The 240,008-nt window shown below is 40.2% G+C and overlaps 3 protein-coding genes, 1 long non-coding RNA gene and 1 other non-coding gene across 25 annotated transcripts; 3 read left to right on the top strand and 2 right to left on the bottom strand.

Moving 5' to 3' along the window:
• The first annotated feature begins 43,014 nt into the window (after window positions 1-43,014).
• Window positions 43,015-62,578, top strand: LOC101170077 (opioid growth factor receptor-like protein 1). Of its 2 annotated transcripts, XM_011472790.2 has the most exons (8): window positions 43,286-43,471; window positions 44,090-44,176; window positions 44,262-44,340; window positions 45,538-45,616; window positions 52,667-52,733; window positions 54,674-54,819; window positions 57,355-57,826; window positions 61,449-62,578. In XM_011472790.2, exons 1-8 carry the CDS (start codon window positions 43,286-43,288, stop codon window positions 61,488-61,490), a joined length of 1,158 nt encoding a protein of 385 aa, XP_011471092.1. In that variant the 3' UTR covers window positions 61,491-62,578. The 2 variants fall into 2 exon arrangements, with proteins under 2 accessions (XP_011471091.1, XP_011471092.1); XM_011472789.3 differs by lacking the exon at window positions 61,449-62,578 and having other exon boundaries at window positions 43,015-43,471; window positions 57,355-58,655.
• Window positions 47,715-49,808, top strand: LOC111948790. Its single transcript, XR_002874791.1, has 3 exons — window positions 47,715-47,766; window positions 48,112-48,223; window positions 49,768-49,808. It is a non-coding gene; the product is annotated as an uncharacterized LOC111948790 (long non-coding RNA).
• Window positions 62,579-66,957: 4,379 nt separating the features above from the next.
• Window positions 66,958-67,061, bottom strand: mir30a (microRNA 30a). The gene has a single exon (NR_107223.1). It is a non-coding gene; the product is annotated as a microRNA 30a (primary transcript).
• Window positions 67,062-82,179: 15,118 nt separating this feature from the next.
• On the bottom strand, window positions 82,180-97,356 carry asrgl1 (asparaginase like 1). Its single transcript, XM_023963578.1, has 7 exons — window positions 97,248-97,356; window positions 93,036-93,230; window positions 89,134-89,276; window positions 88,754-88,908; window positions 86,230-86,351; window positions 83,675-83,785; window positions 82,180-83,216 (listed from the first exon to the last, which is right to left on the bottom strand). Exons 2-7 carry the CDS (start codon window positions 93,220-93,222, stop codon window positions 83,002-83,004), a joined length of 933 nt encoding a protein of 310 aa, XP_023819346.1. The 5' UTR covers window positions 93,223-93,230; window positions 97,248-97,356; the 3' UTR covers window positions 82,180-83,001.
• A 2,482-nt stretch (window positions 97,357-99,838) lies between these two features.
• On the top strand, window positions 99,839-233,161 carry LOC101158967 (regulating synaptic membrane exocytosis protein 1). Of its 20 annotated transcripts, none has more exons than XM_023963209.1 (34): window positions 100,386-101,528; window positions 110,244-110,318; window positions 131,330-131,537; window positions 137,695-137,706; window positions 164,907-165,163; window positions 166,360-167,042; window positions 176,774-176,805; window positions 178,434-178,547; window positions 178,652-178,751; window positions 179,436-179,559; window positions 180,675-180,692; window positions 184,683-184,729; window positions 185,052-185,167; window positions 185,251-185,381; window positions 188,591-188,762; window positions 188,833-188,986; window positions 189,206-189,262; window positions 191,236-191,398; window positions 191,657-191,761; window positions 192,263-192,322; window positions 197,320-197,409; window positions 198,599-198,682; window positions 202,799-202,855; window positions 203,088-203,153; window positions 206,227-206,336; window positions 207,062-207,180; window positions 211,745-211,905; window positions 211,992-212,206; window positions 214,105-214,137; window positions 219,285-219,450; window positions 221,150-221,262; window positions 221,389-221,490; window positions 223,743-223,882; window positions 230,842-233,161. In XM_023963209.1, the coding sequence occupies exons 1-34, from the start codon at window positions 101,368-101,370 to the stop codon at window positions 231,058-231,060; spliced, it is 4,464 nt and encodes a 1,487-aa protein (XP_023818977.1). In that variant the 5' UTR covers window positions 100,386-101,367; the 3' UTR covers window positions 231,061-233,161. The 20 variants fall into 20 exon arrangements, with proteins under 20 accessions (XP_023818980.1, XP_023818978.1, XP_023818977.1 ...); XM_023963208.1 differs by having other exon boundaries at window positions 176,774-176,814; XM_023963213.1 differs by having other exon boundaries at window positions 100,389-101,528; window positions 176,774-176,814; window positions 202,844-202,855.
• The last annotated feature ends 6,847 nt before the right edge of the window (window positions 233,162-240,008 follow it).

The raw sequence follows: 240,008 nt of genomic DNA, 5'->3' as shown, positions 1-240,008 counted from the left end.
CCACCTGTTCATTTTTTAAGTCCTGTTTGGAGTCTGGAGCCCATCCCAGTTACTGTTTGGATGAAACGGGTACCGGTACACTCTGGAAAGGCCGCCAGTCCATCACAATAACTGTATTAGTCTGAATACCACACAAGTCTTTTTTATTTTAAAAATATTTAAGATATTAGCTAAATACACCTATTTCTTTTTCAATAAAACCTTACACTATTGTCTTAACCTCCTGACTACCAACAATGCAAATCTGTCCTCAGTAGAGAGCAATTTAAACCAAACCACTGCATTCCACTGAATGAAGTCCTTTTGGTATCTACAGAAGGCATTTTGGGCTTTTCGTTGATGCCAAAGTGAAGGGGGCGGGGCGCTGGGTAGTTTACAGTAGATTTAAAAAAAAACTGACTGGAGGAAATGTTTTCCTCTATGTATAGTCAGGATGATAAAACAAGCGTAATTGGGAGAGAAATTAGACAATCTGCTTGGTCATGTTAAGTTTTAAAGTGTTTTGGGTTATTACCAAATAAAGGACATTTGTGTCTTTAAAATGATGCCAATATATTCATTTAAAATATCAAATTGCCCTGAGATGGGGGTGAAATGAACGAACAAAGGGACCTTGTTTTAGTTTTGAAAGGCCAGCTGTTATAAAAGGCGATGGAGGACTAAAATGAAGTTGGAACATTCAATGTCTGTCAAACACAGCTTGATAAATGCCTACTGGCTTCACTGTGGCCATTATAATAGGACAGCAGAAGAAGCTGTTTAAGACAGATTTTTCTTTTCATACAGATCCTCCTCTGTTAGTTGGCTGCATTATTTTGCATTTATTGAGAAAAACAGTGAATGAAAATGTGTTCCAAACAAGTCTCTCAACCAAAGCAGTGCCTCAACGCTCTGCATCAACAACAGCGCTGTCCAACTTTCTCTATAAAAGCCTCTTGATAAAAATCAGATGTCAGTAGGTAGAGACCATCTCACAGAAACCAATTCAGTATTCGGGAGCCACAGAGAGCTGCAGGGGGGCAGCGTCTCAGCAGATGGGGCTGCTCGGTGCTGACTGAATTAGCACATGCTGTTTCCCTGCCACCTTCTGCACATTACTGCTGGTACTGAAAAGGTCTGCAGTACAGACATAATGTAACTTGCATTAAACAAGGCGTACTGGAACTTCCCCATAAAGTTATATTGTGTTGGAATGATGTCTGCCACACATGCAAAAGGTTCCCAGTTTGCCACTTACAGTTGGAAGAGCCTTGGTGCGTGATGTCAAAGTAGTGCAAATCTCGTGAATCTTGCTTCAGGCTTTTTCTTTCATAGTCTATTCCGTTATATGGAAGACTTGGTTTCATAAAATTCCGGCCAGGCACAAACCCTATTTATTAATTTCTCCTCCATGGTCAGTTTTCAAACGGTTGGCACTTCTGTGAATTAAAAGTGATGCCATCCATATATCACTACCCAATCCAAGTCCCTGATTGGTCAAAGTTCAACATGGTTGAACTTTCATCGCACGTTAAATGCTCGCAGACATAGAGTCTGAAAACAATCTTAGAAACTTGCGTAGCTTCGCATGAATGCAAAGGTTTGAAAGTGGAAGCCCAATACGCACATATATGCAGGTTTAAAACAGACCTTTCATTAGAAGTGGTCGCTTGAAGGCACGTTGCCAAGGGCGATATGAACATCTGAATCCAAGGTGTGTCCACTGATATGAATCAAACAGTCTACTTGTTTAACCTCTTAAGACCTGAGCTTTTTTCTTGATGTACCTTTTTAATTTCATAGTCACTGGGCCCCAGTTGAGCAGAATTAATTGATAATATAACTCAAAGTCTAATGTCCACATGTGTGGAAGCCATGCTTTTAGAGGTCAATGGGGACAGCAGTCTTTAACATTTTGTTCCACACTGAACATGGAATTCAGAAAGATAAGATTAAAAAGAAGACTAAACCTAACCACAGAGCAGCAGGTTAAATGTAACATCAGAGCATCTCAATGGAGCTTGATGATCTACAGTGGCACAGATTATTCAGAAGATCAAGGTCCACAGGACTGCAGACAACATTTCTGGACGAGACTGTAAAAAGAAACCAGAAGAAACAGAAAATAGTAACCAAAAAAACCCAAACGACTTCTAAAGGCATAAAAGGCCAACTCCAAGGTCAAAGTTCAGCAGTGTCAGATCTTGCTGTCAGCAGATCTTTGAGTTAAAGCAGACTTCATGGAGATGAGGAAGGTGGACACCACTGCTAGAGGTCTGTCCTAAAAAAAGTTAATGTTAAAAATTTAAATAAATATTGTTGTTTAATTACCCCAATAAGAAAATGTAAACTCCTTAATTTTTCCTTTGCTTCATTGTGACTCTGTATATGTGCTTATTTTTTCTTTGCTCTTCCCTGCTTTATCAGTTAGGGGTGTGAAGCTGGGGTCAACACAGACACAGTCAAGCATTGGAAACGCATCCTCATCCTCATCAGTAGACATATCTTCAGCTGAAGGCGTGGCTTCACTAGCAAAACAAATCATTTATCCCTGCAACACACCATGAATGATTTCAGATCGGGCTGTGTGCGTGACAACCTCAAAGGCCTGACGAATTACAGCAGCAGCAGCTAATGCTCTCTGTTTACGAACAAACACAAGACGAGCTGCGTGTAAAAAAATAAATAAAATGTCACCGCTGTGAAGGATCTGCGTTTCATTTGACTCACAGCCGTGACAATCTGGCTGCAAGCACCTCGGCTTAAGTTGTGTAATCAGCTCTGACTCCTTTCTGCAAACAAAAAGGTGAAGTGTGAAGACACGGAGAGATTCCTAATGGTGAAGTTTATGAAACCCATTATGGATGTCCTCATTTGCTGCTTTCCTCCCCAGAGAGAGCCATCATTTGTTGTTTTTTTTCTTCCATGTGAAGGAGCGGCTGGGATTTTAATCAAGCAAACATTTATTATCTGTGCTGTATTGCTATGAAAGAAATGAGCTGGAGGAAAATGAATGAATCAAATTAGAGAAGCTGAGGAGGAGCCGTGAAACGGATCCAGGATCCAGTGATGCCTGAATTTAGTGACAAAATGAAGGAAATGCGTCCACAATGGTTCAGGGTTCTGCGGCTGTGCATTTAAGCTGTGACGGGTTCTTCTTTACATAAAAAATAAAACACTTAAAAATAAGACGGCACAGTAGGAAAACAAAAAAGAAAGAAAAAGGACGTCATGGTCCCAAACAAAAAAAAATTATCCGACAATATTTTTTTCTGCAAGAGCTACTTGTTAACTCCTGTATGACCAACACTGCAATTTTGGGAAAGGAAAAAATGTCTCCCCCTATAAAAGGCTTAGCCCCTCCCATCACCAATTAAACAATCAAACAGAAATGACACAGCAACATTGTGTGCTTGTGATAGGTGGGTCTTATGGACTGAAAAAGGTAAACCAAAACTGGCTGCAATCTGTGCCGCTGCTTCATCACACAGTCGACAGACATTCATCTTTATAACCCTTGTGATTCCAAGCCTCTGGGATTACGGTACTGTTGGGCGACAGCGGGTTACACCCTGGATTGTATTTTATAACAGATTTTATGTTTTGCACATAGAGGACGTTTTACTAGTTTAGACAATTGTTTGTTTCATAAACAAAACCTTCATGCACGTTTTTTCTACAGGCATGCTGCAGGCGACAGGTCATAGAAAGCAAAAATATATGGGAAAGTAAGGGGGAAGTAGGCATGTCAAACAGATTTTTATTTTATTATTTTGTGCAAGCGGCCTGTGGGACCCATGCATGCAGCCTAACTGTTAGAAATAAGGAAATTAGAGCATCGTTTGTTTGGGTATCCTGCAGGTGTCTTACAGGAACTTGCATATCAACTGTACCCCCTAAGACAGTGTTTTTCAAACTTTTTTGAGCCACGGCACACTTTAACCCTTGTGTGGTGTTCGGGTCTGTGGGACCCGTTTTCATTTTTTATCAAAAGAAAAATGATACAATTAATTAATTTTTTAAACTCAGACTCACTGGCCTTGGCTCATTTTCTGTGAAGAACATATATCAGAATACATTTTCAATAACCACACACCGTAAACACATTTCTATTACATATAAGATGTTCGGGTCCACTGGACCCAGGGCTAATAGAAGTGTGGAAATTGATGTTTTATGTACCTACACTCTTTCCTCCACCTGTGTGGGCCTGCTGTGTGTGTGTGTGTGTGTGTGTATGTGGGTGTGTGTGTGTGTGTGTGTGTGTGTGTAACCAGTGAGAAAGAGAGAGAGAGAAAGATTCACTGTAAATGTGAGTTCTGTTTCTGCACCTGCGGTTCCCGCACAAGGTTGCAACATTGTTAGAATAATTCAAGCATCAACTCTGTTTGCTCTCGTTCTCCCGCACATTTGACCATTTGACTTTCTTGCGGGAATCTTTCATGTCTCACTCTTTATCTGCTACAAATTGGAGGCGGGACACTATAAATATAGCTTTGCCAGTGTGGTTTCTTATCACAACTGATCAAAATGGCCAAAAGACTTTCTGCGCAGAGGGCCCTGGAATTGATTTTCCTGAATTGTCTTTTTTGATGATGATGTAGAGGGAGACGATTCAGAAGAGGTTACAGAATTAGAGGATCACATTTCTGAAAATTCAGAGTCTGACAGTGACTCTGAAGAAGATGATTAGATTGGGGCGGCCGTGGTGCAGCGGTAGGGCGGTCAACCCATGATCGTAAGATTCCAGGTTCGATTCCCGCCTTGCACGCCCATGAGTCAAAGTGTCTTTGGGCAAGACACTGAACCCCACCTTGCCTCTGGTGGGAGGCGGGCGCCTGTGCTTGGCAGCGGAGCCGCCACCAGTGTGTGAATGTGTGAGTGACTGTAAAGCGCTTTGTCCTTGTAGGAAGAAAGGCACTATATAAGTATACGCCATTTACCATTTATATTGAGCATCAGCCAGATCCAAAATGAAGCCATCAGCACCCAGCCACAGGACCAGGCTGTCAGCAGCAGGACCATGTGTTGTATAGGCTAGTGGCTAGAAGGCCATGTGTTCAATGGGGCTGATGTGTTGTCTTGACCAATAGGTTTACTCTGTGTTCAGCTTGTGTTGTGCAGCTGAATGGGTTCAGTTTCTGTGTTCAAATAAATAAAGTCAGTAGTTTTGAAAACCCTTGCTTCACTTGAAAATTTGTTTCCACTCATATCTTGATTTTAATTGATTTTCTTTATCACGTTTTAAATAATGAGTTGTGAATGTGATCTAACAAAGGTAAAGGGCAAATATTAACCAAATATACTGATTGTAATTGGATGAGGTAAACATCTGTCAAGTATTTTAACATCAAAGTGTTTGATTGTGAGGCATTAAAAACCACAACATGCAACGGGTCCACCAGACCCACGAACACTGGCTGAGTAACAACAATATGAACACCACACAAGGGTTAACCTTGACAAAAATCCCGCGGCACACCAGCATCCAAAAATTTAAAAAAAGGAGAAACTCATAATATGCTGGTGTTTTTGTTAGAACTGAGTGACTTTATCAGCAGAATTCAGAGCAAGGAAGTGAAGACTTTAACCACTTCTGATTGGTCAGACTGATGAGATGTGATTAAGAATCCAAAAATGATTGGTGGAGACAGTTAAAGGGGCGGGACTTTTCAGAAAACGGGTTTAGTTGCAGCTAAATCGGGGTACCGTCATTCTTATCAAAATGTCTTTAATAGAATCAAATAAACACAAAGAAAAAAGTATTTTATGATCTTTCATATTCCTAACTACTTAGTGTTTAATCAGTGCCTGTTTGGATGAACAAAGAGCTGATTTCCTGGACATGGGAAATATTTTTAGATCAGTGAAAGAGAGCAATTTCTCACGGCACACTTGACCATCTCTCACGGCACACTAGTGTGCCGCGGCACACTGATTCAAAAACACTGCCCTAAGAGACCAGCATATAAACGCCATCGGTATAGGGGCCAGGACTTGCACCTTACTAATGACTAGAGGGCAGCATAGTGGCACCGTATAACAGCATCACTCTTATGTCATAAAAGCGTGCAACCTCTATCAGCCTCCTATTTGTTTATTAGTCTTCACAATACACTTACCACACACACGACCATACTAGGTTCTATTTTCATGACGTTCCCATAAAGTGGCTGTACAAGCCTCAAGGGAACTTCAAGACACACCTGCACTCCCCTCAAGATCCAGCCCCTCCTCTCTACGACCCTCCACGGGCCCGGATAACCCAAAAACCTGCAGCACCCATACAGGTCAACACCCGTACAGGTGCATGTGACTAAGGCTTTTATTCCGGCAGTTTCTCTTTGTTTCTTTAAAACACTGTTCTGTGAAAGCCTGACGGAAAACATCAAATGTCACAAAGCTTGATGCTCGCCTCTTGCTAATAAAATGAGCCAACAGAACGTTTCAATACCTGAGAGGGTAGTTTCACGTTTAAAGAAAGGGAATGTGCATGCATGCAAAAGTATTGAGAACATTCCAATCTGCCAAAAAAGATACATTTTTGAAGACACCAGATGCAATAAGACAGTGAGTTGACTTTAATTTAGTTTGTTGAGAATTTGAAAAGACGTCCATCTGTAACCCTTGTGCTATCCTAGGCACTTTAACATTGAGAGTTGGGTCATTTAGACCCACTAGACAGTGTGCTGAACCTTTTTGCTTCAATGATTTGTGAACCTCACTGGTGTCCATGGATTACATGAAATCTTTCAACCCTTTATTCACCTTTGTCATGGTAGGGAGAACACGTCAATGTAAGGGTGGGGTCATCTAAGATAGCACAGGGGTTAACATACAGTCCAAGGCAACAGCTTCACAGACATGAGTCACATGAAGGAGTCCCTAGAACAGCTGCAGTGAGTGCTGCGGAGCTCCCTGAAACGGGATGGTTTCAATAATTCAGACGGTCTGATTGATGAGGACAAGCCGGCCAAACAGGTGGTCACAGCTGAATCGGACAGCTCGACTGCTCCGCTGGCAGCTGGAAAAGCCTTCTTTCAGGGTCAGCTGTACAGCAATTAACTGGGTCGGTTCCTCGGTTTTAGGAAAGCCAACAGCACATCAGGACGACTGCCCGAAATGCCCCCCACTAAAAATCTGTGGGTCCATGTGGCCATAGCAAGGAGCAGAGATCTTCCTGCACCAACCCCTTTGGAGACTGCAAGCTTTTTTTAAGCCACTGAAAGCCCTGTGATGTAATCCCCTCACAAATATAAACTCTAGATATATTTTTTTAGGTGAAGATGGGCAAAATTCAGAAAAATAGCAAAACAATAAACCGAAAGTGTAAAAATTCTGAACTAAACCTAAAATGTAAAGAATAAAAGTGCTTGAAAATAAATAAAAGACAGAAATAACCAGTTTCACATTTTGATTTCAGTTAAATGAAAACTTAAAAGGATTTTTTTTTAAATGTGACTGACCTTAGAGATATTTAAAAATGATGGACAGGTGGATCCGACTTTTCTGACTTTCATTGTGTGGCAGAGTTTGTTTGTCTTTTGCTCGCTTGTTGTAGCAGACGTTATTCTCCTAACAGCATATTTATTTTAAACCTTTTGAAGCCTTTGTGCTTCTAGAATGACTAAAATAAAAGATGACAGGTTTAAAAAAATCACTAAGGCTACAACAAATACCAAAAACCAACAGGATGTTTGGTTCTATAAAAAATTACCAGTCATGAGCAGAAAATGACTTACTTGTAGTATTTTTGATTCATTGTTTAATTTCTAAGAATCTCAGCTCCACTCACAACGTTCTTCTGCTGTCTGAGAGTAAACCTACTTTTAAATCTCATAGTTAGACATTTAGCTCCAAGTTTGTTAAAACTGCTTCCTGGAACAAGCCTCAGGGCCTGACTGAACCACACCTGAAAGGACAGAATCGGAAAACAGAGCAGAGGTATTGGAACTGTGGAGAGAGGAAGAAATTAGTGGATCTTACACTGACCAACTAAAATCTGTCTTTTGGCTGCTGCCTTTATCCGCCTCCATCTAACCCTCTCCTCTGCATCTTCCTCGCTTACACCAATCACCATAATCTGCTTCTCTATATCCATGAACCTTCTCTTTGGTCTTCCTCTAGTTATCTTTCCTATTGGCTTCTACCTCAGCATCCTTTTACCAATATCATCACTGTTCCTCCTCTCAACGTGTCCAGACCATCTCAGTCAGCATTTATCTCCAAAACATTTACATGAGCTGTTCCTCTGATGTATTCAGTCCTGATTCTATCCATCCTCATCACTCCTAAAACAAACCTCAACACCTTCATCCCTGATACCTCCAGCTCTGCCTCCTGTCTCTTTCTCAGAGTCTCTAAACAAAACGTCTGCAACCTTCAACACCTAAAGAGCCATTCAGGTGGATTTCTCATCGACCACAACCAGGTAGAAGCCAAAAAATTATCTATACCCTTAAGAAAAATGGGACACTGATTTATGTGTATGTTATAGTTACCATTATTATACGTATAAACTAACTATTGTTTTAAATGAAATATTAAAAATAGAGAGAAAATTGGCCTTTTTTATTTTTGAATTGGTTGATAAGTTTAGACAGAGGCTTCTTTCAAAAAAAAGACATCCTGTGTCACATAGGATCAACTTTATGCAGTAAATGCAGGTAGTGTAATGTCAGCAGTGATTAAAAAAACAACAACAAAATCTGTTTATTGTACCATGTGGTACATTTCAGCCAGAAACTAACTAAAAACGAACAACAGTTACATCAGAATTAAATTAAACTGTAATTTTCAAACCATAAGGTCCACCTAAATTCTTTCATTTGTTCAAAATAGAAAATCCAAATTATAATATGCAGCGCCCATGTGCTTGCTGAACTCCAATTTAGTTCCGGTGGTACACAGCGCTCAAAAAATCTGTCAAAATGATTTTGTTTAACCTGTGATTGATACTGTCCTTCAACTGTTTATGAAGGAGTTGTATAAAGTTTTAATTTGTTTACTTTACTTTTTGCTTTCCTTCCTAATTGCTATTTACTTTCCAGTAACGTTTTAAAAAAAATAAATGTTTCTGTAACCAAAGAGCCACATGTGGTTGTGGAGCCTCAGGTTGCAGACCCCTGCTCTAAACCCACAACTCAGCAGCTCTCACCAGTCATCTACACCTTTCCTTTCATTCTTGATGATACTCTTTATAGTCACACATCCCACCAGAAACCTTCCTCCATCTGTTCCAATCTTTTAGTACACACGTCTTAACCTCTGTCCCATACTCTCTGTTGCTCTGAACTGTTGACCTTGATCCCTACCCCCCTCCACTTTCTTCCCTCTGCTCTCTGTAACTTCACCGTTCAATTTCAATCGCTCTTATTTACACTTAGAAATGCTGCAGCTGACCTTCACCTTTTTGAAGCAGACCTCCACCTCTTTAGATGTTCCTCCACCTAACTCGGCCGCCTTCACATGTACAAGTCTAACATCTCACCCCCTAAGATTTAGTCTGACATCTTGCCACTCCATGCAGACATCACCACTTCAGGTCATTTTGAGTTTTTTTGTCAGGTTTTTGAATGTTTAACATTTGAGCATTTCAACTGTTAGAGTTATGTAATTATCATTTGCTTACACGTTATTATCACCATAATATGATTGTCTCAGTTCTATCTTGCAGTAAGAAAACAATGACCTGAAAGGTTCTGATTATACAAGAATATGATGTTCCTGTACTGCTTGATTGAATGACCTACTTTTATGTTATCAACCCCGGCCACCAATAAAACCAGACTGGAAACTCTTTTGTGACAGTTCGCGCTGTCACAGACCGATTCTTCTTCTGGAGAAGTCTAGCAAAAGTTCTCATCTCCTATGTGGTTCTTCTCTTTATTAAGGAAAAAGTCAGAACCCTGACATCAACTTTTTTTTTTTTTCGATACAAAATGTCCTCAAAGTTGCTTTTACTCAGGAAGGGTCTGGCAGATGGGTTTTAAATGGGTGAGTGGGTCCTGACAAATTTACATCCACAGTAATTTGGTTATTATTGGATGTCAATCCCCACTATGTAGTGGACTAGAGGGAATTAGACCCAGCCAATGTCACTGATTCTGCACAGAAGCTGGAACTCAGAGCTGAGGCCAGTAACATTTGAAAAGCTTTTCTCTTGCATCCGAGCGGCGTGTGCGAAAAGTCATGTCAAGTCAGCAAGAGCAGGTTCCAGCAGAAATATAGCTCAGCTAGTTACACAATAAACATTTCTATTGACGGGCACATTAAACTGCATCATAATAATGTTGGTACTGCACCTCCATGAACCTTTCCATTTCTATTCCAGCAAACTCTGCACTATAACAATGAGGCGCTCATCAAATGTGCCTTTAAATTTCATCTGGAGGCAGTGAATGTGGTCTACAGCGGTTTGCAAAGCTGTTTCTCTGATTCGTCTGGGCATTGTATGACTCATTTATAAGTAAGCCAGTCAGTCACCTGCTGGCAGGCACTTTACAGCTGCAGCAAGAACCTGGTAAGACGCACACTGACTCAACAGGAGGGAGAACAGGAGCTGCTCACTCCATGCAAGAACTACATCACACTGCACCCACAGAGCCTGTTTGGCAGCTAATAGAACATTTACATGTCGACTCTTCTTCTGATCCTTATTCCATTAGAGGGGAAAAAAGAGGTTTACATTTCAACTGATAACTCAAAAAAAGCATTTTAGGATGAATGATTCATTTTGGCTGCAGAGACATGTGAAGGTCTGTAGCTGCCTGAAGCCATGTTTTTTTTTTACTTTACTGTCATTCATCAGCATTCATCTTCAATTAGCTCCAACTCGTGACATTTTTCTGAGGCAACAGCAAACGTCAGGCCTCCATTTAGCCGTGACAACACAAATTCACTTATTCAAGGTGAAAGCAGCCCCGGACAGTGACCTGAGCAGGTAAACACTCCCAGCTAATTACCTAATAAAAAGGATAACAGTACAGTAATGGCATCACTGTTATCTCAATCACTTCTCCTTCTCAATGATGTAGGAGGTTCTCATTTGCTGCAGTGAGAACAGTGGCTCACATCAGTCTAAAGTTTGCAGAGCGTTTTTGCAAGTTATTACCTCCGTGTGACAGCTTATTATCTCTCTATGACAGACCATTACCTGCGCAGGGGAGCAGGGTAATGAAAGAGGAAGGGGGACTGGGAGGAGAGGGGGGTGCTATCAACAAATCAAACAGATGCTCTTTACTGAGCCTTAAGCAGCACATTTAACACGCCAGACTCGACACCTCGTCATTTCAGGATGTTGAGAGTTTTTTTTACCAGTCCCGGAGAAAAGGTCAGCATGACTTTGCTGATAAAACCAAACTTTTAGTGTACAATGTGTTCCAAATTATTTTTCAAATTGTATTAAAGTGTCAAAAAGATACAATTCTTGGTTTTTTAAATAAACTCGTGGATGACACTGTGTCCAGGGGCTCTTTGGATCACTGGCAGCAATCTCAGACAATTAAGCCTCGTCTCCACTGAGCAGTATGGTCTGATCTGCTTTAGAATCGTCCAAGCAATTCAGGTGAGCGTTTCCAAAGTTGGACCATGACGGCACATCCTGGGTGAAGCTAACATCAACAATAAGGGAAGTCATCCAGCAAATAATTTTTTTCCTTGGCTTTTGGTACTTCAAATATACAAATTCATTTAGCCCTTGTGCTATCCTAGGCACTTTAACATTGGGAGTTGGATCATCTAGACCCACTAGACAGTGCTCTGAACCTTTTTTCTTCAATGATTTGTGATCTTCACTGGTGTCCATGGATTACATGCAATCTTTCCACCTTTATCCACCTTTGTCATGATAGGGAGAACATGTCAAAGTAAGGGGGGGGGGGGGTCATCTAAGATAGCACAAGGGATAATGTTGTTTGAGAGAAGATTGCAGGTGGTGCAGAGAAATACAGCCGCTTTCTTGTGCCGTAATGACCTTAAGCCAATCAACGGGTTTCAACAGTAGCTCCGCCCTAACCGGTCCATTCCATTCTTCTATGGACCTGCAACCAACGGGAGCCCAAAAATTGTTTGATTTGGTCCACATTAACGTGTCCATTTAAAATAGAAATGCTCAAAATACCAGACTGGTCTAGACAGGACCACACCGCCTGGTGGAAACAAGGCATTAGTTTGCCAGTTTTCGTGGCTGATTCAGAGCACAGACAGGTTTATGCAGTTAAAGGAGAAATCAGGAAGGTTTCTGCTAGACAAATCCATCAGATTAGGAGAGCTACTGCTAAAATACCATTGCAAATCAGCAAGCACATATTTGAAGCTGCTGGGGTCTCTGGAACATCAAGGTGAGGGAGGCTTGCAGCTATTCGACCACCCCTAAACAACACGCACAAGCAGAAATGGCTGCATACATGAAGACTTATTTTCAAACAGTCTAGTTCACTGATGAGTGCCGTGCAACCCTGGATGGTCCAGATGGATGGAGTAGTGGGTGTTTGGAGGATAGTCATCATGTTCCAACAAGGCTGCAATGTCAGCAAGTAGGTGGTGGAGTCATGTTGTGGGCCAGAATCATGGGGAGAGAGCTGGTCGACTTTAGGGTCCCTGAAGGTGTGAAAAAGACCTCTAAAAGGTTTGTGGAGTTTCTGACTGAATACTTACTTCAGTGCTACAAACAGAAGAACTGTGCTTTCCGTAACAAAATCATTTTCATGCATGATTATGCATTATGCTCATGCTGCACGAAATACCTCTGCATCATATGGGCCAATGGATGCAAGAATTATGAAGCTGCTGCAAAATAAGGGGTCCTATGTTATAATGTAACTTTACCTATTAATATGTTTTTGATTTGAATAGTTGTTGATTTAATTAAATATGAGTGTGGCAGCAAGTTCAACAAATGACCATTTTCAGTTCTTTAGAATCTATCAAATGTTGTGGAACTCTATTGTGTGTTATAATAAGGAACATTGCATTTGAATGGTTTTATTAAAAAAAAATACTGTTATCTGTTAACAACTTTTAATATATACTTTAAGGGTTAGTGACTTGAAAATTAAATCATGCTGGCTGTCATTTGCACTGAATATTTTACAAAAAGATTATAGAAAATATAATTTGCATAATAATTTAAAGCGCTGTAGAAGAACAACACTTCTTTTCTGTTTTACAAATATAAATTGTGGCCAAGTTGAGGTCTAAAATCATGTTTGTATTAAAAAACTACGATTCAAAACTACAATTCATGAACATGATAAATAGCAGATCGGAAACAAAAAATAATTATTATTATTTATAATAATTCAAGGCCCTCACAAAGTCTGATCTCAGTCATTGCAGATTTTAACTTGCAGAAGTTAGATGAATTGTTGTCCGTAAATGTGATGACTGTGTAACATTAAAATTGTGCAATTGTTTAAACTTTTAGCGATAAAAAAGCTGTGACATTAGGATTTCTAACCAGTGTTACAAGAGGCAGAGTCAAAACATGCAAATGCACCAAAAATGACCAATAGTCTTTATATTGCATCCAGTTATTGTTTTTGAATGCAGAGTATATCAAAATCACTGGCGCAGGTTCAAATTTGGAGGCGGTTCTCAAAGAAAAGGTAGCAATCAATAAAGAGCAATTGGCAATCAGAAGCATTCTTCTAAACTGTTTACTCCACTGACTCAACCTGTCCCTGTTCTGTGTGCAGCAGATGGCATAAGACTTCAAACTGAGCTCTGACAATCTCAGAGAAAATGTCCCTCGAAATATGATGAAATGTGTTTCACGTGTCTCTCAGTCCCTTCATTTAAATGCAACTTTAGCTTATCAGAAAAAAACAAAGATTTTTTTCATTCTCCCAGGCTCCATTATCAGCTCTGATCTGCCTCTGATCCTGTTTAAGGCTCAACAACATCACAAACTAAATAATTCCACACGCCACATAATAACAGATGCTGCTTCTCCCCCCCTTGTGCACCCGAACTCCCCTATCCATCCCTCATCTCTTTTTGTCAGCCAGCGCCCCTCTTCCCCCGTTTCCTCATTTATTCCCAGTCAGCTCTCCCTCTGTGAACACCGGAGTCCTCATAAATGGGCTCTGGAGCTTTCATGGGAAGCTTGTGCAGAGTTGCACTGAAATTACACCAACAAAATTCATTTTTAAACTCCTATTTAGAGACTCGGCTGCATGATTATGCAAAGGCAATGGGGGCTTTTATTGACATGTGTGGTGGTTATGGGGGACCCACAGGAACAGGAAAGGGGGGGTGTTATTGATGGAAATTTAAAGGTTTTAATCTATGAACTCCAATCGTAATTGAAAAACCAAGAACAGACCCAAGTCATGTCAGAACAAAATCATTATAAGGCTCTGAACAGCAGATATGTTTCCCCTAGGCGTGCATTCGGCTGCTGGACTGAAGGAGCAGTATTTTTGGCTGCAAACAGATTTTCCCCTTAATATGAATGTATTCATCAGCGTTTATTAGTTTACTATTTGTTTGCTGCTTCACCCTTGTGCTATCTTAGATGACCCCACCCTTGCATTGACGTGTTCTCCCTACCATGACAAAGGTGGATAAAGGTGGAAAGATTTCATGTAATCCATGGACACCAGTGAAGATCACAAGCCATTGAAGAAAAAAGGTTCAGCGCACTGTCTAGTGGGTCTAGATGACCCAACTCCCAATGTTAAAGTGCCTAAGATAGCACAAGGGTTAAAGTCTGGACTCTTCAAAGTCTGCTGCAGCTCTTCCACAGGAAATCTGGCATCAAGATTCTTCCGTGACCCGGAGGTGAAAGAAAACGGGCAGCGTGAAAGCTATACTTCATCTGGAGACAATTATCACTGCTTGCTTCTGTCCATCATTCAAGGCAAATAAATGAGCTGCAAAGCAATGTCTGTAGAAGTGCACGCAGTCTGAAATATGGGGAAAGAAAACTGAGACGTTATACGGTTGGGGGTGAAGCCAGCTTTCCGTCTGCTCCTGATCCATCCCGATTTGCACAAAGAAACACTCAGATACACAGTTTCAACATTAAACTCTTTTGTTTTTTTTAGGTGTCCGGCTCCAAACAAAATCGCAATCAGGCAGTGGACTGGTGCACCTTTTCACATCTAAACATCAACAAAACCAAGAAGATGGGAAAACCTTCCCAAAAGAACAGAAGGATCTGGCTACAGCAGTGACCACCTTCATCCATGGGAAGCAGGTGGTGTAAAAATCCTGGTACCATCTATGATCATTTTCAGAGGCCAATTTTCCAACACAGAGGAGATTTCTTTTGTTTTTTTTTACAAAAATGCCAAAAGACACAATGCCTTCTCAGGGAGCACAATTCTTGAGGAGTCAGCAAAAACAACCTGCTGACATTTTACTATTCATTTATTAAAAGTGTCATCGTATTTTTAAGCACCAGCTGGTTTCACTGCATCTTCCTCCAGAACTGAAAGGGACCTTTTTGCAGACAAGACAGCACCTCACATCATTGGCCTGAAGCGGAAAAATAGACATCGAATTTTCAAAAACTCGAAAGAAAAGATAAGATAAGATAAGATAAGATAAGATAAGATAAGATAAGATAAGATAAGATAAGATAAGATAAGATAAGATAAGATAAGATAAGATAAGATAAGATAAGATAAGAGAGGACTTTATTGATCCCCGGAGGGAAATTCAGTTGTCACAGCAGCCAAAACAAGAAATATAGCAGTTAGTAAAAACAAAGTAGCATTGAGTAAGTCAGTAAGTAATAAAATTGTAATAATAGAAAGTAGAAGTGAAAGTACACGTCAAAAATAACAAGTTAAGTAGTTAAATAACAGCAGTGGTTTCAGCAGTCCTAGACAGTATTGTTGTTTAGCCTGACTGCTGTCGGGACAAAGGACCTCCGGTCTCGTCCCTTTTTGCACTGGGGGTGCAGCAGTCTTCGGCAGAACGAGCTACTCATGGTCCTCACCGTCACGTAGTGAGGGTGGGAGGGGTTGTTCCGGATGCTGGACAGCTTGGTCAGCATCCTCCTCTCACCTACAGAGTCCTCTGAGTCCAGGGGACGGCCCAGGACAGAGCTAACTCTCTTCACCACGTTTATAAACGTCAAAGTGCAAATCTGAAGTCATGCATATTTTAAACTTTAAAAAAATATTGCAATTTTGAACTAAAACTTGTAAGTTTGAAACTCGATTTAAAAATAAAAAACATCTAAAACTGTTAGCAAATGAAGAATAATCTTTATTTGTAACAGCTGCTGTGTTGTATTTTTAATTTTTGTTTTTCTCCCTCATTGCTTTCAGTCTCCAATTTACTGTTTCAATTTAGACTTTAGGCTAATTTGACATGGGGGGAGGGGTGACCCTCGTGTAAAATTAGGCTTGTTGAGCTCAAAGCCACACCTTGTGGCAACCAGGACATGATCGACATCAGGTGATTGACATTGGTTCAAATTGACTTATTTCCAATATTTCTTTTAAGATTATTTCAAATTTTCATTTTCTTTTCATTTTCTATAAGCTAACAATGTGTGGTTTCATTTTCTTTTTTTTTTAGAATATTCTTTTTTTCAAATTTACAAACTGGTTTTTCATTTATTTTAAGCTGATTCCAATTTTGACCCCATGCTGTCAGGAGAGCAGCACACACAGTGAAAGGCTTCTCACAGCCGCTCCATAAAGCCTTCCGGTGCCTTCCATCCAGAAGAAGGAGCCACTGTTCTGACTGCAGGACCCAAAGGAGGAGGGTCCTCTTTATCCAAAAACCATTCTGCCCTAAATGCCAACAACCCCCTACTCACCACTCTGGTATGTGATAATGGTTTCCCCACTTCTTTCTGACAATATGCCCCTACATTTATATGCAAATTTTATGATTTGTCTAATGCACATGTCAATATTTGACCTTATTTTATTTCTACCATGTTTGCAAATTTTTGTTAACATTTTTCTTCTTGTTAGGCTCTTTTTTGCACTCTTAATTACATTCGCCCTTTAAACTGCCCCTAAGGAACAAAAACGTATTTATTTGATTGAAACCATGGACCAAATATACTGAGGATGATGGAAACAGAAACAGCTGGAACAACTGAGACTGAAAGTCTGAGTGAGTATGAAAAACCAAAAGGCCATGCCACACAGCCACTATGTATATATGCGCATATTGTACTGATAAAGATTAGTCAAATTTGAATATACGTGGGAAAAGTTGTGACCTGTACGTGAAATTTTCACAGATGTATCACAATGAACCACGTTCAAACCATGAAGGAAGTACAAATAAACCACACAAAGAACACGTAAATGAACGCAGAACATGGATCTGCACTGTTTATATGCAATTATTTAGTGATTCATGCATCAATTACATAATTTTAGCATATTTCTGCCGTTTACGCAGTATAAAAGTTATACATCGATGGTGCATGCGCGAGAAGTCTGTTAGCCATATGTGGAACGGTCATGGAAAGCCACAAATGTCTGTATGCATCGCACAAAAATCACACACAATTGCGTTAGATTTAAATAATAATTGCATAGAAACTATGTGAAAAACGCGTAAACTGCATAATTCCCAACCGACCCAAAATTTTGAACAACTCAAAACTGAATTTGCGTAAAGATCCGTCGGCCTAAAGCCATCGACGGCATCTGCGCACATCGACGAATAAATGACACAAGAAACATGAATTATGTATATCAGGCATGTACAGACGGAAATTTCATATGTGGAAAGGCCCAAAATGAACGTAGTAGCTGTGTGACACGGCCTTAACAAACCTGACTAATAAAATCAGAAGAGGGAAACCTGTAGGGTCAACCTGTAGAAGCAGATCCTTCAAGGGCAGACTTCAGATGCTTCCAAAACCACAGCAAACCCACTGAGAGGAGCTGGGGCCAAAACTAAAGTAAAGTCAATCAAAGGACAGAAACTAGTTCAGGCAAGTGAAACTCTGGCATGCAGGCAGAAAACAGACAAGAGTATCAAGGAGCTCCTCAGAACAAGCAGAAAGAAGTCCAGAATAACACTTTTCCATCCTCAGCCTGATCACAACAGCTGTCTGTGTCACTCCAGCAGACAAAAGACTTCTATGTGAAAAAAACCCACCATCCATAAGAGCTACTACTTCCTGTTTAATGTCTCAACCCCACAACGGCTGCATTATGTCTTATTTCCCATCAGAAAAGATTTGCAAATTAGTTCAAATTTGATTTACAAAGATCAATCTGAGATCCATCCCAAGGATTTTTTCCTTCAGTGTAATGTCACTAGTGAAACAAAGATAGAGAGCAATATCTATCCAGCCGTACAGTTTTGCGAGAGATTTCAGCTCGAACGAGGAAAACAAAGACATGCATGGATCAAGTCGTCTACAAGTGGATCCATCAGCATGGAGCAGAGCAGGGAGCTTGTGGCTTTCAATTGTAGCATCTTTGTCACAACTTAAAGCCTAATTTTCTTTATATTTGTCCACCAATAACACCATTTTGATCAGAGTGGGTCTTTAATAGAGAGATCTAGCCATCTGGTGTTGCCTCAGAGATTTTTCTCTCCTTTTTTGTCTGTTTATTTCAAGAATAACAAATTATAACTGTTTTCCACTTTTCTAAAAAAGTTTAATTTTTGTACACAAACCTTGGTGGTTTAATGTTGTTCTGGACTTTTTGAAGCCAAAGTCCAAATGTGTGACAATGATCTGAACTTGTCAGACGTGTGTACCTCCTCAAACAGCTCCAGGCTGTACGTGTTGTCGTCATCCGCGAAGAAAACCACGCCGGAGTCCCGCCGGCTCCTGTGATGCCGGAGCCACGCGAGCGCCGCGTTCCGCTGCTCGGTGGCGCGTGGCATCCCCGCGCGCTTGAACCTCCGGTGCGTGAACACGTGCAGGTGCGTGAACGGCACCTTGCAGCCGGCCAGGAAGCGCGCCACGAGCTCCGTGCGCACCGTCGAGTCCTCCACCACGATCCAGTGGAACCGGGGCACCTGGCGGAAGGCGTGGGCCAGCCGGGTCAACTCCGCTTTCTGTACCGGCCGCGTGTACGTGGGGGTGATGGCGTAGATCATCGGCAGGGCGGATTGGTTGCGGTTGCCCTGCGTGGACGCACCGCTCCGGACGGCCTGCGGCGCCCTGCTGTGCCGGCCTGCCGCCGGGCTCCGGATCGCCCTTTTACTGTCGATGTCGATCATGATGATGACGATGAGGATCCAAGGCAGGAGGATGAAGAAACGGCTCAAAAACACTGATTTCATGGCGAAGCTGAAGTTCCCGTCCTCCTCCTGTCACTCCATCACACACAGAAACGACTTTGAGAGCCCCTTTCGTTAATCCCGCGCTCCTCCTTTGTGCGCCAAACCCCGAAAACGGCGCACAGAGTCCATAGCAAACTATTCTCCCATCCGTTGCGCCCACTGTCCCGGCGGGACCGCTTCCGTCCTCCCCTGCTCCTCTGTCGGATGGGACTCCCGCTCCTTCTCCTCCTCACTCTCCCATCATCCCCGCCGTTCTCCCACCAGCCCGTCCAGAGGAGGAGCAGGGCTGGAGCGAACCCCGCTGATGATGAACGACAGATTTGCGCGCCAGCTCAGAGCATCACCCGGAGAGGTCGGAGCTCTGCTGCTGCTGCTTGGAGCTGCTGTGAGGATGAGGATAACAAGAGAGGAGGGGAGGAGCAGGTGCTGAGCGGAGGAGGAGAGATGGAGTAGACGAAAGGGAACCTGGGGAGGGCAGAGAGAGGAGAGAGAGGAGGATGGAGAAAGGCGTTGTTGTGCGCATCCGAATAAACACAACTCAGAGAAAAAACCCTCTACCTGTCTGGATCAAGAACTAAACAGATGAAGAAATATACTGAACTTAGAGGTTGCAACTTGATTATTCACTTGTTTATATTCTGCTTATCTGGTTTTATTTCTAAAGCGTTGAATATAATTAAATAAAAATGACTTATTGTGTGTCAAACTTACATTTAAAGACCCACTCCACAAAATTTGTTTTTAACATGTTCATGTGCAATTTCTCTGATGTTAGAAGGCATATATGAAGAAAGTTAAGTTTAAAATTGTATTTCTGAGTATTCTTTTAATTCAAATCGTTGTGAATCAGGAGCAGACGAAAAATGCCATTTGAAAAAGATTGTATTTCTGATGTAGAACCTATACAGCAAACCACAAACTCGCTGCTCCGCTCCATTCTGATGCATCCACTTGCAGACAAATAGATTAAGATAAACTTTATTAATCCCTGTTGGGAAATTCAGTTGTAGTAGCAGCACCATAACATAATTATGAAATATAAAGGGAAGAAAAACTGCTATATGTACACATGGCCACCAGGTGAATTGTAGAGTCTGATGACTAATGGCAGGAATGACTACCTTTAGCATTAATTAGCACAGGGAGTCTACTGCAAAAGCTGCTTCTCAGTTTGTCCACCACTTTGTAGAGAGGATGGGTGGGATTGTCCAAGGCGATCCGCAGATTAGCCAGCAGTCTGTCCCCCACCACCTCCTCCAGATTGGCAAGCTTAAAGCCATTAACAAACAGACCCTGCTTTTTTGGTGAGTTTATTGAGTGTGTTGGATCCATCTGCGTCTTTGTTTTCCTCGTCTGAGCTGACATCTAGATCTAAACTGTACGGCTCCAATATTGCTCGTCATTTTTGTTGCAGCAGTAATGTTATTGTTGGGGTTTGAGGGGCTGTAAGCTAGCGGCAGAGCACGTAAATGGATGGATGATGGGAAGGAGGCGGGCTTATTCCAAGTATTATTCCAGTCCCCCCCGCAACTCAGAGGTGAATTTCTGATTAACCTCTGTTGCTCTGCAGAAACTATGTCCTGGAAAATGACAACGGTTTTATGTAAATGAAACAAATTGTGTCAAGAGCTAAAGGAGTGAAGCTATGTACACACCGGGCATCTGACACACGTTATTGAACGCCCGTGTATCCCATGCTGTTCACACTGGTTAAGCAGATAGGAAGCTTCTTCTCCTTTTTTTTTTCTTTCTTCTTTTTCTACCGTTTGCAAACTTATGTCCGTCATCTACAGTTGGAAGAGACTAAGAATTTGGGCATGAAACTTTTCAGTGCAATGGCGGATATGGATTACCATGATGTCAGACATGAGGCCTTGGTTTCTCTCTATTTGAATAGCAAACTCAGATGTCGTGAGGCTCGTCACTAAGTCTGGGTTCACCGGATAAACCAAATCTATACATCACTACCAAATCTGAGTTCCTGATTGGTCAAAGTTCAACCTGGTTTAACGTTCAACGGGGGTTCAGTGGCCACGTTTTGTGCGTAGAGCCCCGAAAGAGTCGCAAAAATACATATGAACAATAGAGTTTTTGACGCAGAAGCCCAAAACGTGTGTTTATAGTGATTTTTTAATCATGAAGTGGCCACTCCATAGTGCATCGCTGAGGGTGGAGTAAATGTATCTTTAGCCAAACAACATGGATTTATAACATTTTTACATTTAATTAACTGGATATCAGGCCTCTTCGTTAAAGACCCTTTCCACTCATCTTTTGATCTATTGTAAAAGCCTTCCCAGCGGTCTTTGAACCCTTGTGCTATCCTATGACCCCACCCTTACATTGATGTGTTCTTCCTACCATGACAAAGGTGGAAAAAGGTGGAAAGATTTCATGTAATCCATGGACACCAGTGAAGATCACAAATCAGTGAAGAAAAAAGGTTCAGAGCACTTTCTAGTGGGTCTAGATGACCCAACTCCCAATGTTAGAGTGCGTAGGATAGCACAAGGGTTACTTGTGATTATGCTGTTTGTAGCCAAAATTGAAAAAAACCTGTGTTGTTTTCTAGGACAAAGTTTATTCAGAGCAGCAGCTAATCAGAAATTCCCCTCTGAGTTGTGGGCGGCACCCTTGGCATTTGGCAACCCCCCCCCCCCCCCCATCCCTCTCTGTTGTGGAGTGGAGCAGGGAGCAGTGCATTTTCTACATGATCTTTTTCTATGGAGAGAAATTAGACTCAGTCGGATTTGTGCGTGCGTAATTCTTGATTTGTGCGTAAATTAGGATTTGTGTTTGCATATTCTTGCTTTGTGCGTGCGTAAATTAGGATTTGTGCATAAATTTGGATTTGTGCGTGATTTGTTACTCACATAATACGTTTTGTGTATAAGTTAAAAAAATATAAAATGAAAAAAATACAAAATGCAATTTACGTATGCACAAATTAAGATTACAACAGCTTGAAACTACTTACACACACACACATCTTTAAAAAACACGCACGAATCCCTTGTTACGCACACACAAAGCCAAAGTTACGCACGGATCTACCCTGAGACTGTTTTCACGTCTCACAAATTCGTCCGTAAGTGCTGCGTTTAAATACCAGTGGAATGCTCGGTCATTAGAATTTTCCTATCAGCCTTCCCTTCTAAATCTAGCCACAAGGGTTGCAAGCCAGTAACTTCTGTGCCGGTCCCAAGCCCGGATAAATAGAGAGGGTTGCGTCAGGAAGGGCATCCGGCGTAAAAATTGCCAAAATAACCATGCGAATCATCCACAACACTTTAGACATACCGGATCGGTCGAGGCCCGGGTTAACAACGACCGCCACCGATGCTGTTAACCTACAGGGTGTCGGTGGAAATTTGACTACTGTTGGTCGAAGAAAGAGGGGAGGCAGAAGGGTCCGTTGCCAGAGAGAGAAGGGAAAAGGCAGGAACATAGGTTTGAGAATAGGGACTCTTAACGTTGGCACAATGACAGGGAAAGGCAGAGAGCTGGCAGACATGATGGAGAGAAGGAAGGTAGATGTACTGTGTGTGCAGGAGACAAGGTGGAAGGGCAGCAAGGCACGTAGTATTGGAGGAGGATATAAACTTTTCTATCATGGTGTTGATAGGAAGAGAAACGGGGTAGGAGGGATTCTGAAGGGGGAGTTTGTAAACAGTGTTCTAGAGGTGAAAAGAGTCTCAGACAGGATGATGAGCCTAAAGTTAGAAATTGAAGGGGTGATGGTGAATGTAGTCAGTGGGTATGCGCCACAGGTTGGCTGTGAGTTAGAAGTGAAGGAGAGATTCTGGAGTGAGTTGGATGAGGTCATAGAGAGTTTTCCCAGAGGAGAGAGAGTTGTTATTGGAGCAGACTTTAATGGGCATGTTGGTGAGGGCAACAGAGGTGATGAGGAGGTGATGGGCAGGTTTGGTGTGAAGGAAAGGAATCTGGAGGGACAGATGGTGGTGGACTTTGCGAAGAGGATGGAAATGGCTGTAGTCAACACTTACTTCCAGAAGAGAGAGGAACATAGAGTGACATACAGAAGTGGAGGTAGGAGTACTCAGGTGGACTACATCCTATGTAGACGAGGTCATTTGAGAGAGGTTAATGACTGCAAAGTGGTGGTAGGAGAGAGTGTAGCCAGACAGCACCGCATGGTGGTGTGTAAGATGACTCTGGAGGTCAGGAAGAAGAAGATAGGGAAAACAGAAAAGAAGACCAAGTGGTGGAAGCTACAGAATGAAGAAACTTGTGAGGAATTTAGGCAGAAGTTGAGGCAGGTCCTGGGTGGTCAGGATGAACTTCCAGATGACTGGGAAACTACAGCAGAGATTATCAGGGAAACAGGTAGGAAGGTGCTAGGTGTGTCATCTGGAAAGAGGAAAGACGGTAAAGAGACTTGGTGGTGGAATGAGGAAGTACAGGAATGCGTCCAGAGGAAGAGGTTGGCTAAAAGGAAGTGGGATGTAGAAAGGACTGAGGAAGGTAGACAGGAGTACAAGGAAGCGCAGCGTAGAGTGAAGAGAGAGGTGGCAAAGGCCAAACAGAAAGCTTACGATGAGCTTTATGACAGGTTAGACACAAAGGAAGGAGAAAAGGACTTGTACAGGCTAGCCAGACAGAGAGACAGAGATGGGAAGGACGTGCAACAGATAAGGGCGATTAAGGACAGAGATGGAAAGGTGCTAACAACCCAAGAGAGTGTACAGAAAAGATGGAAGGAGTATTTTGAGGAGCTGATGAATGAGGAAAATGACAGGGAAAGAAGGGAGGAAGATGTGGTTGTTGTGGAGCAGGAAGTAGCAGAGATTGGAAAGGATGAGGTTAGGAAGGCTCTGAAAAGGATGAAGAGCGGAAAGGCCGTTGGTCCTGATGACGTACCTGTGGAGGTATGGAAGTGCTTAGGAGAGACAGCAGTGGAATTTCTAACAAGGTTGTTCAATAGGATTTTAGAGAGTGAGAAGATGCCTGAGGAATGGAGGAGAAGCGTTCTGGTCCCGATCTTTAAGAACAAGGGTGACACGCAGAACTGCAGCAACTATAGAGGAATAAAGTTGATGAGCCACACAATGAAGCTGTGGGAAAGAGTAGTGGAAGCCAGGCTTAGGAAGAAGGTGGAGATCTGTGAGCAGCAGTATGGTTTCATGCCCCGTAAGAGCACCACTGATGCCATTTTTGCTTTGAGAATGTTGATGGAAAAGTACAGAGAAGGTCAGAAGGAGCTGCATTGTGTGTTCGTAGATTTAGAGAAGGCGTATGACAGGGTGCCGAGGGAGGAGCTGTGGTACTGTATGAGGTCGTCTGGAGTGGCAGAGAAGTATGTCAGAGTAGTTCAGGACATGTATGAGAGAAGTATGACGGTGGTGAGATGTGCTGTAGGTCAGACAGAGGAGTTCAAGGTGGAGGTGGGACTACACCAAGGATCAGCTTTGAGTCCTTTTTTGTTTGCTATGCTGATGGACAGGCTGACAGACGAGGTAAGACAGGAATCTCCCTGGACAATGATGTTTGCGGATGACATTGTAATTTGCAGTGAGAGTAGAGAGCAGGTGGAGGAACAGCTAGAGAGGTGGAGGTTTGCTCTGGAAAGAAGAGGTATGAAGGTCAGTCGTAGTAAGACAGAATACATGTGTCTGAACGAGAGGGATCAAGGTAGAAGCGTTAGGTTACAGGGGACTGAGGTGAAGAAGGTGCAGGAGTTTAAGTACTTGGGGTCAACAGTTCAGTGTGATGGGGATTGTGGAAAAGAGGTGAAGAGGCGAGTGCAGGCAGGTTGGAGCGGGTGGAGGAAAGTGTCAGGAGTGTTGTGTGACAGAAGAGTGCCAGCAAGACTCAAAGGAAAGGTGTACAAGACAGTGGTGAGACCAGCTCTGCTCTATGGGTTAGAGACGGTAGCAGTGAGACAGAGACAAGAGGCTGAGATGGAGGTAGCGGAGATGAAGATGTTGAGGTTCTCCTTAGGAGTGACCAGGTTAGACAGGATAAGGAACGAGTACATCAGAGGGACGGCTCACGTTGCCTGTGTTAGCGACAAAGTCAGAGAAGCCAGACTGAGATGGTTTGGACATGTTCAGAGGAGGGATAGTGGATATATTGGTAGAAGGATGTTGGAGATGGAGCTGCCTGGCCGGAGGGCAAGAGGACGGCCAAAGAGGAGATATATGGATGTCTTAACAGAGGACATGAAGTTGGCTAACGTTAGGGTAGAAGATGTTCATGATAGAGTGAGGTGGAAAAGGATGATTCGCTGTGGCGACCCCTGATGGGAAAAGCCGAAAGAGAAAGAAGAGCCTTCCCTTCTAAACGTATCCAGACAATGACTCAATCAATACATGAAGACAGTAGATGTTAGTGTTGAACATAGAGGCTACTTACTTCGGGGCGCTGACCACCGAGATGGCCCGTCATTCTTCCCGTGACTCTCTCAGTCTTACTGCCTTTGAATTTTCCGGAAGAAAAAAACAGTGCCCCCTATTGGTCGTTCCTGTTACACATTTTGTATCAATTCGGTGTCTCGGAGAATAATATACTTTTAATATATATATTAATATATATATTAAAAGTGAACGTCATATTCTCAGATAATAATTTTTATTTTCCTTTAAAGTTTTTTTAAGCCCTGCTACACCCACTGAAGGAAATACGTTTAGAATGGAAGGCTGATAGGAAAATTCTAATGACCGAGCATTCCACTGGTATTTAAACGCAGCACTTACAGACGAATTTGTGAGACGTGAAAACAGTCTCAGGGTAGATCCGTGCGTAACTTTGGCTTTGTGTGTGCGTAACAAGGGATTCGTGCGTGTTTTTTAAAGATGTGTGTGTGTAAGTAGTTTCAAGCTGTTGTAATCTTAATTTGTGCATAAGTAAATTGCATTTTGTATTTTTTTCATTTTATATTTTTTTAACTTATACACAAAACGTATTATGTGAGTAACAAATCACGCACAAATCCAAATTTATGCACAAATCCTAATTTACGCACGCACAAAGCAAGAATATGCATATACACAAATCCTAATTTACGCACAAATCAAGAATTACGCACGCACAAATCCGACTGAGTCTAATTTCTCTCCATATTTTTCAAAAGACTTTTTTTTCATCTGCTCCTGATTCACAAAAATTTGAATAAAGAAATACTCAGAAATGCAATTTTGGTTATGATTTATTTCATGTATGTCTTCCATTATCAGAAAAAGAAAATGTTAAAAACACAATTTTTCATTTGAGTTTTTTTCTTTAAAGCTGCAAAATTCAGGTTTTTGACAATCCAGTTTTTCTTTTTTGATCAAATTTATTTCCTGTTTATTCAAACTTCTACATCAGTTATGTCCTATTGGTTATTTTTCCAATACAAAAGCTTTATTTTTAGAAATAGTCGAATAAGCTGATCCTACCCATATACTTTAACTTTTGATTTGCAGGTTTAGCCTGTCTCAGCGACACTCTTTAAAACATTTCCTCTTTTTTTGCGGGGGTAACTCACAACAGGCAATCTGTGCCAAATTATCCCAGGGCATGATGGTTCTCCTATTCCAAATCTGCTCACATAAACAGTCCAAACCTGAGCTCAAAAGCCACAGTCTCACATCTGCGGGCAGCAGGAAGCTCTTATAGCTCAGTGAAACCAAAAACAGCTCCAACTTCAAGTCTAAAACAGGCCCTAATGGCCCTGATCTACCCAAATCTTCCTGATGGTTTGTCGACCCAAATCTCTGTTCTGCTCTCCTGTGGCCTCTGCCTTTCATCTCACTGATGCTAGGGGGGGCTGAACTAAAGATGTTGTGTGGAGAAAATTCACACCCAGATGCAGCTTCCCTTCAGTGCACAACGTATGTGCTCATTTTAAAAGAACAGGATTAAATGAGTCTTGGATCAATATTGTGGATCCATTTGTGGGCTGCTGACACAGATCAAGATTCCTCACTTTGATGACTAATTATGCAGAAGGAGATCAGTTTGGAGTTCAGATGCTGCTCTGCTCTCGTGAAGATGCCTCACAGCAAACCTGAGTGGGAGCACCTCTAATTGAGTGAAAAAGGCCTGGGAATGGAGGAACAAGCAGGAAAAAGCTGATTATATTTGATTTTATTCTTAATAACACTCAGCAGCAAAAAATGGCCTGTATTTCACGAAGATGACTTATTAAAAACTATATCTTTTTACAATGTAAAAAAAAAGGAAATATTTTTACCCTCCCCTGTCCTGCAGTCCCACCTGCCAGTCATTTGTCAAACGGTCTTATCAGTTACCTTCACAACATAAAGGTTGTTTCATTCAAAAGCACTTTCAATATGTGTCTAAAATCCCATTGATCTGTGAAAATCAGTCACAGCAGCGCTGATTCATTCCAGCTTTTAATCCAACGCAGTTCCAGTTTCCAGACCTGAACACTTCCAGTCTTGAAGTTTACCTGAGAGGAGGCTTTTATGGAACTGCAATATGCAAATACCTCACAGCTGCAGGCGACATGAATGTTTAATGCTCAGAAATTAGTGTGTGAAATTAAACATGAGTCCACAGAAGAACAAATGATGAAAACAGATAGAAACTGGAGGACTGGAGGTGCAGACCTGCATCAACATCAGGACATTATTCTCCCTAAAAACAACAAATATTTTCCATGTGAATGGGGCATTTTCAATACCTCTGGCTTGATCTGTTTCAGTCACCTTATTAAAGTTCTTGTTCTGAAAGATGGATGTTTTTTTCAGACGTGATATAAAATAATACTATTAATGGGTCAATTTTTACACGAGATTTTATGAATATCTGTGTATCTTTGTTATACAATTTAAGTTACTGCCCTAATCAGATAAAGTGCAGTGATAACTCATCCAATAAAACCAAATGTGGGTTTGAAATGGATATTTAAAAGTTGATCCTTATCAATTAATCATCCAGACCTATTTTGAAAGTAAGCAGTTAAAAAGCAAAGCCACGGTTAGCAAAGTAAACAACATAAACTTAGAGACAAAGTTATTTTGTACATATACATGTACATTATCTTTTATATATACACATACGTGGAAAACAATCTCAAGGTTTTCATTTTTATCTTACATTAATCCGTTTGCCTGTCACTTTATGTTGTTTACTTTGCTAACCGTGGCTTTGCTTTTGAACTGTTTACTTTCAAAATAAGTCTGGATGATTAAATGACAAAAATCAACTCTCAAATATCCATTTAAAATTATATCGATTTTAAGTGTCACAGATTGTCAAACATTCATTCATTCATTCATTCATTCAAGCAATAATGTAGAAATTTCTTGTTTCCATGGTAATCCCTTAACATAGCATGTGTGAGGTGTCAGTGGAGGAAAAGCTAGCTGACATCAGAAAGAACTAAACACAAAATTCCAGATAAGAAAGAGAAGTCACTGTCAGTAACAAAAGATATCATATGGGATTAACAGACTGATGAAGGAGGCTGGTTCCACTCCAGGCTCTGCTCTGGAGCTGATTGTCAGAGGAAGAATGAAACTCTTCATGGAAAAGCGTGATAACCAATAACTTATCAACGTAGTGAAGTCAGAGGCTTCTTCCTCTGAAGTTGTTCCACAAAAGGAGGCTCTTCCTACTTCCTAATACTTTTCATAAGAGTCAGAATACAAAAATATTAGAATATAATCTTCTTTTGGGAACTGATGATGGTTTTGTTGGATTAAACTGAGTAAACCTAACAGGTCACTTTCAGTCAGTTTGAGTCAGTGGGCCATGAATCCTGGAGTGAGATAAATGAGGGTAGAGATGTTGGGACTATCAACATGAGACTCTTTACAACCTTAAATGGTGATTTTGTATGAAGAGAATGAGACGCCAGCAGGGGCTTATGGGTAAAGAAGGCTAAGAAGCCCGGAGGCTCAATAAAATACTGCCCTCCATTCAAACACTGCTGAGGTTGTCGATTGAAGATGGAGAGCTGGGAGTTAATGAAAGCCCCGTCAGCGCGGACAAAAGAGCGAGGTAATAATGAAGAAAGACATGCGAGACAGCAGAAGAACAAATGATTTAGAAAGAGGAGAGCTGAGGGGAGAACTTAAGCGGAGAATTTTGCAAAGATGGATGTTAATTGGCGAGGAAGCGGCCTGCAGCGCTTTGAGGCAGATCAGCTGCAGAAATGCCACGACCAGCAAAGTGTCGCCGCACACCAGCCTCCATAGGCACATCAGGGGCAGCAGAAAATGTAATTATATGATAATTCACAGAACGGTTCAAATTCAGGGGAGCCGTCAGGATGCACTCAGAAACGACAGCCCATCACAGCACATTCATCAACGCCATTAGCATAGAAATACGTTTCCGTCCTGCGACTGTGAGCTGCAGAGAGACTCTCACTGTCAGTTACAGACGAGAGGCTTCACTGCGCAGATCAGAAATCTTTGGCAGTAATTTGGGGAAAAGATCTGATGATGAATTGCATTTGGCCTCTTCAAGTTGTTGTGATTTGAAAACCAATATAGATTCACGTCTTCCATCTAAGGTTGACGTGTGATGTGTCTTTTTGTTGAAAATGTCTTTTTAAGGTTTGGAAAATCAAACCTGATGGTGGAACATCTCCAGACATTAAATGTTTCATCTCCAGGTTGATATAAATTAGGCCCAGTGACGTCTTTATCATCTCCCTCATCAACAATAAACAGCGGCGATCTAATCCCACAATTCTTGGCTGTCACAACACTAAAAGCAAAACAAAGGTGGATTATTTATGTTAAAGACATACTTTTGAAGTGAATTTACATTCAAATTTAATTTTTGTAATGTTAAATCATATCAACAAATCCCTCAACGCTAATTGAACATTTAAAAAAAATCATAACAACAATTAAAAAAGCAAAATAGTTAATAAAAAAGAAAATCAAAACACAACTCCAAAAAGAAAAAAAAGAAGCACAACGAAAATTTTTAGAAAAGAAAAGTAATTTCAAACAAATTTAAAACAAAAACTGGAACAGTAGTCATTGGACATTACTGATTAGTTGATGAAGTTTGTTCACTTTTTCAGCAGGAAGTTATTTGCCATGTCAACATCCTCCGACAGAAGATAATACTTTTGTTTTCCCTTTTTTTTAAATGTTGGTTTCTGATTTTGTTTTGATTTCTAAAATGCAACTTTTTATTTTGTTATTTGTTTTGCTTTTTTGACTAACTGAACTGGTCTGAAGATATGTGTGATGACGCAACACATCTTTTTTGTGATGTCCAGTGTTATTTGAACTTAGGCTCAATTTTATTGATGTGTAGAGAGAGATGGGAGTGAGATCCCTCCTCTTTTCTGGTGCTGCACCGAATAGCTCAGGATGTATTCCTCCCCGGTGTTGCAGTCAAAACAATGGATGGAACAGGGACACAGGCTGCAAACGAGGCCTGATTTCAGAGCTTTTCTACAGCCGCCTGTCTTACTTCTTTTCAGTTTCACACTGATTTTGCACATAACCCTTGTGCTATCTTAGATGACCCCACCCTTACATTGATGTGTTCTCCCTACCATGACAAAGGTGGATAAAGGTGGAAAGACTTCATGTAATCCATGGACACCAGTGAAGATCACAAATCATTGAAGAAAAAAGGTTCAGCGCACTGTCTAGGGCAGGGGTCGGGAACCTTTTTGGCCGAGAGAGCCATAAACGCCAATATTTCTAAATATAATTTCGAAAGAGCCATACAATAATTTAGCGCTCCTTTTCCACACAGAGGCACGGAGACCTAACCTCTTTTAATGTTCTTTATTCTGGTTTGTGCAAACCGTAACAAACAACGTACAACTTGTTGAGCAACTCCTGAATCTCTCCCACCGAGAGCGCTTCTCCACAACTTTTTATTCTCTCGCTGCCTGCCACATCAGCCCTCCCATTTCCCTTATTTGGCCCATAGCTGAACCCCATTGGTCCAACCCCCCCCAATGACAAGCTGAGCGACACAACTAAGGGCCAATCAGAATGAACTCCTGAACTTAGAACGCGACCCAACAACAGTCAAACTCAGTCCGCTACAATATGTTTAAAACTAAAAATACAAGTGAATGTGTGCATTTGATGTATTTTCAACATTTTTAAATTATAATAAGTCTGTGGATTCTTTTCAATAACACTGCTATGCTGTTGCTAGTAAATGATGAGCATTTCTTATCATTAATGCGACTTCTGATGCTGCATTGTTTTGCTGATGCTCTTGTAGTCTGGCTGATAAGATGTGAGATTGAGCTTCATGCAGGCGTTGAGACTTCCGTCGGTTAGACGAGATCGTACATTGGTCTTAATGTTCTTAAGATGTGAAAAGGACTGCTCACATGCGTACGTGGAGCCAAACATCGTCAATACAGCAACACTCACACGCTGCAGTGTGAAGAATGTGACAGGCAGCGCGTTCCAAGTTTTGAGAATCAGCTGGTCTGCGGGTTGAAGTTTTTTTATTTCTTCCCACTTGTGTTGGCTCGCCAGCTCCGCTTTCTGTCGTTCAAGTCTTTCCAGATCTTCATTCAGTGACTTGAACTTATTCACCCACAAGTCTGAGGCCTTCAGGTCAGCAGCTTGTAGCTCAAAATCTCTGACAGAGACACCGGGGATGTAACTCAAGTCCGTGATGTCCACAGCGCACTCATGTGGATGGGTGATGAACTTAAAAAGAGGAGTGCGCTCGCGAAATTCTCCAAAGCGCGCTTTGAATGACTGCAGGAGATTAGATGTGAAGCCTGCTAGCTGCTGAAGATGAAGATGTCGATCAGGGTCACTTGCTATGCATGCATCTTTAAATTCTGCCAGTTTTTCAAAGTGCAGTAAACGACCCGTTTCAATGTCGGCGATGAAGAGTTCCAGCCTGTTTTCAAATGCAAACACTGCTTGTTGCAGGGAAAAGATTGTATTTCCAACGCCTTGCATTTTTACATTGAGGTGGTTTAAATGTCCAGTCATGTCCACGAGATAATAGAACTTCAGGAGCCACTCCGTGTCAGCTAACTCAGGATGCTCGACATTTTTCCTTTCAAGAAAAGTCCGGATTTCGCTCAGACAAGCCGCAAAACGGCTGAGCACCTTCCCCCTTGACAACCAACGCACGTTGCTGTGCAGAAGCAGACCAGGATAACTGTTCCCAACTTCCTCCAGCAGAGCTTTAAACTGGCGATCATTTAAAGCTCGGGCAACAATAAAGTTGACCACCCGAACGACCAGTGACATCACCTCGCCAAGCTGCTCGCCACACATCTGAGCACAAAGCGCCTCCTGATGTAGGATGCAGTGAAAACTTAGGATGCGTCTCTTTTCATGTTCACGAAGAAGCGCAACAAATCCTCTGTTTTTCCCCACCATGCACGGAGCACCATCAGTGCACACCGAAACAAGTTTGTCCATCGGTAGATTCTTTTCTTTAGCAAACTCATTGAAGGATTTAAATAAATCCTCCCCTCTTGTTGTCCCTTTCAGTGGCAAAACAGCAAGACTTTCCTCACGTATTGTGTCACCAGCAACATACCTTGCAATCACGCTGAACTGGGATAAATTGCTCACGTCTGTTGACTCATCCAGAGCGAGAGAAAAAAACTGTGCCGCATTTAGGTCCTTCACTTGTGTCGCCTCAATTTGATTTGACATCATGATGGTCCGATCGTGAACAGTTCTTGCAGACAGAGGCATGTCTTTTATCTGTTTTATTATCTTGTCTTTATCCGAAAAGTTGGCATAAAGTTCATTGGCAACATCAAGCATGAAAGATTTGGCAAACTCCCCATCTGTAAATGGCTTTCCGTTTTTTACAATTGCCAAAGCAGCAGCAAAACTAGCCGAATTCCCGTCACCTTGTTGGGTCCAAACACGTAGTTGCTGCTGGCTAGCTTCCACTCTGGACAGTAGCTCTTGACATGCTTTTTTTCTGCTGTCGCCCGCAGGATATTTCGATGCAAATGCAGCATGACGTGTGTCGAAGTGTCGTTTGATATTTGACCTTTTCATTGATGCAATTTTATCACTGCATATAAGGCACATTGCAGAACCTGCTCTCTCCACAAAGGCAAATTCATCTGTCCAATCCTGCTGAAACGTACGATACTCATCAACTTTTTTTCTTTTAGCCATCTTTAGCCTCAAAAGGTTTCTAAAGTTAGTTAGCAACAATGCGAGTTCACGGTAAGCCGTTGAGCGGACCCTTTTGCGCATGCGCACATCGTCCCGCTATTTTACGACATAAAATACGGCAATCCCACTTGAACAGTGTTTCTGCCTCATCTGCGTTGTCTATACTATAGGATTGATAAATAATTAGACAGCATGATATGTATTTTTGCCACTTTCACACTGAAATGACTGTGAACCCGCCTCTAGTTGCCGGTGACAGTCGCCGGTGACAGTCACTGGTCCGCGCATGTGCAAAGCAGTCTACTAAAACATTTTTCGTCTGCGAGCCATATGTGGCCATCAAAAGAGCCATATATGGCTCGCGAGCCATAGGTTCCCGACCCCTGGTCTAGGGTCTAGATGACCCAACTCCCAATGTTAAAGTGCCTAGGAAAGCACAAGGGTTAAATGTCTCAGTTGGGAGTGACACTACAGAGCAAGCTACTTCCAAACTGTGATACATTTAGATTTTTTTATTGTTGTTGTTCTAAAGTAATCCCTAACAGTACAATAATACTGCTCAGATGCATTGCTTGACTTCTATATTACTGTTAAGTTCATGTCTTTGTTATACCTGCAGATGTAGAGTATAAAAGTCTATTACTGCAAATTATTTTACATTAGATGAAGGGTGTAAGGATTACTGACATTATAGTGAAAGCACGGGAAACATAGGTGGAGAATCAAAGCTCAGCTTTAGTCAGTTCGTGCCTTAGAAACAACTAAAGGCCTCAGCAATGCTCGAAACAGAGCACTGCCTAATAAATGCATAACAGCAGATAAAAAGGTTTTGTTTTAGCTTCCCTGCTGCTTTAAAAAAATAACATTTTCTCTGTAGTAATATATGTGTTAGTGAAAACATAATGGGGGAAATATTTCTATACATTTCACAGTGCCTTACACTTTTTAGATTAAAAAAAAAGTGATATGTTGCTACAATGTGTTATTTTTGTGTTGAGTTACTCCAAAACTCAATGTTTTTAAATTTATCAGGGACATTGGTCCATGCAGGTCACCGAGCAACCCAAAAAAATATTTTGAGAGGAAAAAGATTGTTGTTGATTTGTTGAAATCCTTTTTTATGTTATGCCCCCCCTAGCACCCCTAGACACAAAGGGGGCGTAACACAGTGCAACTGTAAAATGTGAAAAAGCAATAAGGAAGAAAAGAAAAAGGAAGAAAAATGATTGTCTAGTATCACATCTAGTCTTATAAAGACTGACTGAGCTTTGTTCTGCAGTGGTGCTCTTATATAAGCTTTTAAAATCAAATCTCCAAAACAGTCCCAGTCTTTTTTCTTCTTCTATTTTGGGTGGATAAAAATGGAAAAGGTTTCAAACTGTCTCTTTTGTTTTACATTTTGACTATTTTTTGTCTTACTTTCCAATTTTCCTCTTTGTTTCATGTTTTTTTTTATGTTTTGTTCATTTTTTGATTTCATAATTTCCTCTTACGTTAGGCCTGGATTCACCTGAACTCATTTCTTTGATAGAACAGTGGATACAACAAACACTCACTCACACATGCATGCACGCACGCACACACACACACACACACACCCACACACACACACACACACACACACACACCTACACACACACACACTTCCTGCTTGTAAAACCAGTCTTGGGTTGTTGTTACTGGGGAGTAAAGATCAAAATGATTCACTATATTGTTCAAAAATTATGTTTTGCATTTTTTAAAATTTCCTTCAATAAATAAATTGGAAATTTACAAACAAACAACTTAAATTCAAGGACATACTTTCCAATCGCATCTTTTAGTTTTTTTTAGTGTAACTTCAACACGATTTTCTTAAATGCTTAAAGTTGAACCAGAGCTTTAACAGGATTTCTGTTACATTCACATGCACAGTCTTTGAAGGAAACAAGAAACCATCTTTTTCCTTTAGTAATAGAGCTATGCTTTGCTGTTCATGAACGACTCAAACTGCTTCAAATCATCAAGATCTGTCTCCTTGGTGGATGAGATAAACCTCTGATGCTTTTTTGCTTCCCTCAAGAGCAAAACACCTGTAACAAATGACGGAAATCCCCAGATGAGTCTAAACAATAATTTAGTTGTAGGAAAGGATTTGCAGACCATTATGCTGAAAAAAACAGAGAGATTCAACAAAATGTAGATGAAGGGATCAGGATTGCTGAAACTTTGTGTAGAAATTAAACGCTACACAAAACTCTCATTTTTTTATTTTTTTTATTTTTTTTTTAATTTCTATTGTAAATGCAATTTATTGTTTCTTTCCAGCCAGGACTGTCTTGAAAAAGAGATTCCTAATCTCAATTGGACATTTCTCGGGTAAATAAAGGTTAAATAAAAAAAAGAAAAGAAATTATTTTAAACTCTGAGAGAATTAGACCAAGAAACTCAACCGTTCTTGACAGAATTTGGATTTCAGCATCTGAATCCTCTGGTTTATGCAGAAAAACTAGACCTGGACCCATAACTTCAACCAAAAACAAACATTTTATCCAGTTATTCTTCAAAATGAATCCATCCTTAACTATATAAAGCTATAAAAACAGGTTTATTAGGTAAAAGAAGACAATATTGTTCCTAATCTTTTACTTAAACGTTTTTGGATCCTTTTAACAAAACAACTCCAGATTTGATCCTACAGAGACTCCAATCATTAGATATACGGTCAGTAAGGTCTCAGTGAGTCTGGAATGAGTTATAAGCAGATTAAAAGACACAATTTTGACTTTTCGTCATCCAAATATCCCAACCCAATGCTCCAGCTTGCAATGACCTTTAAAAATTGTCATCCCATTTGGGACACAGATCTGTAATATATTGATTTTCACATTTCTCCTCCAAAGCAGGAGCAGCAAACATTGAAATTCACCATCTTCTTTCTTTACATCAACTTGTTTTATGTGTGTATGCATCTTCAAACACATCACCTCAAGTCTTGTAACCCATCATGGCTGATATCATTCATATAATCTCCTTTTTTGTATCAGTCTTCTTCTTTTTCTTTTCTTCGACTTTTCCCTTTAGAGGTCCTCCAAGTGAATCAGCTTCCTACATCTAACCCTGTTTTCTGCATCCTCTATTCTAACACCAGCTATCTTCATGTCTTCTTTCACTGCATCCATAAACCTCCTCTTTTGTCTTTGCTCTTTGTTCCTTGCTCTTCTTACAAATCACAATGCCATCTGCAAACAGCATAGTCCATGCCGATTCCTCTCTAACCTCATCCGTCAGCCTGTCCATCACCATTGCACACAGGAAGGGGCTCGGAGCAGATCCCTGAGGTAATCCCACCTCCACCTTGAACTCCTCTGTCCCCCCAACAGCACCCCTCACCACTGTCTTACAGCCCTCATACATGTCCTGCACTTCTCTAACATGCTTCTCTGTCACTCCAGAGTTTCTCATACAATACCACAGCTGCATTTTCCATTAGATTGGTGAGAAATCTCAATCTGAGGACACAAAGCTGTGGATAAAGCGTCACTAAAAGGCAAAACAAAAATATCTTCTTTCTAGGGTTTGTCTTCAAACAGCTAACCACCTGTTCCCTTTTCCTCCTTTAGCCAAGGTCTCTGCTGGCTCACTGCGTGGCTTCCTCTTTGAGAAGACCTCAAGGCCCAACATGCAAACAAAAGCTCCACCCTGCAGCGTCTGCGCACTTACACTGAAATGTGCGGCCTCGCAATGATGCTGTGTATCAGTGCAGGACAATCTCTCAAGCATGCCGAACAACCAAACAACTGCTATCTGAGTTGTAGCCACATCAGCATATGAGAGGAGACCTTCACTTTAACAGTTTAGACGTGGATTCAGCACACTGTGTGCATGATAATGACTGCATGTTTGCATCAGAAAACCAAACTTTTTAAGAAATACAAGTCCACATTTTACTCAGAATTACTATTTTGCAGTTTTTTTATCTTGTGGATAAGAAAAAGAAAAAAATGTGGTAAAAAGGTGTAATTATGTTATTTATTTTTGGTCCTAATTTGACGAAAGTTTTCAACTTCATCTACTAAATTAACAGTACACATTTTAATGGAAAAGGGTTGTTTACCTTTCGGCACATCCCCCTCAAGGGTTGCCACAGCGAATCAACTGTCACTGATTTGCACAGGCGGTTTGGCAGAGAGTTTTTACACCAGATGCCCTTCCTGACACAACCCTGTATTTTCCAGTCAAAAGGAGACCAACAAAGGCAGCAGTACTAAGGACATTGCTTAAGGTTTAAAGGGTTTTTATACTAAATGAAGGTCTTTTTAAGGTTCTTTCTTACTTTTGTTGTGTTACACTTTTATACCTTGTTATCAACACATTGATGAATGCCTTGTTACATTAACCCACATGGAGCTCCAGACCAGTTGAAACCAGTTAGTGTAAGCTAAAATCAGTATTTTTTCAACTGAAAAACAAAGCTGTAAATTATCTAGTTGGCAAGAGCAGAGGCACGGACACTTACCACTCAGGACTTAGCTTTTGTTAAGATGACCATAGAAGGTGTTAATGCCTCTGGGGAGTCTCTCTTGTCTTGACAGACTTTGGCCTAAAGCCACATAGGGCCCGCGGGGGATATGTCTGTGGAGTCCATTTTACAGGGTTATTATGTCTGTCATGGAAGCGGCCTAGAGTACTTTGTACGAGTTTGATCCAAGTTTTTGTCGACATTTTTTTCATCTTCTGAATCATGATTTGAATATAGAAATACTCAGAAATGCAAGTTTAAGCTTAATTTTCTTATGCATGACCTCCATCATTAGAAAAATGCCAAAAGAACATCGTAAAAACAAAAATTTCTGTCTTTTTCCAAAGATTTGCTTTTTTAACATGCAGCTAAACAATATTTTAAAAAGTTGTGCTTTTTTAGAAAAATATCCCAGATTAAAAGAAAAATGTTTATTGCAGACCATATTTTTCTCTAATTTTTATTTTAAAAAAAAGTGCAGAGAGTCAGGGAGAGCATCTCTTCTTGATCATTTCAATGACTTCAATGGACTTAAATGGCCTCCACAGTCACCAGATCTCAACCCAGTAGATCACCTTTGGGATGTGGTGGAACGGGAGATTGACATCAGGGTTGCCAGGGCCTGTTTCCGTAACTGTTGGGCAAAGGTTTGGTACACCAAGGAAAGGTCGCCAGTCTGTCGCAGTCAAATTTGTGAAAGGTGGAATCAGGTGTTGTGTCCTCCAATGGAGTTTGCTTATGGAAAGGCTGAACACACAGAAAAAGAAATAAATAAAACACTATAAAGATTTATAAATGTGTTTCTTCAGTAGTATATGGTGGCAGCACCAGCTTCCTTTGTAGTTAATTAGCATGTTGGATTCAGCAGGTGATCCCTGCACATAAAATAGTTACAACCGCGGTTAAGACACTGTTGGGACGTGCAGAGGACACGTGAATTATTGATCATTAATCCTGTGTTTTGCTTCTTTGAAATTGACTTTTTCTGCATCCTCTCTGGCATGGTTGACCCACAGACACAAACTCCTTAAAAAAAAACCCAGGAGAGGCCCTTTTATTATTTGGAGTATAGCGTCCTCTGCTGGAGTGTCACAGTAAGTGCGACAAAAAAGAGGAGGAAGTGATGAAGATCGCTCTGTTCACCCCATGAGGGGGAAACTTGATGCCATCAGCAGCACGTACAAAAACAGAGGCACAAGAAGAATGCTTGCCTACATAACATTTACAAACTACTCAAAAGGAGAAATGTACGAAAGAAATCGTACATTTAAAGAAATAACTTTTAAAAAATTTGCTGTCCAGCACTGTTCATGTAAGGAGCTCTCAACACATTATGAGCTGCTTCCCCTCATCACGTTTGCGGAAAATATGGTAGCCAAACTTGTGATTTAGTCTTAATTTAATCCAGAATGTGCTTTTTGGGGGGGGTCAGATCAGAGTACAGGTGCAGCAGAATCTGAGGGTAATTCATTCAGGAACTCTGAGAAAAAGCCTTTCAGACTTTGTTGACATAAAATGAAAGATGTATTTAGTGTATTTGGTGCTATTTAATTGCAATGTACAAAAAGATTTTCTTTATGTTTGGTCTCAGCTGGGTACATGATCTGACATTATAGGTCATAAAGACTGCAGAATAAGTCAGATTACTTCAGTTCAAGAACATGTGCCAATAGAATACATACTTTTATTTAGTGATCTCACACATAGATCTCTGATTTAATAAATCCCTTGTGCTATCTTGGATGACCCCACCCTTACATTGATGTGTTCTCCCTACCATGACAAAGGTGGATAAAGGTGGAAAGATTTCATGTAATCCATGGACACCAGTGAAGATTAAGAATCATTGAAGAATAAAGGTTCAGAGCACTGTCTAGTGGGTCTAGATGACCCAACTCCCAATGTCAAAGTGTCTTGGTTAGCACAAGGGTTACCAAAGGTAACTGTATTACGCATTTTTCTTTTATTAGACTGTTCCTCATTTCTCAGAGTAGGGGAATCACAACCAACATGATACAACGATCAATCAAAATGGTTCACAATCCTTAAAAAAATAAAATGTCTTTAGTTTTTTTTTTTCGATCTTTATTTATCTCAACGTTGTTTAAGAGTTTGGTTAGAAAATGAAATTTCTTCTAGTCTTTTTTTTTGGGCATTTCACTGATTTTTAAAGTCTATCTGTGACAGATGCCTTTGATACAGTGAGCCAAAAAACTCTGCTTTAGAGAAATGTAAGTTTCATCTGTTTGGAAGATGCTGTTAGACAGACCTGTCCAGGATATGGAAGATGTTTTCTCTCAAAGATGAAGATTCCACATCTTCCACCTTCTGTCTGGATTTCTGACAGTCTTTAGGAATAAGGAACATGTTAAGGATGTTTATAAATCTTTATTTATTCTAGGAAATTCCTACCCTAGGGCCAATCAGTAGAAGGGGGGGTGAGGATGGACCAATTCTATCTTGTAGGGATTTGAACCTATAACCGAGCAGTGAGGGGTTGGTTCTCTAACTACTGAGCCACTGAGGATGTGGGCACACTCTGTAACCTACATGTGGCATTCTCTGCCATAGACAGTAACAATACACAACAAACAAAAAGTTAGGGATATTGTTATTTACATCAGTGCTTTTCCTCTTTGATCTGGTTTTTTTTTTTACATTACTAATAATGAATGAGAAGTAACACCATTTTCCAGGTCTTAGTCCAGCTGAGACAATTCTGGCTCCATGCGGTGGAGCATTGTCCTTCATGAACAGACGGTTGAGGGTGTTGTGGTGGAATTGGGGGGTGATGTTGTTTCTATGATGTATTTTTTTTTTTAAATGGTTTATTTCAAGCAATCAAATAAGAATACACAAAAACAATACAATCATCAGTTATACATTCATACAGCGAATGAATCAAACTTAGGATAATTAGACATATTAATAAATATTGCTTGAAAGGGAGTGGAAGGAAGCGAACTTCTATAATCCCACCCCTGTTCTACAGAACCATTTTATGACATAATTTATCATTATCCAGTTCCTAGCTTTTATCAGACAGAATTAAGAATCATTAAGTGTCAATAAAGCACATGAAAAAGATGAATTACTTAATTGTAATGTAAAAAATGATAAATGTTGAAACTGATGCCACATTGAACAGTTTTTTCTTCAAGATTTTATATCATATTGAAAAAAAAGAAAACACAGAAACAGTGCAAAACATTTCACTTCCACAATATGATAGTATAGATAGACCATAGTAAATAACACACATTAAACGCAGTGAGACCATTATGTGGAAAACAATAAATGAGGTGTGCCTATCACCCTAATACACCGTCCTCTGCTGAAAATCTGTGAAGTGAAACAAACACTGTGTATATGATATCCACTGAGTTTTATCCTGAACTTCTTGGGAATAGAGTAAAAGCTATGAAACTCTCAGTTCCTTAAGGTGCTGCTGCGACGATACTGATGACACTGGTAGTTTTTTGGTCTCGGTTGCTTCATGTTTCACATGATTTCCTCAGGTCAAAAACCGCAGAACCCTGTTCTGACCACTGTGAGGTAAATGTTGCTTTCATCCAGTGCAACAGCAGCTGTGGCGGCCGCAGCAGTGAAGATGTGTGGGGCTCAGGATCACACTGGTATCACAGACTTAAGGATTTTTTGGTAAAGCTAATATCTGAGGTTTACCTTGGCACCTCTGAGCCATGCATGAAGGGGTTGGACTCATGATGCACAAGTCTCTCCTCATTCAGTGTCATCTGTCACCACGATGAATCATGTTTGATTTTGATGAAGTTTTCCTCTGAACTGTCTTCCAGTGCACTTTAACCCTTGTGCTATGCTAGGCACTTTAAACCAAAAAGCTTTTAGCCAGATCTGTTGCTCTTTTAAACACATTCATTTAAGATACACAGGATAATAAGACTAAACATGACTTTTGTTCTTGATTTTTAAATAACATGAAAAAAAACCAATGAAATGAAATTTAATTTTAAAAAATGCAATGCAAGTTTGTAAATCAAATAAACCCTTGTGCTATCCTTGGCACTTTAACGTTGGTAGTTGGGTCATCTAGACCCACTAGACAGTGCTCTGAACCTTTTTTCTTCAATGATCTTCACTGGTGTCCATGGATTACATGAAATCTTTCCACCTTTATCCACCTTTGTCATGGTAGGGAGAACACGTCAATGTAAGGGTGGGGTCATCTAAGATAGCACAACGGTTGAAGGAAAGATAGGACACATTTTTTAAAAGACGAAATCTACCTGGAAGGGAGTAAAAAAAATTAAAATATTTGCTTTCCGACCCTATGCCTCCTGCCACCTGAGGCTCTCCCTCATCCCTCCATTGTGGCACTTTGGCTTTGCAAAAAAAAGGCAAACAATTTGAATGAATAATAAATTATTTGCTTTGGTTATTTTGTTTTAGTTAGTTTAGTTTTGTCACTTACATTTGCATTTTTTGTGCCAGATACCTGAGAAGAAATTATGCCAAAAGGTCTTAAAACTTTATTGCGTAAGTGCTGTTCAGTTATATTATTTTTGTATTGTGTTTATATATTTTTTTACATTTTGATTCTATAATAATGTTGTAACCAATAATAAAATGAGAAAAAGAAAGGAGTCTCAACCAAAGTCATACTGATATAAAATGTGGCACTTGACATTCAATGTTCAGCAGGAGGATTTTATTAGACTTGGGGTGTATTTTATTTTGAAATGAACGCATATGTGCTTCTGTCAAAATTAAAGGGAGTTACAATTATTGGATATAGATTTTAAAAAAAACACAGTTAAAATTCAAGTATTGTAAACAGTTTAAAGCTACATTTTGTAAATGAGTAACTTAATGGCCATAGACACATAAAGTATGCTTATATTGTAATTATTTAGAGGCTCTTGTTTGCTTTTGTTCAGTGAGAAACTGGTCCTAATCTTTCTTTTAGCATTAAAGGATGGAGACCCATATCCTATAGGCCAGATTTATTACAACACCTACTCTTTCATTAACTGATTTCATTAACTGGGTTGTAGTCTGATGTTAACTATCCTAAAAAGAAAATTGAGAAAAGACATTTATAATCAGAAGATAATGTATTTGCACATTAATGAAATAATTAAGTGAAGACTGAGTATAACAGATGTCAGCTTAGTCTTGACAGAGGATGAATTGAGTGAACTAAAAACAGTCCGAATTAATTGCATAACATCAGACTTTTTTTAAGACCAAAAAGCTGATAATGGTTATTCATGTTAATCAAGTGATGCCATGTGTACAGTAAGAGGCTCAGGAAGCCTGATTGCCGGCGCCTGCGCCTTTAAGAGCGCTGCTGTCTCTGTGCCACTGATCCCCCCCTCCTAGCAGAGGCGCATCATCGCTGCTGAGGTGGAAATTCCTCCTTTGTGGCGTTTAAAAGCTCCGCACCGAAGAGGGCATGATGTAGCCCTGTGTTCCAGCACGACCACGTTCACCAGGCGCGGGCGGTGCGTGTCACTTATAAATGGGAAATCTGTTGGGCAGCTGGCGTTTCAAGGAGCCCAGCACCATTGAGGAATGCGACTCGACGTGGGGGTCGGACTCGGAGGGCGAGGAGCCGCCAGCTGAGGATGACAGCGGGATCTCCGACTCCATCAGCCCGGCGGAGAGCGAGCGGGCCTCGGGTCAGGCGGGGGACACCTCCCCTCAGGTGCGACGGGGGCGGGGGTCAATGCGGGTGAGGATGCGGGTGAGGATGCTGGAGGATGCAGCTTCCGGCGGCGCGCGGTGTGACGGCGGCATCATCCAGCTGATGCTGCTGCTCTCACGCACAAAGGTCGCACTCCAGCGTGGAAACAGAAAACTCCAGTGTGCAGAGATGCTCTGCGGCGTTTATGTTCCTCTGGAAAAACCCGTTTTTGTTCATTTTATGGGCTTTAACCTTGAAAATATTCCTTTGTGTTCTGCTCAACACATTGATTTAAACTCAACTTTTTGAGAAAATGATTGTAGGGCATTCAAATATGTGTTAGAATTATACATGACCAGCATAAATAATAGAACAGATTAAGTCGAGCTGAGTTTATTTCATCATATTTCTCTGGCAGCTGAAAGTGAACATGACCCAGATTATCCAGAAGAATGGCATAAATGGAGGCACGCTTTCGCACCACTTCCACTTCTGTGAATTGCTCTCCTCTGTCGGAGAGAAATGCGCGGTGACAGCAGCACCTTCTGCTTTTAATCCAGAAGAACGCGCACCTGTTTTCCTTTACTTTTGGTGGATTTTTCCTTTGTAATCATCTCTCGTCTTTGATTCATCTGTCAGCTGATGGATTCTCCAGAGGCGGCTCCAAAGATGAAGAGGAGTTTTTACGCTGCCAGGGATCTCTACAAATACCGTCACAGCTATCCGGTACAGACCCACACATGTAAAGCACAGAGCTGCTGACTTGTTGACTTTTTGTTTTATTCGTTCGGTTCTTTTTGTGTTTATTTAGAACTTCAGAAAATCCCGGCAGCCCAATGAGTATCGAAACCTGCGCTTCTACATGAACAAGATCCCTCTGGTGCCTGATGGTATGATCTGTGAAAAACACACACAAAACACTCGTTTGGAACCAGGTCAGTCCACCAAGTAACCACTAGAGGACAAATATTAGTTCTTGTTCTTGTTAATGCACAATCCGGATTGAGAGAAAAAAACATACACACAGCCTGATTTTCAAAGCTTTTTGTCTTCTCTAAAAGCAAGATTATTGATTTACGAGAATGAATATCCAGATTCATTTTGAAAACCTTTCACTTTTTTATATTTGAAAGTTCTCGGCCTTTTTTGTTCTGCCTATTTAAAAAAGATCTGAGTCAAGCAAAATACTGACATGCATTGTCAACACAACTGAACCAAATCTGCAGACCTACGCTGGTCTGAAGTCATGTGACGTTAAACATTCAGTGGATTACTACATTCTGTTTTAGCTCAAATTCTATCTGGAGTTCATGCTAAAAAGTCTCCCATTAACTTCATTTAAGTTCAAATGCCACTAATTGAAATGTTTTTTTTTTACGCTTCTAAAACTCCAACAGACCTTGATCTGTCTGGACTGAGTTAGAATCAGCCTTTACTAAAGGTTTGATCAGAATTGTGCGGATGTGCTGCTGGTTGGATCCAATATGTTTTTAACTCACGAAAGTTATTTTGTTTTTTTGTGCTGCAATTAATTCTGAAAAAGCAAAAAAAGAAACCTTTCGAAATGGACAGCCAGTCATTGTAGATCGGGAAGCTAGCTTTAGCTAGCACATTTGGCTGCTTTAATATAAAAAAACATAAAAACACATTTAGCACCACCACCAAAAGAGATTATGCTCTTGGATTTATGCTTTTGTTCTCATCAAAAGTAATAATTTATTAATAAATATTATTATGAAGAACTCGAACTGCCCTTTTTTGCGCTTTTACTTTTTCATTTGATAGATTATTATTTCCCAAATATGGAAACGTTTGATAATTCAACGTTAATTCAGACTCAGAGTTTTTTGGATGGATATTATAAAAAATGGAATCTGCAAAATGTGCAGCTGACCTTGATCTAAATTGGGCGTACCAGCCTGACCTGGATGACTTAGAGTCTCCAGCCGCGCTGTAAAGCAATGATGGTGTTTGTCTATTTGTTTTTGCAATAATGGTTATGTCTGAGCGGGAAAGGCCCACAGACCGCTCCGCTGATCCGCACACATGCTCTGTGCAGCAGCTGACTGCTCTCTGTGTTTTTACAGGCATCTACATAGAAGAGATCCTCACAAAGTGGAGAGGCGACTACGACAAACTGGAGCACAATCACACCTACATTCAGTGGTGAGCAGTGATCTTCTCATCCTTAATGTGACTCGTCACTATTAGGATAAATGCCTATGGAGTTAATTCAGTCTCAATAATCAGAAATGCACACAACCGGTTTTACAAATGCACACGCTCCGATTCACAAATGTCATTTTATGCAAACGTGAAAAATAAATTCGGAAATACACACGCTGTGTTTCACAAACACACAGATTGTGTTTCACACATGCACACTAAATGTTTTACAAATGCACAATAAGTGTTTCTCACAAATGTGCACACTGTTTTTCACAAAAACATTTTAGAAATTCACAATAAATGTTTCAGAAATACACAGTAAGTGCTTCACAAACATGATTTTTAGGTACACATGTGATGTGAACTCACAGATCATTCGAATTGCAGAATGTGCATTCAAAATCCCGTTCTCGTTTGTGAATCTCCCCGTGTGTGTGAGAGATTTTTCTACGGTGAATATTGAGACTCATCTGACGGAGCGGGTCAACTAATGTCACCATTGGCTAGTGAATCTGTCAATCAAACTCATCGGCAAAGCAGGCGGGTTCGCTTTTAACCAATCGAATGGCCCCTTACACTCCTCACTTTCAAAGTGACGAGGGAGGGAGCTGTTCAGCACAGCAGTTGAAAGGACGCGGGCGGCAAACATGGCGGAGAGGTCTTCTGAACGGGATCAGTCTCAGCCCGTAAGTAATGCATTTATTTGATCATTCCCTCGTTGTACTTCCTGTAATGTTATTGAATACTAAGTTGAAGCGTTCTCCTTTGCCAAGTGACATGTGTGAATGCTTTATGAACACTGCAGCCGAGTCGTTTGCAGAGTACCCCCACCGCAAATTAGCTTAGCTTTGTTTTAGCCTGTGCAAATTGTGTCTGCCTGTGACTCTGTGAGTGAAGTTCAAGCCGGTGTCGGTTCAAGCTAGCGTCTATAGCCAATGATCTGTAGGTTCTTAACATGATTCAGATAGAACTAAGGGGAAAAGCATGCCGGATTTACAGCAGCAAAGAAAGTTTAATAAAAAGTATTGATTTGGAGACGGCGATTTGTTTAAACACTGATGCTATGCTATGCTAACTAGCTAGTTGTTCCGTGTGCTGCCTTTATATAAACGCGATCCGGGTTAAAGTTAGACACAGCATTTTCACAACCCAGACTTTAAGACGGGGTGGACTGTGCAACAAAGTTAATTCATATGACATTCATGAAAACGGCATTTTTTAAATATAACATACATGAATCCACTGTTGAATGAAAGAAGCCTCATTAAGTTTCTAACGTTAGAACCCGTATTCATTGTGATGACCAGCCCTATGAGATTGTGTCAGAGTGACAGCCACTAAATTCCCCGTATCTTTACTTCCAATGACGTAATGACAAGAATCCCAAACATTATGTTTTTAGGCTGTTTTGTAGTCGATAAGTAGTCACAGAAAGGGCGGATGGGAGAAATCAGCTGTCAACAGTGATTTGAGTAGAAGTTACTGTAAGTATTACACACAGGCTTCCTGTGATCAGTGTCTTGTCTCTGATTTTTTTTAAAGGTGTTCTTTACTACAAGCTCAAGTTATCATAGCAAGAGTGTTTTAAAAAAAATCCCCTTTCATATATTTGAAAATTATGTAATTTAAGATCAGACAGCTAAATTATCTAATCCATGTTTGTTGTGTTTTTATTTATTCTCTAGGAATTACTGAAGCGTGACAGCGTGACAATCTTTTGTTCCTCGTGCCATCAGGCAATATAACTCTCTGGCAGGGCATCTTACAAGTAATTTCTTTTAATTTTACCCACTGATTTCCCAATTATTTACCTTTTTTATCAATCTTTTTATTTTGTGATATTTCTATTTGTAATGCATGTGTGTTTATGTGTTTTTTTAAGATGGCCATTTAAAAAAAATTTCCTCAGGGGTTATTAAATACCCTTCTATTCTATTCTATTTCATATTTTATCATCCTATTGTATTACTGTTTTACCTGTCAATTGGGAATTTAGCATTTTTGCCCCTGTAAATATCTGTCAGTTGAAAGTATTTGTACTTGTATTCCATAGATCTTGTACCTGAGAAGATGGCAGACAACAACTGTGCAGACACCCACTTGGCCTTCTTCAGTGACGCTGTGAACGTTTATGGCTTTCCTCTGAGGTATTCATGTTATTCATAAAGAAATCTTTTATTCACATATCAGGCAGTATAAGTACTTGGTTATTTGTACAAAAATAAAATTACTTTTTTTAGACTCCTCTCCATAAACAAAGGCAACTCTAAAACTTTCCCCTCATGAATAACATTTTACCCCCCCTTAACAGTCTCTCTCACCTCATTTTTTTCCCCAGTGATACATGTAACCCACTCCTGCAATTTTTTTAACCTAGAAATTCTACTTATTGGCATCATACATAAGAACATTACATTTTAAACTGATGTGTACCGTATTGGCGATGCATTTGTAATTATGTGTTTGAGACATGATTTTCATGTTATTGTCAGGGTGAGAGGAGATCACGGAGGAGAACATGTGGGCATAGCTGAGTTGATGCTCACAGTACGTACAACTGACACAAACAGCTTTGTTGCAGCAAAAGTGTACACAAAATCAACGGTGAGTTGAACCTAGTTTTAGAAGCTTTAATATATACACAGGGCTCCAGACTGCGTCCATTTGGTCGCATTTTGCGACCAAAATTTGAGAGTGTGCGACTGAATTTTACACCCAGTCGCACATGTGCTACCAGTAAATTTGCCTCCTCCACCCTCCGTATTTTTTATACATTAAACATGAAAGGAGCACGTCAATGATCGATGAAATGAGAGATGAAATCATCAATGAGACACGAGCGCACACGCACGCAGGCAGACACACACACTCGCGCGAATACTCATGAGACTGGAGCACACGCGAGCACACACTCGCGTTTCATTGAGTGATGCCTGAGGCGGCCAATGCGTGTGAGAAGAATAGGGAAAGTCACTGCAAGTGGCTAAAATATGTGGAGGGGCGGGGCCTAGAGATAATCGAGCGTGCGTAAACATCCGTGGGAAGGAAACGGAGACAAATATCATCACAACCTGATATGTGCGTCTGAGCTATGAGCAAGCGAACTATTGATTCGTTCTTCCGACCTGCAGCTAGTGTACCAGTGACAGAGTGTACAGCAGGGGTCTCAAACTCGCATGAAATCGAAGCTGCAGCGAGACTGAAAGAGACCAGGAATTAGGAGTTGTCCTTAACATTCAATTTCGTTTTAATATGCCTCTCCCCCTAAGTATGAGCTGTGATATTACATGTTTTATAATTATTTTAATGTTTTGTAATGGATGTAGCCTTTTTTAATCAGTTGGTATTTTAAATTATTTTAATTGATCAGTGAACTACAAAAAACCCATCAGGACGCATGTCCCATAATGCATTGTTTTTTAGTCTGTAGGGCAGCTTTTAGTCAGTTCAATACTAAATTTCCATCTGCGTTCGCTCTGATTGGTGTCTTGCTCTCACCCCTTTCTCGTGATATTTTTGTTTTGATTGACAGGTGATGTTGGAGCAAAAACAAAAATATACGTCACACACCAGGTGATCTGTGCAGTGTTGCGTCCATCTGGGTGATCTCAAACACGCTTATTGTGCATCTTGGCTGAACCTATTTGGTGTCACCAACATGAATTTCCATCCTCTAATATTTACATACATTTAAGTATTGTTTGAAACTGTGAAATTACGAAAGGTTACTACGGTAATCACTTGTTACTAAAAACTTTTTTTTATTCTAAATGTATGGTATTTTTTTTACTATTTTTACTTAGTTGTACTGTCGTGACAGCGATGGTGATGTCAGTTTACCTTCTTGTTGCATCTTCAAAAGTGCAGAATAAAATATGACACTGAATTAGAAACAGCACATTGTAATTTCTGCATCTATTATTAAAGTATTTATTTGTAATACAGTGGAAATTAGTAGATTTGGTTAGAATGTTGATTTACGGTATGCGCCCCTAAATTTTCTGGTTGTGCCCCTAAAATTTTCAGTTAGGGTCCACTACGCTCCTAGTGAAAAAAGTTAGTCTGGAGCCCTGATACATAAAAGTGAATGGTGTATTAAAAATAAATCTGACAATATAATATTTCTTTTTGCTTTTTTCCAAATACAGGATTGAGCTCCTCTGGTGTGATGTCTTCATGAGTGTTACTGGTTTATATTACAACATCCTGCACTCTCCTGAGGACCAAGACTTGCTCAATATCAGTCACATCACGTATTCTGCTGCCATTACATTTTTCTACCACGCATTCAGGCCAGTTTGGGTGTCTTTAGTGACGCGTGGGACAGCCATCCAATCAGGACGGAGCAAAGCATGACACCAAATCAGCTGTGGCAGTTGGGCTTGACCCAGAACCCTGTTTCTGATCCCCGGGTAAATGCTTTATTTAATCTCACTGTACTGGACAACTGATTTGTGTGCAGTTTGACTAAAGTGGAAAGTATCAAGAAGAGTATCATGAAATCATAATGACTACAGTGAATTTTCATCGAAAATGAATGAAAAGGATTATTGTTGTGTGGTGCAAACAATTTCCCTAAATTGTTTGTTTGTAGGAAGAATAGCACATCTGCAAGTTCAAAATGCATCACAATGCATGGCATTATGAGCCATCAGCTGTACTAATCTCACTACTTTGTTAAGGTTCACTTATTTGCAAATTATAAACAGTTATGGAGATATGAGGTCTGCCTGCAAGCAACAATATAAGTTATTATTAGTCGGTCACTGTTCCTACATAATCTAAAACACAAAAAAAACAGTGCTGTTCATAAACAGTATCTTTTTTTTTTTTTTGGTCAGGGTATGCTGGTTCCAGAGATTAAATGTGAGGAGAGTGGATCCATGGCTGAACCTCATCCTGGGATCAATGTCCCGGTATGGGACAGTCCTCTTTTGGGTCCACAAATGTTGGAACTGCAAGACGACATCAATCCATTGTGGAATTCAGACCGTTTGGGAGTTGACCTACATCTTTACTGTCCCGTTTGTTTAGAACTTAATTTAGGCGACACAATTACATACAGAAGAAGAGAGACTGAGCGGGGCAAGACAAAGTTCAAATCAATACTGCTGTATTGTTCAAGGGACTTCATTGTATGTAAGGAAGTTATGAAAATTAGTTCCAGTTTAAATAAAATTCAAATCAGTAGAGATCCCACATTTGCTTAAATTTTGATGTTTTAATCTGTCCATGTTTTCACTGAATTTTACTCTGCAATAAAGGGTGAATGTTTGCACTTTGTTGTTCTATGACCATCTTTTGTTGTGTAGTATTTAACCAGCTATAAAACCCAGTGAGACGAGGATGTTTTTTGGAAGGGTGACCTGGCCAAGAAGTGTATATGTATATGGTTACAATATAAAATCAATGACATTTGAGTTATTAAAAAAATAAAATTAAGGTCCAGCAAAGTGACTTCGGGCTGAGCAGGGGAGGTGTATTAGGTATCTGTGATTGACAGTGAGATGAACTTGAGGTAATGTAGTCCCACTGTGTGGTACGGAGCAAAGTGATGCCAGTTTCTCCACAAAACCTGTGGAAGTTGCAGATTTTTCTCCTCCACCTTCAGATGATCAAAACCGTGTCTGAGTGTTGAAATGACGCTAGCATGAAAGCTAAGAGAATAACGTACAAACAATCCCGAGTGAAACGTCCATTGTAAATCTCATGACCAGTACAGAGTTCGATGGATTCAATGTCAACTGCATTCAACCACTGTTGCCTTGCTTCCAGGTCCACTGAAAAGTTGCACAAGCCAGTAATTTTTGACAACCGAAGGCAATAAACCGACAAGCCATGCTAAGGCTAACACGCTAACGACCGACTGGTCCAGAATCAAACATGGGCGGGGCTTTTGCCACCCGCAGAAAGCGTAGAGAAAGTGTAAGGGGCCATTCGATTGGCTAAAAGCGAACCCGCCTGCTTTCCCGATGAGTTTGATTGACAGATTTACTAGCCAATGGTGACATTAGTTGACCCGCTCCGTCAGATGAGTCTCAATATTCACCGTAGAAAAATCTCTCACACACACGGAGAGATTCACAAACGAGAACGGGATTTTGAATGCACAGTCTGCAGTTCGAATGATCTGTGAGTTCACATCACATGTGTACCTAAAAATCATGTTTGTGAAGCACTTACTGTGCATTTCTGATACATTTATTGTGAATTTCTAAAATGTTTTTTGTGAAACACAGTGTGCACATTTGTGAGAAACACTTATTGTGCATTTGTAAAACATTTAGTGTGCATTTGTGAAACACAATCTGTGTGTTTGTGAAACACAGCGTGTGTATTTCCGAATTTATTTTTCACGTTTGCATAAAATGACATTTGTGAATCGGAGCGTGTGCATTTGTAAAACCGGTTGTGTGCATTTCTGATTATTGAGACTGAATTAACTCCATAAATGCCCGACAATGCTGGTTCATGCTTCATGAGCACTGAGCATTGTGGGACAGCGGCAAAACAAAATAGACATTATTTGCATCTGATAACAGATTTGGATGAAGTCTTAGGGTTTTTCATGTCTTTGTGGTCTTTGTGAAGTGGTGTTAAAGCCTTCACAGCTGCTCCTCCTCATCCTCTTCTTCGCCTCTATCGGCTGCTTCTTTCAACAACCTTTAAACTGCATGGATGAATTCACAAAACAGCTTTTGTACCAGCCATGCAGTAGTTGTCTCCATTCCCCAAAAGAGATGTGAGAACTTCATGATTGTGGCTGTGGGACAGAAAAGTGTCAGCTGTTGCCTCACAGTCATGCACGCAGTAAGAGCCAATCCTCATAGACATAAATCAGCCCTAACTGAATTAGATCTATTTAGAAAAAAGTGTTTTGTGAACACTGTTTGAATTAAGATTTTACTTAGTTTATAAAACATGAATAAATGGAAACTGCGTTGCTGATTTAACAAGTGACAGTTTAGTTAAATTAAGGAAGTGTTGCCTTTCGCTGTGTATTTATTTTGACGTCATCTTTTCTTTTTCTTTTCTCTGCTGTGCCAGGCTGTTTCCATTAAGAGAACAAGGGCTCAACTTCTACGCACACGAACTGACTCAGGACGAGATCAAAGTGAGGGAAACAGAGCTTTGACATGGTTGCTAATGCACCACAATGACCATGTTTCAATCAAACTTTCTTTTTTATTTGATCAAACTTGATTTACTTTTATGTTTGGGCCTCCAAAATCCTGCTGCTCCAGGCAGAGCTTAGTTGACTCAGCATTTTGCTATAGATGTAAAATAATGCATACATACTCTGTCCATCTATACAGATTACATTCTTTCCTTGTCCTGCAGGGTCATAACTTTGTTGCTGGAGCTTATCCCAGCTACACTGGGTTAAAAAGCGGGCTACAGTCTGGATAGTGCGCCATTTACACTTGTGTAGTGTATGTTTTAGAAAATTAATTAATCCCTTCTACAAATGAGTAGAAAAGCCAAAGTCCCCCTCTGATCCTCTTCTGCTGATCCCTGTGGTCTTTTCTTAATGGTGATGACGTTTTTAGGTAAAATGAAAAACTCAAAACGCTTATGTTGTTTTCTAAAAACATATTTTCAGAGACAGTTTTTTTTTAGAAATGTGTCTCTAAGTTGCTGGTGGGACTGTTGATGTGGAGCAAGCCTGCCCCCACTTCCCATATCTGAGAGCTCAGAGCAGGGAGCTTGTGACCCGGCCAGCGTATTTTCTACGTCACAAATAAGCTTTTTTTTTACTACATTATTTCGTCTGCTCCTGTTTCACAACGATTTAAATAAAGAAATACTCAGAAATGCAATTTTGAGCTTAATTTTCTTTGTATATGCCCTCCATCATCAGAAAAATGGCAAATGTCAAAAACACAAAAAAACAAACTTTCCTCAACGTTAAAGTTGAGTTAAACTTAAAGTCCTACGCACTTTAACGTTGGGTGTTGGGTCATCTAGACCCTCTAGACAGAGCGCTGAACCTTTTTTTTTTTCAATGTTTTGTGAACCTCACTGCCACTGGTGTCCATGGATTACATGAAATCTTTCCTCCTTTATCCACCTTTGTCACGGGAGGATTAACACGTCAATGTAAGGGTGGGGTCATAGGATAGCACAAGGGTTACTGATGTTCATTTCTCTTAATGTTCAGACCAGAATAAACCAGGACAGAACTTCTTACCTGTGTTTGGGTTTGGTTTGATTTTACATCACACTGATCCACTGGGGCATCACAGAGTTACAGCTCCAACGACTTTAGACAGGTTTTACTTGAAATGTACTTCAGGGATTTTTGTCACTTTGTAAAGGTAATGTGCTCCTTTTCCTTTCACATCCTTGTTTTACTTTTTGTGGATTAATCACAGGACTGACTTGTATTCACACTGAACTGCATCAGGATTCACTTAAGCATGTTGTTTAAGGGTGCTCCACTTGTTTACTTCATGAGTTTTCACAACATTTTTTAAAGACCTGCTCTGAGGAAAATCATGTTTTTAGCGTTTTTTCTGATGATGGAGGACATTCATAAAGAAAATTAAGCTCAAAAGTTGCATTTGTATTTCTTTATTCAAATTGTTGTGAATCAGTAGCAGACTGGTGCAAGTGCAGTTCGAAAAAGAGCTTATTTGGGACGTAGAAAAGATGCTGGGCAGGCTACAAGCTCTCTGTAAGATAGCAGGGGAGTTCTTAGCAACATGGAGGGGAAGGGGGGCGGTGTTGCTCTGCACCAACTGTGCCGCCCACAACTTAGAAGTGAATTTCTAATGAACTCCTGCCGCTCTGCAGAAATGATGTTCAAGAAAGCAACACATTTTTTTTTTATTTTGGCAAAAAAAGTATAATCTATCTATTAGTTTATTTTAACTAAACATTTATTTTAAAGGGACAACTCACAACCGACATCATCTCAACACAAGAAATGTGAGAAAAAACATAAAACCCTGACAAATAAACTGGTTCCATCAAAGAAGCATTTTAATATTGGATGGCATAAAGGATTAGAATCACACACACACACTGACTCAGTGTGTTGAATCCTCACAGGAATTCCAAAGCACTCGTGAAGCAAAGCGGAGATTTGTCGCCGCCTATTCCATGATGTTGGACTTCTATGGCGTCAAACTGTTGGATAAAAACGGCAACGTTATCCGGGCCCCCAACTGGAGGGAACGGTTCCAGCACCTCAATGAGTAAGTCCAGAGTCACACAGTAAAAACCTGGGGAAGTTGCTGCTTCCACAAGCTCCACCTGAACACTCCAAGTCCTTTTCTGCTTGACCCCTTGTGCTATCCTGGGCACTTTAACATTGGGAGTTGGGTCATTTAGACCCACTAGACAGTGCTCTGAACCTTTTTTCTTTAATTATTTGAGATCTTCACTGGTGTCCATGGATTACATGAAATCTTTCCACCTTTATCCACCTTTGTCATGGTAGGGAGAACACGTCAATGTAAGGGTGGGGTCATCTGGACCCCATAGGATAGCACAATGCTTAAGTTCCTCTGTCAGCTACAGTCTGACAAAAGACCCTACACAGTCCACTTTATAGTTCTGCTCTGGTTCTTTCAAGGCCAAATCTTTTTTCTTGTTCCCATTAGACTTTACCAGCATAATCATCTGTTTAATGCCACAAAGTTGCAACTCTGTTCATTTTTAATCAGGACTTTTTATGAGAACTCTCCAGATTTTTTAAACCACTGTTGGGTTTGGATCCAACGGTGGAGTGCTAAAGAGCTTGAGGTCAAACTCAAACTACATTTTGATTTACTTTCAGTGTTCCCAGTGGTCTTTTAACCTTTGTGCTTAGCTGACCCCACCCTTGCATTGACGTGTTCTCCCTACCATGACAAAGGTGGATAAAGGTGGAAAGATTTCATGTAATCCATGGACACCAGTGAAGATAACAAATCATTAAAGAAAAAAGGTTCAACACACTTTTTAGTGGGTCTAGATGACCCAACTCCCAATGTTAAAGTGCCTGGGATAGCACAAGGGTTAATTGGGATTATGCCATTTTTAGCCTAAATTTGAAAACAAAATAGTTTTTTTCAAGACATTGTTTCTCCGAAGCAGCAGTAGTTCATCAGAAATTCAACTATGAGTTGTGAAAATGTTCTCTTATGTCCTTCTGTGGATTCTGTCTCTCACTGAGATAGAATCCTGTTGGCACAGGAGTAACCCTCTGCTGATATCCCATCATCCATCTGTTTGCACTATCTCTCGCTGCCTTACAGCCCCTCACAACTCAAAACTAACGTCAGAGGTGCAACAAAAATGGCGAGCCATATTAGAGCTATGCATCAGTACAGTTTTCAACCAGATATCAGCTCAGATGAGGAAAACAAAGACGTACATGGATCTATTTGTCTACAAGTGGATGCATCAGAACCTGCAGAGCAATGAGACTTTTGCCCGCCCACCGCATTTTCTGCATCACAACTGAGAGCTTTTTTAAACTGCAGGTTTTTATCTGCTCCTAATCCATCACAATTTGACCAAAGAAATAATCAGAAACCCAGTTTTTTTGTATGTCCTCCATCATCAGAAAAATGCTAGAAGGACATGTAAAAACAACATAAACACAATATTCTTTGAAGTGGGTCTTTAAGATCACGAAATTATATTTTCTGAAAAAATATCATCCGGCTCCTGAAGCAGAAACCAAATTCTTACCATGAAAGTGTTGGTTAGTTTGACTCCTGATGGAGTGAAGATGTAACAGGAAGTTCCTCTGTTGTCTCTTCCTTCCACAGTAGTTTTGTCCAAACATTCCAGATGTTTTTTTTAATGTACTGTATCTTTTGGACTATAAGTCGCTCTGGAGTATAAGTCGCATACTGGGAGAACTTTATTTAACAAAAATAAGGTGATCAAGAAAACCCGTTTCATCCTGAACAGCAAATTACATCAATGAAATAGATAACCTTACTAGACTGACTGTATTCACGCTTCACCACTGTAACAAATTGATACTTATTATGCTTCCTTAAACAGTGGAGGAATCTAGTAGATTAGCACAACATATGAACAATTATTTAGATAACCATAAAAAACATGCTAACAAGTAAAATAAACGTTTTATATAATTATAAATAAAAAAATCAATTGAAATTTTATTGATTGAGTTGAGGCTGGAGCTTCTTCTTCTGCGTTGCTGTCAGTAGCAAATACTGATACACGCCTACACTGCCCTCTAGTGATTGTTGATATTTACTTTAAAAAAAATCCCGTATAGATCGCAACCCCGACCAAACTATGAAAAAAAAACCTTCTACTCCAAAAAATACGGTATTTGTGGATATTTTGGCTCAGCAGTTCTAGATTTGTCCTCTTTTCCTCTTCTGTTTTCTTCTTCTTTCTTTTGATAAATCCCGAACTCTGTTTGAGTTAAGTTACCTGGGTGAGTCTGTTGTGTTCATAAACTCGTCTTTGCTGACTGAAAATGTTCTCTTCTGTCCTTCTGTGGATTCTGTCTCTCATTGAGATAGAATCAAGTAGATTATCTTGAAGGATCTAGCTGAAAATATGTTGTTTTGGGTTGATTTTGCTCCAGAACAGATCCTTGGAAAAAAAAATTAAAATATGAGGGATGCCTCTGGGATTTGGACCTGTATGTGGTTGACTAAAAATTCAGCAGCCAAATATTTCAAAAGCCTGTCAGCATCATCAGCTTGTTTGTTACAAATTCAAAAAATCATTTTAACTCCCTGCTTATTGTTTTTAAGATCCCACCATAATTACCTACGGATCACTCGAATCCTGAAGTCCCTGGGAGAACTCGGCTACGAGGCTTTCAAAGCTCCACTGGTTCGCTTTTTCCTGGAGGAGTCTCTGTGCAACGGCACCCTCCTTAATATGCAGCACAGCGCACTGGAGTATTACGTGTACACCATCCGGCTGCCGGCAGCCCGCCGACGCCTGCTGCGCTACGCCCGCCAACACTACAGGCCTCCCCACGCCTTCCTGTGGGGACCACCGTCTAAAAAACGAGCCAGTGGAAGTGTGGGTGCTGGAAGTAGTGGGATCAGAGCTCCTGCGCCAACACCGGAGCAACAGCGGAGGGGAGAGGAGAACACCCCAATCTTGTCTTCCCATGATGCCATCATGTGCCAGGAGCTGGCTGGAGGAGGGATTAATGGCTGTGCAGAGCTGGGTTCCAGCGGTGCCGGCGTGCAGAGAGCACTGATGCTCGTAGAAGTAAGAGGACAGAGGAGTGACTACGATGAGGCTTTTCCTTTTTAGGAGCACACCTTTTGCATTTTCCCACCTCAGTTACATGATGACCTGACAAGAACCGGCGAGGAAAACAGTGGAAGATATTCGGACTGTTACCCACACAATTAGATGCAATTAAGGGCTCATCATAACCATTGAAAACCAGTTTATAAAGACAATGATCTGAGCCAAGACAGACTATTCATGGAAACGTCTACGTTTAGATTTAATGCCAGTCCAGATCTGACAACGGTTTCCTGTGTCCTGCCGACTCTCTAAATTCACTTGATGGGGATTTACTGACAGAAAATGTGGTTAAAACAATCGAGCACGACACAAACGCCTTTCTTACACTTTGAACTGACAGGAAAAACTTAATTTTTGTCCACATAATGTCAGTGGACACAAGGACAAGTGAAGGGACGTAATAAGTGCAATACTGTTAGATTCTGAAAAAAAAAATCCTGCTTTTAGTTTTATCTACCGAGTTATGCACCGACTTTACCGTTTTATTATCTCCGAAAGTTGAGGCCTGCTCCAGAAATTGTAAAAAAAAAAATATTACAATTTTTCAGCAACTTCGTATCTTTGTTAACACTTCAAATAATGAAGATTTTAATCACATTTGTACTTGTACAAAAGGCTTATGATCAGAATCAGCTGTCACAGGATGAGCTGCTGAATGTGCACAGCGGGTTAAAGAAAAATCATCTGACATCTGAAAAATACTCAAGACGGAAAGCAGAAGCAACAGATATGTGTAAAACTGTGCAACGAGTCTACTGTGTAACTATAAACCTTTGTAACTATAGATGTTTCTTTTAAAAAAAAGCTCATATCATGTTTAAGCGTTACAAGACCAAAAAAAAACGGTCTTCTCAAATTTAACATTTAGAAAAATGTAAAAGCAAACATTTTTAAATAGGGGATGTATTGGATACTCTGCACATCTCTTTTCATGATTACCGTATTTTCCGGACTATAAGTCGCACCGGAGTATAAGTCGCACCAGCCCAAAAATGCATTATAAAGTAGAAAAAAACACAGATAAGTCGCACTGGACTATAAGTCGCATTTTAACTTTCACAACCTTATATGACACAATCATAGCAGACTGTTTATCTAATAATTTCACAGTAATTTTTTCTCAAACTTATTTATTTATTCCTTTCATGAAGCATCATTGGCCAACTAATACTCTGTTTTCATCCTGTATTTGTAGAAACAGTTTTCACTTTTATTGCATTTCTGAATCTATGAAATCATTGGAAAATAGAATATTATGTTGTTAGCCTTCAAGATCTTACTGTAAAAAAAAGTTTGCTGATTCTCCGAGTCACTTAACATCCTCTTAACACTTAACATACCTCATACATCAAATTGTCCCAGGAACATCATCTCTGTTCCTCACAAATGAACATAACAGGAGGGTTAACAATGTATTTATTTCAATTTAGTTCTAATATAAGTCGCTGCGGAGTATAAGTCGCACCCCTTGCCAAACTATGAAAAAAAGTGCGACTTATACTCCGGAAAATACGGTACAGACTAAAATGAGAAAGGAGACAAACTTCGTAGTCTGACAAATGGAGCCAATGTGACAGTGCCTTATTTTGTGCATCTATCAGCCAGTAGGGGGCGACTCCTGTGGTTGCAAAACCAAGTCAGATTGGCAAAATTTCTCTTGGTCTCCAGCTCTGCTCTCTCTTCTTGTGTGAATCGATGGTACCGTTGCTGGTTAACATGTCTTTGAAGCAAATAATATAAATGAGCAAAGTAACCTCTGGTGTTTTTTACAATTCCATGCATATAAAGCTAGTTAATGTTAGCAGTAGCGTTAGGAAGCTGTAAAACGTAGATGGGAACTTGTGATTCATAGAAGCAATCGATTTTACCTGAACTACGTTCTCTGGTGAACTTGAATTTCTTTCAAAGGAAATCCATTTTATTTGTCGTTACTCTCTTGAATCAGCAAAATTACATGTTTTATAAAAAAAACTCCCAGTTGGATGTTATTCTACATTCACACAAAAACGCGTTGGAGTGACCGCTTCCGATGAAAAGTCTATGTAAATGTGCACAAAAGATTGATAGATATTTACATGTTTGAAAAAAACTGTTTATGTCTGCACCACATTGCTGAAGTTGTACACACAAAGAGTTCATAGCTATAGTGTAGCATACAGCACTGCAGATGTAGCCCAGCGATCTAGTCACACTTTGACTCCAAATGGCAACATTTGAAAAGGGATGGGCCCACATCCCCCCACCATACTATTCTCTGCACGTCTTGGTATCATGAATCTGTGGCATTACATCAAACCCATTGACTGTGGATGAGAACTGGACTGAGTGACACCTGTAGAAAGGGGCTTACTCGGGGTTCAGATGAAAGGAAGTCTGTTCAGTATCCATGTTGGAGGCAGAAATCGTCAGTAAGCAGTGATTTGGACTGAGATTTCTATGGCAATAGAAATATTGGAGTCAGTGTGTTGGAAGACCACACCCCTACCACTTGAAGGAGGGCTCCGGAGAACCTGTCAATCAGACATTTTGGACAATTCTATGTGGGGGCCAGCAGGCACCACCTACTTTTGTTGAGGCACCTGATTTGTCAGTTTATAACTTGAATTACTTGCACTAATGTAATAAAAAAAGAAGAAAGATGGTATCACAGCATGAATTGGTATTCTGACCAATAGCTGTTTATTTCTCCATAAAGTTTAATGAGATTTTGGCTTCCTGGAGCCAGCGGGTTCTTCCTGTTTGGAATGTGAAGGGGGAGGGGTCACTCAGTCCAGTTCTCTTATACCATCAATGACCAAACTGAAAGTTGACATTTTCCCTAGCAACCAATGTTGACGTTTTCACATCCAAATTTTTATTATTGTTACGTGGAATGACGTATTGTTCTACAGAGCATTGGGAAAACAACCTTAACTTTTAGCAAGTCTGCCACGTCAAAAGATATAGTTTACAGCAAATGATTTGAACAGGGGAAAGAAGCTGAAGGGAAAGACCCTTGATGTGGGGTTGGTGCAGGATTTTGGGCAGTAAACTACGGTTCTATAGTTCAATTTTGTTCGATGTTTTTCCTTTTTTTAAGTGTCTTGACTATTTCAACATCGAACTTGCTTTTCTATCTCTGAGCAAAACTTAAATATTGCAGGTTCCATTGATTTTGAAAATGGAAAAATGTATGCGCTCATACATTTTCTTTGCATAACTTTTTTAACCCAGTTTGAGATGGTGGCCATATTTATGGAGGCTTCATTCTCTTTCAGGGATCACATAATCATGAGAGTTTGTGGAAATCAAAAGAACATGTTATTACTCAAAGTATTAACTTGGTTGATCTTTGTCCTCAGGTCGTTAATATTTGTTTTGTAAAGTTTGTTTTGCTTGCCGCAAAAATGTGAAAAGGGAGAAGCATGCTTTGCTAGCTACATCAATAGTGCCACCCAGTGTTTGAAGTTGTTATTGCATACGAAACTGCACAATTCGTAAGGACAATTTGAGTACAAAAAGCATAAACGAAGCCTTTTTGTTTCTTTTGTAGACAAAAACTTTATTAATATTGCTGTTTTTGTGTTTTTTCTCAAAGCCTTCCATGCCGATGAAAAAAGGAGATGCGGAGCGATGCTGATACGACTCTGATGTTGTGTTTTTTTAGACAATCCTTGTCTTCCTGTTTAACACACTACATTTTAGGAATTGCTGCAAATCTGAGATAATAGAAGCTTTGTTTGTCTAGATTTTACAGATTTTAGGTAAAGGTGTAAACTTGAATTTCATGGACTGCAAACATACTTTTAGAAATGTATCTGCAGCTGCTCTTAATGTGTCAGGCATTTTGATTTTAAAATAACATGTATAAAATAGATCAATAGCTGTACTGTAGTGATGAAGAGTCCTATATAACACCGACTTCTAGTTAGAGTTTTCTATAAAGATTCATATTTGTTAAGAAGTCCTTTGGCATTTGTTTTGGTTTATATTTTTAAGCTATAGTGTAAATGTATTTTGACACAGATTTGTGTGTCTGTAAGAACTGTAAAACTTAAAGCCATGTGCGAAGCGAGCCAGAACTTTTGGGGGATTTAAAAAAAAAAAGACATTTCTACGTGACTTTGTTGGCCGCTCTTCCTGATAAAAACGAGCCGACAGAGTTTGCATCTCTCATTAGCCAAGTGTATCTGATTTAATTGTAAATGTACGTTTCAGTTGAATTTGACTAAAACATGGGCTAGAGTAGTTAACTGTGCACACATATATGTGTCGGATATTCTTAAGTGCCTCTTTTGTAAATTTTCTTTTTATTCATGTGCTGAAACGAGTGTCCTTATCACGTCTTCCACATCCTGTTTTTGTACAGCTTTTGTATGTTTAAGTTAGCATTTATGCAGCCACAGCATAGATACACTTTACTGTGGCGTTTAGAACGGCGAGGTACTTGGTCCTTGCTACCTGAACGCTTCATTGTCATTGTTTGATGGCTGGATTCTTTTTTGCATAATGGGCAAAAAAGTGGACGAAAGTCGCGCAAAATGTGACATTTTCTTCCATGTACAAATACGAGTGTGAATTAGAAGTTTTGTCATCCGATGTGTGAAAATACTGTGCTTGCAAAGCTGATTAAACAACACTCATGCTTTAAAGGGACTGTATTCTTTATTGGATGGCTATTCTCTATGTAATTCAAAGAAATGATTATTAAAAACTTAAAAAACTACAGTAAAAGTGACACTAAGGACTGATTTGTCTCGCGTTTGATAAATCTCATTTATGTGTTCTATTGATTTCTTTGCATTTATATTTTTGCGTTTGCTTCATCTGAGCTCGGCTGATTGCAGCTGTATTATTCAGACACAAGAGCCAACAAAAAAAATACAAAAATTGTAATAATTGTAAAAAGAGACAAATTATTATACCTGCCTTTTAAAAAAGAAAAATCAATAAAGTGAACGATGTTGAATTTTCACGTAAAACCACATTTGAATTTATGCTGGAGTCCAGAGGGGATCAAATCTTCCAGTATTTAATTCACTTCCTCTACAGTTCAACAGGTGTACCCCAAGGCACCGCCTGGGGGCCCCTGCTATTTATCCTCGACCTTCTCCCCTCAGGTACATCTTCCATGAACACATTTTTCTCTTCCAATGTGACATGGATAATATCCAGCTCTACATCTCCAAACCTTGGGTTCCAAGAAAGGTGCCAAATAAATAAAATTGATAATTGTTATTAGTGTTTATTTGATTTTCATTTCTGGAAAAATGTGCTTAAAATCAAAAATGTCCTAATCTGTGATCACTAATGGAAGTCCATGATCAGCTCTCACACAAAAGAAAGATGCACAAATGCTCCTTTTTTAATTATAAAATGTGAAACACGTCAGCTTTTTGAAAAATTAAACACACTTTGAAAAACCTAAACCTTCACAGAGGAGGAGCTGACTGATTTTTCTATACTGGTAAGAAACGTTTTGCCACAGATTCATGTTTTCATTTCCTTCTTTTTCAGATTCAGCTGCTTGTCTGTGCTTTTTTTTTTTGCCTTTTTCCTTGTGTTCTGTGTGTGTCTTCTTTTGGCGCTGTTGCCCAATAACAGATGGCGTCTCTGCATTTCCTGTCATCTTGCATTTCCCTCCTGCATGGTCTGCTTCATGCTGCAGCTGGGCCTGTAACCCTTGTGCTATCCTAGGCACTTTAACATTGGGAGTTGGGTCATCTAGACCCACTAGACAGTGCTCTGTACCTTTTTTCTTCAATGATTTGTGATCTTCACTGGTGTCCATGGATTACATGAAATCTTTCCACCTTTATCCACCTTTGTCATGGTAGGGAGAACACGTCAATGTAAGGGTGGGGTCATCTAAGATAGATAAGGGTTTTAAAGTGTTATTTCTAAAAAAAAAAGACTATCCTCGGTCACTTTAAGGGTTTGTAATTTTTCTGGGAAGCATAGCTGTGTTTTTTGTTTCTACTTTTTGATAGAAGTCTCCTCTCACCTGGCTGCATGTATCATCTACTTCTGTCCACTTCCTTCAGTGGTGTCCCTGTCTAAAGCGTTGCAGCGTGCATCTCCACAGGCCTGTCAGTCCAGAAGCTTGGTTTCGGTCTAAGGTCAAACTGCGGCTGACTGAACATTTAGTTTCGGGGTTTTCCTGCACCGTCTCGGCTGAGTAACAGTGAAGTGGCCACTTCTGTTTTCTGAGGTGCACAGAACAGGAACTTGATTCTATTGGTATTGTGAAAAGTCCTTATCTCATGTCGGAAAACTGCTTTTCAATTTTTTTCTCATTCACACAAAACCTATCTAAGGTGGAACACAACCAAAGCAATCTGCAGTCACGACATAAAAATCTTTGTATAAACAAATTTTTGATTTGGTTTAGATTGTACCAGTCAGCTGATGATCAGCTGCCACTTAACCCTATGCTATCCTATGGGTCAAGATGACCATTGACGTGTTCTCCCTACCATGACAAAGGTGGAGAGGATTTCATGTAATCCATGGACACCAGTGAAGATCACAAATCATTGGTGAAAAAATGTTCAGTGCACTGTCTAGTGGGTCTAGATGACCCAACTCCCAATGTCAAAGTGCCTAGGATAGCACAAGGGTTAAACGCTCCTGTGGCTCCATCTTGTGGCGATCATTTTTACTGCCAGCAGCTAGGGGTATTGATTTACCGATCCTGCTGTAACGCTCAGTACTCAATCAATTTTTTGGTACAAATCTGTATCATCTACATTCCTCATTTTTAGTATGAATTAAACAAATAAAGGCGAATCACAGATTCAAGGATTAGATAGTTTTCCTTTAAAACCCTTGTGCTATCTTAGATGACCCCACCCTTACATTGACATGTTCTTCCTACCATGACAAAGGTGGATAAAGGTGGAAAGATTTCATGTAATCCATGGACAGGAAAGTGCCTAGGATAGCACAAGGGTTAAGATGTTTTCCTTTTTGTGTTTTTTCATTTAATCTATTCAAATGGAGGAACTGGGAACACTGGCATGGCTTTTAGAAAGACTTGGAATTGCATGGCACTGAGCAGAAAGGTTCTAATTTGCAAAATACTTAAAAAGTCTTCAAAAAATTAGAATCAGTCCTGTTTATATCTGTGGCTTTTTAACCAATACTACAGTTACATACATTTTGGATACAAATTTTTTATTCTTTACATCTCCACTATTTTTCTACCCTACACGTACACAAGCACACACTTCTAGGTTACTTATTGAAATCCTTTAAGCCTAAAACACTACTGCATTAGATAAGTGTTTAACTTTTAATTTGAAATTAACCATCATTGTGCACAGAAAGGTATGATTTAATATTAAAAAACACTCAACTTCTTGATGTTCTAAAACGTACATGGCAGAAAAATTAGTAATTTTCTAGTTTATCTTGTTTTTTTGTAAACCAGCCTGTCTAGATTTTATAACTATTGTATTTACATAGATATATAGCAAAGGGCTATGTATCACAATTTAAATCCCGTAACCTTTAATTTTTATCCCTATAGAACTTGCTCAAAGGTCATCAGGCACCTTTTGTATTTAACTTGCATGGATTAGAGAAGAGTTTCATTTATTTTATTTCAGTCTGTCCTGACAGCACTTTTATTTTGAAAAAGTGCTGCATAATTAAAGGACTAAAACACAGATTCAGGTTGTTTTGCTGCAATTTAATGAAATTACATAATACATAATTCTTCAAGTTTGCAGCTTATATAGAGCCTGATTTGTTTAACCCCTCTGTTGGTTTTTTTTTTTAATGTCACATCATGTGCACGTATGTGTGTTCTGGTCCCGGGGGGACAGCGACCCGCAGAGGCTGGGTCAGCTGAAGCAGCCTATGAGAGACCGACCACTCCCCATTTCCTGTCCACAAGAGCAAACATTGTCCAGCAGGACAACTCAGGATGTCAAAAGCAAAAAAAAAAAAAAAAAAAAAAACTGTGCAGCCAAATCCCGTCAGGTTTTTAATTAAACAGTTTAACATGTAGCACTGCTGGTGGTTATGCCAGTGCAAATACATGTACAAGTTATTTGATACTGATTTAAATCAACCTGTCAAAGATGAGCTGCAGCAAGTCTTTCTGAATCAACTTTATTAACAGAGGAACATCCACATTTAATGATAAATAACAGCGTGTTTGAGAATAAAACTGGTACTTCATACAAGATACAAACTGTAAATAACTAACAAATTTGAACTTCCCTGAAACCCTGGGTGCATTAAGCAAAGGGAACATTACCCCATTTAGAAGAAAAGGTAAGTTAGGCAGGATATATTTTCAAAATATTCTTTTTTTTTTTACATTCATCTTAAAACTAAAATGCATCATAAAATGAAAAATAAACATTCTGGGCTGTAGAAGTAAACTTCAGATGAAATTTTTCATGCTTGCTTTTTTTAACTATAAATGAAGAGAAGTGTAAAAAGTTCAACTTTACTATACCACATAGCTTTAAGATGAGTTTCTGAGGCAGGAAGTGCAAACAGTCCCACTCCCGGCCACCAGGGGACGCATGCCGAGAGTGTAGGATGTTTACACCTCCCAGATCTCAGAGGCTAAACGGAAGCCTCACGGTTCAAAATTAATTTACATTGACAGACTTTTATAGCAAATTAGAAGTTGAAAAAACTGTTAAAAATATGTCTCTAAATTAATATATTCTTGAAAAAACAAAAAACATCAAAGTGCTTCATGAAAATGGTCCTCAATAAGATTTTATACCTGCATTTTCCTTTAAAGAGAAGCTGGTCTGATTCCAATGAGGAAACATTTAAATCATTATTATTATTATTATTTTTAATCCACAGCATCATAAAAGTGGAGGTGGGGCTGAGGTGGAGGTAACAGAGTGCTTCCTTCCTGTAGGTTCTCTGGTGTGTGTTACACCCACTTCCCCTTCACCATCACTGTAGAGGAGAAAGGGTATCAGGAAAAGCATCTTCCTCCTCTCTTTCCTCCATTTATCTTCCTGACCCTCTTTTTCTGTGGCTTTGCTTGACATTCTTGTTTCGTCTCTGAAGGAGACGACCTCTGCGACCTCATGGTGTCCTGGCATGCTCAGCTTCTGCCGGGTCAGGATGGAACTAGCAGTTGGCTCCTGCAAACATCCGACTGAAAGCCCCAGAAATCAACACCAGCTTCCAGTCAAGGATGTTTACAGTAGCCCCGACTGCCAACTGGACCAGACGAAACAGAGTGCAGTGCGTTCATTTTGTCTTTCAGTAAAAGCCATTTAGCCGGTTCTGAGGTCGGTCTTAATCGTCTGCAGCAGCAGCAGAACCTGAGCTGGTATGAGGATGGAATTCACCTCAGGACTGTTTGGTTCAGACCAGATTCACTCCTCTCAAGTTCCTGATGGTGTAAAAAGAAAGAACTGAAGTAAAGAAGACAATCAACATTTCACTGTAACCTCAAGTCAAAACGTTTATAGAGATAAATCTGTCTGTTGGACTTTTTTAAATGTGGTCACAGCAACGTTCGTGTGTTCACAATACGCTGCAACTCCTCACCTTGTTTGTATAAAAAAAGCAAAAATTAAACAGACTGATAACGCTACAACAAATATTACTGACCAACTCCCTACCTTGTTAATAATCATGGACTGTAAAGGAGAACTGGACTGAGCGTGTGTGGCATCACTCATAGAAAATGTCATTTTCAATTCAGTTGCCACTTTTTTCCTGATAGAGACATCGACATGTTAGAGCCAGACGATGTCAGTGAGCAGTGATTGGTCCGAGTCGACATTTCTATGGTAACCACTCATCCATCAGGGATGAGCTTGTTGGAAGGCCACACCCCTTCCACTTGAGAGACCGCATTCTTCCATTGAGGCATCAGATTGGACAATTTATAACTTGAATAACACTCACTACAGGAACAAATAGTTTTTAAAAGAGTAGTATCAAGAACATGTTAAAAAGGTAGCAGAGCCAGGACGATGATTTTGACCAACAGAATGCCTGAGTAACAGCTGTTTAATTCTCCATAAAGGTCTATGGGATTTTGGATTCTTGGAACCAGTGGGTACTTCCTGTTCGGAACACAAAGGGGGAGGGGCCACTCAGTCCAGTTCCCATAAACAGTCAAGTAAAAAACATAAACAGTCTGACACCGCTACACGTTAGCTGTGTTAGCATATTCACAGTGGCACTCAACCTTACTAAAACACTGGATTTTCAGGTGGACTGTTGGTTTTTGAATAAAATAAAGGCTTTTAAGTGCCCCTTATAGTAAGGAAAATAAGGCAATGTTTTTTCCACCCCCAAATATTTGAGATAATTATGAAGGGGAAAAAAAACACAATTAGAAATGCAGTTTATTTCAATTCTCGTTTAGCTAAATGTACATATGTTCCTGATGCCCACGCAGGATGCTGAGAGGAAATCAAACTCTTGGGGTTGGTGTTTCTGCTGAAGCGTTGAGCAGCTACCAGCATGGTTCCACTTTCCACTGTTTTCCTTCTCTGGCTTTGTTGTCCAGTAAGCACTGTATCAGCATGTGACATTCCTCAACCTCAACTCCAAACCCACACACGCATATATACCATGTAAACATAAACGGCCCTCTCTGTTTAGCCATCACACACAAATCTAATTACTTCCTCACAAGCACATCAATGTAGAGGACTCCCAAGATGCCCTTTGACTCCCTAAAGCAGACCCCCCCCCTTTCCAAATTCTTATGTCCACATTTTTGACCGCTCGCACAAAAAGCTAAAAAGCTGGTGCAGGAATATGCGTTTAAAACAAGCGTTTCCTTCCTTCTTTGCGCTAGTGTGATGGAAGCAGAATGCATGTAATCACATGTGCGAGATAAAGACAGGAATGCCTTTTCTATCCTGATCCTCCTTTTAAGAACAAAGAGTTCAAACGTCACGCTGCAGCGGAGCCAGCAAGCCCTTCAGTAAACATGCTTGTGTCGATCATCGTTACAGCGACCCTCTAACTGCACTTTCAGGGCTTGTTCGGTTAAAACGGGAGTCCTAGCTGCCCGTTGTGCTGTAGTAAATACTTCTGGTCAAAATGTAGTCGTTAGCCGTCAACAGTGGGCAAGACTTGCTGATTTTTATCACGAGTTGTACGAATAACCTCTATGGACGACACTCAAACAAAAGCCTTTATGAACGCCCACTCCCTTTGGATCTATCAAAAGTGGTGGTTTAGTTACGATTATGCGGTTTTTCATGGACACAGTTTCTGCAAAGTGGCAGGAGTTCATTTGAAATTCACCTCTGAGTTGTGGTACAGGGTCAGCCCGACCCATTCCCCATCATCCATCTGCTAACGTGCTCTCCCGCTAACTTACAGTCCCCGACACCCCCAAACCTAACGTATGGCGAGCAATATCAGAGCTTTCTAGTTTTGATCCAACGGCATTTTGGCATTTGCTCCTGATTCACAACATTCTGAATACAGACATCCTCATAAATGCAATTTTAAGCTCAATTTTCTTAATGAAATGCCACAAGAACATGTTCAAACCACCAAAGAGGATTATCGCTGAAGTGGCTCTTTAAATGGCTTTCCTGTATTTGTTATACACAGTAGATCACTACAACAGCACACTTTTAGAGGTTTACCTCACTTCCTTCCATTTGGCTTAAAATTTCTATTGCGTTGGCTTATTAAACAAAAGAGGTTCATTCCAGACAAAAGCCATTTGTAGCCAATTTGTCTTTGAGTGAATATGCTCCATGATTTAAAAAAACTGGAAGGTTTGCTGCACTTTTGTTCAAAAATTGTTGGAAAACATGGAAATTAGATTTGATTAAAGATAAACTGTGAACTTATTTTTTCCAAAGAAAAGTTAAAAAAAAACAAAAAACATTACTGTTGTGCACCATTTCTTCCTAAACATATTCAAAATTCTCAAAGATTACAAAAAAATAAATAAAAAAGCTCTAACTAAAAGGGAGAAATAAGAACCTGTGATGATGTTTCAGGATGACCATCAATAAACCAGTTTACTCCAAAAATAAAAACGTTAAAATGGACGCTGTTCCGAAGATAAGAGATCCAACATTTGCATTGGGAAAAAAACTGAGGAACTTCCAAGGGTTGCTTTGTGGATGTTCATGAACATCCAGTTTAAGATTAACTTCAATCTTGTTTGGAAGGAGAAGCTTGAAAAGCCATAAAACCTCCCAGACAACGCTTCTATTTCTGTGCAAACACAGTTCACAAGTTTCCCCCATTTCTGCATCTTATTTGCGTGAACCCCCATGTTCCTCCATTTAGCTGAAGGTATTCCGGAGTCAGTGAAGCTTCCGCTCCATAACTAGCCAGTCACAGAACCTTTCCAGTTCTGGTCCGCATCCACGGGGGTCTTTCCAGAGAAGAGCGAGGCGCTCACGTGCGCCGATGCCCGTGTGCGGACAGACTTTAGGGCACTACTCTCCTTCAGTCATGTCACTTGGGGAACAAAGCAGACTTTATCAGGACATTACAATCCTGCATTCCCCAGATTCTTAGCACTTGGCAACCAGTTAATACACAGAGCAGAGGGAGAGAACGAGAGGAGGATGGGTAGAAAAAGGCAGCAGTACACACCAGCTGCTCTCTGCTCACTTTGCCTACAAGACTGGAAAGATGTACAAGAAAATGTGCGTTTGGAAAGACGTTCACGGAAAGTTCTCCTTATCATCCATTGGTGGAACTTTTACCAGTCTCTTACAAAACTTTTTCCAATCACTTCTCTACCAAAAAGGAAATTCAGCAACTCCTATTCTAATCGGCAAAAGTACACACCTGGATGTGCATTACGAAAGGAGACTTTCTGTTTGGCATTCGTGCAATCCACCCAGCAGCTCCTGCTTTGATAAGATCTCAACTCTTGAATCGGCTTGCTGCCAAAACAACAGTGGCGATTTTGTTAAAGGCCCTTTTTTTTTTTGTTAAAACGGCAAGAGTTAAAAGAAATTAAAAAAAAGGGAGTGTCCGTTTCACTGAGGCAAACTGACCAATGAAGAGAGGCTTTTTATTCTGCACAAGGACAGTTGTGTTGATGTGGAGACTCAGTTCTTCTGGTTAAACCAAATTATTATACAGTAACATGTTTTCATGTATAAAGACAGTTAAGCTGATTGCATTGTGGACAGGAGACAGTGCAAAAAAAAGAGATTGATTGATATGGTCTACAGCCAATCAGGATGCAGAACACAGTAGGTGGTTAATTAAAAATAAAATAACGTGCAAAAATGGAATTAGGAAAATCTGCAACACGGCGAGACAACGAAAGGTGAACCACAATATGGTGAGGAGGATAAGTGGAACTGCACAGTTTTCCTTTCCATCCCGTTTTTCAAACGGCTTCAATGATCCGCAAAGTCGACTAGTTCTGCTTCTGCCGTTTTATCCCCTGGAGACACAATAAAGCAACAATAAAAAGGGGCGGGTTAAACACCATTCCAGGTAGAGTTCATCGACCGCAGCAAAGCGGCGTTAAAGGGAGACTTAAGGCCATCCGCACCTTGAATTTCGTTATCAATCCAAGAAGTTAACCAAAAAGATGAAAGTATTTCCGTCTACAGTGCAGCGTGTGGGGGAGTATTATGATCCATTATTTCCCAAATGTAAGATAGTATAACTTAAAGGACAGATTTAAAATTGTACTTTAGACAGAGTCCAGACCTGGATCATCTAGATGTTTTTAAAATAATCCTGTCATTCAGAATAAAGGGGGGGAAAAAAAGTCTTTGGAAAACAAACCGACACCTTTTTTAAGTTAAACCCACAGTTGATCCACACCATCCCACTTGTTTTCATCAGAGTTGAGGACAAATGCATTATCTACAGATTCTTTAGATGACAGATGTGTTGACATCTGCTGAACATGCTTGTTGAAATTGCTATTTTCTTTCTAGGTTTTTTCAAGTCATCTTTAAAAACTAGTCATTCGGTACAAGGTGGAAGAGCTTCCTCCTCCTCTTCCTCTTCTTCTTGTGAACTCCCCTGACTTCTAACCTTGATCTAATTGGTGACCGAGTACCTGCATTCCTTGGCCGATGAGCCGAATCTTAACTTTGCCTGGTAACTGCTCGGCTTAGCAGATTTCACATTTGCACGGTTCCTTCCGCTGTTCTGACGTCAAACGTATTTCCAGAGTCATTTGAACACTCATTTATTATCTGTTCTACGATGTTAAACCATTTCTAGCTTAAAAATGATTACCACGACACCACTGATTGATATACAGCAAGCGATAAGTGGCAGGATTAAGTTTGGAAAGGCCTACACGTGTCTCTAACCGCTGCCTTCAACCACTGACTGCACTTTTTCCGCTCTTTATCTGACGATCCTGACCTCTATGTAACGACCTCTACAAGCTGACCTTGTGTATCCGACTGCCAGCAGTTTAACACACCGATGGGTATTCCAAGCAGGGACTTGAACGCTGACTGAGCCCATGGGCCATGACACCAGAACTCATTAACAGCTCTGACTCGGATAGAAAAACGCCAAGTTAATGTTCCTCCAGCTTCGCCGGATGCTTGAAGCCAGCTCATTTCTGCAATCCAGATGCTAAAGTTGACACAGTAAAGAAGGAAGTTGGACATCAGTTCTTCTCAAGCTTACAGAGAAAAAAAAAAACTCTGCTTAATGTCCACAAAACACAAATCAACAATTCCATTTAAACCTTTTTACGCCAACCCTTTAGCTCCAGTGTTGACATTCTATCCACTACCGTAACTCTTCAACCGTTTACGCAATGAACGCAATTCCAGTGGAAAAGCAGCTTTCTGCTGATATCCAACAATTCCTCCTGTAAAGTGCTGCATAATGGCACATTTCATTCATCAGATGTCCCATCTATGATGGACAGCTTGGATGGACAGTTTTGGTGTCTTCTTTGATCTTCCACTTCTCATCCTCCAGGACCTCCTAAGAATTTTGGGACTTCATCAGTAAAATACCTCGATGACTGTTGCTGGGACTTTAGTAGCAAAGGACAACTCATCTCAAAATGTAACAAATAATTGTTCAGTTTCACTTCCTGGAATGACAGATTGCTACCATTCTGACACAAGGTAAACCCAAAGTTTGACCTTTGGCCTAATTTAGGCCAAATGAAATGATAGACGTTTAGGGAAAAAAGACTGAACTTTTTAGTCAACTTAGTCGTCAGGAGGGTTGAAATTAAGAAACAGGAATAAATACAGTGGATCTTAAAATAATTACATGACAACAGATCAGGGGTTTGGCTCCCCCCCCCTCGTTTCCACTTCAGTCATGAGTTCGACTCCAGATGCCTTTGCCCCCGTTGCAGGATGGGCCGAGAATTCAGGAAGTGGCTCTTGCCGTCTCCATGACAACCCAGAGGTCAGCCCTGCGAGGCCGGAGACCCCTCCTCAAACACAAAGCGCCTTGGAGGCCTAGATCAACACAAACAGCCCTGCGGACGCACACATATACGCTCTCAACAAACAGTCGGAGGAACGCAGGAGCAGGCGCGCTCACGAGGACGGAAAACGCTCTGGGGGCCAGCTCGAGATCAGAGGCGAGGACTTCAACAAGATCCTGGCACTTCACATCCGGACAGTCGAGTCTGCCTAAGTTATAAATGGTGCGTGATCCAAGAAGGGAGAGTTGGTTATGCACAGATTTCAGATGAATCGAACAGTCGCAAAGAGTTCAGCTACTAACTGTACACACAAAGTTTTTTCCCCTCAAACCTCTGCATGGGAACCAAAGAGACTGCCGTCCCAAGGGAGGAAACGGAAGGGGCTGGAAGAGTCCCTTTTACCCAAACACCACTGCAGCACTGGTGACATTTTACCTTTTGGGGAGGGTGGGGCGGAGTGTGTGGGGCGGTGTGGGCCACATCTCCACAATTTACATGTTGATCTAAAGCCACATAGTATGGATATACTTAGTCCCACTGCCATCTTCTTTTGAGCTATTGTAAACGAGTTTCCGGTGGTCTTTTATTGATGAAACTTTAAAACAACCTGTGTCGTTGTAGGGCATAGTTTCTGCAGAGCAGTACTAGTTTATTAGAAGTCCGAGTTGTCATCCATCTGCTTACAAGCCCTCCTGCTAGCTTACAGCCCCTCACACACCCCCAATGTAACATTACTTGTGCAACAAAAATGGGCGAGCAGTATTGCAGCTATCCAGCTGCACAGTTTGGATCCAGACGCCAGCTCGGGTGAGGAAAACAAAGACGAACACGGATCCATTTGTCTGCATCAGAATGGAGCAAAGCAGGGAGCTTGTCTGCATCACAAATACAATCTTTTTTTCAACTGCATTTCTTGCTTCACAGAGATTTGAATAAAGAAACTCTCAGAATTGTCCTTTTAATCTGACTTTTCTTTATAAAATATCATCCTTCATCAGAAAAATGCCCCAAGAGCAGCAGTGGGTCTTTGAACACACACTCCATCAAACTGTAGCCTATAGTCTGATGGCTTTTTGAACCTGTTCTGTGATAAATCTACCCCGACTCCCTCCTGATGGCACAGGACCGTTGTCCTTTGAGGAAATGCACAACATGCTTTGGAGCAGAACTGCAGAGATTAGGGTTGCCTGTCATTCTAAAGTGGCTGTGGATTAAACTGCAGATTTAATTTTCTTTCAACAAAAATCAGTTCATCTTTTGCATCTCTCTTTTAGCCCTGCAAAAAAAACATAGATTTATGCAGCTTAAATTCAAAACTCAACCAAAGATCTCTCCGCCTTTTCTGATAAATTAATATTTATCATCCAGTTCGCTATTTTGTCGCACTTTCCAAACTAAGGGCTTTCCTTGATCTTGCAGATGCTTCAATGACTTTCTCTGATCTCTGAACAGGAGTCCGGATTCGGGTCTTGGTGAGGTTCGGCACCGGATTCCGGACCTGTCCCGCAGCTGGACCCACTCACCCTGATGGAGGCAGCTTCGCGCGGTGGATCAACTTTTGCTGCGTTTTTTTTTTTTCGAGGTTTGAACCGCACTCCGTGCTACTGCTAGGCGCCGGTGTGGATCTTGTCTCGAGGTCAGCTGGAGGTGAGGAAATGAATGCAGTCTTCCGGAGAGGCCGAGCGCTCTGCCCGCTGCGGCTGCGGCGGAGCGGCGAGGATGTTGGCGCCGATGACGAGTCGCCGGAAAGTTCCGGGAAATACAAAAACGCTAGAAATCGTACCTTTTCTTCTCCGTGGCGACCAGCGTAGACTAGTTTCCTGTGTCCCAGCCGAGACTGAACTCTGTCAACTCTCGAGGCATTTATAGGAAGGACGCTGGACCGAGTCCAGCCCCCCTTTTCAGCCGAGCCAGCTCAAGCTAGCCACCGTCGTCACACCGACCACTTCCGGTATTCAGACAACACGGTGGCGTAAATAACGCAAAACTAAGTATGTTAGGCTAAACATTATTTATTTACAAGCACAGATTAATACTTAAATATGTATAAATTCAATTTAAAAGGGAAAATAATAGATTTTATCAACAGAAAATATATTTTATTGTGAAAGTCACAAGCGTATTTCCGGTTTTATTTTCTGAAATGTTTTTAACTTGACACAGGATGAGCGTTCACCTTGCACACAGACGGTCAAATATGCACACAGATGGAGGACAGTTTTAACGACCCAATACATAAAAATGATTAAGTCAAAACAAAACGAAGAACATTAGGTTGATTGAAACCAAGGTCTTTACGGAAGAAGAGAATTAAATGACAAGATAATATAAACTCTCCTCCAGGCCTGACCTCCACTCTGACCTCCAGCCTGCTGACCTTTGGGACGGTCGTTTAAACACCATTCTTAGTGTGTGCAGATCATTGGACAAATTTCCAATACTTGTTTGTATATTTCACGCTCATCCACCTTTATTCAGATACAAGGTCACTGAAAGATCACGAGTGCTTTCATTTCTGCTGCGCCACAGAAGCAGTCAGGAGTCAGAGGTCCAGAGATGAGGTCAGAAATTCACACAGGAACAGTGTAAAAATACCTTACATCACAGAACGTCAATGCAATGCTTTTAACCGGATTTAAATCAAGATGGATCCAGCTAGCATCAAAAGATGGAAACAGACATTACAGGTTCAGTCAATACTCGTAATGCTGAAAGAGGGAAAACGGGATGTCGGCATATCAGTAAATACTTGAAAGGCTGCTGTGGGTGTCAAAACATTCACATTAAATGCTGCATGTTGGATACGTGCTCAAATTTACTTGGCAGCCATCTTTCATTGAGGATTTGTGTTTCTTTATAAGGCTTTTCTTGTGAAATATAGAAAGTTTAGACAAAGAATGGATTTTAAGTTTGTGATCCTTGATCAATCAGTCAGATTTTGATTATTTCATGCAGAAAGTGACAATCCCGTATATTTGTGAAGAGACAATAGTGAAAGACAATATTTGTACCTGTTTAGATTAGCTATGTATTAGCTGAGTATTCTTTTCTTAGCTGAAAACTTTTGATCTGAAGCGTTTCGTTCTGCAATCATTGAACTCTATAACCTTATCATACCCTATCAAAGGCTTGAGACAATTAAAAATAAGACAAAGATTATTTCAACACAGACTGCAAACGTCTCTAAGTTTCAATTTTCCTGCTGTGATCAATTTTACCAGCTTTTGATGCTACTTTTTTTTTCATCCCATGCATTTATATGTATGTCTGACTTTACAAATAGAAAAGTTAAACAGGACACATTTTTAGACAAACAATATATCCTAAAGCAGAATTTCAAAATTAAAGCAGATCTTCTTAAAGGATTAGGTCAGAGGTTCAGTTTGATTCATTTGAGTATTTAAAGTCTTAACAAAACAAAACTGAGCATAAGAGTAGAAAGAAAACATTCAACCCTGAGTATTATTAGTGTTTACTGATCAGCTTTTAAGATGCAATGGACCTGCTGCCAGACCATTTCTACATGTGAAACATCCCAAATATTTCGTTGAGTAGGAGCTGCACTGTGGTGTAGTGGTCATGCCCCTCACCTCACAGTGAGAAGGCCCTAGTTCAAACCCGAGCTGGATCCTTTCAGTGTTGAGTTTCCATGTTCTCCTCTCCCACAGTCCAAAAAGATGCTTCATAAGTTAACTGGTGTCTCTTCATTGTGCATGTGAGTGTCTGGTCCAGGAAAAGACAGGTGACCTGTGCAGGGCGTACCCCCACCTTCACCCAACAGTAGCTGGCTTGGCTCCAGCAACCCCATGACCTGGTCTGCAAAATAGCTTGATTCTGTTGAGCTGCAATGATTAATCAATTCCATTGAGCACAACTATCAGGTTTAATATTAAAACCTGTTACATATATCTCGAAGGCTGTTTTGTGCTGTCACTAGCAACTGCACCATGGGAAGTTTAGCATGTATGTAGGAGAAAGCCCCATGGAAGAAGACATGAAGCTAAACATTTCTTTTGTTTTAGAATGTGTCAGAAAAAAAAATCTGAATCATTTGAATGAAAACTGTTGAGTTGAGCTTTTATATCAGAAAAGCACAGAAGTAAAGAGACTCGAACATCTCAAACTGGAAATGTCAGTGTGTAAATGTCATCGGCATTTGTTGGAATAAACAATGACGCACAGACGTGGATCATGTTTTTATTTTAAACTAATATCCTTTGACTTGCTTGTCTTCTTGCACGTTTCAAGTTAAATGTATTTTTGAAAAAAAAAGTGTGTCACTTCAACATGTATTTGGTTTTATTTTAAAGGCCAAGCCAACATCAAAACAGATCCTTGATGCCTCTAAAACAATTATAATTATTTATTAAAAAAGTCTGACAACCAAAGTCAATATTCCGGATCCAGGATATCTTTATTGTCATTTCACCACAGGGATAAAACAAAATTTGGGTCTCTGGTCCTGAGCCAGTCGTTTACAGTGCGATTATGACAGGAAGTAAGAGATATTACCCAAATCCTTCAGTTTTTGCCATTAAAACAATTCAAGTATAGAAGAGATGAGGTTGACCACAGTGTTCTCAATAACCTAATTGGAGAATCTTCAAAGAGTCGGATCACATTTGAGAGTTCATCCCAGGGCATCCCAACCTCTGTGCTCCAGAGCACACAAGTACCCACCATCCACGGAACGTGCTGGTTCCCATTCTGACTGTTTGGTTTTTCATCTGCCCTCATATTGTTTTGCTTAGAGTCCAAACTCATGAGGATCCGAAGCCAGATAGTGTCCCTCCAGAAACAGGAGGAGGTGTTGACACTCACATCACACGCACATGAGGGCGGTTGATACTCAAAGCAGTGCTGACATGTTTGACCTATAGAAAGCATTCACCTGCACTTTGATTCAAATTACAGAGCACAGATGGAATGAGAAAAAATAAAAAGCTTAAGGACACAGTTTCAGGCTTCCAGCTTTAACTAAATTAGCCAAGTTGTTCTGTGTCTGCAGTACAGCACTTTAAAAACTCTCAGTATTGACCGAAACAACACTTGTGCAGGTACACAGTTTTTTTTAATCATCTGAGTCATGGATCTATCCCTCAGACACACACTAAGGTCAGACGGAAGGTGTATAATCATCATCCAGGAGATAATATCATAAGAAAGACCAAATTATGCAGCAGCTACACAAACAATAATTCCCATTAAAGACAAAATTGAGTCACCTTTCTAAAAAGACAAACTACTCAAAACACTTGTCAATCCTTCAAGGGAACACTGTTCTAGCCCGTATTTCCCAAGGTTTTGATCCTGCAATAGTCAGAAAATAAAAGACCATTAAGCAGTATACGCTGGATCATACAGATCATTAAAACCTCTGCAATGCAGAGGTAGAGCGGTCGACCTCTGATCGGAAGATCGCAGGCTCAGTTCCGGCCCTGCCCGCTAAGGTGTCGAAGTGTCCTTGGGCAAGACACTGAACCTGAACCCTACATCGCTCCTGGTGGTCATAGCCTTAGTGTTCGGCAGCGGAGCTGTCATCTGTGTGTGAACGTGTGTGTGTGCATGGCTGAATGGGACTGTAAAGTGCCTTAAGAAGATAGCAAAGCCAAATATAAGTAAATGCCATTTAGAAGTGTGTTTGTAAAAGATTGAAGAAATATTATTCTGAAGAATGAAACAAAAGTTTATAAAAAAAACAGTCAAGTCTATCAGCTGAAATATTTCTTTCCTATTGTTGAGCATGGCAATGGAGGAATGATGATTTGGGCTTGATTCACAGTCATGCTATCTGGACACTTTGAGGTCTTTTAACCCTTGTGCTATCTTAGATGACCCCCACCCTTACATTGACGTGTTCTCCCTACCATGACAAAGGTGGATAAAGGTGGAAAGATTTCATGTAATCCATGGACACCAGTGAAGATCACAAATCATTGAAGAAAAAAAGTTCAGCACACTGTTTAGTGGGTCTAGATGACCCAACTTCCAATGTTAAAGTGCCTAGGACAGCACAAGGGTTACGTCAATTCTAGGAAGAAAGAGAATCTATGGATTGTATCACGCTGTGATGGTTTGTAGTCTGAAAGAACATTTGCAAATAAATAAGAAAATGCTTCCGTCATGTAACCAGCCGCCCACACAAATGTTTTAAAACTAAACTGAGATGGGTTCAAAAAACCACTGATGACACAGGGACCATGTTGGGAATGACAACACATGAAAATGTCAACGTTTGATATTTGTAACAGGACCTAATATACAGGTCACGAAATGTTATCATTTATAAAACGTATTTCATCTTTAAGAGGCTGAAAGTGGAAGAAAGGTTTATCCACTAAAAAATAAGGAAATAGGTGATTAAATCTACGATGGAATTAGTTTCAACTTCCCATCCGACAGACATATTTCTAAACTTTTAAAATGCAGCAAACAATAGTGTTTTTTTTAACTAAATTTTAACCCCTTCATGTTATATGCTGCTAATTTGGAATGTAGCATTAAATCCAGGACTCCACTTAATTTAGCATCACCTTGAACAGAAAACAAACACTGGAGAACATTTTTTACAAAATTGGAATTTAGATTAGACATGAAGGGGTAAAAGGGGTTTTTAGTTCATGTGTTCATAAACACTAGAACTTATAGACCCACTCCAATAAAGTCATGGTTTTAACATGTTTTTGTGGCCTTTTTCCAATCACACGTATAAAGATAATTAAGCCTGCAATTGTATTTCTGAGTATTTTTATATCGGGCGGCAGTGGCTCAGGCAGTTGAGCATACGATAATGTAAAAATCATTTGTGAAAGCTTTTAGCTATATCTTAAAAAACACACTCCACAAGCTCCCTGCTCCGCTCCGTTCTGATGCATCTAGTGGGAGAGAAAACGGTCATCGACAGGGTGGGAAGGGGGTGCAGAGCTGTGCCGCGCCAACGGTCCTGCTCACAACTCGGAGGCAAAATCTCAATTAACTACTGCCAAGAAACTATGTCCTGGAAAGTGATAGTTTAAAAAACTGTTGGCTAAAAACGGCACCGTCGTAACTAAAAGACCACTGGGAATGCCTTTACAATAGATGACAAGACGACTGGACTGGGATTTTAAGACTGAGTCAAGCATAAAAAAAAGCTTATAACTCATGGCTGTGGCTACACAAAACAGAACTAATCATAAAGTCAAAACTAAACTGTCTGAATATGATCAGGTGCAAAAAAGCGAAGCAAACAGCTGCAAAGATGCCAAAACATTGAAAAAATCCTGCTGCAGACCACTGTAAGCAATTACAAGAAGTCTATGAAAGTACAACAGACGTAACATTGACTCAGTGTTTCTGTGAATTACAGGGACTGAAAGACATCACAGGACCGGACGTGGCTCAGAAAATGTGCCTCTGTGCTAACGATGAGGCATGATGAGGCTTCGCTGTCCTCCCTGTCTCTCACCTGCAGCAGGAACTCACCGTGAAAGTCAAAAAGACTTAATGCACTTGAGGCACTTCCCGGTTTTAGCACTACTACAAGCCAAGCTGGGTGAGAAACACTAACTATGCTTCAAAAGTGACTCTTCAAAATAAACCTCCTGGTTTGTTCTCCATGGAAACAAGGTTGGTTAAGCAGATTGTTGTCGTGCATTTGATGTTTGGAGTTAACTAATAAGAGATAAGAAAATCTGTACACTTCTAAGAATCTTAGAGGTGGAAATAAAAACCAGTTTAAGACAAAAGTTTGACATACGTGCTGCTCTTCTCCTGCATTGCTAAGTCACCATAATCCCTCCGATCCTAACACTATTTAACCGATTAGCACAAGTCATGCAAAATAACCACCGGGATACTTTGGAAAAAAAACCGACATGTCAGTTTTGACCCTGAGACTTCAGAAGGCTGTTCAACCCTGCCGAGGACACCAGTGTTTCATATACATGAAAAATGCTAAGAAGGCAGTAAACACACAAACAGTGGAAGGGCTCAGATTTCCCTGAGAAGTGGAGAGAAGAGTTTAGGATTCATCACACAGTTGGGCTGCAGCTTTCTGAGGGGAAATCCAGATCCTACAAAATCAGATTACCTGTGAAACGGTCAACTCGTCAATCAGCCTCACCTGCTAGAACGGAAAATTGGAGAAAAAAGGGAATAAGCAGCATTAAAATGATTCATTTTGAAATTATCCCTCATATTGGCTCATAAGTCAATATGAGAGTTCATGTTATTTTCTTCACTGCTTCAAGATTTACTCAAATAGTTTTGGTTATTTTTTTCGATTTGGGTGTTTGAAAAGTATTTAAGTCCACTTAGTTTCAGAATTGAGGCAGTCAAATCAGAATTGAGGTGGAAAAGGTTGTTGCAGCAGAAGAACGTTTTCATTTTTTTTGCTACATGTGAAAACATCATGTGACAACAAAAGTTGTGGAATTTATTAGTGTAGAATAAATACATTTATTAGTGGAGGTTGTTTATGTCTCGCTGTCAAATACTCCATAACCAACAGCTGCACAATGAAAAACAATCCAATACATTATTTTTTCAGGAAGTCTATTTAATTGGCAAAATAAAAACGTTTAGTTATGATTTAGTGAACTTTCAAAGAAATTTCATTCGACTTTAGTCTCACTTATTTCATATTAGGTAGAATTAATCCAAGTCGTTTTTCTAAAATGAGTTGTCGGGAGCTTACAAACATGCAGTTGCAGCCTACAGACACTAGAGGGCAGCAAGACGACAGAATCCTCCCGACAGAATTTTAGGTTCTTTTCAGTTGACGCGCGCGCACACACGACTGTGCTAAACAAAAGTATAATTAATAATATAATGTTGAACATTTCAATAGCTTTAGAATTCTAAAAGGATATGCTGCTTATTTAGAATCATAATTACTTTATTTACTTTAATTATTGATCCCACACGAAGGAAATTAAGCATCAATCACACTCAGATGAGTAAAACAGAGAAAGCTGAGTCCAACAGATAATATAGAATACTTTAATTTGAAGTCACACATACAAGTATGAAACAAAACAACAAAATAGTGTAAATACAGACAATTTTTAGTCATTGTTTGAAAATAACCAGTTTTCTGTCTACAAAACAGCACCATCTAGTGGAGATAGCTGAATAACAGGAGTGTCATGATTTTCAGTTTGAAGGCTGGTTTCATTCACGGTTTTTAGAAAAACCCCAACAAACCCCAACATTACAATCATTTCTTTATAGATACTGTTTCAAATGGATGTGCAATTTCAGCATTTTTCATAAACAGGCTCAAATCAGCAGTTCTTCAGCACAAGCTTTATATATTTTAATTTTTAAATCAAAATAAAACCCAAGTCAGTCAGTACCAAGAAGTCCATTAAACAGAAGTAACACTGGTCAAATTTAAACTAAAAGCAGCAGAACCTTAAATCCATTCAATGTTCCATTAAAGTGTCACATATTGACAGCGATGTAGTAACCTACTGCTGTTTTTAATAAGTAAAAGATAAAAATGATTATTTCTGTAAGTTTTTTTTTTAAGCTGACCGTAACTGATCTACTAAGAGTAGTTAAAAATCACAAGGTTGCAGCTGATTAACAGAGGAGCAGCTGGAGGTGATTCCTGTCAGTGTCTCGGTTTGGAAACAGCAGATTCATGTCAGACAGATCTCCTTTCAAGAACCGAGCTGGGGTGGAACCTCCAGATCAGTTTGAGAACCGTGTTAACTTCATTGTTGATCTTCCATGTGTATAAAAATCCTACTGATTGTTTCATTTATTTTAAAATAAAAAGGTGGGAAATCTTGGGTCAGTGCGTGTCCCTGATGCTCCGTCTGAAATGTTCTCCAGTGTACAGGCCGTAGTGCAGAGTATCGTTCTGAGCTGCGGCCCAGGACATCTGCTGGCTGGAGAAACGGGCGGCCCAGTTGCCTCGGGGGTCCACAGTCACAACCCCCCCCAGCCCCCCCAATCTGGACTTCATGTAAGCCAGCCCCAGATCACTGGCAGCCTCAGCGGACTGACCTGAGGGCAGAAAGCAGAGGCTGGAGTCAGCCGGACCAGGGCCATCTTTCAGGATTTATTCATGTCCTTCAGAGCCCATTTTGGTGCTTGAGTTGGTCCAGCTCTAAATCAACTCACCATCATCTTTACATCTCTTTATACATAATGTACTACTATTGGAACAAAGTGGGGCTTAGTCTGTGTAGACCCACTCCAAAGGAAATGGTGTTTTCTGTGTCCTAGGAAATGGCAGTTTTATTATTTTGGCTAACGATATAATGTCTAACTAATAGAGCACTGGGAACGCTTTGAAAATCGATCAAAAGATGATTGGAGTGGAACTTTAAGGCCAATCTGTACCAAAAGCTGGAGCCCTTTTGTATAATGAAATCTACATCATCTTAATCTGTATATTTGTGGAAAAAAAGGGGCCGCCTGACTTCTTCTCTACACTCCTAACATCCAGGTGTGTGTGTTACCTTGCTCCATGTGAAACAAAATGAGTCTGGCCAGCATGACCTTCATGATGGTTTCTCCATGACCGGTCGTGGACACGGCTCCTGACAGGTTGTCGGCGTAACCTCCACTTCCTGACAAACACAAACAATCCCGTCTTTTCCTGTTTGGTCACATGTTTTTTTCTCACAGGATCAATGAAAAACCACTAAAGCCAAATGACAACTTTGTGACAAGAAGCTGTTTTTTTTCTAGTAATACAGTTTTTACTTTCCATTTGACTCTGAAGCTTTAGTGTGTTCAGGAATTTTCTACTTTGACAACAAAAGGCAGAATGAATCCTTCAACTGGGACTAGAGATCAACCAATGGTTTTTTTTTCTTCAGGGCAGATATCGATCATTAGTAGTCAAGCAGGCTGATGAAACCGATATTCATTTGCAGCAGAAGTGAAAATATTGGCATCAACATTTAGAATAATGCAAACACCAACAATTTAGTTTGTTTCTTTAAAAAACAAGTAAACAAAAAAACTAATAAATAAATCCCAGAAGTGCACGGAGTAACAGGCTCAGCAGCATTTTATTTTATTTATTTATTTTTTTTAGTTAAATAAACAGTTCCCTTAAAGTTTTCATAGTCAATAAAGTCAAACTTTAACATAAATTCATTCATTTATCTTCTGAACCGTTTATTCCCTTTCGGGGTCACTGGGCTGCTGGAGCCTATCCCAGCCACTTGTGGGCGAAGGCAGGGGACACCCTGGACAGGTCACCAGTCTGTCGCAGGGTAGAGTGTCCACAATCGCACACCCATGCACTCTCACATTCACACTTAGGGACAATTTAGGGTGACCAATTAACCTATGAAGGATGGTGGGAGAAGGCTGGAGTCTCCGGAGAGAACCCACAGGGAGAACATGCAAACTCCACACAGAAATGTCCCCATTGATGTTGTGTTTTTCATGTCCCCCAGCTGGGACTTGAAGCAGGGGCCTTCTTGCTGTGAGGCAAGAGTGCTAACCACTACCCCACCGTGCAGCCCTTCCTGATACAACCCCCTTTATGTTATCCGGGCTGGGGACTGGCACAGGGGCTTATGGCTACATAGTTAGGCAGTAGCATGGAAGGTCTGTTCAGCGGAGGGGGACTTTAACCAACTATCCAGCTGCTAGAAAACACACAATGTTTTTAAAATGATGTTTCCTAAATGTGCTCTACCGTTTGGTTGAGCAGCAAGTCAAAAAGTTAGGCAGCATGAGATTGTGGTACAAAAAGCAAAGTTGATCCGCGTGTTTTCATAAATTGCAGAAACCTCGCTGTTGATGTCCTCTCTTGGGACTGATGAGGACGGTGTGCAAAGGACTTTCTTGCATGTTTGTGAGTCGCTTTAATCGCCGATCATGTTGGCGATTACGCCACTTTGAAATGAAAGCTTAGTCCCAAATAGTGCAACATGTATTACTGCCAACCCACAGATTCAGAAAGATAAGAACTTAAAAAAATTAAGATCTAAATTACGATGACTTATAGTTGGAATTGAAATGTTCTGACTGTTAGCAAGTTCCCGGCTAGATTTGCCACCATGAGGCTGCAGTCTGGCTGCTGCGTCATGCTGGTCAAACCACTCATTCCTTGGCAGGGCTGAAGGCCAAAATCTTTAGCTGCAGTTAACTAAAATGGAACATGCATCACAGTTTCTCACATTGCTATACTTACAGTTTGGCTCCAGGCCTACATTACTCATGCTGCAGGTCTACCACAGTCAGTGAATCCTGCTGAATTCTGGATCATTTTATGATCTATAGTAAAAGCCTTTCCAGTGGTCTTTTTATTATCATTATGCCATTTTTAGCCAAAATTTAAAAAACGGTGTCATCTTTTAGGATATATTTTCTGCAGGGCGGCAGGAATTCATTAGAAATATCTCTCTCCGAGTGGTGGGCGGAGCTGTTGGCCGGGAGCAAACTCCCCCCCCCCCCCCCCCCCTTCCCCTCCCTGTTGCTGGGAGCTTAAGAGTAGGGGTGCCCACACTATTTTGGCATGTGAGCTACTTTGAGACGAAAATGTCTCAAAGATCTACATTTATTTATAATAATGATAATAATAATAATTGTTATTTATATATATATATATATATAATTATTTAAGTATTTTGAGACTAAATAAACATGGTATTATGAATTATTAGTACATAAAATTGTTTATGTACTGATAACACAAAAACTACATAGTAAGAGTACACAAATATATGCGAGTAGACACTTAAGTATTAACAGGTGAGGCGTTTTATCTGCTTGTGGGCAACTGCCCTTTTTTGGTCTGCTCCTGATCCACAGCAATTTGAATAAAATAAATACTAAGAAATCCAATTTTAAGCTGCATTTTTCTTTACCTATGTCCTCCAACACAGGAAAAATGCCACAAGAAGATGTTCAAGACACCAAAAACGATTTTCATCACAGTGTCTTTATAAACAGCTACGAATAATAAGGCAAAGAATGTGAAACATGCCAAGTGAGCTTCAGAAAGAAACACTCTTTCCTTAATTTAGTGTAGAAAATAGTGTAGAAAACTGACCTATGCATGGGGTATCCCCCACTCGACCTTCCATCTTGTTCAGCATACCACCGGTGGAGGTTGCACACGCAACGTTGCCTTCTTTATCAACTGCCACAGCGCCGACTGTGCCCATTTTCCCCCTGTAAAAGGCAACGGACAGAGAAGCTGAACCATCCTGTTTTTCCAAAGATCCACAGCAGGTAAAATGACTTCTTAGATTCCCCTTTTCAAAAATGTTCTCACTATTTGTTTTCATCACAGTTCCTCAGCTGACTGGTATAGCAAACAAAAAACGTTCCAACATTCAGTAAATGCGGCTCTCTGCTGTGAATCCAGGCGTAGACAATTATGGCATCACCAAGAGATGCCAATGTGAGTTTTTTACACACACAAATTCACAACCACAAAACCTTGGAGTTTGACCTTTGACTGGACATGGGAACTGTGATGTCACTTCCAGTTCAAACCAAATGAAGTCATTTAAAAGGACACTGAAATTGAAACTATTGGCAACTTTTGTATACAATCCTGCTGCGGCTGAAACCACTTACTGCCGTGTCTGTCATCTCTCCCTGTTTGTGACATATCTAAGTTTATGTTGTGTGCGTTAATTGACTTTAATACCAACAATTTCCACTAATATAACCATTAAATTCATACATTATCCCTTTAACTATTTATTGTTATATTTTTAATTTTCATTCTTTTAAGCTTGGCTAAAAATGTTGGACCCCTGATAAACTAAATTAATACTCTGTGTAACCGTGTGCCATTAATTTAAGGAGAAACACCTGGCACATGCTTTTATTGTGGCGGGCCCCCACTGCTAAATAAGTTCCAGGTTGTAGGGTGCACTTCCTGCTTCCAGTTCTTGGCTGTTGCTGCAGTGAACATTCGAACGCGTCTTGCAAACCCGGTTGCCCCACCAGCTAACCGGCACCGGCCACCTACCTTTGAACAGCCCATGGGTGAGTGTTGCCGTGACCATGTAGTTATGCGGCAACACAGTTGTACCAGGTTGACGTCGCTAAGGCTAAAGCTAGCGTGGCCCAATCAGTTATTTGGACGCCTTTATTTGTTAAATTGGCTCTTTATTTTGTTTGAATTTATGGGCGAGTCCAAGTCGAAGTATTCTTCTACGTTATTTTTTTGTTATAAATTTTCTCTGCCAAAACGGCCACATGCGTTTTTTTGTCAGGTCAGGTCAGGTTTTTTGTTTGTGTGTGAGTGTGTGTGTGTGTTGATGATGAGCTACCCAAACTGAACCAAGCCTGACAATTACATCCCCTCCAACACCCCAACTGTCTGCAATACACTCCAGCTGGTAAGCAACCCACTACAACAAACATCTCTGGATTGTATGAAATTGGCCAATTGAACTCAACCTCCAGCTTTCGTCCTCTGTATACACTCGATTGACATCCATTCTGACTTGCTTTGTGTTTTCATTCACGCACCCTGGGCTACTTGAGACATTATTCTTCCTTTTTCTGTGCATGTCAGAGCACCTAGCCTTGACCCTCAACACGTTACATTTGCAATAAAGAAAAAAAAATCATGAAAAAGAAAAAAAACACGATAAAAGCGTGAATAGTTATTCTGACAATTAGAAGGACTGAACAATAGCTGTTTATTTCTCCAAAGCAGGTTCTTCCTGTTTGGAACACGAGAGGCGTGGCGTCGCTCAGTCCACTTCTCATATACAGTCAATTGGATTGACTTGAACAGCAGACTGAACTGCTGGTCCAATATTGACCCTGTGTACAAAAGGGGCTGAGCAGACTTTTTGTGCTCAGGTCCTCCATCGTATGCAGCAAAATACTAAAGTTTCTGTGCAAATCTTCGTGCTAGGGTGACCTGAAGGAGCACCATCAGTGGCAGGGACACAAGCTAAATAAAGGGATTATCAGCCAGGTTTCATTATCCTACAGAAACTGCCAGTTGGAAACAAAGCGGGACAACAGATAAAAAAAACTCCCAGGTTCTGACAAATCCTTCTCATCCGCTACACGAGTCTACACAGAAGCACGTCAGCCAGGTGAACCAGCTGTAATGAACTCCAATTACTATTGCTGCCAATTTGTAAATTTTTAGTCTAAAAAATCTAAGAACTGCAGTCAATATGTGATAAAAGCCATCAGTGTTTGCAAGCATTTGTCCTCCTACATCCTGGTGCGTATCTGTAACACCTTAACATACATACAGGTCACCTGTAGCAGTTTCCAGTTATGTAACTGAAGGTTTAAAATAAGTAGCGTTTGAACCTTTTTCTAGTGAATCAACAACTGAGTTGATTTCAAATACAGACACTTTAGCCTCTTTAAAAGGTAAGAACTCCTTAATAAACACATGACCTTTAGCATGATCCTTATTGGGTCAATGCTAACATCAGGGAGCTTGTTAAAGATCCTGTGATTTACTCAAAATCCACCCAGTAAACAGAGCAAAAGTGGAGAATTTATTATGTGCTGATTTGAAACTGCTGGAAGCAATTACATTAAAGCAAAGTACACTATATCATACTCAAACAGTGAGGTCTTACATTTGGCACTCCACAGGGTTGGCTTCTGGTGCCAAGTTCTTTTTCCAGCGCATGCGGGAGTACTCGGTGATGAGGGACTCCTGGGGCACCTCAGGAACTCCCATAGAGCGAGCAAATTTACTGGCTCCTTCTGCTGTCAGACATGCATGACTGGTCTGCAGGATAGATCGAGGAAGACAACTGATCGTTGGGATGCAGGGTGGAGTTCACCGTCTAAACACAACCGTTCCAGTTTCTCCTATCATCAGAAATGATTCGGTTCTTCAAACACGACTCAGCCTGATTGATTTTTCTTCTGGATGTTCAGCAAGCGGTGGAGGATCTACATTTGCATGACAGTTTGAAAAATGTGACAGTTTGCACTCATTTGGTCTACAAACCTTGTCCATGACCAGCCGTGCCAGCTGAATGGGGTTGGCGATGTTGCGTACTGCAGACACTGCGCCGCTGTCTAATGTTTTCCCATCCATCACAATGGCATCCATCTCCACCTCCCCCTTGACATTCAGCACCGAACCACACCCTGAAAGATGATTTGACAAACTGTCAGATTATTGGCTCAGAGTATTAAAAAGTCATCAGCGTAGATGCAAAAAAAGAAAGAAAAATATATTGAAATAGTGCAATATTGAAAGGCAGGAGAGCTTTTTCTTTAATTATCAAAGCAAAATCTGACACCAATATAGACGCCTTGTCAATTGAATATTCAATATCCGCTACTTTTCTAAAATATATAAATACGCTTTCTTTTACAGTAGAAACCTCAATCGGAATGTGGCATAAATAATCTCCCAACAACTCCCTCATCAGATTTGCTGCTTGATGTCCGACCCAGAGAGCTTTGCTGTCAGACAGATGACCTCGTGTCTGCAGCTAAAATACCAAGGTCATTGGGAGAGTTCTGGCTTGACATGGTGACAAGATGTCCAGGTTCTGGGCAAATTGAGACCACATTATCACACCTCCCCTACCATGCATTAAAGACGTTTTGTGGAGTTTTAGCTGAAATCCATGGGTGCTAAGTTTTCTGACTCACAAAAGCTAAAGTAAAAACTGCCTGGAATGGATTAGAAACATGAAAGAACTGCGACTTTTAGAGGAAGATTTTAAAGGAGTTGAAGATTCAAAAGACTTCCGGTTCCGGGTTATACAGCAGGACGCGTGGCGTGCCTCTCTGCGAATACAACTATCTTCAAATTACTTAAAAAGTTGATTTTTCTCCAAAAAAGAGAGCTGACCATGCCCCCGAAGAAACCCCAGGAATACGAAGAGCTCAAAAAGTCTCTTGACATTATTCAAGAAACGTTGAAAAGTTTTATGGATCAAGTGTCGGCTAAGCTAACACCACTCTGGGATATGATGGAAGAGTTCCGAAGATTTCGGGCTCAAAACGAGCAGCGACAAAAACCGGGTCGAGATTCTGGAGAAAAGACTGGACGATGTGGAACAGCAAGTAAGGATGAATAATGTCATTCTCACTGGAGTACCAATCAAGCCTCGAGCGAAGCTGAATGCAGCTGGAGCTAGTACTGCTAATGCTAGCGCTAGCGTAGCTAGCAGTTCTAATACGGAGATCGGTGCAGCGTCGCTGGAACAGCAAATACATTCATTTCTCACATCTAAAGGGATTTCCCTGGATCTCAATTCCATCGAGACCTGCCACCTGCTCCCCAGGAGAAAGGAGACGGATAAACCAGCGATCCTCATCAGGTTTGTGAATCACAAACACAAGCTAGCTCTGATGAATCAACGCAAAAATCTCATAGGATCTGCTGTTTATCTGAACGACCATCTGACCAGAAGGAATGCTGAAATCTCAAAACATGCACGGCTTCTCAGGAAGCGTAAGCAGATTGAGAACCCTTGGGTTAAAGGCTGCAGGATTTACGTCAAACCACTCGGTCCAGAGGACCGGGCCAAGGTTCTGGTCGTGAACACCATGAAGGACTTTGAGAAGTGCTTGATTACGGTTATCTGAAACAACGTGGAGTAATAAATCAAAGAGCCAAATAATTTCAAGAAATATGACACCTGGAATCATCACTTTCTCTGTATGTCTGACGTCACCTGAATAACAGCAGAGTTCTGACCTGCAGACAATTTGACCTCAACTTTCACCGCAGCTGATATCAGCTGAAGAAGGATATGGACCTGAATCTAATGTCTGCAGACATAACATTGAAGAGAACCATTAACTGTTTAAACCCAGAAGAACGGCTGTTATCAGTAAAAGAAGAAATACCAACCTTGGACAATCAACAGTTATGGACCCTTTTTATTTTTCCCCTACAGCATTACTTTATTATATAAAAAAATAAAATAAAAATACAAAAAAAAATATAAAAAGAGTAAAACAAATGATTAATCACTTTTGAAAATTGTTAAATTGATTGACTTTTGATGATATTACTTCACTAGCTCCTAAAATTGATAAATTGATTCAAAAATCTTTCCTAATGTAGCATAATTTTGCACATGTTTTTAACTTTTGATACTTGATGAAATTTTGCTATGAAAATTCCTGTAACAGTGTTGTGTCTATTTTACTGATATAGTATTATGTTTTAAAGCATATGAATGACTTTTAAAAGTAACATAATTTGCATATATTTCAGATGCTGCATTTGCCATGTTGATTTCTAAAATAGTTATTTTTGACGTAGTACTTAAGTAATTCATCTTTGGCATGTGCTTTATTGATACCTTATGATTGTTAATTCTGTCTGATAAAACCTAGGAACCGGATATTGATAAATCATGTAATAAAATGGTTATAGTATAACGGGGTGGGATTATATAAGTTCGCTTCCTTCCACTCCCTTTCAAGCAATATTTATTAATTATGTCTAATTATCCTAAGTTTGATTAGTTACTGTATGAATGTATAACTGATGATTATATTGCTTTTGTGTATTATTTCTATTTGATTGCTTGAAATAAACCATTTCAAATCAAATCAAAGATGTGGCAGATCAGGGCCCAGCCCACAAGAGGGTGGCCAACCCATTCATAAATCAGGCCCTCCCTGTACACAATGCTATTGTATTGTTTCAGTTTCGGACTCAGTATAATTGTACCTGACAAGGCAGAACACAGGACTGGACTCAGATGCAGAGTTTAAGGTCGTTTTAATTCTTGGATTCGAGAAGTTTAGGGTTAGCTTTGACAAGTGAAGTCACATGACAAACAAGCACTGGACAAAGGGAAACTCAGGCTATAAATACATGAGGAGGGGAAGCACAGGTGGAAACGATCAGGGATGATGAGGCAGGCTCAGCTGTGGGGAAACAGACAAGGGCAGGGAGAGGAAGGACTGTAACAATAGGTGGGTTAAACCTTCAGAATAAAACAGGAAGCGTCACACGAGACAACACAAGTGATGGACAGGAACTTGACGAGACATGAGAGTACACTAAAACTGCTAAAAAAAAAAAAAAAGAGGAGATTAAAACATGGCGTAAAAAAGAAACAACTGAAACTACTTCAGCATCTGCACGGCAAGTGCAGCCAAGCGCTGCGGTGACAGACACATCAGCTCCACCTCTCCACTCTGCTGTTTCTAAAATGTACTCATCAGGTCCAGATGGCCCTGGAGTTGATAAAAAGCAAGCATGCGCGCTTGATCCAGTGCAATATTTCTCTGGAAAGAAACACAGTTTCTGTAGTTCATGGTACCTGAACAGATCCTGGTGAGAATTTTCAGAAAAAAGTGATGCTGCAGACTGTTTCCCATGCAGACAGTTCATGACAATTTGATTGGATCTCAGGGATGTTCAGTGAATTCTCCTTTTATGTGTGTGTGTGTTTTTTTTAAAATAAATGTAAGGTTTGAGCAACGTTTGAGTTTAAACAAACGTGTTTGAAAATATCAAAAGAAAACATGTGATAACTGCCCCCCCACCACAGCTTAAGTCCTCTGGATCTGTGGGAGATCAATGTGTTTCAGCTCAAACACACAAATGTTTCCAGCAAGTCTGGAAACTATTGACAGAAGGTCTTCTTAATGTTTCCGCAGGACTTTAACCCTGTGTCTCACAAGACATTCAGGCAAATTTGGTCAACATCTTGCAGCTTTTGGGACCTTTTAAGGAAGATTCAAGCTCGAGAATCATATTTTGATAACTTCCAAAACAAGAGTTGCAGCCTAGTGATATAGTACCTCAAAGTACATTTCCTTGGAAGTAATGCTGGATACTAAACTACTGAAACAATGTCTTTCATTCACATTTTCGGAGCACGAAAGCTTGAAAATCCAGACTGCTTTACATGAGGGACTCCTTACCTGCATTAAAGTACGGGCTGTTCTCCAGCTGGACCACCGCCTCAACAACAGCATCCATACTGCTGCCCCCTTCCTGCAGGACGAGGTAGCCCAAACGCACAGCTGAGCACACCCCCGAGGTGGAGTTCTCAGCCCGCTCTTTGGGGATGTGGCCTGCCCCTCCATGCACCACCACCACAGGCAACATGTCAGCAGCTGGAAAGGAGATTTCACTTGTTTTATTCAAATAAAAACAATATTTTCTAAATAAAAAAAAAACAAAAAAAAAAAACAATATTTTCCTAGTGTACGAGCCACACCACAGCCAAAAAAATGCATCAGAAAAACATATAACGCTGGACCAATTGTTTTAAAAGTTTAAGGGATGTTTCATGTTTGAACGCTTCTGTGTGTGGGGGGGCATTTTCTGGACAGCTTTTATTTTGAAGTGGGTTTTATTTTGTAGGGCTAACAAGTAGAGGTGCAGAGAGCATCAAAATCATGTTGTTTTCCAAAAGCTTAAAGTATTTTAACAAGAAATTTCAACTCGCATCTTGGCATGCAGCCAACACGGTCACTATATTTGTTCATAAAAGTGTCTGGATTTTGTATTTTTACTGCCAAGAGATGTCGTTATGTTTTACATGTTTTATTTTCAATTCAATTCCAGAAATCTGAAAAAAATCAGCAGAAGAAAACCATTTTTCGAATACAGACCTGGTGTGGAGGAAAAGTGAAAACTTGACTGCTTTTCGACTTGAGTGGATCAGAACCGCCAATATTCTGCCCATGCAGCCAGAACATGCCTGCACCATGACATAGAAATGAACTTGCTTGGTTAAAAGTTTGACACGACGCTTCGGCGCCTGTTTCACCTTCGTGAAGCAGAGTGGTTTGGAACAATGTTTCGGGGCGTGTGTGAACTAGCGCAGATCACGTGGTTGATGACGTATGAAACACCAAACGCTTCGTTTGGTCGAACCACGGTTCAGGGGGGTATTCCAGAAAGCAGGTTATGCTAGCTCCCACGATAAGTTTGAGGATAAGGAAGTTGATAACCTCAGCTTTTGGTTCCAGAAATGGAGGTATGTTTCAGGGTAGGTCAAGTTACCATGGCAACTCATGCTCTGAACATAACCTGGTCCGGAGCAGGTTTAGTTGAAGCTTAGTTTGTTTACAGAGAGGTGAAGTAGCATGGCGTGTCCATTTGAAGAGGATTTAGTGGATGAAGAAGCTCAGATAATACTTTTTCCAACATGAAAGGATGATAAGACCATGTATGGATGTTGGAAAATAAACTTTTTTACTTTGATCTAACTTAATTATTTGCTTCAGTTAAGATAAATCATTTTTTTAGGTCACCTTAAAAATAACATAGTTTTCAGACAGTTATTTTGCTTTCATTCAAATTAATTCAATTAAGTAGGTGGAACTTTGGTGCTGCAGTTAGATAGGCACCGCAAGGGATTCTGGGATATAATTCCCTTTGCCTGTCTGGACGGATTTGGGTTTAAGTGTGGGTTTTTGACATAATGTGTTTAGTTGTATAGCTATTTTACTGTGTTTTGCCGAGTTATTTTGTCCTTCTATAATTATGTCTCTGCACCATGAGTGAGAGTGAAGGAGAGGATGATGAGTTTATCTACCACCCCTACCACATTAAAGTGTAATTACAATGTTGGAATATTCTTTAATGAATTTTTGCATTCCATTTTTTCCCGTCCTTTTTATTGTTATAAAAATGAGCATATCTGCCGGCTCAAACTTAGACATATGACAGTTCAAGAAATATAATTAATTAAGATGGAAAAAAGATTAATGGAGTAATGTGACATTTAGTTAGATTAATACGTAAATTTGAGTTGTATAAACAATTATGGCTTATTATGTCAATAAATTTAACTAAATTATTTGTTACTAATAGAAAAATTATATTTAGTTAATATATATATATATATATATATATATATATATATATATATATATATGCGTCACAAGGAAAATGGAAACAAGATCAGAAACTTTGTTATTTTTCTCGAAGCAGAATCTCTTTTTTTTGATGATGCAGCCGTATTACTTTTTTGATGGATTTATAATCTTTATCCGCCGTCATTAAGATCTCAGACTCCGTCTCACTTCCGTCTCAAGTGTCCCGCTTTCTTTTTTCCCCACGCGTTTCCATGGTGGCTCGGGAATTCGGTGATCCATTGAGAATGTCTTTATGTACTTGCTGTGCACGAGCATTAACCCAGGGTTACCAAGTCGAGCGTAATTACGCCAACTCATATCCGGTCTTTTGGAACCGACATACCCCGAGTAAGTAAGTTCAGGCGGATTTCAGCCAGAGATCAGGCTTAAAGTCAGGCTAGTTTAAACATGCTTCCTGGAATACCCCCCAGATGTGTCTCTTGTGTTTGAAAAGTTGGGCGCACTATTCTTTAGAAATACAAATGAATCCCAAAAGTTTCCCGACCAGTTCTATTGTTTCCCCTGTTTTTGAATCACCGTCAGTTCATTGCACTTTACCATGGTTCCTGATAAAAAAAACGTACTGTGGCTTGGGATCGTTTTAGCTCGGTTTCTCCTAATAAGACAATGAACGTTGTATATAAAGAAAATCCTATGAATTTATGATAGGCAATGGAGAATATTAGAGATAACTCAGTGTTAAAGTCATTGGTGTTAGCAGCAAGTGGTTCTGGGTTCAGGACCAGTGTTTTTAATGTTTTTTTTTTTGCCTTTCGTTAATTTTCCTCATGTGATCAGAATCCTTTATTGTCATTGTACATGGTAATACAATGTGTGTTTTGCAGTGTCAAGCACTTCTCACAGAAAACGTCACACGTTGTGTTATTATTATTATTATTTTTTTTTAATCATCATTAACAATATTGTTTTGTTTTACGTGTTTTCATCATCATTTCCACATTGAAGTGTTACGAGGAGCTTAGTTGAAGGATATCATATACGCCCAGCCCGCCACCAGATGCCGCTGTTCTGTGGTTTCAAAGCCCTGAATGGGTGGTTCATTTTTCCGGCACAATTACATGAACCCTGTGAAAGCTTCATGGGGCTTCTATTCCCATCCCTAGTTAGAAGCAACTTGTGTATGTGGTACAGTAGCAGAGCTGAATGTTGTGATCATTAAATAAAATTTTTTTTTTTTTACCATTTTTATTCATGTAAAAAGGGGAATACATATTTAGACAACTTTTTTTCTCAGTCGTACTCTTGTAAAAAAAATAAAATTGTGTTACATTATCCTGGAATATGTATTATTTTGTGACATGTGTATCGTGATACGTATTGTATTGCCAGACTCTTGGCAACACAAATGCCTAAATTGTAGTAGATCAACCCAGTCTGCAGTCACATCAGCTTTGCTGTTCCTTAAATGCAACACACTTCCTAACAGGAACAGCAGCATTTCCGAAACAGATCCATCAATGGTCACATTTCAACAAGAAAGCATTTAAGCTATTTAAAGTAGTGCACTAAAACGTTTTTGCAAATCTACAGAAAGCATTTTAAAAATGAGTAAACTGGAAAAAACTACCAACATTATAATTTGCTATTATATATATATATATATATATATATATATATATATATATATATATATATATATATATATATATATATATATATATATATATATATATATATATATATAATTTCAATAACAGGCACAAGCGCGTTAAATTACAAACAAGCATTACATTAATCACAAAAAAATGTATTTGATCTATTTAAACTTTTGTATAATGGCCCCTTACTTTTTATTTTTTTTTAATTATTTATCTATTTTTTTTAAGTTATATTTGTTTTCATATTTGTTTTTGTCTACCTTTATCTCATCATTGATATTGACGTCAGACATTGATTGACAGAAATGCCGTCATTCATTGATTGAAATACTTGCTTTAATTATAAAAAATAAAAAAAATAAAACAAGCCTCTCAGATCTGTCGGTTTAAATGTATTGTATCAAGCACCAACTCATACTTATACTTACAAAATGAAGAAAAGCAAACCTCTAACATGGATCCATTCATGTCTATCTCCGCATATATGTACGAACCTTTGCTCAGATCCCTATTAACACCCGCAACACCACGTGACACGTTTGTTGTGTTTATTTATTAACTTGACTTAGCAGTACAGCATAAACGTATTTTACAGCAAACATTCACCGAGCAAATGTATTTATATAATACATACATATATACATACCGCAAAGACGGAATAAAACGATTCAAATGGCTTCAGTCGGGCTGTTTTGCTTCCTAATCAACAGCCTCTTCTTGACCCATCACGGCTGCGACTGGCGAGATAAAGTGAACTTCCGGGTTAGTGCTGCGGGCTTTTCAGAATAAAGTGTCAAAGATATAAAGACTGACGTTAACAGACGTCATTTAAAGTTTTCAAGTAACTCGTTTTTATTTACGCTTTAAAATGCAGAGTGTAAAAAGATGTAAATGAATAAACGTACCCGAACTATACTACTTTTTAAGTGTTTTCTTTTTCTTTTTTATCACCTGGAGAAAATTAAATATTGTGTGACTGTCAATTTTTATGTAAGGATGTCTAACTTGAATAGTCAGTTAATTCTTCAAAAAGAATCACGACAATTGAAACAATATTACAAGGTCAGAAATAATAAATAATAATAATAATAATAATAAAAATAATATACAACTACTACTACTACTACTACTACAACTACTAATAATAATACAATCGTCTCAAAGGTTACGTTAAAGTTTCAAGTAACCGTTATTTTATTTTTTTAAATGGTAAGAAATGTATTTGTATTTTTTGTCATAAAAGTCAAATCCAATTATGCAAATGGAAGTATAAGTTTCTCTAAAACACAAGTAATAACTTTTCATCTTCACTGAATACACAACACAACTGAATCGTTGTGTTGTGTATTCTTTTTCCAAGGTCTTAAGTAAAATAATTCCTTGAATTTTGTCTAGGGTCAAAAATACCTTTGTTTAAAAAAGGAAAGTAGTAAAACACAATCAAACACTGAAATTCTGGATAGAATCACTTATGTGGGTTTTCATTTTTTATTAGTACTTAGCGTAAGGTTCATTCAATAGATATTTTATTACCTTATAATGGTTATAGTCATTTAAAAAAAAATAAAAAAATGCCTATTTAGGAGCGATACAAATGTAGTCCGAATAAAAAAGAAACAAACACTTTTGAATGCGCCTCACTGTTCTGTGAGCTGGCCATGGTGCTGAAACCTAAGATCCCACTGTTAAGTTTTTTCCACAAGAAACTCAATGTTATCTTGATTTTACTATGTTACCTCTACTTTGACATGTTTAAATGAAGTATTTTGTGTACTATATGTTTATTTTAACTTTCAAATATTTCAATGTTTTTAAATAATCTGTTTAAAAATAAAAATATTTTCCAAAATTTAAAGACTGTTAAATTACTTTATTTAAAAAATTTACCTTTTTGGTCCACACATTCCGACTCATCTTTCATAACCGAACCATTTTATGACCCTAACAAAGCATGCAGGGTATATAAAGGCTACACACTGACATGCTGCAAATGTCACCACCCTATAGCCAACCATGTGTGTGGCTCTCTGGTGACCCTCAGGCTCCCTACAGGCTCCCTGTTTATTAGCATGAGGAGATACAGTGTGTGTGTTAGTGTGTGGGTGTGGGTGTATGTGCGATTGTGTGCTTCATTCAATAGATTTTTTTACTTTTTTTTTTTTAAACACAATTTATATGTAGGATGCAGCATGTTGATAGTAAAATCTAGCCTGGAGAAAGACATATTCGGAAAAAAGAATCCATCCCATCCAGGTATTCGGACTTCTTTCCAAAATCTTTCTTTAATTATGAAAGTTAGGTGGATTTATAATGAACACGCCACCTGAAAAATAGGACTGCATATTAACCAGCAGAACTCTAAGCCAGTGATCTCCAAACATTTTGCAAAGAGGGAAAGATTTGTTGTGAAAATGCATGAGGGTCAACCAACACCCTGCATTCTTATAACATTAAAAACAAACTATTTCGTTATAATCATTGCTGTTGTTGTTAATATTATTTGCAATGGAATACTTTTCATTAATACATTTTTAATAAAATTACTTGAAATTTCATATTCAGAATACCAGAAGGAGACCAGAAATAAAATAAAGAAAAAGTCTATTCAGAAAAAAAAAAAACCTTTTGTCAACATCCACATGACATATGACATAGTATTTACTATTTAATTCTCACTGTACGTGTATATTTCTAATCATATGAACAGGACAATAACACAAATAGTATCATATTGTGAATCACAAACCACTGTGGGTTGGTTTTCTGTTGGATCACAGAAACAAATAGATCTGTTCTTCTCATTTGGCTATTAAGGCTCTGACGTTCAAGCAGCCACAAGTTATTGCCACAGGTCTACGGCTTAGAACATAATTTAGCCAATCACAATCAACAAATGGTGCACACTATATTTAGAATGACCTGGGGGCCACCTATTATTTATTTTATGACAGGCACTTGCAGGCTGGTGGAAATTTGAATGTGGGCTGCATTTGCTCAGAGCAGGCATGTCCAACGTCTGGCCAAAGACAAAATCTATAAATGTCTGACTGTGGTATGCAGTTTGAGGAGAGCCACAACTACAGGAGGACAGGTGCAGAAGTTAAAGCCAGGAAAGTCTCAAAATGGCAAAAGAAAAAAAAGATAAAATCTCAAACAACAAAACAAAAAAGGTGTGGAAATAAGATGCAATACTGACATCAGTAAAACTGTTAAAATATTTTTTATTGAAAATAGCTTTACTTTAAATTGATAGATCCTTGTTGTTACTGTCACAAGTACAATGAAATTCCAAAAGTGCTTCCTGGTCCGTGCAACAATTTGCCATGGTAAAGTTTATGACTAAAATGAAAAATAATACACAAAAAGTAAATTGTTTGATTACCACAAACAGGAGATTAAAATTAAGCTGTTGCAAAAAGTGCATTGGTCCTGAAAAACAAAATAAAAACAAACAAAAAACCAGAATACACACAATCTTATGGTTGTTTCACCTTTCGGCATATCCTGTCAAAAAATCAGCTTTCACTGATTCGCACAGGTGGTTTGGAGTTTTATTTGGAGAGTTTTATGCCGGATGCCTTTCCTCACACAACCTTGCATTTTATCCGGGCTGGGGACTGGCACAGGGGAACTGAGACTTGGGCCCCCTAGTGGCTACATAGTTCAGCAGCAGCGCTAAGGCTCTTGCTCATGTGTCAAATTTGTTAAAACCAGAAATAATTATATAAAAATAAATAAATAAATAAAAAGCAGTGCTTGACCACATTTCTGTGGATTTAGAAAAAAAAATCCACCATTCCAATAGAAGTCCGGATTAAATTGAAATATTTTCTAGTTTAAAATGTTTCTTGCAGTGGGTTAAAATCTGTTCTGAAGTATAACCCTTGAGATGATATTCACTTAGGCACATTTGAAGTATTTTTCTTTTCTTGAAATTACATTTTCTCAGAAAAATAGTTTAAATGATTTGATATCATTTATGTTATGCAGGTACTGTCCCTTTGTTGAATAAATGAGCATTTTGTTTGATGTTTTGATTTGTTTTGGTCCAAAGCCAGACTGCGCCCTGGAGGAAGCGTTTATTTACCGAGTGTACCACAGAGAGCACCGGGAGCGCGCAGCCGTGGAGCCCCCCATTCTGAAAATGCTGGCTGCGCGCTCCCGCGGTGCAAGCAGGGAACGCGCCTGGGAGGCTGCGGTCCCATTGACGGTTCCGTCTCCCTGACAGCAGCATCAGCATCACGGCGCAGGAAGAGCCAGAAGTTCCCGCCTCGCCCCGCAGCCACAGAGCCAGCTTACCGGCAGGGAGACCCCCCACCCCCCGCTTTGCCTGACCGTGAGGACGGAAGCCCCCCCCACCCCCCTCTCGTTGTGCCACCATCCAGACTGACCGCCGGAGATATGGGCTCCCCGTAAAACGGAGGCGGTGGAGGGGAGAGGCGGGCGGGCGGGAGGGGGGTGGGGGGCGAAGACAGCGGAGCAGCAAGAGGGAGGAGAGGCTGAACACGGCAACCAGGAACTGAGGCGATCCGGCCGCAACCACCGCCACTACCGCTAGCGCCGCCGCCGCCCTGGCTGCCCCCCGCCACCGCCATGGAAACTCTGCATCCCTCGCTCCCACCGTCGCTTCATCCGTGGGCCATGTCGTGATCTGTGGGCACCGCCAGCGGGTTTTCTATCCGTGATCCGAGGCAAGGAGGAGGAAGAGGAGGAGGAGGAGGCTGTGAGGAGCGGTGGTGGTGGTGGTGGTGCCAGTGTCAGGGAAGATGTTCGCCTCGGCGGGCCCTCGGGGCGGCCCGCGCCCACCCGCCGCTCCGGCCATTCCGGAGCCGGACCTCAGCCATCTGACGGAGGACGAAAGGAAGATCATCATGGCTGTGCTGGCGCGGCAAAAGGAGGAGGAGGCGAAGGAGGAGGCCATGTTAAAGTAAGGGGAGGGAAAAGAGGAAGATAGATGGTGTGTGTGTGTGCAGGAGCGCGTGTGTGACAAAGAGGGGCCCTGGGCTAATCACATTCCTCCCAGACCCCTCGCATGAATGTAATGTTCTCCAGGACTTTTGCTCCTCCAAGCTGCATCTGACCAACAATCCGTGTGTTTGTGTATTTCCTGAGGTGACTCGCAGCCCCATCCAGGTACACTTTAGTTTTGTGCAAAAGGAAACTGGGATAGGGTTCAAATCCCATGGAAGACAAAATGAGTGTTGAGATCGGTGTGTCAGAGATCCATCTTCCAGAGACGGAAAAGCCAGAGTTCAATTTCCCATACTCTCCATCATAATCATCACTTTCACACAGCATGTGGCGGAGACGGGCAGCCAGAGTTTGTGGCGTCCCTGAAACATTTCTAGATGTTGCGTGAGATTGCAGAAGGCTAAGTAAAAGCAAAACCCTCCCTGTTGGCTTCTATGCTGCATCCATCTCAACAGCTGCTGTTCTCAGCTCTGGGGTGCGGTTTGAGCCTTCCCCGGCCTTATGCACTGTATGTAGGCCAGTGCTCTTGCAGCAGACATCACACTGTCTTTTATAGAAACAGCAAGCCTGCAACAGCAGAGTGAATGAATCCTACGTCCTCTAGCTCCCGTACAGCGTCACCAGAGAGAAAGGTCCACAGGTTTAACGCATCAGTCACCTTTTCCTTGAGGACCAGAAAACTAATCAAGCTGAAACGACATTTCCCCATGTTTTCAGCAGGCAAGCAGATAGAAAGATAGAACGACCCACCTAAGCGTGGCGCTCCTTCAAGCCCTACGTCCCTGTTCTATTTTAAGCACTGTGCGGACGGATGGCCCAGCACTGGAACGGAAAAACGATTCATTGCATCTAAAGAAGGAAATGTCCAATTTATAGCTTCGGCTTTAAGTGGCTATGCGTAGTTTCAAGCAATGTATCAAGGAGTTGTGGATTCAGTAACGTCATATCGCTGCTGCACACAAGGCAAGCATGCCCCAATCTGTATTGGCTTCTGCAGTGTTTCCCCTCACTGCTGCTGAGATGGACACGGAAAAGTATAGTTTGCGTGAAGACATGCGGCGTGCACGGAAAACATTGGTTGTTAAAAATCTGCATTCAACAAACCAGAGTGGAGTATTGTGGGCTGTGATGTTCAGAGGCAGAGGGTTTACTCCATGTAAGTGCCGCTTAACGAATACAAACATCAGTTTTCTTGTGGTTAGAGAATGCCATCTGTACAACAATTGTGCACAAATATGCACACCTTCTGCCTAATCTGTTACATGAAAAACTAACATAAGCAAAGCAGGATACTACAGTGTAGCGGTGATCAGGTAGCAGAAACAAACAGTGGGCATTTTAGCAGCGAATAAGTAGAAAAGTTTTCCTCAGGGAAATGATCTGAAACTCAGAGGTCAGTTTTCATTAGGAGCTCAAAATGTGTATATGAGTATACACTGTATATTCACAGTAAGCCATAGTCTGTAGGATTTACAATAAAGTAAAATTGACGTAGAGTTGTGTTTTCTGCTCAGCAGCTACTTTGGTCTGTTTTAGTTGGCATCATTTGTTAAAAGTGTTTTTTACAGTAACTGGCATTACATCGTAACTGTAATGTAACTGCTGTATCTTTTTCAAAAAAGAGCAACACAATTTATATCCGGAGTGTCTTATATGGATCAAATCTGGTCCTGCTTATTGATGTTAATGCAATTTTGAGGTAACATGGCGTTCTGTCAATATATTTGGCCAAATATTTGTAACGGTGTCCAAAAACATGCGTCATAGGTTAATTGGTTACTCTAAACTGTTCTCAGATGTGAATGTGAGTGTGTATGGGTGTATGATTGTGTGCCTGCGACAGACAGGCGATCTGTCCAGGATGTACCCTGCTTTTGCCCACTGGTGGCCGGGATAGACTCCGGCAGCTCCATGACCCCGAAAGGAACAAAAATGGGTTTAGAAGATGAATGTAAGTGTCGGACTTTGTTTTTTTTTACATGTCACTAACAAGTAGGGGTGTGTATTGGCAAGAGTCTGGCGATACGATACGTATCCTGATACGCGCCCGCCGATACGATACGTATCCCGATATTTTAACGAAACATGTTTCTTTCTGTTTTTTAAAATATGACTTTGAAAAAACTCAACCTTAATTTTAATGTCTTCCACTGTAATAAAATGGTCAAATTCAGTTTATTTAATGATCACAATGTTAAACATTGCAATTGTATCTCATATATAAGTTGCATTTACCTAAGCAAAGTCATGGTGCTTTTATTTTGGTAAGTTAAAATATAGAAAGGGAACAGTCAACATTGTCTGATTTAAAAATATTTATATATATTTTTAAGTGTAAGAAAAAACAAAGAATGAATGAGCCTTAACCAATAAGTTTCCATTGGGGAAACAAAATGCTGTTTATTTTCAGCATTAATGTAGCTTCTCTGGTGCTTTTAAACAGTTCAGGAGCCTGAATGGTGCTTTAAAAATAAAGGGTGGGGGACACACATTGAAACAATAAAGTGTGATGATGAGGCAGCATGACAGAACGAAGGAAAGTTGCTTAAATGTGACAAAAAAAAGGGGCTTTGTTTACATATCTGCTCTGTTGCACCTTTGCAGACACGCTTCTCACACACGGAAGTAAACTGGTAACGCTGATCACCACAATGTCAGCCTTTTTCAGAGCGTTGTACACATCCCTCTGATCCATCAGGTCCCTAAACTAGAATCCATTGCTTTGAGGTTCTTCAGAACTTTAGCCTGCTTTGCTAGCATGCTAGCAGATGCTAAGCGCATTAGCCTTAAAGCTGCTGCAGTGCTTCATTGTCTATCTTATTTATCTGAGCCGCTAAAAAGCACAGCAATCCATGATTTTATATGTTACCGGCAGGAACAGGGCACAGAGTTTCTGTTTTGTATCCATTCCAAGTAAAAACTAAATAGTTCATGTCTCATAACAACAGAACAAGCTGCCTCTGGCTGCAGTCTTCGTGTTGTTTTGTGCAGAGAGAGCTGCTCAAAGAGGCTCTGTGTGCTCTGCTGCCAACTAGCGGTCGGAGGGTGAAGTGGACAGCAAGAGTCAGACACTGAAGGATGCTCAGAAATAATTAAATAAATATCGATCTGGCAGCATTTTGAATCGATACAAGTATTGCCAAATGACGTATTGTGATATATTGCCGAATCGATTTTTTCTTACACCCCCTACTAACAAGGTTGGGAGTTAGCATTGTCACAGTGACGTTTGTTTTAGCGGTATCAGTCTTTTTTTTTGTTACTGACAAAGTTGGAAATTAGCATTGTCACTTAATGTTTGTTTTAGTGGTATCAGTCTTTTTTATGTGTTACTGACAAAGTTGGAAATTAGCATTGTCACTTAATGTTTGTTTTAGTGGTATCAGTCTTTTTTATGTGTTACTGACAAAGTTGGGAATAAGCATTGTCACTTAATGTTTGTTTTAGTGGTATCAGTCTTTTTTTATGTGTTACTGACAAAGTTGGGAATTTGCATAACCACTTAACCCTTGTGCTTTCCTAGGCACTTTAACATTGGGAGTTGGGTCATCTAGACCCACTACACAGTGCGCTGAACCTTTCTTCTTCAATGATTTGTGATCTTCACTGGTGTCCATGGATTACATGAAATCTTTCCACCTTTATCCACCTTTGTAATAGTAGGGAGAACACATCAATGTAAGGGTGGGGTCACCTAAGATAGCACAAGGGTTAATGTTTGTTTTAGTGGTATCAGTCTTTTTTTAATGTGTTGCAAACAAGGTTGAGAGACAGGTATCGTAAAAACGCTTCTAACGTGGCTAACTCATAGCATGTTACAACCGTCTAGAGTTACTGTAAATGCAATAAATAAAGTTTAACTAATTGACTTACAGTATCTTTGACTCTCTTGTCTCGCTTAAGGCACCTTATAATTTGGTGCACCTTAAATATGACCTAAAATCAAAAATAGTCCGTTCATTGACGGTGGACCTTATAATCTGGTGTGCCTTAGAGTACTAAATATATGGTATCTTGAGCCTATACGGTTATTTAATAACAATCTAGTGTTTAATAAGAATCATCTCCCTAAGATTAGATTCAATAATAATAAAGCTGAATGAAACACTACCCAACTGTGTTGACAACATTGCTGCAATAGTTCCAGCTACAACAACACAACCAATACTGTGTATGACACACAATGAATTAATTATCCACAGGTATGCCAATGTTAAAAATGGATCCTGACAACAAAAATTAATATTCTGCTATAGGGCTCTCTGGCTCTTTCAACTGTTGCTTGATTCTCACCCTTAACATCCCGTGGAGTTTTTTTTAAGTATATTTATTTATTGTTCACAAGGGAATGCTCTTTTATATGACAAGCAACCATCAATGATAAGTTTTATATTTTTCTTCCACCATATGTCATGCTTAAAGCCAGTTTTTACAAAAGGTTAAGGTTGGGTGACGTGATGTTCTGCCAAGATGCCGGTGACCCAAGAGCTTAAAAAATAGCCTTCAAATCAATTTTGTTGTGTAACTTGTGTGTTACTTGTCCTCATCCTTTTGTTATTTAGTTAATGAAAACAAAGTATTACTGTCCAGTGTATTCTTGATGCCAAACCATAAAATTAACATTATATAGCATGTTAAAGATACAGTAAGTTAACATGAAGTGCTTTGTCAATGGGAAAAAACTCACAACCATATTTATTTACTTATTAGTTTGATCCCAACAGCAAAAAAGTGTTTGGCACAAGTAGAGCTCAAATGCTGACCTGCAGCAATTATGTCAATAGCCGCGGTTTCATGTGCAAAATAACTTGATCGGATCAATGGTCGGATTCAAATTCAACAGTGTACATGGGCCCAGAAAAACTTTTTCTGGTTAGAACGAGCGTTTACATGGTCACACTTTCGGTCGGAATAAATCATTTGGGTATGCGCAGTAGTGTTGAAAATACCGGAAGAGGAGATGAGTCCCACTGTAAACAAAGTGAGCTGCCACATACATTTATGCAGCTCTGTGATATACGAGATGATCTTCTAAACGTGCTTTTATTAATGTTATGAATATTATGAAGTGCCTATATGCTCATCATTTTATTTTTAATCCATGTGGTCAGTGCTTTTTGTGTGGAAAAACGGAGCTAGAAGAAGCCAGGGTTAAGAGAAGGCTAACATGCGCTAACAACATTAGCCTTGTTTGATGAACACAAAATCCATGCGTGAAATGCTGCAATCTGCATCTTGGCTGCACGTTAGCATGTGGGAATAACATCAGCCTTTATTTTGTCAGGACACGACTGGAAACACAAATCCACGTGATTGTTTGAACGGTTTCTAAGGACTGAGCGTCATTTCTGCTTTGAAAAGCTCACACACCGCCCCAAAGCCGGTGTGTAAACTGGACTCAGGAGAACTCAGGAGAACCGTGTGTCCGAGCTCTGCTCGGACACACGGTTCTCCTGAGTCCGGCAGCCGCTAACCCTGAGCGGCGGGTCGGAAGCACCCCCCCGGAGCTCACAAGTAACAAAGCACCACCTCCCTGCCCGCAAACACAAAGCTATAACTCCGGCTGCTCTGCTCACAGACACGGTTAACTCGCGCGGAGCAGCCGGTCGTAACCAGAGCAGTAGTGACACACGATCGGATCAGAATGAACTGTTCACATGCAACACAATCGGACGAACAATCAACATAACCCACATATCTCGATTGGAAAGAAATTTTGATCGAGTCTGATCGGGGCAGACTATTCCGAACGGCGTGTTTACATGATGCATTTTTATTCCGATCAGGCATTCTTTACGATTACTTCTTTCCATGTAAACGCAGCTAGTGTTTGAGACTGGGGAGATGGTAGCAGATGACCTTTTGGGTTGTGAGAATAAACACGCTTAAAGTTAGTGTTGGTGTCTTCTCTTTAAAATCTCCCCAAACCATTATGTCTACTGGTTCGTGCTTTAAAAGAACTCTGCCATCCCCTTTTTTTATGACCTTAAAGTTAGTTCTTTATCTATATGACAGCATTTGAAGCTATGTTTATAAAGAAACTTTGGATGAGGCTAACTTATTACTTATCACAGTAGCTGGGTTGGCTTCAGCAACCCCATGACCCTGAAGGGGATTTAGTGGGTTTTGAAAATAGATGGATGGATATATAGATGGTTTGACTGAACAATTATGCTACGTTCACACCAGGAATGAGTTACACGCGCACGGATGCGCCACCTGGAACTCACTTTTGGCATGTGGTGTTCACATTGGACTGTCACTATCCAATACTAGTGCATGTACCTACAGTTGGTAGAGGGTTAGTGCTTAATGTTAAAGTGGTGCAAATCTCGCAAATCTTGCTTAAGGTTATTTTCTTTCACAGCTCAATTCTGATATATATGTGAAAGACTTCATGTCATCCATTCTGGCTGGGCATAAACTGCAATTATTAATTTTTTCTCCATGATTAATTTTTTAACTGTTGGTACTTCCATGAATTAAAAAGGACACTACCCATATGTCAATAGCAAATCCAAGTCCCTGATTGGTCAAAGTTCAACTGGTTTAACTTTTAACACACGTTCAATGGCCGCATGTTTTGTATGTAGAGTCTTAAAAACCTGCATACAAAGGGGAAAGGCGAGAGTTTTGAACGCGGAAGCCCGAAAAGTGTATATACATAGACTTTTCATTGGAAATGGTTGTGTGAATGTGCATTGCCGAGGGCAGTGTGAACATAGTATTAGTTTTAACCCTAGAAGCCTAAAGACCCATAAGTAAACGTAAAGTTAGCTGTTCTGTACCTGTGCTTGATACAGTAAAGTGAATCAGTAAAGTGAAACTTATGGGATTCAGTGTGCCTTCAGTGAATGAACTGTGTAGTGTGTATACACTGAAGGCACCGATACAGGATGAATAAGTATGATTAGCCTTAACAACCACCTTTCTTTTCTCTACTCAAACTATGGGGTCACAATTGTTCAAAAAATATCATAACCAAACAGCTTTTAAGCTTGTGGCATTGTTCACCAGTGCTATAACTAAGTTATAAGTGCTGAAATGTTTCTGTTTCCTGATGGCTGACCTTACAGATGGTGTTAACAGTAAACATGATGAACTGCACATTGTTTGTTCTTTCTTAACAAGTTGTCCATTTTTGTGCCAGTTTGCCTATATTAGCCTTTTTTTATGTTTAAAACTTAAAAAAACAACAACCGTACTATAACGTTTTGGTTCTGTATCTCAAGTGCTTTTTTGATTCACTTTACTTTGTGAAATTACTGCAATAATACGTTTAAACAGTCAAGAAATGGTAGTGGTTCTAAGATTCTATTTCATATGATATTAATTAGAATCAACTCCCCATTTTGCAAACAATCCTGACAGACTTTTATAGATCTCCCATTTATTACATTGGGAAAAACTTTTCAATTAAAAAATGTTACCAAAGTGAGCCAGGGAAGTTAAATAAACCCTGTTAAAAAATGTAATTGCCTAAACAGTTCCCACAAAATCTGTAGCCGTTTTTGATGTGCCGAAAATGACTCATAATGAGTGAGAGGGGTACTACAGTATTGACAATAGAGAGACACGTCTTCGGTTTTTGACAGCGTGGGTGCTGGCAGGGAATTCTCTCTTAAGCTCCCTCTGTGATCAGGCTGATCAGAGCTAACAGCTCATGTGTATGGATGAGATGGTTTTGAAGCACACAGTGAATTTATTAGTGAACCTACTGCAACCACGTCACTGTTGTTTAAAGGCCGTGCTACTCAGCCATTACTTACATTTTGAGTATTTTCTACACATGAAATTTTGGTCTTTCGTGATACATGCATGTTTTATGTAATTCATAATTATTTCTTTTGTTCGTCATTCGTCGATGTGCCCATATGTCTGTCAAAGGTTTTGGCCCACGGGTCTTTACGTGAGTTCAGGTTTGAGCTGTTTAAAAATTTTGGTCGGTTGAGAATTACGCAGTTTGTGCGTATTTTATGTAGTTTATATGCATTTATTACGTAAATCTGACACAATTGTGCGTGATTTTTGCAAAATGCATACCCAAGTTTGTGGCTTTCCACGACTATTCTAGGTATGTCTAACTGACTTTTCACGCATGCACCACCGATGTATAACTTTTATATTGTGTATACGGCGCACATGTCACATGACACACAAATCATCAATAAATTGCTTATGAACAGTACAATAATCACGTACGGTTCATGTTCTACATGGATTTATGTGTTCTTTGCATGGTTTATTCATACTTTTTATGTGGTTTTAAGGTGGTTCATTCGTGATACATCTGTTAAAATTTTCACGTTTAGACAAACACTTTTTTCATGTATTTTCTCGTATGAAAAATTTCTATCCATGCAATATATGCAAAATGTACGTAGTGGCTGTGTGACACAGCCTTAAGGCCTGTCAAACAGAGTCATCATTGGCTTAGCCTGTCACTAAAACACCTTGAGGCACCACAAACAACAGCTGTGAGAATAGATAAGGATCTTTTTTCAACTGGCTACTGAAACTTTGATGACAAACTTCAGATTATTATTTTAGCCATCAGCTTGTGGTAATCACAGGGACTCAGAACACTGAGCTCCAGTGCGAATATTGATAATTGAGAGACAAAAGCAGAATAGTGCATTCACCCTGTTTTTTTTCCTACTGTGCTTATCAGGGAGGAGAAACCCATTCAAGCAAGAACGGTAAACCTGGTTGGGCAGAAAAAACCTCTACAGCAAAATGACGTCCGGTAAGTGGTCACTCTTCTTAGACTCTGTTCAATCCAGGAAAGGGTGGGACAAGTGGACACAAGATACCGATTACTAACTGCTTTGGATTGAGGTTACCTCTTCGGCTGAACAGCATCCAGTTAAGACTTTGTTCTGTATTGTGCTGTGTGCTTGTCAAATCTAGTTTATGCCTCAAGTCTGGTTTATTGTTACAGCTTTCAGAATTATAGTATGTCTATGACATTTGCCTCTTCTGGTTGGACTGGAAAACATCTGCTGGAAGCTTCACTTCGTTCCACTTTGACTGAATTGTTTTACCATCAATGCTGTCTCTCATCTGTCACACCGCCTCTGCTGTAAAACAGGACAGAGACAGTCTGCTTATCCCGGTCCCAGTGATGTTGAGTCATTAAGGATTAGGTGATCTCATCCACCTCTGTAAACTCTGAAGGCTGGATTGAGAGGCTCTGAGTGCCCAACAGCTTTTTGACTCTTCTCTGAAGTTATTTATCTGGAGTGAAAAGCTTGTCTTGGCTTTGAGTTTAAAGATCATTTGACTTCTAATATGCAGTAGAGTTTCTCAGAATTACTGTGTTTGTTTTTATTAGGATTTTTCTGCATGTTTTTCATTTTTCAGAGTTTGAATGGAACTAATTACCATATTTTGTGGAGCATTATTCACATTTTTGGCAAAATTTGGCCAGGAGTGCAAATTATAATCAGGTGAGACTCGTATATGATTTACCGTATTTTCCGGACTATAAGTCGCTCCGGAGTATAAGTCGCACCAGCCCAAAAATGCATTATAAAGTAGAAAAAAACACAGATAAGTGTTAAAGTGACTATAAGTCGTATTTTGACGGGAAATTTATTTGACAAAATCTGAGACCAAGATATAATAACTTGCACAAACTCACATGACACAATCATAGCAGACTGTTTATCTCATAATTTCACAGTAATTCTTATTTACTTACTTATTTATTCTTTTCATGAAACATCGTTGGCCAACCAATACTCTGTTTTCATCCTGTATTTGTAGAAACAGTTGTCATTTTTATTGCATTTCTGAATCTATGAAATCATTGGAAAATATAATATTATGTTTTCAGCCTTCAAGATCTTACTGTAAAAAAAGGTTTGCTGATTCTCTGAGTCACTTAACATACTCTTAACACTTAACAATCTGTAATAATAACAGAAAAAGTGTGCTGGGATGTTGCATCACCTTTTCACAAAACAGTGTTTTAGAGCTCAGAGAAAAAGAAGATTTTGAAGTCTATGTAGTTTACCTGTTTGCAGCAATATGTGGAGTAAGAGGATGGGTCATGTTATGGATTACTTTAGATGATCTCTGATGAGTGATGGAGTCAGTTTAATGAGAAATGTTTGACAAAACCTCAGTAAAATAACACTCTTAGTGTGAGATTTTTTTCCCCCCAAAGGTTTATTCAAATAAAAAAAGAACATAAATGTTTCTCTTGTAGGTTTCTGCAGTGAAAAAAAACTTGTTAAATTTAATACCACTTAATGCATAAACTGCACATTCCTGTTTGTTTGCAGGATTTCCAACTAATCATAAGGAGAGAGTGGGTGGTTGGAGGTTTGGTTTCTCTGAAATGCATCCCATTTTGTTCAGATTAACATTCTCTTCCTAAATTAGATAGGTTTGGAGGCTTTAATGGGTCGGACGTGGACATTTTTTGTATGATTAAAGCATTTAGTGATCATCTGTTCTTTAACATAGCCTTTTTGTGGGAACAGTGTATTTGACCTGTCTTGATAATAGAGACTTAAACTGTCTGGATTATAGGAAACACTGATAGTTATTTTAGGGAATTAGAAATGCTGGATTACTGTATATTCTGTCCACTATACTTATTATTATATTTGCAAAGTACCGTACTGTTTTTTATGCAAAATAAGGCACACTTAAAAGCTTAAAATGACCGGTAAACACTCAAAATATTATGTTCATTTAGAAATTCTGTGTAACTAAAGCGGTTTGGCAGCACAACCTGCTGGTCTGCAAAGAAGTGGTTATAAATGTGTTCAGGAATTTGAGGCTTCAACAGTTTTTGTCTGGATTTTCTGGCTTAAAATTGCACAAAAGGGGCAATCAAAAGATGCAGCCACTCACCATCATACTGCCTGTTTCTGAGGTTTTCTTTCTACATCATGTTTTAGTTTCACTCCAAACTAGAAGTCCTATCTGTTGTCTTGTCAAACGTGAGATGCGTCTTAGTGTTTTTTTCTTGCTTAGCGGTATCTTTTTTATTATTAAATCATGAACTCTGACCTTAACTGACTCAAGAAAAGCCTGCCATTTCTTTCATATTGTTGTGCTTTTATCATGATTTTCTTAAACTATTTTACATCGTGTTCTTTGGGTCATGTTAATTGATCAGTTTTGTACCAAAGTGTGCCAAAAAAGATGATGGCAGGGTAGAATGCTGATTTAACTTTTGTTTCTGGTAACAGTAGCTACGTTTGCTGATTCACTAGAGGTTGATGTTTATGTCTTCTGTCAGTCTTACACATTACATCTGCCTCACTTAATCACCATGTGGCCATTTGTCTTTGTGGTCCACTTAAGACAAATCCAGCAGATAATCAGTGTCACGTCCAGATCAATTGATTACATTTCAGTATGTTGTCCCTATATAAACAAGTAAAGCCTTTTATTTCATTGAAAAAGTTGCTAAAGTTTCATAAATATGTGTGCAGTTTTTGGTATTCCAATCTGTGGATCTGTATGTAAGAATGGACATTTATGAATGTGGAAACCCCATAAACAGGGCAACACTGTGGTGCAGTGGTTAGTGCTCCTTTCTGTGTGGAGCTTGCATGTTCTCCCTGTGTGTGCGTGGGTTTTGTCCGGAGACTCCGGCTTCCTCCCTCCGTCCGTCCAAAAGATGCTTCATAGGTTAGTTGGTGACTCTTGCCCATAGGTGTGAATGTCTGTGTGAGTACATGGCCCTGCAACAGACCAGTGACCTGTTCAAGGTCTACACCACCTTTGCCCCAACAGGAGCTGGGCTGGCTCCAGCAAACCTGTAACCCCAAAAAAATCTAGTGAGTTCTGAAAAAAAGATGGATGGAAATACCTAAACAAGGCACCCTTAATGTCAGAAGACTTTTTCTATGATTGTCAAACTATGCTGAGGTAAAAAGGTTCCTGCTCCTGCAAAGAAACCTAAGATCTTAGCCAGTCTCCCCTTAACCCTTGCGCTATCTTGTGGGGTCCTTACATTGACGTGTTATCCCTACCATGATAAAGGTGGAGAGGATTTTATGTAATCCATGGACACCAGTGAAGATCACTAATCATTGAAAAAAAAAGGTTGTTGTCCAGATGACCAGTGGGGTCATCTGGTGACGTGTGAAAAGTTTTTTTTACCTACAAATTAGTATAACATCAGTGATGTAACATGAAACAACAGTATCTTTAAATAAAATAATACGGCATAGATTCAGGTTTTTGGGGGGACTGTCAATTCCTGCCAAACGATCATCACATTGATCGGCTGTTTGGACACAGAAACTAACCTCCACAAAACTGTTGATCGACCTGCTGGTGAATTGAAATTACTCTGTGAGAACATGGCTTGTTTTAAACTTCACCCTTGTGTACTTTCTGAGTATCTCTTGAGGATTTTCTGCTTTTATTAAGACCAAGAGTTATACAATTTGCTATGTCTGTGGGGAAACGTTTGCTGCAGTTAATCACTCAGCACAAGTTTTGAAACGATGTATTTCAAATTACAAACTGTGTTCTTACTAACCCTTATATTGTTTTTCAGGTCAAAATTTACCCGTGTTCAAAGGTGAAAATGGGTCAATTTTGACCCGAAGACTACACTTCTAAAGTGAGAATCTAATTGTTTTTTGAATAGTATCAAGATGACATAATTAACCGGAGAACAATGTTTACCCTGTTTTTCTCATTAGAACATCTGACTATTTCCATCAGATAGACATTAATGCATTGCAGCATTCCAATTTCTTGTTTTTTCATTCTCTTCTTGGAACTTTTACCCCCCCCCAATTTTTGACAAAATAAAAATCCAGGTGCTGTTCTACATTTAATGCTCAAATGCTGACGTGAACCTGAAGTTGTCCACTTCCCAAGGCTGCAAAACAACACCCCATAGTCATTCTTGACCACCTTTGGTCAAGTCACTTGAAACACTTTGATAAGTGGATGCAGTTCTATTATGCTAGGAGTGTTTTTTATTTATTGGCTGTTAAAAAAAAAGAAAAAAGAAAGAAAAGAAATAACAAACAAACTGCATTTTTGACAGCAAATCAAAAATATCCAGAAAACTGATGACCTACAGAATAACCACAGCCACTGATATACACAAAAGAACCAGCTCCTCAGCAAAATGATTTTGGGCTAATTGAACTACTTTTAAAGAGGCAGCACTTTGCACCCACAACACAACCATTTTGTTCTCAAATCTAGAGGACCATGCTGTGGTATACTTCCACAAGCTTCTGTGCCTGAGCACGGAACCAGAAGCACCAAAGCTACCAAGGGAAGTGGGGCGAAATGTATCCCAGCACTGAACAAATGGTGTGCTGTCATTTGGTCCTTGGTTTCCGTAAAGGCCCAATGGAGAGAAAGGATGTTTACATCTGATTTTGACATGTGTCATTGGCCCTTCGTCCCCTGATAACAGAAACCATGGAAATGGCCCAATGGCTTTGTAGTAACACTAGTGATCCTTGGGAATGGTGAGGAGTTACTTCCACACTTCCCTTAGGGACTGGCTGCTATCCTTGTCCTCCCATGAGTGTGCTGATGAGACCAACACTTCCACACTTGTGGAGCGGTTTAGTAGGATAAGACACACAAAGATTATAGTGTATTTCATAGAGAATGGCATTGAAACAGTTTAATGTTTGCCATTTAGTTTGGCAAACAGCATGCTTTGTTCAGACACCTGTTTTCACAAAACTTGCAGACGGCTGGTTCCAATTGCAGCAGGTTTTATTAGCACAGCTAAAAGTCCACAAAGCTAAATCAGGGGTCAGTAATGAGCTGGAGAGCATCAGAGAGGAAACTAGAGTAGTCAGGATCCAGGTGAGCAGGCAGCAGGCAAACAGAGTCAAAGACGAATAAGAAGATCAGGTCCGGCTATAACACTCGGTAATGCGGGCAGAGTGGGACAAACAATACTTCACATTAGGTGAGGCTCAGTGCAGTGCTGAAGTGTAATGTGAGTGAACGCACATGAGAGTCAAGTGTGTGGCATCCAGAAACTGTGCGCTGGGGTTACTGGGAGATTTAGTGTGTTTAGAACTCTGGAGATGGTTCCTGCGGGTGACCAGAGAGGGAGACAGGGCTCTGACTTCCGTCTTCTTTCGTATCAAGCAATAGGAAAGAAGAGCTTAAAAATGGGGCAAAAACAGTAATCATTTTGTTCCTTTAAAATTGATATTAACAAAATGGTTCAGATTTGTAAAACTGTGAACCCTTTTACACCGGAGCTTTAGCTCCATTCCTTCGACTACGGTAACCTTTCAACCCTTAGTGCAATCAACATGAATTAGCTTTTTCTGTTGCTGAGAAATGCAGATTTGGGCTGGTAAGCAACACTTATGCAATACATTACATAACTAGTAATTTGTTGCATATTGGTGAAAAGACGCTTCTCTCTACGAATCAGCAGATTCATGTTGATTACGTAAGGAATTACAGTATGTCAAAGAGGTAGATTTTGACAGAGACACCTCCGGAGTTGAAGGTTTAAGGCTTAAAACGTAACTCTTTAGGTTGCCAATAAAATTGGTCTTTTTCTACCAAAAAAAGAGTCCTTTCGACTGAAATAGGGAAGGGGGGCCGGAATGTGAACTTCAAGTCAGGGTCATAGTAGTAGGTTTAGGGGCTGTGATCTGGACTTAGTTTTTAAAGTTAGAAGACGTTTCACCTCTTATCCTAAAGGCTTTGTCAATTCGTCAATTCAAGTCAGGGTGATGATATCAGGGCCCCATGTTGTTGTCTGCAGCCATATCCTCTTGTCCAACTGTACAGAACAGTTTTTTTCCTCTCCTTTTAAAATTCATGCTTTCTAAAAATGTCATTTTTGTTCACTTCTGATTTTTCCTTTTCTATCTTTATCGTCTCCTTATTCATCCACTCAACCCTTACTATTTAATGATTTGAAATCATGAAGGCAACCAATTCAGTGAAAGAAACAGTGTTGTGCTCATACGAAATAAAAGTGGTAAAGCAGTAAAAGCATAAACAATCATTTTAAGACCTTGAAAGCTTGAAAAATTTGGCACAGTACCTCCTAAAAAAAGTACACTCTTGTTCCTTGAAGGTAAAAGGAATAAATTAGGATCTTTCTGATGTAAATGTTTACAATATTAGCATCTCCACTGCTATAATATGGATCAGGTGAAAACACAGACGCTGTCTGACAAGATTTAAACCACAAAATCAATTATTTCGTAAAAAAACATACACATTAAATTGCTGCGCTTATGTTTCAATGCAGATCCTTGGTTCTTTTACACCATCTTCCTCTGCGGAAAGAAAATGTAGCCGTAACTGTTAAATTACAAATATTTTGGTCGAGTTTTGTCAATTTATGCTTTGAGAAAGCCGGGCAGTATGAAAGCTCCCATTTTACTGCTTTATTTAGCTTCAGAATTTTAATATTTGCACAAAAGAGGATATATTTCCAAATATCTACATTTTTCCTCACTCCTGGTGTGCCCAAGCCAAACAGACCTCCCCTGTAATTATGCCTGTATGAGAGAAAAAAATCCTTTGGCATTATCATCTATTATAGAAAACCACAATAGGAGGATAACAAATGACATGACATTTTTACAAATGGTACGACTTTTTTTATACTATTTAATTTAAAGGAGTCAGCAACATGAGCTCTGTAAATTAGCTCCTATATGGTAATTAATGTGTGGATTTGCAGTCTCTGTGTGGAGGTGTCCTTGTGTTTGTGTGTCAACATGCTGTGTGGATGTGTATTTGTGCTGCCTGGCTGTGTATGGCATTGCCAGGCCATATGGTGCTCTGTCTGGGGAGCACACTACCCACTTATCTGTGCTTTTGGCTCTGGTACTCTCTCCATCTGTCTCCCATCTTCCTCTCTCTGTCATTCCTTCCTCCATCATACCGTCTTTCTCTCTTTATCTTTATATTTTGTGCGTTTCCATTTCCTACAGCTTCCATTCGCTCTCTTCATTTTCTCCACTATGGTTTCCGGCTTACATTAGCAGTTAAGTGATGCGTGACACAGCCGAGTGTTTTCTCAAATTTCTTATTCCCACACTTGTAGTCATCGTGATTTTCCTCAACGAAGTCTCAACGGCATTGACCTCATCCAACAGCGCAAGTCACATTAGGGAGAACTGGTCAGTTTGGGTCACAATGATACAATCTGCCACTGTGCTCTATAACCCTTGTGCGATCTTAGATGACCCTTATATTGACGTGTTCTCCCTACCACACAGGTGGTATAACAACACATGGTATGTGACCTTTGTCAAATACCATAACAAAGGTGGATAAAGGTGAAGAGGATTTCATGTAATCCATGGACACCAGTGAAGATCACAAATCATTGAAGAAAAAAGTTTAGCGCACTGTCTAGTGGGTCTAGATGACCCAACCCCCAATGTTAAAGTGCCTAGGATAGCACAAGGGTTAACCAATTGTCTCTGTTATGTTCTAGGTTTGTACAAATTCAGGAAGAAATGAATAAATTAATAAAAGGAAATTCTAATAAATTTGGTAGGTTTTTAACGACCAGTGCAAGATGTTTAAGAGACGTTGTTTAAATGTCAAAGCTTTATTGCTACCTCTTGCAAATTTGCCACTCACAAAGTTGGAAACTAGGGATAAGGAGGTTTTTGGGGTGTAACAAGTAATTTTAACATTGATTTAAAATGGTTCCATATCATAATTTGCATTTTAAGATATGATTCCTAGTAGGCATTGGTTCATTTTGAACAATCCGGTTCACTGACCTAAGAAGGATCCAGGACATGTTAAACCAAATCTTCAACCGATGTGACTCAGAGAGAAATACCTGGTATTTAACAGTGCAGGTGAAGCTTTCCAGATTCCTTGCATTTCTTCGAGATAATCAAATGTAAAATAAATATATTTATAAACAAACAAGCAAAGAAGAATGAATGTCAAATCCATTCACATTTCAGTTTCCTAAAGTTCAGCCCACTGTTGTTTTTCCACATCCAAATAATCCAAAGGGAACATTCTTAGAACATTCTAGCACACTGTCACATGTCTTTGCTAAATTCAAAGTCTTTTCACACATTAAACTGGAATGATGGACTGATCCGTTTTTGCTGCCATCACTTTTGTGTTGTCCGCTGTGATGCAGGTGGTCGTTTTTGCATGATTGTAAAATAAACCTGCCATTCCTCAGTCTAAATTATATTTTCCAACACCGCTTATTGAATTATGTCATTTTGAAACCTTTTTTATAATGGTGTATATAGGTCGTTTCAATTAACAACGTTGCCTCATTGTAGGAGTATAACTCGTAGGAGGAGTATAACTCGTTTAAGTTGATTAATGGCGTAATCTTAAGAGGTTTACAACATAAACCCTCATCATAAATCCCCAAAGCACTTCTCGTGAAACTGTAGCAAGTCCATGTCACAATGACATTTTGTTCCATCACCGAGTAATGGTCAGCACCCCTTATATACGGGGTTACCTTGTTTTATGTTGTCATACCTACAGAAATAGACAATGCAGTGATCAAATGACTTTAAAATGAGTCAGAATAAAGTATTTTTAGATGGTCTTGATCTGTGACAGCAACACCATTACTGCAGTAAACATACATGCCACAGCAAAGTGATGGAGAGTGAGAAACAAGAGAAAAGTGAGGATAAAGAGTGGGCGAAAAAGCAGTGAAACAGGAAGAGGAGGAAGGGGATGTGAGAAATATGGAAATGAGGACAAAAGTGAAAATGCTGGCAAAAAGTGGCTTGGTCAGATCAAATGCACAGTTCCCTTTTCCACACATATTATGGTGATTTCAGCTGCTATATTTTTTTCAAATCAACCCTATCTCAAATTTTTTAAAAGAGAATTAATGTTTCCTGAGTTTTCAAACAAAACGTATTAGGCTTTTGTAAACGTTCTCAGTGGATGTCTTGAGTTAGCAATTTTCTCACGAGAGTGAATTTAAATAGAAATGCATTAAAAGACCTGCTCTGATGAAAATGATGTTTTTGACGTGTTCTTGCTGCAGTTTTCTTATGATTGGAAGAAATATATATAAAAAATCTTTAAATTGCATTTGTGAGTATTTATTTATTCAAATCAATGTGAATCAGGAGCGGACAAAAAAAATATAGTTGAGAAAATCTTGCACCTGGAAAGTAGAAGCTACAATCGGGGGGCCACAAGCTCCCTGCTCCACTCTAATCAGATCCATCCACTTGCAGACAGATAGATCCATGTACATCTTTGCTTTCCTCGTCTGAGCTGGAATCTGGATTAAAGCTGAACTGCTGGATGGCTTCGACATTGCTCACCTTTTTCGTTGCATTGGTAATGTTAGGTGGGCAGTGTGAGGGGGGGCTGTAAGCTAGCAGGAGAGCAGCTGTTTGGTTATTTTTAAATTTAGGCTATCTAATCACAAGGACACATATCTTATGTTTACAGCAGGAAGCTTCTCTACTAAACATGTCCAAAAGTACTGATGTTCTTAATATTGCGATGACAATAGAACTTGCGCTACATCAACAAATAGCAAAATAACTAAATACATCGTTTCCATTTCACTGCAACAGTTTAATTAAAAAAAGAGTCAGCATAACTTAAATTAGACTCCAAATGACCCTCGTCTACACAGGAGGCAAACATCTAACATAAAAGGGCTCCATCTTATTAATGCAACGCATAAAGGGATTTATTTGATATGTTAAATACTTCAAGATGCCATAAGATTGTTTTAGCACAATTAAGGCAACCATTTATTGCAATTTTCGCCGACTTTTGCGATACATGTATTGCACAGCTTGATATCGTGGTAACAATAAATTCGCGATATATTTTGGAGGCTTATTACTGATATATTATGATGTTATAATTCTGTTACTTCAAGACTTCTGTGGTTTAACCCTTTAAAATCCAGAGTTGTTGCCGGCGACCCTGAAATAAGAAACATTTGGACTGTTTATAGAATTAAGGAGAATCCGCTGTTTCTGTTGCAGAAAGAATCTGCTTTGCAAAGAGGATTTTTTTCTGCGGACAAAATCTGCTGATTTACTTTAATTGCATAAGCACCTCATTACTTTAAAATGTTGCAAATCAATGGAAGGCTGCTTTTCTCTGCTTCCAAATCAGCTTGAATTATGTTAATTTGAGGAAAACTTCCGGGAGTTGAAAGAACCTAAATACTGGAACTAAACCTCTAGTGTTAAAGGGTCAAAGATCACGTAAGTCCAGACTGTATTGTGAGAACCAAAAGTTGTATATTTTGTAATTTTGGAGATCAACTTTTATTTGACTGCTGTGAACTGCACTATAGTGAAGTTCCAGATAGGGAAAAATGATACAAGAAACTGTTAATGTTTCACGTCATCTAATACTTAATGCATATTTCTCATTCCACTTAACAAAAAAAGAAAATAATTCAATTTAAAGTGGCATAAAAATAGGGATTTACAGCTTATAGTGCCCTCTTCAGGTTGGATGGATATTGATATTTATGTTTTAAAACTTGTCAACGATCGATCCTCCCATTCCAGCCCTATAAAAGCCGTTTCAGAGTGGAGCACGTAAATCACAGCTAATAGCTCAGCAGTAGCCACAGCATTTCTTCTGTAATGGGGTTTCCTCTCAATCTGTGTCTTTAGTAGATTTCTGCTGAAAGAGATATAAGGTACAAAAGAGATGGAGGGGGGTTCTCCCAGGCAGCTCAGCCTGATGAGTTCTCCAGCAGAAGACAGGGAGAGGAAAGGGATAGAGGAGGAACAGCAGTGCTCTGGCACAAGGTGGCAAATCAGCAAGCGAGAGATTCTCCCTGTCCTTTTGGCCATATGGTGAGCCGCTGTTCCACAGCCCAGCACAAACATGCTGTGGTGGTGCTTTAAGGATGCAAGCAAGAGAGATGGCACTGCTTACTAGCATCTATTTATGTCAAAGGTTCTGTATACCATATTTATGGTGGATATATGGATCAGGGTTTGAATGCCTTAATTCTGTCAATAATGATGTTTGACAATAATTTCTCAATAATCAATATTAGAACAGAAAAGAACCCAAATGCGGAACAGCAGGAGAAAGCAGACTTAAGAAGTGCAGAAAAGAACAAAAATACTCTGAAAAGGCGGCAGCAATTTTTAAGGAGGATGACAAACAAAATTCTGAGGGGATTAAACAGAGCCCAAGTGTGAACCCCCCCCCCCCCCCCCCCCCCAAAAAAAAAAGCAAAAACCGCTTAAAAAGTTTCATAAAAAAGGACAGCTTTAAAATAAAACGGGAAACAGGTATGGAAAAACTAAAAACACAAAACCAGTATAAATAAACACAAATGAGGATTTATAGATCAAAGATTTGAAATTTGTTTTACAGAACATTCAAGAACCAATAAACTCATACAAATGCAGTGGAAAGTTTTAAGTTTCAGGTTTATGTATAAATGTAATTAGAGGTTTTAATGTCTTCTGAAATAAGAAAATGTAAAACAAATATGAAGTGCTAATCATGTTATAAAAAGAAGCAAAGGGGTTTCTGTTTTCTATTATCTGTGTGGTTCAGCTAAAATATAAATTGTGTTTTCTGTCCTTGTTAAAGTTACAAGAACAGACATAATGGGAGTATTACTTTTTGAGTTCATGTAGGAAGTGTAAGGCTCACTTACTATCAGGTGTGGACCAAACCAATGAACCTTGTTTTGCTCTAAAATGTCAGGTCATTTACTTGTGGGAGCACAGAGTTTCTGCAGAACAGAGAGATTACGCCAATCAAACAACAAAAAACAGACTGACATTTTGACAGAGCGCCGTGTACCTCTCAAAACTGCTTCAACATCAGTAAGTATACAGTAACATCTGTCAGGGTCCAGGGCTGCTGGAGCCTATCCTTGCTATTGCTATGAAAAGGCAGGGTAAACCCTGGACAGCTCATCAGTCTGTCGCAGGGCTACACAAGCACTCACACTCACACCTAGAAACAACTTAGAGTCCTCAATTAACCTATGAATCATGTTCTTAAACTTTTGGAGAAAATTGGAAAGCCCAGAAAAACCCATGCATGATCAGCTGATGTTTTTCGTTTTTTTTTTTAAGTTTAGGAAAACCAACTAGACTTTTTTATTTTGCTGTTTATTGCAAGTAATTTTTTTTGGCCAATAATAATAATAATTTTGGTCTCAGCAGACCGCCACATTAAAAAGGTAACACTGAATCTGTTCTGGTATTTTTGAAACCTCTTGTTTTTTTGGCGTCTTAACAGTGTGGGTCAGCCATGACTTCATGATGAGTATGTACGGCGCATTTTATAGAAATAAAACTTTGAAGCTCAACTACTAAGAATGAGCCCACTGTTAAAATATGAGTCGTCACAGATTCCTATCAGTCTGCTAATAAAGTGTTCTGTGTAAATAACCAAGAGTTGAAGAGAGTAGGAAGACCTAGCTGTAGTGAGCAAATACTTTAAATGCATAAACACATGCATAGACGCACTTATTGTTTCTAATCCAGGCATGCATTTGACCTTCCATTCAATTTCACAAATAGCAGGGGAGGAAGAAAACCTTAACACTTGTCTATTGCAGGACATTGAGTAGGTCTCAATCAATCTTATGGATCACTCTTCTACATTAACGATGTGTGTGCGCAAGGCTGTCGAATAAATTCAAGATCGGGGGGGTGGGCAGGAAAAGATGATGCTCAGAGTAAATGCAGAAATATGCCAGAACAGAAGCTTCTGCGTGGAGGCAGGATCTGCTTTTAGAGCGTGTGCCGGAGAGCAAATGAGGCCTAAGAAGTTGGAAGTCCTTAATTTCTTAATGGCGGCGAGGTGGTTTTCTCTGACACCGCCTCGTTGTTATTTGATTCATGTCTGCCTGCATTTTTGAATATCGATCCCGGAACTGGACAAGTGAGTCATGCTCAGCCAAAGAGGCCGGAATCACAACAGGAAAAGAGCCGGAGCTGGCTGCTGTTCCCAGCCTGATGCCAACCTGCTTTATGAGAGCACAAGCAGCCAGGAGGCGGTGCCAACATTTGGCTTCATAGCATAATGGCTCCCAAGGACTTTAGGACTCAGCTATATTTTCTACCTTATTTTTGGACACATTAACTGTCAAATCCAGTGAGGAGTCTTTAACTTTGCAGACTTGTTTGAGTTTAACTTTAAGCTTTGATGCAGGAGACAAGCTCTGGCAGAGAGGCATCCCAAACTATTTTGAGAGGCACTTGTGGAGATTGGAAAGCAACTCATTTGTTGGCTCAAACTCCTGATTATCATAATTAAAACTGAACATTTGGGGTGACACGGTTTGTCTTTTGAAAATTTCTCACTTTCTCACAGTACTTTCTCATAGAGAAAAAAATTAAGAATTTGATGAAGAAGTAAATCCTAATTTGAAAAGAAGTTCTTGACTTGCTTGGAGTTACACCAGTCTTATCAGTAGTGGTGTTTATTTCTTATAGAAATGCATGAAAATGTAGAGCTGTCTCTTGCTTTGAGTATAGGCATCTACATGTCAGATCACTTGCAGCCACATGGAGAGCCAAACACATCTTGAGACTGATCTGTTTTGCACGAATGACTGATACAATTCTTTGGGGGTGGGGTGTCTTACAGCTCCAAATACAAAGTATAGTCGTGTCTTGTCCACTGTGCATCAATGTTTGTGTGGCTCGTCAAACATTTTCAGTTGGGTAGGGTTACTGTGGAAAGGGAAGGTGTGGATGAAAAAGGAGGGGAGCCGAACAGTTTGATTGGATGTCTTTTTCCCCCCAGTTTCCTCTGCAGTTGCTCGTAGAAACGACAAGTCTTCTACCACTGCTCTGCTTCTATCAGTTCATAAATGTTGTTCTGATCTCATGAGGTACGTCCCAAAGGGAAGGTCCTATAGGATCCCTTTTCACAGTTCTCCTGGATTGGGAAACATGCAGCCCGGACAGACCATTGGTCTGGATCTCGTACTCGTGGAAGGGAGGCAAAATTTCTCAAAGTTTGAGCTAGAACCTTACCAGGGGTGTGATTAACTAACCAAACAAGAGTCCACTGTTGTTGCTAATGACTGAAAGTGTGTCTGCAGTTCATTCAGGGTAAACTCAGAACAGATCTGCCTATTTAGAGAGTTGTTTTTGAAAATGCGGGCTACAATTGATTAAAACGTCTTAGTGGTTAATCCGTGTCCAGTGGAAAAAGAGCAGTTTTGCACGGTAATTTGAAAAATAATTATGTTCTTTATTTGTGTGTTTAATTAAATTTATTTGAGATTTTAATTACAATTGAAGTGTGCATTGGGGTGAAATGGGCAACAAGTTGAACATTTATATTTTAGGGTGTACAGTATTCAGACTGATAAAAACGGTTTGGTCTGGACCCAGTCTGCTTAATTTGTTCCGGATGGAGTCCTGAACTGTGGGTTAGGTCTGTATTCAGACTGCCGTCAAGCGGCCTTTCCTGATTCGAAGCAAAGCTGTGTAAACAAAACCACGTGACTAAAAGTCTCACTCAGCAACTAGAGGCAGAAGTTTTGTCGAGAATTATTCATTTAATTTTAATATTTTAGCGACAAATTTCAAACGTCTGTCTCAACATCAGGCACAACACTGTCTACCACTGCTTTGGTCCGGTGGAGGCACTGTTACTAACAAGAAGACGTCTAAGCAGGTGCACTGAGATGTGTTTATGACATATTGATTGTCTGGAAATCAGTGTGAGAAGCAACGTGTATCACGTCAAAAGTTGTTTTAATGAGCCTGCGTTCATCCGATCACATCAATGTGTTTCTTTGTCTCTTCATTGTGGTGTTATGACAATATTTTAAGAGCGTTCTGTTAAGGAACTTCAAGTTAGTATTTAGGATGACGTCACAGCAGCGCCTTACGGTCGCCTGCTGGGTAACGAGACACAGAAAAGCATGTAAGCCGTTTTTTCAGCTGGAACAAGTAAGGATTAGTAATCGTAAATGTTCCTACAGTAATTACTCTGTGCTTCCTTCTACGATATTACAGTATTTTCATTTCCAGTTTATTTACTATACAATAAACATGGTAAATAGAAAGTTCAGCTGGTTCTCTTATGCCATCTTCTTTAGCTGTCAATGGAATAATAAGGTCCACTATGTTTTTGCATGTGGAGTTTAGAAGATGAGCAAAACTTCTCAGCACAGAAAACCAGACTGGAAATACAGTCATTTACAGCAGCAGCAGAGAACTGTGGGAGGACCTGTGGGTTAGAGGCTACAGTTTAGGTGGAGCAAAATGTTAGTACTAGTATTTTAAACAACACAGACAGGTGTGTGACAAAAAAGCAGAGTGGTCAACCTTTGATTTGGAGATCGCAGGAACGGCTTCTACCATAGTGGTTATAGGTTGGTGCCATTAGTGTGTGAATGTGTGTGGGTGTGGGTGAATAGGACAGTGAATGTAAACCGCGTTGGGCCCTCAAGGAAGGCAGTAAAGTGCTACATATATACAATTTACAATTTATTGAATTTACACTTAAACATTGCGACAACTTAAGATCTAAGATCACCCTTTTCTGGAGTGGGACACATAACTGACCACAGAAGACGATAAGAGTAGAAAAAAAGAAGATACAGTGTCTTGCCCAAGGACACTTCGACTCATGGGCTTGCAAGGCGGGAATCGAACTTGCAACCTTACAATCATGGGTCGACCGCCCTACCACGGTCGCCCAACATATGTTGTTCACACAAGTTTGTGGCTACCCAATACTAGTGCATGACTAGTCCCTGACTGGCCAACTTTCAACAGGTTTAATTTAAACACATATATAATTGCCACACGATTTGTACATTTAGCCCATAAACGACTTAAAAACGTGCATAGTGACACATGAAGACAAGAGTTTTGAAAGCGGAAGCCTAAAACGTGCATCCCGAACCCGGTGTGAACATAGCATTACAGTAGCTGAAAGAATTTGAACACTGGAGCTGAGACTCCGTCTTAAAAGGTTCAACAGACTCGACGCACAACCACAGACCAACAGCTATTAAATGACAGTTTGTGTTATTTTGAAAAAAGCATGTAACATGAAACTTCTTCAGAGTTGAGCTTTAACTCTAAGCAGCTGAGGAGAGCCGGGTCTAAGAACTGCTCAGCGAGATCCGTGGATCAGGAAGAAGGTCCTGCCGGGGAACAGCATGCCTTCCCTTTATGACCTTAATGCTCCCAGGAAGTGTGCGCTTGTGCGTGTGAGCTCCTACTTTACATTACAAGCAGCAGGTTTGCACACACGTGTTTCCATCTGCAGGGATGACAATGCTGTTTTTATACTTGTAAGTGTGTTAGTGTGCAGGAAGGTAGGCAGGTTAAGTTTCTGGGGGGCATAGGTGTTCCTTTAAGATATATTTAGAGGAGCCTCTTAGCACCTGAAGGAGCAATGCTTGAAAGGGGAGCAAACAGCTTGATGTGGGACTCTCTTTTCTCTGACCTCTGCTGCTGGGATTTGTAGTTTATTGGCTGAGTTAATGGGGGAGGAGGCTGCACCGCTGACCTCCACTCTGTAAGTACTTTACTCCATGCTGACAAAACTAGATCAACTTTGTAGAAGTTGCTATGAGCAACCTTTTCCATCTAGCTCTACTTGTGTGCATTTTGATAAGTTTTTACTGGCTGTGCAACAATCTGTTGAAATTTGGGAACGCTTCTTTGTTTGTTGTGTTATGCTTTTGTATGGATGAGGTTCTTCTTCTTTCTTGACTTTATCTTTGTATTTACTCTTTAGTACATTTTGCTCCATCCTCTCTCTTTAATTCTTCTTTTTTTCCTTCTTTATTGATTTTTCCTTTGGTCCTCTATGCTTTTTTCATACTTTTGTTTACATCATCATATTTTTCATATCATATTATAGCATATTTTTTTAACCCTTGTACTATCCTAGGCACTTTAACATTTGGAGTTGGGTCATCTAGACCCACTAGATAGCGCGCTGAACCTTTTTTCGTCAATGATTTGTGATCTTCACTAGTGTCCATGGATTACATGAAATCCTCTTCACCTTTATCCACCTGTGTCTTTATACCACCTGTGTCGTGGGATAACATGTAAGGACCGGGTCATCTGGAACCCATAGGATAGCACAAGGGTTAAAGTCTTACTTATTTTTTTTTTTTTTATAGTTTCTACTACAAATTTCTTGTTTTAAAAAAATAAATAAATTTTTATATCTCTTTTATAAGTGCATGCGGCTGGAATTAGGACTGGTGCATGGTTAACCAGGGTTTTTTGCTCAGAGGGTGCGATGAGCTTCTTCCAGTGTGGGTCCAGGACCCTTCATGCTACTACGTGGGGGCTACATAGAGAGTCTGGGTTTCCCTGTGCCTGTCTCCAGCCGATAAAATATAGAGTTGTGTCAGGAAGCATATCGGGCATCCAAATCTCTGCCAAACCATCTGTGTGAATCAATGAAAGCTGATTTGCTGTGGCAAGCCCTAAAGGAATGTGCCGAGAGGTGATCAACTACAACATACATCATACTTTTTTTATTTATTTTGGATTGCCTCCTTTTCAAAAACTGTACATTACTCTGTTTTCTCTTCTCATATGTTTTCTTACAATATTCATACTTAAATTTCTTTTTTGTACGTCATCCTTTCTCCACGAGTCTTATTTTCTGTTTACTTTTCTATCACAAGTTTATTCTCTTCTCTTTAACTCCTTTACTTATCTTCCACATTTCTTTTATTCTTACCTTGGTAACATAAGCGCGTGCCTTTTTTTCCTAAACACGACAGCATTAATTAAAGACGGAAGAAGGCTGAATGACAGCAGTTTTTTGTTGCCCTCTCCTCTGCTTTCTGTTCTCTTTTCTCATTTCCTCTCCCCTCCCATCTATTTCCGCTCGGTCTCTTCTTCTCCAGGCTCCTCTGCTGTGTCTCATGTCTTTTCATCTCTGCCTCCCTCTGCCTTTTCACTTCTTGCATTATTTGATTCTCCTTCTCATTTACGGAGCGCGCTCTGTCCTTTATCTTCGCGCCTTCGCTGTACGTACTTGCATTACTGGTGTTTATTTATGGAGAACTACGTGATGCGTTCATGTACAGCCATTTCTTTAAGCTGTACCTAATAAAGTGACTGGTGACTGAATCTTCAGACATCTTCTGCTTGCTCTGCTCTCCCTGTGTTTGCTTTCTCTTCAGCCCCTACAGCATGAAATCCAATTAATCAGCATACTGTAACGCAGATGAAACCCATACGCTGCTCTTCCCTTTCTCACATTGATTTAAAGAGGTTCTTTTGTCAGCCAAGTGACCTGAAACAAAAGCACACATTAAAGGTGACTGGACTAAAACACACTTCAACGACAAAATCCACTGGACTAGATCGTCTCTGTTACTCGGTGGTTTCACTTTGTCTCTTGCTGATTTGTTTTTTTATTCAGTCAATAAAACTGTTGTACTTTTCTGTCATTAGCTATCATTTTACGCTTTAGTTTGTGGGACTGGAGGAGTATTTTTTAAATCAACTTCAGGTCATTTGTAAATTAAACCCATAATAAAATGTTGTATTTTATTAACTAAAACAAATGTCCATATGCTTACAGTACACACCAAACTGTCTGTTTTATTCACAGTAGTGGCACTTGTTTCTGATTCCGACTAGATTTCAATAAAGAGAGATTTTAGGAATGTGAGTAAAGATTTATTTGTTACAAAAAAATGCACAAATAAGTGTGGCGGTTGTGCTCTAGGACAATGACATCTTGCATGCTTGGGATGAACTCCAGGACCTAGAGGCCGATGGCGGTTAGACATCAGACCCTTGCGAAGCTTCGATCCAGGTGGAGAATGGGTGGAGGAGGGATGGCGAATGATCTAGATTGCAGAGAGATGAATTTAAAGGCAAAATTAGGATCGTGATTGGCTAAGAAGGCGGGCTATTTAGCTATTGGTTCAAAGTGAAGGCCTAATTGATAATGGTGTGTAGAGTGATGTAATAACCGATCATATATGTGAGGTAGATATTCCTTATTGATATTGTGCCAAAGCTTCACTATAAATGTATTCTTGAATGTTTAAAAATGCTTTAGAAAAACTTTTTAACTCAGATTTTGTGTTCTCTCAGGAAGGAAAGTCAATAAAATATTGAACACATTTGCTTTCTATGAATTTAGGTTTAGTCTCACCAGGAGGGTTCGATTGTTTTCTATGGATGCTCAGCTTTGTTTGGATAATTGGCTGTATACGAGAACTGGGTGAGTGTGATGTCACCCATAAGAATGGCTAATTTCTGGCTCCAAAAAAGCAAAGTACATTCAGTCGCCATAACCTGGCCGGGTTTAGGAGAGTCTGTCAATTAAACGTTTCAAGCGCTGAATGTGGTAGCCAGCAGGCACAGCAAGCTTTTATTGATGCATCTGATTGGTCTGATTACAACATGAATAACTTTTCTGCAAAAAAATATCATAAACAAATAGGATTATGAAGAACATGCTAAAAAAAGGTATCAGAGCAAGAATGGTGGTTCTGATAAATAGAATGACTGAGTAATAACTGTTCATTTCTCGTTGGGATTTTGGCGCCTTGGAGCCACCGGGTACTTCCTGTTTGGAGTCACTTAGTCCAGTTCTTTTATACAGTTAATTGGTTTGGACAATAGAATGCAACAGAACCAGGTCCATCTAAAAAAGGGTGAATCAGAACAATCCATAATTGAAAGGAAGAAAAACGTCTCAGTAGGAAATCCATGGAAGTCCAAGTTCATGAGCGGGATTAGATGATCAAAAATTTATGTGCCAGATAGTTTTTTTGCTTTGTTTTTTTTTATACTTTCTGGTCAGTGTTGTTTCTGGCAACACGGCCCTATATAAGCAGTTAGAGTACTGCCTAATATTTACAGATAATATAGTCAACTTTTAAAGATGCAGTGGAGTTTTGAGAACACTTTTCCTCTTAAAGCCATGTTACATAGCCACTATTTACAGTTTGTGCATTTTCCACATATGACATTTCGTGCATCAAAATCTTTGGTTGGTTGAAAGTTACGCAGTTTACATGTATTTTATATTGTTTATACGCAAATATTAAGTAGATCTTACGCAACTGTGCATGATTTCCACGAATGTTCCACGTATGTCTAACAGACTTTTCACCACCGATGTATAACTTTTATGTTGAATGTACGGCGCACGTCACGTTAAATGTACGTAATTGACACACAAATTACTAATGTTATGCATATAAACAGCACAATAATCCTGCACGGTTCATGTTCTACATTGAATTACGGGTTCTTTGCGTTACTTTTCCGTGGTTTTAATATGGTTCTTTTTTGATACATCTGTGAAAATCTCATGTAAAGGACTTTTCTCTCTTTCTCCACCTATATTCTTGTAGGAACAACTTTTTTCTGTGCAATATGCACAAAATGTATGTAGTTGCAGTGTGACACGGCCTTTAGTTTAAGTGCAATGAAACCACTGTGAGTAAAAAGAAAAACTGGCTGTTAAATACAAACTCTGATCCACATTTTTAAATGTATAAGAAAGTTTCCATTTCTCGTTAAACTAATAGTACATTTTTGCTTAAAAAAGTCATAGTGTCCATGTCAATGATAATTTCTGTATTTGTCTTGCTTCTGTGTCTACAGGCCTGTCATGTGGTAGCAAAAAACTTTTTGAGAAGTATTTTGACATTTTTGTTGGAAAATATGAGCATAAGTAATAGCCTAACAACTCTCGTGGCTCCACTTTCTAAAGATGTCATGAAATGGGCTTTAGAGGCTCAAACCTGATATATACTGTTGAAATGGTAACATAACCTTCCTTCAAAAGAGTGAAAGTCTTTACGCTGTTTCTTTCTAGAGGTATCCAGCAGCAGTTATCGAGCTACAGGGAAACGGTAATCCGGCAGGCCACGGCGGCGGCGGGCTCGGTCCATCGAGACGACGCACCCACCTGTGGAGTTTGTCATAAGACCAAGTTTGCAGATGGCTGCGGGAACCTGTGTTCCTATTGTCAGACAAAGTTCTGTGCTCGCTGTGGGGGGAGAGTGTCCCTGCGCTCCAACACGGTGAGCCAACCTTTTGCCAAATGTTGTGTCTTCTAATGCCAAACATATCAAACATTTTCTAAACTCTTCACAATATCATAAGAATCAGTGCCTCTGAAGGGTCAAGCAGGTAAGTCATTTTATTAAAAAGAAAAAAAGAAAGTGGGACATGGCAAAGAAAAACCCCCCAAAAGTTGAAAGCGTCTGCCCATTGTAGCAATGCATGGATGATCATTGATGCCCATAACAATATGTAGAAAGTGCTTTCATGCGATTCGTTTTTTGAGCTATTAATTAATCAAGACCTTTAACTATTTAATTGAATAATCTAATTTTAATCTAATCTAAAATTTGCTATGAAAAGCCTTTTTTTAAAGTGTTTTCATTTGAATTTGTGAAGCTGTGTCACAGTAAAATTTTAAATTACAACTAAGAACATGACTTTATGAAGTTTTACTAATATAACGGATTTCCAATCTTTACTTTTTCACCAACAAGGGGTATTTTCTATAAATCTTGGACAGTTAAAACAAAAGAAAAACAAAAAAAACAAGAACTAAACATCAGGTCCAGAGTGCTCAAATTTAACACATGAAAACAGTAAAAGTAATTTTCTGAGCAAACCAAAAAATATTGACCACAAATTTCTTATTAATACCATAATACACATGTTCACATATGTTATTCCACAGTTTACCATACCATGGGATCAGTCCTCCATGTATCTTCATTAATTTATGATAAGGAACACCTCGTCAGGCTTTATGCCTTACATAATCTATAATATCTACAACCGAACGTTGATTGATTGTACAGCGACAACATGTAAACAGGAGCAGACTATACGTTCTTGGCTAACACGATTTGCACGTCAAATGTGCATCCATTGTTAGTTTTTTTTGGGCGTACAAAATTTATTGCTGGACGATTGTCCAAGTGTGTTCATGAACTTGACGCTCCAGTCAAATTTGGGAGGAGCTCCAAAGTTTTTAGCCTCAGTAGTTCAATAGTTCAAATAAAATAGTTCGTAAAATATGATAAACACTTTGTATCTTGGGTCTAACAAAATATTTTGAGCAGCATTTAAAAACCTTACTGAAAACTAACCCGTGCAGCTCTTCACCTGTATGTGGACTCAGGTGATGGAGCTCAGGTGGAGGTGATGAGCCATGCCTGGTCTGTGTGTTTTGATGTGTTAAGATACACTGTACTGTATGTCAAAGTAGTGTGTTCATGCATGCCTCTCCCTATGTGTGGGCATATGAGCCTCTCCTGCATGTGTGTATGTGTGGAACCCAGGCAAGGCCTGGTAAAGGTTAATTGGGCATTAAACTGAGCTGTGGACAGAGGGGGTGGTCTCCCGCTCTGTCTTGGCCTCCCGGGGGTCCGAGATGCCCTATACACACACAGCGGGATGTGTGCCACTGTGTTTTGCAGCTGGGAGGTTAGACTTCCTCTCAATTCACTGACGTCTCCAACCCACTTCCTCCTTGCCCCGTTGCCGGGGTGACATTTAATGACCTCACACATGCACAAACATACACCGACTTCAAAGTGCCCCCAATTAGTTAGTGTCTGATGTAGAGAGAGTTCATCGGTGGGGTGCCAGGTGGTGTGATGAGGAACGCAGCATTAAGGGAGGATTGTCTGTAGAAGGTAAAAAAAAAAAAAAAAACAGCTCTAGCAGTGGACATAATATTCTTACTACTCAGATTCACTGTAGTTGTGCTATAAGGGAGAGTTTCAAACCGTCCAACGTTTATAACATATAAGGGCCTTCATGAATAAAAAATTAGGGCAAATGAGGAAAAAAAAAACTTTAAGTGAATCACCTTTTGCTTAGATTTAAAATAAAAGTGACCCCGAAACACCATTAGTTTTTTTCTAAATCAATGTTTCTCCCCGACTATGACTATGAGAAGTACAAGGGATGCTTCCTAAAACTATTTTGGAAAGGCCAGAGTACCAAAGCATATCCCATAGGTCTTTTTTATTGTCCATCTCTGATGCGTAATCCTGTTTGAGCAATCTGGACCTTGAATTTGTTGGATTTTGCCTCTTGGCTTATAGCATTTGTCACATTTCAAACACGACTGAAAGCTTTGTTAAGAAGACATGTTTGCAGCAGATACATCAGGGCTGGGAATCACTGGGTACCTTACGATACGATACGATTTGCGATACATTGCTCATAATAATGATACTATCATGATATGGCGATAATTTTATAATCGATCTATATCGTCTCTAATAACTCACGATATATCAAACTTTAAGAAAGAAGAACTTGAAAAAAAGCTTTTTGGAAAATATTTCCCAATTTATTTTTTCTTTTTTAAACACAATGATAATGAAAAACGTGTATCCTATTTGGTGTAATGAAAAACAGACTTTGGTGTAACATTGCTGAAATCAGTAAAACTCTGTCTTTGACAAACAATGACAATTTTCATTTGGAAATATCTGTAAAATTCAGTGTAAACAATAGTGAACATGAACAGCAGCCATTATTTAGTACAAATTTGCTGTAAACAGGATACAAAATAATTAAGTCAAGTGGCTGCCAGGCACATTGATATTAACTTTTGAAAAACAAAGCCATAGCCATCGCATTATTTCAAAAAATAGCTGTAAATCCGACATTATTCTGTGAACAAATTATAGTGTCTTTGTTAAAAAATAAATGACATCATTTAGTGTAAATGTGGTATAAACAAAAATACGGTAAAATTTTCCCAGAAAAATAAAATCAAGTAGTAAGGATCTTTAAGTTATTTACGACATAAACTGCTTTCAAAATAAATGACCAGGGATGAAATACATGAACTTAAAGTGCATCTAAAAGTAAGCATCTTTGTGAACAAAATGTTTGGGGAAAAGCTGCATGTGGTGTATAGAGTTGAAGCAGAGACTTTCTCTGGGATGATTTTATAAACTCAAACATGGAAACATGATTACCAATTAGAACTCTTCAAAATGAACCTGATCTCTCCACATTCTCCGTGTCTACCATGCACTGATAAACACAGACATGCAGCGATCAGACCATAACGTTAGCTCGTAGCTCCGCCCACACGCGACCGAGGTGTCAGCTTTAAAGAACGCAACTTCTAAGAGGAGGGGCGGGGCGGCAAACCCCCAGCAACAGGTTAGATCAGTGTTTTTCAACCTTTTTTGAGCCACGGCACACTTTAACCTCGACAAAAATCCCGCGGCACACCAGCATCCCCCCAAAAAAAAAAAAAAAGCAGAAACTCATTGTCTGTTTTGATCTACAGCCCCCCCAACCCCCCCCCCCCCCCCCGGCAATCTGACGTGCATTTTTGTGATAATTGTGGCAGAAAAAGCAGGAAGTTGCAGATGTTTTTCTAAAAGATGTAATAAAAGTTAGGTTACATACAAGCTGTATGTTCGTTGTGTTTTCAAGACGCTGTCCCTTTAAGCCAATGCATCATGGGAGATGTAGTGTAAAAACTGCGAGAAAACGGCAGAAAGACTCGCGTCTCTGAGCTTCATGGTTTTGTTCACTTGTTCCACGGTCTGATACCGGATTCTGTGGAAAGCTACACCGCTAAAGACGAGCTTTAGCTGGTGTTTTTGTCGGAACTGACTGAGTTATGAGCTAATTTGGAACAAGGAAGTGGAGACTTTAACCACTTCTGATTGGTCAGACTGATGACATGTGATTAAGCCTTCAAGAATGATTGGTGGAGTCGTGGAGACAGTAAAAGCTGCGGGACTTTTCCTTACACAGTTATAGCTGCAGCTATTTCGCGTTACCGTCATTCTTATCAAAATGTCTTTAATAGAATCAAATAAACACAAAGAAAAAAGTATTTTATGATCGTTTATATTCCTAACTACTCAGTGTTTTATCAGGACCTGTTTGGATGAACAAAGAGCTGATTTCCTGGAGATGGGAAATGCTTTTAGATCAGTTAATGAGGGCAATTTTCCACGGCACACTTGACCATCTCCCACGGCACACTAGTGTGCCGCGGCACACTGGTTGAAAAACACTGGGTTAGATGACAGAACCCATTAAGCGTCTCTACCTGGTGCGTTCACGGAGCTTCAGAACATAAGACTTCAACAGCCACCCAGCCTAACGTAGTCCGCTATTATATATTCATGAGGGGGAAAAACCCGCCGAACAGACCCTAAAACCGCCCAAATTATACATACCCGCCCAAAGCCAATTTTACTCGCAAATTTAGAACCAAAACCGCCCAATTGGGCGGAAAACCGCCCAATCTGGCAACACTGCTTGCTGCTCTCGCTATTTTCCTTGTTTTTCCCTCCGCCATTTCTGTTTGAATGTGTATTCTTCTTCGTCCACCCGCGACTGCCAATCTCGCAACGAGCGCCCCCTATTGACCCTCCAAAGAATCGTCTTACCAAAGGATGGTTAATATAACGTTTTAGATGGTCTTCAAACGTAAATAAAAGGTCGATACTTGATGAAGACGCATCGAGAATCGACCACGGGACTAAATATTGCGTTATATCACCATATCGATATTTTGGCACACCCCTCAAGCCAACTTGGCTGATGAGTCAAAAGTTAGATTTTGGTCTCTGGGGTTGTGACTTCAAACTTGGAGCATCAAATCACATGCAGTAAAATCTGTTTCAAGGCTTTTGCTACCAAAAATGCTCTGCCAAGTGCGTTCTAGTATTTGTCTTTATGAGAGGCTGAAGCTAGCGGTAGTTCACAAAACATCTGCTACATTGTTCTGCAAACATTTTTACAGCTTGTATTTAATTGAACTTTGTGTTAGATCCAATTTTCAAAGGCCATATTTTTGGCCATATTGCCCTGCCATATTTTTGGCCATATCGCCCAGCTCTATGGTCCCCTAACGCACTCTATTAGTCAGTAATGTGTGCTTACTGGCCCTTACTGACTGCGCGAAAAAAAGGTGGGTGTGCAGGTGATACATAAGTGCCCATAGGATTCCCACACAATCCTATGGGTTGTCTTAATTTTTAACAGCCAGGCTGCACACAAAGGACATACAAGCAACGCACACTTATTACTCGAACAACTCTATTGCGCAATTTGCACGGTCTGGGCGTGTTGAAAAAAACTGTTTGAAGTACCTGCATCCCACCGACTTCCCCCTTACCTAACGTTGCATGTTGTATGTAGGAGTTTGCTTTGACTGCAGGCATGTCGGTAGAAATAAAAGCATGAAAATTTTCATTCTACAGGCTGACCGAGTGTTTTACGATTTTAAAAATATGTGCGGCAGCCCGGATCTACTCATAAGGGGAGTTGTGTCTAAGGCATTAGCTATCACAGAAGTGCAACCTCTACTGGGCATTCTTCTTTCTGGACGAGGTCCTCTTCAGATCCCATGAGATGACGGACCTAAGTTACCCGTATGAGTCTATTGCAGGGACTGTTATTTTGAATATTTTGAGTGTGGGGGATGAATGAAGGTTATTTCTGAGGTCCACTGTTATCTCCAAAGCTTTGAACAGGTTGTAGCTGGTTGATTCAGTTCTATTGAATTAATAGATAGATACAGACAATCAATGTGGTTTGATTTCTAGATGAGTGTCTTAATAATTCCCACATGACCACTTCAACTGAATAAAAACACATTGACTTTCTTTGTCCACATGGAGCTAAGGTCCAGCTAAAAAAAAGCCTTCTGACTACGGTATTCTAAACTTTTCTCTGCTATCTGCTGTGGGCTTGGAGGATTTACCTGCCTGACACACTGGCCTGAGGAGTTGCTATTTTGTTAGGGGGGGAATCTAAAAATATGTCTGGTTACAGAAAAAAAAGGCAGATACATAAACTCTAAATGTATTGTGAGATGTTTATGATTACTTAGACTGACCTAGACCAGGGGTCTCAGACTTCAGGACTGTAAGTCCTACATCCTGCTGATTTTTAGGAATCCCTGCCTCATCTGCTGCTGATTACCTGGATCAGGTGTGTTTAGACAATAAGGAGCTTCAATGGCAGGTTAGTTGTGGCTGACAGATTTTTTTGCAGTGAAATCAGGCATTTTAAAGTGCTTCCTGCTGATGACAGATGAGATAATCTGTTTAGTTTGAGTTTTGAATGTTTCTTTTGTTTTGTTTTTTTGTGCTGAAGGATTAACTCTATACGCTCCAAAACATTAACACTGTCTTCCTTTTCCACATACATGCATCACTGCAGGAGGATAAAGTGGTGAGTACTTTCTTATTGGTTATAAAACCCAGAAGCTCGATCAGCAAATTTAGGCCTTTTCATCATTCCAGCCTTTTTTTCTGCTTCACCTTAACAGGCTGAGTGACATTCATGTCAAACTGCTGTAAAAGGAAAAAAAGAGGACCACAGAAACCACATTAGCATTAACAAAACGGAATCTAATGAAATGCACACATCCGAGACTGACCTTCATCTTCAAGACTTTAACAGAACAGTTCTGAAGTGGTCTGACAATGTTTTTGTCATTAGTTTCTTTATTTTGACTGCTTAACACTTTGATTCTTAAGTGGAGATTGCGTAAACGGTTGAAAAGTTACAGTTGTTGAGGGAATGTCAACCATGGTGCTAAAGCTCTGGTGTTAAAGGGTTAAGCTTTTATATCATTTACCCTCTTCAAAGAAAAAAAAAGATCATTAGAATTTTCCCTAATGCTACACTCACATATACAACTGTCACTGTGCATCGGCAGAATCTTTAAGATTAAAGATCACCGCAGGATTTGCTGGAAATTTGTTGGCATGTTGATGAATGTACGTGGCAGTCAGGCATTAGTCAGGCAGGTGGGGAGGAAATTTACAAAATCGGGTGACAGCTGGGCGGCCACATGGCGGTGGCAGCCAGATCGCTGGCCAGCAGCAGCTCGGATAGGCTGATTTGTAAATGTCTCCAGACGACGGTTGTCCATGTCAAGTGCCACCGGCCACCCAGTGGTGGGGTGTATAAAAAGCAGGCCATTCTTCACCACTGGTCATTTACAACTCAGATTTTGAACACACATTATAATGTGGTCACTTTACAAATGTACACATTTGTGGACAACATGCCCCCCCCCCCCAAGAAAGCACAGTGTTCTGTCTTTTTCACATTCTTGTCAGCGTCAACCGCAGTTCGTCATGACGCAGGTCTTGGAGTTGTTGTGGTGCTATCCACGCCATAATGAGTTTTGTGCAGCATCAATGCCATTTTCACATTTGGACTCACGGTTGCCAGATTGTTGTCCGGTCATTGCTGGGCCCATCTCAGCAGCTGTTGTCGAGTGCCAGGGCTGCTACCTTACCATTTCTATATAGTTATTTGGAGTTTATTATGTAAATCTTCCTGGAGTGAGCAGATTCAGATCATTTTCACAGAACTAGATCTTCTGTATATTTATAGAAACAGGCTGATCTGCAATATCAGAAAATTAAGAAATGTATGTTTTGAGTTATCCCTTGTGCTATCTTGTGGGGTCCAGATGACTGACCCTTACTTTGACATGTTTTCCCTACCATCACACAGGTGGATAAAGGTGGAGAGGATTTCATGTAATCCATGGACACCAGTGAAGATCACAAATCATTGAAAAAAAGAAAGGTTCAGCCTTGGAGGCACATTAAAGTTGGGAGTGGGGTCATCTGGAACCCACAAGGTAGCACAAAGGTTATATAAACTGAAATGGAATACTGATGTTTTATGTAAACCAAACTTATATTTTGATAAAAGAAATTTTCGGTACAGGACTTTATGTTAAACATAATCTTAATAGAGGTCAGAGGTCTTTGTGTGCCCAGTTTAGATGTGGTATTCTGCCTCAACTTTTAGAGATGGGGCGAGTCCACTCACTCCCAAGAGAACCGTGTTTGTACCCTTTGTCACCTAAATGAAACAGAAAATTAATGCCATTTTTTGTTTTATTGTCCCATCTATCACGATCTGAGAAATGAATTGTTTTCTGGTTTATTTTTGTTTGATATGTCAAATGAAGACAGCTTGAAACATTTGTTTAAGTTTATTGTGTTTAAAACGGCAAACTTTTTGTTTAAAATGATGGAAAACCTGCCTCCCTATTGTTTGTGTCTTTGTAAGTTCATGTGGGTTGGGCACCTCTGGTGCTTGACACTAAAATAAGAAAAAATAAAAAGTCTAACAATGCAGTTGGGCGCCAGCACGGAGGCAGAGGGGTGGCTGGAGGGTAGCAGTGTGAAATTGTCCAATCAGATGATTTTGTGGACCCTCTTATCAGTCAAGTTTTGCGCTGCTGCCTTCCTGCCACCCGCCTGCTGCTGGACGGCTACATCGCATGTACCCGTGCGGCCACTGAAAGAGGTAAAAAAAAAAATCACAGTTTAATCTTAACTTTTTCTAAAAGCCTCTGCAGATGCTGCGTGACGTGTTACAATGGCTACGTTCACACTGCAGGGCTTAATGCTCAATTCCGATTTTTGGAAAAAATCTGATTTTTTTGCAATGCCGTTCACATTTCCAATTAAATGCGCACTTTTGTGATCTCCTGTGTGACCGTGAAATGACCCAGAAGTGACCCGCATGTGCGATGAGTACTCAACGGTGTACGATGTCACTTGTTGTTTGCGGCAGTAGCTAACGTTAACAATGGATGTCAACAACAGTGTTGTCAAAGCGGTGTTGCATTATAACATACATTTTCACAAAGGAGCCAGCAAAATTACAATATTCTCATTTTAAGAAAGCATTGGAGCCGGAATCGTCTGTATCCACTGTTGTGGAATGGGGATGTGTATGTGCTGGGGCCGCGCGCATGTGTGTAAGAGACAGAAGAGAGCACGTAGAGGAAGCGTGTTTGTGTGTGTGTGGGGGGGGGGGGGGGCAGCGGAAGTGTGTCGGGTGCGCACATTCGTGTTGTGTGTAAGGGAGGAAGGAGAACGGTAATAAAAGAAGGCTTCCCCCAGAAGAACTGCTATTGACTCTTATTAACCCGCTCTGGAGAATCTAAGGGTCACCTTAGAGAATCCGTGCTCACCTTTCGCTGGCCCCCCCCACAATTTTAACTTCCTCTGTAGACACACACACTGCATGCTAGCAGCACACACACAGCAAATACACACCACTCACAGAGGGACTCCGGAGTGGGGGGCTTTGCGGCTTGGCAGCGGTGGAGCCCCCCACACTGGTGACCTCCTATTTTACCTGCAGCACACACACAGCACTCCCACACCTCCATACATGGGTGGGGTCGGGGGGGGCGGCCGGTCTTCACCCGCCTGGTCCTCTCAGGGCGGCCGGGCTTATGGGTATCCTGTCGGCTGCGGGAGGGGTCGGGCATGCGGCGCTGGGGGTCGGCCGGCTGGGGGGGGGGGTTACTGTGTGGCGGCGGGGGTAGGGAGGGTAACCAGATGATTGTGAGTATGTGTGTGTGAGTGCATGGGTAGGACCGACCTGGGGGCTGGCTCGCTGGGACCCTCTGGGGCTTTCCCTCCCCATCACAGAGAGGGGAGGGCACTGAGAGGGTTGGGGAGGGGGGGTCAGATATTATGGCGGGGGGGGGGGGGGGTGTAGTGCGTAGGGTTTTAGGGGGGTGGCTGTGGCTGTGGGTGCGTGACGATCCCTGGGTTGCTAAGGTCACGTGCCTGGGCTGGCTTGCGGGGACGGGGCGCCGGTCGGGTGGTGGCTGGCTCATGGGTTCTGGGGGCCCTGGCTTCGTCCCTGGCCTTTGTCTCGGTGTCCGGCGCCCGGTGGCCCCCATGGCTGCCGCCTGGTACGGCTAAGCGCTCCTGTCTTGTGGCCTGGGGGCCGGACACTGGGTTCGCTTGTGCCTCTGGGCATTGGGGGGGCCCCTGTAGGGGGGCCCTCTCTGTGCCTGGCTGGTGGGGTGGGCGGTCCCCTCCTCCTCCCCTCCCGGGCTGCCTGGGTCCGGATGCTGGGGGGGCTTCTGCCCTGGGGGGCTCTCCTCCCCTTTCCTGGTCTGGCTGGTCTGGCTGGGTAGGTTCTGGCTCCCTTTATGAACACACGGTTCACGTCGGCAGCATGCATGTATCTCCACCCCCACGTGCACGTGCACACTGCCACACTCCCTGTCTGCTTCATCCCTCCTCCTTACCTACAGTGTATTGATGGACAGATTTTTTTTCGCTCATCTTAGTGTCAGATTTTCACCTTTGATGTAACATTCGTCTTTCCAGCAGATCTGGTATAATTGTTACAGCTTAAATTAATAACTTAGTCAAATCAGTGCTTGTATCCCCCACCTTTTCACCTTTCTTCCTTTTACTCTCTTCCACCCTCCCCTCACATTCTTCCCCTCTCCCTCCCCACACACACTAAATGTAACAAATAAATAAAAAATAATACGACAAAAAGGGGTTTATACAAATCTACACTCTAGTTTCTTGAAGCTATATAACCTCTTTTTGTGATAGTAAAACCTGTCCAACACAAAAAGCCTTCAGCTCTAATCTGTTTGCTCAGCTGTTGGACAGAACAAGTTAAAAAAAAAAAAAAAAGAGACAGAAGAGAGCACGTAGAGGAAGCGTGTTTGTGTGTGTGTGTGTGTGTGGGGGGGGGGGGCAGCGGAAGTGTGTCGGGTGCGCACATTCGTGTTGTGTGTAAGGGAGGAAGGAGAACGGTAATAAAAGAAGGCTTCCCCCAGAAGAACTGCTATTGACTCTTATTAACCCGCTCTGGAGAATCTAAGGGTCCGAATGGGGAAGTGAACCCCGGAGGAGGATCCGTCTTTGGCCCTGGAGATGGTCTCCCCCGTGCTTCTGACCACGGTCGGAAAGGAAAAAAAGTAATCCCTGGAAAGTTTCAACACCGCGCTCGGCCATTTCGCTGGATATTTTTTCAAAACCGACCGGTTGTGACAAGAGCCCTGGATTTTGGCCTCGCTTCCCTTCCACTGACTGGTCTCAGCAGCATCGTCCGCCATGGTTGATGTTTATGTTCTCGTTCCCGCCTACTTCAACGCAGAATTATGTTTTGTAATTTTGTTGCGCATCAATGACGTACGGGTCTGATTCATGTGGCCTGGCCGTTCAGACGGAGGTCGCATTTCAAAAGATGAGATACGTATCGGATTCAGGACCACATACCCAAGTGGCCTGGGTCACATTTGAAAAGATCGGATCTGTGTCGTTCAGACTGTCATGAAAAGATCAGATACAGGTCGAATAGGGGCAAAAAAATCGGAATTGGGTCGTTTCAGCCTGTGTGAAGGTAGCCAATGTGACTGCTGCCTACCGATTACAAATGCCGCCATGCGGCCACCTGCTGAATTTGCTGAATAACTTCCATTTAGGACGCTGTGCGTTTTCATTTTGGCATATGTGACTGTAGTTTAACAATACAAACTTTCGAGTAAAAAACAGTACATGTGCTGAAATTGTTCAATGTTGTATGAATGTTGGATACAGTCACATGAACCACCACTCTGTCAACGCGAAGCCAGACTTTTAGCAACATCCAGGTGGAATGGGACTCCATCAAAACTGTGTTTGTATAGAAAAGACATCACCTTTCTTTTCACAATCTTTAATGCAATTAAAAAAAATCAAGAAAATATAAGCTGAGAGTTTAATCAATTCTCTAAAGATGTAGAAAAAGGCTTTTGCATTTAGATTAATCAAAAAATTCGACAAAAAAGAAATTTAAGAAAGCCAAACCTTAGTTAAAGAAAATACACGTTTGTTTATAAAAAAAGAATCTTGGCTAAAAAGGCCATATACCAACCAGTTGATAGGCTTAATACTAAATTGTAATCTGGACTAATTGTTTATATGATGTTCTGTTAGTTCCTGAACATGTAGAAACGCCATAGAAACTCACAAAATCGCTAAAAGTTTCACACAATTTAGATTACAATTCTTAAAAAAACAAAAAAAAAATATTTTAAAGCAAAACACAAGTATAATAGCTTACTGTCTGCTGAACTGTTGTAAGCTAGGCCATTTTTTATAAGATAGGATGCAAAATGTGTCAGTTTTGAAACAACATAACATTTCTGAAGAGTTGAAGACTTTCTTTATATAGTGTATTTGAGCATAAACAGCCTAATAACTCAAGAAAAGGCCAATAAAGTGACCAAAACCAATACTTTAAGCACAAGATGAACATCTTGATATCAGAATGTTGATGCATCAGTAAGAATGCTAAAGATTTTACCTCATAAAATCCTGCAGAAGCATCTGATCAGTGTGTGGAAGAACTAAAGACAAATCCGATCAATGATAAAAAAAAATCCCAGGTGTCTCAAACATTCAGTCTAACCACATTGTGTGTCTTTGTTAAAGTGGAGTTGAGCAGAATCACTGGATGTCGTGGGACATGATTCTGAAGGAGCAACACTGAGAACACTTGTACTAAAGTATCATGCAGGTTAGACTCCTCCGGAGAACGCCACACAGCTCATACAAAGTCCCTTTAACACCTTCTTTAGTTTGTGTAGCTGTGTCAGGTTCAGAGACGCACAGCACTTGGCCCTGGCTGCATTCCCTTAGGGCGGCCGCCAAACGGGCACTTTGATGACAGTTGGCTGAACTTGAACATCTCGGCTCCGCAGGAGTGGTTTGTTGTGTCGTACAAAGCAGTCTTACTGCTTTGCTAAAGCTTGGTACACAACAGTCACATGTTCTAATGGGGAAAAGTTTAGGTAGAACAGCATAGAGCATACTGCTTTCCAGTGGACCATGTTTGATTTTCTTGGTTCAGGTATCCGTTAAGGAAAATACAAATTTTCACTGCAGAATCACATTTCAATCCTGAGTTTGAAAATTTTTGTATACATTTTGGTTTACAACCTTGATAAATTGAACTTTTTTCATTATTTAAAAACAGAAACTTTTAAATAAACTTTACAGGTTCCCTATTTTATTGAAAGTAATGAGGGATTAAGTGTCGTGCCCACACGGCTTCAGAGTTGAGCCCCCCCACATAAAAACTAATGGCCAGAAGGCTGCTCAATGCATTGAGTTACAAGCACACATTTTGCACTACGTTATTATATTTGTAAAATTTGTTATAGTTGTCAAAAATAGTTCCAAGGGTACTGACTGTGTAAACATAGAGATATTGTACTAAAAAAGTCCTCAGTCTTCCAGATGGAATGCCTGTTACTTTTGTGTAAGTTTGTTTCAATTTTTTATACTCCTGTAGTCATTATATCTTTCCAAAATATTACTTGAGATAACGGTATGAACTTTTCTGGCACTTTTGGAAAGTTATGAACGCTCAATGGTTTTAAACATGCAGGGATTCTGCAGTCTGTGACTCGGCCTCTCCCACTGACCGTTGTATTTGGCAGGGTTATAATTTCTGTGGCGAAAGAAATTAACCATGTATTTCTTCTCATCACTAGTACTAAAATGTTGCACTTCCTCTTTCAGGCTTGCCAGAAACCAGTGGTGTAAATCAAGTGGTGTAAACATGTTTCGCTGTGTGACCACTAGGGGATCATTTAAAAACCACCTCACAATAGAAATAAAGATATCTGACTTCTTGGCTTTTTAATGCTTTTACATATCCTTGATACAGTCATTATAGTTGTGATGACTGAGAGAGACTCATTTGCAACTTTATAATTTTCCCAATTATTTGAAATTGAAACTGTGTAAAATGGGGGTGTGGTCATTTGATAGACATGTTACCTTTGTATGGTTTTGAAATCTCTTTATTTATTAGACGTTTTCCAACCAAGTTTCTGTCTTTTTAATTTTATTTTGTTTGTCTTTATTAGAATGAGGGGTGTGTTCTAGATTGGCAGGTGGGTAGCAGAACTTAAAACTTTACTGAGTGTGTGAATGTGCTTTGGGTGAATGAGACTGTGACCGTGGAGCCTTTTGTGCCTTTTAAGAAGAAGTTAAGCACTGAACAAATTAGGGCTTGGCGATATGGCCTAAAATTAAATCTCCAAATTTATTTTTTTTATTCAATTTCCGATTTTTTCCCGATTCCCCCCCCCTTTAGGAAAGCAATAAGTACAAACGGCAGACAACTTAAAGCAAATTTTGCTTTTATTTAATCAAACGAAAGACAAATGTAACCCCCATTTCTGGGATGAATACCAAATAAATGTACACACTCTTGGATTCAAAGTCTCAGCTGTTTTTAGTCACACACACAAACATTCACCTTGAGAGTATCACCATTTTTGAAAGGATTAACAATACAGCTCATATCTAGGGTCTAAGGTTTTCATTAATTAATAAACCCCGGCTTCTCCACGGTAAATATGGGTACCATGTCTCTGGCTATGTGCAAAGCGACCGCTTCGGTGATTGTTCTCCACCCTGCCCCTTACTTAGGGATGGGTACCGAGCCCCGGTATTGAACGTGCCCCGGGGCAACATTCTTCAAGACCCCAGTATCTGATAGATCTGACCTCAACGGTTCTGCTATCGGTACTGGAGAAGTCGCTTTTTCTGTGTCCCACAAGATATAAACTAAAGATGCGATGGTGTGGGATTTTTGATCACCACGGTGATGAAGCAGCAGGAGTCGCAGTCAACCCCCTTAAGATTATGATAGTTTGTTCAGATTTTATATTGCAATTACTGCTACATTGAAGTTGGGGTGCTTCAGTCCATTTTTTTACTTAAGTAGCATCCTTTTTACTTGTTGAGGTAAACGTTAATAATCAGGACTCAAATATGTCTTTTTTTTTAATAGTAACACGCCATGAAAAAACACAAGTGTTATTCCTCTTTGACGTGATACATGATATCATAAAAGCCCAGCTTGAACAGACTGTTCCAAACTGTTCCACTTTGAAGTGTCAAGGTTTACACACATCACAAGTCCTTCAGTGGATTGTCATCCGTGGAACCACTGAACTTTGTTGAGGGTGATCGATGGGACTGACCAAAAAAGCAAAGAGATAAAAGAAAAATAATGACATGAAAGTTCAAGTTTCCGGCCTCAGAGTGTTGATGATGGAAAAGAAAATCATAACTCATCTTGACAGTGAATGAAATACAATGCAGTACAATTGGCACAAAAGCAGACTACATTGAGAACAGCTTCCTGGAGCTTCTTCTAGCAATACTTTTCCTATTATTCGTTATTTATTTGTGAAAGAAACAAGTTCTCCTCTGATCAAAACACATGACTTTTTTTGTAAAAGACAAAGACAAATGGTTTTCTGTTCCGTTCAAACGCTGCATGACAGTGTTAGCTCTAAGACTTCTAGATTGATTGTCATTAAAAAGGAGGGGATGCAGGACTTTTCCTAGAGGGGTCTTAGAGGCATCAAGCTGCAAAGATGCCTTTGTGCCACCCTCCCAACATTCCTGGAGGTATGAGAGCTCAATATTTCCTCGTGCAGCTTTAAATTGTCTAACATATTCAGTGTCTACTGAACTGTAATAAGTGAGGCGTCCTGCTTTTACAAAAGGACATTTAAAAGAAAGTTTCAGTAGGAAGAGGAAAATGCTGGTGCTGTATGCTGTCTGGCTTGTTGTGCTAATGTTATTCAGAACTCATTATCTGTTTCAGAGATGGTGAACTCTTGTGGAGAGATGAGTATGTCGTATTGAGACCGAGTGTTTCTTACAGAGAGCCATTTTTGAAGTCTTGATCATTTCTCTCGTGGGAAACCACACAAACACAAACACACACACATAGCTCCTCTCTAATTGTAACATCCAAGACTTTGCTTTGCTTTTATGTGGCTGTATCTGCACAGGCAGATTGCTTATTTTAGACCAGTCCAATTATGATTCGGAACTACTGGCAGGACTGCTCCTGACTCTGGTTTTGTCATACCACAGATGCTGTTAATTAGCCACAGAAAGTCACTTTTACAAACAGCCTTTATTTCACTACATACTTTTTTCAAAATGAGTCTGAAAAAAAAAAAACCTCAAAGATTTTTTAAAGTCGTTGAACAAAGTGATAATATTTCAGATACTGTGTATATTAGATATGTACCTATCAGGTTTTATTGTGGCCCCAATCCAACTCTGCGTCATTTGATTTTGCCGATGCAGAATCCCGATCTGATACTTTTTTTTAAATGATCAAATATAAAATAAACAGATTCAGATTGTCTCCTTTTTATTTTATTTATGTTAATGTTTATTTTACTTTCAAACTGTATCATTTGTCATTTTTTTTCCTGTTTTTTTACTTTTTGAAATAAACAATGAACAAATAAAAATAGATCCAAATCCCAAACTGGGTTAAAAAATTTCATATCAAGCCCCCACCTACTGTTTCCAAATTTGACGCAAAACAGGAAGTAGCAAGTGCAGCATTTTGTCTTAAATGAAAAACAAAATCATCTGTTCTTTTGGAGATTAAATATGCCCACATTAATTGATTAATTTAAATTGGTAGCTGGGTAGACCAATGAGTGCATCCGACACAGCAGAGAACTTTTGTTTTTCTTGCTCAGTGGTGGTTTTTTAGAACACCGTTAAGGTGGATGGATCAAACCCCGATCAATGTGCCCGGCCCACTTCAGGCTACAGTGAATCCAATGGATGACATCAGATTATCAGTCCAGTGTAGTTACATATGTCTTTGGTTGATAATAAGCCAACATTAATAATTGTAACAGTTAATTTATTAACAATCAGCTGTATGTTACCATCATTCCTCCCTTCCTGTGTAGAGTATAGTACGTCTATCACTTGCAGTCAGCCTTTCTTCCCCCTACAACCCTTATTTTTAGAAATGTATTACATGGACCTCTCCATGTTCATTCATCACAAGTTTCAATTTAACTCGACATCAAACCGCCTTGGAGAACCATTTATGAGGTCAGAGACCAGTCTGTGTCAAGCTTGTGTCGATTTGTTCGAAGGAAGACAGAGTACGAAACATGGATTTAAGATGACAAAAAGTTTATCGTAGAGCATTACAGAAATGAGCTATTTATGAAAAGTAAAAATGCCCGAAATGATCTTACTCAATCCCTAATACTTGTCTAAATGAATAATCATCGATCTAAGCCTACAAGAAATTATGCTTTGTGTCAAGATGTAGCGACTTTGAAAGCCGGAGCATTGTGTCATCCGCTGTTAACGCCACACCGCCTCATGATTACTATTGATCCCCTGTCTTGCTGGCTGCGTCCGTCTCTCATTGACTGATCTGAAGAAGCGCATCTCTCTTCTGGTAGCTGCTGAACGGCACTGCTATGAAATCGGGGTCACACACAAATCACTGCACAGCATACAGTGTGTCAGATGAGCACAGCAGTGCATGCAGGGAGGACATGCTGACATGTGGGGATGCACATTCGTAAATCTAAGTGGAAAATGACCAGCTCCTCCACGAAACCACATTTCCTTGGTTCAGGTCAGGCCATCACAACCCAGAGTCATCTTTGAACCATGACCAAGCAGTTATTAGTAGGAGTAAACATTTCTTTGGCAACCACTCTCGCCAATGAAGATAGAGCTTGTTTTAAGACCACACCCCTACCACTTGAAAGCGGGCTCGAGATAACCATTTCAATCAATTGCTTCAAACGTTTGATTCAAGAGTATCTACTTTTATTGAGGAATATATAGAACGCTATGGGATTTTGGCTTCTTGGAACCAGCAGGTACTTCCTGTTTCAAACCCGAAGGGGAAAAGTGTTGTATAAAAGATTCCAGCAGTGTAATGTTTCCAGAGCTTCTTGAGCTTCCCAAAACTCTTGAAGTCATGGTTTCTTTTATTTCTCAGAGTGCTGAAAAATAGTTTTGATTTGGGGTTACACTGAGCGAAAATTGTCTGTTTTTGGCATATTTTAATACTTTTCATACAGCTGTTGATTGAAAATCCAACATTTGGTAAAAGTTCCCTATTAATGTAGATATAATGTAATTTCCTGATATGATAATCAAAACTCAGCTGAGGTCTTTGTCTACTGAACTAAGATGTCTGTCCAATATAACCTTTCAGTATTTGTGCTGGTGTTTTCTTCTTCACAAACGCTAACAAAGCCAATATTAGCTTTTTGTATTATTTTCAACTTCAAATTTGAAACTAAATCTTGTTGTATTTTTCTATAAATGTTCGGTCCATGCAGCCTCCTGTCTCCATATCTTCTTTAGAATGTGTGTGTTTTTGGGTCCCCTACAAACTGTTACATAAGCCCTTTGTTGGCATTTCACTTTTCAAGCCAAGTCAAATATTTACAATATTGACCAATGATTTGTCTGTGACCCCTGAGTACACTTGAGCTGTAAATATTGCTGCTGTGTTTTTTTAACAATCGGTTTGTGTGTGCACGAGGTTGTGTGCCATGCTGGTTATGCAACAGGGTTTCTTGTAAAGACTGAGGTTAGATGCTTTAACACATGCAATAGAATTACAGCTCCGTGTGTTAAACCATCAACACACTTGCTCCTCGGCTTCTGCACAATGCTTTGACTCAGAAAAAAAAGAGAACAACCGGCATAGAACTCTGCAAGTCAACAGTGTATATGCATCAACTATGAAATGTACAGAGCTGTAGAGACAATGCTGCAGTTAAAACCAATGTGGTTGGAGTTTTTAAAACATTTTTTAAACAGTCCAGTGTTTAGATTCTCTTCAACTTTTTACACAATTTACGTAATTCCAGCTTATTCTGAAGCGGAGAAACGCATGCAGCCTTGCGCTGTCAAGTGGTCACTTTAAATGAAAAATCTATGTAAACACCTGCAACCCTGCGTTTTGTGTTTCTGCATTCAAAACCCTCTCGTTCTCGCATCGCAAGTTTTCAAGTCTGTTCACGGGCTCCACGTACAAACCTGGAGTTCACTAAAATTCCACCAGCGGGACTCTCCATTGATAACCAGTTGAAAAGTGATCATGAGGGAGAACCTAATAATTTTGCTTTTGTCTGCTCGGCCTGAATTCAATGAGACAGAGACTTTCATATGTTGGAGTAGGGCTGTAAAAGGAAAAGCTTGGATGGAGCAAGATTTGTGAGATTTGCACCGCTTTGAAAATTTGCACTAAGCCTCTTCCAGCTTTAGGTGGCAGAAATGTGCTAGTAAACAGTAGAAAAAGAGGAAGAAGAAGAAGCCCCTTTCTGTGTGAACACCACAGGCTTAATGGGCGTTCACCAAACCATGTATAGCGTGTTCTTGAAAACTTAACACATGCCTAGTGTATTGTAGCATAATGCAACACATTACAGTAGAGAAATGCTTATGCCATTTGCCTAAATCAGCATTTATCTCTGTATCAGAAACAGCTGATTCACATTTCGCGTAAACGATCAGTTACGCAATGTCAATCTTGGATTTAGAATCATATATGTTATATGTGTTGCTGGCGGCATCTCTGCTGTTAATGGGCGAAAAGAGAATAATAAAAAGAAGGATGCATGGTCCCATCTTTGGTTGCAGGTTTGGCTGGTTGACTGAGTTGAGCTGTAACTGCGCCTCACCAAAACAGTCTATGGTAACATGCTGACTCAGCGTGAAACATAGCTAATTGGTTGTCAGGTTTTACTTTTACTGTGCAAGTCACGAAGCCGGTTAACAACATGAATAAAAATTCTCTAAATATTGACTCAGACCTGTCTCATTAACATGATACTAAATCCAAGATTAACCATTCTCCATTTAGTTTGATAGTCTAAAACTGTGACCACAACCTCCATAAAAAAAGGAAACTGACAGTCCAGAGCTGCTCATAGTTGCATTAGTTTTGCACAAATGTCATGTAGAGTACTAATAAATATTAAGCTGAACTCCATTGAGGCTCACATATATATTTTTCCCTGTCACTAACTTGCATGGGCTGCACGGTGGCACAGTGGTTAGCGCTCTTGCCTCACAGCAAGAAGGCCCAGCTGGGGGACATGAAAAACACAACATCAATGGGGGACCTTTCTGTGTGGAGTTTGCATGTTCTCCCCGTGCATGCGTGGGTTCTCTCTGGGGTCTCCAGCTTCCTCCCACTGTCTAAAAACATGCTTCATAGGTTAATTGGCAACTCTAAATTGTCACTGGGTGTGAGTGTGAGAGTGAATGGGTGTGTGTTTGTGGACATTCTACCCTGCGACAGACTGGCGACCTGTCCAGGTTGTCCCCTGCCTTCGCCCACAAGTGGCCGGTATAGGCTCTGGCAGCCCCGTGACCCCGAAAGGGAATAAACGGTTAAGAAAATGAATGAAAAAAAAAATGAAAACTAACTTACATGGTACCTGGAAAGTCTAGTTTCTACTATTAGCACCAATCAATTACCAACAGAGCTTTAGAGATTCTGAAGCATTTCTTAGTTCATTTTTAACTAGAAAAACACTTTATTACATCAGAGTGGTTTATGAAGCTCCCTTAATGTAATCTGAGAAAATGATGAAATATGCATCAGAATCAAATGATGCATCGGAAATGAGTGAACCAGTGAGTTTGTGGCCCGCCAACTATAGCCCCTACATCAGCTTATTATTCCAACAACATATTTTTGTCCGCCCCGATTCCCAACATCTTGGATAATTAGAAATCCAATTTTAACCTTATTTTTCTTTATACAGTATATGTCCTCCATCATCAGAAAAATGCCCCATGAACCTGTTAGAAACACCAAAAACTCAATTTTCACTATAGTAAGCCTTTAAAATGAAAGAGAAAATAAAACATAGTTTCTGCAGAGCGGCAGTAGTTTGTGAGAAATTCGCCTCCAAGTTGTAGCTTAGATTGTTGGTGCAGAGTAACACCGCCCCCTTTTCCCCTCTCATTGCAGAGCGGATAAGGGAGCTTGTGGTCCGCCCAGTGTATTTTCTGTCACAAAATAAGCTCCTTTTTTCCTAAACAGCATTTTTTTATCTGTTCCTGATTCACAAACAAAAGAAATACTCAGAAATCAAATTAATTAAATACAATTTGAGCCTAAATTTATTTATATATGTGTCAGATTGAAGGGGGGGGGGGGGGGGGGGTGACGAAGTACCCAAAATGCAAAAACTGGAGGCACACGGTTCCAAGTCAAGGGGTTTATTTCCAAAACAGAAAGCGCTGCTAAGCAGGAGAACTTAACAACCCTAACCGTACAAACCAAGTAAACAGGACAAAGCCGGTCAGGGATATGATAGTATGAACCAGCACAGAGGCAAGCAGAGACAAGACTTAAATACAAACAGGACTGACAAGACACAGGTGAAAACGATCAGGGGGGTATTCCAGGAAGCATGTTTAAACTAGCCTGACTTTGAGCCTGAACTCTGGCTGAAGTCCGCCTGAACTTGCTTACTCTGGGTATGTCGGTTCCAAAACACCGGATATGAGTTGGCGTAATTACGCTCGACTTGGTAACCCTGGGTTAATGCTCGTGCACAGCAGGTACATAAAGACATTCTCAATAGATCGCCGATTTCTGGAGTCACCATGGAAACACGTGGTGAAAAAAAAAAAAAAACGCTGTACTTCAGTGAGACGGAGTCTGAGATTTTAATGACGGCGTATGAAGATTACACGTCCATAAAAAAAGTAACACGGCTGCATCATCAGTAAAAGAAAGAGTTTCTGCGTGTAGAAAAAGAGCAGACAAAGTAAACGCACGAGTTTCTGATCTTGTTTCCATTTTCCTTGTGACGCATATATATATATAACGTATCCAATTTTGCCAATTTAAATGAATTACTTCTATTGGGAACAAACAATTGAGTTAAATTTATTTAACCTAATTTCTTACGTCTATAAAACTCAATAATTGTTTATACAACTCAAATTTACATATTTATTTAACTAAATGTCACATTACTCGAATTCAATTAATCTTTTTTCCATCTTAATTAATTATATTTCTTGAACTGTCATATGTCTAAGTTTGAGCCGGCAGATATTCTCATTTTTATAACAATAAAAAAGACGGGGGGAAAAATGCACGGAGTGCAAAATCTCAAGTAGGAATTTACCGTTATTATCATTACATCAATCGCCCGTAGGGGTGGTATATAAACTCATCATCCTCTCCTTCACTCTCACTCATGGTGCAGAAACGTAAGCTCAGTAGGGCAAAATAACTCGGCAAAACATGGTAAAACACAGTAAAACAGCTAAACAACTAAACACATTTGGTCAAAAACCCACACTTAAACCCAAATTCGTCCAGACAGGCAAAGGGAATGATATCCCAGAATCCTTTGCGGTGCCGATCTAACAGCAGCACCAAAGTTACACCTACTTAATTGAATTAATTTGAATGAAAGTAAAATAACTGTCTGAAAACTACGTGTAATTTTTAAACTGACTTACAAAAAAAAGATTTATCTTAACTGAAACAAATAATTAAGTTGGATCAAAGTAAAAAAATATTTTTCCAACATCCATATATGGTCTTATCACCTTCTCATGGTGGAAAAAGTATTATCTGAGCTTCTTCATCCACTAAATCATCTTCAAATGGACACTCCATGCTGCCTCACCTCTCTGTAAACAAACTAAGCTTCAACTAAACCTGCTCCGGACCAGGTTATGTTCAGAGCATGAGTTGCCATGGCAACTTGACCTACCCTGAAACATACCTCCATTTCTGGAACCGAAAGCTGAGGTTATCAACTTCCTTAGCCTCAAACTTATCGTGAGAGCTAGCATAACCTGCTTTCTGGAATACCCCCCAGGAGATATTGGGACCAGGGAAGTGAAACTCAAAACCAATACATACAGGAAACCTTCAAAATAAAGCAGGAAGCATTTGTTTGAGAGAAACAAAACGGAAGCAAAAACGAAGACAAAGAAACCCAAACCATGACAATAGGTCCTCCTGAAAACCCAAAAAACACTATTTTTATCAAGGTGGATCTTTAAGACTGCAAAGTTTAAAACAATACAGTAAAGGTTATGCAAAATTATTGATCCCTTCACATTTTGGGGGTTTGAAAGACGGACCGGGCTCTAAAGAATCTGGTTGTAAAATAGTCAATAAGGGGCCAAAAGTGTGTTTTAAAAAAAAATACAAAATGTTCCATTTGACAAACGTCATTTTCAATAGATTCAATGTGTCACGTGCAATATGTTTAATGGCATCATCTTCTTCTATTTTCTTTATTTTGCAATCAATTTATGATTTCATATCTTAAATAGGTTTTATATGTATTTATACTTTTGTCTTTATTGTGTTTTTCCTTTTTTATTGCTTTAATTAAGCCAATAATTCAATGTTAGGCTTATTTTCATGAAATATGCCATGATAAAGATAAATAGCTTATTTGGCTATTAACAAATCCTTCAAGAAAACCAATAAAACAAAACATATCAGACACCAAAAAGTAGTTTAAGACATAAAGTTTGTATATAGTTTGTATTTATAGTTTTTTTTAGATGTAAAGACAAAAAAGCCCTTATAACACTAAGTTTCAGATATCTTTACATCCTTTCCATTTAAAGCTACAGTTGCACACAACCGATATCCTCTGTGTGGGGCAGGCATGATGTAAAGCACACCCAGGTGCACATTCCTGCACTTTCAGGTGCACGCCACTTTCCTGCACATGGCGACACACAGACACACACAGATGCAGCAGTAAGCACAACTGATAAATAAATAAAACGGCAAACAAACACATCCACACATGGGCTTGGTGTCCTACTTTCCATCTGTAGAGAAGCATCTCTCTCCGTCCCGCTCTCGCTCCTTCACTCACAGACTCAACGCGGGCGTGGGTGGACGGGGGTCTCTTTCTGTGGTCATGTGACACGCTGCCATTCACGCATGTGTGCAGAGAGGAGCAGATATTTGTGCTCTGAGTGCATGCCTGCTTCTGCATGAGGTAGCTGCCTGAAGATATTTTTTGTGTGTGCATACTCCACCGTCCTCCTCTGAGCTTTGGTTTCGGTGCTTGTGTCACCATCAGAGTGTGATCTTATTCAGGAATTACTGAGGGATGAAGTGAGCCCATCATGAAATAACAGCTCACATTGGTCATTTGTTCTGAGATACCTTCACACTGTCAGAAAAAGAGTGGGGGGGGGGGGGGGGGCACAAATGTGCTTACTGTATGGAAGAATAAGAAAACTGACCCATTGCTGATCAAATGTGCAATCGTTTCTGCTAACTAAGCCTGACAGTCAGCAGTATTGTTTATGCATGAGTTTATTTTCATGTCTTCTTCTTTGTTTTAAGCTGCTTTGATCAAGGACCCTACTGTTAGAAGTTGACATCATAGCTGAGAGGTGCTTTTGTGGCAAACCCACAGAAAGTTGTTAGGCCGCCGCCCTCTGCTGCTCCCATTCAGCTCCTTTAAGCTTTCTCCTCCACCCCCAAAATGTGATTCACCCTCCCTGCTCTCCTCTAGGATGCTGCAGGAGGAGCATGACAGTCCAATTATGGCACTTAACGTAAAATATATTTTCAAGGTATACTTTGTCTTAGTGCAGTTTTAGAACAAACCATATTTTCCACACTATATGGCGCAGATAAAAACCTTAATTTGTTTTTCAAAAAAAGATAAGATACGCCTCATAATGTGGTGTGCCTTATATATGGATTAATTCAGGCTGTGCTTCATGATGTTATACGGTTTTGAGAAATAAGCAGCGCTCTGAGCATTAAGATACAGAAGATATGGATAAAAAGGTTAGCAATATTTAATCTCTTAACACCGGTGCTTTCACTTCTAACACCTAAATAACACACACTCTTCGACTTACATCACCTCTTTGACCATTAACAGCTGATTCTGACACTTTTCATATCAGCTTTGCACCAATATGCTACACATTACTAACTTAAAGTGTTGCATATTGGCGCAAAGCCGGTTTTCGCCACTTCAGAGTCTGCCGGAATTATGTTAATTATGTAAATGGTTGAAGAGTTAGGCCGAATCCAAATTCTTTCCTTACCCCTCAGGCTTGTCCCTACCCCTACATTTAGGGGAGGACTTCAGATTTAGCCTTATGGTAGTCACAAGAATGTCAACACTGGAGCTACAGCTCCGCTTTTAAAGGGTTAATGTGAACATAAGGGCTTAAGGTTGTGTTTCCTTTTACTTGATGTTCTTACATATCGCACATAGTACATGACTTCCACAGTCATACTGTAACAAAAACTTTTTTATGTACAAATTTTATGATCCCAACAAGCAGGTCTTGATTACCGGTATTTCGCTTTTTTTTTTTCATTTATACGTTTAAAAATGTGAAGAATAAACCAAAGAAGGAGTAAAGAAAATTAAGAAACAGTTTTTCACTGGAATCACGTTGTTGTGAAGAACATCTACCGTGGTTTTCAGTGACTCTGGAATCGTGTGATGTCCGAACTGAGCAGTAAGAAAGCGTGGACTTTCTTGTGCTAGAACATCCGGAGACATTCTGCAGTGTGGATCTGGCAGCCTGCCACCTTGTCAGTCTGGCTGCAGAAAATCACAGATTGGTGGATGCTTTTACCAAAGCTATAATGTCCCACATGAGCCAGTGTTTTGCCGCCTTTGTTGTGTCCGTTTGTGCATGCTTGCACATGTTTTCGCTCTCTCCCCGTTGGTGCTGGGGTGTTTGGCAGGATAAATATAGCTGCGTTGGTGTAAAGCTGTTTTCTCTTCAGCTTTTGTAGCTTTAATCAAAAGCAATCTGGAGGAGGGAAAAATGGAAGCAAAAGTAGGGGTGAGAGAAAGAGAAACTAGATTGGGAGACAAAGAGGAGAGAGGTGTGGTGGTGGTTGGGAGATGGGGGTGACTGATCATTGGGTATTTTATTTTAGTCCTCTTTAAAGAGTCGTTAGGGACTGTTCAGGAGGACAGAGACTTCTGGTAGCTGGAGAAGCAAGACCAGCTTTATCCCTATGTTCCTTCTTTTCCTTCTGCTCACAGGAGACCTTTTCAAAGTCATAAAATGAGGGTATATACCAGCCTTGATCAACTGGTGGGTTGCGCATGGGTGTGTTTCTAATGCGCATCAGATACTTTCTCGAGCATACAAGAGTGCACACTCTTTTAACTTCTATGTCCGTTTAGTGGCTCCAAATTTTCCATTAGACTTTTCAATTATTACTTTTCGGAACTGCAAGATAGGATTGACCTGATTATCCTAGTTATTAAGTAAAAGTATCATTAGTTGTCAGAAAATTGGGTTTGGGAAATTTGCTCGCTGCATATGACCCGTCACCCGGGGGGAGCAGAGAGTTGATGTCTCAGGAACTGCTTGGGGGGTTTACCCACCCAACACACCACCTTTATTCAGTGTCATGCAGGAAAGGCATTGGGTCCCATTTTTACAGACTTTGGTATGACCCATTCGCTGTATTTTAAAATTGGACCAAGTGAGGTAACCAAATAAACGGCCAGGTAGACTGACAGTGAAAGGGGAAATGTCCAAAGTTGTAACTCTGGTTACACTGACTGAATAAGTAAGGTTTATTAACCACTGTTGTGAATTTACTTTTTTTTTTTATTACAAATTTTTATTTAAGCGAAACAACAACAAAATAACAGCAAACAAATGAAAATACACTGGAAAAACAGATCTGACAAGCAAAGACATCAACCAAAACTAGCACAAGAGAAAAAAAAGGAGGGGTGGGGTAAAAGAGGAAAAGTGTGTGTATGTGTGCAATGAAAGGACAACGAGAGAGAATGACATCCTATTACTTATACAGAAGCTTGAACATGCATTCTGCTAACTATAACTATTTATTAAATGTATATATACACATGTATTATATAATGTTTAACTGTTTAACAGGAGTTTTCAGATATTTTTAAAGTTTTTTCCAAGAGATAATTGTTCACACGCTACAATATTGGTTCCAAAAAACATTTTGCTCATGCTTATGAGGCTTTACAGCAGTTATTAAGGTTTATTTCAGGCTAAAATTGTTAAGTAAACCCGTACAAACCTCTTGCATCCTCACTCCAAACAAATAAATAACCGTAAATGATTACTTCAGACATTGTTAAGGCTTTATATATATTTATGTTAACTAATATGCTGTTAAGGCATTCATAACGCTACGCAATTACACAGGGAATATGTCAAAATTCCTTCACTACTCACAGCATAGTGCACTATATAGTACGTTCGCCATTTTTTGGTCCTGTCCAAATTCCAAAATCGAGTGGCCTAGAAATTTCCCAGAAGTCCCTGAGAAAAACCAGTGTGCATTGATGTTTAGATAATACACAGTAACACAAAGTAATCCATAAAAATGTCTGTTAACACTTTATTTAATAGTTAAAAAATGCTTAAATATGCATTGGCTAACGCAGATAAAAGGGACCCTTACTGTAAAGTGTTACTGTATAGTATTTACTTTCGCTTCAATAAATGTTGAGTCCTGAAGTTACTCTCATGCTCTACAACAAAAGACAAAATATCAAACGGCAAATTCATACATTTTTAAATGATAGTTTGTAAACGGCTGGGATTTTCTGGGAATTACAGGACATGTGAGTTTGTGACGTTCCCATGAATTCAGACTCCCATGTCCATCTGGTGTGCATATGTGTGATGGCTCTCATGGAAAGTCATGGAAAGAGATATGAGTTTTAGGGCAAATTGAAAAGTCCTTTAAACGTAACAGTTGGCCGTGTGATCTTTATTCGGTGGCTGAAGGCAGCCCACAGAGTGAGCCAAGCAGCTTAAAAAGACTTGAAAAAGTGTGTTTCTGTCCGGCTCATCGGCAGCAGAGGAGCCCTTTAGTGCATTGTTCTATTCGTGACTGAAGCCTGGGTGCTCTGAGCGCCTGAGACGGTGTGCATTTGCTGAATTAAAGAAGTGTCGCTGGACTGCATTCTATTCCTCATTCCAAACTTTTCATGCCTATTTTAGGGCACTCTTTTTAAAAATATTTTTCAATAGGTCTTTTTTTGAACCACACATTTTTCCAGACTTTCAAGACTGATCATTCTTGTAAATCCTAACCATATGACATACTGTGTTTTCCGTGTTATAGGGCACACCATCCAAAAATTGTCTATTTCCTAAATTATGTCATAAATAAGGCACACTGAACTGTAAGGACACAAGGAAAGTCTGTCGGTCAAACCATTAAATTCTGTTCCTCTGTTATCAGACACGTTTGTGTGTTTTTTCCACATATCTGACGTATATGTCTCTAACTATGGAACTTGACGTATTAAGATGTTTTTGATTGACCTCCTAATGCAGCAAATTCAACAAATGACCATTTTCCGTTCTTTAACTCAAACTCAAACTTTATTTATTTATATAGCGCCTTTCATTTTGGTTAAAAACACAAAGCGCTTAACATAAAAACAGATAAAACAGTCATAAAAAATGAAAGTTGTTCAAAACAGAAAACAAAGGACAATCCCACAAAGAAGGTACCCCTCCCTCACCACCCCCCATCCCCACCCACCCAGTTACCCCAGTAGAACATTGAACAGAAACAAATAACTGCAGTTGAAGAAGGTCTGGCTTGGTACTGCTGTGAGGAAACGATATCATGGGGATCCATTCATTCCAAGGCCCAGCCCGACCACAGGGGCCATTACCGCAGCGCCCGCCCAACACAGGGCAGCCCAGGGCCCCATCCATGGCTATTAGACCACAGAGTGGGACCCCAGCCCGCCCAACCAGAACGGGCACCACAGCAACGGCATGCCCTACAGGTCAAGCTGGTGGTGCCCAAGAACGATGGATCCCCCAGAGGAAACACTGGAGTAAAAAACATCAGAATAAAAAATAAAAATGATCATAAAATAACAACAATAAAAATAGAAAAAGATAAAAAATAAAATAAGATATAAGAATGTTAGTAATTAAAAAATAAAAAACGTCAGTGATTAAAACATAACCTAAGTATCATTGGTAAAATAACAATAAAAAGATTTGCATATTAGAAACAAAGATAATAATAGTCCTTACAAGAAAATAAATAGATAAATAAATAAACAAATAAATATGTAAATAAATACCTCAATTAATAAATAGATGAATAATAAAAGACATAAGGAATGATCAAAGTCATATAAAAGCCAGACTAAAAAGGTGGGTCTTGAGCCTCTTCTTAAAAACCTCTACAGTCTCTGCGGCCCTGAGGTTCTCCGGCAGGCCGTTCCACAGGCGAGGACCATAATGGCAGAATGAAGCCTCACCATGTGTCTTGGTCCTTACCTTAGGGACAACTAAGAGGCCAGTGCCAGAGGACCTCAGGGTCCGCGAGGGTTCGTATTTTAAAATAATATCATTTAAATAAGAGGGCCCAAGACCATAAAAACATTTGTAAACCATTAAAAGAACTTTAAAATCAATCCTGAAACGCACAGGGAGCCAATGCAGCGATTTTAAAATAGGTGTAATGTGTTCCCGCCCTCTGGTCCTCGTCAGAACTCGTGCCGCTGAGTTCTGTAGAAGTTGTAGATTTGAGATCGACTTTTTGGGTAAACCAGAGAGCAGGGCATTACAGTAATCTAAACGACTAAAAATAAAAGCATGCATTAGCACCTCTGTGCTGGCAAGAGAGAGGAACGGGCGGACTCTGGCAATGTTTTTGAGATGGTAAAATCCTATTTTCACAACGTTTCTGATGTGAGGAGTAAAATTCAGCTCAGAGTCAAAAAGAACGCCCAGGTTTCTCACACACTGAGAAGACTTAAAATTCCTAAGTTTGGGTAAAATCATCTCTCTCTTGTCTTCAGGACCAATGATTAAAACTTCAGTCTTGTCCTGGTTGAGCTGCAAGAAGTTTTCTGCCATCCACAGCTTTATATCTAAAATGCAGTTTAAAAGAGTGTTGACAGGTTCAAGGTCATCAGGAGACATGGCGATGTAAAGCTGTGTATCATCAGCATAGCTGTGAAAGTCAACGCCGTGTCTCCTGATGACATCCCCAAGAGGCAACATATACAAGTTAAAAAGTATTGGACCCAAGATTGAACCCTGGGGAACCCCACAACCTATTTCATGGACTCCTGAGGAACGAGTATCCATACTAACAAAAAAGTGTCTATCTGTGAGATAGGAGTGAAACCAGTTAAGAGCAGTTCCTGAGAGGCCGACCCGACTCCTAAGTCTGTCAATTAAAATCTGGTGATCCACTGTATCAAAGGCGGCACTCAGATCCAGCAGCACCAGAACAGAAAGTTTCTGAGAGTCATAATTATGTCTGAGATCATTTAAAATTTTTAAAAGGGCCGTCTCAGTACTGTGATTTGTCCTAAAACCAGACTGACACTTTTCAAGAACATTATGTTCATTTAAAAAATCATGTAATTGAATAAAAACAAGTTTTTCAATAATTTTTCCTAAAAATGGTAAGTTGGATACAGGTCTGTAATTGTCCATGATCTTTGGGTCCAAGTTACTCTTCTTCAGAAGGGGCCTCACCACCGCCGTCTTACAGGCAGAGGGGAAGACCCCCGTCTGAAGAGAGCAGTTAGCTATGTTTAAAATCTCTGACTCAAAGAATTTATAAAATGCTTTAAAAAGAGAAGTGGGAATAGGGTCTAAAAGGCAGGTTGTAGTGTTTGCTTGGGAAAAAACTCGACCAAGCATCTCTGCATCAACCAGGACAAAACTCTCCAGTGTTTCCTCAGGTAAAGACAATGCCACTGACCTGCTAGGATTACTGTCATGTACCGGTTGAAGGCTTTAGAGTCTATCAAATGTCGTGGAACTCAAATAAATCTTTTGGAGGTTTGTTCAGGAAGATTTCATATTTACTCTAATGGGAAGTGACTTGAACGCTATGCTGACTGTCATTTCCGTTGAGTATTTACAGAAATCATAGAAAAACATTATTTGCATAGGATCTGGAGCTGAATCTGGATCTGAATATCTGGATAGGCAATAATAATTTATGAAATGATGCTATATCTTTTCACATAATTAATATGTACTTTATCTTTCTTTATTTGATTTATTGATATTTATGGGTTTTTTAATGACCTGGATCTGTGTTGGTAACATATTAACAACTAATGGATACTGGATTCTGATAATTTATGGAGACAAAAATAAAATTAAAGGTTGAGTAAAGCAAAACAGCGGTGGGATTATATAAATTTGCCTTCTCCCGCTCCCACTCCCACTCAAGCAATTTATTAAACTCCTTATGACAAACCTAATATTTAAGTCTCATATTCTTAATGTATAAGAGTTAGTGTGTCTATTAATGATTAAGAGTACCAACTGAATTATTTACAAGTGTATGTGTATGTATGTTTATTTTGCAATCAGTGTCATGACTAATTATTCTAACTTTGATATATCCGTGTATAGATATATATTTCTGTTGTTTGTATTCTTCAGTTTTATTTTTGGTTTGATTGCTTGAAATAAACCATCTACAAATCCAATTGAGCAATCACAATCCCCCAGGGCACAACTGTACTACAACTTAGAGGTCATTCATGAAAATATTAGATCTAATAGATACCTATATCAGATTCATATATAGATGCAAACTCTGTATAGGCATAGTTATTGGTTATTCTTTTTAATTATATTTCCATTCCTGTTTCGACCCCTCTGGTGCTGTATATATAATTGAAAATGGTAAGTTTTAATAGTTTTTAATAGAGAGGTGATCTAGTTAGCTCTGTTCCTCTGTGCAGAACCCCCTTCAAGTTCGTACCATCTGTTTATAGTTGGCAGGATGGTTTTTCTTTGGCCACAGTGCTGGTATTGGATGCAAAAGCTCTTTTTAAGCCCCTTTTCATGTTGATGCAGTCCAGCCCTGCAAAAGGGTTCAGCTTCCTCAACAAGAAGTTTCTACTTCGTTGTAATCCATCTGTCCAAACTCAGTTTGACTGTAGTTCAAAAGTAAACCGCTATACTCTGTTTAAATAAAGTTTGGTGGAAACAAGCAAAATAGAAGAACTAGCAACCCCAAAATATGTGTAGGTCAGTGCTTTTATATAGTTTAATAATTAATTATCAATGGAGGTTTAAGGTAAAATCTACAACTGCAACTTTAAAATAGTAGAATTAAAAAATCAGCAAACCTTGAACCTTACTGTCACACATATATGGTGTAAATATTGAATAATATTGAATAAATCAAACCAAATCAAGACTGAGATGACAAAAGTGCACCAAAATTCACGTACATTTTCAATAAAATAAAGTTAAAAAGGGGTTTTATTTATTTTTGTGGAAAACTTGATAGAAGCTGGAACCACAATGAATTATCCAAAAGGGGTCTTTTTTAGTCATCGTGTACATAAAAACTATGTCAACATTTTGGGAAAGAGCTTTAAAAGTGTTTTGTCTTGATAGAAATGGAAGTGATGAAAAAGCTTACAAAAAACAAAAAAATGGCGAAACTACAATGGTTTAACATCTCGCAATACTAGCAAAGTCCCCCTGCTTAAGAAGGCCCATGTAAAGGCCCGCCTGGAGCTTGCCAGTGAACACCTTCATGATTTAGAGAGTGACTGAGAGAAGGTGCTGTGGTCAGATGAGACTAAAAAGGAGCTATTTGGCATCAAAACAACCTGTTGTGTTCCTATGACCTCAAGGACACCATTCCCACTGTCAAGCCAGGAGGTAGAAATATTATGCTTTGGGGGTGTTTTTCTGCACAGTACTACTACAGTACGTCAAATCCTGAGTGAGTGCCTCCTTCCCTTCACCAGGAGGCTTAAAATGAGTTGTGGATGGATCCTAATGAACCAAAACATACAACCAAGGAATGGCCATAGATGAAACCTAACAAAGTCATGAGCCAGTCTCCGGACTCAATCCTATAGGAAACCTTTGGAGAGAGATGAAGTTCAGAGTTACTAAGTAACAGCCATCAAATATTAATGATTTAAAAGTCATTTGTAACGAGGAATGGACAAAAATTTCTCCTGATATGTGCAGAAATCTGCTAATCAATTACAAGAAACTTCTGTGCCACTAAGAAGTTGCCACAAAGTAGTAATACATTCTGGCAAGAAGGGGTTGAAATACTTGTTTGCCTTAATGAAATGCAAATAAATGTATACATTCTTTAAAGTTGATTTCTTGATTTTCTTTCTGATCTCTCACTGTTCCAATGAAACTACCATTAGGATGACAGACAGTCCAGTGGGCAAACCTAAAAATCAACAAAGGATCAAATATTTATTTCCTCCACTGTAAAAACTGGAGGATAGAAGAGATTCTTAAAGCAGAACAAAGGTCTGTGAGCTAAATCCCCATATTTTTGACCATTATACGAAAGAAATCATCATTCTTTAGAAATGTGATTTCCTGTATTTTTGTACATCCTGTCTCTCACAGTTCAAGTGCATTTATGATGAACATTTAACTTTTTTTCATTTTAGATTGAGTCTATCTTTACAATCCCTGTGCACAGCGCTGCATGCTGGCCAATGTACAGTGTGTCCTGTGTGACCACACATTGACTAGAATGGGTCTTGTTAACAGCAGCACATGCACCGCTAAACAACAACACTACTTTCAGGTTCCTTCTGGTATAAAGATTAGATTAAAAATAAAAGAAAAAATTAAGCAAATATTTTGAATGAATGATCTTTCTACACTTTTTAAATGAAATATAAAACAGACTGGCTTTTGGGAAGACACCTTTGCACATTGGTGTACATATTCTAATCCCAACCCACTTACCTTCTGTCACAGGTTATCTGGGTGTGCAATAACTGCCGGAAGCAGCAGGAGATCCTAACCAAGCCAGGAGACTGGTTCAGCAGTTTGCCGGGAAAGCCTGCTGGCCTCGGCTCAGCTGTCAGTGAACCGTCTGTGTGCCAAACGCCCGGAGACAAGCTCCGATCTCGTTCCCAAGCACCTTCAGGTTCCACCTCTGCAGTCCAAGACCCCAGCAGACTGAGCGCAGCTGGGCCTGATGTTCGGTCTCTTAGCGAGCCTCCACGAGAAAAGTAAGACAAAGTGAAAACCACTTTCTCAATTTTGACCAAGGTGTTCAGGTTCTGAGCGTAGACGTTGGTGCTGATCATACTATATTTAGGTTCACCTTCGAACCAAGAAGTAGAGAATTTGCTTTAATTCACAGTGGCCGTGATTCTCTACAAGTAATAGTCTGGTTTTATAGGATGGAGTTTAGAGAACATTGTTTTATGAAGCTTCAACAAATGACCATTATTGTGTTCTACAAGATGATCTGCCGCTTTGACCGTTGTGCTATCCTAGGCACTTTAACATTGGGAGTTGGGTCATCTAGACCCACTAGACAGTGTTCTGAACCTTTTTTCTTCAATAATTTGTGATCTTCACTGGTGTCTATGGATTACATGAAATCTTTCCACCTTTATCCACCTTTGTCATGGTAGGGAGAACACGTCAATGTAAGGATGGGGTCATCTAAGATAGCACAAGGGTTAAAGACCCACTCCAATGAAAATGTTTTTTTTATGGCATTTTTTCTCATGATGAATGACATATGTAAAGAAAATTCAGCTAATAATTACATTTTTGAATATTTTTTCATTGACATCATTGTGAATCAGGAGCAGAAAGAAAATGCTGTTTGAAAGAGCTTGTAGGAGTGACGTAGAAGATACAATTGGCTATCCACAAGCTCCCTGCTCCACTCCATTCTGATGCATCCACTGTCAGACAAATAAATCTATGTACGTCTTTGTTTTCCTCGTCTGAGCTGGAATCTGGATCAAAACTGTACAGCTGGATTGGTCCATTATTGCTCGCCATTTTTGTTGCACCGCTAATGTTAAGTTGGGGTTGTGAAAGCTGCTCACAAGCTACCGGGAGAGCGTTTAAACAGGTGGATGACGGGAAATGGAGGGGGGGGGGCTTACTCTGCACCAAAACAGTTGCGCCGACAACTGCCCCTCAAGAGAAACACTGTTTGATTTTGGCTAAAAATTGCATAATAATAAGTAAATGACCGCTGGGACCGCTTTTAAAACAGATCAAGAGACGATTGGAGTGGGACTTTAGGGTATTTTACAGGTTAACATTAAATACGATCAGTGTTTTAATGAGAATAAAAGCAAATCAGATGTATATTATTGCAGCTGTTTCATTTGTGATTTACCATATTCTTTTCATAGTAAATGAAAGCTTTCATGGGTATTGTTCTTTACACATTACTCAGGAGAAATGGGCATGGAGGAGCAGGCCGGGGGGAATGTCAGCCTGGCCAGCCAAGGCTACAAACGCAGGTCTCCATGGATCGGGATCTTCGGGGCGAGTCCAGGGAACGCAGGGAAAGTCGGCGGCTGGCAAAAGGACGATCCTTGGAGCACGATCCTGTGGGAGGAAGTGGTAGTCGAACAAAGGAGGGTGGTTACCTTTTAGACCATGGTGGCGGCCCTCATCGACAAGTAGCGACGCTCCCTCCCAGAGACAGGGGCCATCCTGGGCCCGTTCAGGGTCGTGGAATGGGCGCTGGAGGGGAAACGGGTGATGCCTCTCGAGCTGGACAGAGGACGGTGGGTGGGGTTGGTGCGCTGCATGAACACACAATTTCTCAGCAAGCCCCTCCTCCTGAACTTAGAGAACCTCTGGGTTTGGGTCCCAGCTCAGCTAGCAGTCAAGAACCCGGAGGGAAACGGACTAAACGAGAGAAGGCCGAGAGCATGCTGCGCAATGATTCACTTAGCTCAGACCAATCGGAATCTCTGCGGCCTCCTCCGCCACGGCCCTACAAATCCAAACGAGGGGTGGGGGCTGGAGGGAAGAGGCAAACTAGTGTCAGCAGCTCAGAAGAAGAGGGAGTGACGACCCCGGAGTACAGCAGTGGTGATGATGCTGAGATAGAAAGTGTCAGCGAGAGAGGTGAGAACATTTTGATTTATCACTGTTTGCTCATGAAGGATTGAACTCTGTTATTTATTTATTTTTGCAACATGTGAGATTAAAATCTTAAACCGATCTTCTTTTGACAGGATTTAAGGAAGTAACTAAAGTAAAAGCTTGGTCTGCTTGTCTACATCAATCTGTAACATCGTAAATCTTCAGTATGTCGGATGTGCATACTGTATGATTGTTACATGTTTATTAAAAGGCAGTGTCACACAGCCACGACGTACATGGGCGTATTACACCGATTAAAATTGGTCTAACGAAATATACGTGGAAAAAGTGAGACAACTTGTTGTCTTTATGTATAATTTTCACAGATGTATCACGAGTGAACCACGTTAAAGTCGAAGCAGAAGTACAAATAAACCACACAAAGAACACGTAAATCAATGTGGAACATGAATCATGCGTCATTACACCGCTGTCTATTTTCAATTCATTAGTGATCTGTGCATCAATTACATAGTTTGAACTTGACATGTGTGCTGTATATGCGATACGGAAGTTATACATTGGTGGTACATGCGTGGAACCATTGTGGAAAGCCACAAAATGTCTCTTTTTTTACATGTTACAAACAAGGTTGAGAGTTATCGTGAAAACGCTAACGCTTCTAACATAGTTAATGCGTAGCGTTTATGCAGATGTTTGTCCGAAGTTTATAAATTTAACATCGATTTTTCAGCACCGTCAACGGCACACAGAGATTTCTCCAGTTTTCTGTCTTTTGGTGATATTTTATCTCCATGATAGAATATTTCAACTGTAGAACATCCTATTCCTTTTTCATAATTCTTTTTTATATTCTGTGTTACTATGTTTTACATTGTTTTACTGTGAAGCACTTAAAGTTTATTAATTTTTTTATTATTATTATCCAAAAATGTACAGCTTTATTTTACAAGCATTATTCCCTCTGAAGGACTCCAAGACTTTTGATCACTTTTCCTATCTAAATTTTAAGAATGTTTACATTTTTCATGAGTTTTTAAGAATTAGTGACACAATATATGCTTCATGTATAACATACAGTTGTAGCATTACAAGAATTAGTTTTTACTTTATTATGCACATTTTAGGCTCTGTTTTAACTTATAGATGTAGGTTTAGAAATGCAAGTTATTGAGACAATTTTTGTTTACTGTGCACCTATATTTCATCTGCAGTTCACGGGCGTTGTTTTTTTTAACCAGACCTGTGAGAAATGACAGTGAGGAATCTATCCTATGCCCTCCATGCTTTGTGTTTAATTCCCATCACACCAGACAGGAAGCACACGCCTTTCAGCAAGTATGTTTAAGCATTCCCACTTGAGCTTCGTCTCCTGGGTTGTGTATTTGAGAAGTGGAGAGAACTGCTCACCATCAGTTTAGCGTCATTTCCTTTTTTTAAAGACTTTGCTCTGCTTTGACTCATTTCGCACCTAGTAAAACTGTTTCTGCACAACCAGGTAGTGATATTAATCAAACTACTCAAACATCATAAACTTTTAACACAAGGGTTTAGTATTTTAGATATACATTTAAATCCTGGGATGTGTGCATAGAGTCTGCAGTAAAGCAGAATGCATGCTAACAAGTGTTTGAGTTTGTGCATGATTGTTTTGCGGGTGTCGTGTTTCATTGTTATCAACCTGGCCCTGAAGGAGGAAATTCCCACATTCAGGGATGTACGTGCGAGTCAGCGTGCGTGTCTGATTGGGGCAGTTTGGCCCCTTTTAATCCAGCGTTGACCCAGCGTGATCCTACATGTCCCCCAGCTTGTGTTCCAGCTGGGTTCTGTCACTGCAGAACTAAGCATGTGTCTATACCAGAGCTAAACTAATATGCAGAAAAGCATACAAACTCTAACAATGGGGTGTTGCAGATTTTCACAGAACACCTGTTTATGTCTGCTGCAGCTTATGATACAAATCATCAAACCACCAACCAACCAAACTTGCTACTGCAGCTATACAATGTTATTAAGAATGGCTGCAATCTTTTACCTGGCCCAAAAAAGTAACAATGATTTTGACTCTTTTTTTTTAACCTTTTCTAGCACTCGTTTCTTTTGCTTGTACTGTACTCTTCCATTTCAGATTTTGCTTCCTTTTGAAGTTTTGTCGTATTTTATCCTCTTATGTTTTATAAATTGAGTTTAAAACACTTCTTTAAAAAAAAATTTCTTCAATCCAAGTTGTTTTTATAGCACGTTGAAACACAATTTATCATTGTTTTATATGTTATTAACAGATGTGGATATTTGTTTTAGTAATTTAATTAACTTGGCAGTTTTTGCATTCATTTCATATCTTTAACTGATTCAGCATTATTCCTTAGTCCCAATGGCTGGATATGGGCAGTCTGCAAGCGAAAAATAGGCAAATCTGTACAGGTTGCCCATGGTCAATTTTAAGGCCGTAGACCACTTATTTCTATTGACACGCGGTGGTCGACAGGTTGGAGCCAGTGACTGTATGTGAGAACTGGACTGAGCGACTCCTCCCCCCTGGCGTTCCAAACAGGAAGTACCTGCTGGCTCCAAGAAGTCAAAATGCCATTGACATGTAAAGAGAATTAAACAGCTCAGTCATTTATGTTCTTGCCAATCCCAATTTCTTTCATGATATTTTTTCTATATCGCAAGTTAGAACTTTCACCACGTTTAGCTGTGATTATGCGGCTTCTATTGTTTGGTTTTAACAGGGTCATTTACTTCACTTTTTACCCAATTTTTCACTAGTCTTGTGTTGCTGATGGTGGGAAACTTCCAAAGCTGCAAACTTTCATTCCATAAAAATTCCTAGTGAGGTTCTTTTTTGGTTCTTGGAGACAAAGACAATGCCTAACTGAGTAAATGTCAATCCAACAAAATGACATTCCACTATGCCTGTGACATCCTGATCCATAAATCTAATTATAAAAGTTAGTTAAGAAATACATGTATTACAAAGGTAATTATTATTACTTGGGAAAACTTCAAACAAGCGATTTTTTTTTTTGCAGTCATGTGTATGTTTGAGTGTTTTTTCAGCTGTATTCCACTCTTCTGGTTATGTTCCTCCACACTTTATGTGGATGTTCTCTGACAGTCCAGAAGAAACATGCTGGATCTGACTGAAACCAGATCTCGTTGCTTGTTCAAGCTTCATCTTCATGTGGACACTAATGCGGTGCATTCCTTGGACTGGGTTTTGCACAACGTGTGCCCCGACATCCATTACGATGCCGTTTAGAACCTGGCTTGATATCCTAAACACTGTTGTGGCTGCAGGAGGCTGTTCCCTTTTTTAGCTCGAGACAGAGGCCAGGTCAGCTCTGAGATGTGGCTGCAGGCAGCTGAGAGCCATCCAGGCATGTGAATTGGAGTAAGATTTGTGCAGAAAAACAAACACACTTACTCTTCCTCTAACGGGACAGCATCAAGGAATGGCAGCACACTATAAACCCAACATGCAGATATCTCCTTTTCTACTGGTTTTGCTTCTGAAAAACCAATTTTTTTTTTTTAATGGCCTTTAGATAGTTTCCTGTATTTTTTTGGGACACTGTCTAATATATATATATTTTTTTACTTTAAAGACCCACTCAAATAAAAATTGTATTTTGGGTGTTTATAACATGTTCTTGTGGCATTTATCTGATGGTGGAAGACCGAAAATTAAGCTTGAAGTTGCATTTCTGGGTATTTCTTTATTCACATCATTGTGAATTGAGGTGAGGAAAAAAATACTGTTTGAAAAAGAGCGTATTTATTGCGTAGAAAATACACCTAAACACCACAGTAGGCACGACACAGACTTGTTGAGACATAGCAATGGTCCTTCATTAGGGTTAGTGTCATTTCTTTTTGTCGCTGATGTGTTTTAAATCTGGTCACAAGCTATTGTGAAGATGCAGATGAAAAACTTTTAGAAGACATTCATAAAGTGAAGAAAAATGCTGGTTCACAGCTTTCCGATTGACATTTATTGAACGTATATTACTTCTATTACTTTGCACTTTGTGACGAATAACTAACTTTAAGCCCCTTTCATTGCATGTTTCTGAATGATTTGCCCTATAATAATTGATATCAGACAGTGATAAATGAGGGTTGTCGCTGAAGCTCTTTCTATCAGATCTGATGTTGCTGTGATGGTTTGTGCTGAAAACCAATTACTGCAGGCTCTGCACCAACAGTCAGATTCTTTTGCAATAAAAGCGCATATACTTCATGAGAGTCAGCCATCCAGGCATGCTTCGTCTATCATCTCATAAGTCAGGTTCCGTGTAAAACAGGTCAGTTATGTTGATTATGTTCTACATATTCAGCAATATCAACACGCATCAGGAAAAGTCATGTGAGTACATACCAAGGTATTTTCTGTAGATTTTTGACTCCCTGGACTTTTGATACAGATCTATGTCTCAGTTGATTAAAAAAAAACATTAAAAGATCAGTTCCTGTAGATCCTCTCAGACAGAAAGACATGCAAACTTCTCTCCTTTTAGGTCTGTAATGGAAGGTAAAAGGTTTCTTATAGAAATACCCATTTTATTTAGGGGTACTACAACAAATAATTCTGTTTATAAGTTTTCCAAGAATAAATAGTTTGTTGAAGTAACAAAATAGATTATGTAAACAGATGGTGCGTTCTCTGTCCAGTCACAAATGCTTAGTCCTGGAAGCCAGCACTTCAGTTTCCTGGGAACACTTCCTTGTCTGTGTCTTTGGTGCATTTTCTCTTGCATCCAACAGTTTACAAGGGGGCGGGGTCTAATTGGCCTTGAAATAATAAAATATAGGAAGGATTTCAACTGAGTTGAGCAAGCATAAACTCTGACAATTTGCTAAAAACAGTGGCTTCTCTAAGCTGCTGTTTTAACATCTATAGTTTTATCCTAACTCTAAAAAAGTATAATGCACAAATTATGCAAAATAATCTGTGGATGACGACAACAGGGCTTATTCAAGATAGGAATATGTTAGTTTCATTCAAAAACTATTATTGCTGTGCTGAAAGCTGACAGCACGTGAGGAGGTGGTGAATTATTCAGAATTTGGTCAAAACCATTTATCCTGAATCTTCTTTTTAAAGATCCACTCTGATGAAAATGATGATTTTGGTGTTTGTAACGTATCCATGTGGCATTTTTCTGATTATGGAGGACATGTATTAAAAAATTAGGCTTAAAAATGCATTTCTGAGTATTTCCATCCACCCATCCATCCATCCATCCATCCATCTTCCACCGCTTATCCGGGACCAGGTCGCGGGGGCAGCAGTCTAAGAAGAGACGGCCCAGACTTCCCTCGCCCCAGCCACTTCCTCCAGCTCCTCTGGGGGGCCCCGAGGCATTCCCTGGCCAGCCGACAGACATAGTCTCTCCAACATGTCCTAGGTCTTCCCCGGGGCCTCCGCCCAGTGGGACATGCCCAGAGCACCTCTCCAGGGAGGCATCCAGGAGGCATCCGGTCAAGATACCAGAGCCAAATCAACTGGCTCCTTTTGATGTGGAGTAGAAGCGGTTCTACTCCGAGCTCTCCGTGGGTGACAGAGCTTCTCACCCTGTCACTAAGGGAGCGCCCAGCCACCCAACACAGGAAGCTAATTTCAGCCACTTGTATTTGGGACCTTGTCTTTCGGTCATGACCCATAGCTCATGACCATAGGTGAGTGTTGGAACAAAGATCGGCTGGTAAATTGAGAGCTTTGCTTTTTGGCTCAGCTATATCTTACCCACAACGGACCGATACAGCGACCGCATAACTACAGACGCATCTCCGATCCACCTATCAATCTCACGCTCCGGTCTTCCCTCACTCGTGAACAAGACCCCCAGATATTTAAAGTCCACCGCAGGGACACTCCACTGACCGAGAGATGGCAAACTACCTTTCTCCGGTGGAGGACCATGGCCTCAGATTTAGCGGTGCTGACCCTCATCCCAGCCGCTTCACACTCGGCCGCAAACCGCCCCTATGCACGCTGGAGGTCCTGGCCTGATGAAGCCAACAGGACAACATCATCTGCAAAGAGCAGAGATGACATCCTGTGGTCCCCGAACCAGACCCCCTCCGGCCCCTGGCTGCACTTAGAAATTCTGTCCATAGAAACTATGAACAGAACCGGTGATAAAGGGCAGCCCTGCCAGAGTCCAATGTGCACCGCAAACAGGTCTGATTTACTGCCGGCTATGCGAATCAAACTGGACGAACGCACAAAACACATATGGACTGGATGAGCGAACTCCCACAATTCCTCCAGCACCCTAAAGAAGGTGTAGAGCTGGTCCACTGTTACACGACCAGGACAGAAACCGCACTGTTGTCCCTGAATCTGAGGTTCGACTATCGGACGAACTCTCCTCTCCAGTACCCTGGCATAGACTTTCCCAGGGAGGCTGAGGAGTGTAATTCCCCAATAGTTGGAACACACCCTCCGGTCCCCCCTTCTTAAAGAGGGGAACCACCACCCCTGTTTGCCACTCCAGTGGTACAGTTCCCGACAGCCACGCGATGCTGCAGAGTAGGCAGAGAGGTTCTGAGTATTTGTTATTCAGAATTGTTGGGAATCAGGAGCAGATGAAAAACAAGCTCCCAGTTCCATGCCATACTGATGCATGCAGACAAATAGATCTATGTACATCTTTGTTTTCCTCGTCTGAGCTGGAATCTGGATCAAGACTGTACGGCTGGATAGCTTCGACATTGCTCACCATTTTTGTTGCATTGATATTGGTTGGGGGTGTGAGGGGCTGCAAGCTAGTGGGAGAGCACATAAACAGATGGATGGCGGGAAGTGGGCGTGTGCCTACTGGGCGGACTTTATCCTAAACATGTCCTTGTGAACACAGCCACTCAATCCAAAGGTAGAACGGACGTTCCACTGATACGTACCTGATTCATCTCATGATATCACAGCTGTAACTTTGTTTTCATCTGTGTTTTTCATCATTCGGTTCTGAGTGTCATTTCACTATTAATTAATTTTTTTTTCAGCATGAGATTTTTTTTTTTAATTCACCAATGCAGAATCAATAAGAAATTGAAGTCTGTGATTGAGGAAGCATAGAAAGTGTATACATGTATTTAGAGGAATAAAGCAACAATGCTGTGTAATTATTTAGGAAAAAAACAGCAAACAATTTATGATTTCAGATTGTTGTTTTTTACAGATTCCTAAAGCAGGATTTTTGGTGTTTAACCATAACGTAGTTGATATGAAACATAGTACGTAGTAAAATATCTGGTATAAGTATCTGATGATGACCTGAGCCATTTGTAGTTTGGCTTCTAATTGTGTTTCTGTCCTCAGAAGCAGCAGAACAGAGCCTCATGTGGGCGACCCACTGCACTGGATTATGTCCAGGTCTGAAGAAAGCGGGATTGTTTCAGCAAAGCTCTCGCTGGAAGATTATGTAATGACAGTAGAAATTGTCACAGCGAGTTAACCTCACAGCCTCCTGGCTCCCAGGAACGCTTGGCTCTGTTTTACTTCTCATCATGACAGTGACGTTGAGGTCCTGCAGACTCACCTCCCATGTAGAAATGTTCAGCTGAGCATCAGCGTAGAAGAACCTGGTTAAAAAAAAAAAAAGCTTTAGGATGGAATTAAAGCTGCAGCAACATTTTTTATAAAGGTTTGCTGGTTGATTTCTGCAAATCCTGCTATCTCCACTGTTTTTCTCCTGTTAGGGCTTTTTTTTGCAGGATAAGAAAAAAAAGTTAACACGCACCATGCAGTAAATTATTAAACATAGATGAAAATCTTGTTTTTGTGTTCTTGTTCTTGTGGCATTTTTCTGATGACAGAGGACACAACTTAAGAAAATGAAGCTTAAAATTGCACTTCTCAGTAACATTTTATTCAGATTGTTGTAAATAAGCAGCAGACAAAAAAATGCTGTTTAAAAAGGATTGAAGTTGTGGCTTGGAAACCACAATCAGCAGGCCACAAACTCCCTGCTCAGCTCCATTCTGATGAATCCACTTGCAGTCAAATAGATCCATGCTCGTCTTTGTTTTTCTCGTCTGAGCTGGCATCTGGATCCAAACTGTACTGCTAGATAGCTCCAGTATTGCTTGCTATTTCTGCTGCGTCTGTAATGTTAGGTTGGGGGTGTGCAGGGCTGTAAGCTAGCGGGAGATTGTGTAAACAGAGAGCTCTCAGCAAGAGGGAGGGAAGGGAGTGCGGGTTTGCTTCACGGCCCCAGAACCCGACAGTTTTTGTTTACATTTTTTTTGCACCAAGTCTTTTTTATTAATTTTGTTTTTTGGAAACAGTACAAAACATACAACATGAAACAACATCCCCCCCCCCCCCCCACCCCCACCCTCCCTCCCACTCTCATTGTACCATTCAGTCTCAAGTCTTACAGAAGCTTAGACACCTGGCGGGACACAATAAAAAAAAAATAAAAAAAATACCAACACCTATTCACATTACAAGCCCGGTCACAGACATTTTTTGGCAACCATGACATCCAAGTCTCTCAGATGCTCCAATATAGGATTCCATGTTAGATAGAACCTCTGCACCGATCCCTTCATAGAGGATCGAATTTTCTCCAGCACCAAAAAGTGCAGAAGGTCTTTCAGCCACATGTTGAAGGTTGGAGGGTATTTTTCTTTCCATTTGAGCAGTATGAGTCAGTTTTTGTTTAAGTTTTGGCTAAAAACATTATTGTTATTGAAAGACTTTTGATCTACTTTTAAATTGATCAAAAGCTGATTGATGTAAGACTTTAAGTATATCAATTTATGTCAGAGCTTAACAATTATATCTTAGATTGCACAAAGTTGTGGAAATGTTCAAAGTTATTGGTGAGTAGGCTGAAGAGGAAATCTCTCTTTAGGCTGAAGGGCTCCTAATGGAGGAGAGCTTCAGCCTAAAGAGAGCTTTCCTCCTTTCTAAAACTAAGATTGATCCTACCTTAGCCCCGCCTCTTCTGTGGGAATGCATGCACTTCTTGCCATTGAATTAATAATCCTTTCTTCAAAATGCATACTTTCCCAAAACTTTGTTTAAAGGCTGTTTTAGGTCTTGATGGTAGCATCGTTTTAAAGTGATGAAAACTGAATTGTGAAATTGAAGACAGTTTATTTCTATTCATTTCTCTTATTTTGCTGTTTTTGGATTGTTCATTTGAGAAGATTTTTCAAGTTTACCTCTTTGTGATGCAAACAAACTGTTGCCAAAATTGTGGGGGTTTTGGGCAGTCATATATAATGGACAATATATATTTAAGAAATCACAAATGAAACTGGAAATGCCTCAAAAACTACTTCAAGTTTGGTCAAAACCAAACTAGATTTTTGACTCCATACCTATAAACTTAAATCCTATTTTCCAAAATATTCCTGAAGTGGCTCGTTGCTACATTTTTTTAGAAGTAAATCCTCAACAGCTAATCTACAAAGCATTTAGGAGGGATTTAGGGCATTTTAAAAAGGCTTAACTGTCCTCTTGTATCGTTGATGCCTGTTAGTACTACCCTTTAGATCAGGTCCTGCTGCTTTGGTGATAAATTTCTAATTCTAGCTGGTTCCTAAATACGGAAAAAAACCTAACCCTTTCTAGGGTAAAAAAAAAAACCTGCCTTGTGTGCAGCCGGTACATTTGGAGGAGCTGAGCAGGGGAGAACTAAGGCTGGTATGTGTTGCGATAAAGTCTGCAGTTCAAACAATGCTGTGCTCCATGCAGCTGCACCGAGTGAGATTGTCTTTCTCTCTTGCAGGCGACTGGGAGAGCTACCCTCATGACCCCACGGTATGGCATGTACGTTGATTATTTCCTGCTGTAAAATCTTCCAATTGGCATCAAAGTTGAGGGTTTATTGTTATGTTTATTGAAAAGCCAAAAAGGTTACCTGTGCTCCTAATATTGGAAGTATTGTTCTGTTTCTTGAATGTTTTCTCTTCAACCTGTGACTCCTACATTTACAATTGTCTTAGTTAAGTATTGGTTCAGGCACTTGATTTCATGCTTTCTACATTTTAATTAAATTTCAAATAGTTAAAAAAAAAAAAAAAGCTTTTAGTAGCTAAAAACGTTCTAAAAACGTTTTGCCTGATTTCCCCCCACCCTAACTAACACCCAGTTTCCCACGTAAAAAAAAAAAAAAAACTTGACGCTGATTGATTGCTGACTCAGAAGCATTTGTTAAAGTTCTCAAACTCCAGAAATTCGTCTGTTTGCACCTTTTGCCACAGTGCCTTTAGTGTCAGCATTTAAAGTTGACAGTATTTTGTCCTAAAGTTCCTTGGAAAGAGACACGGGTCACTTTGATCAAAATTGTTGTCTCCTATAAAAAAGGAACAAAGACAGAAGACAAAAACAAGAAATAAAACGCAAAAGTAAGACAGAAAAAAATCATATCCAAAATCAAACTAAATGAATTGCAAATTTGACAACTATGAAACAAGTTTCATGGAAATATTTCTCTTACCAGTTTGGATGTAAGGAAAAATGCCACTCTCAGCCAGCAGAGGGCACTGTAGGGTTGGCTTGCTGGCCTCCGCCTCTGTTGAAGGCTGGGGACATCCAGCTTTTTATATCTGCTGCTGAGACTGTTGGAGCTGGTTAGACCATTGACCACATGGTGGAAACTTTTAGAGATGTATTTATATTAATCATAAACTTGCTAAGAATAGAACGGATCAAACATTGATTTTCTAAGCATTTGTAACTATTGATAGATATAGAAATAATTGACATATCTTCAAAAAATCTATTGTTCTTAGGCTAATGCAGCTAGGTTATCTGTTTTTATATTTTGTCTTTGCTGGATGAGTCACAACTTTTGCCTGACCGGGCTTGGATGTCAAATATCATTGTGCAGGTTTTAATGAAAAAGTTTGATCATGACGATGAGCCACCCAGCTGAAACATGGTGTGTTCATTTGTTTTGGCCGTGCATTGTCACTACATCCATCTAACATGTTCACTACAACCATCTATCTTTACCATTGCATCCATTGAACATCGTCACTACTTTTATCTAAGATCTTCCCTAAATCTATCTGACTTTATCACTATAACCATCTAACATCGCCCCACTATCCATTTAACATCTTAACTACATCCGTCTATTGTAACTCTATCTAACATCGCCCCTCTATCTATCTGACATCTTAACTACATCCATCTATCATTGTAACTCTATCTAACATCATCACTACATCTATCTAACATTGTCACTGCATCCATCTCATATTGTCATGCTATCCATCTATCAACGTCACTACATCCACCTACCATTATCACTACATTTATCTGACATCACTACATTCATGTAGCATTGTCACTACATCCATCTAATACCGTCACTACATTAATCTAACATTGTTACTACAGCCATCTAACATAATCTTACTTTTTTTTTTTTTTTTTTGCAGCATCCTGTAACGTGGCAACCATCAAAGGAGGGAGACCATCTAATTGGACGGATCACCCTCAGCAAGAGGAGCGCCACCATGCCAAAAGAAGCTGGTGCTTTGCTTGGGTTGAAGGTCAGTTTATCCAAAAACAAGTAACCATGAGGGATACATTTGACTGAATGTTATAACATTTGTTTTCTTCTTCTCCCTTTCTTTGTGTGTCGTTTTGTCTTCAGGTGGTGGGAGGTAGAGTCACTGAGTCAGGGAGATTAGGTGCCTTCATCACCAAAGTCAAAAAGGGAAGCCTTGCTGACGTGGTGGGACATCTCAGAGCAGGTGAAGACAACGAGCCCATCTAAGAATGAGGACTTTAAAGGAATCATTGACTGTATATGAGAACTGGACTGAGTGACTTCTACCCCCTTGCGTGCCAAACAGCGTACCCGCTGGCTCCAAGAAGCCAACATCCCATAGACCTCTATAGAGAAATAAACAGCAATTACTCAATCATTATTTTTGTCAAAATAACCATCCTTGCTCTGCTACGTTTTAACATGTTCTTGATAATCCTATTTTTTTAGGATTCTCCAGAGCCCAATTTCAAGTTGTAGGGGTGTGGCTTTCTAACAAGCTCACTCCTGATTAGTGGGAGTGGTTGCTATAGAAATGTTGAGTCAGACCAACTTGGACTAATTACTGCTTATGGATATTGTCTGGCTCCAACATGATATAGTTAATGCAAAAAAAGGCAACTTAATTGACTTCATTTTGTTGGAGTCCTTTTCTCTGGATGGCGTCACACTCACTCGACCCAGTTCTCTTACACAGACAATGAGATTCAGACACAACATGATAATAACACCAGCATAATGTTTGCATGTGACGTTAAATCACAGACAATACATGAACACTGGACAAAGCTGTCAATCATCATAGACTAACGTGATCCTTTATGGCAGGTGTCCTTTCAAAAACATTTTTAACTACTGACAGCACCTGCTTTGTGACGCCTGATTTCAGGAGATGAGGTTTTGCAGTGGAATGGGAAGATGTTACCTGGAGCCACAATGAAGGAGGTTTATAACATCATTCTGGAGTCTCAAGCAGAGCCACAAGTTGAGCTGGTGGTGTCCAGGCCCATTGGGTAAGTCTGAATGAAAAACATTCTACCTGTGGTCCGAGCCAAATTCACCAAGTATTTGTGAAAACATAACCTCCAGGTCTCAGTTGATCTATTTCTGCGATGCTGAAATTAACCCTTGTTTGACCAGACAAAGGAGGCTATGAGTCACAGTTGGCTAATGTTCTAAGATGGAAAGGACTCTTGGATTCATATTGTGTGTTCTGGCCATGACAATAAAGGTGCATTTAAACTGCTAAAGTATCCAACCTTCATGTAGCATGGGGCTTACTAACCTTTGGCTTGTGGATCAGAACACAGTTAATAAAGTCTGACTGATGGACTTATCTCTGACTCTTTGTGTAGTTTAATGTGCCTTATAGTATGGTGCCCCCTAAATATTACCTAAGTTTGAAAATAGGCCATTCAGGATCTTTTTGCCATGAAGTTTTCTTACATTAGAGAAAATATCTCAGTTTTGAAAATTTTATATCAATAGCTAAAATACCTTTTTTTATATAGGAAAGTCTTTGAAACACCTCAAGTTTTTGCTGCTAAGCTGACCTGCTCTGTGCTTTCTTTCTTTAGACTTTGATGTTGAGTCATTGAGTTAATTCACATCTAAGACTGCCTCCATTCTCTGTTCAAGAGACCTGGTCCAAGAAACCTTCTGCAAATTGGCTCCACAGTTTTTCAACAATATGGTTGTAAACGTCAAGAAAAGGAATGAAAAGGAAAGACAGGGGCTTTGAGGACAACGAAATGTGTTCAATTAGATTTAAGCTTCTTTTGACTATAAATATTTCTGAGGAAATGTTAAAAAAAGCAATAGTTTTTTTAAAGGATTAAATTGAAAGATTTCTTTTTGAAATTAACAGCAAGTTTGTTTGAAATTATTTATAAATCATTTTATTTAAAGAAAAGCAAAAACTCACCATGACACTTTTAATTTTAAAACATCTTCAGGAGATGTGTTTTACAATTTATTAGTATTGCTTAAGAGTGTCAGTTTAATTCAGTTCACCGTGAACTTTGGGTGACAAATGCAGAAGGTATTTCCTATTTTGACATGTTGGCCTGAAAAGAGTGTGAAGACACGGTATATTTATGTATTAATTTCTCCCCCAACACTCGCGAAGGGTGTATAGAAAGTATCAGTAAGTAATCTGCTCTTTTTTTTATTAGGACCCCTTTATTCTTTCACTTCCTTGGAACTCATTTTGGCTTTGCTGGTGCCATTTTGTGTCCCATAATGAACTGATCGGATTATTTCGAACATCTGACCATGGGAGTACGCTCTGATCAGCCTACCTCTACTGTGTTCTTCAACAACAATAAATCACATTCACTTGATGGGACGCAGAATGGCTGCTGGGAAACATCCGTCATTCAAGCAATGCTTTTGCAGGCCTTTATGTTTCCCATGCAAAAAAAATCTGATGATCCTGATGTGAATTGCAGCACTTACTTACCACCCTGACAGTAACATTGGTGTTTGAATCTCAAGCTGTTTTAAACCTATTTAGGTTTCACATTTTAAACTTTTGATTTTTGCATTGAGCTCCAAGGCAACTGTGGTACACACTTATCAGTTTAACATATCAATGCAAGACCACCCAAAAAAATTCACACTAGCATCTGTTAATTTGTGCTTCCACCAGTTCTTATGCTGAGTGGCGGCGAGTCAAACCAATACTAAGACAACTCAAATAAGTTCAAATGTGTTTCTTTTTTTCAATTATACTGATAAGTGTTTCACAGATTGCCACGCTTTCTTTGAATCACATCCAATGTCTCAGTGGAGTCTGGTGTTTCCCATGGATAGTGATGGACAAGACAAGCTGGCGGTGTGGACAGGCCCGAGGCATTGGTTTCCCCCTCCCTGTATTTTTTTTTCCATCCCATAATCTAGCCTGCAGAAATGACTGAGTGTGAGATCCCTCCAATAATAAGAAAACACTCACATTTTCCCTTTGCTTCTCCATGTCTTTGCCCATATGAACAAGGTGTAATTTTCAGAACAGTGCAGAACTGTTTAACAGCTGCTTCATACCCTCATAATGACACCTATAGTTGCATCTGCTCAACACCGAGCTCATGAGAATGTCTAATCAGTCAACTACATAGCTGGACTTTCATGCATTTAGAGATGTAGACATGGTCAACATTGCTCACTAAGTTGGTGCTTTTGGTGAAGGCCTCCAATAGATGAAGGACTTAACCAGACATGCCAAAGATTAGATTAGATTAGATATGCTTTATTGTCATTGTCCGTTGTACAATGAGACTGAAGCATCATCACTACAATGAAATACAATATCAAACAAACTTGACGATGCTGTTGTTGTTGTGGGCTGGAGGTACACGAGTTGCAATTTTTGTCCAAACTCTCTGGGTGAAGATGCCTTGTTGATGCAAGCTCAAATAGCTGCTTTTTTAATAAAAGGAACTTTCTCACCAGTCTGGCAGATTATGTTCAAATAAATGTGGGACTTATCAACTTTATTTGGTTTGGATCTCTTTTACACTTGAGTCAAACCAAGAAGCTACACCCTCATTATCTTCCTTAAGGCTGGTGTGAACTCAAAAGTCACCATGTGACTGATCCATCTCTCTTTACATCATTGTAAAACTGCCTAACTTAACCTAGTAACATCAGAGGTGTTGCCACCTAAATAGCAAATGCTCTTTGACCTACCGTAACTCTTTAAAAGTTTAAAAGATCAGTTTGAATCAACTGATTCTGGCTGAGAGGCTTTGCATATCAGTTTTGCACCGATATGCAACAAATTACTTACATAAAGTGTTGCATTACAGCACAAAGCCTCTTTTCTTCACGACAGAATCAGCGGATTCATGTTAATTTCGTAGACAATTCACTACTGTAAAGTGTTGCGCAAGGCTGCTTTTTTAAGCTTCGAAATCTGCTGGAGATATATTAATTGGTTAGTCCTAAAACTGTCGCTTCATTTTGTCACTACACTACGTCTACTGATCACCCCTTTTTGTCCCCTTTTCTCTGGTTGCCAGAGTGGACAGTTTTTTCAGGACGTAGATCGATTTGTTGTCACTACATGAAAAGCATAGAACAAATTTTACCAAACACAACTGCAATTTTGAAAAGAAATGTCGCTGTGTGGGTCAGAGTTGTTTTGCACAGTAGTAACACGGCTCACTTTGGCTAACTTCTGCTCTTTGCTGCGAGAAAGTTAGTTTGTTTTCACACTGTACTGATCCACACCAGGACTCACTTGCAAGGGAAACCTTTAAAGTTCTCTCATCTGGTCTGTACCAGTTATAGTACCAGTGTTTTTAAGTTGCTTTTAACGTTAAAAATTAACCATTGGCAACAGCAGAATGAATGGTGCAGTGTGGTGTGGCTTAGACCAGGCCTTAGACCAGGCACACACACACACGCGCACACACTGAAGCAGGAGGGTTTGGGGAAGAGAAGGAGGGAGTTAAAATGGTGTGCCCTGTCTAGGCTACCCCACCTTGATGGGACTTAGCCTGGGTATATGATGATGATGACCAGTTATAGTCTAAACAGATTTGAAACATTTAAGCTCAAAGCACTGTTGGTTAAAATAAACTTTGACGTGGATCAAACCACTGGATGTTAAAGTGATAGAAATTGTACTGGAAACTGTTTTAAAAACTTGGTCCTCATAGCAGATGAGTCCCAGGATCACAAGATGAGAAGGGTTTTTTTTCTGTCAGCTAAGAGCCGCAAACTGAGGCTACAGTTCACAGTAGCTCTCCAAATGTATCAGGAAGAAGATAAAACCCGATCTGATCTTACAAGTCCAGATTCATACTGCAATAATAAACATAAAAATTTTAGCAAAAATCTTTATCAGTTCCCTACACCACTTTGCTTCGTAATCAAGTCTCTTGACCATGTCTACGGGTTTAAGTGCATTGACCAGCTGTTTTAAAAGTTGGTTAATTGGAGTTATCCTACTGGGCTTTGACACATCACGTATAGTTGGAGCACATAATCACAATTGCATATTTTGGTTCATTACAGAATTTGACTGAATTGCCTTGCACCATTTACCTAATATCCCTTCAGTCTCTCAGCCAAAATCAAGTCTTAAGTGGTTTGAAACAATTGACTGTAAATGAGAACTGGACTGAGTGAGTATGATGTCACCCATAGAAAATGACTTACTTCTGGTTCCAACTAAATGAAGTCAATTCAGGCACCATTTTTTCTCAATACGGATTCCTCCATGTTGGTTGATTCCAGTGTTGGGCAGCGGAGCCGTCATCAGTGTGTGAATGTGTGTGTGAATGGGTTTGTGACTGTAAAGCACTTTGAGGCCTTTGAGGAAGGTAGAAAAGCACTATAAAAGTACACACCATTTACCATTTCTATGGCAACCACTCTCACCAATCAGCAGTGAGCATGTTGGAAGTCATCACCCCTTCCACTTGAAACACGAAAACTGTCACTCAAAGGTTTCGGATGTTCACATGAGACCACATACTTTCTTGAGGCATCTGATTGGTCAGTTTATTACTTAAATAATATCATGAAAAAAAATGTAGGATCAGATGAAACATGAGGAAATAAACAATCAAAAAACAGAAAAGAACATGGATAAAAAGGTATCGGATAAAGAATGGTTATTCTGACCAATGCAATGACTGAGTAATGACTGTTTCATTATCTATAGAAGTCTATGGGATTTTGGCTCCCTGGAAACAGCGGGTACTTCCTGTTGGGAACGAGAGGTGGCAGGAGTCAGTCCAGTTCTGCACATATACAGTCAATGTTTGAGACACATTTAAGACAGCTTTGCCCAAACTCTGTGACAAAAAATTTTCATCACATTTAAATCAGTAATGATACCTGTGAGGCCCTGTGACGCATTCAAAGACACTGAAAACCCTTCAAGCATTTGATGATATGATCTGAAACTCACTCACAAATGCTTTGCACAATTTGACCCCATCATTTGGAACCCAGTGTCTCACATTTATCCACAGCACTTTGAGAGGTGCACTTAGTAAAAAGGGGCCTGTGAGTGTCTATATAAATCTGCATGCACGCCTGCTTGTTTGTTTTATTTCATATCCCAACACTAAATATTGAAAACAACTTCAAAAGGACTGATGCATTGTTACTGTGTCTTTTTCAGTGATATCCCGAGAATCCCCGACACGTCCCACCCTCCATTAGAATCTAGTAGGTATCTTGTTTGTTAACATCTGCATGTCTGTCAACATTTGGAAACTTGTCCTAAATAACTCCTCTACCCAATACCCAATAATTTGCTAAATCCCCCAATTTAAATGCAACTGGAAGGAAAACTGTTTGATTCCTAAGCCCCCTTTTGAACTTGGCAACTAACTACAATTATTAGGATAAAGCCACTACATCAAGAGTTCTTTTTTTTTTGGGTCAGAAAAGTTGATTTCTGTGAATCATGTCCATATACTCCATAAAGAATTTCAATATAGACATTCCTTGTCTTCTGCTGAGTTTGTGGCTTCTTTTGTCTCTATAGCAGGTTCCAGTTCTTTTGAGTCCCAGAAGATGGAGAGACCATCCTTAAATGTCCTGTCTCCCTCCAGTCCTGGGATGCTCCAAGATGCCCCCCAGTTCATGCCAGGGCGACTCTCAGTGAGTGTGTGGATCATCATCTCTCATGCCTTTGTTGAATAAAGCCTTAGTTTCTACATTTTTTGTGTTTATTTTTGTCCTAGGTGAAGCTGTGGTACGACAAAGCAGGTCACCAGCTAATAGTCAACGTGTTGCAGGCGGTCGAGCTTCCACTTCGACCTGACGGCCGGCCAAGAAGCCCCTACGTCAAAATGTACTTCCTCCCTGACCGCAGGTGGGACCCTGAATCCTCTTCTCCCAGAATACAGAGATTTCCATTCAAACTTGATTGAATTCACTTATAATATATCCGCCATTCAGTAATTCCTTCGACAAAAATTTGGAGGATAAAGGTATTTAAAGGTTGTTTCAAGAAGGACCTGGCTGCAGACAACAAGAAAATGCATAACTTCAGGTGGAAGTAGAAGTTTTGTTGTTTGTTTTTCTGTTTGACTATTTGATTTATTATTCAGGCAGTGATTGTAATGCAGCCTTTCCACAAATTTTACAAATGTCATATTGCAAGATGATCATGCAGTGGAACCCTTTTTTTTAAACGACTTACAATCTTGAAACGTACATGATGAATGAATCATAACAATATACATATATAAATAAACCCTTACAAAATTGTCATTTAAAACATATTCAGAATTGTTATACCTATAAGTAAAAGTTAAAAATAGGAATTAACAGTAAATGTTGTGGTTGTCAGTACAAAATAGAGTTTTAGAGGCCACGTTGAGCTTAAAATAGACAAAAACGGTGTTATAACTTTTAAAATTGACATTAACAAAAGTATGCAGAATTGTAAAAATATATATATATATATATATATATATTAAAGCCCTAAACCGGAAAAACATAACTGTTAGAGTTGCCAGTTAAAATAAAGTTTTTTTTAACCAAATGGGGGGACTTCTGGTTCTGGTCGATGATGTCTGCAGCCAGCCAAAAAGACTTCCCCCCTTTATCCCCGGCCATGTGATATTGTAAAAATAAAAAGTACGCCCTAAATCGATTCCCTTTGACTTTTGAAGTTCTTAAGCTACGTTCACACCAAACGCGATTTGCGCATCGGGGCGTCCAGTTTCAATGTTGAGTCGATGTACAGACGTGAACAGAGGTCCTCCGTGCAGCGTGGCGCCCTGTTGTTGGTGCCTTTTAAGTTGGCGAAGAATTGGCGAAGAAAGGCCATCGGCGGTTTCCCCGGCCGGTTGGCTGCCTCGGTCCCGTCGAGGCCTGACCAGAGCTCTTCTAGGGCCGGCGTTTGGGGGTGGGGGCCTGGGCTTGCTCCGGGGGGGGCCGGCGCTTTCTGGCTCCTCTCTCTCTGTGTGTGTGGGGGGGGGTGCTGGGCCTGGGGTGTCGGCGCCTCCGGGGGTGGGGCCCCTGGGCTGGGTGGGCCTGGCCCCCTTGCTGGGGGGGGGGCGGGGGACAGCTGTTTGACCACCGGGGGACAGTCTATCAGTTGTCCCAAACTTACCCCCTTCCTCATATAACCTCATAATAGGGTGAGGGGGTGGGGGGCTTAGCCTGCGATGAGCCTTGGGGGGGGGTTTACTAGGCAGTGGCCCCCCTCCTATGGTTGCCGTATGGAGTGGGCCCCCCCTCTTTCGGTTTTACTTGCACCTTAGACATGTAGGGCCCTTGGTAGGGGGGGTGCTTGGACATCACTGCCAGCAAGCAGCGGATGTCCTCCTAGCACCCTACCCGCCAATTTTAACCGCACCTTAGACATTTAGGGCCCCTTGGTGGGGAGGGTGAGGGGACGTCACTGTGAGTAATCAGGAGATGTCCCCTTAGTGCCCTACCCGCCAATTTTAACTGCACCCCCCTTAGTACACACACTCCTCCCCCCTCAATATATACATCCCAACATAAACACACACACATGCACACACACACCATCTCAAACACACATACACGCACACACATTTTGCAAGGAAGGTGGGACCTGGGTCCATCTGTCCCCTGCCTCTTCCCTGGTGGGGGGTGCGGGCCCCTTTGCAACGGCGGCCGTGTCCCCGGGGTGCCGGCTTCCTGGGCCCGGCGGTGCTCTCTCCGCGCGGTGGGGGAGTTCACATTACATCTGAGCCGGGGGTGTCTGGTCCCTGGGGGGTGGGTTCTGGTCCTTGCTCCTGAGTGCTGGACCCCGCCAAATTTCCAACTGTGGCCGAGCCTGGTCGGGCCATATTTATAACACCCCTTGTGGGCCCTCTTTTTTTCCCCGGGGTTCCCCCCTCCTGGGCGGGGGCGACGGGCCCCCTGCCTTGCTCCTCCCTGGACCAACCGTGGGCCGGGCGGATGGCTGCCTGGAGTGCGGAGCGGGTCTCCCTTGGGGGGTCCTGGCTCGTACCTGGGGTTGGGGCGGGGGGATGCCCGGAACTCCTGGGTGGTGGTGGGGTGCTCGTTTGGGGCTGTGGGCGTCCTTCTCCGGTGGGGCTCTGCGTTGGGTTCTCCCGGCGCGGCGGGGGGGCTGCTCTCCTGGTTGGGCTGGGGCGGCGCTCTCTTTCCCTCCGTGCTTCCCTGGCCTCTGGCTCTGGGGGCCTTGCGGCGGCCCTGCTGGCCCTGGGCTGGGTGGCGGGCTTGGTCGCCCGGGCGGCGGTTGTTCCCTGCCGGTTCCCGTGTGGCGTTGGGGGGATTCCGGCTGCCGCTGCTGCTGCGGTGGGGGTCTTGGGGTGGGGATGGCTGGGCACTCTCCCTCCTTCTTTTCACGTTCCACCATCCATTTTAGAAGAACATAAAACCTCACCTGAGCACTGGTGTTAGCTCAACACCAAAGATTTTCAGACATGATTGAAATTAATAAAGTTTGGCCTCAATTACAAAAGGGGTTTATTCAGACATACCTTTGGTTTGTCAGAAGATTAATAACCCCTCTTGTTAAAGCAAAATATGTCCAACACAAGAGGCCCTCAGCTCTCGTCTGTCTGCCCAGCTGTTGGACAGGACAAGTTAAAAAAAAAAAAAAAAAAAAAAAAAAAAAAAAAAAGTTGGCGAAGAATTTGGTGAACAAATCAGTAACTTCGCTTTGGCAGCGTTGATGACACAATTAGAGTCCAAAACCAACCTGAAGAATCATTTGAGCGTTCATGATATTTTTTTGTGATTACTGACCCTCTTTCGAATAAATAAACCGAATCTCTCAATGTCATCCATGTCTTCCATGCGTGGACTGAATATGAGATACATTGACATCTCTTCCATGTAGCCATGTGGCACAGTAGCTCCTCCCACACACAGCAGAAGCGTCAAGTTTATGAACACGTTTTTTGGAAAATCATTCAGCAGCAAATTTGCTGCACTTCAAAACAGAAGAGGCAGACGCAAATTTGCCATTTAAATTGTATTCCATGTGAGCGCAGCCTTAAACCTCTGCCATGTTTTGACTGAAGCGCCACAGTAAACTCAAAATTTGCATGCCTCCATCAATGTGTGCAACAGTGACAAGAGCAAACGGAGAACAAAAGCGGTGAAGAAAACTTGCGAGCCCCGATGGAACCAGACCTTTGTCTACACTCACGTCCACCGGAGGGATTTCCGCAACCACATGCTGGAGCTGACTGTGTGGGACCAGCCCAGGTCACCTGAGGAGGACAGCACCTTCATGGGAGAGGTACAGCACACCCCTCCATACTCCTATCCATACGCTGCGTATCAATAACGTGGGATCACCGCTTTCACAGATCCTGATCGAGCTGGAAACGGCCTTGCTTGACGATAAGCCCCACTGGTATCCCCTCCAAACTCACGATGTCTCGTCCATCCCGCTGCCCCGCCCCTCTCCTTTCCTGCCCAGACGACACCCACAGTCGGACGCCCCTGGAAAGAAGCTGCAGCGTAAGTGTGAGCCTGTGAAGGCCTGGAGCTGTGTGGATTTGTGCGTCAGCTGTGTCGCATGTGTGTCTGTCGTCGTTGAAGGAGAAAGAAAAGAGTTTAACGCGTATGTCCATGTTTATGTCTGCTCACACGATCCTTCCTGTCCTGAGCCGGGATGTGTGAACGTGGGTGTGCTGTGTACATATATTTGTGTGTGTCTGTGTATTTATGAATGTTTAGGTTCCCAGCGTGTAACAGAGCCTGAATTTGACGAGCGTGCGGCCGTGCTGTATAAAGGTGGGTGACACAAGTCTTAAAGCACTCATTTTTGGTGGTATTTGTGTTTATGTACTGATTTGTTTTCATTGAAAAGAATCAAAAGAAACATTATTTAAAAGTTAATTTTAATAATTTTGTTGATAACAAAAAAAATTTGCTGTGAGATTCTGTTTTGGGCTAGAAGTAAAAATTTAGATTTTCTTTTACTTACTTTAACTGCTCTTTTTAAAATCTGTTAATTGCAGAAATAAAGATAAATTACAAAGATAACCCAGAGTTTGCTTTTTGAACTAAAATATTTGGAATCAATCACATATCTTCACCTTCTAAAATAATAATAGATATTTTTTTTTATTTGGGAATTTTATTTTGAAATAAGTAAGGGTTAATGGCCGACGAAGTGTGCGGTTACTACTTTTTAACGCACGCCGTGGAAGCCTGAACTTCCGCGAAGTGCGTTAAAAAGTAGTAACCGCACACTTCGAAGGCCATTAACCCGCTTATACCATGGTCACTTACAAAAGCAATACATATTAACCAGGTTTTAGTCCTTAATTCTTGTTTTTTTTTCCGATTTGTATCACTTTTCTCATAAACAGCGTACTATATGTTACGTGATGCGGCGCATCGCGCCGCATCACGTAACATATAGTCCGCGTCGCGCAGCACCACCGCTGCAGTTAAGATTCGGCGATATATATATGCTGATCGTCCCGATGGGTTGAATAAAGCATCAATTCAGAGGGAAAGTTAATCGCTTACCGCTTGTTTTTGCCCCGATGATGAAGCAAAAGGTTGTTTTACAGAAGCCGGCGCAGTGATACAAATCATTTAAGCTAGCCGACCGGAACTTCTTTTTTCACCGTGCGGTTATCAGGTTTTAACGCATACCCAGCAGCCAATCAGAATCGAGTATTCAACCGGACCATGGTATAAAATGCAATAACTTTGATTTTAATGTCAAAATTCAAACTGTTTTTCTGAAGATCTTTATTTGATTTATGATTCCGTCTTAAGAATTATAGGTTTTGAGAGTTACTTTGAGGAAATAAAGTAAAACAATAAGTTGTAATTGCAATTTGATTTTTAAAATATCTGTATTTTAATTTTTTCAGAACTCTAAACTTTTCTTTTTAAAGCTTTACTTTAATGTTACAGTTTTAAACCGATTTTTAAAACATGACTTAAATCTGAAACTGCAATGGCTTTACATTCTGTCCAAGTGTTTTCAGCCATTTTCTTTTTTTTTTAGTGTAGAACACGAATGAGAAGATCCAGACTGGACTGCAATGTTTATTGCTATTAATTTCACTTACAACAAAGAACAGGCAGATGACATAAACAGAGCTAAAGGAAGAAACTTTTCCCAAAAAAACCCTTACATTTAGGCTTTAAAGACAAACAAATTATCCATAACTATCCATACATTTTCAGATTAGATGTAGCTAAGTTGTTTCTTTTACCTCTTCCTCCTTGGAGTCATCTCGAGAAGGCACAGACTGTCTTAATGCTAAAGCCCACTCTGGCTTTGTCATGGTTGCAGCAAAATCCAAATAGCATTGTAAAGAAATCTCAAAACCACATCAATAAGAGTTGTAAGGCTTCTGTGAGCTGGAGGTCGACACAGAAACTTATCAAACTGTTGTGTTGTGTGAAAAACATAAAGGAAATAAATTGAAGCTAAAAAAATTGGGGGATTTTGCATAAATTTGACAAATTATGTACATGAAGAATTTTATCTTGACCCTAAAACTTTCCATATTGTTGCTGTGCATCCTAGTGAGAAACAGGTATTTCGGACTTGCTGCTTTAAAACCTATTCTAAACTTTTTAAATAAACGTTAAATTGAAATTTCATTTTAAACAAAGAAACCCTCAAATTAAAAGATAGGGCTGTGTTTTAAGAACGTCTCCTTCTCTGGACTTTGTGTCAGACTTTGCATGATTGTGCGGATTTCTTCTGATTGTGTCTTTGTTTTTCTGGCCTGCAGCGGAAGGGCGGGGCAGGGAGAGGCAGCGGGAATCCTCATCCACCCTGGAGGTGCCCGAGCAGCAGCGGACGCCCTCCCATCACATACGCTCCCGCTCCGTCTCTCCACGCCGGGAAGAACAGGGGCGCAACCGATCACGGGCACCCAACGTTCCTACGCAGAGGTCGGGGATGACGATTTTTTTTTCTGCTTCTTACATAGTTTCAGTTTGAGCCAACGTTTTTTTTTTTTTTTTTAACCATAATACGTTGGTAACATTCCCCAATTCTTTCTGGTGAGAAAACAGGTGATTTGAAAGAGGAAAAAGAAAGATGCAAGAATGGACATGAGGGGTTAGCGTAGGGAAGTAGCTATCTCTGCAAGAGGCAGGCTCCAAGGTGCCTGACCAAAACCCCAACATATCTTTCTGTTTGGCTTTCAGGAGTCTGGACGATGAGCTTTCCCACAATCGCCGTACTCACTCCCCGACCCGTTACCGTGACCCCGCAAGAGGCCGCTACCAGGAGGAGGAGTACCTGGATGACAGGTGTGTGTCAGTGTTTGAGAAATATGATGTCTTTGAGCTTTCTGGTGCAGAACAGCTTTCCTGCAAATGTGTTTTTTTTTTAGGAGGGTGAGTCCTCGTCTTTAGACTGGCTTTAGTGTGTGGGTGAACATTTTTAGTTGTCCGCATCATGTTATCATAGCGTTTTCTTCTTCAGGGCAGCAAAACGCCTTCTAGAACAACCTTTGAAGTCCAGTTACCCTGAAGAACAGAATTTAGTAGACAAGCCTTATTTTCCACTTCCCCTGCTTTTAATTTGAAATTTTCTTTTGTCAAGTTCCCTGTATTGTAGAAGTGTTTGGTGCTGTAGCTGAAAAACTCAAACAAAACCAAAAAACCCTGCATGAATGAGACTTTGAGAGTGGATGTGGACATGAGTGACAGATTCTCTTTCCTGTTCACCCTTTTCTTCCCCTTTGCTCTTCTGGTTTTATGATTATTGTTGATTTCCTCATGTTTCATCCATCCCCATGGTGACCACAGTGAGGTCTTCATGATCCACCTATCAATGCGAGGCAAAAGTGCCGAGTGTCTGCACACCAGGTAAACTGGCCAGTCATCACATGTTGCTTTTGAGTGAGGTGAAGTTCAACTTTTGTCTCAGTTATTGAAAAATCATACGTACAAAAACAACTGCAACTGCACATGTCAGTATTAGTAGGAACACACAATAATTGCAAAGACAGTAGAAACATTTGTTAGATTAATGCTCTCTTGCCATTCTGCATTTTGACCACAAGGGGGCAGTAGAGGCTTTAGGATTACCAGACTTAACGCTTTCAAGGAAAAATATATCAACCAGTAAGAGCTTTATATTTGAAATATGTGCGATGTGTTCTCCATTACAGTCCCACATTTTTAAACACTTCCTGGACAAAATGCATGGCACACATATGTACTGCAGCTAAATCCACATGGGTTTTAGGTGTCTTTGTGATCACTGCCTTAGCGGTAAGTCGCAGTCTTGAGAACACAGCTGTGTGTTTCCTTTGCTGTACACGAGGTTCCCTTGTACACAGAGACATTTTTGATGGAGGAAGGTGTTTTTGTGTGACTGTGGAGGTGAGTGTTAGCTTCTCCTGCTTCCATGTTTGTGGCCTTGTTTTTTCTGTTTGCTTACACTGCAAAAACGTAGAAAATGATTTGCTTTTTCTCCCTTTCCGCCTAGATATAAGACCAAATCCTCAAATGCAGTTTTTTTTTCGTTCAAATCAAACATTTCTAACATTAGAGCCCAAAACAATTGAAGCAGCAATACATAAACTTGTCCTTCAGTCAGCCGTTGTTGGGACAATATGTGTTGTATTACCATGCAGGACAAATGTAAATAAAAACTGTAAAAACCTTAAAATTCAATCTTAAACTTAATTGATTGAAGTTTTGTTTTTCATATCCTTCTAGCAATCAGCCAGTATAAAGCATAAAATGTTTACACACATTTAAAAATGTTAAACAACAATAACACAGGGGGTCAATCCAGAATTAAAGGACATTTGGGCTTCAAAATTCATGAAAAGTAAGCTTTTTACTTTTCTGATTTTCTGCTAAATATTCATCAAAAATTGTTAATGAACAGTCAAGGCTTGATTAGCTCAGCCTACAGATTAATGTTGCTATTTTTAATTACATCTACATTATTAGGTAAATAAATACATATAAAATGCTCTTATTCTGATTATATGCATAGCAGGGTTATTTATTTATGTTGAATGCTGTGGGATACGCATTCCATTGAAAGTAATTATCCATCCATCCATTTTCCTAACTCGCTCTATATCCATTTCATGCTCACAGGGTTGGCGGAGCCTGTCTCAGCTACTCTTGGGCAATGGCGGGGTACACGCTGTCACAGGGCCACACAATTACTCCCACACACACACATACCCAGGGACAATTTAGAGTAACCAGTTAACCTATGAAGCATGTTTTTGGACTGTTGGAGGAAGCCGGAGTGCTCTGACAAAACCCACACATCCATGGGGAGAACATGCAAACTCCACAAAGAAAGGTCCAAGCTGGGATTCGAACCAGGACCTTCTCGCAGTGAGGCGAGAGAGCTAACATCTGTGCTGATGTTCTATTATTTGAAATATTTTTTGTGTTTTTTTTAAACAAATATTCCCACCATTACAAGAGACAGCTATGAAAGAATTAATACACAAACTTTATTTTTTTATTTAATTAACCATTTTATTAAAAATGTAACTTATTTGTTTTTTTAAAAACTATTTATAAAGCTTTCTTTTCTCTCAGTTTTTGTAGATTTTGTTTAAAGATAGTATTTTGTATGTAGATTATTTAAATTTACAATTTGTAAAATGTATTCTGATTCTGGAATGACCCACAACGTGTGACAAATGTTCGATGTGACCAAGTCATCGTAGAGGTCAACTCAATAACCTAAAAACTATTCAAAACTCCACCGTCAACTCCAAGCTACGATTCAGAGAAGCTCACATTCAGATTTGGAGTCAGAAACATCATTTAGAGAGCTGGAAGCTCTAAATACCAAACGTGCATTTTCTTACTGAATCATGTTGTGCTGTGTGACCCTGACAAACGTTTGTATGCGTAAAGCAATGGTTCTCCTTTCTGATAGTTTTACTCAAACATTCATTCATGAGCATTTCAACAAGACCAGAAATTGGTCCATTTTTTTAATATCCATTTTAAGCACACGCAAAAAATATAGTAAAACACACACTAAAAGTTCACAATGTTACTAAAAAATGCAGCTAGTGAAATCAGCAGTTAGGTTGATAGCCATCTGTTTTATGTGTTTCTTGTCTTTGTTCTACAAGTCCTCTGGCTAAAATGTTTTTTTCTCCTCCTTTTGCCCAGTCCTGCTGTCTTCTACATGTGTCTGTTGCATGCATGCTGACACCAGCAGAGCTTCTAGATTTATTGGAAAACTAAGAGTCTGCTTTTGTAAATAGAATCCACAATGTGACTAAAAGGTAAGTTTTCAGGTTCAGTGTGCCTCAAATAAATAAAATATGAAAGATGTTTATGAGTCTGTCATTTCACTTTTTCTTAAGAAAGTTATTTTCCAAAAGAGCTTAGGAAAATATGTTAGTATCAACTGGAATTGGGTGTTTTATTTCTCAAAGTCCAAATTTTTAGACATTGAGAATATACTAACAACTAAAACAAATTTAGACTTTGAAATGTTGGAGTTAGAGTTTATATTTGACTTTGTTAATCCACAAAGTCATAAATTAGGGATATCTGCGTAAATATTACCTTTAACCAAAAAGTTGATGGGTAAATAAAGTGACTATTTCTAATTTCTAAAACACGTGCAGCCAGTGCTGAACTTTTTTCTTAGCCATACTTGTTTTAAATGCGGAATATACGTGGCTTAATATAGCCACTCTTAAGATATTGCCACTTGGTAACCATTCCTGTCTCTACAATTACCCCTTCAAACACGTGCAACCAACAACAAAATGTAGCCTTGAACGTACTTTAAAAAGGTGCAGGCAATGTGGCAATGTGCATCTTGGCTGAACGTATTACGTGGATATCAAAAACTTCCACCATTTGTTCGATTCACATATATATATGTGTAGAAAACATCTGCCGACAGTTTTAAGGATAAGTCCTTGAATGTGTATTACATTAAAACATTTATTAAAAACTATGCATGATATCCCTTAACCAAAATCATACATTCGATCCAGGGCTCAGATGAAAGTATGAATTTTCTATAAAAAAATAAAATAAATTTCTGCAAATTCTCCCACTTAAAAAGATGAGAGAGGCCTGTAATTTTCATCATAGGTATACCTCAAGTAAATTAAGGTGGAAAAAAGTATTTTGTCACCTACAAACAAGCCAGATTTCTGGCTCTCAAAGACCTGTAACTTCTTCTGTAAGAAGATCCTCTGTCCTCCACTCGTTATCTGTATTTATGGCTCCTGTTTGAATTGGGTCTCTATATAAAAGACACCTTTCCACAACCTCAAACAGTCACACTACAAAGTCCACTATGGCCAAGACCAAAGAGCTGTCTAAGGACACCAGAAACAAAACTGTTGACCTGCACCAGACTGGGAAGACTGAATCTGCAATAGTAAGCAGCTTGGTGTGAAGAAATCCAATGTGGGAGCAATTTTTAGGAAATGGAAGACATACAAGACCACTAATAAACTCCCTCCATCTGGGGCTCCACGCAAGATCTCACCCCGTGGGGTCAAAATGATCACAAGAAAGCAAAAATTCCCAGAACCACACGGGGGGACCTAGTGAATGACCTGCAGAGAACTGGGACCAAAGTCACAAAAAGAGTTCTTTTTGGTTAGAACTCTAATCTACTCAGGAGGAAGAATGCTGAGTTGCATCCAAAGAACACTGTAAAGCATGTCGGTGGAAATACTTTGGGACTGTTTTACGGTAAAAAGGGGCCCAGGGCGTCTGATCCCTGTAAAGGACTTCAGATTTTGAGTGAAAACCTTACATCAGCAAGGGCATTGAAGATGAAACTTGGCTGGGTCTTTCAACATGACTACCATCCCAAACACACTGCGTTGGAAGCATTTCAAGATCCTGGAGTGGCCTAGCCAGTCTCTCGATCTCTCTGTAGCCTGGTAATAGCCCCAAAGGATCATTGCTCTAGAGGAGATCTGCATGGAGGAATGGGCCAAAATAGCTGCAACAGTTTGTGAAAACCTTGTAATGACATTCAGAAAACAATTGACTGCTCATTACCAACAAAGAATATATAACAAAGTAATGGTTCAAACTTGTTATTGACCAAATACTTATTTTCCACTATAATTTACAAATACATAATTTACAAAAACATCAGACAATGTGATTTTCTGGATATTTTTTCCTAATTTAGTCTTTCATTGTTAAGGTGTGCCTATGATTTAAAATTGCAGGCATTACCCATATATATATATATAGTATACATATAATTTTGTATGTATAAATATAGATGTAAGAAAACCCAGTAGATTATGTTAAAAAAAATTAGTAATCTTTTGAGGCATACGGAGCCTTTGGACAGTGTCCTGGGGACATTTCTCAGTCTGTGTACGATTTGTGATTAAAACACAAAAGCTGATGATACTTTATAAGTATTCAGTAAGTATTGAACAGGGATTTAAGGGGTAGCTTGCATGCTCATTGGCTCCACGCTTGTGTGAATGTGAAGGAGTGAAAATGGTCGTGACGCGATGTCGTCGCTCAGCATCATCCAATATCACCTGTGAGACGCCTCTTTGGTAAGACACACATATGCAGACGGGCAAATGGATAAAGATATTCATGAAGTTGATTATCGCAAACAATGAAAGAATAACAGTTTTAACTTTACTTTATCTTCATGAGAATCATAACAACTTAGCAGCACTCCAGTCATGCATTGCTTCACAAACTAACACTGAGATTTTGGGAATCTAACCAAACTTTCTGTTTAATTTTTTTTCCTGTTTGTCCATTGTTTTCCTTTGTTTCTGTCCTCTCCTGCTCTCCTCTTCCTGTCCTCTGTCTCTTCCTCCATTGGGTGGCATGTATTTCTATGGGGCGTCTAGTGATCTTCAGCCTTCTCTGGACAGGGTTAAGAGCGCTAGCACCAACTGTCTGACTCCAGACAAACATGCACCCTCTCCAAAGAATGAAAGGTACCAGTTACTGTGACCATATCCTTCCTGTAGTCCTCCGGTAGGAGATAACTCTGGTTTCTATAGTACCTTTTTTTCTGAACAATCCCATTCAAGCTAAAGAAAAGACTTTCCCTCAGCATTCTATCTCTAGTAGCATTTCGTGTGTACTCTTCCTTTAATGTCTAAAACGCTTCAAAGTAAGGTAGCTATCACAAGGACTATCCTTGGCACGTGCATGAAATTATAGTCAGTAGTGTACGTAGTGTGCGCCTGCCACTACTTTAAGGACGGCTGCACAGGAAGTCGCCAAGTTGAAAAATGTACCTAACTATTAAACAAAATTTCGACAATTCCCCGAATTCAGCCTTTCTTGAACTTCCCAGTGGATCTTTTCACCTCCTTGGTTATCCCGATGTGAACATAGAGTTACTGTAATCATGCAACAGGCTTACTTCAGTTTGCCTCGATATACGGGTGTAACAAGTACGACTTAATCTAAGAATTTATTTATATCCCTGCAATTCAACCAGATTGATTTGTCTGAGGCAAGTTGTTCATTGACCTATTTCATTATAAAACCGTTTAAAAATGAAATTAATCTTTTATATCAATATTGGAAAATACACTGGTTGAATTTTTGGCTGAAGATGTCCCGGATCGATTGTAGGTCAGTGAATTGGATTGTTAAAAATGAAACAATCTTGACTCTTGAATCAGCAGCCACAAATTATGACATGAATCAAACTGTTGATAAAATGAATCGTTACACCCCTACTTCGATATGATATTTCTGTTTTAGTCTGCATTGACAAACTTGTGAATCACTGTCTCTTCATCCTGTCCATTCTGGCTATGAAATAATCATATTCACTGAACCAGAAGCCATGGGGTCTTTGGTCATTTCATTCATCGACTACTTTCTCTGGAAGTCTTTAAAATGGTCATGGATGATATTTTGTGGTGGCATAAAAACGTTACTTTTAAGGCAATAACACAGAAATGACAGTGAATGATACTTTTGATACCCTTCTCAAGGATAAAAACGACAAAAGAGCAACAGGAAGACCAGATTCCAGGCAAATAATAACTTTCCTGGAAATTGTACATAGATAAAATGCCATTACTGTGTTAAAACTACTTTATGACAGGTTAGTTCTGCTACCTGACTTTGTCCAATGGATGACATATTTTGTATGTGTACACATAGAAAATCTTTGTCCAAATCTCTGCCTCGAAGACGTCCAGCAAGTCCCAGGATTCTAATCCAACATGCTTCTCCTGAAGAAGACAGGTATCCATTTGAGGGTTCCTCCGCCATGCAATTGCTTCTTCCTGGAGCTTGACTTGTGCCTTAAAATCTGATGCCTTTATGACCCAAACTAAAACTTGCATAACTAAAGTATATCTAATAAAAAAAAAATTTCATTTATGCATCTTTTTCCACAATAGCTTTGTCATTTCCACTGAGCCAAGCAGAAATTTCAGAGAGGCATTCTATTCTCTATTTAAGAAAACTGTTGGGGCACCAAGATGAACAGTAACTAAAACAACACTAATTGGTTAACTACAATGAAAAATCCCAAAATGTACCATATTTTTTGTACATTTTCCATTATCTACATTCTTATACATATTATTTAACACAGTGTTTTTCAACCTTTATTGAGCCACGGCACACTTTAACCTTGACAAAAATCCCGCGGCACACCAGCATCCCAAAAAAAAAAAAAAAGCAGAAACTCATAGTCTGTTTTGATCTACAGCCCCCCCCCCCCCCCCCCCCCCCCCCCCCCCCGGCAATCTGACGTGCATTTTTGTGATAATTGTGGCAGAAAAAGCAGGAAGTTGCAGATGTTTTTCTAAAAGATGTAATAAAAGTTAAGTTACATACAAACTGTATGTTCGTTGTGTTTTCAAGACGCTGTCCCTTTAAGCCAATGCATCATGGGAGATGTAGTGTGAAAACTGCGAGAAAACGGCAGACTCGCGTCTCTGAGCTTCATGGTTTTGTTCACTTGTTCCACGGTCTGATACCGGATTCTGTGGAAAGCTACACCGCTAAATTCGAGCTTTAGCTGGTGTTTTTGTCGGAACTGACTGAGTTATGAGCTAAATTGGAACAAGGAAGTGAAGACTTTAACCACTTCTGATTGGTCAGACTGATGACATGTGATTAAGCCTTCAAGAATGATTGGTGGAGTCGTGGAGACAGTAAAAGCTGCGGGACTTTTCCTTACACAGTTATAGCTGCAGCTATTTCGCGTTACCGTCATTCTTATCAAAATGTCTTTAATAGAATCAAATAAACACAAAGAAAAAAGTATTTTATGATCGTTTATATTCCTAACTACTCAGTGTTTTATCAGGACCTGTTTGGATGAACAAAGAGCTGATTTCCCGGAGATGGGAAATGCTTTTAGATCAGTTAATGAGGGCAATTTTCCACGGCACACTTGACCATCTCCCACGGCACACTAGTGTGCCGCGGCACACTGGTTGAAAAACACTGGTTTAACACACTGTCACATTTAAAGGGGTTGAGTTAAAAGTCAATATGGCTACTGTTGTAATCACATCCCAGTTGTTCTGAGATAAACTGAACTGGACAGCTCAATGGAAATATTTGCCAATCTTTTTTTTTTTTCAAAGGAGACACTTTTTTAGGTGGCATGATTCTAAGATCGCCCTGGTACAGTTAGTTATATTGGCTCAGGCAAATGTCAAGCTCTAAGTGATATATGCATCAATCTCTGCTAATTTCTGGTATTTTTGTGAACAGCTGGTAGTGACTGCTTTGTACTCTTCAAGTCCTATTTTTCTAAATAAAGCATAGTGAGTGACTTTATCTTGTAGAAGGCAACAAGCGCTTTGCAGCATTCCCCTTTTAAATTGAGTTTTTAAGAAACCCGCTTTTGTGGGATATATAGCTGAACATAATATTGGGTTAAAAAAAATGTAGAATCTTGCTAAGTCTTCTTTGCCAGTGCCAAAAAGATTGATGTGCTGTTCCTCGTCTGCCCTTGTTTGGTAGAGAACATAAATGAAGGACACATGACAGATTGCATCTACCAATTTATTCATACAGGAGTCTCATTAGGTTATGTCAGAGTTAAGGACATCCTGCCCTGAGACTGTGAAATTATTGGTTTGAATCCACAGTTAGGTCACACAGAAGACTCTAAAAATGTGACCAAATGCCACCTTGCTTGCGATTCAGTGTCGAAACACCAAATGTTTCCCAAGCAATCATGACTGCAGCTGACCTTTCCCTGGAGGGAGGTTTAAAATGAGAAACAAATTCAGGTCTGTGACAACCAATGGGACTTCAACTTTTAAGATTCATGCAAAGCCATGTAATCCTGACTTTATACTGGTCCCATACTGGGAGATCCCATTCCATCTTTCTATTATTTTTTCAATAGAGAAAGAGCTTTGAGGAATGAACATAAGGACAATCCATCCAACTTCAGAACCCGCTGAATCCCTTTTGAGGCCATGAGGCTGCTTTAGCTAACCCAGCGACTGTTGGGCAGAGTTCACCCTGACTGGTCACCAATCTGTTTCAGGGCCAACATAAGGACTATTTAACAAAAAATACAAACTATAACAGTAATTGAAACTGCAACTGCCCATAGCATGTTAAAGGGGCTAGTTTGGGGGATACTTATGATTCAGCTACAACAGGCAAAATGCTCAATGGAAACCATCTGTTTCTCGTACAGTGTTCCCCGGCTTATTTGCATTTCAATATTAGCGGTTTCACGTATTCACAGATTTTTTTTCAGTCACGTGAGTCCTCCGGTTCATCACAAAAACTCAGACAACTCAAGATGCTTGAATGAGACTTTTGTTTCCGAGGTATGTGCTGCAGGAATTTCTGAGGAGGGGGGGCGGAGATGAAGAGCACACCAGCCCATTGACTTCCTTGCCAGCTGCTAAAGAATATTTAAAAGCGAGCAACAGCTGGTCCTACTGGTTCCTAAATTGCTACAACCAAAGTTTGTGCCCCTGCAAGGAGAAATGGCATCAGCGGACTCAGAAGTGGACGGAAAATATCCTGAAACATTGAGCGAAGATAATCGCGTAGAATAATTACCATCAGGAGGAATGTTAGAATTCTGGAAGAAACGGCGCTCAAAACACGCCAGACTGACGCGCCGTGCCTGATGCTCAAATCAAGCTGTAAGACCTCCTTAACTGATGAAGAATCTCCTGGTTATAAGGCACAGAGAGACAGAGTTACAATCCTAATGTGCATTGTAAAATACGCTACGGTACAGTAAATTGCTCAAGAAAAAAAAACTCTTTATGTTGAGCAATATTCCAGTGTTTGTTAATAAATGTTTTACAAAGCATCAGAAATGTTTAAGAAGTGTTTTTGATGAGTAAGGATCACTGACGGACATTCTTTGACCGCGGCAGGTGGTTCTTTGTGTTCGTGGATTCTGCCTATTCACGGGTGTCTCTGGTCTCTAACCCCTGCGAATACGGGGGGAAAAATACTGTACAACTACTTTTTGGCACTGACAAAGAGGTTTTAGCCAGTTTTTAATGGGCACAATAGATGCTTAACTCTGCTGCTTAAATCCCGCACATACATGATCAACAGAGTTTGATCCATTTAAAAAATACTTTTTCAAGTTATTTAAGATTTACTGCTACAGAAATTAACCATCGAACATACATTTCTTTAGCTTTTTTGCTATGTGTTTTTAATTAAATACAAAAGGCTAAACCCTTCTATATTTTTTATTTTGTTTATGATTTGAAATTATTGTTAACTGGAAATCTAGCTTTGTATGGCTATAATCAAATACAAGATAAAATCACCAGCTATTCTTACCACTTTAACCGGAGTGTAAATGTTAGGTTTAGCTGACAGTGAAAGCTGATTTTACACACAATTTAGAACTTGTCCTATTGAACCACACACAGAAAACAGACAAGTTCTATGTTGTTTGGCTCACATTGTGTTGGAGATAGATTGTAGACCGTGGGTCTTGGTGTGCGATTGGTCATTTGATGAGTAGTGGCCTTTTGCTGTGATTCTTTTTGCTGTAATTTTCGCTCTTTCCAATTCTTGTCTTTCCTTCGTGATTTTAGTGCAAGGTTTGTGTTGCTCTTGACTTAGAGTGATTTGTCCTGCCTTTGATGTGAAATCCTTCCTCACTGCTTTTGCTGCTTCCTGTTGTGCACTTTTGTTCTGGAAATCTGCAGCTTTTTGTATTTTCAGCTTCTCCTCCAACTTCTTTGGCAGGTCTTGCTTTTTCAAGGCTTTGAGCTCATTTAATGAAGTAAAACATGTTCTGTCCATGACTCAAGGGTGTGACTATGTTTTCATGTGTGTTCGTTCATGTGCGTGGTGGTGCACACATCATCCCTTTTGTCTTCATGTCCATGAATGGAGAATGTGGATGCTACCTCCTTCTCAAGAGACTTTATTTCACTTCAGTGCAAAGAAGAGGTACACACAAACACATATGTGGACACACACACTCATGCATACACAGGCAGTTACAAATGAAGCATGACTGTGTGTGATGTCTCCAATTCCCATCACTATCATACCACCCATCAGTGTGCTTCACCTTCCAGAACAAAATCCTTTTGAATTTAAATGATTTACCCACCATCACATCTACCCATCTTTTTATTCTGTTTTGTACTGTTTCCTTTACTCATCCACCATTCTCCAGGCAGCTGCGGACCCTGGAGACCCCTGAATGTCAGACTCTTGGCAGAAAGCTGTCTGACAGTGGCAGGTAAGGCATAGACTGGAGACTCTACAAGTGTCAAACATTTTCACTGACCAGTAGAGTCTGGAGTAACACGTTTACTTAGGGCTTCTTTGGTCTGTAGTGTGTACTTTTAGGGTAGTAGGGTTGTACTTGTTTTTTTTATCTTCTCGTTGCTCACTCTTTTCCCAGAAAACCCCACAAAAGGCAACCGGCATACTCATTTGGTGTAGGTTTCTATACCAGAAGCCTTCTCTATTGCCAACATTTGTGGTCTTAGATCCTTGACCTGCTACCTAAAGGCACTGGTTTCATAAGGGATATATATATAAACTCATACAGTCTAAATAAAAAGAAGACATTTTTAAGGTTTGTTCCTATATTTGATACAATGTGAGTGGCATCAGTGAGTGTTTTGTTTATGCATCTATCCACCAAAATGCTTGCACACCTTATTTCTGGCAGAGGCAAATACTGTGTAACTTCTCAAGATAACCCTATGTCTCACTTTAAGTGGGTATCAAACTGATCTATGCTTATTATTACACTTCACTGAACATCTTTGTTATCATATTTATTGTGCTTTCAGACCCCTGTAATTTATATTTTACAAATAAGATGCTAGCTTTGGAAATAACAACATTTTCTGTCATTATTAGAGAAATAAGGAGGATGTAATGCGAAGCATGCTCTCAATAAGCAGTGGGGATTCAGATGGTAACTCAGCCCCTCCCACACTTAAACCTCTTAGCAATATTACTATCCGTTATATGCTGTGAACCGCATGTATTTAGATTGTTTGAATAAGATTTTTCTTATATAAGTAATGACATAAATTTTGATCCCTATTTATGTTATTTATGGCACAAAAAGAGAAAATGGAATTATTAAGAGAATCTTATTACATGTGCAAAACCCTCAAAACTTTTTGTTTCAACAATGAAAAATCCAACATTATAATTGAGTACCTCACATTTGTAGGACAAAGACTAACTAAATATGTTTAGTTAAATATGTATTTGTTACTTTTGATATTATGTGGTCTAATAAATGTTGGCTCAGTCTGCCTTTAGTGTTGTTTTTCTGTATTTAATAGATAATCCTTTCCTAACTAAATATGTTTAAGTAGCATTTTTTGAAAAAATGCCTTTTTTCACACATACATGTTTTTTGTTTATGTGTGCTGTTTCTGTGGGGGGGGGGCACCGCCCAGCGGGGCTGTTTAGTGGTTTTCCAGTTGCAGACAGAATTTGCGCTCAGTGTAAATCCACACGATGTGACGTTTATCTCAGAGGATGTTCGATTGGCCGTTCTGTGTGTCAACCAAGTCATTTATTTCTGGGTGAGGAAGATGACTCGTAGACGGATTTCCTAAAAACCTATTTATTTCCTAGAAAAATATATATATACAAACACACATATACATATATGTATATATATATATATATATATATATATATATATATATATGTATATATATATATATATATATATATATATATATATATATATATATATATATATATATATATATATTTGATTTGTCTGTGATGGCCCGCGATACCGACATGTCGATCAATCTAATATGCACCCCTGCTCTAAACTGTGGAGAACAAAGGAAAGAGACTGCTTTCGCTTCTGAGAACTTTTCTGTTGTCTATTAAATCTTTTTTGTCTCAATGTCTATTTGTGTGTTTGATCATATTTGTGTTGCCATGGAGTTGTTAGTGTACTCTCAAGTGTGAGCTGGTAAAATGAAAAATCTTTTGAAGACCCACTTAAAATTTTTAATTTGAGAAAATAGAAATATTTTTAGTTAATAAAAATAAAAGTTTTGTTTTTTCATGAACAACATTTTTAACCGTGTTATGTGAACAAGGATTTGTTTTGTTTTTTAAGTATTTGGCTTTTTTTTTCCTTCAAATTTACTTTCATTGTTACTAGAGTATTATGGGATTTTGCAGATTTATTCTTCAATTTTCTAGTTTAGTGTTGGTCCTTGTTATGAATGTTTTTTTGGAGATGCTGAGGTTTTATTGATGTTGGTTTTTCATTGTGTTTTGTGTTTAAATACTGAATAGCTGCTACACTTGCTGACATGAAATTTTATTTTAAATTCTCTGAACTCCATTTCTGTGTACCGACTAAAACAATGCTGCGCCTTTATTCTGGCACTTTTGCACTCTCCTTTTGATCAGTATGTAAAATAAGAATGTACAGCTTTTTTTAAGTTTTTTTTGTATCACAAGTTATTAGATTGCAATAAATTAGATAGAAAAGCTCAGATGGCCACTGCTTCTATACGTAAAAATTGTCTCTCTTTTTCCAGTGTGGAGTAAACATAAACCCACATAAGAAAGAGAAGAGAGAGAGAGTTCACCTGTGTAATTTATGTTTATTGTTCCAGCTGCTTTTAGCCTTTGAAGCTGCGTTCACACCGCCCCCTGCAACGCGCGTTCAAGCAAACACTTTCAATAAAAGGTCTATGTATACATGCATAAATGCACATTTCAGGCTTTCACGGTCAAAACTTTGACATTCACGCGTTGCAACACAAGTTTTTACGGCCATTTTTAGGCTCGACATACAAAACGTTCGTCCACTGAACTCGTGTTGCAAGTAAAACCAGTTGAACTGTGACCAATCAGGGCCTCGGATTTGGCGGGGATGTTTGGACGGCAGCCCTTTTGATTCAGAGAAGTGCCAACCATTTGAAAATTGATCTTAGGGAAGATATTAATAATTGCGGCCTGTGCCCGGCTGGAACCATACGGCTCCAAGTCTTTCATTTATTAGAATAGAGCTGTGAAAGAAAAAGTCTGTAGCAAGCCAGATTTACACTACTTTGGCATTTCACATCAAGCCTCTTCCACATGTAGGGTGCAGATATACACAAGTAAACAGTAGAAAAAGAAAGAGAAGTAGAAGCCCCTCCCTGCTTGTCAAGCATATGCTGTTAATGTCTGTAATCATCTCTTTTTGTTTCTTTTTACCCCGGTTATCGTTGCTTCTATCCACTCTTCTTGGTTCCCTCACACTTATTATTCCCTATCTGTTTGTTTTTGTCTGTCTGCTTTATTCTCATCCTGTATTGTGTTAGGGGTCACCTACAAGGCGGCACATCTCTTTCCACCTCAGTAACATCCTCGTCAGCTCGCAGAGTTCGCCAGCTCCCTCAGCTTCCACCTCAGAGCAGCACCGTAGAACAAGGTATCTTTAAGTTTACCTGCTTACATTATATTTAGTTTATCTGTTAATTTACTGTTGTGTATCCTTCCTTGTTAACATTTTTTTTTTTCGCATGTGGCCATTTCATGAAATGGAGAAAACACAAAACTGTTGAAATTAAAAGTACATACCTAAAGCCGTGTCACACTGCCACTATGTGCTTGTTGCACATACCGCACGGTGGAACATTGTTCAAACGTGACTATATGCCGGAAAAGTGATGAAAGTTGTTGTCTTTGTGAGTCAGTTACGCAATGTTAACATATGTGCTCTGTATACCCAATGTAAGAGATAAAAATTGATGGTACATGCGTAAAAAGTTTGCTTGACATACTTGGAACAGTTGTGGAAAGCCACAAATTTGCATATGCATCTTGAAAAACCAAGGGCAATTCTGTAAGATTTCTATAATAATACTGTATAAACTACGTAAAATATGCATAAACTGCGTAAGAATTAACCAACCAAAAATTTGGAACAGCTCAAAACGGAATAAACGTAAAGACCCGTTGGTCTAAGCCCTCGACAGATATCTGTGCACATCGACGAATGACGAACGAAAGAAACACTTATGAATGACGTAAAACATGCATGCATCACGAAAGACCAAAACGTCCTATGTGGAACATAGTGGCTGTGTGACATGTCCTTAAGGTTAAGGAGCTTCATGGGGAGGGTCCAATAACCTCCTGAATGTTTCTGTGCAGCCCTGGTAGCAGAGGAGCGCGTTCGTCAGCTCCAGATGAGGGTTCATTCTAACCGCGTGTCAGCTGCTGCCACCTCCAGCCAGCAGGACCTGGACCGAGCCCTCAAGAGCAAACGAGAGGTGGACCACCACTTCTTTTTGTTTTTGCTCCCGAGTCTCTAATTTGTCACTCATGGATCTATACTATACTCGTTCTTTTTTCCCAGCCCCAACTTCTATCAAACTGCTTGCCCCAAATGCCAATTTGATAAGTAATTTTTTTATGTTGTTTTAGTCTCACCTTTAAGAAATACAAAAGCATACAGAGATCCTCAAGATCAGCTCATCAAAAAATAAATTAAAAAATAAGAAATTAGCCTATAACTGCAGATTCAAATCAAAAGACATTAAAAGTTTGACAACCAAGGCAGTTCATTCGACCTGAACATACAGACTTTTAAGATTTGTGAGGAATTTTAAGGCTCCGAGTTTAAACCATGGAAAGACGAAAAAAACGAATCTCATGCATTTGTTTCAATACAGACATGCTGACGTGAAATATGGCAGCAACGTCTTTTTCCTCTAAAAAATAAGATTAACAGAAACTCAGTATCACCTTAAAGTTAAAACTTAATTTTAAGCAGGTTAATTTATCAGACTTGGAAAAAATGACTCCTATACCAAACATAGTAAATAGTAACTGTTAAAAAGTCATTTAATAGTTAAAAAATGCTTAATCATGCATTAAGTTGCTTCCGCACTTCGCAGAAGCAACTTAATGCTTCCACGGCGTGTGGTAAAAAGTGATAATGCATACTTCATAGACCGTTAACCAGCTTTTACCATGGTCAGTTACAAAAAAAATAAATATGTTACGGCCCCGACAGGCAAACCTGTCCCAGTCTAGGGGAAATCAAAAAGGGGACAAAACATATGAACGATGGACACCAAAATTTAGGAACACAGTTTATTAGATGGTAGAAATAACCTGTGTCCTGTAAAACATAATTACTGTGCTGGTCCCAACAAAAGACAAAACAAAGGGATTGGAGACCTTGGCCAAACAAAATAGTTCAGGGAGACAACTGACCCAGCCACGTTGACCGTCGGAGTCAGCAGCTCCCTGCTAAGGCTAAACCAGGGGCCTGTTTCAGAAAGGAGGTTAAGTGTAAACTCTGAGTGCATTAACCCTGAAATCAGGGAAACCCTGGGTTTTCCGTTTCAGAATGGGAGGTTTGTTAAACCAGAGAAAGCAGAGTAAGTCAAACCCCTTTCTGAAAGAGAGGTAACTTATACTCGGAGTCAGTGTCCATGGTTACTTATGCTGTGAACCTAACCTGGTCGGGAGCAGGTTTTATTCTCCAAACTCAAAGTTTCTGCCGGTCCCCTCCCCTTTTTAAAGACGAACGACGTATTTTTCACTTTAACCTTCATTGCCCACATTTCCGTCACACAGAGACGGTCTAAGTGACAAGAATGGCGTGTCCTTTTTTGGAGGACCCAATAGACGAGGAGGCTGCAATAATTCGTAGAGAATTATATTTACCTCGTACGAGGATTTTGAGAAGACTCGATTTCTTTTTCACTTTTAACTGCTGCCATGTTATTTAAATTCCTGCAGGATTGCATCTACGTGAAAATGAAATCAGGGACATTGAATTAGATTAATGTAACAATTACTTTTTGGAAACACAATTTTCTAGCACTGCTTATTTTCTTAATCCCGTATAAACCTATACCACTTGATCAATACAAGGGTAGTGTTGCAGTGTGTGTGCTGAGCGGGGTGCGATCCACGAGAGACAAGGGGAGGGGCGATTGCAGGTGCAGATGGGGGGGGGGGGGGGGGGGAGCAAGGAGCGGAGGTGTGTGCGTGGTATATATTGTGTGTTCGGAGGACGGAGCACTTAGTTAAATAAAGAGAAGGTGTCATTCCCAGAATAACTGTTTTGGAGTCATTCTTAATCCGGTCTGGAGGTTGAGGGTTTCCAACGGGAAGTGAACCCCGAAGGAGAATTCCCTTCGGCCCTGAAGGAAATCTCCCCTGCGCTTCTGACCACGGTCGGTCGGAAAGACGAGAGAAAAGAAAGGGGAAGTCTTCGCACAGCGAAAGGTTCAACAGTAGACAAAAGTTCACTTTTAAAAACACAATTGTATGTATTAATATTAAACTGACCAACGTTTGCAAGAGGGGAAGGTTAACAAAAAAGTCCTCTAAACATTACCGACGTTAAATGCATTTTCCCCCCCAGATTGGTTCTGTACACTATGCAGCATTTCCTGCAATTACACCAGGAATGACACTTCAAAAGTACACCTAAATATAGCCATTTTTTATTTCACACCTTACGCTATTTAAAAAGTTATTACAGTCAATATTTTCTAACAATGATTTAGATTTGCAAATGATTTGCAAACTTAGGCATTAACTTGAGCAGCTATGTTTTCCACGCTAACTGTCTCTGTTTTGCAGATGCAGCGGTGTTACTTTTCTTCTGGAATATGTGCTCATATTCACTGTAACTCTGCAGCAGCACGTCAAGTTCAGCTGGCGAAAAATATGCAGACCTCTTTTTTTCACGGTTGCCATGGTGACTCGTGATATCTGCGCTCCATTGATAATGGCTTCTTATAGTCGCGGTGCTCACGCTCACCTCCGAATCAGTCCACTCAGAGTTGATTGACCTAACTCCGATCAGCTTCTCTGAAACAGAAAACTCAGAGTTGTTAATCTCCCGATTGACCAACTCAGAGTTCAAGTTCAACCTCAGAGTTGGTCGAACCTCCTTTCTGAAACAGGCCCCAGCACAGCTCCAACACATAACACAAACACAACTGCTCCCCAGCCTCCTGCTCTGCTCTCTCTCTGCATGCCTCTGCTTTGGTTGTGGCCTCCAATGACTTAAATACCTGGCAGGTGCTGATCAAGATCATTGGCTTCACCTGCCAGGTGAGCAGAATGAAAGGGGATGCAGCAAAGCAGAAGCAGCAAGACATAACATAAATGTTAACCAGTTTTTAGTCCTTAATTCTTGTTTTTTTCTGATTTGGATCGCTTTTTTCACAAAAAGCGGATGTAGCATGTATGTCTTACATGAACTTTGCAAAGTTGGTTTTAATTCATTTGGGCTAGTTTGGTTCGACTCATGGAGGAATGTGAATGTTTAAAAACCACAGACAAGACTTGAGTTGCTAATGTGAATGTATTTACAATATACAGTGAATACAAAAAAAAAAAAAATCACAATATATACAACAAAGAAATATTTTTTGAGTCCAGAGGATGTTTTCTGTTTTTTTTTATGTCTTTATAGTTCTTAAGGCGTCTGTTAAGCCTTATGAAAGAGTTTTTATAGTTCTCTTTTGGGAACAAGAAAGAACGAAAAGAAAAGAAACACCCCAGCTGATTTGTTGGATGAGAAGGGGGTTAGTTCCTACCGCACTGGCAGTGAAGAGGGCAGAATCCAAATCAGGATCGGGCTCCTTTTTAGCTCGCCATCTGCAGAGGATTTATCCTCTTTGTTTTCTTCTGGGAGTGGTAAAACTCCCTGATAAACAATTCTGTCCAGTGCTCAGGTTGAGCATCCAATAGATTGGTCTGCAAGACGACCAGTCTTGCGACCTGGCCTGTTAAAACAGGGTCAATAAATAAATAATAATTTCCTTTGATCAAAATAAAGCATATTCCCACAACCTCCTTAATTAACATAATAAACAAATGCATATGCAATTCATAATCAGGAGGAAATTACAAAAATTATTTTAAGTGCATAATTGATAGTTGTACAACATTTCAAACTTCTATTTCAATGTAGATGATCATCAATTTCATTTCAACGAGTACTCACAATTCATATTTCAACATTATTTATCAAGCAGAAAAATTGTTCATTTTAACCACATCCAATTATAAAAAAAACAATTCATTTAAGTTGGCGCCCGCGCCAGCTGTCTCAATCATGGCTGCACTCACCAGTTCACTTTTTGCTCAACTGTGCAGACTTAAATCCCGGCTTCAGATAATGAATGCCGATCTGCAGCAGCGGTACACAGCCCAGCTCCCTCGTACTTGCAACCTGTCAGTGCTTTGACAGGTCTCCCAAGAACGAAAGCCACATCACTATAGAACTTATAGTCTCGCGGTATTTGCACAGTGCAAGGGAACCGGCAAATTTAAAGTGACAGTGCAGAAATTCACTAGGAGGATACAGCGCAGTATAATTTAAAGTGATAGCGCAAAATTTCATCGGGGTTACACGGACTATTTGTTACATGGTGCAGCGCCTTGTCATGGTAATGTGACAAGGCGCCGCACCACCGCTGCAGTCAAGATTCTGCGATATAAAGCGCTATATATATGCTGATCGTCCAGATGGGTTGAATAAATCATCAGTTCAGAGAGAAAGGTCACCTCTTACCACCTCTTGTCCAGATGATGAAGCTAAATTTAGTTTGAAAGAAGTTGACGCAGTGATACAGGAGATTAAACATATCTGACCGGTACTTCTTTTTGGGGCATACGGTTATCACTGCGCATGATCACTTTTTAATGTACACCCAGCAGCCAATCAGAATCAAGTATTCACCCGGACCATGGTATAACTAATGTTAATACATGGTCCCTTAACATATAGGGTTTACCAAAGTAACAAATATGTCCCAAAAATGCTCCTTGTTTTTATACCATCTGAATTTCTCTTCACAGCTTTACAAAGACCAGAGGAGAAGCAGTGAAAACGTTTCCCATAAGTCCTCAGACAGTGATGTCAGCGATGTGTCAGCCATCTCTCGAACCAGCAGTGCCTCTCGCATCAGTAGCACCAGCTACATATCCATCCAGTCAGAAAGACCCCAAGGCCGCTTCAGGTACACACACTCACCCCCTACCCTCCCCCAGCATGTCTTCTGCACAGCTAATGAACAAATAATGGACTGTCATATGTTTCCATCAGTCGAGCAGTGCGTGTACAGGGCCGCCACATGATGAAGAGCACCAGTGTGAGTGGTGAGATCTACGGTATGGAGCACGCCGACGGCAGCCAGTCTGACACGGCGCTCGGGAGCCTGGGAAGTGGGATCAAGAAGCGGCGCTCAAGCCTTAGCCAACGAGTTGTTGCCATCCTGCCATCGAGACGGAGTCGGAGTACCTCACAGCTTAGCCAGACAGGTGGGAGAAAAGGCAGCACTTAGAAAAGCAAGTGACAAACAAAGCTAAGACATGTCGTGATAACATTTAACTCTTTCACGTCAAAACTCTGAAACAATGTTCCCAATAACCGTAAAAACCTGAAAGGTGTCCCCTGCCTTTGCCCGAAAGTGGCTGGTTTAGGCTCCGGCAACCCCGTGACCCCGAAAGGGATAAAACAGATAAGAAGATGAAAATAACACCAACCAGAACCTATCCAATTGAAAGATCAAAGCTGCTAGATTAAGGGAAAGTACAGTACATTGAAAGGATCACCATCATTTCCAAAAAAATATCAATGACCATACATAGCCACAAAAATATGGTTGGATGACTTTGTGTATCCTAATTTCCTACAGGTTTAATGACCAGTAGACATTTCAATATACCATATGGCTTACCGGTGGGCTCAATTGATTGGGCTTCAAGTGGGGTTATCTGTACTTTAGGACAACTGGGCAAACTATATTACACCCAAATAGGACCCGCTATACCTAAATAATTTTATAGGTGGTACCCAGTTGAGGCCCATTATAATGTGGGTTCTAAGTGGGTTTGTCCAGGGTGTGTGCCGTATGTTTTGTTTCCCACTTACTAATAATTTTCAATGGAAATTGGCTTCAGGGCACCCAGGCTTCCTCCGATAGTAAAACAATATGGTTCATAGGTTGATTACTCTACATCATCCCTAGGTGTGATGGATGGATGGATGGATGGATGGATGGATGGATGGATGGATGGATGGATGGATGGATGGATGGATGGATGGATGGATGGATGGATGGATGGATGATCATTTAAGGAACTAGTACTACTGGAATTTTGTCACATTATTAGTAAATGAGGATAGGAGCTGACAGTGCATTTTTTGTCAGTAGTGTTAAAATATAACAGTAATTCTTCAGAGTGAGGACAAATTCTAACAAAAATACAAGATACTGTAGAAATACTTGGAAATTCAATTAAATTCAGTTTTATTTATATAGCCAAATATGTACAACAATAGTCATCTCAAAGGGTATCATACTGGTAATTGTATAACACCCATGAATCATAAAGAAGATAAAGTCACATAATTTAATAGCTGATTGCTAAACTAAACTAAACAGGCTAAGCTAAACTGGGCATCCTTGCCCTTAGACCCGCCTTCGAAAAGATTAATACTATCCTAAGCTGTTGGTCTTCCCCTCAATAGATATAAATCTTAGTGCAACATGGTTACATCTGATCGGTCCTAAAATCTTTCAGCTGCACAATTAGAAGTAAAGAAGCTGGTACCATATGGAACCCATAAACAAACCCACTTGGGGCCCATCAATTTAGCCCCCAGGTAAACCGTATGGGGCACATATTAAAATGTTCACTGGGGTGTACGGCTACTCCCACTCACAGCATATTCTGCAGGAGCAGGTTTGTAAGGATGACAATCCATTATCCAGATAGAAATCTACCAAAAAATGGAATCCAAATTTGAATCCAAGCGGTTCATTTTTTTCTAAAGTGGTAATCATAAAATGGTTTTCTTTTCCACTGCCTTCCATGCACAAGTGCTGTTTCTAAAACAACAGTTTTGACATAACAGTGTGTGGAATCATGTGCCCCTTAAACTTTTCTGCACTTTTATTGTCAAGGATGAAAAAAATACCTGTGTAGAGCTGTCTAATTTCACTGAACTGTAACTGAAAACAAAATATTTTGTTTAATTGGAAAATATATATTTTTATACAAAAACAATGTCAACCTCTGGGTTGATGTTGACAATATCTTTTGTTCTGCACAGCTGCTCAGAAAGTGTGATGGTTCCATTTTTGGAAAACCCTAAAAACTATAAGAAATGTCTTTGTTGTTTATTGGTTTTGCTCTTGTTTGTGTTATTTCAGAGGCAGCGAGTAAGGAGGTCGGCAGAAAGAAAGGTAAACCCAAAGGCAGGAAGTGAGAAACTAGAAGAGACTAAAATGGCAGATTTTGCACGAGAACAAATATTTACAAAAAAGCAACATAATTTTACTTTGGCAACTCAATGAAAATTTAGTTTATAGTTCTGTATCAAATAAACAGTACACTCGTTCCTTCAGATACAGAATTTTAGCTTCAAACACAGTAAGAAATGTGTGCTTGATACAGAACCATAAACCAAACTTTCTTTTTTTTTTAACTTTAGTCTATATTAAGCTTTTTTTCTTTGCAAGATAAACAAAGAAAGAAAAGAGCACTAAACTAAAGCAGGAATGATCACAACCTGTAGACCTTCATAAATTTTATGTTTTCCTTCTGAATCCTGTCCCTGGCACGCTTTTGCTCCCCCTTTTCACTATCAGTTCAAAGGCCAGTTCAGTTCTAGAAAAAGCCTGGTTTAGCCTGTAAGATTGATCTCTGTATTCTTCACATTTGGCGTTCTCATCAAGAACTGAAATAAAACCATTGACGAAACTTTCTTTGTACAAAAAGAAACCTCCATGCTTTTTAAAACCACTGAACTCTGCCTTTACAGCTTGATTTGATTTACAACCCTCTAATTTTGACCTTTGCATTCCTAAGAGACTTTCGAAGGCCTGAGTGGACCAACTGAAGCACCCTGTTTTTTAGTTCCAAATCTTCCGGTAGTGACCTCATCACCAAATATGTGAAATTTGACTTCTACACAAAGTCGATTATTGCTTGAAAACAGAAAATGTGCAAATATTCAACAACCTAATTTCCTGTGGTAAACCTTTAAAGTTGGTGGTGAGTTCCCTGTGTTTTTTTTGTTTTTGTTTTCCATGGGCTGACCTAGACAGAGATTGTCTCAGCCTCAGGTTATCAGGTTGTTACATTTTCTGATGATGGAGAAGGAATTTAATGTTGAGAAAATTATTGGTTCCAATCTCTTGATGAAAGATGATCTCACAATGGTCACTGAAACAATTTAAAAATTAAAAAGTAGTCATTTTTAAACAATTACAGTAAATCAGCAAAGTTAAGAACAAGGGTGACACGCAGAACTGCAGCAACTATAGAGGAATAAAGTTGATGAGCCACACAATGAAGCTGTGGGAAAGAGTAGTGGAAGCCAGGCTTAGGAAAGAGGTGGAGATTTGTGAGCAGCAGTATGGTTTCATGCCCCGTAAGAGCACCACTGATGCCATTTTTGCTTTGAGAATGTTGATGGAAAAGTACAGAGAAGGTCAGAAGGAGCTGCATTGTGTGTTCGTAGATTTAGAGAAGGCGTATGACAGGGTGCCGAGGGAGGAGCTGTGGTACTGTATGAGGTCGTCTGGAGTGGCAGAGAAGTATGTCAGAGTAGTTCAGGACATGTATGAGAGAAGTATGACGGTGGTGAGATGTGCTGTAGGTCAGACAGAGGAGTTCAAGGTGGAGGTGGGACTACACCAAGGATCAGCTTTGAGTCCTTTTTTGTTTGCTATGCTGATGGACAGGCTGACAGACGAGGTAAGACAGGAATCTCCCTGGACAATGATGTTTGCGGATGACATTGTAATCTGCAGTGAGAGTAGAGAGCAGGTGGAGGAACAGCTAGAGAGGTGGAGGTTTGCTCTGGAAAGAAGAGGCATGAAGGTCAGTCATAGTAAGACAGAATACATGTGTCTGAACGAGAGGGATCAAGGTAGAAGCGTTAGGTTACAGGGGGCTGAGGTGAAGAAGGTGCAGGAGTTTAAGTACTTGGGGTCAACAGTTCAGTGTGATGGGGAGTGTGGAAAAGAGGTGAAGAGGCGAGTGCAGGCAGGTTGGAGCGGTTGGAGGAAAGTGTCAGGAGTGTTGTGTGACAGAAGAGTGTCAGCAAGACTCAAAGGAAAGGTGTACAAGACAGTGGTGAGACCAGCTCTGCTCTATGGGTTAGAGACGGTAGCAGTGAGACAGAGACAAGAGGCTGAGATGGAGGTAGCGGAGATGAAGATGTTGAGGTTGTCCTTAGGAGTGACCAGGTTAGACAGGATAAGGAACGAGTACATCAGAGGGACGGCTCATGTTGCCTGTGTTAGCGACAAAGTCAGAGAAGCCAGACTGAGATGGTTTGGACATGTTCAGAGGAGGGACAGTGGATATATTGGTAGAAGGATGTTGGAGATGGAGCTGCCTGGCAGGAGGGCAAGAGGACGGCCAAAGAGGAGATACATGGATGTCTTGACAGAGGACATGAAGTTGGCTGATGTTAGGGTAGAAGATGTCCATGATAGAGTGAGGTGGAAAAGGATGATTCGCTGTGGCGACCCCTGATGGGAAAAGCCGAAAGAGAAAGAAGAAGACAGTAAATCAGCAAAGCGTTTGAACTGTTTGATCAAATCTTTATTAAATAAAAATATGGTGTTTCCACAAAGAACATTAATCTAGAGTGTGTCCTCTGATCAACATCATAGGTGACTTCAAACCTGGAATAAGTCAATCTACTTGTTTAGAGGTGACAGTAGTCTCTGTGCTGTTTGGTAAAGGCCGTGTCACACAGCAACAGTACATATTGTGCATATTGCATTGATAAAAATTAGTCAAATACGTGAAAAATGTGAAAAGTTGTGGTTTTTATGTGACATTTTCACAGAATGAACTACATAAAAACGACAGAAGAAGTACTAACAAAGCTTGCAAAGAACACGTAAAACATTGTAGAACATAATTGTGTGTGATTATTGCGCTATGTGCAAATCATTAGTGATTTGTGCGTCAAGTACGTCATTTGAACATGATATGTGCACTGTGTGCATGATATAAAAATTATACATCAGTGGTACATAACAGAAAGTCCATTAGACATACGTGGAACGGTGGTGGAAAGCCACTAATTTGCGTATGCATCTCACAAAAACCGCGCACAATTGTGTAAAATGTATATAATAATTGAATATAAACTACCTAAAATATGCATAAACTGCTTTATTCCCATCTGACCAAAAATTTTGAACATATCAAAACGGACAGATTCCAGATATCTGTAATGTAAAAAGTAAAAAATGTAAAAAGTGGCTGTGTGACACGGCTTTTACGTTGGGTTCTTCACTGAACATAGACCTCAGAAAGAAAAGGAGTTTTCTCAAAAAAAAAAAGGGGTTGAAGAATCCAAAATACAGAGGCGAGGAGGCAGGTGGTTCCAAACACAAAAGGGTTTTAAAACTCAAACGAAAAGCGCTGCTGACCAGGGTAAACAAACCAAGCCAAACCAAACCAAACCAAAGGGTGACCAGGAACACAAGGAAATCAGACGGTCACGTGAATGACAGTATAGACCAGCACAAAAGGAAAGCAGAAACAAGACTTAAATACACACAGAACTGACAAACCACAGGTGAAAACTATCAGGAGAGATTGGGACCAGGGAAGTAAAACTCAAATCTAATACATAAAGGAAACCTTCAAAATAAAAACATAAAATAGAAAACAGAAGTCAAATCATGACAGAACAAAAACAGAAGCAAAAACTAAGGCACATGAAATGAATAGATAATAACTGAGCTGCAGGTTTAATGTCAAACCTATGAGAGCATCTCCAAGCAGTTTGATGTTCTTGTGACTACATAGCTTATTCAGAGAATCAAGGTCCAGAGGACTAAAGATAACCTCCCTGGATCTGGCCTTTGCCAGGTGAGAACAGCTGAAAAAATGATGAAACGACCTCCAAAAACAATAAAGGGCAACTCAAAGGTCAAGGTTCATTAGTGTCAGATTGCACCATCAGGAGATCTTTGGGTCAAAGCAGACTTCATGGAGACAACCAAAGAGGACACCACTGCTGGAAGTAAATCATAAATAAACAGACTGGAATTTGTCATTATGTTAAGATGCCACAAAACTTCTGGGAAAACATCCTTTGAAAAAATGAGACTTAACTGAAACTTTTTGTCAACATCAGCTCTATGTTTACAGACACATGAAACATTAGGGAAAGAAGACCGTCTCTGCCATGTTCTGGTGTGGCAGTGGTGGTACAGCCTCACATTGCTTCTGGTGGTCATAGGTTGGCGCCAGCGTAAGACAATAGAGCTGCTATCAGTGTGTGAATGGGACTGGGACTGGAAAGCACTTTGGGCCTTCTAAGAAGGTACAGAAGTGTTATACAAGTCAACAATGTTTTTTTAAACCATTTTACCAGTTCTATGAAACATGGAAAGAGGGTCGGCTGTGTTCTGGAGCTACCTGCTTCATCTGACACATGATTTACTGAATCTTTGCCTCAAGACCATTAAGTCCTGGAGCCAAACGAGCTGTTTAGTGTCAGAAAGCTCATTCTCATTCAGAGGTCATGGGTTTTTTAACAAGGTAGTGACTGAAACAAAAGCAGAATCACCAAACATTGGACTGTTGTGTAGTGTCCATTTATGAACCATGCTCTAAATCATATTATATCTTTTGAAGGAGCTAAAGGAGGCTTCCTTTAAACCTAAGACCCTTATTGGAGCCAATAAAACTTCAAACTTTATGTCTCAAGTTTAAAGACTTTGTGCATAAACAGCCCATATTGTTCAGATTGGGGCACATAGATATTAAATGTTTTAATTACTATAGAGCGTATAGGCGCCATCTTCACAAATGATCACCATTTTACTCGTGGCTAACAGGATTTTTCTAAAAGAGGGGATCCTAAGGTACATCCAAATGTGGTGCTTGTACCACGAAATGCATGGTTTGTATAAAACATAAACACAACTGGCTCCGCTACTTGAAAAAATCTGTTCAAAAGGTTTTTTTCAGCACCGTCACTTAATAGCTCAGAAATCGCATGATTTAATGGATTTTTCTCTAAAGGTTCATCAACCTTATTATTTCATTCAATGTTTTTTTTTTAAAAATTATCCATTAAATTACTTTTATAAAGACTTTTCTCATTTTCATCGGTGGGTTTTCAGTAAATCTTTATTAAATTGATATTTATTGTCAGTTTGAAGTGTTTTCAGTGACCATTGTGGGCTTTTTTTATCTACAACAGAGAGGGAAACCAACAATGTTTTCCAAATCTGCATCTTGATTCTATCCCAGCACAGATTTCGGCAATTACTGGGGCCTGATAACTGGTGCGTTCCTTTTGGCGTTTGCATTTGGTTTTCTAAACGCTCGTTGTCTGTGTTTGCAACAGAGGCGTCAGCAGGTAAGAAGGCTAGTAAGACCGGCAGCAGCAGCATCCAAAGGAGCGTGGAGACGGGTATGGCGGTGGAGTATCCGCGAGGAGGATCAGCCATGAACAGGCAGGCCAGCAGGGAGTCCACTGACGGCAGCATGAACAGCTACAGCTCTGAGGGGAAGTACGTATCCTTAGAGGCCTAAGATCAGTCATACCCAAAGACCTCTGACACTGAAATACTAACGCTTCATGAGTCAGAGAGAACATGAATTAACACTTGGTCTTTCTAGAATGACAGTCATTTTCAGACATTAGTTGTATATAATTTGGATTATAATGAAAAGATTTTAGATTATAGGGCAGAATTGGTGAAAACACACCAGGACACTAAAAGAAAACTGGAATAACTGAGTTATTAGTTAGTTTAAATTCATGAAATACTTATCCTCTCAGGTCTTGGTTTTAAAATTAAACTATTAGACCATAAAAAACAAAAAAGAAAATGGAGGAGGAGAAAGATCAGGAAAATGTAACAAAGTGGTGAAACATGAAACCCCCTGTGTCAAAGTCAATTTGACTTCTACAGTCATTTGAGGTATAACACTCAGATCTCTTTTGCATTCTGAAATTTTAATAATAAAACAATTAAAATATATAAAAACGCCCCTCTCACCCTTCTATGGGTGGTTTCTCACCCAAGCTCGGGTCCTCTGCCACAGGGCTGAAATGTTTTGGGGTCTTTTTATGAAAAGTGAAGGAATTCCTTTGCTTGTTTGAAGTAAGTAAGTTTGTATCTATAAATCCAAGATTATGAACTTGTTAGGCATGTTAGCCACTTTGAGGATAAAAAATATGTATTGATTCATTTTAACCTTTAGTATAGGCAGATTTTTAAAAATCCAAATCCATTGCTGTTATAGGAAATTTAAAAAGAAAAGTAACAAAGTGCTGTCAAGTATAACTCACCTGAAAGTGTGAAATTTGTTCTTCCCTGAGGGCGTGACGAACAGAAACTCTGAAAGTGTTTAGTGATTTAATTCTCTAGCAAAACCTTTGATGCTATAAGTGCCAGCCATGGAGAAAGAGATATCCCTTTTGATACCCAGGAATGTCTTAAGCTTGAAATTAGTCCCACAGAACAAGGCAGACACTATCCCCATCATTCACTTTATCAAACTATTTCAAACAGAAACAAGTACCGGTATTAGGCTTCTTCTCTTGATTTGAATAGAGAAAATGTGGGCTCTGACTAAATTTCTGTGAAGATCAGGTTTTAGAAAAAGGAGTGCTTAATTATTAAAGATTCAGAGCTCATAGAGGCATGGATCACATGCGGTTTCTGAGCAGAGGACACAGAAATATTGCCTTTCTGGTCAGTAAGAAGAGACTGGAGTAATAACACAGGGAGAACATTATGTTTATCTGCTGGATGAAACTGTTCATGGGCTGGGGGGGGGGGGGGGGGGTTGCTAGCGTGTTTCTGCCATTAACAGTTTTGTGGGAAATGACGAAGTGGTGCAAATCTCGTGAATCTCGCTCCAGGCCTTTTCTTTCACATCTCCATTTGGATATATGAAAGACTTGGTGTCGTGTAATTCCGGCCGGGCACAAACCGCAATTATTAATGTCTCCTTCATGATTCATTTTTATTATCATCCTCCACATGTTACTGCCAAATTAATGACTGGTCAATGTTTGAGCTAAAAACCGACTTAAAACGTACTAAGCTACACATGAACATGACAGCTTTGAACTGTAGAGGCTATAGAGCACATTTTCCTCCTCTCAAACTCCTGGTAGTAATATTCTCCCATGCAGTATACTTAGGAAAAAACATGATTACAGTGAAAAACAATGGTTCATTGTATTTTGTGTGTCAGTTTGATCTTCTCAGGGATGCGTTTGGGGGCTGACAGTCAGTTCAGTGACTTCCTGGATGGGTTAGGACCAGGTCAACTTGTTGGTCGACAAACATTGGCAACACCGGCCATGGGTGAGTCATTGTAGACTCCACATGTTTCCTCTACAACACCATTTTTTGCCTTAGAATAATTTTTACTCCTTTCTTTTGCCCAAATGCATTTATTTGACAATTTTGTAAATAACCATTCCTCTGCAGGTGATGTTCAGATTGGGTTGATGGATAAAAAGGGCCAGCTGGAGGTCGAGGTGATCAGGGCCCGAGGCCTTACCCCTAAATCAGGCTCCAAATCTCTTCCAGGTACAACATACTATCTTCACACAACTGTTGCACAATAAAATGGATGCAAAGCATTTTAGTGTAAGGTAATAAATGGATAGATCAATGATTAGAGGATTGAGAGAATCCAAATAAGCAGTGCTGAATGGTTCAAGTGGGTTTGAATACAACCACCACATGGTTGTCTTCAGGTGATGAGATTGTGTTAGGGTGGTTGATACGTGGTCCTGGTCTCAAAATGTCAGCTACATTATTCATGAGGCTTCTTGGCTCCAAGTTTGTGCAAGCTGGAAAACAATAGCCGCGGTTTCATGCGCAAAATATCTTGATCGGATCAATGGTCGGATTAAAATTCAACCGTGCACATGGGATCAGAAAAACGTTTTACGATTGGAATCAACGTTCACACTTTCGGTTGGAATAAATCATTTGGGCATGTGCAGTAGTGTTGAAAATACCGGAAGAGGAAATGAGTCCTGTTGTAAACAAACCTTGCTGCCATATACATTTATGCAGCAGCTCGGTAATATACGAGATGATCTTCTAAATGTGCTTTTATTAATGTTATGAATATTATGAAGCACCTGTTCGCTCATCATTTTATTTTTAATCTGTGTGGTCAGTGCTTTTTGTGTGGAAGAACGGAGCTGGAAGAAGCCAGGGTTAGGAGAAGGCTAACACGGTCTAACAACATTAGCCTTGTTTGATGAACATAAAATCCATGCGTGAAATGCTGCAATCTGCATCTTGGCTGCACGTAAATATGTGGGAATAACATCAGCCTTTATTTTGTTGGGACACGACTGGAAACACAAATCCACGTGATTGTTTGAACGGTTTCTAAGGACTGAGCGGCATTACTGCTTTGAAAAGCTCACACACCGCCCCAAAGCCGCTGTGTGAGCTGGAAGTCCGAGCTCTGCTCAGACACATGGTTCTCCTGAGTCCGGCAGCCGCTAACCCAGAGCGGTGGGACGGATCGCAGTTCGTGTTCTCCCACACATAACAAAACAACAAAATAAACACATAACAAAGCACCCTCCGCTCCCCTCAAACACAAGTTATAAACCCGACTGCTCTGCTCAGAGATACAGTTCGCTCGGTCCACCAACACCCGAGCCTTTCCGAGGCAGGATCCGCAGAGGAACGGTCGGTCCTGTTTGAGCTCCAAAGCTTTCTCTGGAGCGAAACACCGTCTATGCATGACGTTAAACCAGAGCAGTAGTGACACGATCGGAATGAACTGTTTACATGAACCACGATCGGATAAACAATCGGCATAACCCACTTTCTCGATCGTAAAGAAATTTTGATCCGAAGGAGTCTGATCGGGGCAGACTATTCCGAATGGCGTGTTTACATGACGCATTTTTCTTCCGATCAGGTGTTCCTTCCGATTACTTTTGTCCATGTAAACGCAGCTAATTTAAGGTTTTTGTTTGGGGTCAATAACTGTGGTTTTGGGGGGCAGGGGGAGACATTTAATGGCTGTCAGGTTGGCACTCCTGACACTTTAGAGACATAAACCCGTGATCCAGCAAACACACATGGGCCCGCGTAAAAACTGTTGGACCTACTGTCGCTTTCTGTTGGGTCATTATTTAGTACACTGTTATGTCCAAATGTTACACTCAGCATCTTTTGAAAGACTGACATAACAAACTTTTATCCCCACATCCCCTATGCTATGTCTTAATCACAACTGCCTCTAGAGGTGGACTCTTGCTAACTGTGGATGAAAAATGGGCAAACTTGTACAGGACAATTTTAAGATCGTAGACACCTTGATAAGCCCGTAGAGCAAAAATGTCCATCCCCTTTTTTTCTACAGACAATCAGAGTATAGTTTGTGTGGGCATCCTATGGCTGTCCTACAGGCACTTAGGCATTACTTGAAAATCCTGTGTGCATGGTCAGTACAAGAAAACATGGCTGCAGACATAAATAACCAAATGTCCTCGACTGGAACCAGAATTCCCCCCATATATCTAGAAAAAAAACTTTATTTTCACTGGTGACTCTAACAGTTACAGTTTTACCATTCAAAGCTTCAATATAAGCTTTTTTTTTTCAATTCACTTTTGGGTTTCGGATTCAGTTAGGGTTAAGATAAGTTGTATACCTTCCGCTTCCGGCAGATGATGTCAGGCAGCATTTTGTCCCCAGCCAGGTCCCTCTTGGTCAGTAAGGAGTCAATACGCCCACCTTACAAACTGGTCTTAGATGGTGTCTTTCATGTGTGTTCTCTCCTCCTTCTAACCCCCTCCTACCAGCTCCCTACGTCAAGGTGTACCTGCTGGATAATGGAACATGTAAAGCCAAAAAGAAAACCAAGATTGCACGCAAGACCCTGGAGCCACTCTACCAGCAGCACCTCCTCTTTGATGAAAGTCCCCAGGGCAAGGTGCTCCAGGTACTGACCCTCAGTATGAAATTTACTTCATGATAATCATTTTTATTGCAGTGATTAGAGTGAAGTTCCAAACAGTAGTAGATGCATGGATTATGGAAAAAGTCAGGTTAATCACTGAGTCCAACAGCAGAGGCAGCTGTAGATATTTACCCAGCACCTTTAATCTCGTCTTGAATTATTATTTTCTTGGTTTCATCTTGATCCTATTTTTAGGTTTTAGTTAGTGTGTCTGCAAAATATATTGTTTTTAATGAAAGGGTTCAATTATTTCTACAGCAGCATCTGATTTTAACCTTTATGTAAAATAAATATATAAAGGTGTAATTGCGATTCAGTTATTAGTTTTTATGAAGAGGCTTCAAAGAATCTTAACATTTTAATAACAGTAATTTTAAAAATAGTTATATTAAATGTTATCTAGGACGAGCTCATTTTGAATAAAGCACATGGATTAACACCCTAGTTTGATAATCATATCCAGAATACCCATATATGGTATAAAATAGGTCAGATATGTAAATTGTATTCAGAATATTTCATCACCTTATTTGCAAGACCAGTGACCTTTAGAAAAGTAGAGCTATTTACTTAGGCTATAATCTTTGGAATGTTTCCCCTTTTGTTGGGGAAAATATGTTTATGTCAACATATTAAAGAATCAGTCTTTAGAGATGAGGTGGCTTGAGTTGGCCTCTAGATGTCACTGTGCAGTGCGTGCTTCAATTTATTCATATGGAGTTAATTCAGTCTCAATAATCAGAAATGCACACAACCTGTTTTACAAATACACACGCTCCGATTCACAAATGTCATTTTATGCAAATGTGAAAAATAAATTCGGAAATACACACCCTGTGTTTCACAAACACACACATTGTGTTTCACACATGCACACTAAATGTTTTACAAATGCACAATAAGTGTGTCTCACAAATGTGCACACTGTTTTTCACAAAAACATTTTAGAAATTCACAATAAATGTTTCAGAAATACACAGTAGGTGCTTTACAAACATGATTTTTAAGTACACATGTGATGTGAACTTACAGATCATACGAATTGCAGAATGTGCATTCAAAATCCCGTTCTCGTTTGTGAATCTCCCCGTGTGTGTGAGAGATTTTTCTACGGTGAATATTTAGACTCATCTGACGGAGCAGGTCAACTAATGTCACCATTGGCTAGTGAATCTGTCAATCAAACTCATTGGCAAAGCAGGCGGGTTCGCTTTTAGCCAATCGAATGGCCCCTTACACTTTCTCTACGCTTTCTGCAGGTGGCAAAAGCTCCGCCCATGTTTGATTCTGTACCGGTCGGTCGTTAGCGTGTTAGCTTTAGCATGGCTTGTCGGTTTATTGCCTTCGGTTGTCAAAAATTACTGGCTTGTGCAACTTTTCAGTGGACCTGGGAGCAAGGCAACAGTGGTTGAATGCAGTTGACATTGAATCCATCGAACTCTGTACTGGTCATGAGATTTACAATGAACGTTTCACTCGGGATTGTTTGTACGTTATTCTCTTAGCTTTCATGCTAGCGTCATTTCAACACTCAGACACGGTTTTGATCATATGAAGGTGGAGGAGAAAAATCTGCAACTTCCACAGAAGGTTTCGTGGAGAAACTGGCATCACTTTGCTCCGTACCACACAGTGGGACTACATTACCTCAAGTTCATCTCACTGTCAATCACAGATACCTAATACACCTCCCCTGCTCAGCCCGAAGTCACTTTGCTGGACCTTAATTTTTTTAATAACTCAAATGTTATTGATTTTATATTGTAACCATATTTCTGCTAACCTCTTGGCCAGGTCACCCTTGCAAAAAAGATCCTCATCTCTCTGGGTTTTATAACTGGTTAAATACTACACAACAAAAGATGGTCATAGAACAACAAAGTGCAAACATTCACCCTTTATTGCAGAGTAAAATTCAGTGAAAACATGGACAGATTAAAACATCAAAATTTAAGCAGATGCAGGGGGATCTCTACTGATTTGAATTTTATTTAAACTGGAACTAATTTTCATAACTTCCTTACATACAATGAAGTCCCTTGAACAATACAGCAGTATTGATTTGAACTTTGTCTTGCTCCCCTCAGTCTCTCTTCTTCTGTATGTAATTATGTCACCTAAATTAAGTTCTAAACACACTGGACAGTAAAGATATAAGTCCAATCCCACACGGTCTGAATTCCACAATGGGTTGATGTCGTCTTGCAGTTCCAACATTTGTGGACCCAAAAGAGGACTGTCCCATACCAGGACATTGATCCCAGGATGAGATTCAGCCATGGATCCACTCTCCTCCCATTCAATCTCTGGAACCAGCATACCCTGACCAAAAAAAAAAAAAAAAGATACTGTTTATGAACAGCGCTGTTTTTTTATGTTTTAGATTATGTAGGCACAGTGACTCACTAATAATTACTTATATTGTTGCTGGCAGGCAGACCTCATATCTCCATAACTGTTTATAATTTGCAAATACGTGATCCTTAACAAAGTAGTGAGATTAGTACAGCTGATGGCTCATAATGCCATGCATTGTGATGCATTTTGAACTTGCAGATGTGCTATTCTTCCTACTTGAATTAAAAAAAAAAAAAAAAAACAATTTAGGGAAATTGTTTGCACCACACAACAATAATACTTTTCATTCATTTTTGATGAAAATTCAATGTAGTCATTGTGATTTCATTATACTGTTCTTGATACTATCCCGGCCCAAGTGGCCGGGATAGGCTCCGGCAAACCCGTGACCCCGAAAGGGAATAAACGATAAAGAAGATGAATGTTCTTGATACTTTCCACTTTAGTCAAACTGCACACAAATCAGTTGTCCAGTACAGTGAGATTAAATAAAGCATTTACCCGGGGATCAGAAACAGGGTTCTGGGTCAAGCCCAACTGCCACAGCTGATTTGGTGTCATGCTTTGCTCCGCCCTGATTGGATGGCTGTCCCACGCGTCACTAAAGACATCCAAACTGGCCTGAATGCGTGGTAGGAAAATGTAATGGCAGCAGAATACGTGATGTGACTGATATTGAGCAAGTCTTGGTCCTCAGGAGAGTGCAGGATGTTGTAATATAAACCAGTAACACTCATGAAGACATCACACCAGAGGAGCTCAATCCTGTATTTGGAAAAAAGCAAAAAGAAATATTATATTGTCAGATTTATTTTTAATACATCATTCACTTTTATGTATATATTAAAGCGTCTAAAACTAGGTTCAACTCACCGTTGATTGTGTGTACACTTTTGCTGCAATGAAGCTGTTTGTGTCAGTTCTACGTACTGTGAGCATTTACTCGGCTATGCCCACATTTTCTCCTCCGGGATCTCCTCTCACCCTGACAATAACATGAAAATCATGTCTCAAACACATAATTACAAATGCATCGCCAATACGGTACACATCAGTTTAAAATGTAATGTTCTTATGTACGTTGCCAATAAGTAGAATTTCTAGGTTAGATAAATTGCAGGAGTGGGTTACATGTATCACTGGGGAAAAATTGAGGTGAGAGAGACTGTTAAGGGGGGGTAAAATGTTATTCATGAGGGGAAAAGGATGTCACGCTTCAGTAATTCCTAGAGAATAAATAAAAACACGACAAACATGGATTAGATAATTTAGCTGGTTGAGATTAAATAACATAATTTTCAAATATTTGAAAGGGGAATTTTTTTTAAAACACTCTAAAGAACAGCTTTAAAAAAAAAAATCAGAGACAAGACACTGATCACAGGAAGCCTGTGTGTAATACTTACAGTAACTTCTACTCTTATCACTGTTGACAGCAGATTTCTACCATCCACCCTTTCTGTGACTACTTATCGACCACAAGACAGCCTAAAAACATAATGTTTGGGATTCTTTTCATTACGTCATTGGAAGTAAAGATACGGGGATTTTAGTGGCTGTCACTCTGACACAATCTCACAGGGCTGGTCAGCACAATACGGGTTCTAACGTTAGAAACTTAATGAGGCTTCTATTTCTTTTATTCAACAGTGGATTCACGTCTGTTATATTTAAAAAATGCAGTTTTCATGATGAATGTCATACGAATTAACTTTGTTGCACATATTCACCCCGTCTTAAAGTCTGGGTTGTGAAAAGACTGTAACTTTAACCCGGATCGCGTTTACATAAAGGCAGCACACAGAACAGCTAACTAGCTAGTTAGCATAGCATCAGTGTTTAACAACATCGCCGTCTCCAAATCAATACTTTTTATTAAACTTTCTTTGCTGCTGTAAATCCGGCATGTTTTTCCCCTTAGTTCCATCTGAATCATGTTAAGAACCTACAGATTGGCTACGGACGCTAGCTTGAACCGACACCGGTCTGGGTACCGGATGTTCTCGGGTTGCCGGATGTTCTCGGGGTCCTTCGGGGTCCTTCGACCAATGATGACGTCACACTATTTGATTGGCTGTAAGTTGCCACGACCAATGAGTTAACGTCGCTAAGTTTTTTTAAAAACTTTATTGACACTTGCGGTATCATACATTAACAATGACATTAACGTTAACAACGAACAATAACAATGTAATGAATATTGCTTCGAAGATCAGTCACCATTGACAAACATAACATATTAACATAGAAAATAAAGAATAGAGGGGAAAAAAGAAACAATGAACATAACACACAAATAAATAAAAACACAAGTAAAATTAAATAAAGGAACATAGAAAAAATCTCAATAGTTTAATACTAGTTAAGTTAGGGGGAACTCGTGAAGTTTGTATTTCTGTTAAAAGTTATAAAAAGTGGTTTGGTCTTCAAAACTTGACCTCACCAAGATGGCGGTGCTCTCCTCCCATGAGGAACCACGTGATGTCTCCTCTAGTGATATAACTCACTGGAAGGACCCTGAAGGACCCCGAGAACATCCGGCAACCCGAGAACATCCGGTACCCACACCAGCTTGAACTTCACTCACAGGCAGACACAACTTGAGTCAGAAGCCGGCTAAGTTTCGAGGCCCCTGGTTGGTTGTAGTTACTCGTGTTGTGTGAAGAGCTGGTATGCCAAGTATAAAACTTGACAAAACCATCATAAGTCCTCCCCCGCTTTAAAACCATTAAAAATATATATATAACCGCACAGGCTAAGCTAAGCAAAGCTAAACTAATTTGCGTTGGGGGTACTCTGCAAACGACTCGGCTGAAGTGTTCATAAAGCATTCACACATGCCACTTGGCTAAGGAGAACACTTCAACTTAGTATTCAATAACATTACAGGACGTACGACGAGGGAATGATCAAATAAATGCATTACTTACGGGCTGAGACTGATCCCGTTCGGAAGACCTCTCCGCCATGTTTGCCGCCCGCGTCCTTTCAACTGCTGTGCTGAACAGCTCCCTCCCTCGTCACTTTGAAAGTGAGGAGTGTAAGGGGCCATTCGATTGGCTAAAAGCGAACCCGCCTGCTTTGTCGATGAGTTTGATTGACAGATTCACTAGCCAATGGTGAGATTAGTCGACCCGCTCCGTCAGATGAGTCTCAATATTCACCGTAGAAAAATCTCTCACACACACGGGGAGATTCACAAACGAGAACGGGATTTTGAATGCACATTCTGCAATTCGTATGATCTGTAAGTTCACATCACATGTGTACTTAAAAATCATGTTTGTGAAGCACTTACTGTGTATTTCTGAAACATTTATTGTGAATTTCTAAAATGTTTTTGTGAAAAACAGTGTGCACATTTGTGAGAAACACTCATTGTGCATTTGTAAAACATTCAGTGTGCATGTGTGAAACACAGGGTGTGCATTTGTGAAACACAACTTGTGCATTTCCAAATTTATCTAGCACGTTTGCATAAAATGACATTTGTGAATCGAAGTGTGTGCATTTGTGACTCGGAGTGTGTGCAATTCTGAATTATGAGACTGTTCTGACCTCATACATTCATGCCACGTGTTGCTAATTCACAACGTCCCAATTAATCCAGGACTCCACTTAATTTAGCATTACCTTGAAAAAAACATTTATTCAATTTCATTGGAGTATTGCTCAACATAAAGTTTTTTTTTTAATTCAGAGCAACGGACTGTACCATAGCATACTTTGTAACGCACATTAGGAGTGTCACTCTGTGCTTTAAAACTGGGAGCAGAAGCTTCCTCCTTCATCAGTTAAGGGAGAGAGGTCCCGCAAATACATGAAACCGCCAATATTGAAACGAAAATAAGCGGGGGAACTCTGTATTTCTCAATATGGGATATAGTCTTCTTGGATCCAGCGGGTATCAGACAGCAGTGAATTCCATAGACTTGGTCATTTAGACAAACACATATTCAGACACATAAAGTATTTGCTTTTGTATCACTATAGGTTTTTATTACATTCTTAAGATAAATTGAGTTAAATTAGTTTGTTTTAAAGAAGCCAACGCAGTGATATAGAACATTTTAAGTGTGCATTATCCCTGTGGGTTATCACTTTTAAGCTACTCCCAGCAGCCAATAAGAATCAAGTATTCATACTGACCATGGTTTCACTTATAGGTAACCATACCATGGTTACTTATGATAAGAGTTAACATGACTAAGAAAAAGTCCTGCTTTGATAATGGTGGTGCCTCTCTATAGAACCACATCCTGCATGACCGGTATCATGACCAGTTCTATTTGTAACTCTGTACTTCGACTGAATTGTCAAAAAAATGTCAGCACAATAAGAAAGTTTCAGAGCTTCAAAGCTTCATGAAGCTTCAGCTTCCCATCACTTGTTTTGATTTTCATAATTCATGATCTGTTCCTGATCCTCATCTACAGTGTGTCCTGTATGCTTCGTCTGTTATTATTGATTATTGTAATATCCTTTTGACAAATTTGGTTTAAATTGCAAAAGTATCAAGCTTTCAGAGCTTTATAAAAACTCTCTATTAGAAAAGTTCACTTCTCTGCCTATCTCTCATGCAGGTGATTGTGTGGGGCGACTATGGACGCTTGGACCATAAATGTTTCATGGGTGTAGCACAGATTCTGTTGGAGGAGCTGGATCTCTCAAGCACGGTGATTGGCTGGTACAAACTGTTTCCAACATCCTCTCTGGTGGACCCTACACTCGCTCCACTCACACGGCTGGCGTCTCAGACGTCACTGGACAGCTCAGGACCTCCACCAGGCGTACGGTCCTAGTGACTGTACAGCGAGCTTATAACCCCCAGCACCCCTGAAACAATCGGAGAACGGACCGCACCTATTCAATCGCAGCTGGGCAGAGCACGAAATCGTGCCCCGCAAAGACGACGGCAAGGAGCCTTCGATCAGCCAATGAAAAGCCAGATGGAGAAACAGGGACTGAGAGAGAGAAACGAGAGAGGGAGAGACAGAACTAGCCAATCAAAGCTTAGCTGGAGTCTGACAATCATGTCTCATACCTTCCTCCTCCTTCTTCCATTAACCGTTTCGTTTTTAAGTTGTTGCTTTCATTGTATGCTCCTCAGAGCTCCACCTGAGGAGGTTCTGTCCAACATCGTTCACTTCTGTCCATTCTGTCTTTAATTTCACCCTCATTTCTTGTGCAGCCCCTAAGGGAGCACCCAATCGAAGTGGACTCCTCCACTGTGTTTCCCTCCAACCAATAAGAACAGAGATAACTCCTAGGCTAAGCTTGGCTGTTGTCTCTGCAGGTGTTAACATGGTAACCATGTCTCAGAGGAGTATAAGGGCAGTGTTTCCACAGTCTGGAGGGAAGGCGGAGCCTGCACATGCAAGTTGACATTGCTAACGACTGAGAATTAAGTGAAAGGAAGCACAAGACAAGCTGGACTCTTTCAGTCTGACAGAATGGCAAAAAAGCTAGCGTAGCGGGAAGATAACAGAGGCCAAATGAAACATAAAAGGTTTTATTTTTCATTGGAGATCATATTTTATATATTAGCGTTGAGAACGGTTCCACAGACTCCCTCTGTATATGTGTATGTTTGGTTCTCGAGCAGCGCCGTGCCAAAGGCCGCAGATAAAGGTCAGGTCACATTTGCTCGAACACTCCCCCCTCCTGACCCCTCAAACTCCCCCCTGGAGGGAGCAGCATGACTCGGGGACTCCCTGCTGCATGCATGTTTCTTTTTTTTTTTTTTTTTTTTTTTTTTTTTCTTTTTTTTTTTTTTTAAATCGTTTTTTTCGTTCCGTTCTCTACTTTTTTTGTAAAACTGAGAGACGAGACAAATTAACAAAGGATTCCTGAAAAACAGAAAAAAAGACTAGACTATGTGTGTTAGTTCCACATACCTTTAGGCCAGCTTGTATGTTGCATGTTCTTGTACAGTTTGCTCGTACTGAATATGAATACAGAGAGAAGCCAAGCCATCCCCATCCCTGACTGGAGCGGACCGATAGCGGGGGACTGACTCCACCCAGGCCACGCCTACCACTCCGGGTCTAAATTTCCACGTTAGAGAGTCTCAGAGAAAAGTGTCTTTGTTTGCGTTTTTTCTTTGACCTATGAACAACAGTGCTGTTCTGTAGTACTGATCTAACTCCAGCCCCTGGAGGATCTGAGGATAGAGGAGTCTAAACTGTAGTATCAGACAGTTGGGGCTAGAGACAGAGACATAGAATGTGTGTATAACAGCTAAATGTATATGAAGTATCCTTATGAGTTTGACAGAAAATATAAAGATATAGATATATGAATATAAAAGAGTGAATATGACCGAACACCAACTGACACACATGCACACCTTTCTACATACCAATCGGGACAAGCGGCTCTTCCCCTTTGAGCAGTTGAAAACATTTCTAACACACAAACATTCCGAGTCTCGTCCGGGAGAATTTGGGTTATTTTTTTCGGTGCTTTAGCCGCTGAGCGGCACTGAGAAGCCGAGGGGCGCTAACAGGCCTTTGTCGTGGGTCCAGTTTCAGACAAGGAAGCGGAACCAATTGGAACAACGCTTACTTTCTTCTCTTTTATCATGCTTTTCCCTGTTTCTGACTATGGTTTGGACTGGACTTATGAAGCCAACGAGAAATCTGGATTTGCAGACACATTTAGTTTCCGTTGATCTTCGGCAGCGTGGCCGGCTGCCCTTTCCTTTGTCAGTATTACTTCAGCAATACTGATTGTTTACAGCCCATGGCTCCCCGCCCCTAAACCATGAATCTTGATGAAAGACAAAGTATTCACTGCAACAGTTCTTGTTTGTACAACAGATGTGGCTCTACTGATGTGTATGTTTTATATTCAAGAGTTCATTTTTATTATTTACAAATAAAAGACTGTGTGAAAAAAAGATTCAGATTGTTTTGTGAACACGAGGATCTCAGGTTTTTTTGGGCGATACATTTAGTCACTGATCTTTTTTTCCCCTCTTGGTTAATAAAAATAATCATTTAACAAAATGTATTACAAAAAACTAAAAAAAAGGAATAAACATTTAAATCCATAGTTCCTTTTTAATATGTGTTATGTTTTACAGTGTTATTTTTCAACACAAAATATTAGAAAAATTAGGATTCGCCTTTAAACCTGTCAGAAAAACAAAGCACTTCAGCTCTCTCTTCATTACTACCACCTTGTGTTCAAATAAGGAATTGCACCTACTGTAACTGAGTGACAGGTGATGTTAAAAAATATGGATGAGAGAAATTTGCTTATTTAAACATAAAAAAATTATTGTAGCCCTTGTGCTATATGACCCCACCCTTATATTGACGTGTTCTCCCTACCATGACAAAGGTGGATAAAGGTGGAACGATTTAATGTAATCCATGGACACCAGTGAAGATCACAAATCATTGAAGAAAAAATGTTCAGCGCACTGTCTAGTGGGTCTAGATGACCCAACTCCCAATGTTAAAGTTCCTAGAATAAAACAAAGGTTAACTAGAAAAAGGTGGATTGAGCACAATTATCACTTCATCCATTCTTTTCTTAGGTATTTGTGGTCAAACTTTTAAGAGAAATTGGAATTTTGGATTTAAAACAAAACTGTTTCTTATTGTGAATGAAAAAAAGCACATAGTCTCTTTTATTATTAGAAACCTGTAGATTGACAAAAAAAAAAGGATTTCATTGTCTGTTCAGATTTACAGAATTGTTTTCTCTACCAAACTAATAACCAGCAGACTTTGTCAACCTATATCCAGCTGAGAGCTTCTGCCACTTTGGCTTAAAATAAATAATTGCAGAACAAGAATATCAGCTATATTATTCACCAACAAGTTCTTCTCCATCAAGAACAGGTTATGATTACTTTGTCTAAACCTTTAGCAGCTTTGGCTATTTATCTCTATATCTGGCTGTGAACCAAACATAAGGGGTTACATCTGTTTACTCCTAACCACATAAATATGAACCTCTTAAGACCTGGCATCCACATGTGCAGACATCACATTTTAGGCTTTATTACCACAGTAGTTAATTGTGCTGGACTGTGACTATGTGTAGACAAACAAACAAAAGGTTATGCTATAGAAATATTTTGCATATCACTCTTTAGTCATCTATATTTATCACTGTATGCACAAAATAAACTGCTTTATAAATAAAGCTTGATTGGGAATTAGATGAGAACATTCAGGAATGTTTGAAGGCCACATGTCAATACAACAGCACATGGCAGAGATGAGGTTTTGATGGATAAAAAAAGAGAAAAAGAAAAGAAGCTCTAGCTTCCTGAGCTGCAAACAGTGTCCCATGATGGGCAGAACTAGATCAAAACCTGCAGGAAAAACAGGTGAGACATGCAAGAGTCTGATTGGAAACTCCAAGCAATTTCCCTGGAAATAGAAAAATGCAAACAAAATATATTTAATAAAAAATGTTTTATTTTTCTCGAATGACGTCATAAAAGAACATATCTGTTCAGATGAAAGAAATGTATTCACAAATGCATTAAATATCATATTTTAGTCCTTTTAGGATGAACAAGAACAGGTAAAACACAACATTGTTAGTGCAGCTCCAATCTGTGACAGTATTTCAAATTTCATTTAGTCAGACTTAGCAAATAAACAACAACAAATAAAAAAAGTATACATACACATCTAACAAAACAATGTCGGAGAAGCTGCACACCACATGAAATCAATTGAAGCAGCTTTTTACTGCCACCCTGTGGCCAATAATTTCTGTCTCTGGCCACTCTCTTGTTCTAGTTGGAACATTTTATACATATAAACTGGGACAGAATTTCATTTTTTTTCTGGTTGTTTATATTTTATTATTAGACACATACATTTTAAGAGGAACATATTCAGTTTGTCATGAATAAAACAATAAATATTTGGCACATAACCTGCTCCAAATTGTCAGTCACATCGTTTCCTGTTCAAAAGGGTTAAGATGCAGCTGTTGATATTTCAGCATTAAGTCATTAAGGTCGAGATCAAATTCTAACTGAGCTTCAGAGAGGAGTGACTCTCCTCCTTAGAATTCCTCTAAACTTCATTGTCATTTAATTTCAACTTTGGCAAACACCAGAGATGAAAACTGACATCCGAAATAAAGAATAAAGCCACAAATGTGGCGAAATATTGCGTACTGTCATAGGATGGAACAGCATGAATTTAGACGGACTCTCCTTTATTTTCAATTGTGTAAAGATTTATTAGGCAAACCTGATGTGTGGGGGAAGAAATCTTATAGAATGCTGATTCAAACTATGGAAGCATTTCCTTATAAGCAAAGAATACCCCCCCCCCCCCCCCCCCCCCCCCGTTTTTTGTTTTTTTTGTTGTCCGGTCTGCGCTGTGCCCTGTTTTTTTTTTTACGCACGAATGATTTGCAGAAATGATTGTAATTCCTGACATTATTTGAAAACTGTCTCGTCTGCGTCCATAACCGTGCTCAGAAATAAGATAACAGAGCCGCTCCAAACCCCCAGAAAATACGCGCTGGCGAAATGGCACGCGCGGGGCTGCAGAACTTTCAAAGAAAGTCGGGAAGCTAAGTATCTGATGGTGACGTGGCTGCACTGTTTATCCGGAAGTGCGCAAATCTGCGTCTCTGCTTGCATTACCCCGCGCACCTCTTAATCTTATTGGGGCTCGTACGTATTTTATCTTCAGTCTTTTTCCCCCCTTTGATCTTATTTTAACAAAAATTCATTTAAATACATGAATTATCATGCAAACTCTCCGAGGACTGACTCCATGTAGTGACTTTTTTGAGAATTATTCTGCCGGATTAATAATCTCACACTGAACCAGGAGAACAAGTTTTAATGTAAGACTACAAAATAAGGATGGTGGAGAGGTCCTTTAGGCACCACCGATCTTAGTAAGGATAATAATAATACTAATATTTAATAATAATAATAAAAATATTAATAATAATCTTAATGTTGGGTTTTTGCACTGTGAAAAGGAAAAACCTCTTGTGAAATATAATTGCTCATAATAAATTGATATCTGGAAAACAACAATAATAGAACATCTGTTTGGTTGATCTGAAAAACAAAAATAAAATGAATTCGGACAGGTCTTCCGTTTGAACACATCCTTCCAGTGTTGCGTTTATTCTAGACATATCTCGGATTTTCGATTTTAAATAATATATTTTTCCTGCTTCTATGTTATTGGTAAATAGCGTATATTTAACATGTGTAGTATTAATTTAATTGATCCAACCGGGTTTGACCGGCCGGGGCCTCTGCGGACGCTGCTGGGCCCGGTGTCACAGATGCTGCATTTGGACACTAGGGGGAGCTGAAGACCGCGATTACAGGTGCCAGACAAGTTTTTACAGATGGAAAATGGACGGATGGCACCGCAGCTCTTCATCCGCTCTGTCGGATCTGATAATTTTGATTGGATTCTTTTTTTTAGTTTTTGTTTTGTTTTTTGCTAAAATGAAAAAACGGTGTCGCTTCTAAATCTGGACTTTCCTCAAATGAAGCAGAACATGCGGCCGTTCCAGAAACCAAACAAGGCGCTGTTTCAGCCAGACCACAGGCCTCTTTTCTGGAAAGATGAGAAAACTCCAATTAGTTCATCCTATGACCTTATAACGCTAAACATTTAACAAACTGGGTCGCAAACCATCCTCTGACATTGTGGAGATGCAGAGGGTTTACGGTAATGAAGGTTCGGTGCGCTCTAAAACAAAGCCCCTGCAAAGTGAAGTGGACGCATCCTTCTGGAACCCCGTTACTACGACTAAAGTGGTGTTTTAGGTGCATCGTTGGAGTCAAGTGGTTGCGTTGAGCCACACACCAGGGAAACTCATTTGACCCACGGATTGACGTGAAGGGCCCCGTTAGGACCAAAGTACCGAAAGGTGTAAAATGCATGCAAATAAAATAAAATAAAAAAAGACCCGGATAATATGTGATCATGTAATCCCGACCGGACCCAACGCGCCGCCGTTGTAGCCCCACGCGTAATTACGCATTTGGAAAAGACGAGGCAGAGGGAGAAGAAAAGCAGGAATGTCAGGAGTATGTGTCTGTGTGTGTGTTGAGGGACTGACTTTGAATTTTTTCAGCGATACATAAAAATTAGAGTTGAATACAGTTCTGTCAAAAAACGCTCCTTTTTATTTTACACCTTAAATTAATTATTCAATATTAACTACAGAAAACAAATAGTTTAAACTTTGAATGGGTGGATGCTTAGAACAAATGCCACGAAATGTGTTCTAAATTGTGTCCAACCCTAATCTTCTGTGGATTAGAATAAAAATGTGAGACAAATTCAGTGAAAACTCAAACTCTGCTCATTTGACGTGTTTTCCCTTTCCTTTTTGCAGCTGTGGGTTTTAGTTGGTGAATTTTATGTTGGACAGAGATCAGTTCCTTTCAATTTAAACACTGTCAGGCTGCATCTACGGAGCGCTGAACTCATGAGGCAGTCTTAATCCATGCCGGTGGAGGAGCGCGCCGCGCGCTTTGGGGAATTACGATCAAAGCAGCAGCTGAAAACAAGGTATGAAGAGGAGCGTGGAAAAGAGGCTGCTGCGTGGAGCTGATTTATCTCAGGGGTACCCCCTCCCATTCCCCACTCCCCAAGCAATTTACATATGTCGAAGCAGCCTCTCTCCTCCCCTCTGGAATGGGTGCAGGGGCTGCGGACTCGCGTCCTCCGCGGATCTGGCGCTTAAAATCCCCGCGTGTCGCGCTGCATTCTTTCACTGTGTGTGTTGGCGCGGACATTCCGGCGTGATGGAAGGAGCCAGAAAAGTGCTGAACCAGGAGAATGAAGTGTAGGGCGAGTGTGGCCTACATATGTGAAAGACATCATGCGCCCCTACACGCGCACACACCTGATCCCGGGAACAAGCTCGCCCCAATAACACCACCCCACTCCCACTATCCCATCGACATCTCGAGGATCAAATTACAGATTATGTAGGAGAAGCCATGAGGCGCGTGGCACCAGCTGCCAGTGTTTGCTTCTGCAGCCTTAACAGCGTAGCCTGACTGATTTATGATGGAACCGCGCGACATTTACACACAGAGATCTCCCCTGCGCCCGCGCCCTGCGTCCGAGCAGCTCTGCGGGCTTTGATCGATGTCCCGCCTTATAGCAGGGAGTATGAGTGAGTGAATTTGCGCCCTGGAGGAGGTGCGGGGAGGTTTCGGACGGAGCATGAGGAGGGGGGAAGAAGGGGAAAATGCCCTCTTTGTTGCCGGCAGATGGAAACGGGTTTGCGGAGAGGTCAAGGTTTGCGCTCTCGGATGTGCAGATAGAGGCTATGAAAGTGACCCCCCCCTCCCCTCTTCCCACACCTCCCTTCCACTCTTCATCCTCGATGCGGGGATTGAGCAGTAATGGCACAAGTCTGAAACCAGTTGGGCAAGTTTCTCTTCTGGTTTGAGGCTGTTGGCGAAACACGCGGCGGGTTTCGCACTACATGTGTGGCGCACCTGACGGGCCAACTCAAAAGAAAAAAAAATGTTTTCTTCTCAAAAACAATTTTTGAGAAGAAAACTTTCTGCATTTGTAACAATTTCCTTTTCAATAAAGTTGTAAATAAAATGTTAGAACTCGAAATGAGCAGGAACGCAACGCAATCCTCTGAGAAACCTGCGCCAACGTTCACCACCTTTTCAGTGACACATGAAACTCTTTCACGAGACGCTGCAGGCTCTCACTAATCTGCTCTTCTACAATAATAATAATAATAATAACAATAATAACAGATATTTGTTGATCTTACAATAAGACAAATTTTTGCTGACTATATGACATTTTCAGCTTTTTAATCTTTCTATTATTTGTTTTTTTACAAAACTCTTTGAACGCCTCTTTTTATTTTCCGTCTCCCTGACCGCAGATCAGATCAGAACCTGAACGTCACACGAGCGCGCAGAGGTTTTCTTGGAGCGTCCAGCTGCAACCTGCTCAAGTATTTCACTGACTGGTCATGCGTACCCCCTCCCTCTCAGCCCTCCTGACGTTCAACCTCCTTCTCTCTCCTCCTTCTCCTTTCTGTCTTGTCTCCCTCCTCCTCAACCACCACCCCTCCACCCCCCCACGAATAAGTGCTCGTCCTCTTCGGTCAGTGCGCGCAGCCCAGGTCTCCGAGGCACCCACCAGAGTCGCCGCTGCCGTCGCCGCCGCTCCTTCACGGGGTTCTTGGCTGCTGCTCCTGCTCCCCTTCGCTCCTCTGTTCCTTCCCTTCTTCCACCAGTCCTTCCTCCGCGGCTCTCCCTCCATCCCGGCAGGAGCGCTCCGCGTTGCGCCGTTAAGCCCCGCGTCTTTATATTTGCAAACCCCCTTTATTACAAGACTGTTTACAGCAGTCTCTCCCCCTCCTCCTCCTCATCTTCTTCTCCGTTTTCTCCTCCTTCTCCGCCTCTCCACCCCCCTCCTCACCGTCAACATACCCTCCCCTGAGTGAATGCAACTCCAACCTGAGGCACATCTGAAACTTATTACGCTCAGGGGCTCTCATGCACTTCCATGCTGGAAGCACAAAACAAAACACAAACAGGGTTGGGTGAATGGATGGATGAATGGATGGATGGAGTATGGGCCGATGTTCTGGAATCCGAGCATCCTAACTGAAGGGAGCATTTGTAAAGAGTAAAGCGGTTTCACTCATTCATCTTTTGCAACAAAGAAGTAAAAAAAAAAACTTTAGAGGAGAACTTCATTGAACACATTTTACTAGAGCGCACAAACACTCATCCATC

This window comes from Oryzias latipes, chromosome 15, assembly GCF_002234675.1.
Source record: "Oryzias latipes chromosome 15, ASM223467v1".
In the NCBI taxonomy this organism is placed as follows: domain Eukaryota; kingdom Metazoa; phylum Chordata; class Actinopteri; order Beloniformes; family Adrianichthyidae; genus Oryzias; species Oryzias latipes.
The sequence above is the reverse complement of the archived record's forward strand: the minus strand, read 5'-3'. Positions and strand labels throughout refer to the sequence as shown.

Excerpts from the sequence above, each read along its gene's own strand:
- LOC101158967 (XM_023963208.1), top strand. The coding sequence starts at position 101,368 with ATGTTCGCCTCGGCGGGCCCTCGGGGCGGCCCGCGCCCACCCGCCGCT. Across the intron at positions 184,730-185,051 it reads CCACCCTCCATTAGAATCTA|CAGGTTCCAGTTCTTTTGAG; the intron begins GTAGGTATCTTG and ends TTGTCTCTATAG. Across the intron at positions 185,382-188,590 it reads TACTTCCTCCCTGACCGCAG|TGACAAGAGCAAACGGAGAA; the intron begins GTGGGACCCTGA and ends TGTGTGCAACAG.
- LOC101170077 (XM_011472789.3), top strand. The coding sequence starts at position 43,286 with ATGGGAAATCTGTTGGGCAGCTGGCGTTTCAAGGAGCCCAGCACCATT. Across the intron at positions 43,472-44,089 it reads CGGGGGACACCTCCCCTCAG|CTGATGGATTCTCCAGAGGC; the intron begins GTGCGACGGGGG and ends TTCATCTGTCAG. Across the intron at positions 45,617-52,666 it reads AATCACACCTACATTCAGTG|GCTGTTTCCATTAAGAGAAC; the intron begins GTGAGCAGTGAT and ends CTGCTGTGCCAG.
- asrgl1 (XM_023963578.1), bottom strand. The coding sequence starts at position 93,222 with ATGTTGCCTGTGGTGGTGGTGCATGGAGGGGCAGGCCACATCCCCAAA. Across the intron at positions 86,352-88,753 it reads AACCCTGTGGAGTGCCAAAT|GGGGAAAATGGGCACAGTCG; the intron begins GTAAGACCTCAC and ends TGCCTTTTACAG. Across the intron at positions 83,217-83,674 it reads TTTGTTTCACATGGAGCAAG|GTCAGTCCGCTGAGGCTGCC; the intron begins GTAACACACACA and ends TTCTGCCCTCAG.